Source organism: Eschscholzia californica, unplaced genomic scaffold (assembly GCF_041429995.1).
Source record: "Eschscholzia californica isolate CP2 unplaced genomic scaffold, dmEscCali1.0.p SCAF_4, whole genome shotgun sequence".
Taxonomy (NCBI): Eukaryota; Viridiplantae; Streptophyta; class Magnoliopsida; order Ranunculales; family Papaveraceae; genus Eschscholzia; species Eschscholzia californica.
The window spans coordinates 30,142,348-30,430,705 of NW_028238461.1; the positions used below are offsets into that span (position 1 = coordinate 30,142,348).

General features: G+C 40.0%; 15 protein-coding genes, 2 long non-coding RNA genes and 2 pseudogenes across 47 annotated transcripts; 10 read left to right on the top strand and 9 right to left on the bottom strand.

The window, feature by feature from the left end:
- The first annotated feature begins 18,932 nt into the window (after window positions 1-18,932).
- Window positions 18,933-24,394, top strand: LOC147544086 (uncharacterized). The gene is made up of 3 exons (XM_086635604.1): window positions 18,933-20,180; window positions 20,317-23,379; window positions 23,528-24,394. Exons 1-3 carry the CDS (start codon window positions 18,933-18,935, stop codon window positions 24,392-24,394), a joined length of 5,178 nt encoding a protein of 1,725 aa, XP_086491730.1.
- Window positions 24,395-79,475: 55,081 nt separating this feature from the next.
- On the top strand, window positions 79,476-80,474 carry LOC147544087 (two-component response regulator ORR4-like; annotated as a pseudogene).
- A 1,485-nt stretch (window positions 80,475-81,959) lies between these two features.
- Window positions 81,960-82,455, top strand: LOC147544088 (1-aminocyclopropane-1-carboxylate oxidase 1 pseudogene; annotated as a pseudogene).
- Window positions 82,456-83,165: 710 nt separating this feature from the next.
- Window positions 83,166-145,118, top strand: LOC147544089 (tubulin-folding cofactor B-like). 30 transcript variants are annotated; one of them, XR_015223196.1, is made up of 11 exons: window positions 83,189-83,742; window positions 84,063-84,181; window positions 84,413-84,474; window positions 84,912-84,953; window positions 96,086-96,281; window positions 97,452-97,527; window positions 100,991-101,066; window positions 106,096-106,137; window positions 110,731-110,927; window positions 112,094-112,169; window positions 143,405-145,020. XR_015223196.1 is itself a non-coding variant. In XM_086633210.1 (6 exons), exons 1-5 carry the CDS (start codon window positions 83,723-83,725, stop codon window positions 97,515-97,517), a joined length of 309 nt encoding a protein of 102 aa, XP_086489336.1. In that variant the 5' UTR covers window positions 83,176-83,722; the 3' UTR covers window positions 97,518-97,527; window positions 100,991-101,026. The 30 variants fall into 30 exon arrangements, 11 of the variants coding, with proteins under 11 accessions (XP_086489336.1, XP_086489342.1, XP_086489340.1 ...); XR_015223195.1 differs by lacking the exons at window positions 110,731-110,927; window positions 112,094-112,169; window positions 143,405-145,020 and adding exons at window positions 104,504-104,566; window positions 104,616-104,723; window positions 108,418-109,307; XR_015223192.1 differs by lacking the exons at window positions 110,731-110,927; window positions 112,094-112,169; window positions 143,405-145,020 and adding exons at window positions 105,760-105,912; window positions 108,418-109,307 and having other exon boundaries at window positions 83,179-83,742.
- On the bottom strand, window positions 130,487-136,733 carry LOC147544090 (uncharacterized). Its single transcript, XM_086635606.1, has 15 exons — window positions 136,601-136,733; window positions 136,359-136,519; window positions 135,789-136,311; window positions 135,347-135,709; window positions 135,030-135,154; window positions 134,629-134,900; window positions 134,434-134,518; window positions 134,034-134,326; window positions 133,058-133,920; window positions 132,945-132,964; window positions 131,941-132,446; window positions 131,328-131,862; window positions 131,094-131,238; window positions 130,875-130,986; window positions 130,487-130,772 (listed from the first exon to the last, which is right to left on the bottom strand). Exons 1-15 carry the CDS (start codon window positions 136,731-136,733, stop codon window positions 130,487-130,489), a joined length of 4,422 nt encoding a protein of 1,473 aa, XP_086491732.1.
- A 4,656-nt stretch (window positions 145,119-149,774) lies between the features above and the next one.
- Window positions 149,775-151,125, top strand: LOC147544091 (uncharacterized). The gene is made up of 3 exons (XR_015223208.1): window positions 149,775-149,891; window positions 150,104-150,157; window positions 150,834-151,125. It is a non-coding gene; the product is annotated as an uncharacterized LOC147544091 (long non-coding RNA).
- A 3,497-nt stretch (window positions 151,126-154,622) lies between these two features.
- LOC147544092 (uncharacterized) lies at window positions 154,623-157,245 on the bottom strand. The gene is made up of 5 exons (XM_086635607.1): window positions 157,075-157,245; window positions 156,315-156,838; window positions 155,943-156,118; window positions 154,873-155,837; window positions 154,623-154,781 (listed from the first exon to the last, which is right to left on the bottom strand). Exons 1-5 carry the CDS (start codon window positions 157,243-157,245, stop codon window positions 154,623-154,625), a joined length of 1,995 nt encoding a protein of 664 aa, XP_086491733.1.
- A 201-nt stretch (window positions 157,246-157,446) lies between these two features.
- LOC147544093 (uncharacterized) lies at window positions 157,447-158,291 on the bottom strand. The gene is made up of 2 exons (XM_086635608.1): window positions 157,743-158,291; window positions 157,447-157,641 (listed from the first exon to the last, which is right to left on the bottom strand). Exons 1-2 carry the CDS (start codon window positions 158,289-158,291, stop codon window positions 157,447-157,449), a joined length of 744 nt encoding a protein of 247 aa, XP_086491734.1.
- Window positions 158,292-158,514: 223 nt separating this feature from the next.
- Window positions 158,515-159,264, top strand: LOC147544094 (uncharacterized). Its single transcript, XM_086635609.1, has one exon. The coding sequence runs from the start codon at window positions 158,515-158,517 to the stop codon at window positions 159,262-159,264; it is 750 nt and encodes a 249-aa protein (XP_086491735.1).
- Window positions 159,265-159,823: 559 nt separating this feature from the next.
- LOC147544095 (uncharacterized) lies at window positions 159,824-160,459 on the bottom strand. The gene has a single exon (XM_086635610.1). It carries the CDS (start codon window positions 160,457-160,459, stop codon window positions 159,824-159,826), a length of 636 nt encoding a protein of 211 aa, XP_086491736.1.
- A 13,300-nt stretch (window positions 160,460-173,759) lies between these two features.
- Window positions 173,760-175,729, bottom strand: LOC147544096 (uncharacterized). The gene is made up of 6 exons (XM_086635612.1): window positions 175,529-175,729; window positions 175,058-175,435; window positions 174,759-174,949; window positions 174,599-174,671; window positions 174,208-174,446; window positions 173,760-174,117 (listed from the first exon to the last, which is right to left on the bottom strand). The coding sequence occupies exons 1-6, from the start codon at window positions 175,727-175,729 to the stop codon at window positions 173,760-173,762; spliced, it is 1,440 nt and encodes a 479-aa protein (XP_086491738.1).
- LOC147544097 (uncharacterized) lies at window positions 175,726-176,538 on the bottom strand. The gene is made up of 2 exons (XM_086635613.1): window positions 176,457-176,538; window positions 175,726-176,369 (listed from the first exon to the last, which is right to left on the bottom strand). The coding sequence occupies exons 1-2, from the start codon at window positions 176,536-176,538 to the stop codon at window positions 175,726-175,728; spliced, it is 726 nt and encodes a 241-aa protein (XP_086491739.1).
- Window positions 176,539-192,436: 15,898 nt separating this feature from the next.
- On the top strand, window positions 192,437-192,922 carry LOC147544098 (uncharacterized). The gene has a single exon (XM_086635614.1). The coding sequence runs from the start codon at window positions 192,437-192,439 to the stop codon at window positions 192,920-192,922; it is 486 nt and encodes a 161-aa protein (XP_086491740.1).
- Window positions 192,923-199,170: 6,248 nt separating this feature from the next.
- LOC147544099 (uncharacterized) lies at window positions 199,171-200,117 on the top strand. Its single transcript, XM_086635615.1, has 2 exons — window positions 199,171-199,981; window positions 200,113-200,117. Exons 1-2 carry the CDS (start codon window positions 199,171-199,173, stop codon window positions 200,115-200,117), a joined length of 816 nt encoding a protein of 271 aa, XP_086491741.1.
- A 16,581-nt stretch (window positions 200,118-216,698) lies between these two features.
- LOC147544100 (uncharacterized) lies at window positions 216,699-218,053 on the top strand. The gene is made up of 4 exons (XM_086635616.1): window positions 216,699-216,824; window positions 217,061-217,140; window positions 217,265-217,603; window positions 217,696-218,053. Exons 1-4 carry the CDS (start codon window positions 216,699-216,701, stop codon window positions 218,051-218,053), a joined length of 903 nt encoding a protein of 300 aa, XP_086491742.1.
- Window positions 218,054-230,148: 12,095 nt separating this feature from the next.
- On the top strand, window positions 230,149-232,812 carry LOC147544101 (uncharacterized). Of its 2 annotated transcripts, none has more exons than XR_015224314.1 (4): window positions 230,149-230,300; window positions 230,386-230,433; window positions 231,289-231,368; window positions 232,564-232,812. It is a non-coding gene; the product is annotated as an uncharacterized LOC147544101 (long non-coding RNA). The 2 variants fall into 2 exon arrangements; XR_015224313.1 differs by having other exon boundaries at window positions 231,297-231,368.
- A 6,212-nt stretch (window positions 232,813-239,024) lies between these two features.
- On the bottom strand, window positions 239,025-240,613 carry LOC147544102 (uncharacterized). The gene is made up of 4 exons (XM_086635617.1): window positions 240,317-240,613; window positions 239,948-240,203; window positions 239,826-239,830; window positions 239,025-239,732 (listed from the first exon to the last, which is right to left on the bottom strand). The coding sequence occupies exons 1-4, from the start codon at window positions 240,611-240,613 to the stop codon at window positions 239,025-239,027; spliced, it is 1,266 nt and encodes a 421-aa protein (XP_086491743.1).
- Window positions 240,614-247,521: 6,908 nt separating this feature from the next.
- On the bottom strand, window positions 247,522-250,771 carry LOC147544103 (uncharacterized). The gene is made up of 2 exons (XM_086635618.1): window positions 250,242-250,771; window positions 247,522-247,612 (listed from the first exon to the last, which is right to left on the bottom strand). Exons 1-2 carry the CDS (start codon window positions 250,769-250,771, stop codon window positions 247,522-247,524), a joined length of 621 nt encoding a protein of 206 aa, XP_086491744.1.
- Window positions 250,772-256,077: 5,306 nt separating this feature from the next.
- LOC147544104 (uncharacterized) lies at window positions 256,078-256,767 on the bottom strand. The gene has a single exon (XM_086635620.1). The coding sequence runs from the start codon at window positions 256,765-256,767 to the stop codon at window positions 256,078-256,080; it is 690 nt and encodes a 229-aa protein (XP_086491746.1).
- Between the last annotated feature and the right edge of the window lie 31,591 nt (window positions 256,768-288,358).

Sequence of the window (288,358 nt, forward strand, 5' to 3'; positions counted from 1 at the left end):
GGTGTTGATACACTTATCTCCTTGTCGCTAGATGAATGAAGTAGTAAGAGGGTGGTCGTAAAAGGATGGTGTTACCACCAGCTAGTTACTGTCGGATGGGTGTTACTGTCAGTTAGTTGCCGTTGGATGAGAGGTATATGAGACCCGAGAGCTTTCTTATGCGATAAGGTGGTGGTGGTAATGGTGTCGATGCGGCTAGCCAGTTACTGTTCAATTCGGGACTACCAAGCTCTTATCTCCCAACTTCTAAGACGATGAGTCAGAGACTTTGGAAAAGTGGAGAGCTCTTTGAGAGGCTTATCGAAGAGAATGGTAGTGAAGATGGATTGGATTACTCGAGTATTGCTGTCGAATATTGGATGCCCCTTCTCTCAGTTTGGCCTCTTGTATTTATAGTGGTAGAGGAGGGTCATCTTGATGACGACCAGCTAGTAACCGACGTACTTATTCCACGTCATTACTCCTGAGAGATACGTTAAGGGCAGGGGCGGCCCTGGCCCTTTGGGCCACCGAATTTTGGGGGCCTCATTTGTAAGGGGCGCTTATAGAGTTCAGTCAAGATGGAGGCAAGGATGCATTTAGAAGCCCACTATGTAACGGGAGAGGGAGGAACGAGCAGCTATCCAACTAACAGAAAAGGGTGGGCCCATCCTTTTTAACCCAATTCATTCCTTTTTTCCCTCTCACTCCATTACTCCTCTTTTCTCTCTCCTGAATTCTCATCTCTCTAGGTGGCCTCTCTTTATTTTCAATTTTTTTCTATTCCAAGTTTATTTTCAGTCCTTTCCAAAAAAAAAGTTTATCTTCAATCCATATCACACTCTCTCCTTCGTTTTTTTGTTACATCACTCATTGCATATGTATAATTATGTAATTATATATTAATATATGCATCACATATATAGTATATATTATTTTCATTAGAATCATTATATAAAACTAGATCTTTAGAAGTGTATGTAACATTTAGTTTCTACTGGTAATAATGACAAAGTTATTAAGCATAGCAACATGTTAAAGATGACAACCACCAAAGAGAATAAAACTTTACACAAATCTCAAAATAGTGAATAAACCATGTAAACACAAAGATCTTTTATTAATTTGTTTATTTGTGCTTATTATTGTTTTTATTATTAAAAAAAATTCTTGACTCTTAAATATAAGTTGTGCTAGGGATCTACCTCATTTTTTTTTATTTAATTTAATTAGGGATGCACCTCCTTTGGACGAACTCCGTAATTACATAGGTCTTCTACGAAGAACATATTCAAGAATATGACAAAACTTTCAGTATCACGGCTGAATTTTACAAAATTATTAAAGCTTACATGATTCTTTTTGCGAAATATGCTTTCTGAAAACATCAGATACATGATGCACAAATAAGAATGATTGCACTTCAGCTCTTATGTTTGCTAAATAAATTAATGTAGAAAAAGATTGCTCCTTAACGTCCAGATGTAAAACATCTCCATTAACCATCAAAAGGATGTTGTAAATAAATAGTTATATAAATTTGCATAACCATGAAAACGTATAAAAAGGGCCACGTCATAATAACTCGCTTCGGGCCACCAAAATGTCAGGGCCGGCCCTGAAGGAGTTGAAGGAGATGTCCTTCGACCAAGGTGACAATGCGAACAATTTGTCGGATAGGACAATTGATGTGGAAGATCATCAAGTCCGATTGATTTAGGGATCGTAGAGTTGTAGCTAGAGACCAACTACGATCGTCGAATTACGAAGTAATTCGCGGCTAACTTCGATCGGATCCTACAACGGGTTACACATAAGAGTGTCAAATTGATCTAGGATATGACTAGTGGGAGTGAGATATAATCATGGGAGTGTCCCATAAACATATCTCATAGGCCTAAAAAGGAATTAGGCAAAGATAGTACAAAAAGGCCAAAAACAAGGTTTTTGGGCCTTAGCCGATTCGGGCACTTCTAGGGCTCGGATTGGACTGATTTTTGGAGGGACGTTTTCTTATGTTATGAACATTAAATCTGCCAATTTTGGCTGGGTTTGGACGTCATATCCTTAGGGAATTGAGAAAATACCAATAGTTGCTATTTTCGACTATTTCCCTAAATCTTATTCTAAAGGGTGTTTTAGGAAACCTAAAAGGAGGTGGATTCTTATTAGGGTTCTATACAAACACTCTTAGGGCAGAGAATAAGGTGTGAAATTTCTCTCTAAGCTTTCTTACTCTACCACATCAAGTAGAGAGGAGAAAGTGAGCTAATTCCCATTAACTATCTAGTCAAATAAGAAGGTGTTCTTCTTTCCAACCACCATTGGTGTGCTAGCTATACAACAAGGTGGGAGATCAAATTGATTGCTCGTGTCCCAAGTAGAGGAGCTACATTTGAAGCTCTTGGTCTTCTTTAATCAATTCAATTAGTTCGAGGGAAAAGCGATTAAGGTAATCTACTATCTCCATTAGTTTATTACTAGTTTTGCATGATGATCTTGGGGATACTAGTGTTAGACATTAGATGTCGTTATCCGCTATAAACACTAGTATAAGGGTATAATTCCCTACAGTGGTGTCAGAGCCTCTTGCAATGAACTAGTTTTTGCTAAGAATCGAACTAGTTCATATTAGATATGATTGATAGTTTGATATTTTGAGTTTATAAAAGTATTTTAAAAGTGTTTTAAAATTATTTAAACTCACAATTTGATATTATTGAATGGGATTCAATGAATTTCAAATTGAGAATCAAATCGATGATTAAAAGTGTTTTAAAAACTCAATTTTATTGAATTTCAAACTAATCCATGCTTGATTAAGTTGATAGTTATGTTTAAAAAGGTTTTAAACATAAAATTTGATTAATTTTGAATTGGATTCAAAGATTTTTCAAATTGATTTCAAAATTGTTATTTGAAAAAGTTTCAAAAAACTAGATTTTGATCCAAAATTGGTTTGATTAAGAGTTGTTTTTAAGTTTTGGAAACTTTTGAAAAACAAAAATTTGGAATTTTAGAAGTGTTCTAAAAGGAGTTATTTTGAGTTTAGGAAACTCCCAAAACAAATTTGGAAAATTTTAAAAGTTTCTAAAAGTTTTGAAAATTGTTCTAAAAAGAATTTCAAAATTTTAGAAAAGCATTAAAATTGGAAAATAGCAACTTAGAGTTGCATAAGAAAAAAAAAATTTGGAAACTAGGGTTTTTTGGAGAAACCCTAGTGTCCGGCCAGGAAGCTTCCTGGCCGGCCAGAAGCTCCTGGATGCGTCCAGAGCAGCTGCTGAGACGCGTCTAGGACGCGACCAGCAGCTGCAACAGAAGCTTCTGGACGCGTCTTGGAGACGCGTCCAGAGCAGCTGTTGGGACGCGACCAGCAGCTGCGAGGGAGTTTCCTGGACGCGTCTAGGACGCGTCAGCACTCGACCAGACGCGTCTGGGAGGTTCTAGGTGTCTCGGACTAGTCCGAGACACCTAGTGCTGGTCCGGTCCAGCACCAGACGCGTCTAGGACGCGTCCGGTGCATGGACTAGCGTCCTGGCTCCGGCCAGGACGAGACCAGGCCTTGATAGGCCTCGGGCAGGATATGCCGGCCCTATGGGCCGTGCTATGTCCGGACCTTGTCCGAGCCCTTTTGTGGGCTTGGGCCGGGACTTGTCTAGGACTTGTCCCGGGTTTTTCGAGGCTTTTCGGACCACAAAAGGGACCATCATTCGAGTGGGAGTTTTTGCCAAAATTTCTTCCGATTCCAACCAAATAATTCCAAAATCAATCCGGGCCATCCAGAAGGCCAAAACGGATTCCTCTTTAAATTGATTTATGAAATCATTAAGAATCGAACCAATATTTTTCCCGAAATTGACCCGGGCTTTCAGAACCCGAAACGGAGTTTTTCTTAAAGATGATTTTAGAAATCATAAAAGATAAAACCGGAACGCACCATTAGTTGGATTCTTCGAATTTAGACTTAATGTCCGTAATGTGACATGTGATGTCAACAAAAGTATCTCCCAAGATAATCATGCATCTTAATTCTTAGCCTTGATATATTATATGATTGCATGTGAAGTGAATGCGGGAAACTAGTATGGCCATAGATTTATATCTTATTCTTGTTTTAAGCACGGATGGGTGCATGCTTTGTAATTAATTTTAATTTCAAGTTTATACGATCTGCGAATCGTGAGTCTTGTAATTAGAGTTTAGGGTCTATGAGTCCATTGAAGAAGCTCGAGGATGGGATCCAAAGGCGAGTGGGAGAAATCAATGGAGGTTCAAAGATGGCGGTCTTAGACGAACCTAAAGGGGAAACAAGACAAAGACCAAAGGAGATTAGATCTTCTAGGTTAGGGGCCATACTAGGATCCATGTCTGCTTGATTTACTTTCTCGCGCGCATTTACTTACTTATTTACGCTTTATGTCGTGGATGTTAGTTAGGCTAAATAGTTCACTATGACAAACGCCAGACTAGCGTAAAAGTCCCCAAAAGTAATTTTGAGTAATCGCCTATCCAGATTAAAACACTCGTTGCGCCCTTGTTCGAGGAAGGTGGGTCGGCCAAAGCAGAGTACCTCCTCTACCTTGGGACAATGCGGGTAGGTCTATAGAAGAGGCCTACACGTCTAAATGGTTCTACTCAACGAGATCAGCAAGAGAGTCTTGGATACTCGAGGCAAAAGGATAGATTAGCCATTCATCAATGACTATCTATCAACCAAGAGTCATAAGGGTATGATCAGTGAAGTAGTTCACTCACCTAGGACGACGGAAGTGGAGGGCAGGGCCATAGTCCGCTTCACTCCGAAGAAGTGGGATCTTGGAATCACTTATTCAATCGGGGACGATTTTATTGAATAATGTGGGAAAACTAAGTTTTTTTTCAAAAACGATAACGAGTTTTAAAACTTTGCCATTTCTTTTATGTAGTTCAAAGATGACAAAAGATATTTTCAACTTACGCTCACTTCTCGACAAGGAAAAGCTGAATGAGCACAACTTCCTTGACTGGGAGAGGAACCTGGGAATAGTTCTCAGGATGGAAGGAAAGCAACATGTACTAGAAACTCCAATTCCTGTATTGGATGATAATTCGACTAAAGAAGAGATAGATGAAGAAAGAAGTGTGCGGAAAAATGCAGAGCCTGTAACTTGCTTAATGCTAGCAACCATGGAACCGACTCTGCAAGAGCAGTTCATAGACATGGATGCTTACTCCATGATGCGACAACTTCGGGAAATGTTCCAGAAACAGTCGAGATTGGAGAGGTTTGAAACCTCTAAAGCAATTATGGACATGCGCCTTGAAAAGGGAAAACCAGTTGGGCCTCATGTTCGTCAAATGATCAGGCTCATGGGCAAGCTGGCTAAACTAGGTTTCCCTTATAGCCAACAGACGGCTACCGACACTATCCTTCACTCCCTCCATAGTGGTTTTAATCAGTTTAAGATGAACTACAACATGAATGGATGGGATAAAACATTGGAGGAACTTCATTCTATGCTTCTAACAGCCGAAAAGGACGTCGCTATAGTGGAGACTAAGAAGGACGTTCTTATGGTACAAAAGGACAAAGGGATCAAGAAAGGTGGAAAACAGAAGAAGAAAACCGCGTCAAAAGGTAAAGGCAAACGAGTTGCCAAACCTAAAGACAAAGGTCCTCCTCCTGACACCAAATGTTTCTATTGTGATGGCAAGGGCCACTGGAAAAGAAACTGCCCTAAGTTCTTGGAGGACAAGAAGAATGGAACAGTGGCTTCCAATTCAGGTATAAACAGTTAACTTATCAAATGCTGTAAAATTCCCAAACCTTGGTATATGATACCTAAAATTGCCCTATCATTGTGAATGTACAGGCGCAGCTGGGAACTGAGTATTTGGCTAAGGAAGACAAGATCCAAGAAAGGTGTCAACACTCCTTGGTTGGAATGGTAAGAGGTATAGTCTTCCATTCTAGAGGTCAAGGGTTCGAGACACGCTGAACAATTCAAAAAAAAAAAAAAAGATCCAAGAGGGAGCAGAAGCCTCGACTGCTAAGGATGCTGAAAGGGATCGAAGTCTACTTTAGGCACTATTCTAGATTAATAGTTTTTCTAGTTTTTAACATCATCTCTGTACTAAGTATTACGAAGAATCAATAAAGAACTTTATTTCTAAATTGAGATGTTAATAAGTGCTAAATTTAGCAAATTATACCAAAAGATTCTAAACTTGGTCAAAAACCTATAAGATAGGTTCATCCCAATCCGAAAGGGATGAGGACAACAAGTCCACTATAACCAGAACATGTATCAAACTGACAAGAAAGAAAGTCTTGAGTCAGAAACAGAGATTGATCTTCAAACGTACTTCTAACCTATCCATATTTGGAGTGTCCAAAAGGATTAAGATGAAGAACACGAATCAAACTCTATCCTCCAAAATCCATTAGTCTAGACATAGCTTCTCACAAAACTACCAAAATTCCGTCTAAAGCTAAATTTGTAAAAGCGTTACAAAACTAGCTAATATCTGACGCAATTTCTTTTTGAAAGAAATTTAGGCTTCTTCCATAACCAATCAAGAGAACAAAGTGTTTGTTGCTCATGATAGTATTCTTCTAATAATTAGCGCACCTAGTAGTCTGGGAGAAAAACACTAATTATTACAAGAATAAGTGGGAGAAAAGTACAAGTCGATTTAATTCGATCATGAGAAAAATCATGGAGGGTCATGAAGAACAATCATGAAACTTGTACAAGACGATTAAATTCGACCAAGAGCAACAAACTGCGGCTCCTCGGAAAAGGAAAGGTTAAAGATATGATCTTGTAAACCCACCGCACAAAAGCGAATGTCATTCGCAGGAGAACTCTCAAAGCGAGTGAAAGTGTCTCTAAAGGAATATCTCATAGTAGTTGAGATAACTCCAAGTTGTTGTTCAAAAGCCCTGAAAGGTCAAAATAAAATCTTAAAGACTCAGAAAATAAAGGTTATTTCTGAAGAGATAAAAGACCTGCGCAGAAACGGAAACTGACTCTAGATTTTGACTAGAAGCCAAAATCATCGTGGAATCCATATCTCGTCAAGACATGAAGCTTGATAATTTAAGTCAACAGAAGACCTAAATTGGTTTTCCAAAGTAGAAAACTGAGAAGGATGGAAACATTCATGTTTCCCGAAACTAGACAAGAAGAATAAGATTCTTCCAATCAAGTTATGTCCATAGGCATGCTTCAGAAATCTATCAACGGATTAAAAGCACGCAAGAGTTAGAATCTTCGATTCAAAAAGGCAATCAAAGAAGTTTGATTCCCGAGGAATGAAGAAAATCTTGAATAACGAAATTTCAAGAAGGTAAGTGGGAGTAAACAAACCTTCCGGGTCCGTATGCAGAGTACATACAAAAGATTGAGTACGACATAAGGTGTTGTATAACTGTAACGAACTGACTCAATAAAGGACCACACACAAAAGGATAAAATGCCATTTTTTGGGCATCTGAAGATCTATAAGCATAGATCAAAAGGATGATAGGATTAGAGAGACTCAGTACGCTGAGATGCTTGAGATCTGAAACAGAAAATCTAAGACTCGGAAAGTCTAAAAGAATTTCGACCCAAAACTCATAACTAAGAGCGTTGCTAAATCGGAGTTTTAAAAGACACCGATGTAGCAAACAAGCATGAGAGGGAGATTTATGTTCGAAAACATAAAGTCAATCATATTGGATATGATTAGCATTTGAATATCCAAATTCGGATTTGAAAACCGAAACACTACATAGAAACATGCTAGAAGGTTAAAGGATGAAGTAGTACAAAAGTTGAACGTGGCATCGTAGCAAACTTCCAGACATGGAAGGAAAGTAGGCTAAAAGTGTTTTAAGCCGGGAACTGCTGCAAATACTACATAAAGAATTAAAAGCCTTAACTCTAGTAAAAGTTACTAGAAATTATCAAGGTTGAAGATAACGGTCTTCAAATTAATTGATAATTAGCAAAGTTTAAACGGATTACATCCGTAGTCAAACTAAACTGTCACCTGAGACAAAGTGTGAGAGTCGTACACGAGTTTAAGGCATGAGGTATAATTTTAAACCTCGACAAGTAAAACTGAGTGGGTAAAAAGAGTTTTACGGAAGAGGCTCAGATTTACAACTCTCGTTATCAGAAATAATAGAGTTATTTCACAAGTCGTCTAAATTTGGTTTAGTGTTTAAACGACAGTCCATTGATGATAAAACATTCCGAATAGGTTTGTCAGATACGTGATCTGATGAATGAAACCCTATTAAGTGAACTTGGAATATTTATTATCGAATCCCTGGTCCAGGTCATTGCATGGACAACAATGACTCACGAAGACTAGCACGGGAGTCGATGGGATAGCGCAGTTTCATGGGCTATAGGAATAGTATATTCTATTCGACTACGTGGGTGTGTAAAAGGTTTATACACTGGATAACCCTCAAATGAGAAGTACATCACTCGTGATGAACGTCAATACTTCTCATAAAGAAAATTGGAGAGATTCCTCAAAACATGAGTGCTCCACTCATCTTATGAAAGGAATGTCCGACTTTGGTTCCGTCAAACGCCGCGCCGTAAAAGGAGGTTATAAATACGGATACTGGGAAGGACAGGATAGACATGAAGTTAACTGGGAGCGCAAGAATGGATTGTGTCACTCTAATCACATTAGGTACAAAGTGTCTCAAGGCCACTTGATGAGTAGCAACTGAAAATGCGTGGCCGCGCTCAAACGGATTAAAAGTTAATCGTTTGTCTTTTACAGTTGTACTCGGATATCAAGAAAGTCTGAATGACGTGACGTATCATATGGGATACTAAATTGACACGGGAATCGAGGCATTGCACTTGTTCTAAGTCCAAGTGGGAGTCTGAAGGAGTTGAAGGAGATGTCCTTCGACCAAGGTGACAATGCGAACAATTTGTCGGATAGGACAATTGATGTGGAAGATCATCAAGTCCGATTGATTTAGGGATCGTAGAGTTGTAGCTAGAGACCAACTACGATCGTCGACGAAGTAATTCGCGGCTAACTTCGATCGGATCCTACAACGGGTTACACATAAGAGTGTCAAATTGATCTAGGATATGACTAGTGGGAGTGAGATATAATCATGGGAGTGTCCCATAAACATATCTCATAGGCCTAAAAAGGAATTAGGCAAAGATAGTACAAAAAGGCCAAAAACAGGGTTTTTGGGCCTTAGCCGATTCGGGCACTTCTAGGGCTCGGATTGGGCTGATTTTTGGAGGGACGTTTCCTTATGTTATGAACATTAAATCTGACAATTTTGACTGGGTTTGGACGTCATCTCCTTAGGGAATTGAGAAAATACCAATAGTTGCTATTTTCGACTATTTCCCTAAATCTTATTCTAAAGGGTGTTTTAGGAAACCTAAAAGGAGGTGGATTCTTATTAGGGTTCTATATAAACACTCTTAGGGCAGAGAATAAGGTGTGGAATTTCTCTCTAAGCTTTCTTACTCTACCACATCAAGTAGAGAGGAGAAAGTGAGCTAATTCCCATTAACTATCTATCTAGTCAAAGAAGAAGGTGTTCTTCTTTCCAACCACCATTGGTGTGCTAGCTATACAACAAGGTGGGAGATCAAATTGATTGCTCGTGTCCCAAGTAGAGGAGCTACAATTGAAGCTCTTGGTCTTCTTTAATCAATTCAATTAGTTCGAGGGAAAAGCGATTAAGGTAATCTACTATCTCCATTAGTTTAATTACTAGTTTTGCATGATGATCTTGGGGATACTAGTGTTAGACATTAGATGTCGTTATCCGCTATAAACACTAGTATAAGGGTATAATTTCCTACAGGTCCTGGTTAAGGGGTAGAGGATCTGACCATCAGATGGGTATTCGAATTTCTCGAGGGACGGCCAGGATGCTACCGCGTGTGCGGTAAGCTACTGGCCGGTAACGCCCGTCTTTAAGTGACAGATACGAATACTTACCGCTAGGGTGGTTATGGATTGCGCAATAATCTTCTGGCCGTCTGATAGCTTAGTATTAGGCTGTGGCTATCGCATGACACGTGTCAGATACGCTTAGTGTTAAGCGGGTATGGATTCGGTGACCAAACTAGCGACTCGAGCCGTTACCGGGCCTTCTTATCGAGCTTCGCGGATTTTATCCTTACGAAGCGGTTGCTTTTAAATTCTACGGGCACCTTGTGGGGCGGATATTTGCCTATACAAGAACGAACGCTTCTGAATTGATATTCATGCCGGTGCCACGCATAAGATTTGGGTACAATTTACGTTACCCTAACTATTTGAATTGTAACTTCATGTGCTTTTTCAAAACAATAGCCAAACATATAAATGACCCAGTAGAGGAAATTGAATCAAACAATCGGAAAATTACAGTAGAAAACAACTCTTGCATGTACAGACGTAAAAATGTAGCACGCCAGACAATAACATAATTTAGTATTTATACTCAAACAATCACATGACCAAAATATCATATTTTTATAAAATCTCCTCATCTAATAATAGCACAGTATAATTCATTACCTGCACACCTATAAACACAGATTTTTTTATTGCTAAACACACATGCACTCAATTGTAACACAATAGTTTCACAAAATATTAATTCTAAAATATAAGAAGAACACTTTGTGGGCATAAATGTTGTATATATATACCCAACTCAAATAATGCCACATACATCACATCCAAATACAAATGTATAAACTATTCATCCAGAAACATAACCAAACATACAAATGTGCTTCATACAAAAGACCTTTAGTCTTGTTCAAAACAGTAGCTAGAAAAATCAATGATTCACTTCAGTAAACGAAATTGAATCAAACAGTAAAGGACTACAAAAGATAAAGGGCAACCATTACCTAGACATGCAAATACAGTACTAACCCAAAAACACAACCACCCAAGAGAGATACCCAACAGGTATAAAATACGAATTTCATACATGCTCTCACAGACATAAAATATGAAAACAGAGAATTACCAAAACACTCAAATGCATACTTTTTGTGCATGCAAACATAAAATGGAGCACACTAACTTAATATCGTACATATACTATTTGATGACCCAATAATAAAAAAGCAGTTCAACCCACAAAAGACTAATCGTAAAACATACCAAATAACTACGTACGTAATACTCAAGGATACAATCAAATAACACTAAACAAGCACACGATGAAACAGTCCAAAATAGAGAAACATTAATACCATACATAAAGCAGTCTAGAATACCAATTCGGTACATACTACTAAAATAATCACCAAAATACATTTATGTATTAAAAAAAGTCTGAAATACTGACTCAATACATTTTACTCAATACAATACACCAAAACATGAAAAATATTGATTTGGATATGTTACGCGATCAAACTAAGAAATTTTATATGCTACTTAGCGTACTCGCAAGCATCATATAAAAATTCATACAAAAATACCAGATAAAAATATAGAGATACGAAAATACCGACATACAGTATTAATATTTATGCTACTCATTCACACAAACACCAAAACATTGTTAAGCAAACGATACAAATATAGAGCACATAAATAGGAGTAAGTAAATACACATTACAAAAGTAATTTCACGTATTCACATATTCAAATAGGGAAAGATTGCCACTAGAAAAAAGATGAAAATGTAAGAGAGAAAATGAGTGGTACTACTTCCTGTATATCTCAAGTTTGATCTAATAAAATTTGAGTTTCCCAAATCTAAGTTCTTGAATCTTGATTAGTTTGCAGTTTTTATGGTTTTTAAAACAACTTCTTGTTAATCATCAATGGTCCAAATCCAACACCAACCCACATCATAATTTAATCTTTTATGTTTAACCTGTTCTTACCCATAATACTTCGGTGCCACCTAAACCACCCCACCACCACCACCATAATCTTCATCAACAACACTAAACCCACCACCACCCACAACAGCAACAACAAAATCTATTTGAGCACCACAGTCTACTAGTTTCACATGGTACACAATTCCTTAGCATGTGCCCGACCTAGATTAACCCAACTTTCTCCATCTAGCCAGTCTAGGAGCCAAACAAATCTAAATGGTCATTTTGTTTCTAAGACAGGGTGTTATGTATAACTTAGGTTTGTAAAGTCTAGTTAAATAATATGGGTCTTATATTGTTTATTTGTTTTCTTAATTAAGATTTATTGTTTCCAATAAACTATTAGAGTAACTGCTTCACATATAGCTCTGGGGTCAACTTGTGTCCTGTTTTCATATTTGTAGGATTATTTGAGGACTGATTAGTGCACTATCATTTGTTTTACACCACTTGTAATGCAACTTGTTTGTTTTTAATGACTTATAAGTGGAACAACAGACAGACAAATTGACTATATTACCATATGGTTTCTCTTCCGTTGCTCGGAGACTTGTCGTTTTTGAAAAGCAAAATTATATTAATCGATCGCATAAACAAATCCATGGGACGCAAGAGGCCAAAAGCTAAGTAGTGTTAATAATATCTTGTACTTCCAAGTTCCAAGACTCAAGAACCTTAGGAGCAACTCCTGGAGTCTTTTAACCGCTAGGCACTTCCTACTCAACAAATATGTTGTGCCTGAATCATGTGTATGTGGTTGGAAATCAGACGAATCAGTCTTTTTCACCTTTGTTGTGTTTAGTACGAAAGCTTCTGGATTAATATTTGAATTGTAACTTCATGCGCTTTTTCAAAACAACAACCAAACATATAAAGGAAATCAGGGACGGAACCAGAATTTTTGATGCGGGGGGCCAAACCATTGTAATTGTAAACTAGTTTGAGAAATTTATACAACATTAAGTCATAAAGATTAAACACATTTTATTCACATTGAATATAGAGAGAGGGAGATAGAAAGAGAGCAAGACTATTTCTCTAATAAATTCACCTGGAATAACGATTTAAGAGAGGTGATTTTGTATTATGAGATATCAAAATTTATATAACTCAAATTGGTTTTTCTTTACGATTGGAATCAATATAAATTAACAAATAGAAAACTTGGAATAATAGAAACTTACCATCACAAATGGATGGCCGGTGGAATAGATCATTTAAATAAGATCACTCGTACCTAAGAATTCTAATTGTGGAAAAAATATAAGTGTACAAGGTAAGTTTTGGGATATTGGTGCTAAGAATTCTGGCCCTAGAAAGTAATATAAGTTGGATTTGGTAAGAGTTGGGTTGGTTTGGGGTAAAGAAAGGGGCCACTAAAGGTGAAATGAATTAATATTTTAATATTATAATACTAAGGGTCAGGGGGCATGGCCCCTCCTGGCCCTAGCATGCATACGCCCCTGAAGGAAATTGAATCAAACAATCGAAAAATTACAACAGAAAACAAGTCTTGCATGTACGGACGTGAAAATGTAGCATGCCAGACACTAACATAATTTAGTATTTATACTTAAACAATCACAACACCAAAAGATTATATTTGTATAAAATCTCCTCATCTGAAAATAGAAAATTCAACAAAAAAAACAAAAAAAGATACCACATTATAACTCATTACCTGCACCTATAAACACATTTTTTTTGTAGCTAAACACACATGCACTCAATTGTAACACAATAGTTTCACATATTAATTCTAAAATATAATAAAAACACTTGTGGGCTTAAATGTTGTATATATATACCAAACTCTAATAATGCCACATACATCACATCCGAATACAAATTTTGTATAAACTATTCATCCAGAAACATAACCAAACATACAAATGTGATTCATACAAAAGACCATTAGTCTTGTTCAAAACAATAGCTAGGAAAATCAATGATTCACTTCAGTAAACGGAATTGAATCAAACAGTAAAGGACTACAAAAGATAAACGGCAATCATTACCTGGACATGCAAATACAGTAAATACTAACCCAAAAACACAACCACTCAAGAGACACACCCAACAAGTATACAATACGAATTCCGTACATGCTCTCACAAACATAAAATATGAAAACAGAGAATTATCAAAACACTCAGATGCATAGTTTTTGTGCAAGCAAACATAGAATGGAGCACACTAACTTATATCGTACATATACTATTTGATGACCCAATAATAAAAAAGCAGTTCAATCCACAAAAGACTAATCGTAAAACAGACCAAATAACTCCGTACATAATACTCAAGGATAAAATCAAATAACACTAAACAGTCCAAAATAGAGAAACACGAATACCACACATAAAGCAGTCCAGAATACCACAAAGATACCAAATAAAAATTCACACAAAGATACCAAATAAATACTCAAGGATAAAATCACACAAAGATACCAAATAAAAATATAGAGATACGAAAATACCTATATATAATCACCGTAAATATTAATATTTATGCTACTCATTCACACAAACACCAAAACAATGTTAAGCAAACGATACAAATATAGAGCACATAAATAGGAATAAGTAAATACGCAATACAAAAGTAATTTCACGTATTCACATATTCAAATAGGGAAAGATTGACACCAGAAAAGAAGATGAAAACAAAAGAGAGAAACTGAGTGGTATTACCTGCTTAGTGCCCTGTGGAATGAAATTGTAGTCTTAAGCATAGGGATGTTACCTTGTTAGTTTCTCTTCACTGGTTCACAGTTCGATCTGTTCTAATGACACTTTCGATTGAAGGTAACAAATCTAATAAAAAATGGAACCAGAACATGCCAAGGTAACAACTTCTCACTGAAGGTAAAATCTAAAAACATTTGAAATAAAACAAGTTGTTTACTTAATCAGAGCAGTTCATGCATGTCGCGAGTCCATGGGTTTAACCTTAACAAAAGGATCTTTAGACCTCATACCTCTAGTTTAATGGCTACATTGAGCCACCAGTCTGAGTTTGAAGCTCAGTTGACATAAGGGGCTACAAAACCCTTCACCTATAACAAGAAAGTTAAGTGAAAAAAGCTGTTAATTTTCTAAAACCAGTGTGCCCGAGCAAGAAAAGGGAACAACATCGTAGTCTGACTTTGAGGATGTTGCAAGTATCTTTCATGATCCCAATTCAGAGAAATAGATTTTTTTTTTTTTTGAGATGGTAGAATTGTATTCATATTGGTAAAGCAGCAATGAAAAGATTGACAAGGACAACAGTCTACATAATAAACATAGATAGCATTACCGCGTGCAAGAAGAAGAGAAATATCGGAAAGAAAATAAGATATATACCAATAGTTGTGTATCTGAGAAGTTGGGAGCCACCTGAAATACCCTTTTGTAAGGTATGTGCTATTTACTTCTTTCCTTAATCCGACCACATGTTTACCTACAATAGACAATCACATAGTTAGGCCACTAGATATTCCCTATCCAGCAACTTTGGTGCGTCTGAACCGTAAACCCGACTGAGGCCCCTGAATGCTATGTCGCTCGCAGTCATATTGTACATTTTTGTGTGCATAGTTTGAGAATAAGATTCAGCAACAATATACTCTTTGTTGTTTGAACAGTTATAATCTAATCGAAATTATAATTTATACCTGCCATAAAACAAGAAATTATTTCTCATTTTCCACAGTAAAGAGTTTTGTTTCAACAACTTCTTCATCTCATCAAAATATTTGAAACCAGTCAGCTGCTACAGAACCTGCTTCAAACATAGCTCTTCCAATATTTGGTATCACTAGAACGATACTGCCAAAATATTCATTTATATGTAGTGGTGGCCAACGGGCCGTGCCGTGCCGGCACGGCCCGTTTGGCAGCCGTGGCGTGTCAGACACGCCACGGCCACGCCTGGCACGGCTTGAGCCGTGCCGTGCCCAGACCACAAAGGTCTGGGCACAGAAACGGCCCATGGGAACGGCCCGGCCGTTCCCGTGGCGTTTTCGTTGCGTTTCTGTGGCCGTTCCGTAGCGTTCCCGTAGTCGTTCCCGTGGCCGTTCCGTGGTGTTCCCGTAGTCACTCCCGTGGCTCCGTCCCATTCATAAATATTTTTTACTTGTAAAAAAATAATAATAAAAGAAATATTACATTTTTTTTCAAGTAAAAAATTGTGATGTACAAAAACTTTAGAGTCTATGTCATATCTTTGTTTATTTTATTGGAAAAGAGTTGTATAAAGACTCTCCACATTTACTTTATATTTTGTGGTTTAGGTGTGGGACTATCTTTACCACTTTATTTGTTTATTTTTTTGAAAATAAGTATTAGTTTGTTTCAACAAAAAAAAAATCTAAGTAAAAATAAAAAAGTAAAACCTCTTTTGTACTACACCAATTACTAATAAATGGGGTGGGAGTGTACAACACCCTCAAAAGAGAGTGTTGTACACCCTAAGTAACTTTTTAAAATTAAAAGTGTTTTGAGGATGTTAGTACACCCTAGGTAATGCTTAAAAATTCAAATAACTAAATTGGGCCGTTGCTAGCGTGTCATTGTTGCCGTTTCCGTTCCGTGTCGTTCCGTGCCCACGGGTCGTGCCGTGTACGATCCGTTCCGTGTCGTTCCTGCGTGTCTAATGGGCCGTGTTTAACGGGTCTGGGGCTCTAAAATCCTAGCCCCGACACGGCACGCCAGACCCGTGACGGGTCGACACGGCACGAAACGGACCGTTCCGTGCCGTTCCGTGACCTCAAATAAACGGGCCGTGCCGGTCCGTTTCCGTGTCGGCACGGCCCATTGGCCACCACTATTTATATGCACATGAATAACTTGCCATCTCAAACATGCTACTATCGTTTAGACGAATTTGTGATTGTGTTTCTTTTTTCTTATTTGCAGGATAATTTGAGAGACTTGAAACCACGAATAACATAAAGATCTTTCAACAAAGCATATAGGAAGATTAAACAAGTAGCTGGTAATGGAAGAACAGTGTTGTATGAATTCCTTGCCTAACAGAAAACCAGAAAATTAAATGCCCTTGGTATTCGTTCCTCCGTGGAAAGAAATGAGTCTTTGAGCTCGGTTTGAATCCTCAAAGCTTGTTAAACTAAAGAATGTCTATACATTTCCTATTTGCGAAGTAATATGACAAGTAATGACACGTACAATTCTATAAATACTTTAATCTAGATTACTAAGCTATCTCTTCATCGGCAAAAACACATATAAACCATACAAAAATTGGTTTCATGTGTACAAAATAGCAACTCAAACATACTACTTAAGCATTACCCATTTTCAAAGATTTGAGATTTCATAAAGAAACAAATATTGACATAAATGGGTAATGACAGTAATTTAGGTCAATGTTAGCGAGTGAGAGAGATGTGTTTGCTATAATACTTCGGGCGTAAGATTGTATACATTAGGCGTGCGATCTTCTACTCTATGATGAAATTAAACTTGATCGAAACAGATACTCAATTTCATCGTCATTGTAATGTGCATGTAATATCAGACACAAGCCTAGGAGCTAGGATACAGACATGCAATTTCATCTACATTGTGTGTGTGTATATATATATATATTACATACACAATAAAAGAATGGGTTTCGACAAACCTTGTGATTTGGACATCCCTCCAGCTCTGCTTCGCCACTCTCCGTTGCATTAATCATGAACCAAATGCCCAAGCGAAAACCATGAACAACAAGAAAGTTCATCAACCATATAAAAAAATGGGTACATGATTATGAAAGTTCTTATTCTTTAATTAGGATATGTATTGATTTAATTCTGAAATGTTAAATCGGTTGCCCGTAAGACATAAAAAAGGGCATCATAACTTTCGCCAACCATGTTTTTTGGATTTCTTCAAAACTAAAGTTATATAGCAACTGAAGGCCAGGCACAAAAAGAATTAAACAAAACGTAGAAACAGAATCAACATTTGTAGGGTGCAAATGCTTATATGTACCAAAAAAGGTCTGCATCAGAAATTATGTCACATTTATATCTTACTCTATATCTATGCAGTTTCTCCAGAAATCACTACATAATTTCAAAGACAATAATTGTTTTTATGGAAAAACATACCCCAAGAAAAATTATACACTAAGTTATAAATTTCAAAAAAACATGTCCGGAGACCAAGATTTTGTTTTCGAGTACATTCCTAAATGTTTTTCTGATATTTTGCATTCCTAATTCTTCATTTCATCAAAACATCTTGTTTCATTTTTAGATGTTCCCCCTTTTGAGTATGGAAGCCTAAACACGATAATACGATATTATGATCAGGTATGTTTTGTAACCAGAAAATTGTACAGAAAAAAAAGGCAGCCTGAACAAACTAAAAACGGAGATCATTGCTTGTAAGAGAATGTCCAATCAAAACAAATAATGGAAATAGGGCACAACTACAAAACTGATCTATAATTACTATCTTCACTAGGCCGAAATTTCATCTACGATAGTCTTAACAAATTAAGCGTACATATTGAAGCCCTAGACAAGAAAGGTACATATTTTAACTATTCATTAAGAACTAAGACCTCGTAGGGAGATCAAGGTCAACTAGAGAACTAGTAAATACATGAAAAACGCATGTTCAAGCATTCAATAGCTTCACTATAAATACTTCTCGCGCAACCTGTCATGGATAACATGGCTTTGAACACCACGAAACCACAACAAATTAAGTATCTTTCGAGTAACTACGAAAAACAGTCCCCAATAAAAAAAAAATTAGGCTCTTGTAAAATATGTGTTAAAAGTTGATGTAGGTTGATTTGAAAACAAGAAAATATATAGAATACAGGTTTGTTCAAGCATCAATAGCTGCCCTATAAATACTTCTCGCAACCTATCATGGATAATATGACTTTACACACCACAAAACCACCATAAGTTAAGCATATATTGAGTAGCTAGAAATAACAATCCAAATGGAGAAAATTTGGGCCCTTGCAAAATACTTCTTCGATCTGGTTTTTTTGGAAACAGGAAAATACTATAAACACTTGGTTCAAGCATCAATAGCTTTACTATAAACACTTCTCGCGCAACCTATCATGGATGGCTATGCACCACAAACCCACCATAGGTTAAGTATTTATCGAGTAGCTAAATACACCAGTACCAATGTAGAAATTCTGAAATTTCCCTCTACTTCTGAAGCACACCAAAAGCATTTACAAGAGTGCCAGACTCTTATTGTTGGCAGTTTTGTGGGTGGTAAGGTCTCATTTGGTTATGCTACCAGCACTCTTCTTAAGATCTGGAAACCAAAAGGTAATGTTCAATTTACTCTCTTCAGAGATTCAATTTACATTATTATAGCTAACCTTGAGGAGGATAGGGAGTTGATTCTTGGGCATGAACCTATTCATATAGCTAGTAAATTGTTTCTTGCTCGACCTTGGCACCCCCACTTTGAGAGAGATGTTAACAAACTGGAAACTGTTCCTATTTGGGTTACATTGAGGGGGGTTCCATTTAGATTCTGGTATGATGAAGGAATTGCCATTATAGCTAGTTATATTGGAAAACCTTTGTTTGTGGATGGTCCTACTGCAACCAAGAGCAGAATGTCTTATGCCAGGGTATGTGTGGAGGTTGAGGTGAGCAAATCTCTGCCTGATGTGATTCCTGTGGTTGAGGAGGATGGAGAGGAGGTGAATATTCAAGTTCAATATGCTTGGAGGCCACAATATTGTTCTAAATGCAAAATACTGGGACATGTTGAGGCTAAGTGTAATGGTGGTGTTCCTGTTAAAAAAGTTTGGGTCCCTAAACAGAAGATGGGGGAGACTGGGGGTACAGAGCAGCTTAGAGGTAACCAGGGTGGCCCTAAGGTTGGTTCTAGCAATCCTTCTCCTTCTCTTAGTAGAGGGAAGAATGAGGTAGCTTCTGGATCATCTGAGGATAAGCTTATGAAAGAGGGGGAGAAGATGATTGATTCCATGGATGAGGAAGGTTGGACTGAGGTAAAGAGGAGAGGTTCCCTTAAAAGAAAGGGGCAGGAGAGTGATCCTAAGCCCCCTGAGGCAGTGGTTAAGATTGGCTCCTCTAGTAGGGGCAGTGAACTGGATGATACATCTATTCAGCTAGGACTGGATCAAATTCCTAATGAGGAAGGGATGGGGTCTATTCCTAATAATACTGGGAAGTCTTATTCATCCAGTTGGGTACAGAAACAGGGTTCAGATAAGGAGAGCCCTGGTGCTATTGTTCCTTATGAAATAGTTCCTGTTTCTGCTAATGTCAAAGCCTTTGAGGCTAAGATCTCTGATGATAGGAGGGCTCTAAAGTTCAAGAGGGTCTCCTTCTCAGGTTTTAATGTGTAGTGTGGGATGCTGGAATATAAGGGGGCTGAACTCTCCCCTTAAATCAAGTGAGGTCAGTAGGTTTGTAAGAACCAATAATTTAGGTGTGTGTGGGGTAATTGAAACTCAGGTTGCAAAGGCTAATAAGGATAAAGTTAGAAGGAGGTTTTTGCCTACTTGGAATTGGGTTCATAACTATGCTAGTGACAAAGCAGGTAGGATTTGGCTTTTTTGGGACCCTGGGCAGATTCATCTGAGTTTTATTGCTGAATCAACTCAGATGATTTCTTCCATGGTTACTTTGAGGGATGGTAGGAAATTTTTACTCTGTGTGATTTATGCTCATTATGATGGCATCTTGAGGAGGGACTTGTGGCAGGAGTTGAGGGTGCTGGCTAGTACTTATGAGTGTCCTTGGTTAGTCTTGGGGGATTTTAATGTTGTCCTAGAGGCTAGGGACTGTCTTGGAGGGACTGTAGCAAGACAACATTATGTGTATGAGTTTAAGGAATGCTTGGAGGATATAAGGTTATTTGATTGCCCTTACTCAGGTTGCCAGTTCACTTGGTCTAATAAGCAGGATGGTGATGGAGCAATAGCAAAGAAATTGGATAGAGCTCTTATCAATATTGAGTGGTTGGAGATGAGCTCCAATTCTTTTGCTGAGTTTCTTAATATGGGGGTCTCTGATCACTCCCCTTGTGTTGTCTCATTGAATGAGACTTGTGCTTCTGGCCCTAGACCTTTTAAATTCTTCAATTGTTGGACTGAGGAGGAGGGGTTTTTTGAGATTGTGGATAAGGCCTGGCAGATAGAAGTTATGGGTAATCCAATGTTTAGATTGGTCTCTAAACTAAAGAAGGTCAAGGCTGAGCTGCTGGTTTGGAAAAAGAAGAAGTTTTCTTTATATCCTTCTCAAGTGCAGACAGCTAGGAAGGTGATGGAGGAGGTGCAGGTAGAGCTTCAAAGACAGCCTTACTGTCTTGCCACTAGAGCTAAAGAAAGGGAGGCAGTTGCTGACTTTACTTTTAAAGCCACTATGGAGGAGTCTATGATCAGGCAGAAATCAAGGGTCCAATATGTGGACTTGGGGGATAGTAACACTAAGTTTTTTCATAATTCCTTAAAGGAAAGGAGATCTATAAATAACATTCCTTTTCTTTATAATAATGAGGATGTTAAGCTTGTGCAGGTAGATGATATAGCAGCTGAATGTGTTGGATTCTATCAGCAAATGTTTGGCTGCTCTTCTTATGGTGATGAGGGCATTGCTGGTCTGGATGCAATTCCTTTGGAGGGCAAGGTAACTGAGGCTCAAGCCATGGAGATTACCAGGAAGGTGACTAGGGAGGAGATTGTACATGCTCTATCCACCATTAATTCAGATAAAGCTCCTGGTCCAGATGGGTTCTCCTCTCACTTTTTCAAGAAGTGTTGGAAGATTGTGGGAGATGATTTTGTTGCAGCTGTCTCTAGATTCTTCTCCTCTGGCAAGTTGCTAGGTGAAGTCAACTCCACTCTTGTTACTCTGGTCCCTAAGACCCCTAATGCTTCTAAGGTTTCTGATTTTAGGCCTATTGCTTGCTGTAATGTGGTGTATAAATGCATCACAAAGATAATAACTTTGAGAATGAAGGGGGTTGTTGATGGGCTCATTCACCCTTGCCCATCTGCTTTTATTTCTGATAGAGCTATACAAGATAATATTTTACTTGCTCATGAGTTGACTAGGAACTATCATAGAGATAGAGGGCCTCCTAGATGTGCAGTGAAGATTGATCTCCAAAAGGCTTATGACACCATTGAATGGGCTGCTTTGATCAGGGTTCTAGAGAAGTTTGGGTTTCCTTCTCAATTCATTGGTTGGGTGAAAGTCTGTGTAACTTCTCCCAAGTTCTCTATCATGGTTAATGGTTGTTCTTATGGTTACTTTGAGGGTAAGAGAGGCATAAGACAAGGCTGTCCCATGTCTCCTTACTTGTTTGTTCTCATTATGGAAGTTTTGAATATGATGCTTGTCAATAAGGCCAAGAGTGGAGCTTTGCAGCTTCATACCAATTGTGCCAGACCACTTATCACCCATCTCTGTTTTGCAGATGATTTACTTGTATTTATGAAGGGTACTTTAACCTCAGCAAATGGGTTAGCTGCAGCCCTAGAGGATTTCTATTGTTGTTCTGGGCTGAAGGCTAACCAGGGTAAGAGTACTATCTATGCTTCTGGAGTTGATGCTCAGACTATGGTCTCCATTAAAGATAGATTGGGGTTTTCTTGTGGCTCTCTTCCTGTGAGATACTTGGGTATTCCTCTTATATCCACTAGGTTGAAGTTTTCTGATTGTATGCCTCTTATAGATAGAGTTTTGGCTAGAGTGAAGTCTTGGAAAGTTAAATTCTTATCATTTGCTGGGAGACTCACCTTGATTTCTTCTGTTCTATATGGCATAATTCAATTTTGGCTTAGTGTTTTTGTGTTGCCTCTGAAGGTCACTGATGAACTCAATAAAGTTATCATGAGATTTTTGTGGAGTGGGCCTGAGATGAAGGCAGGTCATGCTGCTGTGCAATGGAGTCTAGTGTGTTCTCCTTATGCTGAGGGTGGGCTTAATCTGAGGAACTTGAGGAAGCTTAATGTTGCTGCTAACTTGAGACTCCTTTGGGATATAGTGAGGGGAAAGAATACTATTTGGGTGGCTTGGGTCAAGAGTCATCTCATTAGAGGAAGGTGTTTTTGGTCTATCAATGCTCCTGCTGATGCCTCTTGGAGTTGGAGAAGAATATTACAGAACAGGAAATTGGGGCTTAAATTTGCTGTGTTTCTGGTAGGGAATGGTCAGAACATCAGCTTTTGGTTTGATAACTGGCATCCATTGGGTGTTTTAGAGGGGTTCCTTAATGACTTCTTTAGAAATGACAGTAGACTTCATAGGGAGGCTAAAGTAAGCTGCTGTATTTCAGAGGGTCACTGGGAGGTGCCTCTTATGGTTGCTGGGGAGCTCAGGCCTATCTCTGAAAAGCTAGATGAGGTGGAAATTGGTGGAGGGCAGGATTCTCTTATATGGGCTGCTGGGGAGGGGGGTGATTATACTTTGAAAGGGACTTATCTTGCTATAAGAGAAGCCAAAGCAGTAGTTAAATGGCATGGGTTGATTTGGTTCAGTCACAGGATTCCCAGACATAGTTTTATAGCTTGGGTTAGTATGAACAGAGCATTGAGAACTAAAAAGAAGCTGCAAGGGTGGGGGGATGTCTGTTTCCTTATTGTGTCCCCTTTGTTGTTCTAAGGAGGAGGATGATCTTCATATTCTTTTTTATTGTGAGTTTTCTAGGTCTATTTGGCAGAAGCTATTAGACATGTTGGGCCTCTCTAAACAAAGTTGGGGCACTTGGGAAGAGATTATATCATGGTTCACTCTTTCCTTTGCTAGACAAGACAGCTTGGGTCTTCTTGGCAGGCTATGTTTCAATGCTAGTCTCTATCATATATGGGCTGAAAGGAACAGAAGAATTTTTTCTGGCCATTTTGAAGGTTGGGAAACTGTCTCCTTTAGGATCATCTCTGATGTAAAGATGAAGATGTCTAGTGTGTGCAAGCAAGCTAGAGAGAGTGCTGCAACCAGATTGGTGGCTTCTAAATGGAACTTTTCTTGGGAGTTTGTTCCTAAAAAAACTACCTTCTGTGTTTGGCAAAAACCAAATGTGGGTTGGTCTATGATCAACTCTGATGGCTCTTTGGGCACCTCATCAGCTGGGTATGGTTGTGTTATTAGGGACTGCTATGGTGATGTGGTTGCAGCTGCTTGTGGAGGCTCCAAACCCATAACTGTTCTCCATCATGAGTTGGAGGGGGTGCAAGCAGGGCTGGAGCTTGCAAGAATGTATTGCCTGAGTAGGGTAGTGGTTGCTACTGATTCCCTTCTAGTTGTTGGGTTGCTTACTAAACAGGGAGCTACTCCTCCATGGAGATCCTTATTTCTCTGGCAAAAGATTAAGAGACTAATGGGTATGTTTGAATACTGTAAGGTGAAGCATGTGTTCAGGGAGGCCAACCAAGTGGCTGATTTGTTATCAAAGGCAAGGTCTGATCTGGGAAGGGTAGTAGTGTTAAGTTCTATAACACTTGGTGCTGAGATTAGGAGGGTGGTTCAAGAGGATAAGTGCTGTAAGGATGAGAGTGAGATGAATTTTTCGGTTTTTCTTCCTTTGTAGCTTCTGTATAGCTTGTAAGTCGCCTGTTTGGGACTAGTTTCTTTCTTTGTTAGGGCCCTGGCTCCCTTATGCCTGCTTATTAATGACAAAAAAAAAATGTAGAAATTCTGGCCCTCATAATATAGTGTTTGAAAGTTGGAACTTTTTAATATTGTTTTCAGCAAATTACGTTTTAAATTCAAAAAATATATTAATATGTGATAACAATAAAAAAAATATTAATTAAAAAACAAGAAATATATTTTGTAAGCAGAAAATTGTACAAAAATAGTGCAAACTCATTAAACTAAGATATAAAATTTTTTATTCGAAAAACATGAAGAAGTAAAACAAATACGGAAACTCTATTAATGGTTTTAGTTGGCCTAATTATCTAATAGTCTTAAAAGATTAAGCATGCATATAAAACCCAACAAAAAAGAGATGCACACAAATATTAAATACTATGCAGAAATTCCCTATGACAGTGAAGAACATGAAGATGCGATCTTAGTAACCCTGTGCCTATGGTAACACACAAACTAAATAACAAACATGACAGAAATTTCAAGAAGTTCAGGAAGAAGAACAGCAAAATGTAAGGTTTTACTTCAGTAGAAGGTACCAAACAACTTCACCAACGGTAGTCTTAACATATTAAGCATGTATATGAACACCTAGACAAAGAGGTACTGACTTTAACAATCCGTTAATGAGAAAGAGAAAATGCATGAAAAAAATGCATGAACAACGTATGTTTAACACTAATAGCTTCATTACAAATACTTCTCGCGCAACCTGTCATGGATAACATGGCTTTGTACACCACAAGACCACAAAAGGTTAAGTATCTATCGAGTAGCTACAGCCTACAAATAATAGTCCCCGCTGGCAAAATTTTGGGCCCTCTTAAAGTGAGTGTTAAAAGTTGATGTTGGTTGCTTAGAAAATAGGAAACTATATACAACACATGAACCACTATTCAAACATTATCATTAGCTACCCAATAAATACTTCTCGCGCAACCTATCATGGATAATATGGCTTTATACGCCATAAAACCACCATAAGTTAAGTAACTATTGAATAGCTAGAAATAACAGTCCCAATGGAGAAAATTTGTACCCTTGCAAAATACTTTTTCAAATCTGGGTTTTAGAAATAGGAAAATACATAAATACATGTCACTTTTTTTTTTGATAATGATAAGCGGGAGGTGCCCGAACCGAAAACAAGAATTCAAAAAACAGCAAAGAAATCAAAATTACATCAAATCATTAGCCCCACCCTTTCCTCATCCGCACTGTTCCTCTCGAGTCCGCATTAACAATATTGACTAATTCCGCCGGTAGTTGACTAATATTCAAATGAGTTACACCCGGTCCAAGCTTCATCTTCGACAAGAAATCAGCAGCCTGATTGGCTTCTCTATAGACATGAAAAACCCGAAAACTCCGAAATTGGCTCCGAAGCCTCTGAACTCTCTTCCACGAACTCCTTGCCCTCCATGGTAATCTCTGATGTGGTTTTGCAAGAAGTAACTTGATATTCATCGAGTCAAGACCAAGTTCAACGTCCTGCAGTCCGGCACTAAGTGCTAACTCCAATCCCAACTCAACACCTTGCAGCTCGTGTATGAAGATAGTCTGTCCATCAACCTGACCTGTGGCTGCTCTGACAACAATCCCCTCTGAATCTCGAATAATGGCCCCATACCCCGCTTTCACCTCGTTCAGTGCACCATCAGTATTAATCATATATCTTCCTACCGTCGGCCGAGTCCATTTACATGGAGTGTAGACTGGCTTTTGGAGAGAAATGATAAGATTCCAGCGATCAATGGTTCTCCGATTCTCCTCTGTATCTTCAAACCGTTTGGTAACGGTGTTCAGCTTGATCTTCACTTCATCACAGATAGTGTGTATAATCAGCCCCGGTGACATGACATTACTTCTAAATACCCTGTTGTTCCGCTCCTTCCAAATATGATAGACATAGGCATTTAGAAGCAAACGACCCACTCGGGCAGCGATAGAAAGCCCACCAAAATGATTGATACACCACTGTAGCTCCCCTTCCCAATCTGCAGCACATACTCTCTGGAATCCCATCTTAAGTAATAACGATTCCCATATGCACCACAAAACCACCATAAGTTAAGTATTTATCGAGTAGCTAGAAACACCAGTACCGCTGTAGAAATTTAAGCCCTCGTAATATGGTTTTTGAAAGTTGGCGCTTGTTAATATTGTTTTCAACAAATAATGTTTTACATTCAAAAAATATATTAATATGTGATAACAATCAAAAATATTATTTCCGAAACCAGAAATATATTTTATAAGCAGAAAATTGTACAAAAATAAAATAAGCTAAGAAACAAACATTTTCGCTTGTAAAAGCATGAAGAAGTAAAAAATATGGAAATCCCCTTAATAGCTGTAGTTGGCCTAATTATCCCCAATAATAGTCTTAAAAGATCAACCATGCATATTGAACCCAACGAAAAGGAGATGCACATAAATATCAAATACTATGCAAGAAATTCCCTATGGCAGTCAAGCCTATGAAGAGACACATAAATATGAAAACCAAACAAACAACTATCTAAGTAATCCTGCCTAGGGTACCAAACAAACTATATAACAAAGATGCCAACAACAATTTCAAAATTTTCGAGAAGACGAACAGCAAAACGTAGAGTTTTACTTCAGCGGAAGGTAACAAGCAAACTTCACCGACAATAGTCAAACAGATTATATGAACCCCTAGACAAGGATAGAGTGATTTTAACAATTTATTAAGGATTAAGACCTCAAAGGGATATCAACGTTAATTAGAAAACTAGTAAATACATGAAAAACACATGTTCAAGCATCAATAGCTTCCCTATAAACACTTCTCGCGCAACCTGTTATAGATAACATGGCTTTTTACACCACAAAACCACAACAAGTTAAGTGTCTATCGAATAGCTATAAAAAACAGTCCGTGTTGGAAAAATGTTGGGCTCTTTTGAAGTATGTGTTAAAAGTTGACATTCATTGATTAGAAAACAAGAAAATATATAGAATACATGACCCATTGTTCAAGCATCAATAGCTGCCTCATAAATACTTCTCGCGCAACCTATCATGGATGGTTATATGAACCACAAAACCACCATAGGTTAAGTATTTATCAAGTAGCTAGAAACACCAGTACCAATGTATAAATTTTTGCCCTCGTAATATAGTTTTTAAAAGTTGGTGCTTTTTAATATTGTGCTCAGCAAATTCTGTTTTAAATTTGAAAATATATATTAATATAATTCAGAAACCATATATATATATTTTCTGCTTTCAAAAACTGTGCATTACAAAACTAAGATAAAAACATTTCTGGTTGTAAAAGCATGAACAAGTTGAACAAGTTAAAAAATTGTACAGAAATAGTGCACACATGATAAACTAGGATACAAACAATTTCGGTTGTAAAAGCATGAGGAAGTAAAAACAAATATGGAAATTACCTATGACAGTAAAGACCATGAAGCAATACACGAATATCAAAAAACAAATATAAAACAACCTAAATAACCCTGCCTAAGGTATGAAACAATCTAAAATTCTAAATAACCACCGCGACAACAACAATTTCAAAAGTTCGGGAAGAACAACAAAATGTAGGGTTTTACTTGAGTGAAGCAGCAACATCACCAGCATAATTCTCCTCGTCAAAATAGTTACTAAAATTAGTATCTAACAACTCCTAGGTTTATCAGCGTCCTGATCTCTAAACATTGATGTAGTAGTTTCCGTAATCCAAGACCAATGGTTTCATATGAACCCTAGAAAATTCAAAAATTGGAAAAAATTCTAGCATCAACAGAAAGGTGATAAATCCTAGAACTACCGCGTCATCAAAGAGTTTGGGTACAAGCTCCGATAAAACCCTTCAAAACCCTGTCGATAAAACCCTATGAAGAAAACCTAGCAATTTCGATAAAACCCTATCAAGAAAACCTAGCAATTTCGATAAAACCTTATCAAGAAAACCTAGTAATTTTGGAGATACTTCAACTACGCGTAATTTCAAGATCGATAGAAACGATATATGCAGAAGAAAAAAAAAACCTAGGATGAAAAAGGATCAGTAAGTACTCTGTTCAAAGAAAGAACCTAGAAAACCAGAAACCTTAATCTGGCCGATTTTGTTCATTGGGATGTTTCGTCTTCAGCCGCCGTTCATGTCCATCGTCGTACTTCCGTCGTCGTTCTTGTCTCCATCGATCTTCCCTCGTCGATCTTTTCTCCCTTCTTTCTCCGGCGTTCTTGATTTCACCCACCTTTTTTCCCCAATTTTATTCCCTTTCACTACTACGCGTAAAAGTAAAGCGTGCTTTAAACGCATGAAATCCGTTACTAAGGGCAACTCCAATGTGGGGCTCGGGCTCCCAATTTTGGGAGCCCTTGAATTTTGGGAGGCCCGGGGCTTTTTCTCGATTCCAACGTCGGGCTCCCAACCGGGGCTCCCAAATCAAAATAGTATAGTGTGCGAAGTACGTGTGCGAAATTTTGATTTTAAATTTCGACTATAAATTATTAGATTTCGATTATGAATTAAAGTGCGATATTCTTCCGTCGAGATAAAAACAAAAAGATAAAGACAAAAAATAAAAAATTAGAAAACAAAATACTTAAAAAAGAAGTACTTAAAATAGGGGATCCACCCCAATACTAAATCCCACCTTTCTCTCTCATTTTTTCTTCTTTCTCTCTCATTTTTTCTTCTTTCTCTCTCATTTTTTCATCTTTATCTCTCAATTTCTTCCAAGTTAAACTCCAATTTTTCATCTTTCTCTCTCAATTTATTCAATGGATAGTCCAAATCCCAATTTCAATAATTATGGTTATGTAGAAATGTTAAATTCCGATTTCAATTATGATGAAGTTAATTTATCGAATGATGTGGTCGAAGAAAATTTTGATTGTAATGAAACGCCAACGTCGTCGGTAAAGCGTTATACTCAAATAGATGATAGTGTACTCGTTAATGCTTATTTACATATTGCCACCGATGCGATTATTGGCAATGATCAATGAGCGGGTACTTTTTGGAATAAGATTACCGTACACTTCAACGAGCGTACAAATCAAAATCGTGTAGCAAAGGGCCTTAAATGTCGTTGGAGCGAAATTAACAAGCAATGCGCGAAGTTTTGTGGGTATTTGTCATTGTTGCAAAGGAACCCAAAAAGCGGAAAAAATGATGATGATCGGGTAATTACTATTATTACATTTTGACAACATTAAGATTTTTTTTTTTACACAAAGTTGAAATTTTAATTTTAATTTTTGCAGTTAAACTCTGCAAAACTATTGTTTAAACAAAACAATGGGAACAAAGATTTTAAGTTCGAACATTGTTAGAAAAATTTTGAAAGACCATCCCAAATGGTCATCAAACTTATCTCAAGCTTCGTCAAACAAAAGAAAAACTTCTTTGGACCAAGACGAAGGATCTCCCTCCACAATCCAACAAAGACCACTTGGAAGAAAAGCAAGCAAGGAGGCTAGAGATAAATCCAGAAGTACTGAAACTTCTACAACGATTTTGGAAAGAGAGAAATGCGAATCAGGAGAGTAGAGATAAACTTCTCAATGACGCCATTAATTCGGAAAAAGAAAGTCGACTACTTCAAAACAAACAATTAGAAATGAAAGAAAAAGAATTAGTCGTGGAAGAAAGAAAATTAAACGCTAAAGTGTTGCAAATGGGGATAGACTTGTTGGGCAAAGATACTTCGAACATGACTCCCGAACAACTTGCTCTTCATAGAATGTTGATCTCAAATTGTCAAAAAAATAATGGGGGTGCATTTTAGTGATTCTAATTAGATCCTTTTAATAATTAGATCCTTTTAACTATGTATGAATTTCAATTATGTATGAATTTCAATTATGTATGAATTTTAATTATTTATAAAATTTTAATGATTTTAATTATAATAATGTAATGGGTGAAAATTCAAACACAAATCTCACACGCGTACACCACACATGCACATTTTTTGGATTTGGGAGCCCCCACATTGGAATTGAGACAAAGCCCCGGGGATCCCAAAATTCAGGGGCTCCCAAAATTGGGAGCCCGAGCCCCACACTGACTTTGCCCTAAGCCCTTTTGTTTATTACCATTGTAAACAGGAGGCGCAAGTACCCAAGCCCCAAAGTCCATTTCTACTAAAAGCGCACCTTTTCCTATAAACACCCCTCAAAATGAAAAAGAATAACTAATTAGGGGTGGTTGGTTGATGACTATTTAGGGTTTGGCCGAATTATAACAAATAAACGGTGTTTGCCTAAATCATTGGCCCAAGCCGAGTCAATCAAACAGTCAACCGATTTTGTTCACCCAGTTTAATTTGACTCAGTTGCTCGGTTCCACCGAACACAATTAACCAAATCAAACATAAGAAAAAAGTAAAATTAAGAATAATGAAAATTAAAATTTAAAATTAGACTTTCTACCAATCGAGACTTATATTCCTTAAAAAAATCTAAATTTAGTTTACGATCTCTATTAAGTAACGGTTATTAATATATGGTATTATATATTGTATATATAACTATGTATAACTAAAAAATGTATATATAAAGTTCGGTCGGTTCATTTTGAACGGTTTTCAAAAGTCGAAGTTGGAGTCAAACCAAATTAACCAGACCAAATCAAGATCAATTGATCATTTTTTCAACTGAGTTGGACAGAACATTGGTTGGTTCGGCCCAAAAACCATTCAGTACGGTTCGACCAAGTTCGGTCTTGTCGATTTTGCTGAGCATTGCTCACCCCTAGATATTTATTTGAACTTGGCATAAGCATAACTCCACCCCTAAGACGAGAGTTGATTCCCGTACAAAACGTGGATAACAAAACTACGAAATTGAGATAGTCGTTGTCGTAATATACGATTTCGACATGTTTAACACACTATATGTGACTACATGAAGACCATTCCATGATACAAATTGATAGTTTTACGTGAATGGCATACACTAAATCAACCATATAACGGATAAGGTAGACCGTCACAGAAATAAATGTAGGAAACAAAACCTAAGAAGATGTAACTAATGCCTCATGTAAACTAGTCGATACTGCTAACATAAATTCTGATATCCTTGAAGTCTTAGGTTCAACTCTCAAAAGAAATTGGATCCATAGATACTGGATTTGGATTATTAAAAGTATATATAAAGTATAAGTTTGTTGGGTTTTAGGTTTAATCCACGATTACATTTACAGTGGAACGAAGAAAATTTTTGCAGTGTGACATTTAAAGCAAATCTAACAAAAAATTTCAGTGCAATTGGGCGGTTATAGTTAGGGGTGGGAATCGGGCGGGTTCGGACGAGCTGGGACATAATATAGCCGGACTCGGGGGGATCGGGCACCACATTGCCTAGCCCGCGACTAGTTGCCGGGAGGATCGGGCCAGACAAAAGCAACCAACCCAGACCCCGTAGCCAGCCTGCCCGTGCGAGCTCCGTCGGACTCGGGCCGGAAGGGCTCAGGCAATTTAATTAAAAAAAGTATTTAGAAAAAGGGTGATTTCCCAAATGGGCCCCAACTTTGTGACTAGCTTTCTGCCTAGCCCCCTACTTTAGCAAAAATACCCATATGGCCTCCTTTTTCAGTTACCGTTATAACACCGTAATCTAGTCATCACCTTCTCTCCTCCATCTCATCATCTCTCTCTCCCACCTCACTTTCTCGCCACTTAATCGTCTTCTCTGGCGAGTGTCGCCGGCCGGCCAATTTTCCGGCCGGCAACTTTCAAACATAAAAAGAATTTTCTCTTCCTCTCTCTCTCTAACACTCCGGTGAAGGGAGACCTTCGCTGGAGGTCTGGTCTGTTCAAGGTGTGTCCACGAACAGATCAAAGGTCTGTCCATGAACAGACCAGACCTCTGGTGAAGGTCTCCCTTCGCCGGAGTGTTAAAGAGAGAGAGGAAGAGAGAATTTCTTTTCTTTTTTATGTTTGAAGGTCGCCGGTCGAAAAATTGACTGGCCGGCGACACTTGCCGGAGAAGACGATGAAGTGGCGAGAAGGTGAGGTGGCAGAGAGAGATGACGAGATGGAGGAGAGAAGGTGATGACTAGATAACGGTGTTATACGGTAACTGAAAAAGGAGGTCATATGGGTATTTTTGCTAAAGGAAGGGGCTAGGCAGGAAGCTGGTCACAAAGTTAGGGGCCATTTGGGAAATCACCCTAACAAAATATTAAGCTTAAAAAAAGAGATACATGCTCTAAATTTACATAATTATGATTTACATATCTGCTCTAAATTTACAAATTAAAGCTTAAAAACAGATACTACAACATCATCATCCTCTTCTAAACCTCTCAATTTGCAAACATTAATTGTAGTAAATTATATATCACAACAAAACTCATAGGCCAAACATGTTGATAACCAGATCCATCAGCTTTCCATAAGAAATTGATTACTTTCATTAAGTAATTGTTAGTCGATTCAACTTAGTTTCAATTTTTGTTGATGCTTCATCTTTTAAACTTCTTTCCCCTGAAACCAACACAGAACCTAGAAAATAAATGGAATAACAAATACAAACACTTTAGTAGAGCAAAATCCTCCCCATTTCCATCAAATTTCAGCCATTAATTTCACCAAGAAATGAGCTTTTGATGCAAATCCTCAAAGTCAACTATTTACTCTTCAATTTCTGATTTTGGAAGTACGGGTTTGGTTCTTGATGGGAAATCCTTCCATCTTTCTAGTTTCTATTTCATAAAACTAAGAATAATATCACAAAGAGACCCTAACTTCATTACTGTCATATACATAACTAAACAAGACCAACTAAATTAAACATATTAAACAAAATTACAACAAAATAATAAACATAACTATCTCAAATGGTTGGTTTATCAAATAAGAACACATAAAGAAAATAACAAAATTATAACATTACTGCAAAACCTAGATCTATTATAAAACCTTAAGAATCAATAAAAGAAACAAACTAACTACATAATATAGATATTTTCAACTAATTTCTAAGATGAGTTGCAAGGTTTAACCGCGTCATTTGATCGTTAGATCATCTGCGTATACCTAAGTACCAACATCATCTTTCACCTTTTATAAATTAGTAATGGAATCATTGTCTCATGCTCTCAATCTCCCATAGATATAACTTAATGAAGGAAAGAGAGAGGCGGAGAGAGAGAGGCAGAAGAGAGGCGGAGAGAGATAGAAAGAGGTGGAGAGAGAGAGAGAGAGGTGGAGAGAGTTAGGGTTCTTAAACAGAACCCTATTTATAGGATTCGAAGGGGTGTTTATTTAGATCCAACGGCTGAGAGAGCCGTTGGATCTAAACAATTCATGCGGATCGTGAGTAGGGTTGTCGGGCTTATCTTTTAATCGGGCTCTCTCGGGCTCGGGTAGCGGGCGGACACTATAGGGCGGGTATCAGACGGGCTTTTCGGGTCGGGACTCAGATTTGAAGGCTTGTCCGAGTCCCGCCCTATAAGCCCAATTCCAACGGGTCGGGTAAGCCAGACTCGGGCACCGTTCGGTCTGCTGGTCCAGACGTTCCGGGCGGAACGGGTCGGGTCTCGGGTTCCCGGACTGTTTTCCCCGCCCTAGTTGTAGTAGCACTCAGGCTAAACGCTATAAGTGGTCGGTCACTCGGTCCTTACACAGTGTCACCTACTGCCCCTTGACTTCTTTTTAAATTTTTACCAAGTTCTTTTTTTTTTGAAAATTTCACCAAGTTCTCAGATTTCTAATTCTACAAAACAAAAAAGAAGTTCTTACATTTCTTGTCAAATGAAGTTGATTTTTGAAGAAAGAATTTGTAGAAAAACTTAGGGGGGTAGTGGATTGGGACTTTCACAGATATTCATAGACAAAACGTCCCGTAGACATTTCAAGACATTTCGGGTGATTTATTATAGACAAAATGTCTTCAAAGACATTTTCAAGACATTGAGTTTGTAGACAAAATGTCTTTATAGACATTTCAAGACATTTGATCCATAGACAAAATGTTCTGGGGACATTTCAAGATCTTGAATCAATTGAAAAAATGGGTAATGCATATTATATTTGTACTAATCAAAAATATATTTTTCGACTTTCGTAGTCATCTGTGAATATCTGTACCCATTGATGGACATTTGGTGGATATTTATTATTTTAATATTATTATTATTGTTTAATCACATGAAATAATATATATGTATTAACATTTCAAAAATATATTTTTAGACTTTCGTAGACATCTGGGAATATTTGTGGGCATTGATGGACATTTGGTTGATATTCATTATTTTAATATTATTATTATTATTGTTTTATTTTATTATGATAAGTGGGAGGAGCCCGAAACGAATATAATGAAATAAGAAATCAAAAAAACAGCAAAGAAGTCAAATTACATCATCTCATTAGCCCCACCCTTTCCTCATTCTCACTGTTCCTCTAGAGTCCGCATTAATGATATTGACTAATTCCACCGGAAGTTGACTAATATTCAAGTGAGTCACCCCCGGTCCGAGCTTCATCTTCGACAAGAAATCTGCAGCCTGATTGGCTTCTCTATAGACATGAAAAACTCGAAAACTCCGAAATTGACTCCGAAGCCTCTGAACTCTCTTCCACAAACGCCTCGCCCTCCATGGTAATTTCTGATGTGGTTTTGCAATAAGTAACTTGATATTCATCGAGTCAAGACCAAGTTCAACTTCTTGCAATCCGGCACAAAGTGCTAACTCCAATCCCAACTCAACACCCTGTAGCTCATGTATGAAAATAGTATGTCCGTCAACCTGACCTGTGGCTGCTCTCACAACAGTCCGCTCCGAGTCTCGAATATTGGCTCCATACCCCGCATCCACCTCGTTCAATGCACCATCTGTATTAATCATATATCTCCCTGCCGTCGGCCGAGTCCATATGCATGAAGTGTAAACCGGCTTTTGGAGAGAGATAGTAAGATTCCAGCGATCGATGGTTCTCCGATTCTCCTCCGTATCTTCAAACCGTTTGGTAACGGTATTCAACTTAATCCTCACTTCATCACAAATAGTGTGTATAATCAACCCCGGTGACATGACATTACTTCTAAATACCCTATTATTCCGCTCCTTCCAAATATGATAAACATATGCATTTAGAAGCAAACGGCCCACTCGGGCAGCGATAGAAAGCCCACCAAAGTGATTGTTACACCACTGTAGTTCCCCTTCCCAATCTGCAACACATACTCTCTGAAATCCCATCTTGAGTAATAACGATTTCCATATAATCTTTGTAACTGAACACCCAAAGAATAGGTGGAAAACCGTTTCTTCATCTCCCCCACAGTATACACAAGTAGTGTCTATAGCCATACCCCAACTAGCAAGAAGCGATCTGGTTTTGAGGTGTTGTCGGAAGGCAAGCCACGTGATGAAGCAATGTTTGGGTATACCACCTGGTGACCATACTAATGAAGTCCAACTCAATCGAGTTCCTCTAGGTCGAATAGCTTCATACGTCTCGTTGAGAGTAAACTCTCCATTCTGGCTAGGCGTCCAGATCACCTCATCTCTAAGAGTATTATCTACCACCACCTCTCTAGCCTCGACCTCAATAGTCCCTAACATAGCTGCCACATGCGTAGGGAAATCCCAGCCTGACTGCCCGATAAACTGAGAAACCCGGGCATCTAAATGAAGGTAAGAATCATATCTATATGTCTCCTCAAAAGCATCAAATAGAAGACCACGAGGATGCCATAAATCAGTCCAGAATTTGGTATCATGACCATCCCCCAAAGAAGTGCAAATGAGTCGATGAGTTGTCGGTATGCTGGCTAGAATCCGACGCCAACACCAAGAACTTCTACTCGAAGCCGATAAAGTCCAGAAGTGTTGACCTTTGATGAGATTATGTCTCACCCAATCAGCCCACAAAGTCGTCTTACCACTAACCAGATCCCATATATGGCGAAGGTTAGACGCCTCAAACAACACCTCGATATTGCGAAGTCCGAGGCCCCCTTCACCAGTTGGGTAACAAAGGCTTTCCCAGCCAATAGGAGCTCTCTTACACCCCATATCAGCACCTGACCAGAGGAACTTACTAAAGATGGAGTTGATGTCGTTCATAACCCTTTTGGGAATAACCAACACCGCTGCCCAATATAGTAACATGTTGTTCAAAACCACCTTAATGAGAAGAACACGCCCCGCAAACGATAAAAAGCGACTCTTCCAAGATTGGATTCGTCCCTTGATTTTATCGATTAGCAGGATGCAATGACTATAGGTAAGACGAGACGATATAAGAGGTAATCCCAAGTATCGAATAGGCAGAGAACCATTACCGAATTCCAGGATGGTGGTGATATCACTCTGACCTTGAGCCAAAAGACCAGCAAAGAAGATGGTACTCTTGAGCACGTTGACCTGCAACCCCGTCGCCCGATGATAACCAGTTAGCACACCTTTTAGAGATTGAGCCGAACCCGTGTCTCCTCGAAAGAAGACCATGAGGTCGTCTGCAAAACAAAGATGAGTAACCTTAGGGACTAGACACTGGGGGTGTAGCAGAAACCGACCCGCTCTTTCCTCTCGATCAATAAGGACCGCGAAAACCTCCATTATTAAAACAAACAAATATGGAGATATCGGACAGCCTTGCCGTAAACCTCGTTTCCCATCAAAGTAACCACGGGCTTCACCGTTGACCAGAATAGAGAACTTGGACGTAGTAACACAAGACCATATCCATTCTATAAATATGCTTGGAAAATGGAACTTACCAAGGACCGAGAATAGTGAAGACCAACGGACTGTGTCATACACCTTCTTAAGGTCAATCTTAACCATACACCGAGCTGGACCAGTAAGTCGATGGTAATTCCGGACAATCTCATGGGCCAGCATGATATTGTCTTGGATAGTACGTCCAGAGATAAAAGCTGACTGGTTTGGACTAATCATCGAATAAATGACTCCTTTCAGTCGAACAGTGAGTATCTTGGTAATGCATTTATACAGCACATTACAACAAGATATAGGTCTGAAGTCTGAAACTGAAGAAGCATTATCGATTTTAGGAATAAGAGTCACAAATGTAGAGTTTACCTCTTTGAGAAGTTTTCCAGAGCTGAAGAAGTTCTGAATAGCCTCCACAAAGTCATCTCCCACAATCGACCAACACGCCTTGAAAAAGTGGGAAGAGAACCCATCCGGCCCCGGCGATCGATCAGAACCAATAGTTTGCAAAGCAGCATATATTTCATCTCTGGTCACCCTCATAATAAGAAGAGCTCCTTAAGCTTTCGTCAGCGGGCGTAAGAACTCCACATTAGATATGTGATCTAATGCTTCATTATCCTCATCCTCTCGACCGAATAAGTCCTGATAGAAATCCACACACATATTAGCTATTTCCATTGGATCCTCAGCCACCAAACCATCCTCTCTGGTGAGTCGAGTGATAGCGTTCCGAGACTTCCGCTCTTTAATAGAGTTGTGGAAATAAGTTGTATTGCTGTCATTGAGAGTGAGCCAGTCAACTTTAACACGTTGTCGGAGCATTGCTGTTTCAGCCCGTACAACGTTACTATAGTTTTCATTAGCTACTCTCTCTTGCCTCCGTAAAACTGGATTTCCTGGATCTCCCTGCAATCGAACCTGCACTGAATGTAAAAAAGTCCGGTTAATGGTTAGCTGGTTCGTCACCCCATTGAACCGATCTTTCTTCCATTCATTTAACCGAGCCTTCAAAGCTTTGAGTTTTGTCACCATACGAAACATCGGATTACCCCGTACTGACACCTTCCATACATCAGCAACAAGAGCTCGAAACGTGGGATCCTCCGTCCAAGCGTTGAAGAACCGAAACGGAGTACGCCGGTGTATGTTGGGTGCAGCAAGCGGAATAATAATAGGAGAGTGATCTGAATCCCCAGGCGGTGGAAAATCTGCTTTAGCTAGAGGAAAGCAGGTCAACCAACCACTATTAATAAGAGCCCGATCAATCTTGGAACTGACATTTGCAACTCCCATCTGCCTGTTAGACCATGTATAGAAACAACCTGTAAACGGGCAATCAAACAGTCCCAAATCAGTAACACAGTCAAACATCTCATTGGAGCCTTGAGATGGTGAGCTATTACCGCCTCTCTTCTCATTGGCCAGCATAGTGGTGTTAAAGTCACCTAGCACTAGCCACGGAGCCTCAGAACCCATCATAAGAAACTCAAGGTCCCTCCAAAGCTCCCGGCGATGAACAGTACTATTACTTCCACATACCACTGCCATAAGAAAACCCGAACCATCTGGAAACCGAACACCACCTGCAATAACTTGCCCTCCAACATGGGACACAGTGAAATCAACCCTACACGGATCCCATCCAATCCAAATCCTTCCACCCGGAACAGCCACGTAATTATCAATAAAAGTCCAGCTAGAGTTAAGACTTCGCTGAATGCGAATCTTATTACGCTCCTGGACATGAGTTTCTAGAAGTCCACACAAACCAATTCTATTCAATCTCACCAAATCTCTCACACTTTTCGTACGGAGAGTATCATTAAGACCTCTCACGTTCCATCATGCTATATTAATCATTTAACTATTGGGGTAATGTTTCGACCCCCTCAGAGGTCTCCGGATTACTCTTCATTCTCAAAGTACTCGAAATAGGGACAGAATCATTCCGTGAGTTGTTGAGTGAGGGGTCATCTTCCTCATGGAGATGTTCATCACCTTTGTCTATATGGTCCCTATCCGTGTCCTCCCTTTCCTGTTCACGGTTATGATTTCCTGATTCTAAATCATCATGAGTATTTAAAACCGAGAAAGTATTACCTGTGTGCGAACCATTCGTACCTGATTTGTTACGGAGATTTGTCGCGTTCCTCGCTATTTTCCGATGTGGTTGATCCATTTTTCTAAATTTTCAACACCGATGGTGAATCTATTATTCCGTGGGACTACCATTGACCACTCACCATTTGTATCACAGCTCTCTTTTGAGGTTTGATGGACTGAATTGTTAGTCGCTGCCGTTGCCGAGCGTTTCCTACCACCTTCCTGTCGGTTGGGACCAAAGCCCCTAACATTAGAAACATTAATTTGACGATTGTCTTGATAGTTTCTTGATTTCATCAAGTTCGAACCATTCTGTCCAGATTTTGTGTTGTTCAAACTCTCTCCTCGAACCCCTTCTCTAACTTTCGAATTACCTTCATTTAGGTCAGCACCCTTACCATTTGAATTCAACCTCAATTTGGGACACTTAGATTCATCATGTCCAAAAATTTTGCATTCTCCACATCTGTCCGGTTTCCACGAATACTCCACTGGCACCTTCACTTCATGCTCCAACAGTCCATCCTTTACTCGCAGCTCAACTACATCGGGTAAACATTGATCAACACTCACTTCCACACAAACACGTGCAAATGCCATCCTTTCTTTTGATTTCGTTCGGCTATCTTGTCGAAGAGGAGTTCCCACCACACTAGCAATGTAAGAGATCCCTTTCGGATTCCAACAAAGGAGAGGTATGTTCCTCAAACAAATCCATATCGGGATGGTCTTCATCTCTTGAAGTTCTTGTTCGACATTGGCTTTCCACGGTCTGACCAAGAAGATACGCCCCGATATAAAAATAGGCTCGTGTTCCAAAGCCCGTTGTCTATCTTCCATTGACGAAAATTTAATTACGTATGTCGAGTTTCCATGCACCGTAAGTTTAAATTCTCCCTTCGGTTTCCACTGTTTTGATAAGACATTATACACCAATCCATAACCCAATCTCTCTCCTACGAAACTACCAATAAGAACATCATCATCAAATGATTTAACTTCTTGAGCAAAATCAGAAACATCAACGACTAGTTTTCCATCCACTCTCCGGGGTCGAAAAAATTGCAATTCAGCTTGATTGTCTCCTGTTTGAGTTGTGAATCCCTTAAACCAGTTCGAAATTTTATAGGAACCACCCTGACCCTCAGAAGAAATGCCCAGAACAGTTTGCCCGAAGCCCGGCAACCTATTCCTTGCCGGAACCCTAATTTCTGTCGTAACCCTAGTCTCCTCTGCCGGAATTTTCTGTGATTCCGGCTGCTGTTGCTGTGTTAATGGAAGTGTTGTTTTCATCATACTACTCGGAGCTGGGTTACGAAGAGCACCCGGAAGCATGTTATTTCTAATCGAATCTACTAAAAATTTGTTGCCTAGACTAGCAGCTTTCCCAAGTGCCGTCCTACCTTCACCACCATGGACTGAACTCTTTTGAAGGTTACATTAACTCGTGGAACAGACCCCTCCTTTATAATTTTCGGTTTTGCTGTAGCTTTGAAACACAGACCAACAGAACCGAGATCATCTTTTGGTGATTTATTGATTGTGACCGGCTTTTGGTGTTGCAACACTATAGAAGTTTCGTCCATGTTTGCTGCAACCGAGTTACCCTCTATCATCTCATCTACTTCATCTTCACTTGGTATTCGGTTAGCAGCCAGCAAGAAACGACCTTCTCCTATCTCTCCTTCATCCCTTATGAGTTTGATCCACGCCTCCCAGTTTAGACTACATCAGTTTAAGATATGCTCTTAAAAAACAAACTGTGGAGAGGAGAGAGAAAATCCCGTGAGTAGAGAGAAAGTGACGTGAAAAGTGATTTTTTTAGGGTTTTTCTAAGGTTTTGCTGATCGGAAAGGCTGCTGGTTGGATTATTATTATTATTGTTTAATCACATTAAATAATATATTTGTACTAACATTTCAAATATATATTTTTTGACTTTTGTAGACATCTGTGAATATTTGTGGACATTGATGGACATTTTGGTACACATTTATTATTTTAATATTATTATTATTTTTGTTTAATCACTTGAAATAATATATTTGTATGAACATTTCAAAAATATATTTTTCGACTTTCGTAGACATCTGTAAATATTTGTGGACATTGCTGGAAATTTGGTGATCATTTATTATTTTAATATTATTGTTGTTTAATCAAATGAAATGATATATTTGTATGAACATTTCAAAAATCTATTTTTCGACTTTCGTAGACATCTGTAAATATTTGTGGACATTGATGGACATTTGGTGGTCATTTATTATTTTAATATTATTATTGTTGTTTAATCACATGATGGACTCCAAATGTCTCTTGTTTTTGTAAAGACATTTTGGACTCTAAATTTGTCCCAAATCCTTCACAAAATCCATCAAACTATGAAGTCTACCAAAGTCCGCGGACATTTTGTCTATAATTGAATGTTACAGGTGTTCGGGATTTGTAAATGTCAAGATTTGAATGCTTCAGACATTTTAGGATTTTCAAATGTCTATATTTGAATGCCTCAGACATTTCAGGATTCTCAAATGTCTGGATTTGAATGGCCCAAATATTTGAGAATCCTCAAATGTCTACAAATGTCTCAATCCACTCCCCCCCTGTTATGTCTTTTTTGACCTCCTACTTTGTAACCAACTTTCATTTTGGTCTCTTGTATTTCTGTAAGTTCAAAATTGGTTCATTTTCATTAATACCGTTAGATAACTTTAATGTTAAATTTTTGTTTTCATAATTGTCCTTCTTATAAAAGTGTAAATTCAAAATTAGTCTCTAAATATAGGTTAATTTCAATCAACTAAGGGACCAAAATAGAATTCATTTAAAAAAAATTAAAAAAATTAAACACCTCGTATCTCCCTCTATTTCCTCCATTTCCACCTCTCTCTTCCACATAGGGGTGGGAAAACGGTCCGGGAACCCGAGATCCGACCCAACCCGACCGGACTGTTAGTACTCGAAATTCGAATGAAACCCGAGTCGGGCATACCCGACCCGTTATTTCGGGCGGGCGTGGGCGAGACTCGGGCAAGACCCTCTACCCGAGTCCCGACCCATTATACCCGCCCGTTTAGAGTCCGCTACCCGACCACCCGACTAACTACCCGACCGCTCGCCCAATGTGACTATTACCCGTCCGCCCGTCTAAACCCATTAGTCAGGTTATATGATTCAACGACTGAGCATCACCAGCCGTTGGATCAAACTACCTTCTCAATAAATCCCCAAACCCTACTTTCATTCATTAGACAGCAGAAACAATCTATCATTCTGTTTGTAAATTAAGTTTTATTTTTGTTTCTTTGATTAATTTTTGTTTCTTTAATTAAGTATATGATAGAATGATGGATGATAGTCTAATTTATTGATATTTTTAATTATTATTTTTTTAATTCATATTATGTTTAATTGAAAAAACCTGTAATCCGTCCGACCGAGCCCGTTAGAGCCCGATCGGGTTCTCGGGTAAAAACGGGCCACTGGTACAAAATAATGCAAATGTGTCTGACCCGATCCACCCGCCCGATAGTCCGATCGGACACCAGACTTTAGAACCCGATCCGTCCGAACCCGTGCACAAAGAATCTCAGCCCGACCGAACCCGCGCACAAAGAATCTGAGCCCGACCGAACCCGTCTGATTCCCACCCCTACTTCCACATCATCTCTCTCGCCAACCTCGTTATCTTCTCCGGCGAAGGTTGCCGACTGGATGTTATTTTCATATATATTCATTTGGATTGGTATTCATCGTCTTTACACATGGAGCAGTTGAAGAAATCAAAATAACTTTTCAGCTACCATGGGTGTTCTTAATTCTTATATATTTGCATTCTCGGGGATTAGTAGAGAGCTTCATTAGCAGATAATCAGATTAAGGAACTCCAGTAGAGGAAATCCTAAATCTTTAAAGAGAACTTGCATCCAAACAAAATAATATGAAAACATACAAAATAAAAAAGGATCAGAAATTTGAAATATATAGATTTCCAGTCACTTTATTATTATGATGCAAGTAAAATTTGAGCAAACAAATGATTGAGATCTAAAGAGTTATTGATCAAAATATTCCACTCTTTTATGGAGGATAAATCAGTTTCTCAAATCTAAAATTTGAGCAACTAAAATACTAAAGTCTTTGATAGTCCTTGAATATAAAACTAAAATATCCAAATTGGTCAAATGACTCCATAAGTGCATAAATCAGTTTCTCAAAGTATGCATAAATCAGATCTAAACAGGGGTAAAGTTATTCAAAATCTCATGTTCAGGGCCCTAATGTTTTAGTTTGTGGCAGCACTCACAGTGGACCAAATTTGGTTTACAGAGAAGACCAGATCTCGTCAGATCTGGAAACAAGTGCTCCGAAGAAGGGGTCCTCCCCTTCGCCTTAGCTTTAGATAGAAATAGAAGAAAGAAAGAAAGAGAGACGAAAAAAAAGTGAAAGGAGGAAGAAAGATAAAGAATAAATAAAAAATAAAAAATTGAAGCTCGCGAAAAACTTTGAACGGTCAACAACCTTCCTCGAAAAGATGATGAGGTGGCGAGAGACGTGATGAAATAGAGGATAGAGAGAGGAAGAGATGAGAGTATTTTTAAATGTTTTAAATTGATCCATTTTTTGGCCCCCAAGTTGGTTTTAAAAAAGTCACAATTTTGTACTGGCCGCGGCTTTAGGGAATAAAGAAAATTCTCGGGGAATAAATTCTCGAGGGAATACAGATTTTTTTGAAAATTCTCTAGGGAATATATTTGTATGGGGAATACAGAATACTTTTTTTTGAAATTTCTCCTCCATCTCATCTGTTCTCTCTACCACTTCATCTTCTCGACACCTCATCATCTTCTCCGACGAAAGTCGCCGGCCGGCCAATTTTCCGATCGGGAGACCTTCAAACATAATTTTATTATTGTTTATTTTCTCTCTCCTATCTCTCTCTCTCTAAATTGTTTCTTCTTTTCTCTCTCTCTCTCTCTCTCCAGAATAGATCTAGAGAGAGAGAGAGAAAAGAAAAAAATTTAAAGAGAGAGAGAGAGAAAAAAAATTATTCTTTTTTCTTTTTTCTGTTTGAAGGTCGACGGCCGGACAATTGGACGGTCGGCGACCTTCGTCGGAGAAGATGATGAGATGGCGTGAAGATGAGGTAGTAGAGAGAGGTGATGAGATGGAGGAGCCTTTTTTTATAGCATCTTCTAAAATTAGAAGCCCCTTAGCAATAAAAAGAAACATGAAAGTCAATCTTTTTTTATAGCATCTTCTCCAGCGAAAGTCGCCGGTCGGCCAATTTTCCGGTCGGCGTCACGAACAGACCTCTCTCTAGATCTGTTCTAGAGAGAGAGAAAAGAAAAAAAATTAGATAGAGAGAGAGGAGAAAGATTTTTTTTTTATGTTTGAAGGTCGTCCGCCGGACAATTGCCCGGTCGGCGACCTTCGCCGGAGAAGATGATGAGATGGCGTGAAGATGACGTGGTAGAGAGAGGTGATGAGATGGAGGGCCTTTTTTAATAGCATCTTCTAAAATTAAAAGCCCCTTAATAAAAAGAAACATAAAAGTCAATCTTGTAGCATGCTACTAAATAGGGTTATCCCCCTAATGGCCCCCTACTTTGTGACCAGCTTCCCGCCTGGCCCCCCACTTTACGAGAAATACTCATATGGCTCCCTTCCGTTATAACACCGTCACTCTCTCTCCTCCATCATGTTTTCTCTCTCTGCCAAGTCACGCCACATCATCTGTTACGCCACCTCATCACCTTCTCCGGCAGAGGTCGCCGGCCGGCCGGCAACCTTCGAACTAAATTTATTTTTCTCTCTTCTTCTCTCTCTCTCTAAAACTACTCCGGCGAAGGGAGACCTTCGCCGGAGTGGTCTGTTCTTGAGCCGGAGTAGTTTTAGAGAGAGAGAGAAGAAGAAGAGTGAAATTTTTTTTTTTTTTAGTTTGAAGGTCGCCGGCCGGCTGGCGACCTCTGCCGGAGAAGGTGATGAGGTGGCGTAACAGACGATGTGGCGTGACTTGGCAGAGAGAGAAAACATGATGGAGGAGAGAGTGTGACGGTGTTATAACGGAAGGGGGCCATATGGGTATTTCTCGTAAAGTGGGGTGTCAGGCGGGAAGCTGGTCACAAAGTAGGGGGCCATTAGGGAAATAACCCTACTAAATATACATTAAAGATCCAACAGTAACACATGCAACTAAAATATACATTGAAGATCTTCATGGACTGGGTCCACTCGGTTGGCCGAGTGGAAGCGGATCGGCGGATTCTAATAACATATTTTTTTTTATAACACATCTCAGAAGAATATGCGAGAGCCCATTCAACTATGTAATATTAATAGAAAGAGGAAAGGAATTCCTCTTTGTAGCAAGTCTCCTGGGTTTGACCTAAATAGAAGAGAGGAGAGAGAAACTCCCGGGCGGCGCGATTTTCTAGGGTTGCCTCTCTTTTTCCGGCGCCGCTATCTTCTCCAATTTTCTCGGCGGTTGTTTGGTTGGCCTTGTTTTCTGTGTAGGATCTTTGTTTGTTTAGTGGTTGTTTGATTCTCCGACAGGCTCTCTCTGCTGGTTTGTCTCTTTACGGAGAACATGCCGGCGGTGGGGGAGCCGCACCTTTTTCTTCCTGGTTCTGGCGAAGGAGATCCTGAGCCTTTGGGTGATGGAACTTCTACACAACAGAACATGAATGGGAAGGAGAAATCAGATGATGTGAGGTCTTCTTGGAAGACTGATTGGGCTTCCTTGTTTAGGGGAAGCAAGAAGGTTGCGAATAGGGTTCCTCTTGAATTTACTGAACCAATGATGGTTAATGGAGAACCAGTTGCAATGTTTTCAGTGTCTGAATTTGCTGATGAACTGAGAGATTGTGAAGATTGGCTTGTGGGATCCTTTGTGGGGCGTCGAATGCCGCTTGCTAATGTGTTTGCTGCACTTAAGAAAGCATGGAAACCTCAAGGTGAGTTCACCTTAACCATTCATGGCACTTCTGCTTTTATGATTAAGTTTACCCTTGAGGAGGATCGTCAAGCTGCTCTAGAGCATGAACCCCTATTCATTTTGAACCACCTGTTTGTGGTAAGACCTTGGTCTCCTTTCATTGAGGAGGAGATTCAAAATTTGGATTCTGTTCCTGCTTGGATTAGTCTTTGGGATGTCCCTTCTATTTATTGGAATCCTAAAGGCATTGCTCGAATTGCTAGTCTCATTGGTAAGCCTCTTATGTTGGATGCCCCTAGTGAATCAAGAACTCGCATGGCATTTGCTCGAGTGTGTGTAGAAGTCAATAGACAATGTAAGTTTCCTACCACTGTTAACCTGGTTACTGATGAAGTGAAGATTAACTCTGTGCGAGTTGAGTATGCATGGAAACCAGCTATTTGCACTAGGTGTGGGGAGTTTGGCCATTTTTCTGGCCGCTGTCATCACTTCCCTACCCAAGATAGTGTCAAAAATCCTCCCCATAGACATCCCCAACAACCCAAACAGGGTGGGTGAACCACCTGTTCGACGAAATGCCAAGGAGAATGTTCATCCTAATGTTGCTGCTATGCCTAGCTCCTCTACTGCTTCTCGAGCTAGGCCTTTGCAGAAATCATCACCTCCATCCTTGCCTAAGGAAAAACCTTTTGGTCTATCTGGTCAGGGGTCTCGGTTCGCTGCTCTTCATGATGGAGCTTTTGAGAAGGAGCTTCATACTACTAATTCTCTGGCTGCTTCTAGTAGCCAACCAGTGGTGAATATGTGTGAGGCTTCCACCCTAGCTGATGATGATTGGACTCCTGTGGTCAAAAGAAAGAGTAAACATGCCTATGTGGGGGTTAAGGCTACTACTTGTTCTGAAGAGCTTGGTGCCCAGGCTTCCAAGAGAGTTTGTTTCTCTAATGAAGGGCAGAGAGAGGAGGTTGGGACACACTCCATGGAAGGTATTGAAGGTCCTGTTACCCTACCTGTTGTGCATACTACTGAGGGTTCTTGTCCTCTTGTGCCTAGGAACTCTAAAGCTGAGCAGAGTGATAGTGTATAGGGAGAAAGAAGTAGCTGCTGGTTCTGAGGGATCCCTTTTGGGTGTGCCAGTTAGGAAACCCATTTGCCCTTCCAATGGGTAGTTTAGGCTGCTGGAATGTGAGGGGCATGAATAGCCCCACAAGAATAAAAGAGGTTAAAGACCTCATGAGAGTAAATAAGTTGAGTATGTGTGGCTTTGTTGAAACTAGAGTTACCATTGCTAATAAAGAGCTTGTGCAGAGATCTCTTAACCCTTATTGGCTTTATTTGGATAACTATGATGCTAGTAGAGGTGCCAGAGTTTGGTTAGGTTGGGACCCTAACCAATGGACAGTAGATCACTTGTTTTCCTTTGACCAAATGATTGTTGTTCAGATTGTTTCCAAAGATAATAAATGTTTTAGGCTTGCTATAGTTTATGGCCATAATAGTGGTGAGCTCAGGAAGCAGCTTTGGAAGGACATTGTCAATCTTACTGAGAGACTTCAAGGTCCTTGGGCTTTTATGGGTGATTTTAACTCTATTCTCAATCCTGATGAAAAGCAAGGTGGGGATCTAGTTAGGCCTTGTCACTATAAGGATTTTTCTGATTATGTCCATGATTCTGCTCTCTTGGACTGTCCTTATAGTGGATGCTTCTTCACTTGGAATAATAGGCAAGAGGGACTTGCTAGTGTGTATTCTAAACTTGATAGAGTTCTCATTAATCTAGATTGGTTGCATCTTTTTCCTAACTCTAGTGCTCAGTTCCTCCTCCCTGGTCAGGTGGACCATTCTCCTGCTATCTTATCTGTTTTTGAGGTCCAATGTATTGGGAGGAAGCCTTTTAAATTTTTCAATTGCTGGTGTGATGAACCTGGATTTCTTGACATGATTGAGGAAGAATGGGACTGTGATGTGATGGGCACTCCTATGTATCAACTAGTGACTAAGCTTAAAAGGGTGAAGTCTAGACTGATTTAATGGAAAGCAGCTAATTTTTCTAACTTCTCCCAGCAAGTCAGTGATGCTAGGAAGGATTTGGATGATATTCAAGCTGTTCTTCATGAGCATCCTCAAGATGTAAGCTTGAGAAGGCTTGAGAAGGAAGCCTTGAGCAGCTATACCCATCTGGCTGAGGCTGAGGTCTCTATGCTCAAGCAAAAATCTAGGGTTCAATGGCTCACTGAGATGGATGGAAACACTAAATTCTTCCATAATACCATCAAGGAAAGGAGAGCCAGGAATAGTATCCATAAGCTTACTAATGGTGTAGAGGTTATCTTGGAGGACCAGAAGGAGGTTGTTGATGAATGTGTCAATCATTATAAAGCCTTCTTTGGTTTTGAGGAGGTTGATATTGGTGATGATGCTATCTTAAATTCTTTTGAGTTTTCTAATTCTATTTCTAGTGCTGATTTGCAGGTTCTGTTAGCTCCAATCACTAGACAGGGGGTGGTTTATGCTTTATCTACAATTGGATCTGATAAAGCCCCTGGCCATGATGGCTTCTCTTCTCATTTCTTTAAAAAGTGCTGGAGAGTGGTTGGAGATGATTTCACTAGAGCTGTGATTAGTTTCTTCAAATCAGGAAAGCTGCTAGGAGATGTGAATGCTACTTTGTTAACCTTGGTGCCTAAGGTCCCAAATGTTACTACTATGGGTGATTTCAGACCTATTGCTTGCTGCAATGTGGTGTGTAAGACCATTACCAATATCCTTACTCTTAGGCTTAAAAGTGTGGTGGGCTCTATGGTGGGTGAGAATCAATCTGCTTTCATTTCAGGCAGGTCCATACAAGATAATATTATGCTTGCTCATGAGCTAGTGAGAGGATATGGAATGAAAGATGGCTCAGCCAGATGTACTGTGAAAATTGACTTGCAGAAGGCCTATGATACTGTGAGATGGTCTTCTCTGTTGAAGATTCTCAAGAAGTTTCAGTTACCTGACAAGTTTGTCCAGTGGATTGCAGCCTGTGTTACCACTTCTAAGTTTTCTGTAGTGGTGAATGGAGCAGTGAATGGGTTCTTTGAAGGTAACAGGGGTCTTAGGCAAGGTTGCCCTATCTCCCTTATATTTTTGTTTTGGTTATGGAGGTTTTTGCTATGCTCCTTCAGAAAGAACAGATTGCTGGTGCTTTCCATTTGCATCCTAAGAGTGGCAGGCCTATCATTACTCACTTATGCTTTGCTGATGACCTCATGGTGTTTATGAAGGGGGACATGTCTTCTGCTATTGCTTTGAGAAGAGTTAATGGAAAGAAATCACCAAGAATGTTCACAATCTATATTCCCATGTATCTCCATTTTGATGTCCAATTTAAGCTCCAAGTATCTCAAGAATATTGCTCAAAACTCCAAATAATAGCTTATTAGAAGATAAAAGAAGAGAAATTTAGAAGAGAGATAGAAGAATAAGAGATTTTAGAGAAGAAGGTATGGAGAAATTAGAAGGTTAGAAGAAGAAATTAGAAGGAGAAAGTAAATCTAGAGAAAAGATGAAGGTGGTAGAGAAAAGAATGGTGGCTAGGGTTTTTAGTTGAGAAGAGGTAGAGAGAAAAGGAGCCTAAGAGAGGATAAGAGGGGAAAAGAAGGGTTAGGGTTTTACAACTACAAGAAGGAGGAAAGAGGGGCTAAGAAAAGAGAAGTTGGTTGGTCTTCTAAAAGTGTTTATATAGGATTAAGGTTGAGTTGGGGTTAAAATTGGTAAAAAGTGGAAAGTTGAGGGCTAAAAGGGTAAATAGAAGGGTTAAAAGGGATAAAACCCTAGTTGGGTTGGCGGCTAGGGTTTAATTTGGGAATTCGGATGCTGGGTTGTAGCGGGGTTCACGGTTTAAAGTTGCGGTTTAAACAGAGGCCGTCGGATGAAAGGTGTACGCGGATCTAAAGGGACAGGAGAGTGACACGCGTCCGGGACTACCTTAATACGAAGCTTCGGGCAACACGGAAGTAGATAAATGACGGAACGTTCAGCAGCCGCACAATCTCAAAAACGCGGGAAGTTGCGGCTGCGATTAAAACGCGAGCAAGGGACTACCGAACTAAAATGAAACGCGGTACATTGGATCATGCTCGATGGCCACACTTCGCTGCTTAGCGCGAACACGGGATTTAGGTGCTCCGACCTCCGAACTACGACACGTGTCCCTAAGCATACCGCGGGCCAGAAACTTGCTCGACATTGTACCAAATGTTGACCTGACTTTGACCTTGGTTTATTCCTTCGTCCGGACTCCGATTTGACTTCCGTTTTCTCCTACGGACTCGTCTCGACCTCTACTTTTCAACCACGCACTGACCTTGGCCAAATTTCCAGAATGTCCTTGACTCCAAATGACCAAAATACCCTTTATGCATCTTTTTCTCATTTTTAACCGTTTTTCACACCTAACTCTGCAAACACCTAACTCTGCAAAAGACACCTAATCAAGAAAACCAACCATTTTATTATAATAAAGACTCGAAACCGACTAGCTTGGCTAAATTAAACGACTTAGATGGGACATTTTCATGACCCATCAAACATCCCCAAACTTAGATTTTGCTAGTCCTCGAGCAAAACAAAATAAAAGAAAAACCTAACTCACTTTCGGAGGAATCCCAGTTGCATTTAGCATATGCAACAAGCCGTTAAACCCCTAGGTTGCCCTAGTGGACGAGTTTTGTCTCGTGAGGGTTTCCAGAGAATGTACCCACAAAATTCAAAAACATTTCTAAAATACAATAGGGTCCAAAAGCACTCAAAGTCAACTAAGACGGACTAAAAATGTTTATCTCCTAGAAAATTTTAGCAAGCTAATAGGAATCAGTCAAAGTTAACAACACTATACAGACGCAGACTAAATTTAATGCAGATTACTAAAAACGAAAATGACTCTTCAAGTCTTCGATAATCCTCTTTAAAGCCCATATTTAATCATTGCTCAGTTGGTCCAACTTCAGCAAAGTAACGTTTGGGAGGCTTATCCAGCGCTGCTTGCTCTAGCTCTGATTATTCCAGCCCTGGCTGATCAAACACTGTTGCTCCTGCATTAGTTGGCATGAAGTTCCAAGCAACAGCACAACCATCTAACCTAAGGGACGAGTATGCATCACGATCAAAAGGAAACCAATATCAAAAGTCTGGTCAAGTTAATGGAAGTGCTGTTCGTGCAAAGGGAACCAATGTGTCTGCTGCAAAAAACAAAGTCCTGGGTAATAACCCTTTATTTGATGCAATACGTGATAACTTGTTTGCTGGAGTTCTTCGTAGTCCAAGGGAAGAATTTGTTGGGTTTTACACCCTTCTACTAGTGTTTATAGCGGAATTAAGACATCTAATGTCTACACTAGTATTCCCAGGATCACATGCATAAACCTATGATAATCATTAATTAAAACTAGAAAGATAAATACCTTATTCGCTAGTTTTCCCTCGAACCTTTCCAATTGCTTATGAGAAGATCAAGAGCTTCAATTGTAGCTCCTCTACTTGGGACACGAGCAATCAATTTGATCTCCCACCTTGTTGTATAGCTAGCACACCAATGGTGGTTGGAAGAAGAACTCCTTTCTTCTTGACTAGATAGATAGTTAATGGGAATAAGCTCACTTTCTCCTCTCTACTTGATGTGGTAGAGTAAGAAAGCTTAGAGAGAAATTCCACACCTTATTCTCTGCCCTAAGAGTGTTTATATAGAACCCTAATAAGAATCCACCTCCTTTTAGGTTTCCTAAAACACCCTTTAGAATAAGATTTAGGGAAATAGTCGAAGATAGCAACTATTGGTATTTTCTCAATTCCCTAAGGAGGAGGTGCCCAAACACCACGAAAATTGGCAGATATAATTTTTATTATATCAGCAACTAACCCTCCAAAATTCAGCCCAATCCGAGTCCTAGAAGTACCCGAACCGGTCTAGGGCCAAAAACCCTGTTTTTGGCCTTTTTGTACTATCTTTGCCTAATTCCTTTTTAGGCCTATGAGATATGTTTATGGGACACTCCCATGATTATATCTCACTCCCACTAGTCATATCCTAGATCAATTTGTCACTCTTATGTGTAACCCGTTGTAGGATCCGATCGAAGTTAGCCGCGAATTACTTCGTAATTCGACGATCGTAGTTGGTCTCTAGCTACAACTCTACGATCCCTAAATCAATCGGACTTGATGATCTTCCACATCAATTGTCCTATCCGACAAATTGTTCGCATTGTCACCTTGGTCGAAGGACATCTCCTTCAACTCCTTCAGAATTCAGCAAGAACAACGTCCAAACTGCTAAGTTTAATAAATGCTTTGATCATTGTCTTTGTATTTTTGTGCATTTGTGTGCTGTTGGGTATGCCTAATAGCCTAGTTGCTTGGTTTCTCTTTGAGCCTCATTATAGTTTGTTATAATGAGGGATACTTGTATTGTGGGTTTTAGTTTAATAAATGGGTCAGGGTCCCTTTAATCCCTGCTGATTCCTGCAAAAAAAATTGCGAAGTCAAGCTCGCCGGAGATGGTGAGATAACCCGGAAAAGAAATTAGGGTTTCGGCAGGTGAAAGGGGAGTGACTGGACACGGCCAAACAGTACATGGGTCCCCATTGGTGGGTGCTCCTAAACTAGGTAACTGGACAACACTCTTCCACTCGCAACAAGAAGAAGATCCGGATGCATTAACTTATATTCCACCAAGAGAAAGGGAGGGTGGTGTAGTAGCCGAATTTGATGTTTCAGACTTTGCAACCGAAATCAAATAGTTTGAGGACGTGATCACAGGGAGCTTTGTTGGTGAGAGATTAGCATATGGCCTGGTTTATAGTGTGCTCTCGAACAAGTGGACCCCGAAAGGAGATATGAAGATCACGGTACATGGAACCTCAGCCTACGTAATCAAGTTTTCTTCTTCCGATGATAGACGACGAGCGCTTGAACACAAGCCTATCTTTATTGCTGGTCGACTTTTTGTAGTAAGACCTTGGCGCCTAAACGTGGAACAAGAGTTACGAGAGATGAAATCAATGCCAATCTGGGTTAACTTGATAAACATACCTCTCATTCTTTGGGATTCTAAAGGTATTTTTCGAATAGCTAGTGGGTTGGGTGTGCCTTTAAGGCAGGATAGCCGTACGAAATCGAAAGAGCGAATGGCGTTTGCACGAGTATGCGTGGAAGTTAGTGTTGAAAAAGGAATTACTGGATGAGATAGATATTGAAGTTAAGGATGGTACGTCAGAATACAAGGCAAAGGTACAGGTGGAGTACTCGTGGAAACCGGCTAAGTGTGGGGTGTGCAAAGTGTTTAGGCACGAGGGGTCCATTTGCCCTAAACAATCGAAACCTACTGCCCCTATAGGAATTGAACCAGTCCGTGTTATGCGACCAAATAACACCCACTTAGCTAATAACCCTCAACCACTCAGATCAGGCCAGCGAAACTCGGTGATGACTAAGCCGGGCAGCAACAACACCGGGAAGCAAACCAATAACCAACCTGATCGGAGAAATGGTATGGGAAAAAAGAGACCAGCCACAGTTAGTGGTCGAGATCAAAATCAGCACAACCGACATGGGAATCAAGAGAAGGACGAGGGGTGGTCAATGGTGATTTTGAAAACTTATAAGTTCAGTGTAGGAGCTGGACAACCCGATAAGCCCGATCAATCGCGTCGAAAAATGGCAAGGATGAACGTTCCTGTCCATGGTCGAGAAAGGCAACATACTCCCGTTTCAGGTAACTCTTTTTCGTTTCTCTCACAACCAGATGGTTCAGACTCTTTAAACCCTATTCGGGAGTCTGAAGATGAGGTGCCAGGGAGTGGTACAAATCATATTCGGGAGTCAGCAAACGAACCATCAATATTAATTAGTATTTGACCTGGCGATGGGCCTTGACATTTACACATTTTGGGTGTTTTTATGGGAACCAGTACAGTAATGTTCCAATTATTGAGAATCTGCTGGCCCCCACCTACCGCACTAGGCCTCTTCTTCCATGATGTTGTCTTTACTTTGACCTCACTACTAATCACCTGAAGAAGTATCTGCCATGTGCATGTTGCACCCCGGAAAATACGACGATTTCTCTCTGTCCAAATATGGAAGAAGTATGCATTAAAAATCAGGCTCCACAGTCGATCAAGAATGGAATTTCCATGGAACGTATTGATACACCAATTCAATTCTTCAGCCTAAATACCCGTATGATGTCTTCGTATGCCCAATAACAATAACAACTCAGTCCAAACAGAGAGTGAGAAAGCGCAGCCAAAAAAAGATGTTCATCTGTTTCTATTTCATTATGACATAGAGGGCATATAGAATCCACTTCTAAACCCCACTCCCTCAATTTTGCTTTTGTTTTTAGGCCCGCCTTTAGTGCAATCCAGGTAGTGAAGGAGTGTTTTGGGACCCCTTCATTGCACCAAACCAGATTTGACCATTGTACGTTGCTACCCTTGCGCCGAATGGAGTTGTATGTGTCTTTGATTGTATACTCCCCTGAATCAGTGACTTTCCAGACAATAGTATCCTTCGTCAGACCACCCACTACTACCTGCTGTATTGTGTCGAAAATATCCCCGAGAGCATGGCGAACCTGGTCCGAAAAAACCTAGCTACCATCCATTATGTATTCCGGCACTAGAGAGTCTTCTCTTATGTTTGTATCAAAACAACGATAGTGGTTGTAACTCGCAACTAATGAACCTGTAGGAAGCCATATATCCCGCCAAAAATAGGTCTTACTACCATCATGAATAAGATATGTGACCAAATTTTGAGCTAACACCCTGCTGCCCAGAACCCTCCTCCAACACCACGAGCAACTAGTCGGAATTTTCATAGTCCAGAAGTTCTGTCCTCTTATCAGATACCGCTTCACCCATCGGATCTAGAGAGTGTTCTTCTCACTAATAATATCCCATATATGCCTAAGATTCAATGCCTGCGTCATCGTTGATATATCTCGTAAACCCAGCCCACCTTCACTTTTCGGTAAGCAGACATCAAGCCAATTCACCGCTGGTCTGTTACTTCCTTCAAGCCCTTTCCAAAGAAATCTGTTGAAGATACTATCGATTTCTTTATAAACTCTCTTTGGAAGAACGAACACCGATGCCCAGAAAACCAACATACTGCCCAGAACCGTCTTAATAAGAACAAGACTCCCTGCATAAGAGAGATAACGGACCTTCCAAGATTGGACTCGGGTTTGTACCTGATTTATAAGTGGGATACAATCTTTATACGCCAATCGGGAAGCTAGGAGAGGGACACCAAGATACCTGATTGGTAGAACACCCAATTGGAAACCGAGGACAGTCCGGACTGCCTCCTTCCGATCCTCAGTCATACCAGCACAGAAAATGGAGCTTTTGCTAATATTCACAGCCAAGGCTGTACCCTTATAGAGCTTACTAACCACTGATTGTAGTGCATTTGTTGATCCGACATCGCCTCTCATAAAGACCATAAGGTCATATGCAAAGCACAAATGAGTAACAACTGGGTCTTTGCAACGAGGGTGCAATCTAAAATTGCCTTGCTGGTGTTCCTGTTGAAGTAAAACCGAAAAAACCTCCATAACCATAACAAATAAGTAAGGAGAAAGCGGGCAGCCTTGCCGTAAGCCCTTCTTCCCCTCGAAGTAACCATGGGAGCCTCCATTTACCATAACTGAGAATCGTGGGGTAGTAATACATTATCTTATCCAACCAACAAATCTGTTCGGGAGCCCAAATTTCTGTAAAATTTTGAGTAAATATGTCCATCGAACTGTATCGTAAGCTTTCCGAAGGTTTATCTTCACCGTGCATCGGTCAAGTCCCCGAGCCTTACCATAATCATGAACTAATTCATGCGCCAACATAATATTATCTTGGATTAACCTGCCTCAGATAAACGCCGATTGGTTTTCGCTCACTAGTGTGGCTACATACTGTTTCGATCTGTTCGCAAGTATCTTGGTGATACATTTGTAAATGACGTTACAACACGATATAGGCCTGAAATCACTCAGAGAAGAAGGATTAGACACTTTAGGAACCAATGAAATAAGAGTTGAGTTTACCTTCCTAAGAAGCCGCCCGGAGCGGAAGAAACATTGAATTGCTCGAGTAAAATCATCTCCTACTACTTTCCATAAAGACTTAAAGAACAAGGACGAGAAACCATCTGCCCCAGGTGCTTTTTCAGAACCTATGGTGGAAAGTGTCTCAAGAATTTCATCTCGTGTCACCACCCTTTCGAGCATACTTGCTGAATCCGGGTTAATAGTATGCTCAAACTCAAACCCTGCTAGTATAACGTCTTCTTCTTCATCCGGGGAGTTAGTACCAAGAAGAGCTATATATAATAGTTCACAAACAACATTGGAATAACATCAGGGTCTGCTACCTGTGAACCATCATCATTTTGTAGCTTTGAGATGTTGTTTCGGGCCCTTCTCTCCTTTACTGAACTATGGAAAAACTTTGTATTCTGATCGTCTAAGGTCAGCCATTTAACTCTGGCCTGCTGCCTCTTCATGGAGCTCTCAACCGTCATCTTCACCACATACTCATGAACCAATCTCCTCTCGGTTCTACGTAATTCTGGATTCATTGGGTGACCAAATAACTCCTCCTGACATTCATGCATACGGTTCCTAGCTTCATCTACTTGACCTGCCATGTTTGCAAACCGTGCTCCCTTCCATTGTATTATTCTGTTTTTGACTGCCTTCAGTTTTGAAGTTAGTTGGAACATCGGGTTACCTTGTACCCTCATCAACCAAGCCTGCTTGACCATATCAATAAACCCCGGTTCCTCCAACCAACAATTGAAGAACTTAAAAGGACGTTTTCCGGATTGTTTTATCATCTCAAGGGACACTACCATGGGTGAGTGATCGGACCAACCAGGTGGGAGAAATTCCGTTTTCAAACCCGTAAATAAGTCAAGGAGTTCAATATTCATTAGGCATCTGTCCAGCTTTGATATAATATTTTGTTCCCCGTCCCGGGAGTTAGTCCAGGTGTATCTACAACCGGTGTATGGACAGTCCAACAAATGAGTATTTTGAGTACATTGAAGGAAATCAGTGTAATGTATCGGACGAACATCATCACCTCCTATTTTGTCATCAGCATGTAGAATCGAGTTATAATCTCCCAATAGTAACCAAGGTAGCTCATGTTCAGCAACATGCCTCTCAATCGCTTCCCATAAGATAGTACGACCTGCAGAAAAAGTATGACCATACACAATAGCAAGCATAAAAGGTTTCCCGATCCATTCCACTCGGACCGCAACTAATTGGGTTGAACTGTATACCAGCTGAACAGATAAAATATTTGGATCCCACATAAGCCATATTCGACCTACATCTCCATCAACATGATTGTCCAAATAGGACCAAAACAGATTAATACTCTTCTGGATCTTTTCCCTATTCCGATATAGTACCTTTGTTTCCACAATACCGCACAAACTGAGTTTTTGAATACGAATCATATCTCTTACCTCCATGATTTTCCTATCGTCATTAAGACCTCGAACGTTCCAGCAACCCACACTAAGTCACTAACCATTTAAAATCTTGTTTGCTTTCGGCTTTTTGTTTTCTTCTCATCGGCGAGCCGAGCACAAAGAAATTTTGATTCTTTTGCACCACCCCTTCTTGTCCCACTAGATACCCATGGAGTGTTTCCAGCTGACCCATTAAGCTTGGTTGCTGGATCATATTCTTCCCCAGATTCACTGTCGCTTGGAGAAACACCAATGCGACATGTAACATCATTTTGCACACTTGGCTTTTCTACATAAGAGCATCTCCAATGGGACACTCTAACAAACACTCTAAAAGTCCTAGTTGTCAAGGGCCAATAGAGATTCTCTTTCCTAAATGTCAATATAGAGACACTCTAATTTTTGTTGGTCTCCAATGGAGATCTCTAAAGTGAGTCTATTTAATACACATGTCCTTCTTCAATTCAATAGATAAAAAGTAGTTGAAAAGCAAGATTTTTTATTGGTTGAAATTTAAAAGTAACACTTAGAGAGTCTCAAGTAGACACTCTCATTTTAGAGTTTCTCTCTCTAGACACTCTATAATAAATGTGTCCACCTCATATTAGAGTGTCTAATAAAGTGTTCCATTGGAGATGATTTTTGAACAAAAACTCCAAAAAGTCTATGTGGCACTCTAAGTGTTAGAGATTGAGTGTCCCATTGAAGATGCTCTAAGCCGCCACCTTTGACAACACCTCCTCATCACCTCTGTCTTCATTAGAATTATTCACACACTCAGGTTTTGAGCAGTTGCGGTCCACTACTTTTTTTTTGTTAAAAGGTCCACTACCTTCCTTATTGAGAAGTATGTCCACCAAGATCAAGAATAGGTTGAGGCGAGATAGAGAGAGAAGCATTATTCTCAATCAAGAAAAAATCAAGATTTGTTTTCATGGAGAGAGTAAGAGAGAGAGAGAGGCATTACTCCCAATCGAGAAACAGTTACACTCCGCCATGGAGATCATCAGAGATGTTTGTGAGAACTGTTTCTCTCTCTCTCTCTCTCTATCTCTTTGTCTCTCTCTTCTTATTCGCAAACCAAGTGGGAATGAAAGATCAAGAATGATAATCTTTATCAGAAGATGACGGTGACCCTAGTGTATTGATTCCTCTCTCTCTCTCCCTCTCTCGGTAGTGCACCATCGTGATCTATGGATCTAGGCATTGGGAAACCCTAACTTTCTTCAAGCAAAGGTATTTACTACTTGATCAACTCTTTTGTTCGCAATATTTTATGATACCCGAAACCCTAAATTTTACGGTTCAAACAAACGACTCCCAATCTTCAAGTCTAGATGACGAGACTTTGAGGAACTCTGATTTCACTTTCTTCGTACTCGATCCAACGATCTTAATCTTGTACATCAGTGTGAGGGAATCGACCCAGTATTGAACTTGATAGCCAGATGGGTTATTTGTTGGTGTATATTGCTGGTAATTTTTCTTCCCTTTCCTCCTAGACATCAAGTTCTTTTAGTCAATCTTAAAAATAACCCATGAGGGAGGAAAGTGCCTGTGCCTTACAATTTCTCTTGCAATATTGGCATTAAACATAAACCCTAAATCTGTTTAAGAAATAAGGTTGGCTATGGTCATATTCGAAACAACAAATAACAAATGATAACACTTTACATTGTGGGTCAAACTTCTCTTATGATGGAGCAAGTGTATATCTTTCAAGAACTCCTAGTTCTCAATACGATAACTTTTACAAAAATATGCTTTATACCCACCAAAACTAAATTCAAAGAGAGAGGAAAAAACTGTTGCCGGAAACTGAAAAGGCGGGAACGGACAACATTTTTCTATATTTACTTATTTTTGAGTATTATAATACTCCATTCTAGTTTCTTATTTTTATAAATAGCTTCCTACATCATGGTACTTATATTTTGGAGATAAAGGTCGGTATCGATTTAATTACAAAGACTCGCTAGCAGTTGGTTTACTTTTGTTGAATATTTATACTACGATGTGTGAAGATGTTTATCTTAGTTTTGCTCTTTTATCATTTTCTTTAACAAGTTTACAAAAGTTTTAAGTCTCTGCTTATGTTGCCGTACAATGTATACAACCATGATACATGGTTTTTTTTTTTGGGAATACGATCTATAGTGCTATGGACGTTGATATAACAGTTGGGATAAATGATGGCAGTGGGGAATGTGACACTGATCTATAGTGCTGTGGACATTGATATAACAGTTGGGGTAAATGATGGCAGTGGGGAATGTGACATTGATTTTGTGTGTTGTATGCAGAGACTTCCATATTTGTTAAACTTATCTTAGATTTTTTCTCTTTTCTTTTGACATCACAAGTTTCTACAAACAATTGTGGGTTTCACTGAGGTTTGGCAGTTAGCTTATCCGGTTTACATGTGATGTTCGAAGATGCTTATTTTATTTTCAAAAATATTTTATAAATGTTTTCTAGTTTTTGGAAGTATCTCCATACGTCAAGGTATCATACCTATTATGTGGGTTCATTCGAGAAGGATTTGAGACAGACTATCAAAGTAATGGCTGGCAGTTGGTTTACTTTTACACCTACGGCGTATGGAGATGCTTATTTTATCTTATTCTCCTTTTTCAATTTTATGATTATCTTATTTTTGCTCTTTTATCATTTTCTTTTACAAGTTTACAAAAGTTTTTAGTGTAAGTCTCTGCATATGTTGCCGTACAGTGTATACAACCATGATACATGGTTTTTTTGGGAATACGATCTATAGTGTCGTGGAAGTTGATATAACAGTTGGGATAAATGATGGCAGTGGGGAATGTGACACTGATTTTGCGTGTTGTATGCAGAGACTTACCTATTTCTTAAACTTATCTTAGATTTTTCTCTTTTCTTTTGACATCACAACTTTCTACAAACAATTCTGGGTTTCACTTGAGGTTTGGCAGTTGGCTTATTCGGTTTACATGTGATGGTCAAAGATTCTTATTTAAATACCAAATTACGTGGGTTCATTCGAGAAGGAGTTGGGACAGACTATCAAAGTAATGGCTGGCAGTTGGTTTGCTTTTACACGTAATGGCGTATGGAGATACTTATTTTATCTTATTCTCGTTTTTCAATTTTATGATATTTTAAATATTAAGTGTAACTCTACATTAGTCACAGTACAGTGTTACAACCATGATACCTGAAAAAAAAAATTTGGAATATATTTGGTAATGTTGGTGATCACTGATATAATAGTAGGGATGGTTGTGAGGATAATGGCACTGATTTTGTATTGTGTGCGGAGACGTACTTAATATTTATTTTCTTTTCTTTTGTGATTTGAGTAAGTTCCTTTGAGCATCACATTTTTTACTTACCAACTATCCGAGATTAAGGTTGGCATTGGTTTATTGCAAATAATGATTGGCAGTTGGTTTACATTTTTGGTGATAGTTTTGTAATTTCTGTAAGTATCTCCATATGTTAAGGTATGATACCAAATAATGTCGGTTCATTCAGGATGGATTTGGAATGTTGACTCTAAATAAGATACAAGTAATGGTTGGCAGTTGACTTTTGTGGCTATATTTTCACACCTATTGCGTATGGAGATGTTCATTCTATTTCTGTTTTTCTTTTCCTACGTTAATGATATTTCAAACGTCTAGTGTAAGTCTCGTAAATCATTTACGGTGCAGAGGGAGTTACATGTCCGACTAAGTTCAGAACTTTGTTTAAGCTCAGCATGTGGGCTTCAAGACTGTGGAACATTGTCTCTTTATACCTGAGCTTATGTTTGATTAGTCAAATTTCAGAACTTCTTACAAACGCAATATCATACCCATTTCATTTTGTAGCATTACAGCTTATCCGGGACTACAATGGCATAGTTGCGAGCTATTGAAGGAATTGATTCACAACCTCAAATTGAGGTAAAAGCTGAAGAGCATTTATGATAACTTGTTTCTTTTTCTGGTTAAAATTTGTTGCAGGAGTTAACTTAATAGATTGTGTTATGTATGGGACAAGGGATAAGATCTCTAACACATTAATCTCAAAATAGGGTCGTCAATTTCAGTTCACATTTCTGAAGAATAAGATAATTAGGCAACATTAGCAACTAAATAGAACTGTGTGGCATTTCAAAATCTTAATCCATTGTAAGATGACGAAACATGACTATTTTGGGTCTAGATGACCCACTTCGATGGGTGGACAGGGGTTTACTAAGAAACCCACCAATTAAGATATATGCATCATGTCTGAACGATGTAGACTAAATTACGATTCAGACACTTCTTATTTTGTGTGTATGCATGATCATGAATTTTCTGCCTAGAGTATAACTAATTCTGTTTGTTTATGAGTTATTTTGATGAACTAACACTATTACTTTGATTTGAAGTTTAAACAACTGAAACACAGTTGCTATTAGCCTGGTTTTTAGAATTATTATTCAGAGTTTGTTCTCTAAAATAATGTAAAATGACCCTTGACGATAGACATGTCTTCATAGTAGTTATGTATTAAGTTTCATATGATTGCCTGTATACATATCTAGTGTTCTTGTGTGTATGTGGCCGTAGTGAGTCACAATTTAATATTTTGGTGAATGTTGAGTAGTAGGTTGAATTAGTATTTTGGACTGGTTAATATACAACATTAGTTTTGGATGGTTTTGCATATAAAATTACTTTTTCATTGTACGAATGGTTTTCCATTATATGGGTTTTCTCTGTGCGAGTGCATAGAAAAAACATTATTTATGAAATTAGTACTCTTGAGAATTACGCATGAAATCAGTCTTTTTGTGTGAATTATATTCGTTTATTTGGATTTGTATTTTGGTTGTTTGTACTAATGTCTACCAATGTAGCACATGGTGTTTGTGTGCGTTGTATGTGTTTCAATAGTATTTTTGCGTACATAGTACAATTACCATGTGCTGAGGTAGCATTTTTGTGCCTTTTGTGTTTTTGTTATCACTATTAGATGAGTGGTTAATAGAAAATTAGTATCTGAGTGTGTTCAATATTGTGTTTTTAGTAATTTAGGATGCTGTTATTTTTATATTTGCATGCTTCTCAAAATTTTGGTGTATTCTATAATTTACAGTTAGTATTTTGGTGTACCATTTGTTTAGAATTTGGTGTACTGCCAAATTTTATATTCGTATGCTTCGTAGTGTTCTGTTTTCAATATATTGTATTTTAGAATTTAGAATTAGTCTTTCTTCTGAATGAGCATTTTTGTACCTTTTAATTGGTGTGAATCCAGCAATGAATCCATGGATTTATAGATGTTGGGTAAAAGATCATTGCCCTTTTGTTAAACCCCTGTTGTTTTGTGGACGCGCATCAGCACATGAACTATCGTAGGACTGTAAGCTAGAACTGATAACACAACGAAGTTTGTAACAGACAAACGTTTATCAGATTGGTAGTGAATATTCCTTGTGTATTTTGACTTAGTATTACGATGTTCCTTTGGATGAATTGTTAGTACAAAATTTGTGGGAATTTAAATTTGTGCATGTTAGTATTTTAGTGTTGCGAAATTTATTTTTGTTTGCTTTTTACAATTTGGTGTAATTTGTATTTTAGAGATTAAGGAGTCTATTTTACTCTTACATTGGGTGCTGACATTTTATACTTGTTTGTTCCTTAATATATACTGTTTGTTTAGTCTACGTATAAAACTAAGTTTCTTATTCTTGTTGCTATGTTTTTGTATTGGCTACAATGTAATCATTTTACTAATCAAGTAACTCGATAGATTCCTATAATTAATTTAGTGTTTTTATGTAATCATTTTGTTGATTAACTAACTTGATAGATTCCTTCAATTAATTTAGTGGTGTTTCATCATGTGAGTATATATGGAAACCATAACATTATGTATTAAATTAATATTTTTGTGTATTTGTATTTTATAGTTAGTATTTTCTCTGAATTATATTTGGAGTTAATTCCTATATGGCCCCCTACTTTGTGACCAGCTTCCTTTATGGCCCCCTTTTTTTCGTAAATTCAAATATGACCCCCTATTTTCAGGTAAATGTCATTACTACCCTTCCTAATTCTAAATTTAAAACATTAAAACAAAATTATTTCCACCTCACCCCTCTCTCCCTCCACCTCATCTCACCCTACACCTCACCCTTCTCTCTCTCTCCAATTCACCTCTCTCTCTCCAACTCACCTCTCTCTCTCCAACTCACCCCTTTCTTCTCCGGTGAGGTGGCCGGCCGGAAAATTTTCCGGCCGGCCACCTTCAAATTAAAAAAAAAAAATTCTCTCTCCTCTCTCTCTCTAATTTTTTTTTTTTTTTTTTAATCTCTCACCTCTCTCTAAAACTCCGGCGAAGGGGGTTTCCCTTCGCCGGAGGATCTGTTCACGAACAGATCTGTTCGTGAACAGATCTGCTGTTCACGGACAGAGATCTGTTCGTGAACAGCTCTCTGTTACTTACAGAGAATTGTCTCGAGAAGTAACAACGAATTCCAACGAGGGTTTTATGCCTTCTTCATACACATTGTCTTCGGCATTCTGCATAAATCAATCATACCACGATATCTCACTAACTCTTTTACTTACACAAAATTGAATGATCAAAGGAACAAGTTATTAAAGAGGATTAAGAACCTGAATGATTTCCATGAGGAAATGAACATCTTTAGCATAGAGTTCGGCCGAAAGATTCTTCACAGCTTGGTGAAGATCCTCTGTTAAATGATTTGGTTCACCTCCGATTGAAAACTTTACTTTTCTAATTTCTTCTATATGTTCTTTTGGCGTTAACACCATGATTAATATACCTTAATTTCCCAACACTATTAAGAATAACAACAACAAAATTGAGATTAGTTTTTGATCTTAAGCTTTGAAAGAGTAACTTAATCACTAAAACCCTTTTGCTGAACTCATATATATATATATATATATATAAAGAGAGAGAGAGAGTTTGGTTGAAGTTCACTGTTAAAACCCTTAGTGACGAAGAAAAAAAAACAGCACAATAATAATGGTAGAGAGAGAGAGAGAGGAAAAGTGATTAAAGAGTTTTAGAGAGAGAGAGAAGCAAAACCAGAGAAATTTCTTCTTTTAACTTTTTGAGATTCTTTGAAAGATACAGTGGTGTAATAGTTATACTTAGCGAAGAGGTTTTTGGAAATTAAAATTTATGGGGAAGACTCATATTCTTGACTTGAAAAAAAGCGAAGAAACCCTCGTTGGAATTCGTTGTTAATTCTCTGTTCACGAACAGCTCTGTTCGTGAACAGAGAATTGTTCTCTGTTCACGAACAGATCTCTGTTCGTGAACAGAGAATTGTTCTCTGTTCACGAACAGATCTCTGTTCGTGAACAGATCCTCCGGCGAAGGGAAACCCCCTTCGCCGGAGTTTTAGAGAGAGAGAGAGGTGAGAGATTAAAAAAAAAAAAAATTAGAGAGAGAGAATTTTTTTTTTTAATTTGAAGGTGGCCGGCCGGAAAATTTTCCGGCCGGCCACCTCACCGGAGAAGAAAGGGGTGAGTTGGAGAGAGAGAGAGGTGAGTTGGAGAGAGAGAGGTGAATTGGAGAGAGAGAGAAGGGTGAGGTGTAGGGTGAGATGAGGTGGAGGGAGAGAGGGGTGAGGTGGAAATAATTTTGTTTTAATGTTTTAAATTTAGAATTAGGAAGGGTAGTAATGACATTTACCTGAAAATAGGGGGTCATATTTGAATTTACGAAAAAAAGGGGGCTATAAAGGAAGCTGGTCACAAAGTAGGGGGCCATATAGGAATTAACTCTTATATTTGTTTATTTGGATGGTTATTATTTGCATGTTTAAACAATCTAGACTAAATTAGTATTAATGAGCCACCTCTTATTATTTGTTTATGCATACATTCTTCTTAGAATATAGCTAATTGTGTTTGTTTGAGTACGTTTATATGATAGTGACGAACTAACACTATACTATGACTTGAAGCATAACGAGTGAAACAAAGTTGCTATTAGTCTGCTTTTAAGATTTTCTATGTTTGCGTGAATTGCAGTTGAAGAAAAGATTGTGTGTTTATTTGTATATTTGGTATGGCTGCCATGGTCTGTACTTCTAGAATGTATTAGCATTAGTGGTAATATTTTCGTATTTGAATAATCTTTTGTATGATTGCCTGAATATTGACCAGAACTAGTGTCTGATGTTTGTTTTTTCTCTGAGTCAGGTTTGAAATCTGACCCTACATAGGAATTGACTCACAATGCCTAACTCGTCTGAATCACTGACGTTGGGCTTATTTCTGATTCATTTGAGTCAGACATCAGTTAAGTCTGAACCTGGAGTATGTTGCCAAAACGGCATGAACACCGGAACTTCTGTAGTATAACTTAGTAGTTGTGTGTAATGTTTTATATGATTGCATGTATACATATATAGTGTTTTTGTGAGTGATGGTAGTGAGTCACAAATTAGTATTTTGGTGACTATTGAGTAGTAGGTTGAACTAATATTTTGGACTGGTTAGTATACAACATGAATTTTTGGGATGGTTTTGCATATAAAATTGTTTTTTTGTATTATGAAGGGGGTTTCATTGTGTTACTGCAGAGGGAAACCACAATATATGTAATTGTACACTTGAGAATTATGCGTTAAATTAGTATTTCGGTATTTTTACATATAATAATTCGTCTCATGTGAATTATATTCGTTTATTTTGGATGTGTATTTTTGGCTGTTTGTAATATAAACAACCAATGTAGTATTTTGGTGTTTGTGTGAGTAGTATGTGTCGAAATAGTATTTTTGGTGTTTGTGTGAGTAGTATATGTCGAAATAGTATTTTTGGTGTTTGTGTGAGTAGTATATGTCGAAATAATATATTTGTACATTTGTATGCTGCATAGTATCTTGGTGAAAACTTATTTTGTATTTATTGTGTGCTACCATTTCTATATTTTTGTATGCTTCTTGATGTTTTGTTTTCAGCGTATTGTATCTTTGTTGTATATGTTGTCCATGGATCTTCAGGGGAGAAATGTAATGGATCCATGGATCAACGAGTGTAAGGTTGGAATCCATAACAGAGCAATGTTGTTCGTAATAGAGGATACTAATTGGATTGGTAGGAAATACTGTTTTGGTGTATTTTGAATTAGTATTATGATGTGCGTTCAAATGTGTTGTTAACACAAATTAGTATTTGAGGGTGTTAAAAACTGTGCATGTTAGTATAGTACTTCTGTGCAGCCAGTGTTGCCAATTTTATTTGTATGTATGTGTTTTTTTTACAATTCGGTGTATTTTGTATTTTAGAGAGAGTATTATGGTGTATTTTGCATTCTGTAATTGTGTGCTGACAACTTTATACTTATATGCTACTTAGTATTTTAATTTCTGCATCTTTTAATTGGGTGGGTATTTTGATCCATTTTCTGAATTAGAATTTCGGTGTTCTTTTAAATTTTATGCAAAACTAGTCTTCAGGTGACGTTCGTAACAATGTGGTCGGTAAGTAGTATATACTGTTTGTTTAGTCTACTTTACAATTAAGTTTTCTATTGTGGTTGGCTTCATTTTGGTATTGGGTTCAGTATTTTAATTCTGCATCTTTTATTATTGAATGGGTATTTTGATTGACGTTTGCGGTTTGCTTGAGCATATACAAAATTAATGTTTTGGTGTTCATTTTGTATTTGAGTGATTGATGAGTACCTCATGCAAAATTAGTCTTCAGCGACGTTCGTAATAATGTGGTTGAGTTTATATATTGTTTGTTTAGTCTCCTTGTACAATTAAGTTTCGTATTGTGTTTGGCTTCATTTTTTTTATTAAAATCAGAATTACATTCATAAGTGAATTGATCCACATCATTACATGGTATTCGATTGTTAATTCCTCTGAGAACTACATGAGAGTTACATAAGTAAAGTTCTACGCAGAACTTTCGAACGTAAAGTGGTTCGGCATTTTTGTGTTGGCTTTAGTGTCATCGTTTTATAGATTAAGAATTTAACTTTAGAGATTCCTCTAATTAAGTTTAGTTGTGTTCCATAGTGAATATATTGAAACCATAAAATTATTTGGACATGCATTGAGTTAGCGTTTTTGTGTATTTTATATTTTATCTTTGTGTGAATTATATGTTTATTTGGGTGGATATTTTTGTTGTTGGTAGTTTTTTTAGTAGTATGTTACTATGCATTTGAAATACTACTTTTTTATGTTGTACAAACAGCACCTACAGAGTAAGTATTTCTATATTCCTATTGCATTTTTGTTATGGAATGTTACATAAATTAGAAATCAGATGTGTTCCTGTTGTATTTTTTTGTGTGCTCCCACGTTGTTATCATCTTAAGTAAGATAATAGATGCGCCTAAAAATTGAAATGTGTAAGGTGTATTTTGTATTTTAGGGTTACAATGTCTTTTGTATTTGAAAGAGAGAAGTTTCATAAGAAGGAGACGCCCTTCGATGCCCTTCGATCAAGCTAGTAATGTGCTCAGTTCGTCGTTCGATAGGACCAATAGCGACGTAGAAAATAAAGTCCGATCATTTAGAGATCGTAATGTTTTGCTAGAAACCAACTATGATTGGGGATTACTCAAGTGATTCGCGATTAATTACAACCGGATCTTACAACGGGTTACACCGAAGAGTGTCAATTTGATCGGAAGATGTGAATTGAGGGATATGGCACATAAAGTATGGTTCAAATTCATATATATGACCGAGTGTGTGGACGAAAAGGAACGGTTGGTCATAAGGCCCGACCAATGGGTGGCCCGGGACATGGGATTGCCGGTTAGGCCCATCAAGGGCAGATCCAACCGACCATACTATTTGATGTCTTAGATGAGATAAACATCTCATCCGGGAGACCAACTCTGAGTTAGATCTAAAAACCTCATTTAGTGGTCCATATTGAATCCTAATATGAATGAGATTCAGACTTCAGGAGTTCTAAATAAGGACTCTATTATAACAGAAACATGTGTGGATTCCTTTCTAGAGGATTTCCATCTCCCCACATTACAGAGACAAAGAGAAAAAAAGGGAGAGAAATATGTCATGCTATCTATACAGTTTAAGGAAGAATCAGTTCTTCATCAAACTGTTTATTAGAGCTCTAGCTAACTCAAAAGACGAGAGATTAAGTCGATTGGGCGAGTGTCTTAAGTAGAGGAGCTACAATTGAAGCTCTAAATCTTCCGAACAAAAGCAGTCAATTCAGTCCGTGGGAAATAAGGACTTTATTAGAACAGAAACATGTGTGGATTCCTTTCTAGAGGATTTCTATCTCTGCCACATTATAGAGAGAGAAAAAAAAGGAGAGAAATATGTCATGCTATCTATATAGTCTAGAGGAAGAATCAGTTCTTCATCTAACTGTTTATTAGAGCTCTAGCTAACTCAAAAGACGAGAGATTAAGTCGATTGCGCGAGTGTCTCAACTAGAGGAGCTACAATTGAAGTTCGTAGGAAAGCAACTTATGTATAATCCTATCCTTAACTAGTTCATTATTATTTTATGCATGAGATTCTGGAAATGAGTGTCAGACGTCTAAAATTCCGCTTAGAACATTGGGAGACTCCATGACACAACAGTCGTGTCAGAATCTCTTGCACGAGCTAATTTTGGCTAGTCGGACTAACTTCAGACTTGTGTAGTAAGATAAATGAGTCCGAAAAGAGTTTCAAACATCAATTTGATTTACCGGAAACAGTCTTTTCACTATCGAGTATTGAACTGTTGATTGATGAAAACAACTCAACCAAATGGAAACGAAAAAGTACATAAACCACCATGCAAAAACCACGCGAAAGAAATACCTAGTAGTTGAAGGACCTCAAAAAAATTGCCTCGGGAACTCTCGTTCTGTTGGTTCTGCATGTGAAAACTTTAAGCCCCCAGAGACGCCCAGTTTCTGATACTATATTCATCAAAAAAAGAATAACATTTAAAAATAAATAAAGAGTACTGCTGATATCAGCAAATGATGTTGCTTTAGACCTCATTTGTTGAGATAATTGACTCTTAATTCAGATTTGTGTTATGTCTGACTCAAATACACTTATAATAAACTCGATTAAGCCGTTCAGGCGAGTTAAATCTTAATTAAGAAAACAAATAAACAATATCAGACTCATTATTTAACTAGACTTTACAAACTTGATATATAGCATAACACCCTGTCTTAGAAACAAAATGAGCATTTAGATTTCTTTGGCTCCTAGACTGGCTAAATGGAGAAAGTTGGGGTGATCTAGGTCGGGGTCATGCTAAGGAATTATGTCCCATGTGAAACTAGTAGACCCCTGTGGTGCTCAAATAAAGATCATTGTGACTAGTATTAAAATATTTGTTACATCAATTAGTATTATAGCTTACAAAGGCTCTCTTAGTCTCTAATGATGATGGATGAGGTGAAACGAAGGTTTCATATATAGAACACCTAAGGAAAGATCTCACGGAAATAGACATTTGTCTTGAATCATGATCTCCAGTAGCTTATTTCCCCGTCTCTTGCAAGATTGTAATCAACTTCTTTCTTAAACTCTACATGTTCTGCATGATCCTCTTGCTCAACTTGCTTACCAACATTGGATTCAGTCTCTATATCCATTACCTTCTTCTTAGTTTTGTTAGTTAACTTAAATCTACACTTGTTTTGTTGGTTATTGTGCTCCATATTTTTGTTTGTATTCTTCTTTTTGTGGATAAAGATTGTTTGTTCGGAGTGTTTTGATGTATTTTAGATTCATCATCTTGGTGTATTTTGGGTTTTCTTTTGTCTTGGAAGCTACATTAATGTCGAAACCACTTAGATCTTGCCTCTCAGTGACATGTTAGGAACCATGTGTAGACTACATAAACTTAATTGAATCAGTTGATAACTTACCTTATTGAATGCTTTTGAGTCCATTTGAAGGAAAACTTAGTTTTGGGTGTTAAATGCCGCCATTTTTATATGGTGGGTTGGTTAAGTAAAGGAATTAATATTACATAGTTTTTTTTTTCATTAATAAGCTGGGAAAGGGCCCAGACCCAAGGACAACAAGCTACAAAAGCACAAGCAAAAAACAAAAAAAAACACAAAGGACTAGGCACTAATGCCAACATTTTCTCAAACGAATTCTACCATTCCTATCATCTTTGAGGATATTGCTCAGCTCCATAGGAAGACTAGCAATGTCAAGTTCAATGACACCAGAAGGTCTAAGCTTAGCAAGGAAGTCAGCAGCTTGGTTAATGATGGGCCTAGAAAGTTTCCTAAATAGGTCACCACCCGCAAGTATACGGGTGTCAAGTAGTAAACCCGGTAAGACCGGAGTCGATCCGCGGAGACTAAGTCAAACTCAAACTTAAACCTAAAACTAACTTGGATTTTTGAATTCGATTTTGACTTTTTTTGACGATTAAATAGTAAAGTACTAAAATAACGTAAATAAGTAATAACGGCTAACGGATGAATGGAGGAGAAGTCTAGGGTTTTGAATCTATTTTAATCATGCATAAACATCGATTTAAATCTATTACCTTTTGGTGACTAAACTAATAATCAATTCTTAAGGATTCTAACTATTATTTATCAACTATCAAGTATCCAATATTAAAGAACCTAATCTAAATATAATGGATCAAGACTAACGAAGTATAAATAATGAAAGACTTAAAAGGAATTGAAATATATCTAAGCACCTAAGTTGTCGAAATAATCACTCTAATAATCATGCATAACACAAAAAATGTCATCAAAACCCTAAACTAGGTGTTTAGCTACTCATCATAATCATGGTGGGAGAGATAAAAATTAATAAAATAAGAGAGGGATAAAGAATCGGCAAAGAAACAACCTTTTTTCTCGCAATTTTCCCTCTGCGCAGCCAAACAGACCCTTAGGGAAGGGTATTTTCCTTCTGGTTTTACTGAATTCTGCCAAACAGACCCTTAGGGAAAATAATTTTCTCGTCTTCCCGGAAACGGTTTCCTGGTGAGAAAATAATTTTCCTTGACTGGTTCTTCTCTCTCTAGTGTTTTTTTTTTCTTTCTTCCTCCAGACTTTCTCTTTATCTCTCTATAACAATAAGAAACTTTCTCTTTCTCTCTAGAACCGAACTAGTAAAGGGAGAAGATAAAGAGATGTAATCAAAATCAATTTTTATTAATATGAAATCTCTCTCTCTTTACAGTACCTCTCTCTCTCTCTTAACTCGTTCTTTCTAACCCTCTCTCTCTCTCACAAAGAGAAGGATTAGAAGATGAAAAAGAAAAGAATAAAGAAACTCTTTTACTCACCTTCTCTCTCTACCCTCTAGCTCTCGGTTTTATTTCTCTCTCTAAACCGAGAGTTAGTTCCTCTCTGTTGTAGTTTGAGCCGTGGAGATATATTCCTTTCCTCCTCTAAACCTTCTGTTATAAAGATAAAAAAAAACAATCCCACAAATCCTTCTCCTCCTTCTTTCCTTTCCAAAATTCCGGTTTAAATTTCTTTCCTTCTCCCTTTATTCTTTCCTTCTCGGTTTGCTTTCTTTCTTCACTTCCCATATTAAACAAAATCTCTAGCTAACATATCCAAAACTTCCCATCTCTCGGTTTATATCTCTGCCGTTAAGAGCTGCTCGGTTTTAAGACTCGCGAGCTGCTGTGTTGGCTGGAAAGATTAGGTGGCCGTCGGATTCCAAGAGAACAGATCTGGATGGTGGACGAGTTAGGACGCAAGGTATAAACTTGCACACGGGTACACGGGGTCATGCGCTCTGTTATACTGGGGAGTGGTACACGGGAAACCCCTACGTACCACCACTGATGACCGAACGTTAGCCCGAAAATCCAGATTACCTGTTAGGTTGGCCGCCACGTGTCTACAAGCTGACTTGGTCAAATCGGTTCTATTCCCAACTTTGACTTGCTCTAGTTTGCTCACCCGAACTCCTATTTGACTTTCGTTTTCGCCGATAGATTCGTATTGGACTCTTCTTTCACATGAGCACTAATATTGACCAGAATACCCTTGTCATTAAAATGACCAAAATGCCCCTCAAGTATGTCTTCATCACGATGTTTTCGCATCGAACTCCGTAAATGAGACCTGAGGAAGAAAATCAAACAAATAATCAGAGTAACCGCTCGAACTGGACTAACTAACCCGAGTTAAGAGATTCAAATGAGACATTTTCATGTCTCATCAGTTAAGCTCACGCACTACATGAAGGATGCTGCATTGTTCAAAGGAGTCCCAAAGCTTCTGAATACTCAACCAAATGACCCAAACCTCCCAAGGTGGGAGCTTACTCCTGTCTGCAAGAAGAGAGAACACCACCATAGAATCAGTTGCTATAGTTACTTTGGAGCACTGGTATTTGAGGGCTAGCTGCAGCCCCAGATGAACACCTTGCATCTCATGAGCAAGAATGGACTCCCTGAAAGAAGAACCAGCACCTAAAGCAATAGGATCCCCATCAGAATTTCTAAGAACAGCCCCATGGCCAGCATCCTCAGCATCTAGAGAGCCATATGAACTAATAAGGACATAACCAGGAGGAGGAGGGCACTACTTATAACCTTCACAGCAGGTCTAACCAGCTGAATATTAAGATTCCACTTCTTAGCAAATTCTAAATTCTGGATTGACCCTTCAATCTTGCCTTTCCAAGTAGCAACCTTCATTTTTACTTCCTCAACTATCATCTTGATAATTCCTGGGGAAGTATTAGCTTTCTGTTGGAAGATTCTAGCATTCCTTTCAATCCAAAAATGGTTAAGAAAGGCCTTAAAGACTAGGCATCCCACTTTAGCCAAGACAGAAGCACCCTTAAAATGTGTACAACACCAAGTAAGCTCTTCCTCAAAAGATTGGAAGCAATGTCTATAAAACCCCAATAACTGGAGCAATTCACACCAAATATGCTGAGAGAAGCTGCATTCAAAAAACAAGTGGGAGGTAGATTCAATACCTTGAGAGCAAATACCACACACACTAGGGACATCTAAGCCCAAGAGCCTCAGCTTGTCCCTGGTCTTAAGCCCATTATGAAGAATCAGCCAAGTTATAAAGCAATGCTTTGGGATGCAATCAGGGAACCAGACAATGCCCTTCCAAGTGACCTGAGACCCTCTAGGACGAATGGCTTCATAAGTGTCTTTAAGGTTATACACTCCTTTAGCATTAACTGACCAAACTATCCTATCAGCTTCCCCAACAACAATAGGCACACAGTCAAGAGCAGCAAAGACCTCAGGCCTTTCAACCCTCAGATAATCAGGAACATACCACTTCCCCTCTTCTCCTCAGGTCAACTCAAGAGGGGAAGTGTGGTCAAATGTACCGTGTATTTTAGTTGATAAATATTGTTGTAACGTTTTGATTTAATTTAATGCAATCTATTTCAACAAAAAAAAAGGAGACCATGCCATGGAGGTTGGTTTCTGGTCCTTAGCCCATCAGACATTTTAGAAATATATAATCCGGGATGTTGGTCATTCGTCATCTTAATGGATTTTCCTTTTTTGTCGCTTAGTCAGTTTGATTCAAAAAAGAATAAACTGAATTTGTTGATACATAATGCATTATGTATGACATAAAAAAAAATGAAATAAAGTATGAAACTTTAACAATAAATAACAGGTAATTTATGAAACAAAACAAGAATCGATAAACAGGAAAACATTGTAACTTTGACATTTAGACATACTTTAACTAATTTGGACTAAATATCCATTATAAGTATTATTTTAGCTTAAAATCCTATATTAATATTAGGGTGGACTAAATGTGTGTTTAGGTGTAGATTTTTGGACTAGGAACCCAAAAATTATTTAATTAATGGAAACAATTATAACAATCCTCATCCTGCTTTAAACAGTCCTCTTATTCATATTTCCACCCACATTATTATGAGAAGCATCATGATGGTAAGTAATTTAAAAAAAGGGTTAATTCTCATATGGCCTTCTACATGTGAGCAACTCCTTTCTCGGGCCGCCGGGTCCTCAGATTTTGAAGGCCCGAAGCGAGTTTCAAGAATGTCGTCTACACGCATTTTAGAAGAAAAAAATTATATATATATATATATATCGAAATTTTCTAAATTATGTTTTGCACATAATGTGAGGTTTAAAAATGAAACTTGCATTCATAACTTGTAATCCAAATCGAACGATCTTATTGAGTTATTTGGCAATCGGTTTGGGTTCGGGGAGAGCCCTCGACAATCCTTAGTCGATCTCCTGATCAAGTGGTTCAGCGAGGAACTCAACGAGTCAGTAACTTGTTCTGTTTTTTTTTAATAAAAATAAGAAAGTATCGGAAAATGATTCTCTGAAAAAATAGCCCATAGAAATTTTAGCTTTTTTTTGTGCTTAGGGTGATAGTGTTGGTTGTGGTTTGATGGTTGTTGTGGTGACGGAGGTTTAGTATTGATGGTGGTTGTGGTGTTGAAGTTTAGTAATGATGGTGGTGATGGAAGTATAGTGGTAGATGTTTGGTAATCGGGGTGGTAGTAGAGGTACAACGTGGAGGTTTAGTAACTGTGGTGGTGGTAGAAGTGTCAAGTAAGAAAATTAAAAAAAACAATTTAATGATGGTGGTTATAGCGTTGAAGTTTAGTAATGATGTTGGTGATGGTAGTGGAGGTAAAGTGGTAGAGAAGGTTTAGTAATTGTGGTGATGTTAGAAGTGTCAACTAAAGTAATGAAAAAAATACAATTTAAAAACAAAAAAATGATTGTGTTTGAGATTGAACTCACCTTGTTCAAATTCTAACATGCTTACTACCAATCGAGCTAAAGTAACCTATTTTTTGTTTGGTAATTGTTTTATAGGGATAAATAAATGGGAACCCCTTAATTCTATCTTTGTAGGCTTCATGTGAGGCCCTGGGGGGCCGAAGCGAGGCTTTGCCCACTTGCACCCCAAGGCAGATCCTGTCCTTTGTTTTAGTCCTTACATTTGGAAGAGACAGTTTAACATGGTTACTACCAATTGAGCTCAGGTTGCTCAAATTCTTTAACATGGTTACTACCAATTGAGCTAAAGTAACCTACTCGTTGTTTGGTAATTGCTTTATAGAGATAAAATAAATGAAAACCCTTAATTCTATCTTTATAGACTTCATGTGAGGCCCTTTGATCTTGGGGGGCTCGGAGCGAGACTTTGTCGATGATGGGCCTAAAGGTTTTTTTTTTTATAATGATAAGCGGGAGATGCCCGAACCGAGAACAATGAAATATAAAATCAAAAGACAGCAAAAAAAAAACAAAATTACATCATTTCATTAACCCCACCCTTTCCTCATTCTCACTGTCCCTCTAGAGTCCGCATTAACGATATTGACTAATTCAACCGGAAGTTGACTAATATTCAAGTGAGTCACCCCCGGTCCGAGCTTCATCTTTGACAAGAAATCTGCAGCCTGATTGGCTTCTCTATAGACATGAAAAACTCGAAAACTCCGAAATTGACTTCGAAGCCTCTGAACTCTCTTCCACAAACGCCTCGCCCTCCATGGTAATTTCTGATGATGGGCCTAAAGGTTACCCTTAAAGGTCTCTACCCGCAAGTATACGGGTGTCAAGTAGTATCTCGGTAAGACCGAGGTCAATCCACGGGACTAAGTGAAACCTATTCTAAAACTCAGAACTAGTACGATTTTTCCAAATGGTTTGAGATACTCCCTCCGTCCCATTTTGTTTGGTTGTTATTCCTTTTATGGATGTCCCAAAATGTTTGTTCACTTTCCTTTTATAACATTCATTCAAATATTAAAATGATGGCCCTTCCAAAACTACCCTTCAATTTCAATACCAATAAAATGTTCTAATTGGTTCCACACTTCCACCAATGTTATATTTAATGAAATATCTCAAATTAAATGAGGGTAATTTAGGAAAGTGTTTCTTTTTTGTCAACAATAAATAAGGTCTCCTTAATAAGTTGGACTCCCCAAAACTACAAACAAAATGGGACGGAGGGAGTATGATTTTTCGAAATGATTAAAATAAACAAAAATAAATAAGTATTAACGTTACAAGAAAACCAATGGGGGAAAGACAAGGATTTTAGAATCCATCCATGGAACAACTCTAAAGATGATCTAACTCAATAGTCAATCAAATCCTTTTATTACTCGGACCTCAAAACATGAATTTTCTAAAGTCTGGAAGATATCCTCATTAAAACGATAAAAATTAAAGATACATGTATCATTCCCTAAATACTAAGTGCTCCATTATTATATATCAACTAAGAAGTATAACCCATCAAAGCATTCTATTCTAAGCATGGAATATCAACTTAAGAAAGATGAATAATGAAAGAACTAATTAATAACAAGAATAACGCAAGTTAGACATGAACGGCCAAAGGACTAATTGACTCGCATTGAATCACTGCTAGAAAGTAAATGAACTTCATCAAAGACCTAGTAACATGATCATTAAGGATTTTAAAGAGGATTTCATTACAAAAATTAAGATCAAGAGATAAGAGGTCACCAAATATTAGATTCCTTGTTGATGGTGATGACAGATGACCATCGAGGAATGTGATAAATTTTTATCAAGGTCCCTCTCACAAAGACAAAGAAAATTCAACACATGAGCATTCTCTTTAATCTCTCTCTCACAAAAAGATTAATAGATCATGTCCTTCTCTCTTTTTCTCTACAATAATTTCTTTTGACTAGAAAAATAGAAGGAAGAAGAAAATGAAACTAAAATTCTGTTTTGCTTTGATATCTCTCTCTCTTTTTCTCACTCTCTACAAGTACTCTCCCTGTTTCTCTTTTGAAATTCTGTTTGGTTGAATACTTGAAGTATATAAGAAGAAGAAGAAGAAGAAGAAGAAGAAGAAGAAGAAGAAGACATCAACCTATATAAGTCTCCCTGTTCTCTCTCTGTTATTCTTACAAAATAATAAGAAAAGGAAGAAGAAAAAAAAACACTCTCTGTAAAACTTTCCCTCACTAAAAGTTTTCTAGTAAATCTATTCTTCTTTTTTCTCTCAACAATCTTATTATCTCTTTATATAATAATAAGAACATGAAATTTGAATAACAAAAGCAAAGCTCTCTTCCTCCTTAAACAATAATTTCTCTCAAAATCCAAAAATCAATCTTTGAAATTCAATGGAAGATGAAGAAGAAAAACAAAATCAGAGAACATATATAAAATTCTTTCTAAACTCCTCTCTATTTTCTCCTCACTCTCTCTACAATAATCTGCTTTTCTTTCTCTCTCTCTCTCTAAAATGTATACTTGAAGCCCGGAGAGGAAAAGAAGAGCTCCCTGTTTTTTTTTTTTTCTAAGAAAAGGTGTCCACTCCCTTCATGAAGCTCTGTTTTTATAAAGTTCAGGATACCAAAATTCCAAATCTTCTCCTTCCATCTTCAAAAGAATCTTCCTCTAATTTCTCTCTCTAAATAGAACAATAGAGATAAATCCTTTTCTCTCTTTACTGTAAAATATTTGAATCCAATACTCCAACCAAATATCATCAATCCAACCCTCTCTCTCTAAATAGAAATCGAATCAAAATCTCCTCTGTCATCTTCATATATGATTTCCTTTGTTTAGAAATCTCAAATTGATTTCCATCTCTCTAGATCTCAGAGTTTCCTCTCTATAGAAAATATCCAGCTATCCCTCTTCAATCTTCTCTTTAAATTTCTGTTTCTAGAGAGAGAATGTTACCTGTAGAATCCTTCTTTCCATGAATCTCTCTATCTTCCCTATCAATGAAGCTCTCTGTTTTCTTCTATTTTTATTTCTGTCTCTAGATTTATCTCTTTTTAAAACAATAGAGGGAAAGAGAGAAACCGAGATGGAAAGGATATAGGAATTCCCATAAATTTGGGAATCACGTGGGTAGTTTGCTGGATTTAATAACAATGATTAGGAACTTCGCGGGAAAGGTTAATAAGTTGTGTCGCGTGTCCCGGATGAAGCCTCGTGCGCAAAGGTATTTGATGCCGTTAGATCAAGTAGTACGTGTACCGGAAGTTTTGTAGTATCTTAGCTGCATTACATGGAATTTCCGCCAGAAATAAATGCCAAAGATTACCCGCATGTTACAACCAGTATACCGAAAATTCTTCCATCTCCGTTGGATCGTCGGTCACGTGTCTACTAGCTGACGTGGTCAATGATTCTTTTTTTTATCCCAGCTTTGACTAGCTTTATTTTATTCATCCAGACTCCGATTCGACTTCCGTCTTCGCCATTGGATTCGTCTTGGACTCTACTTCTCATCCGTGCATCAATATTCAGGATTCAACCATTGACCAAAATACCCCTAGTCCGTCTTTTTCCCGTTTTTAGCCTTTTTCGTGCTCAATTTCGTAGAAGACACCTGAACAAGAGAAACATACAAATCATCAGAGTAACCGCTCAAAATGGACTAACTAGCCTTAGTTAAGAGATTCAGATGGGACATTTTCATGTCTCATCAGCCGGCCGCCACGGCGACCCTGTCCTTTGTTTGGTTCTTACATTTAGAAGAGACAGTTTAACCTCTTTTTGATAGTCCATTTAAGAGAACTTCTCTGTGAAAAAAAAGAACTTGAAGTAGAAAAAGTGGTAAGACTAGGTCCCTCATTCCAAAAATACAAACTATGAAGATTTGGTGAGATCTTCTTTTTACTCTAAATTTTGGTGCTATGTAATTTAGTAGTGGGTCTCTCTCTCTCTCTAAACCAACACCACCATTCTCCACCACAATAGCAACAACTTTTTTTTTTTCTCTCTCTCTCTCTCCACTACAAACATGGCAAATGATACAAAATTTCATGTTTTAGCAATAGATGATAGTCTGATTGACAGAAAACTTATTGAAAGACTACTCAAGACTTCATCATATCAAGGTATTCCAGATTTAAGATGAATCAAGTTTCTTTTCATGAAGATGTCCTAATATTTGAAGTCCCTGTATTTTGATTGTTATTTTCTTATGTATTTTGCTAGTTACCACAGTTGATTCTGGAAGTAAAGCTTTTGAATCCTTGGTTTGGAAAAGGACTCCCAAATAAACGAAAACCCACCTCCTATTTCATCACATCACCAGATAAAATCATTTTATTATGTGATTGTTTTTTTTTCATGATATAAATTTGACTCGTCTAAATTTAAATCAACTGAACTAAGTTGACCTAATATCAACCTATATCAGCTATCAGTCAAGTCATATAAAAATAAATTATCTGAAATCTGACTCGAGTCAATTCAAACTGTGAATAAGTTCTCTTTAATTATAGTTTAGTTTTATGGGTTTTGTGATCCATTTTCAATTCTTATTTTTATTTTATTTTTTACAGGAGATTCAAGCTAATCTGATAATAACAGATTACTGTATGCCAGGAATGACAGGATATGATCTTCTGAGTAAAGGTATTTAAATATTTTATAAATCTTTATTTTCAAAATCTTTTTTCTTTTTTTTTTCTTTACAAAAAGTTTGATAGATTTTCCTCACTTTTCTTTTTTATTGTTTCAGGAATCATCATGTTTAAAAGATATGCCGGTTGTGATAATGTCATCAGAAAATGTACCATCAAGAATTAACATGTGTTTAGAGGAAGGAGTTGAAGAATTCTTTCTTAAACCAGTTAAATTATCAGATGTAAAAAGGCTAAAATCCCATTTGTTAAAGGGAAAAGCAAGAGAAGAATTAAATCAACAATTACAACATTTGAACAAAAAGAGGAAAGCCATTGATGAAGTTCTTCTTTCACCAGAGAAGACAAGAATTAGCAGTTGTCTAAATTGAGTATTTTTGGTTTCTTTGTATCTCATTAGTGTATTTCTTCGTCATGCTTTATAATAGCACTTAGGAGAGTTAATATTATGAATTCTAGATAAAATATCAAATTTTGATTGAAATTCCTATTTCATTGTATCTTTCTTATGTTTGGATGTTTAATTTAATGTATAAAAGAGAGGAGAGTGCACAAGAATGCAACTTGAAATGTATTTATGGGGAAGTTGTCCAGTAACCAAATAATTAAGTCCACAAGTTAGACAAGCTCAAATCCGAGCCTATCGTTTCAAAACCAGATATTGGTCTAATTTTTATAATTAGTGGCTAGACTCATTGCTCTCACCATGACACCACACACCACCACCATTGTCACTCCACCACCAACAGTAACACTAACACCATTATACTGCTACGGCCATTACCACAACTATACTAACAAACCCACTCGCCGAACCAACACTACCTTCATAATTCATTCCACCACCACCACCAATACCATAATTCTACGCGCCAGTAGCGACCGCCATAACCGCCACAACTCCAACACCACCAACACACATCCACCACCACTACTCTATTATTGCCTCGGATTATTCGGTCCGAGACCCATGAAAAGTGCCAAGAGTGAAGGCGAGACTGAGTGAAAACTAGGGATGCTTTTAGGGGCACCCTTACTCTCTCTCCCTCTCAAAATTCGTTTATATTTTGGGGTTTTAGGGTCTGTGTGATGCGCGCGAAAGTATTTGAACGGGAAAACCAAGTTTTCTTACCGGAAAGAAAATGGAGTCGTTGAAATGTGGAATCAAGGGTCCATTTGATACGTGTGAAAAAGTGAATAAGAAAGTCGTTTTCGCAAAATAATCAATTTCCGCTGTTTGGTTGGCCACTAAGAAAAATCAATTTCTTAAGAACTAAAAAAGTGGGTAAATGAGTTGATAATTTTTCTCAGAAAATAGGTGTTAAAGTGGTTTTCTTAGGTTGTATTTGATAGACACTTTCTGTAGGGAAAAGGGAAATATTTTCTCCTAAATATTAATTTTCAATGTGTTTGACGGGCAATAGGGGAAAGAAGGAAACGGACTCACGTGACTTTTTGGTCCAATTTTTTCTCCTAAAATAGAGAATCTCTTACCCACCTATTAGCCGAGAATTTTTTTCTTGTCTGGCATATAACCCATTAATGATAAGATTTCAACCAATAAAATCCTTCTCTCTTCACATTATTCTCATTGACTGTCTAGATAGAATAGAGGAGAAAGAGTACCCATCATCAACAACTTGAACCAGATTGGATTCTCCATCATTTTTGTTGTAGTTGTTAGCTTTAGTTTCTACCAGATTGGGAAAGATTTGGCATCGCCCTAAGGCTAAGTTGGACGAATCCATTAATCTACCGAACGACCTTTTTTCACTTTAAGACATGCTTCAGTTCTTAAACATGGAAGATAAAAAAATGAACTATGAAATTTCTACCCATATTCAGGATAGTAGTGGATGTTTACATTATACATTAACCAGATAATATTGGCTGAGAAATTATCAGAACACATGTGTGAGAACTTAAGGTTAAAGAGATATTACCTGAAAAAAAGCCTTGGCAGGACCGGCAGGACCAGCAGGACCTTCTGTTGGAAGGAAAGTGACCAAGTACCCACGATGTGATCGACCACAGCTAGTTACTGGCCTTCGAGCAGACACTGATGCCGTTGTTATCATTTTCTTGCTCCAAGATGATTGACCTCCTGGTCTTGAATTCTAAAAAGATGGAAAATGGGTGTATATACCACCTTCAAAGAATAACACAATTTTCATTAATACGATCATCACGTAGAGGTGGAAAGGATAAGAGCGTTATTCAACGACTCATGGCAGACAAGAACGGGAGCATCCATCTAGTGATGCAGTCATTTCTCCTGCTCCTGAATTGTCGTATCTTATTAACCATGGCTTCCAGGACTACCTTCATATCTATGCTACAACCAAGACTTGAATCCATGAAAAAGATGTTATTGGACAATCAAATCTACCATATTAAAGGCCTAATTAATTATTCGCAAATTTATACAAGTTTATGTTGGCTTTCTGCGTTTGTTTATTGATCTTCATATATTTTTATTAAGTTATTTTGTACTGTTTAAAGATCATAAGATGGACATTGGTAATTGATCATTGACTGTAAATTAGAAAGAGAAAAAGATAAAGACGAAAGGGAAGATATGTTGCTTGTGATGATACTGATGAAAAATGATCTTGAGAGAGAAGGTGAAAATTTTATTGGGCGAGCTTAATTTTACTAGTAGAAACATATACTCAAGCTAGAGGCTGGAAGTAATTTCATAAATTTTTCTGTTAAAGTATGAATAAGAGTTAAATCTATCACATTCCTATATAGTTAGCATTTGATCCATATTGGCGTAAACAACTACAAATGAAACTACAACCACTTATGCGCTTACGCCAGTCAAACAACAGAAAATAGAAAATGAAGAAATAATTATTTTTTTCTCCCAGCGAACCAAACGATAGAAAATATTGAATTATTTATAGAGATAATTATTCTCGAAGAAAAAGTTTCTCGAGGTAAAAGTTTCTCTATTTTTTTTCCTTTTCCCTAATTGCTATCAAACAAAACCTTAGGAAACACGCTCTCTTTCCTCTCTTGGGGGTTATTTATGTAAATTCAGCTTGTTTTTCTCTTTTCTCTCTTTCTGTTGTAGTCTTGCAGATGAGAGCGACGGTGAGATGCTATCATTCTTCTCTCTCCTTCCATCTCCCCCACCTTTTCTTGAAATCTCTCGCCTCACAACAATCTTCGTTCAAAGGGAGAAATTAGGGTGAAGAATCTACCCCTAATTGAAGAAACAAAGAATTAAACACTAATTGAAGAATCAATTCAAGAATCACCCCCTAGTTGAAGAACCCTAGTTGAATAATCAATCAAGAATCAAACAAAGCTCAAGTTAGGGTTTTAATCGTTTTTTCTTCGTCTTGTTTCATTCTTGACCTAAAGCTCGGTTGAATTAGGGTTACAGATTTTTGTAACAACACTGAAGGGTTGCGATTTATAAATCTCAAGTTAGAAAGAGTGGAATTTTCAAGGGTATTGAAACAGAAATTCCACTCTTTCAAATCGTCTTTGTATTACTATTGCTTGGAAGGAAGGAAGGAGGAAATGATGGCTAATAAGTTACAGATTGAGGGAGACGATTCTGTCCTTCTCCGAGTAACGCATTCTAATCTCAAGACCTTCTCATCAGATGTTTGTTTCTCTCTCCAGGTACTACTCTCTTCCTTTCTCTCTCTCTCTCTCTAAATCTGCAGACTAATTTTATTAACAAAAATGTTGGTATCTTAATTACTTGATATAATGAATGTTTTGTTTAATGTTTTGAAAACCCAAGTTCCTATTTGTTTTTCATGGAAGGGTTACAATTGACAAACCAAAGTGGCTACTGGCTATATCATATACTGTACAAATGGGAAGAATTTGGACTAGTGCCAACTTACACCCCGATTCATGTTTAAAGTTTTTCTTAGTGTGGCTTCTTATATGTGTTACATGATCTTATCTGATCAACTTGTTCTAATTTATGGAAGGTTCCGATTACATATAGTAGATCTGGATCCGTCTTCAGTAACCTCTGGTGGCTGGCTGGAAGATACTTCATTGGTGGAGAAATACTCAATTTCTGAAGAAGCCTATGACAAACTAGGTGGTGAGTTTTATTTGATTAGTGTCAATCTTGAGAGATTGTTAGGTTGTTGAGCTTGGGTCTTGGTCAGTATTCCTTGTACTGGGGAAGTGTTTTTTTTTGTTTCTTTTTAACTTCTCATTTTCCTTGCTGTTTCTTACTTTACGTAAAGAAAATGTTTTGTTTTCTAACTTTTCTTTACGTTGTATTTCTCGTTCTTGGATTCTTAACATTAACAACTCATGAATGTTTCAGGTACTTTTAGAAAATTCAAGGAAAAAATGGCTTCTCAAAACCCATCAATTGTACAGAGTAAAGTAAGCACCTTTTATTGTTAACATACTTAAGATCATCTTATCTTACCATGGAAACCAATTTTTTTTATTACTGCTTTAAAATCAGTCCAACACTCTGTCCATTCGATGTATACCATGTAGTAGCCTCTATATATTATGCTATCTCTTCACTAAAGTTATAAGTCGAAGATGACATACATTATGAGAAATGGATGCACAAGTGCCGGTGGAAGGAATTTATGACAAGGTTCAAATATCATTCTGAGGTGTCTTGGGTAGGAACTCATACCTAATTTCAAACAAATTAAGACATTTGATTGAGCAAAACATCTTTGAAACAAGTAAACAAACTTAGAGAGCCCCGGGTTACCACCAAAATATAAACAGAGCAGGAAATACGATGAATTTGATGTTTTGGATCATAGTGTTGCCTTAATTGATATGGATTTTGTGTGCAGATACCAGATAACTACATGGAAGACCTTTGTGCAAATATCAAGGTTAGACATCTCTGTCAGTTTAATTTGTGTTCCTTTCTTTTAGTTATCTTTTCCTTCCAGTGGCAATTACCATATCTACCATGAAATGTTTTATGTGGATGTACTTGTTTGATACAAAAAAATGAATCTACCTTCACCCGATGCTGAGTGTGTCAGGGCTCATTTGTCAAGTATAATATTATATTCTTTATATATGAAATAGATAAGGGAATAGTAACAGAGATATGTAAGTTGGTTACAACTATGTTAACACTGATGTTTTATTAGACTATTAGTGTCTATTAACAGTATTAGTGGCGCATTAAAGGTTGAGGAGAACTCTATCGCGTTAATTGATGAGAGATTGTAAAAAAGTATATTAATGGATTTACTTGGTTTCAGTGAAAGGATAAGTAGCACAGTGAGAGAAAATGGTAGTTCGGGGATTCATATTACTTAGAATCAGAAAAATTTTCAGCTTTAGTCTGCAGCCTCTTAGTTGATGGTCGTGAAAATCCTGAGCTAAAATAAAAGAATTTCGCCCTAGATAATTATCAAAAAGGTGCATAACGTACATAGTGGTTTCATATTTCATGGATAGCCTACTTAAATGAGTTTATGGGTTGTTTATTTACTATCAATGGTAATTCTATTGGAACTTCCATTATAACGAAGGAGCTGGGATAGCCTACTTAAATGAGTTTATGGGTTGTTTATTTACTATCAGTGGTAATTCTAGAATAACATGTTCAATTCATAAATCTCAGGTTTTTCCTTTGATTTGTTTTACTCAATTGGATAAAAACCTAAACATTGACCATCACATTTTTTTTTACTTGGAAGAACAAGATCTTCTAATTGAAAACATAGTGAGGTTGGGCATAAGAGAGTATGCCTTGCTGATGAAGGATCTCTAGCAAGGGGTCAAAATAAAGATATGGAGGAGGATGGGGGTGGTGGATCAGAAGAGACTGTCCTTCCTCATGAGATTGCTAGTGATGAGGTTATGACTCAGTGTGTGGGCCAACCTGATAGTGTTGCTGAGGTTGTAGCCATTTTTGATCAGAGGGAGAAAGGCTTGATGAAGAGTCCTGTGGGTTTGAAGGGGGCTGTCCTTAGGAAACCTTTAAGAATTTTAAATGGTTAGCCTAGGGTGTTGGAATGTGAGGGGGCTGAATGGTCTCCAAAGAATAAAGGAGGTTAAAGACCTTATTAGAATCAATAAGTTGTGTTTGTGTGGGTTGGTTGAGACTAAAGTTTCTGAGGGGAATAAGGAAGCTGTTCAGAGGTCCATTAATCCTTTTTGGGAGTATTTGGATACCTATTCAAATGGAGGAGGAGGCAGAATCTGGGTTGGTTGGGATACTAATGTGCTGACCATTAGTCCTGTTTTTTGTTCAGATCAGATTTTAGTTGCAAGAGTGAGTACTAATGATTCTAAAGTGTTCATGCTGGCTATTGTTTATGGGCATAACATTAGAACTCAGAGATGTGAGCTGTGGCAGGATATGAGGAGGCTGGTAAGGAGGTTTCCTGGTCCTTGGTGTTTCATGGGTGATTTCAATTCTCTTCTGAAAGCAGATGAGAAAGTGGGAGGGGATCCTGTTAGTTTGGGTCATTATATTGATTTTGCTGCTTGTGTTGATGATACTGAGTTAATGGATTGCCCTTATACTGGCTGCCATTACACTTGGAACAATATGCAAGAGGGAGCAGCTAGTGTTTACTGCAAGCTGGACAGAGTCTTAATCAATATTGATTGGTTGGGGTTGTTCCCTTCTTCTAGAGTGTGCTTCCTTCCCCCTGGGATGGTTGATCACTCTCCTGCTATCCTCACTATTGTTGATGTAGTTTCTATTGGAAGAAGGCCTTTTAAATTCTTTAACTTTTGGTGTGAAGAGCCTGGCTTCCTAGAATTGGTGAAGGAGGAGTGGAGTAGGAAGGTTGAGGGCACACCTATGTTCCAGCTTGTTACCAAGTTGAAATTGGTTAAAACCAGGCTTGTTCAGTGGAAGGTAGCCAATTTCCTTAATGTTTCTGAGAAGGTTGCAGGGGCTAGGAGGGTTGTGGAGGAAATTCAGGGGCAGCTTCATGCCAACCCCCAAAATGTGGAGCTCAGAAGGAATGAGAGGCAGGCTGTAGCTGAGCTTTCCCACCTGGCTGGTGCAGAGGCTTCTATGTTGAGGCAAAAGGCTAGAATTCAGTGGCTCAATGATGATGATAGTAACACAAAGTTCTTTCACAATACCATCAGAGAAAGAAGAGCTAGGAATAGCATCTACAAGATTACAAACAGTGAGGGGGTGGTCCTTGAGGAGCAGCAGCTTGTTGTTGATGAGTGTGTGGACTTTTATAGGTCCTTCTTTGGTAGTGATGCTGGTGGTGAGGGGGAAGATGAGGTCCTTGACTCCTTTACTTTTGCTAACTCTCTGCCTAGTTGTGATGTGCAGGTCTTAGTGGAGCCAGTCACTAGAGATGAAGTTGTCTTTGCTCTCTCTACCATTGGTTCAGACAAAGCTCCAGGACCAGATGGCTTCTCCTCTCATTTCTTTAAGAAGTGTTGGTCAGTGGTGGGAGATGATTTCACTAGAGCTGTTATCAGCTTCTTCAAATCAGGAAAGCTGTTGGGAGAGGTGAATGCCACCTTACTTTCTTTAATCCCAAAAGTGCCTAATGTGAATACTATGGCTGACTTTAGACCTATTGCCTGTTGTAATGTGATCTACAAGACCATCACTAAAATCTTGACTGTTAGACTTAAGAGGGTGGTTAAGACTTTAGTTAGTGAGAATCAGTCTGCATTTATATCTGGAAGATCAATACAAGATAACATAATGCTTGCTCATGAGCTGGTTAGAGCCTATGGTAGGAAGGATGGTCAGCCTAGGTGTGCTGTCAAAATTGACTTGCAAAAGGCATATGATACAGTGAGGTGGAGCTCTCTTCTTAAGATTCTTAAGAAATATGGGTTACCTGAGAAGTTTATAAAGTGGATTGAAGCTTGCATTACTTCTCCCAAATTTTCAGTAGTTGTCAATGGTGCAGCTAATGGGTACTTTGAGGGTAGAAAGGGGCTAAGGCAAGGCTGCCCCATATCCCCCTACCTCTTTGTAATGGTAATGGAGGTCTTTGCTGTCCTTCTCCTCAAAAAGCAGAGTTCTGGTGCTTTTGCCCTCCATCCTAGATGCAAAAAACCTATTGTCACACACCTTTGCTTTGCAGATGACTTGATGGTGTTTATGAAGGGTGACTCTGCCTCTGCTAATGCTCTCAAGGAAGTTTTAAATGAGTTCTTTATCTGCACTGGGTTGGTAGCTAATGGCAGGAAGAGTTCTATGTTCTTTGCCTGTATGGCTGATGATGGTAAGCTGGAATTGATGAGGATCCTGGGGTTTCAGGAGGGTTCACTGCCTGTTAGATACCTGGGATTGCCCCTTCTCTCTACCAGACTTGCTTACACAGATTGCATCCCCCTTATTCAGAAGATTGCAAGCAAAGTGCAGTCTTGGAAGGCCAGGTATCTCTCCTTTGCTGGTAGATTGCTCCTTGTTAATGTTGTGCTCAATAGCATGCTTATTTATTGGATGTCAGTGTTTATTCTTCCAAAGAGGGTGTATAAAGAAATAAATAGCATTCTAAATAGATTCATCTAGACTGGTATTGAGTTGAGTACAAAGAGGAAAACTGTTAAGTGGAAGACTATGTGTCTTGCTAAGTGTGAGGGGGGGTTGGGTATTAGAGATCTTGAGACTCTTAACCTGGCTTTCAATTTAAGGCATATTTGGGAGGTTGTCACCCATAAAGGAACTCTTTGGGTTAGGTGGGTTGAACAAAACCTAATCAAAGATCAAAATTTCTGGCTCATGGACTCTCCCAAGGACTGCTCTTGGTGCTGGAGGAGGATACTTGAGGGCAGGAAGTGTGCTCAGCAGTTTTTGGTGCACATTATAGGTGATGGGGCTTCTACACTGTTTTGGACTGATTCTTGGCATCCCTTGGGCCCTCTTATTGATCTTTTTGAACCCCATTTCAAATATAGTTCTTACTTGCACTTGAAGATCAAGGTTTCAGGGTTCATAAAGGATGGGGTTTGGTCTGTTCCTGATTTTCTGTACTATGAGTTGCCTTCTGTTTTTTCCAGGCTCCATGAGGTCAATTTGCAGGTAGTTGATCAGGATAGAGTGGTCTGGAGGGTGAACTCCAGAGGGACTTACTCTCTAAAAGACACTTATGAAGCCCTCAGACCCAGAAGCCAGGAGGTAGGATGGAGTAAGCTGCTGTGGTTTGCTCATTGCATCCCTAAGCACTGTTTTATCACTTGGCTTGTCCTGAATAGAGGCCTCAAGACTAGGGAAAGGCTGCATTCATGGGGAATGAATGTGGAGCTCAATTGTGGCATTTGTAGTGACTGCATTGAATCTGAGTTTCATATGTTTTTTGTCTGCAAGTTTGGTCAGGAGCTTTGGATGCATTTGTTGACAGCTTTGGGGTTTCCTAGACAGTGCTTAGATTCCATTGAAGCTGAGATTGATTGGTGTGCTGTTCATTTTAGAGGTGATTCCCTGGTTGCTAGAGTGGGCAGGCTTGTTATGAATAGTTTCTTCTATCATGTCTGGCAGGAGAGAAACAGTAGAATCTTTAGAAGTAAAGCCAGAACAGTGGATGTGGTCTTCTCTTTGATTGTTGATGAGGTGAAGATTAAAATGGCAGCTTGGAGTGGCAGATTAGAGGATAATGTGCAGAACTTTACTCTTGCTTCTAGGTGGAATTTAAGTGTTGTGCTATCTCAGCCTAGGTTCAAGGGTTGCAAATGGGTCCCTCCTCCAAGAGGATGGGCTCTAATAAGTTCAGATGGTTCTCTTGACAGTGCAGCTGCTGGCTATGGGGCTTTGATCAGGGATGATGATGGTGCTGTTGTTGCTCTTGGGGCTGGTTCAAGCCCTGTTGCCTCTGTTTTGGTTCATGAGCTCCAGGGAGTGGAGATGGGGTTGAGACTGGCAAAGGCTCATTTGTGTGAAAAAGTTGTGATTGCCACTGATTCCATGGCTGTGTTTTTGCTTCTGTCTAGTTTTGATAAACTTCCTCCATGGAATGCTTGGTCTGTCTGGCTGAAAATTAAGAGACTTTGGCTATCTCTTCAGTGCTGCAGTGTGAAGCATGTTTATAGAGAAGTTAACCAGGCAGCTGACCTCCTTGCCAAGATGAAGCCTACTGGAGAGGTTGAATTTGATCCTTCTAAGTTACCTCCTGAGCTGAATAAGATAATAACAGATGACAGAAGAGGTAGAGTGAGATTAAGAAAGTTTTGGGACTGATTGTACAGTTTTCTTGTTTGCTTTTTTGCTTCTTTGTTGCTTTTAGCTAGCTTCTGTGTTTGGGTCTGGGCCCTTTATTCCCTGCTTATCAATGCAAAAAAAAAAGATCTTCTAATTGATTTTCTTGATGGTACCGATGAATTCAAAGTCTTGACTCTTGGCTCTTGACTATCACTTTTTCTATATAAAGCTGTTGTTGTCTTCCTTTCTTGCAACTCATTAAGCGTAGCTATCATTACTAGAAGACATGTTGCTTTCTTGTCCAATCACATACTTGTTATATCATTTTATTAAAGAAGTTTCAATATTACCTTATGCAAGTACATATATTCTATTTGTCCACCAATAATTAAGGGAAGGGTTCCACAATCCTGGGGATTGATGCTTAAGACATGGTGTATATGTCTTGTTTTACCCAATAATTGATTTTTTTCTTATTTACACTACTGCACCTGCTTCATAATAGTGATGCGTAAGAAACTTCAATGTGCTATGTAGTATATTGTTCCATCAATATTCGAGGGAGGATTATACATTTGTCCGTTGTGATGCTTAAGAATTAAAACTTTAATGTGGTATACCACATTGTTCCATCGACATTCGAGAGAAAGATTATACATTTGTCGATTCTGATGCTTGAGAAATAGAACCTCAATGTGGTATACCACATTGTTTCGTCGAGAAAGATTTTACATTTGTTAGTTGTGATGCTTGAGAAATGGAACCTTAATGTGGTATACCACATTGTTCCATCAATATTTTCGGGAAGGATTATATATTTGTCGGTTGTGATGCCTAAGAAATGGAACTTTAATGTGGTATACCACATTGTTCCATCGATATTTTCGGGAAGGAATATAAATTTGTCCGCTGTGATGCCTAATAAAATTGAACTTTAATGTGGTATACCACATTGGTCAATCAATATTTTCGAGAAGGATTATACATTTGTCGGTTGTGATGCCTAAGAAATGGAACTTTAATGTGGTATACCACATTGTTCCATCGATATTTTCGGGATGGACTTTACATTTGTTGGCTGTGATGCTTAAGAAATGGAACTTTAATGTGGTACGCCACATTGTTCCATCAATATTTTCGGGAAGGAATATACATTTGTCCGCTGTGATGCCTAATAAAATTGAACTTTGATCTGGTATGCCACATTGGTCAATCAATATTTTCGAGAAGGATTATACATTTGTCGGTTGTGATGCCTAAGAAATGGAACTTTAATGTGGTATACCACATTGTTCCATCGATATTTTCGGGATGGATTTTACATTTGTTGGCTGTGATGCTTAAGAAATGGAACTTTAATGTGGTACGCCACATTGTTCCATCAATATTTTCGGGAAGGAATATACATTTGTCCGCTGTGATGCCTAAGAAAATTGAACTTTAATGTGGTATACCACATTGGTCAATCAATATTTTCGAGAAGGATTATACATTTATCGGTTGTGATGCCTAAGAAATGGATCTTAAATGTGGTATATCACATTGTTCTATCGATATTTTAAGGATTACAGATTTGTCGGTTGTGATGCCTAAATAATGGAACTTTAATGTGGGATACCACATTGTTCCATGAATAATTTCGAGAAGGATTATACATTTGTCGGTTGTGATGCCTAAGAAATGGAACTTTAATGTGGTATACCACATTGTTCCATTTGTATTTTTGGGAAGAAACAAATATTTGTCGGTTGTGATGCCTAAGAAATGGCAGTATAATGTGGTTTACCATATTTTTCCATCAATATTCTTGGGATGGATTATACATTTGTTTGTTTTGATACCTATGAAATGGAACTTTAATGTGGTATACTTTATTGTTCTAGAATATTTTCTGAAAGAATTATACATTTGTCAGTTGCGTTGCCTAAGAAATGGAACTTTAATGTGGTATACCACATTGTTCCATCAGTATTTTCGGAAAGCTTATACATTTGTCTGTTGAGATGCCTAAGAAATGAAACTTTAATGTGGTATACCACATTGTTTCATCAATTTTTTTGGAATGGATTATACATTTATCGGTTGTGATGCCTAAGAAATGGAACTTTAAAGTGAAATGCCTAACATCTGTCGAATATAATGCTTAAGAAATGGAACTTTAATGTGTTATACCATATATTTCAATCAATAATCGAGGGAAGGATTATACACTTGTGGGTAGTGATGCTTAAGAAATAGAAATGTGGGATACCATATTGTTCCATCAATAATTGAGGGAAAGATTATATATTTGTCGGTAGTGATGCTTAAGAAATTGAACTTGAATGTGAATATTGTTTCATCAATAATTAAAGAAAGTATTATACACTTGTCGTTTGGGATGCTTAAAAAATGGAACTATAATATGGTATATCATATTTATTTATCAATAATCGAAGAAGGAATATACATTTGTGATTTGTCGATAGTGATGCTTTAGAAATGATTTTTTAATGTGCTACATACCATATCGTTCCATCAATTTTCAAGGGAAGAATTATACATTTTGCGGTTGTGATTGCTTAAGACTTGAATCTTTTACATGGTATACCACATTGTTCCATCAATATTCGAGGGAAGGATTATACATTTGTCGGTTTCAGTGCTTAAGAAATGGAACTTTAATGTGGTGTACCATTACAATATATTTTCTGCAATAATCGAGGGAAAGATTATACATTTGTCGGTTGTGATGCTTAAGAAATTGAACTTTAATGTGGTATACCAATGCAATTAATTTTCGTCAATAATCGAGGGGAAAATTATACATTTGTCGGTTTTGATGCTTAAGAAATTGAACTTTAATGTGGTTTACCATATATTTCCATCAATAATCGAGGGAAAGATTTTACGTACTTGTGTAGTGATGTCGAAGAAACAAAACTCTAACGTGGTATACCATATTATTCCATTGAAGTTGGGGGAAGGATTATATAATTGTGGTTGTGATGCTTAAGAAATGAAATTTTAATGTGATATACCATATATTTTCATCAAAATAACCGATTGAAGGAGACCATGTCATGGAGGTTGGTCAATGGTTCTTAGCCCATCAGATATTCTAGAAATGTATAATCTTGGGGATGTTGGTCATTCATCATCCTAATGGACTTTCTTTTTTGTCACTAAGTCAATATGATTCAGAAAAAGAATCAACATTCTTAAAGGCTGGAAATTCAGCTTATTGGTGTAAAAACGAAACAGTTTTCTCCTTCAGTATATAGAATGTATTAGACTATAAAAGGTTTAATGGATAAGCAAATAATTGTCTGTTTCTAGAGTAAGATCATGACTTCGAAAATAGTTTTAGATCTAGGAATGTAAATTGATTCCTCTAATAGGTAACCAAATAAATATTTGTTTTGGTGACTCGAGAAGCAACGCTTCGAAAATAGTTTTAGATCTCCTCTCTTGATGTTGACGAAAAACTGCTTAGGAGAAAAAAAGGTTAGTTAATTTTGGCCAGATTGTTTGATATACGTTACAACTTGAGCATAATTTTGATTGACTTGTCCTTAATACTAATAATATAGACTGTAAACCTGACATGTATTTTTAGTTATTAATCGGTTGATGGCTTAAACAGGAGTAAGCAATTTAGTTTGCACTTGAAAAGTTCAAAAGCATTGACAAGGCTGCAAAGATGCCAGTACTAGAATCAGTTTGTTTTCAGCTTTTGTAGATGGAAATTTTAATAAAATCGAAGAGTTCATCTGCTTTTGCATGGCAAAAAAGGTGAGCTTCTTGTGCAGGTAATTTTGGGTATGTTTGTCATATCTTGAGTGCCTATCCTAGTTAAAAATAAAGGGCATGTTATATCTTCAGATATCTACTCTAGACTCTCTATCAGGAGGTTTGCATTAAAAGTTGAAAGTTAGAATCGGAAATCATTTTGCCACTCTGTTTCGTAAGAGAAGAACAAACTGGTCGAGATGGGTAATAATCTACTAAAATCGTGAAATGTTCAATTTTGTAGCTCTTAACTGTTAAACAATGTCCACTATGTTGCATTATAATACCTAGATCCTTATACAAGGATGATTCTAACTAACATATTGTTAGTGTGGATGACAACTTCAATCATTATGGATGATCCCCTTAAACAAGCACAAGCTTCTCGCACGATGTCAATTTTATTACAGAGACCCCTAAGTCACAAGCTTATCAGGATCTGCATTCATATTCAGGAGCTGCTAAATATGCTAGCTCAAAGCTGGGAGGTCACTTATTGGTTTTTAAATTAAGAGCAATTCTCTCCTATAGTAGAGAATGTAATGGACTACAAAACGTTCCATGGGCGACCAGTTTACGATTCATTTTATAGTTTCACATAAAATCAAATTTTGAACTCTCGTATGTAAATGGGTCTGCCGTACAAGTAATTAGATAAAAATTATTTCGATGGCAAGAAATAACCTTGCATTTTGGCCTTGTAATTGTCTTGTTTGTTGACGTGGAAGAAAAAAGCAGTGATAAAGAAATAAGGTCCGCTAGTTTTGTCCGAATTGCTTGATTTTTGAAACAATGTAACTTCGTATAACCCTGCACCTCTTTATACGGATATAAACTAGGTTCCTTCTATTAGGAGTTGAATTTAAGGGGTCACGATTTGTTTGTCCCGGTACATTTGTGGGCCTCGGACACCGAAAGCTTTATGAGGACTCAGGTGTAAAAGTTCACCTAAGTTGTAGTCTCTGTAGCAGTTATTCATTGGTTAACTGCTTCAATCGGAATCGGCAATTTAGTTTGCACTTGAAAGATTTAGGAGAAATTTCATGACATCTTTGTAGATTTTCTTCTGGACTTTTGCTGCAAAGTTTCAAATTTGGATCTGTGTTTTCAAGTTTCATAGTTGGAATGTTTTGTATCGTGATTGATTAGTTACTTTTTATGAGAACCCAAATGCTTTTCTGATATCTGCATAGCTAAATTAGATTTGCAGCTGAGAACACTAGAGTAATACTATATTTTAACCTGTAATTCAAATAGTTCTACCAGTGGTTATTGATGCTTATATTATGATCATGGACAATACCCTACCATCAGTAATTGTGGAATGCCTAACAAGTTTGTTTCGGATAAGTAAAAGATATATTACAGAATAGCCGTAAAGATCACACATTTGTCTTCTTCAGTTAAAAAACATTTTTGAAATCTGAAGAGAATCAGTTCGTACAATAGTTCTACAAGAGCATCTGTGAGGGGTTTGCATCTTAAGTTCGGAATTAGAACTGGAGTTTAGTTCGTTGTTAAGCCAATCTGATTCGTAAACACAATAATTGCTTCAATCATTTACAATGATCATTCCAGACAAGAACAAGCTTAGCGTCTAATATCTCTTCTATAATGGATTTTTTTTGTGTTAGTCTTCAAGAAGGATTCACTGAATTAAGTTCTCTCAGGCCTGGGAAATCAGATTTTGGTATTCACGGCGCAATTAATCTCTCTTAGATTAGAGAATAAATTAGACTGTACGATAAAAGGCTTCATGAATAAACTCCATATTTATTGATTTCAATTTTATTGTTGTCTCATGTTTCAACATTGAGATTTGACATCGAAATCAGATTTTGACCTTGAGATGTAAATTGATTTCTCTTAAGGTAATCAAGCAAAAATCTGTTTTTCCCAATGGCGAGAGGAAATCATGCCAGCCTAGTGTTTACTTTCTTTTTCGTTTTCGAACAAAAAAACAGTGAAGGAGAAAGAAGGCTAGTCAATTTCCCGCAGATTGCTTGATTTACATTACAATTTAGAAGTACTTTTAGTTTTTGATTGACTTTTCCTCAATAGTCTATTTGGCAGTTATAGTTTGCATTTGCACTTGAAAATATGCAGAGAATTGTCCAGGCTGCAGAGATGCAAATACTGGAATCAGTTTGTTTTTCAGTTTTCATAGCTTGAATTTTCAAGAAAATCAGTGAGTTCAACTTGCATTGTCAACGAGAACTACGAAGATTAATTTTCTTATTTGATTGCCAAGATGTTGAAGATGATTATTGAGGTGAAAGAGGGAGAGAGGAAGGCTAGAAAGGTGAGTTCTCCTTCTAGTTGAATCGTATTACCTAAATAAGTTCATATTAATGGTACAGTATCTGCAGCTTGTTTCTCACGTCACTACTAGTTAAATAATATCGATAGTGCATGTTGTATCGAAGAAATAATGTGTTCCAGTTTTTTTTCAATTGCTTGAGGTTAATACATGCCTGGGGATATTGGTAATTCATCACTCATAAAATAAATGGTCTGGCCTATAAGTTTCTCCTCAGGAAACTCCACTACGAGGTTTGCTCATAAGTTTGGAAGTTTGAATCGAAATTTATTTCGTCACCAAGCCATTCTGATTTGTAAATAGCAGAACTAATTGCTCGAAACGGGTAATGATCTATTTAGATCGTGAATATAAGAATTATACTAGCTCTAAGCCTCTAGCTGCTTAACAATAATATGTTACATTGCGATAGCTGGCCCTTATACTGAGACTACCCTAACTAAATATTTTTTCTGTAAACGACATGCTTCAATCACTTGTGGTAATCCTTCCAAACAAGCACAAGCTTATTGCCTAAGGTCTCTTTGATTACAGGTCGCAAAGCTTATCTAGGTGTATGCAATCACATTAGTTGATGAAGTTGGCTTCTTCTTTTTAAATTCTACTTTTAGAGATAATTATCGCAAAATCCATTTTGATTATTTGCTGTTTTGTGTTTCTCAAAATTTATTAACTCTACTTTATTGTTTCAACTAGATTTCTAGTAAGAGGGCAGGGTTTCAGCCTTAAGGTTGTTTTTTCCGAATCCTTCGCAGTCGTGGTCACCGGGAAGCCTTGTCTAGATTGCATCTGCATAGATCGGCAAATAAAATCAGTGAGACTTGGGTGTAAAAATTCACCCAAGTTGTAGTCAACACTAATAACTTGAAATGTTGACCAGACATCTAATGCCTACTTGCAGTTATTCATCAATCTACCGCTTGAACAAGAATGTTCGATCTCAGTTTGCTATTGATAGATTGAGTGTAATTGACAGAGAATCTTCGTAGAATTGACAAAGCATCCAATTTATTAACTATACTCTTATTTGTTAGTTTTTCAATTTTATAGTTAGATTTCTTATGGCGTAATAGATTAGTTATTTCTAAAGAAAATGTGAAGAGTTCATATAACATTTGACAGATATGATGCTTTTCTGATATTGAATTGCAGGATAACATGATTATTGAGGTGAAGGAGGGAATAAATTGGATGGTTAAAAAGGCGAGCTTCGATTAAAAATATGCAGGTAATTCTCTTTCTAGTTAAACATATCAGTCATATAGTATCTGCAGTTGCTCTCTCATCACTTATCACTATTAGTTACATAGTGTCTATAGTCGTCAATCACGCATAAAAAACTTTGGCCGAGTATATTGTAACCTTGGCGGTTATTTTGTTTTCTATTTCATGGGATTGTCTGAGACCGTCATAAACATATTAATGTGTCAAGACATTAGTATGAAAGATGCAAACGGCCTGTCAAAGCTAAAACACCTTATAGGAAAATTTAGGAACCGTACATGATAGTCTCTGGCAGATTGTCGGCACAAAATTGAACTGACAGTAAGGCACAAAATTTGAGGGAAGGACTACATATTTGTTGGTTGTGATGCCTAAGAAATGGAACTTTAATGTGGTATACCAATTTGTTCCATCAATGTTTTCGGGAAGGATTAAACTTTTGTTGGTTGTGAATTGTGATGCCTAAAAAATGGAACTTTAAGGTGGTATACCACAGCGTTGCATCAATATTTTCGGGAAGGATTATACATTTGTTGGTTGTGATGCCTAAGAAATGGGACTTTAATGTGCATACCACATTGTTCCAATCAATATTTTCGGGAAGGATTATACATTTGTCGGTTGTGATGCCTAAGAAATGGAACTTCAATGTGGTGTACCACATTGTTCCACAATATTTTTGGTCAGGATTTTACATTTGTCGGTTGTAATGCCTAAGCAATAAAACTTTAATGTGGTATACCACATTGTTCCAAAATATTTTCGAGAAGGATTATACATTTGTCGGTTGTGATGCCTAAGAAATGGAACTTTAATTTGGTATACCACATTGTTCTATCAAAATTTTTCAAGAAAGATTTTACATTTGTCGGTTGTGATGCCTAAGGAATGGAACTTCAATGTGGTATAACACATTGTTCCATCAATATTCGAGGGAAGGATTATACATTTGTCTCTTGTGATGTTTGAAAAATGGAACATTAATGTTGTTGATTTCCATCAATTTTTGAGGGAAGGATTAAACGTTTGTCGGTTGTGATGCTTGAGAAATGGAATTTTAATGTAGTATACCATATATTTCTATCAACAACGGAGGAAAGAATTATCCGTTTGTCGGTTGTGATGCCTAAGAAATGAAACTTTAATGTGGTATACCACATTGTCCAATCAATGTTTACGGGAAGGATTATACATTTGTTGGCTATAATGCTTAATAAATGGAACTTTAATGTGTTGTACCATATATTTCAAATCAATAATCGTGAGAAGGATTACACACTTGAGGGTAGTGATGCTTGAGATATGAGAGTGTGGTATATACCATAGTGTTCCATGAATAATCGAGGGAAAAATTATATGTATGTATGTAGCGATGCTTAATATATGTAAATTTAATGTGATATATCTTATTGTTCCATCAATAATCCAGGGAAGTATTATACATTTGTCGGTAGCGATGCTTAAGAAATGAAACTATAATATGGTATACCATATTTAACCATCAATAATAGAGGAAGGATTATACCTTTGTCGATAGTGATGCTTAAGAAATGAAAATTTTATGTGGTATATACCCTATTGTTCCATCAATATTCGAGGGAGGAATTATACGTAATTCTGTTGTGATGCTTAAGAATTATACATTTTCGAGAAGGATTATACATTTGTCGGTTGTGATGCCTTAGAAATGAATATTTTCGAGAAGGATTATACATTTATTTATCAATAATCGAAAAAGGAATATACATTTGTGATTAGTCGATAGCGATGCCTTAGAAATGAATTTTTAATGTGCTACATACCATATCGTTCCATCAATTTTCAAGGGAAGAATTATACATTTTGCGGTTGTGATGCTTAAGAATTGAATCTTTTACATGGTATACCACATCGTTCCATCAATATTCGAGGGAAGGATTATACATTTGTCGGTTTCAGTGCTTAAGAAATGGAACTTCAATGTGGTATACCATTAGAATATATTTTCTTCAATAATCGAGGGAAAGATTATACATTTGTCGGTTGTGATGCTTAAGAAATTGAACTTTAATGTGGTATACCAATACAATAAATTTCCGTCAATAATCGAGGGGAAAATTATACATTTGTCGGTTTTGATGCTTAAGAAATTGAACTTTAATGTGGTTTACCATATATTTCCATCAATAATCGAGGGAAAGATTTTACATACCTGTGTAGTGATGCCGAAGAAACAGAACTCTAACATGGTATACCATATTATTCCATTAGAGTTGGGGGAAGGATTATATAATTGTGGTTGTGATGCTTAAGAAATGAAATTTTAATGTGGTATACCATATATTTTCATCAATAACCGATTGAAGGCGACCATGTCATGGAGGTTGGTCAATGGTTCTTAGCCCATCAGATATTATAGAAATGTATAATCTTGGGGATGTTGGTCATTCATCATCCTAATGGACTTTCTTTTTTGTCACTAAGTCAATATGATTCAGAAAAAGTATAAACTGAATTTGTACAAATTGTTCACAGCTCTTCCTTTTGAACAAAGTATACTGCATTGTAGTACTTGATTCTTTATACATGAGTCGCTAGCTGATATTTTATTTACGATGAAAAAACTGATTATGTCTTCTGGGAGGCGCTGAATCAACATTCTTAAAGGCTGGAAATTCAGCTTATTGGTGTAAACCCCAGACAGTTTTCTCCTTCAGTATATAGGAATGTAAATTGATTCCTCTAATAGGTAAACAAATAAATATTTGTTTTGGTGACTCGAGAAGCATCGCTTCGAAAATAGTTATAGATCTCCTCTCTTGATGTTGACGAAAAACTGCTTAGGAGAAAAATTTGTTTGATTTAGGCTACAACTTGAGCATAATTTTATGGTTTTTGATTGACTTGTCCTTTATACTGATAATATAGACCGTAAACCTGACATGTATTTTTAGTTATTAATCGCTTGATGGGTTAAACAGGAGTAAGCAATTTAGTTTGCACTTGAAAAGTTCAAAAGCATTGACAAGGCTGCAATAATTTTTTTCTAGAATACAAACAACAACATAAACATTAGATATAATCGCAATAATTTGAGGGTAGAACTACATATTTGTTGGTTGTGATGCCTAAGAAATGGAACTTCAATGTGGTATACCAATTTGTTCCATCCATGTTTTCGGGAAGGATTAAACTTTTGTTGGTTGTAATGCCTAAAAAATGGAACTTTGAGGTGGTATACCACAGTGTTGCATCAATATTTTCGGGAAGGATTATACATTTGTTGGTTGTGATGCCTAAGAAATGGGACTTTGATGTGCATACCACATTGTTCCAATCAATATTTTCAGGAAGGATTATACATTTGTCGGTTGTGATGCCTAAGAAATATAATTCTACAATAATAGATTAGTTATTTCTAATGAAAAAGTGAAGAGTTCATATAACATTTGACAAAAATATGATGCTTTTCTGATATTGAATTGCAGGATAACATGATTATTGAGGTGAAGGAGGGAATAAATTGGATGGTTAAAAAGGCGAGCTTCGTTTAAAAATATGCAGGTAATTCTTTTCTAGTTAAACATATCAGTCGTATAGTAACTGCAGTTGCTCTCTCATCACTTATCACTATTAGTTACATAATGTCTATAGTCGTCAATCACGCATAAAAAACTCTGGCCGAGTATATTGTAACCTTGGCGGTTATTTTGTTTTCTATTTCATGGGATTGTCTGAGACCGTCATAAACATAATAATATGCCAAGACATTAGTATGAAAGATGCAAACGACCTGTCAAAGCTAAAACACCTTTTAGGAAAAATTAGGAACCGTACATGATAATCTGGCAGACTGTCGGCACAAAATTGAACTGACACTAAGGCACACAATCATTTTTCCTATGCACAATGGACGCAATTCAGACTTGCTGTCTCAATAGGATTTAGTAACCGTGGAAGTATTTTTAAACTGTCATTATTAATGAATAATTATAGAAGTACCACGTGGGTGAAATTATTTTCATATTTTTAGGTAGTAAAATTTATTTGTATGACTTAGTCTATCGGCCTCCATCAAACAAAAATCCTACTTATGTCCATGCTTGGTGGTGTGTGACTGTGTGTTTGATGAAAATGGTGGGCGTGTGTGTGGTGGTTTGGCGATGGAGGAAGCGGTGGAGGCCTGGTAGTGGAGGCAGCGACGGGATTCAAACAACAACATAAACATTAGATATAATCGCAATAATTTGAGGGTAGAACTACATATTTGTTGGTTGTGATGCCTAAGAAATGGAACTTCAATGTGGTATACCAATTTGTTCCATCAATGTTTTCGGGAAGGATTAAACTTTTGTTGGTTGTAATGCCTAAAAAATGGAACTTTAAGGTGGTATACCACAGTGTTGCATCAATATTTTCGGGACGGATTATACATTTGTTGGTTGTGATGCCTAAGAAATGGAACTTTAATGTGCATACCACATTGTTCCAATCAATATTTTCGGGAAGGATTATACATTTGCCGTTTGTGATGCCTAAGAAATGGAACTTCAATGTGGAATACCATATTGTTCCACAATATTTTTGGGAAAGATTTTACATTTGTCGGTTGTGATGCCTAAGAAATAGAACTTTAATTTTGTATACCACATTGTTCCATCGATATTTTTGTGAAGGATTATACGTTTGCCTAAGAAATGGAACTTTAATGTGGTATACCACATTGTTTTAATCAAAAATTTTCAAGAAAGATTTTACATTTGTCGGTTGTGATGCCTAAGGAATGGAACTTCAATGTTGTTGATTTACATCAATATTCGAGGGAAGGATTAAACATTTGTCGGTTGTGATGCTTGAGAAATGGAATTTTAATGTAGCATACCATATATTTCTATCAACAATGGAGGAAAGAATTATCCGTTTCTCGGTTGTGATGCCTAAGAAATGAAACTTTAATGTGGTATACCACGTTGTCCAATTAATGTTTACGGGAAGGATTATACATTTGTTGGCTATAATGCTTAATAAATGGAACTTTAATGTGTTATACCATATATTTCAAATCAATAATCGTGAGAAGGATTACACACTTGAGGGTAGTGATGCTTAAGATATGGGAGTGTGGTATATACCATAGTGTTCCATGAATAATCAAGGGAAAGATCATACGTATGTCTGTAGCGATGCTGAATATATGTAAATTTAATGTGATATATCTTATTGTTCCATCAATAATCGAGGGAAGTATTATACATTTGCCGGTAGCGATGCTTAAGAAATGGAACTATAATATAGTATACTATATTTAACCATCAATAATAGAAGAAGGATTATACCTTTGTCGATAGTGATACTTAAGAAATGAAAATTTTATGTGGTATACCCTATTGTTCCATCAATATCCGAGGGAGGAATTATACGTAATTCTGTTGTGATGCTTAAGAATTGAAACTTTAACGTGTTATACCACATTGTTCCATCAATATTCGAAGGAAGGATTCTACATTTGTCGGTTTTGATGCTTAAGAAATGGAACTTTAACGTGGTATAGCAATACAATATATTCCCATCTGCCTATAGTGATGCTTAAAAAATTTAACTTCAATGTAGATTCCATATTTTTCAATCAATAATTAAGGGGAAAATTATTCATCTTTGGGTCAAGGAATAAAATGTCGGTTTCGGTGGAAATTTCGGTCGGTCCAAAAGTGGAAACGTTTCGTAGAAACGTTTCGGTCTGTGTGGAAGTTTGACAAAACTACGTAAATGATAGAAATATGTTAGGAATGTATATAATACCCAATCACACAATCAGTTTAATGGGGTAAGTTGAATTATTGTCGATAATAAAGCCTAAAAATTACATTGTTACAATGACTAGTTACAAATAGTTGATATTAGGGGCTTAAGTGAGAAAAGTTAAACAGATTTATAACATAACGGTTAGTTTGGGGGTTAATATGTAATCGCACAGTTAGACAAGGAGATACAATGAATTAATTGTTGATAGTAGCACAAAAAAAAACAAATAGGGAAGTTTTATAGGTGCCCCTTAATAGGGTGGAAGGCGCTCCAGATCCCAGAACAATTAGGGAAGGAGGCGCTTTCAACACTTACGGGAGGCGCCTATACATCTTCCCAAAGGGTTTTTATTTGAAACTCTATACTCTTTCCTCGTCTTCCTCGATAGTTTTTAGGGGTTTTTACTTTCTCTCTATAGAATTCAAAATCGAAGAAAATCTCTTAAAATTTCCTTCCAATTTTCGATTTCCTTTACTGCTGGATTTCTTTTACTTGGTAAGTAGTTATGGTTCAATTTCCTTTAATTTTAGGGTTTCTTACTCTTTAGGGGTTCTTACTCTTCAGGGTTTCTTACCTTTTCTGTTCGATTTCCTTCTTAGATAAGAAATGTCGACATTTCTTCATGTTTCGACCGAAATCTTACCAAAAATTTCTGTAAGCGTGTTTCTGTCTACCTAATTAGGAAAACCGACATATTTCGGCAACTTCGACCAAAATATGTCGACTTTTCATTCCTTGCTTTGGGTAGGGACGCTTAAAAAAACAAAACTTTAATAAGCTTGAGAAGTATTATAAATTTGTGGGTAGTGATGCTTAAGAAATAAAGTATTAATAACCGAGGGAAAGATTATACATCTGTGGGTCCTATGCTTAAGAATGAAACTTCGATGTGGTATGCAATATTGTTCCTAAAATAACTGAGGGAAGGATTGGAAATTTGTCGATTGTGATGCTTACAAAATGGAATTTTAATAACCGAGGTAGGGGTAGTACATCTTTGGGTAGTGATCCTTAAGAAATAGAACTTGTTGAGTTTGATCATTGATACACTAACAAATATAGTGGTGATTTAAGTCGTGCACGATTTTGCCTGTTGAATTCAACTATATTATAATATAGTTATAATATAATAGTTTTCAGTTTTTGTTGCTTGATTTATGCTTTTTTGGTTTGCTGATGCGTACGAACATGAACGATAGTTTACGACAGGATAAGGAGATTAAGAGCTACGTTACTGAACAACCATTGGGATTACACAATTTGTACAATAGCATCTGATTTGTTCCTTGTGTTACCAAATGCCATAACAAGCGAGCCAATCAAAAAAAATTTCGCCTATTGACCCATTTGGTTGAGATGCTGCATCTTCCATTATAATGCCTTAATTGTGCTTGGTGGAAGCTAGTCAGGGGTTGCAAGGTAGTCTTTCATGTATAACTTGGTTCTTGTAATGTTTGTTATCAGTTGCATATTCATTTGCAATATGTCATCTTACGAATTACTCAATAGTAACGCCTGAGAGGATTAGGACAGATCATATACAGACTATATGGACATAGTCATTAGAAAAAGAAGTTATCATAGGATGGTAACAGTTGATAGAAAACTTCAGTAAGAACAAAAGAGATCATTAAGGCTCATATTATGTATGCTGTATCAAGGAGACCATGCCATGGAGGTTGGTCATTGGTTCTTAGCCCATCAGACATTTTAGAAATATATAACCCGTGGATGTTGGTCATTCGTCATCCTAATGGATTTTCTTTTTTTGTCGCTTAGTCAGTTTGATTCAAAAAAGAATAAACTGAATTTGTAATTGTTCAATAATAGCAGCCCTTCTTTGTGAAGAAAGTATGCTGCATTGTGGTACCTGATTCTTCATACAGGAGCATCGGTGGCTGGTATTTTAGTTACGATGAACAAACTTATTGCATTATGTCTTTTTGGAAGAACATTGTTGATACAATGCATTAAAAAAAATGAAATAAAGTATGAAACTTTATCAATAAATAACATGTAATTTATGAAATTACAGCTAGGTTCGAAGATTTCATATGAAACCCTAGAGAGAGAAAGTGGGCCGGCCAGAGGAAGAAGACGATGAAAAAAGAAACTGTTCTTCAAACCCTAATCTATTAGGGAAGTTTTAAGGGCGCCCCCGTAATTGTAAAAGACACCTCTCTCAAGGCAGACGCCTTTGACATTTACGGAGGGCGCCTTTACCTTCCTTTGTAGTTATTTTGCCTTCAAGTCTTTTAATGTTATGGATTTGCCATTTGACCCTGACCTAACTATGTGATTGCAATTTACACCTCAAACCTTCTGATTTGTATAATAGTACTATAATTATAACAATGTTCTCTTTAGGCTTCATGATGGATAAAATATATTAGTATATACAATTCTAATATATTTCTATTATTTTTGTGGTTTTGTAAAACTTCCACACTAACAGAAACGTTTCCACGAAACATTTCCACTTTTGGGTCGACCGAAATTCCACCGAAACTGAAGTTTCATTCCTTGCATACATTATGAGAAATGGATGCACAAGTGGCGGTGGAAGGAATTTATGACAAGGTTCAAATATCATTCTGAGGTGTCTTGGGTAGGAACTCATACCTAATTTCAAACAAATTGAGACATTTGATTGAGCAAAACATCTTTGAAACAAGTAAACAACCTTAGAGAGCCCCTGGTTACCACCAAAATATAAACAGAGCAGGAAATACGATGAATTTGATGTTTTGGATCATAGTGTTGCCTTAATTGAGATGGATTTTGTGTGCAGATACCAGATAACTAAATGGAAGACCTTTGTGCAAATATCAAGGTTAGAAATCTCTGTCAGTTTAATTTGTGTTCCTTTCTTTTAGTTATCTTTTCCTTCCAGTGGCAGTTACCATATCTACCATGAAATGTTTTATGTGGATGTACTTGTTTGATACAAAAAAATGAATCTACCTTCACCCGATGCTGAGTGTGTCAGGGCTCATTTGTCAAGTATAATATTATATTCTTTATATATGAAATAGATAAGGGAATAGTAACAGAGATATGTAAGTTGGTTACAACTATGTTAACACTGATGTTTTATTAGACTATTAGTGTCTATTAACAGTATTAGTGGCATTAAAGGTTTAAGAGAACTCTATCGCGTTAATTGATGAGAGATTGTAAAAAAGTATATTAATGGATTTACTTGGTTTCTGTGAAAGGATAAGTAGCACAGTGAGAGAAAATGGTAGTTCGGGGATTCCTATTACTTAGAATCAAAAAAAATTTCAGCTTTAGTCTGTAGCCTCTTAGTTGATGGTCGTGAAAATCCTGAGCTAAAATAAAAGAATTTCGCCCTAGATAATTATCAAAAAGGTGCATAACGTACATAGTGGTTTCATATTTCATGGATAGCCTACTTAAATGAGCTTATGGGTTGTTTATTTACTATCAATGGTAATTCTATTGGAACTTCCATTATAACGAAGGAGCTGGGATAGCCTACTTAAATGAGTTTATGGGTTGTTTATTTACTATCAGTGGTAATTCTAGAATAACATGTTCAATTCCTAAATCTCAGGTTTTTCCTTTGATTTGTTTTACGGAATTGCATAAAAACCTAAGCATTGACCATCACATTTTTTTTACTTGGAAGAACAAGATCTTCTAATTGATTTTCTTGATGGTACCGATGAATTCAAAGTCTTCACTCTTGGTTCTTGACTATCACTTTTTCTATATAAAGTTGTTGTTGTCTTCCTTTCTTGCAACTCATTAAGCGTAGCTATCATTACTAGAAGACATGTTGCTTTCTTGTCCTATCACATACTTGTTATATCATTTTATTAAAGAAGTTTCGATATTTCCTTATGCAAGTACATATATTCTATTTGTCCACCAATAATTAAGGGAAGGGTTCCACAATCCTGGGGACTGATGCTTAAGACATGGTGTATATGTCTTGTTTTACCCAATAATTGATTTTTTTTCTTATTTACACTACTGCACCTGCTTCATAATAGTGATGCGTAAGAAACTTCAATGTGCTATGTAGTATATTGTTCCATCAATATTCGAGGGAGGATTATACATTTGTCCGTTGTGATGCTTAAGAATTAAAACTTTAATGTGGTATACCACATTGTTCCGTCTACATTCGAGAGAAAGATTATACATTTGTCGGTTTATAATGCTTGAGAAATGGAACCTCAATGTGGTATACCATATTGTTTCGTCGAGAAAGATTTTACATTTGTTGGTTGTGATGCTTGAGAAATGGAACCTTAATGTCGTATACCACATTGTTCCATCGATATTTTCGGGAAGGATTATATATTTGTCGGTTGTGATGCCTAAGAAATGGAACTTTAATGTGGTATACCACATTGTTCCATCGATATTTTCGGGATGGATTTTACATTTGTTGGTTGTGATGCTTAAGAAATGAAACTTTAATGTGGTACGCCACATTGTTCCATCAATATTTTCAGGAGGGAATATACATTTGTCCGCTGTGATGCCTAAGAAAATGGAACTTTAATGTGGTATACCACATTGGTCAATCAATATTTTCGAGAAGGATTATACAATTGTCGGTTGTGATGCCTAAGAAATGGATCTTAAATGTGGTATATCACATTGTTCTATCAATATTTTCGAGAAGGATTACAGATTTGTCGGTTGTGATGCCTAAATAATGGAACTTTAATGTGGTATACCACATTGTTCCATGAATAATTTCGAGAAGGATTATACATTTGTCGGTTGTGATGCCTAAGAAATGGAACTTTAATGTGGTATACCACATTGTTCCATGTGTATTTTTGGGAAGAAATAAATATTTGTCGGTTGTGATGCCTAAGAAATGGTAGCATAATGTGGTTTACCATATTTTTCCTTTAATATTCTTGGGATGGATTATACATTTGTTGGTTTTGATACCTAAGAAATGGAACTTTAATGTGGTATACTTTATTGTTCTATAATATTTTCTGGAAGAATTATACATTTCTCAGTTGCGTTGCCTAAGAAATAAATATTTGTCCTTAATACTAATAATATGGACTGTAAAACTGACATGTATTTTTAGTTATTGATCGGTTGATGGCTTAAACAGGAGTAAGCAATTTAGTTTGCACTTGAAAAGTTCAAAAGCATTGACAAGGCTGCAAAGATGTCAGTACTAGAATCAGTTGTTTTCAGCTTTTGTAGATGGAAATTTTAATAAAATCGAAGAGTTCATCTGCTTTTGCATGGCAAAAAAGGTGAGCTTCTTGTGCAGGTAATTTTGGGTATGTTTGTCATATCTTGAGTGCCTGTCCTAGTTAAAAATAAAGGGCATGTTATATCTTCAGATATCTACTCTAGACTCTCTATCAGGAGGTTTGCATTAAAAGTTGAAAGTTAGAATCGGAAATCATTTTGCCACCCTGTTTCGTAAGAGAAGAACAAACTGGTCGAGATGGGTAATAATCTACTAAAATCGTGAAATGTTCAATTTTGTAGCTCTTAACTGTTAAACAATGTCCACTATGTTGCATTATAATACCTAGATCCTTATACAAGGATGATTCTAACTAACATATTGTTAGTGTGGATGACAACTTCAATCATTATGGATGATCCCCTAAAACAAGCAGAAGCTTCTCGCACGATGTCGATTTTATTACAGAGACCCCTAAGTCACAAGCTTATCAGGTATCTGCATTCATATTCAGGAGCTGCTAAATATGCTAGCTCAAAGCTGGGAGGTCACTTATTGGTTTTTTTAATTAAGAGCAATTATCTCCTATAGTAGAGAATGTAATGGAGTAATGGACTACAAAACGTTCCATAGGCGACCAGTTTACGATTCATTTTATAGTTTCACATAAAATCAAATTTTGAACTCTCGTATGTAAATGGGTCTGCCGTAAATAACCTTGCATTTTGGCCTTGTAATTGTCTTGTTTGTTGACGTGGAAGAAAAAAGTAGTGATAAAGAAATAAGGTCCGCTAGTTTTGTCTGAATTGCTTGGTTTTTGTAACAATCTTACTTCGTATAACCCTGCACCTCTTTATACGGATATAAACTAGATTCCTTCTATTAGGAGTTGAATTTAAGGGGTCACGATCCGTTTGTCCCGGTACATTTGTGGGTCTCGGACACCGAAAGCTTTATGAGGACTCAGGTGTAAAAGTTCACCTAAGTTGTAGTCTCTGTCGCAGTTATTTATTGGTTAACTGCTTCAATCGGAATTGGCAATTTAGTTTGCACTTGAAAGATTTAGGAGAAATTTCATGACATCTTTATAGATTTTCTTCTGGACTTTCCTGTAAAGTTTCAAATTCGAATCTGTGTTTTCAAGTTTCATAGTTGGAATGTTTTGTATCGTGATTGATTAGTTACTTTTTATGAGAACCCAAATGCTTTTCTGATATCTGCATAGCTCAATTAGATTTGCAGCTGAGAACACTAGAGTAATACTATATTTTAACCTGTAATTCAAATAGTTCTACCAGTGGGTATTATGCTTACTATATGATCATCTACAATTTTTTTCGTGGGTACTAACAATGCTGTGGTGGTTCGAATGATGCTTACTATTATGATCTTGGACAATACCCTACCATCAGTAATTGTGGAATGCCTATCAAGTTTGTTTCGGATAAGTAAGAGATATATCACTGAATAGCCGTAAAGATCACACATTTGTCTTCTTCAGTTTAAAAACATTTTTGAAATCTGAAGAGAATCAGTTTGTACAATAGTTTTACAAGAGCATCTGTGAGGGGTTTGCATCTTAAGTTCGGAATTAGAACTGGAGATTAGTTCGTTGCTAAGCCAATCTGATTCGTAAACACAATAATTGCTTCGATCATTTACAATGATCATTCCAGACAAGAACAAGCTTAGCGTCTAATATCTCTTCTATAATGGAGAGTCAGTGAGCTTATACATGTTTTTTTTTTGTGTTAGTCTTCAAGAAGGATTCACTGAATTAAGTTCTATCAGGCCTGGGAAATTAGATTTTGGTATTCACGGAGCAATTAATCTCTCTTAGATCAGAGAATAAATTAGACTGTAGTATAAAAGGCTTCGTGAATAAACTCCATATTTATTGATTTCAATTTTATTGTTGTCTCATGTTTCAACATTGAGATTTGACATCGAAATTAGATTTTGACCTTAAGATGTAAATTGATTTCTCTTAAGGTAATCAAGCAAAAATCTGTTTTTCCCAATGGCGAGAGGAAATCATGCCGGCCTAGTGTTACTTTCTTTTTCATTTTCGAACAAAAAAACAGTGAAGGAGAAAGAAGGATAGTCAATTTCCTCCAGATTGCTTGATTTACATTACAATTTAGAAGTACTTTTAGTTTTTGATTGACTTTTCCTCAATAGTCTATTTGGCAGTTATAGTTTGCATTTGCACTTGAAAATATGTAGAGAATTGTCCACGCTGCAGAGATGCAAATACTGGAATCAGTTTGTTTTTCAGTTTTCATAGCTTGAATTTTCAAGAAAATCAGTGAGTTCAACTTGCATCTGTCAACGAGAACTACGAAGATTAATTTTCTTATTTGATTGCCAAGATGTTGAAGATGATTATTGAGGTGAAAGAGGGAGAAAAGAAGGCTAGAAAGGTGAGTTCTCTTTCTAGTTGAATCACATTACCTAAATAAGTTCATATTAATGGTACAGTATCTGCAGCTTGTTTCTCACGTCACTACTAGTTAAATAATATCGATAGTGCATGTTGTATCGAAGAAATCATGTGTTCCAGTTTTTTTTCAATTGCTTGAGGTTAATACATGCCTGGGGATATTGGTAATTCATCACTCATAAAATAAATGGTCTGGCCTATAAGTTTCTCCTCAGGAAACTCCATTACGAGGTTTGCTCATAAGTTTGGAAGCTTGAATTGAAATTTATTTCGTCACCAAGCCATTCTGGTTTCTAAATAGAATAACTAATTGCTCAAGACGGGTAATGATCTATTTACATCGTGAATATAAGAATTATACTAGCTCTAGGCCTCTAGCTCCTTACAATAATATGTTACATTGCGATAACTGGCCCTTATACTGAGACTACCCTAACTAAATATTTTTTCTGTAAACGACATGCTTCAATCACTTGTGGTAATCCTTCCAAACAAGCACAAGCTTATTGCCTAAGGTCTCTTTGATTACAGGTCGCAAAGCTTATCTAGGTGTATGCAATCACATTAGTTGATGAAATTGGCTTCTTTTTAAATTCTACTTTTAGTGATAATTATCGCAAAATCCATTTTGATTATTTGCTGTTTTGTGTTTCTCAGTATTTATTAACTCTACTTTATTGTTTCAACTAGACTTCTAGTGAGAGGGCAGGGTTTCAGCCTTAAGGTTGTTTGTTTGAATCCTTTGCAGTCGGGGTCACCGGGAAGCCTTATCTAGACTGTATCTGCATAGATCGGCAAATAAAATCAGTGAGACTTGGGTGTAAAAATTCACCCAAGTTGTAGTCAACACTAATAACTTGAAATGTTGACCAGACATCTAATGCCTACTTGCAGTTATTCATCAATTTACCGCTTGAACAAGAATGTCCAATCTCAGTTTGCTTTTGATAGATTGAGTGTAATTGACAGAGAATCTTCGTAGAATTGACAGAGCATCCAGTTTATTAACTCTACTCTTATTTGTTAATTTTTCAATTTTATAGTTGGATTTCTTATGACGTAATAGATTAGTTATTTCTAAAGAAAAAGTGAAGAGTTCATATAACATTTGACAAAATATGATGCTTTTCTGATATTGAATTGCAGGATAACGTGATTATTGAGGTGAAGGAGGGAATAAATTGGATGGTTAAAAAGGCGAGCTTCGTTTAAAAATATGCAGGTAATTCTCTTTCTATTTCATGGGATTGTCTGAGACCGTCATAAACATATTAATGTGCCAAGACATTAGTATGAAAGATGCAAATGACCTGCCAAAGCTAAAACACCTTTTAGGAAAATTTAGGAACCGTACATGATATTCTGGCAGACTGTCGGCACAAAATTGAACTGACAGTAAGGCACACAATCATTTTTCCTATGCACAAAATTGAACTGTCTCAACAGGATTTAGTAACCGTGGAAGTATTTTTAAGCTGTCATTATTAATGAATAAATTATAGAAGTAGCGGTGGGTGAAATTATTTTCATATTTTTCGGTAGTAAAATTTATTTGTATGACTTAGTCTATCGGCCTCCATCAAACTAAAATCCTACTTATGTCCCTGCTTGGTGGTGTGTGACTGTGTGTTTGGTGAAAATGGTGGGCGTGTGTGTGGTGGTTTGGCGATGGAGGAAGTGGTGGAGGCCTGGTAGTGGAGGCAGCGACGGGATTCCGAGGAGGTATATATATATATATATATATATATATATATATATATATATATGCACAAGACTGCTTACTTAAATAATTTTGTAAGATCTATTTAAACTCATTTTTTTCTAGAATACAAACAACATAAACATTAGATATAATCGCAATAATTTGAGGGAAGGACTACATATTTGTTGGTTGTGATGCCTAAGAAATGGAACTTCAATGTGGTATACCAATTTGTTCCATCAATGTTTTCGGGAAGGATTAAACTTTTGTTGGTTGTGATGCCTAAAAAATGGAACTTTAAGGTGGTATACCACAGTGTTGCATCAATATTTTCGGGAAGGATTATACATTTGTTGGTTGTGATGCCTAAGAAATGGGACTTTAATGTGCATACCACATTGTTCCAATCAATATTTTCGGGAAGGATTATACCTTTGTCGGTTGTGATGCCTAAGAAATGGAACTTGAATGTGGTGTACCACATTGTTCCACAATATTTTTGGGAAGGATTTTACATTTGTCGATTGTAATGCCTAAGAAATAAAACTTTAATGTGGTATACCACATTGTTCCAAAATATTTTCGAGAAGGATTATACATTTGTCGGTTGTGATGCCTAAGAAATGGAACTTTAATTTGGTATACCACATTGTTCCATCAATATTTTTGTGAAGGATTATACATTTGCCTAAGAAATGGAACTTTAATGTGGTATATCACATTGTTGCATCAAAAATTTTCAAGAAAGATTTTACATTTGTCGGTTGTGATGCCTAAGGAATGGAACTTCAATGTGGTATAACACATTAATCCATCAATATTCGAGGGAAGGATTTTGCATTTGTCGCTTGTGATGTTTGAAAAATGGAACATCAATGTGGTTGATTTCCATCAATATTCGAGGGAAGGATTAAACATTTGTCGGTTGTGATGCTCGAGAATTGGAATTTTAATGTAGTATACCTTACCATGTATTTCTATCAACAATGGAGGAAAGAATTATCCGTTTGTCAGTCGTGATGCCTAAGAAATGAAACTTTAATGTGGTATACCACATTGTCCAATTAATGTTTACGGGAAGGATTATACATTTGTTGGCTATAATGCTTAATAAATGGAACTTTAATGTGTTACACCATATATTTCAAATCAATAATCGTGAGAAGGATTACACACTTGAGAGTAGTGATGCTTAAGATGTGGGAGTGTGGTATATACCATAGTGTTCCATGAATAATCGAGGGAAAGATTATACGTATTTTTGTAGCGATGCTTAATATATGTAAATTTAATGTGATATATCTTATTGTTCCATCAATAATCGAGGGAAGTATTATACATTTGCCGGTAGCGATGCTTAAGAAATGGAACTATAATATGGTATACCATATTTAACCATCAATTATAGAGGAAGGATTACACCTTTGTCGATAGTGATGCTTAAGAAATGAAAATTTTATGTGGTATATACCTTATTATTCCATCAATATTTGAGGGAGGAATTATACGTAATTCTGTTGTGATGCTTAAGAATTGAAACTTTAACGTGTTATACCATATTGTTCCATCAACATTCGAAGGAACAATCATACATTTGTCGGTTTTGATGCTTAAGAAATGGAACTTTAATGTGGTATAGCAATACAATATATTCCCATCGGTAATCGAGGGACGGATTATACATATATGTGTAGTGATGCTGAAGAAACAAAACTTTAACATGGTATACCATATTATTCCATCAAAAATCGAGAGAAGGATTATATCATTGTCAGTTGTGATGCTTAAGATATGAAATTTTAATGTGGTATGCCATATACTTTCATCAATAATCGATGAGAGGATTATACAAATGTGCATAGTGTTGGTTGAGAGATAGACTTGAATGTGGCATACCATATTGTTGCATCAATAATCGAGGGAAGTATTCTACATTTGCCGGCATTGATGCTTAAGCAATGGTTTTAATGTGGCATGCCATATTATTTCTTCAATAATCGGGGGAATGATTATAAATCTGCCTATAGTGATGCTTAAAAAGTTTAACTTCAATGTAGATTCCATATTTTTCAATCAATAATTAAGGGGAAAATTATTCATCTGTGGGTAGGGACGCTTAAGAAACAAAACTTTAATAAGCTTGAGAAGTATTATAAATTTGTGGGTAGTGATGCTTAAGAAATAATGTATTAATAACCGAGGGAAAGATTATACATCTGTGGGTCCTATGCTTAAGAATGAAACTTCGATGTGGTATGCAATATTGTTCCTAAAATAACTGAGGGAAGGATTGGAAATTTGTCGATTGTGATGCTTACGAAATGGAATTTTAATAACTGAGGTAAGGATAGTACATCTTTGGGTGATCCTTAAGAAATAGAACTTGTTGAGTTTGATCATTGATACGCTAACAAATATAGTGGTGATTTACGTCGTGCACGATTTTGCCTGTTGAATTCAACTATATTATAATATAGTTATAATATAATAGTTTTCAGTTTTTGTTGTTGATTTATGCTTTTTTGGTTTGCTGATGCATACGAACATGAACGATAGTTTACGACAGGATAAGAAGATTAAGAGATACGTTACTGAACAACCATTGGGATTACACAATTTGTACAATAGCATCTGATTTGTTCCTTGTGTCACCAAATGCCATAACAAGCGAGCCAATCAAAAAAAAGTTTCGCCTATTGACCCATTTGGTTGAGCCGCAACAGAAGCTTCTGGACGCGTCTTGGAGACGTGACCAGCAGCTGCAAGGGAGCTTCCTGCACGCGTCTGAGACGCGTCCTGAGCACTCGACGTTCGGAGACACCTAGTGCTGGTCCGGTCCAGCACCAGACGCGTCTAGGACGCGTTCGGTGCATGGACTAGCGTCCTGGCTCTGGCCAGGACGAGACTAGGCCTCGGCCAGGACATGTCGGCCCTATGGGCCGTGCCATGTCTTGACTTTGTCCGAGCCCTTGTGTGGGCTTGGGCCGGGACTTGTCTAAGACTTGTCCCGGGCTTTTTCGAGGCTTTTCCAACCAAATAATTCCAAAGTTAATCTGGGCCATCCGGAAGGCCAAAACGGATTTCTCTTTAAATTGATTTATGAAATCATTAAGAATCGAATCAAGTTTTTTCCGATATTGACCCGAGCTTTCTCGAGCCCAAAACTCCGTTTTTCTTAAAGTTGATTTTAGAAATCATAAGAGATAAAACGAGAACGCACCATTAGTCGAATTCTTCGAATTTAGACTTAAGGTCCGTAATGTGACATGGGATGTCAACAAAAGTATCTCCCGGATTAACATGCATATATAATTTTTAGCCTTGATATATTATATGATTGCATGTGATGTGAATGCGGGAAACTAGTATGACCATAGATTTATTTCTTTATTCTTGTTTTAAGCACGGATGGGTGCATGCTTTGTAATTAATTTTAATTTTAAGTTTATACGATCTGCGAATCGTTAGAGTCTTGTAATTAGAGTTTAGGGTCTATGAGTCCATTGAAAAACTCAAGGATGAAATCTAAAGGCGAGTGGGACAATTCAATGGAGGTTCAAAGATGGCTATCTAAGACGAACCGAAAGGCGAAACAAGAAGAAAATCAAAGGAGATTAGATATTCTAGCTTAGGGGTCATACTAGGATCCATGTCTGCTTGGTTTACTTTCTCGCGAGCATTTACTTACTTATTTACGCTTTATCTCGAGGATGTTAGTTAGGATAAATAGTTCACTATAACAAACGCCAGACTAGCGTAAAAGTCCCCAAAACGTAATCTTGAGTAATCGCCTATCCAGATTAAGACACTCGTTGAGCCCTTGTTCGAGGAAGGTGGGTCGGCCTTCGCAGAGTACCTCCTCTACCTTGGGAAAATGCGGGTAGGTCTAGAGAAGAGGCCTAAACGTCTAAATGATTCTATTCAACGAGATCAGCAAGAGAGTCTTGGATACTCGAGGCAAAAGGATAGATTAGTCATCTATAAACCAAGAGTCATAAGGTATGATCAGTGAAATAGTTCACTCACCCGGAACGACGGAGTCAAAGGGTGGGGCCTTCATCCGCTTTACTCCGAAGAACTGGGATCTTGGAATCACTTATTCAATCGGGGACGATTTTATTGAATAATGTGGGAAAAACGATAACGAGTTTTAAAACGTTGTCATTTTTTTATTTAGTTTTAAGATGACATAAACGAGTTCAACTCTGAATCACACCCAAGGGAGGTGTTGATCAACTTCTTAGAATGGAAGAATAAATCGAGAATGGTTCTCAGATTTAAAAGGAAAGCGTACTAGAATACCCAATCCCAATGTTGACTCATACTAAAGAAGGTCAAAAGCTATTTGCAAGCAATCGTATAACATTCTCTTTGGAAGAGTAATGGATGCTAGCATAACCATTAAGACAAACTGAGGAAGAAATTGCTACAGAAATCATAAATGGGGAGGTACAAGACCTCCAAGGCAATCTGAAAGTCATTTTAAAGGAAGACAACTAAATACATCTATCACCCAATTCAATATCGATTGAACAAAGATAAGACCTTAGATGAGTCACACAGGTTGTTACGAACAAACTGAGCAGAACATACGGGAATATCCAGTCTAAGAGAGGTTCTTGAGATTTGTTACAAGGAATCTAAGAAAGAGTCCTTGAGATTCAAAAGGGCAAAGGATCAGTCAAGTGAGACAAACATTTGATCAAAGAAAAGCAGTTGCCGAGTACATGATCAAGAGTATTCCTCATTACTGTGAATGTTTCCAAACAATGGCTAGACCATTTAAAAGGAAACTACTTTTAGCACCTGGAGGACAAATGGAATGGAATTATGAATTCCGTTTCCGTATCCTTGTTAACAAAGTTAAAAACAAGTATCGTAAAATTCCTTCATTAGGTATTTTATACCGGATGTGCGGCTCGGTAAAGCTCAAGGAAATCAAATACTTGACTAAAAGAAGTGAAGATCCAAGAGAGAGCAGAAGCAGTAATGTTAGGGATGCTGAAAGGGATCAAAGTCTCCTTTTAGACACTGATCTAGCTTAGAACTTAATAGTAATTATGTCGTTCTTCTAGAAACATTTGATGTTTTAAACCAGTGGTAAATTAACTAAAGGTTAACATTGATAATGAATGATATCGAGAGATTCAAACTTATTAACTTCAGCATTGTTGTGGACGGTAGAAAATCACACAATTAATAGATCGTCGATTGGTGGGCCACCAACAACTTGGGCTCTAGACCACGAGAAGGATGAAGTTCTGGTTGGACCTGTAGACAGACAAAAACGAGTAAAACCGTGAAGTCTTGGGGACACCGGGATGGTGTCTTGCCAAGGGCACTCCGACGGTCAAGTCAGCAAACTATAAAAGATAAATCTTAATCGATTGAATGTTGAGGGTGTTACCGTGTTGTATCGTCGGAGGGTGGCTAGACTCGTAGAGTGGCCGGAGCTTCGACTCTACGGGATAGTTGGTCGGATTGATCTCCTGGAGCAGGTCGAGAGGTCGTCTCGATCGGAGATTCTGGATAATGGAGAAGTAGGATGTAACAAAGACTTTAGAAGGACTTCCAGAGCGATGGAGCTTGAAGATGTAATATCGTCGTCTAGAGTGATCCCCTGGAAGATTATCCCTCAAGACTTCTGGAATTCGAAGGTTGGTTATTGTCGTCTAGAGTACTGATCAGAAGATGATAAAGGAGAGAGAGAAGAGTCTTCAGTAGTTTTCTAGCTGGTCTTCGATGCCTTTGGAGTCTGAGTCTCCTTCTATTTATAGGCGACTGATGGACTCGTGGAGTCTGTCAGATCCGAGATGATTGGGGTCGAGGGTGACCCCAAACCCTAAGGGAGACTCGTTCCTGGCCGTCGATCTGTCACTTGGAGTAACTCGATCGTACGATTACGCCGCCTCGACTTTAGGCTCTTCGTAGTCTGAGATCACCTAACGGTACTTAAGGCGACGTGGGGTTTTAGAGGGACTTCGTCAAATGAATACGTGGCGAGGTCTCCGGAGTTGAGGTTGACTCGGTAACCGGCATACTCGGTTGAGGGCGACCAAGGGGTGCTTGGAGTATTGTTGCTTTTAATAGGTTATTGTTCGTCTAGATGGACCTTCACAAGGGCTTAGAGCCGTTTGGACCTTTAGTTGGCCGATTTCCACGTTGGAGAGTGTCCAACTAGTAGGCAAGTGGGTCGGGCCCAAGTGATATTTGTTCGAAGTAGGCTCGGTCTAGGCGACCCTTAGACGAAGTGGGCCCAACACGATTTTTGACCACTACAGTTTGTCCCCCACTCTCTAAGTTAGTGATTTGCTCGCTTAGAGAGTAGATTTCGTATTTCCGAGGAGGTGTCGGTGTTTAGCGTTCGATCGGGGAAGTTCCGGTATTCTTGAAAATTGTATGACGTGTCCGAAATGTGTTCTCTCGTCGAACATATTGATTGTCTGACCACTTCGAGTGAAATACGACTTAGTGTCGAAATTGGTCTTCGATCTTATAATGATTTTAAAAATACGCAAATATTTACGGATCTAAAAAAAACATCGGGTTGTCACCACGAATATGTAGCAAAATTAGTCGGACAGATCCGGTCCACACTACCGAAAAGCAGTTCGGGAGGGCCTCCAAATTGCCCACGGTTAGTGGGTGAGGAGGTTTCCTCCGAACCACCCCTAGGTAGTTTGGGGAGGGTTTCCTCCAAACTACCACAAGGTGGTTTGGAGGTTTCCCCCAAACTATCATAAGTTAGTTTGGGGGAATTCCCTCCAAACTACCTGGTGGTAGTCTGGGGGAATTAATTCCTCCAAACTACCTAACGGTAGTTGGGGGGAAGATTCCCTCCAAACTACCTGGTGGTAGTCTGGGGGAATTAGTTCCTCCAAACTACCTAACGGTAGTTGGGGGGAAGATTCCCTCCAAGCTACCGTGAGGTAGTTTGGAGGCTTCCTCCAGGCTACCTTTCGGTAGTTTGGAGGAATTCCTCCAGGCTGCCTTTCGGCAGTTTGGAGGTTTTTCCTCCGAACTACCGTGGGTAGCTTGGAGGCATTCCTCCAGACTGTCGTTAAGCAGTCTGGAGGTCGGTATTAATTTTTTTTTTCCTTTTTAATCAAAATTGATTATTTTTTGAAAAATTTGTGCATACATATATATATATGTGTGTCTGTGTGTATATATATACATGTGTGTGTAAACATTTACATACAAGTGTGTATGAACATTTATATACATGTGTGTAAACAAATGTGCTCAAGTGACATATAATTAAATAGACAACAAATGATTTTTGTGGGGGGTCTCAACAACTATATGACACATTTATTTTCAAAGGTCTCGACCAATGTGTGAAACACATACCTTTTTTCTGGGTAGTACACTTGTCGAAATCCGTGTTTTGCTATTTATGGAATATTGGCCTTGAATTTGCTTGAAGTAGTCTAGATGGACTAAGTGTCGGCTCGTTCCTTAGGTGTTATGATAGTATTAGATGCCTAGACGTTTCAAGTTTAGCGGGACTTTAGTTATCCTAGAGAGACCAAATATAGTCTAGCTGGACTAAGTGTTGGCTCAATCCATTTAGCGGGACTTTAGTTGCCCTAGAGAGACCAAATATAGTCTAGCTGGACTAAGTGTTGGCTCAATCCATTTAGCGGGACTTTAGTTCCCTAGAGAGACCAGACATAGTCTAGCTGAACTAAGTGTTGGCTTAATCCATTTAGTGGGACTTTAGTTGCCCTAGAGAGACCAAATATAGTCTAGCTGGACTAAGTGTTGGCTCAATCCATTTAACGGGACTGTAGTATTGAACATCAGAATATTTGTAAGGGCGATGATTTTTTCAATGAATTTCATGAGTTAAGTTACACAATAAAAAAAGTACGTATAAGGAACATTGCAAACAAGCAAGAATGAGTTGAGTAAGAAGTATTACAAAGTAATTCAGACTTGAGGTTTGTCATCTCGAGCTTAGTGGCGAGAATTTCTCCAGTGCTCTTCTCGAGCTTGACCTTCGGGGTTGTTCTATCGTCTACTGAGTTGGCCCAAGGGCTATCATTTTCGAATGCGTTCATCTAGAATTGTAGACTTTTGAGACTTTGTAGTTGGAGTCAGAGTCGAGAGCCTTAAGGCGTCATTCTGCCATGTAGAGCTCGAGGGTGAATTCTTTCAAGAAGAGAGTGAGATCTCAAAGCCGTTGTGTTATTTTGATGACTTTGAGGTCTCGAGCTTTCCTTCTCTTTCGGTAACACCCGAGGTATTTATATTTCCCAGGATGTATCTATCTCGAACCTTCCTTAGGCCGGGTGGAGTCTCGGAGACGTCTCGACCCGCTACAATGTGTAGAAAGAGAATTAGAGGAAGGGAGATTAATGGCGCCTTGTGTGGATCATGTGGGGGGTACAAAAAGGTATGTAGTATTGTAGTGCTCCCTTTAAAGCCGGTTGAAGTTCGAGCGTGAACCTCGTTGCTTCGTTTGAAGCGACAGTAAGCTTCTTAGAATTTTTGTTTTTTCGTCGAAGTCTTATGTTCTTCATCTGAAGTATGAGGTCGATAGCTCTAGTCTTCTGTGTGGCTATGTTGGAAGTTTAAGCTTGCATTTCATGGTATTATTTGTCCCCTGTTAGGCCAGTTGGAGCTCGAGCGTGAACCTTGCTGCTTCGTCGAAGCGACAGTAAGCTTCTAGAAATTTTTTGTTTTTCGTTGAAGTCTTATGTTCTTCGTCTGAAGTTTTAAAGTTGATAGCTCTAGTCTCCATTTAGCTTTGAGGGAATTCGAGCTCGCATTTTAGGCACCATTCGTCCCCCAGCCTAAGTGTAGAACATTATTTTTCTGGACTTAGGTTGATTATTTGCTGGCTAGCTTCGGTGGATGGGTGAAGGTTGTGCTTCTCCTGTTTGTCCACGAGCTTTGACCGAGCTGCACACACAAAAGCGAAGGTCGACAGCAACACCATCAGCCCTCTGGCGCACAAATCAGCAATTTTCTATCAACAAAGAATGATAGAAATAATGGGTGAAGACATTCAATACTTCCTGTTATCAGTATGGGAGTCGAGATGAACATCGATTAACCTTGTGTGGAGTCCAGGATAGTGCAAGATTTAGGTCTGGTTCCAGCTAGGTCGTGCTCCCAAGGGGTTATTTGATGTTTTTTTTGCCCCAGATTGTAGGTGTAGAATGTTTCGTGCCCTTTAGCCTAGAAGTTGAATCAACTTTTCCAGACTGTTGTCTCCAGAGTCGACTAAAGTTGGTGGATGATAGAGGTGTTCTTTTCCAGCCATGCTTGTCCCCCTGTCGTTTGTAGTCGCTCTCTGACGAGACGTCTGTTTGTCTGGGTAAGATGCTCTAACCTGCAAAAAATCGAGCTAGAGGGTTGGTCGGTGGCGTAGCCCCCGACTCTCCGATGCTTAAGTCAGTAAGTTTATTCAAGATGAAATGTAATAAAAATAGTTTAGAGTTTAGAAATGGTACAACTTTAGATGTGTTGCATTCCAACTCTTATTAATGTTGAGTTCATCTTCGAGTTGTAGTTTGTCCACCTTGCCCTACTACTCAGATGGTTCGATGTTCATGTTGTAGTCTGGAACTCTGATGCGAACTGGTCCGTTCGGCAATTAGACCTGGTGGATCAAGTGGTTTTCTGTCGTCTCGGGCTTGAGGTCGCCTTGAGGTAGTGTAGGGCTCTAAGTGTCTACCATCTGACCTACGATCTGTTCGTCTCAAGCGACGTTCTCGGGATCACTCGTCGCTAAGGTAGTGTCTGCTTCGATGGTACTCATCTTCTTCCCAACGGATCTCTACCCAAGCTCGAGCAAGGATATCCTCCATGGTGGTGCAGTTGAACTTGGTGAGTTCTTTGTAGAGTTAGCTCTCTGTTGAACCTCCCTACATAATCTCTAAGTGGTTCACCTCGCCTCTGGCTAAGTCGGTAAAGGTTCTCTAACTTCTTACTACTCGCGAACTGTTCAATGAACGTGTCTGTCAGCTGGGCAAATGAGGCGATGGAGTTGTTCGGCAGGTTAATGTACCACTAGAGAGCTGGACCAATGAGGCTCGAACCGAAGCTTTTGCACATGCAAGCCTCTCTAAGGTCCCTGGGTATGGCTGCAGTGAACATCCTTTGCTTGTAGGATGCAATATGGTCGTCTGGATCTGAGGTGCCATCATACATTCTCATACTCGGGAACAAAAATTTCTTCGGCATCTCCACTAAGGCTATGGCGTCGACAAAAGGGGAGTCTGCATAACTCTTTGGTTGACTCTTTCTAAGGGGGATTGGGACTCCTGGAATGCGAGTGATCAGAGCCTCCATCTCTGCCAATTTTTTAGCCATCGCCTGCTCCAAGGGGGTTCCTGCAAAGCCAGAGTTCAGACCATCAGTCAACAGACTAAAGGGTACGCTAGTACGTAGTAAAGTAGGAGGAGTAAGAGAGGATGAGAAAAAAGGGGCAGTCATCGACTGCGATTGTTGATTGGTTTGAGCTGAGCTTTGGAAAGATGGTAATAACGTCGTTGCCGGAGTCGTAGTATTAGTCACTGGATTCGAAATCGAGACGCCAATGGTGCCAGACTGGACGGTTGGTTGGCTGGAGGAGTTTCCTGCTTCAGGGGTCACCAAGGATTGCATCGGGTTGACTGAAGTTCGAAACCTAGGTCCTGTTGGATACACCATGGCGAGTTCAGTAACTTTTTCTTGAAGTAGTTGGTTTTCTGCTCGAACCAGAGCCTTCTCCTCCTCCAAGGCTTTAAACTTTTGGGAGTTTTCTCGCATTTGAGCTGTGAGTTCGGCGATCTGGGTCGAGACATCGTTTGGTGAGGCTATCATTCCTTCTTCCATTGATGAGGTCGTCTGAGATGTTAGTTGAAGGGGCCCCACGGTGGGCGCCAAACTGTGGACGGTAGAAAATCACACAATTAATAGATCGTCGATTGGTGGGCCACCGACAACTTGGGCTCTAGACCTCGAGAAGGATGAAGTTCTGGTTGGACCTGTAGACAGACAAAAACGAGTAAAACCGTGAAGTCTTGGGGACACCGGGATGGTGTCTTGCCAAGGGCACTCCGACGGTCAAGTCAGCAAACTATAAAAGATAAATCTTAATCGATTGAATGCTGAGGGTGTTACCGTGTTGTATCGTCGGAGGGTGGCTAGACTCGTAGAGTGGCCGGAGCTTCGACTCTACGGGATAGTTGGTCGGATTGATCTCCTGGAGCAGGTCGAGAGGTCGTCTCGATCGGAGATTCTGGATAATGGAGAAGTAGGATGTAACAAAGACTTTAGAAGGACTTCCAGAGCGATGGAGCTTGAAGATGTAATATCGTCGTCTAGAGTGATCCCCTGGAAGATTATCCCTCAAGACTTCTGGAATTCGAAGGTTGGTTATTGTCGTCTAGAGTACTGATCAGAAGATGATAAAGGAGAGAGAGAAGAGTCTTCAGTAGTTTTCTAGCTGGTCTTCGATGCCTTTGGAGTCTGAGTCTCCTTCTATTTATAGGCGACTGATGGACTCGTGGAGTCTGTCAGATCCGAGATGATCTATTCCTTGGACTTGTCTGTAACCTTTTGCCACGAGTCTAGCTTTGAAAACGCTTACGTTTCCATCCTTGTCTGTTTTCATCTTGAAAATCCATTTGCATCCAATGGGTTCTACTCCATCGGGCAAATCAACCAAGTTCCAAACTTGATTTTCAGACATGGATTCCATTTCGGATTTCATGGCTCCCAGCCATTTTTCGGAGTCTGGGCTCATCATAGCTTCTTTGTAGGTGTTGGGTTCATTATCTTCTATCAACAAGATCTCTTGTCGTTGAGATAATTCAATCAGCCTTGCGGACCTATGTGGGTCTTGAACAACAGGTGAGACACTCTCAACTCCTTGAGGGTTCTCCTGCGAATCCCATTTGCTCTACGCGGGAGGATCTCCGAGATCTACCATCTCTTCCTCTGTTCCCTTTTCTATCGGCTCTGAATAGTTAGGAATCGCGACTTCTGACATCGGTACAACGGTGTCAGTTTGTTGCTCGGATCGAATCTCTTCGATCTCTATATTTCTCCCACTTGTCTTCTTGGAAAGAAACTCCTTTTCAAGGAAGACACCATCACGAGCAACAAACACTTTGTTCTCTGATGGGTTGTAGAAGTACCCCTTCGTCTCTTTTGGATATCCAACAAAGAGACATTTGTCTGATCTTGGTGCTAGTTTATCTCCTTGTAAACGTTTTACATAAACATCGCAACCCCAGACTTTGAGAAAAGACAACTTTGGAACCTTTCCAGTCCATAACTCATATGGCGTCTTTTCTACAGCTTTTGACGAAGCTCGGTTTAGTGTGAAAGCGGCCGTTTCTAGAGCATATCCCAAGAAGGTGTTAGGAAGATCGGCTAAGTTCATCATCGATCGAACCATGTCCATCAAGGTTCGATTTCTCCTTTCGGACACACCGTTCATCTGAGGTGTTCCTGGAGGAGTGAGTTGGGATACTATTCCGCAACTCCTAAGATGATCCTCAAACTCTTGACTTAAATATTCACCACCTCGATCCGATCGAATGGCTTTTATTTTCTTGCCAAGTTGATTCTCTACTTCGTTCTGAAATTGTTTGAACATTTCAAACGATTCTGACTTATGCTTCATAAGATATATGTAACCATATCTAGTGAAGTCATCGGTGAACGTTATGAAATAGCCATAGTTACCTCTCGTGAGTGTACTCATAGGTCTGCATACATCTGTATGTATCAGTCCTAATGGTTCACTCACTCGATCACCTTTCCCCTTGAAGGATGATCGTGTCATTTTGCCCACTAAGCATGGTTCACTTGTATCGTACGATTCTAAATCACACGATCCCAGAAGTCCATTCGCATGAAGCTTCTGCATGCGTTTCATGTTAATGTGACCCAAACGACAATTCCAGAGATAGCCTTGGTTAGAATCGTGAGTACGAAGCCGTTTCGTGTCTATGTTCAGGATTTCGTCTTCTATGTTCATAACATAAAGACCATTGCTTAGTCTAGCACTGGTATAGAACATCTCATCTTTGTAAAGAGAACAACACTTGTCCTTTATTATTACATGATATCCCTCTTTGTCTAGTACTGACACAGAGATGATGTTCCTTGAAATAGTGGGTACATAATAGCAATTATGTAGCACTAATATCAATCCAGTTTCTAGATTAAGCTTATAAGTTCCTACAGCCACAGCAGCAACTCTTGCATTATTTGCGACTCGTAGAACCATCTCGTTCTTTGTCAGATACCTGATCTCCTTGAGCCCATCTAATTCTGAGATTATATGTGCTTCACATCCGGTATCAAATACCCATGAAGGAGAGTTAGCCGTATCTGCCAAATTGACCTCTATAACATAGGCATCGATTTCCACTTCCCTTTCTGGTATCTCTATTACGCTTTCTTCATTCGAAGCATCGAGAACTCTTCTCTGATCTTCCTCCCAATCTAGAAAGTCGTATAGATCTCTATCTAATTATGAACTAATACTATATGCCATCTTTACTCTACATAAACAAAATAAAGGATATTACTAAGTACTGCATTCAATGTTTTAAGCAAAAACAGTTTTTGCCATATTATTCAATGAAAACCGTCCCCCTTTGAATAATATGGTTCCAAGATACCATTCCTATGGAGATAAGCGTACTTTGATCTGCCCTTAACTCCAGCCTCCTGGGTGAGTAACTCTTTACTTATCATACTCCTATGACCCTTGGTTGATGAATAACACTTATGTGTTAAATTCATCCTTTTGCCTCGAAATCCAAAACCCTTTTGCTGACTCGTTGAGAATAACCATTTAGACGTGTAGACCTCTTCATAGATCTACCCGTATTGTCCCAAGGTAAAAGATGGCATCCTGCTTTGGCATGACCTACCATCGATGAACAAGGGCGCAACAAGTGTCTTAATCTGGGTAGGCATTACTCAAAATTCTTTTGGGACTTTTACATTTTTAGCATGCATGCATTACTGTGAAGTCTAACATAATCATACACGACATAAAACGTAAATAAGTAAATGCGCGCGAGAAAATAAATCAAGCAGACATGATCCTAGTATGGCCCCTAACCTAAAAGATCTAATCTACTTAGGTTCTTGCTTGTTTTGCCTCTGTTCGCCTGGATCTCCATCCTCGAACCTCCATTGAATTCTCCCACTCGAACTATGATCTCATCCTTTGGCTCTTCAATGGACTCTATTGGACCCTTAACTCTAATTACAAGACTCAACGATTCGCAGATCATATAAAACTTGAAATTAAATTAATTACATCGGACATCCATCCGTGCTTAAAAACAAGAATAGAACAATTTTATGGCCATACCAGAACCCGCATGCACATTCATACACACATAATAATATGACACTCATAAAACACCCAAGTATGTATGAGATTCGCTTCCTTAGGTCGAATCTAGGATTGCTATGTTCTAAATAGTTGTTCGGGAGATACTACCGACATCTCTATGTCTAACGTGCCTTAAGTCTAATTTTCGTAAAATTCGGACTAATGGCTCGTTTTGGTTTTATCCTAAAAGATTTTGAAATCGTTTTGGAAAAACTCCGTTTCAGGCTTTTGGTTGGCCCGGGTCGCTTTCGGAAAAAATATGGTTAAAGTCGGAAGAAGAAAAGTCGAAACCTCCCACTTAAGTCAAGGCCCAAAAGACCCGAGTCAAACTCTAAAGACTTAAGTCAAACTTGGTCAAGGAACCCTTTGACTAGACCAAGTCAAGTCACGGTCAAGGTCCGAGCCAAGGTCGGACCCGGATTGGCACGTGCCAGAACGTGCCAAGTCCCTCGGGTGGACGCGTCCTGGCCCTAGGCCAGACGCTTCCCAAGTCCTCAAAGCGTCCTAGACGCTCTGTCCAAGTATATGCATCTCGGACAGGAAGTCCGAGATGGCTCTGGTTTCACCAGACGCGTCCTAGACGCGTCTGGAAGGGATAGTGTCGGTCGCGTCTGGATTCTCAATCCGAGACGCGTCCGGACTATTCTGGTCGCGTCCAGCTGACGCGACCTCACAAGCTGGGACGCGGATCTCTCGGGATCCCAGTCCGAGACGGTCTCGGACTCCCAGTCCGGGAAGGACTGGGACCGTCGGAGACGTCCGCGACTGGCCAGACGCGTCCTGGTCAGTCCGGCTCTTGGACATCAACTGCTACCTTCATGTTTTTCAGTTCTTTCCAACTTTAGCTGCTGTTTTTGATGAAAATTCATCCAAAAACAGCAGATTTTGAAAACTCTTTTCAAAAACCATCATCTTTTAAAACTTCTTTTTGGAAAACACTTTTCAAAAACTCGAAATTTTAAAGTTCTCCCCATTGAAACACTTTCAATTTCTATCTGATTTCGTCTAAATCTAATTTAAACTAATCAATTTCATATCTAAATCAAATCTAAACATAAAATTATCTAATCAATCAAGTTCGAATCTAATTCGACTAGTCAGAGATAGTTTCATGCAACCGGCTCGTGATGCCACTGTTGGATTTTGTGTGTATCTAATACACTATCTAGTGTTCTAAGCGGAATCTCAAACATCATATGTTAACACTAGAATACCCATAATCATAAGCATGAACTAATCAATGAACTAGAAGAGGGATAAATACCTTAACGCGTTTTTCCCTCGAACCTTTCCAATCGCGTGTGAAGATCGAGAGCTCCAATTGTCGCTCCTCTACTTGAGACACCGAGTGTATAGACTTGATCTCCCTTCCTTTCAGACTGTTAGGACTTACTAGAAGGTTGAGAAGAACTCTTCTTCTTGACTAGATTGATAGAACGGGAGCTTTTTCTCTATATTCATCTCTCTCCACTAGCTGTATATTAAGAGAGAGAGAGAGAGTTGTATATTTTTCTTCCAGAGAAAAATCCACCCCTTTTATGTTCTCTACTGACCCTATATATAGAGAAACCCTAATTAGAATCATATTCAGATTAGGTCTTTCTATTTTCGGGTCACAGAAAAGATAATTACCAAAATACCCTTTTAGGGTATTTTGGCTAACCCTTTAAGTGTGGCCGGCCAGGGCAGCCCACCATGGGCTTTATATGGCCGGCCGACTTACCTTGGTCGGCCATCACATGGTCGGCCCAAAAAGCCTTCCTCCGGGCACCCCTTTTAGGCCCGATACTTTCTATCTTGTTCCGAATCTCCATTCAAACCTTTTCGGCTTTCTTAGTTGGATCCAATCCATCTTTAACCTGTTCCCCTCTAGTCAAGTCTCTCCGATCAAGTTACTACTCTTATGTGTAAACCCGTTGTAGGATCCGATCTATGTTAGCCGCGAATCACCGAATTGATCCGACGATCGTAGTTGGCTTCTACCAAAGCATTACGACCCCTAATTGGACCGGACTGGATGATCTTCACAGTATGGTCATCGTTATCCTAGCTGAAAAATTGATCGCATTGCCATCTTGGTCGAAGGACACTCCTTCGAAAGGACATCTCCTTCAGACCGAAAGGATATATGCTTCAGGAACTTACTTGCATCATCTTGCGACTAATTAGTTGGTTGAAGTGGATATTTTAGAATTTTATGTTGGATACAATGGAACTTTGCCTCGATGAACAATATGATAGATTTTTCCTTTCAATACCCACTCCAGGTAGTCAGTCTTATAGGGTAAAATCTTACCCGTCTGAAAATAAAATGAAATATGAGTGCTTTGACCTACAAAAAACTGTGGAAGCAGTCCATTGCTTTGTCAAAGAAGTAATCTTTACAAAGATGCCATGGGGATGGCTTCTGACTCCGCAAATCCAGAACTTTAAGAGGAGTTGCTTGTCTATTTCATTTAGAAGGTAAATATCTCATAGATACCTTGCTCGAAATACTCATAGTTCTTACTTACATTGTTCCGGATAAATTATACTGATGTCCCGTGTGATGTTCGTTCATGCCTCTTTGTTTGTTATGATACGATCCGTTCTGTTGGGCCAGTGAAGTTTGCCTGAATGAACAATATGATCAACTTTGCCTCCCTGTACCAACTGCATTTGTTGCTATGCGCACACACATTCATCAATACTTCTCTATTTAGTATAGTAATCAGTTTAATATCTTACATAGCAATTCATTGGAACAACCATTTGAAAAAGATACAATTAATATGAATGCTATTGACATGCACGTTATGAGCATAGTAGCTAAAAGGTAGGTTATGAACAGAAAAGGTCCAAAAATGTTTTTGACGTATCAAAAAAACGAAATAATTTTGAGTAAGCTCAGTGTGTGGGCTTGAAGACAATGGAGCACTGTCTCTTCACACCTGACCTTATATTTTGATTGGTCAAATTTCAGAAGAAAATTTCAACTCCTAGTTCATACATCAACTCCTAGCTCAGTATGTGGTTATCCGAGAGTTTAATGTTACGAGGTGTTGAAGGACAGTTGCTGCTCGAAATGATATAAAACCTGAAGAGCAGGTATACCAACTTGCTTCTTTTTCTTGTTAAAATTTGTGGCTCGAGTTTAACTCATACAAATTCTTTCGTTTGGAAAATGAGGTAAGGCTTCTCACCCAATTTTTTGTCAATGAATTAGGTCGTCGATTCCAGTTCGTTTTTTCTTAAACAGTAAGATAATTAGGCAACATGAACAGCTAATTATAGTTATGTGGTATTTCAAATTCTTAGACCAATGTAAGATGCTGAACCATGAGTAATTTGGGTCAAAAAGACCCACTTCGATGGGTGGATTGAGATTTAGTGTTCACATGAAAAGACGATGTCTTCTTGAAAGTCTTCTTCAAAGTGACCCAGACTACTATGTCGGGTTTACTAAGAAACACAAATTATTGAAAAAAGGGAAAAGTTAAGATATCTGCTTAATCTGTTGCGGGTGAGACTGGCCTTCGAACTTGACGTCATTCCCACCTTCCTCTGTATCACTGGCATCCCTCATGAGTGCGACACACACCTTTTTGTTTTTTTCAAAGCGTTTTGGCGTGGCGACAATACCCAGACCCACACCCCTAGGAGCATTCAGACAAGGGATAGAAACACATTCTCTACCCGATATGTCAAAGCAGCTTGTCGCTCTGCAACTCAGCACTTCGACGGCGAAAGAAGCAATCCATAGAAAGTCGCTTTCCTGTAGGCTGGCGGAGAGGACAATAGTACGTAATGCCTAATCCTGTTCCAGGCTATCCTCAAAAGGCAAGCGTCTTCTTGTTCCTCTTCTACTTGAACTCAAATCTTACCCATTTAGGTTGCATCTCTGGCCCCCTAATGCAATACCTGCCTCAACTTCAATGGCCTGTTTATTCATCATTTTTTTTTTGCATTGATGAGCTAGGTTTAAAGGGCCATACCCTGAACAAAGAAGACAGAGCTAAACAGCAACACAGAAACTAAAGCAACAAAACATAAGCAAAACCAAAAACCAGGCACTTAAGGCCAAAACTTCCTCAATCTAATACGACCATCTCTGTCTTCTTTAACAATCTTCCTTAGCTCCATAGGCATACTATCAGCATCAAACACCAGCTGAACAAGAGGCTTCACTTTGGCTAAGAAGTCAGCACATTGGTTTACTTCCCTAACCACATGCTTCACAGTACAACCCTTGAACCAGTCCAAATCTTCTTTATATTCATCCACACATGCCAAGCTGTCCAAGGAGGCAGCTTCTCAAAGTCAGAGAGCAAAGAGACCATTGACATAGAATCAGTGGCAACCCAAACATATTGACAATTCAGCTGCTTGGCTAAAGTAAGGCCCAATTCCACCCCCTGCAGTTCATGGACCAGAACAGTAGAAGGAGCAGCAGCAGCAGCACCCATAATCATTGTAGCCCCCGAGTCATCTCTCACAATAGCACCAAACCCTGCTGACCCAGCATCAAGAGACCCATCTGTGTTAAACATAACCCAACCTGGAGGAGGGGGAGCCAATTTATGACCCCTGAAGTGAGGCTTAGATAAGGTAACATTAAGATTGAGTCTATCAACAACAGCCAAGTTTTGCACATTGTCCTCCAACCTCCCTTTCCAAGCAGCTTTAATTCTGACTTCATCCCAAATAAGATTGCTCACACTAGCAGGGGTAAAAGATTTGTGCCTGAAAACTATGTTATTTCTCTCCACCCATATGTGGTAAACAGCAGCAAAAACCCTCTTCTCAATCCTGGCCAAAATGGACTCCCCAAGAAAATGCACAGCACACCAATGGATCACATCCTCAAAGGTGCTAAAGCCATACCAAAGAAAACCAAGTCCCTAAATAAGAATATGCCAAAGCTCCTGAGAGAAACAACAGCTAGCAAACAGATGAGTGTCAGTTTCAATGCTCAACCCACAAATGCCACTAGCAGTATCAACCTGCATGCCCCAAGAGCTTAATTTGTCCCTGGTTTTCAGACCTCTATTAACAGCAAGCCAAGCAATAAAGCAATGCTTGGGCACACATTGAGAGGACCATAACAAGGGCTGCCAAGCAGCAACCTGACCCCTAGGCCTTAAAGCTTCATAAGTCTCCTTCAGGGAGTAATCACCATTTGACCTTACCCTCCAGACTGTCCCGTCCTCAATTCCACCATTCACAGCAACCTCAGGAAGCCTAGAGAACACTTCACCAAGCTCATAAGAAAGGAATTCAAGAACATACCACTCACCCTCCCTAAGAAAATCAACAACTTTAGTATTAAGGTGAAGGTAAGAGCTATATCTGAAATGCTCCTCATATAACACCCCAAGGGGATGCCAACGATCAATCCAGAACAAGGTATCTGCTTCATTCCTATTATATGAATCATAAGCGCATGAGCCTTGGTCCTACCATCAAAAATTTTCCTCCAACACCAAGAGCAGTCCTGTGGGGTCTTCATAGTCCAAAACACATGCCCCCTAATAAGATGCTTCTGAACCCACTGAACCCAAAGAGTGTTCTTGCCAGTAGCTACCTCCCAAATATGTCTCATATTCATGGCCAAGTTAAGAACTTCAATATTCCTGACCCCCAGCCCACCTTCAGTCTTAGGTAAGCACACCAACTCCCATTTCACATTTGCTCTTTTAGAGCTCAACTCTATCCCACTCCAAAGAGACTTACTGAAAATTTTGTTAACTTCTTTGTAAACTCTCTTTGGAAGGACAAAGACAGAGATCCAATAAACAATCATGCTATTTAAGACCACATTTACAAGGAGGAGACTACCAACAAAAGTAAGAAACCTGGCCTTCCAGGATTGCACCTTATTAAGAATCCTTTGGATAAGAGGTAAGCAATTAGCATAGGAAAGCCTAATAGACAGAAGGGGAAGTCCAAGGTACCTGATGGGCAGAACCCCTTCCTGAAAACCCAAGATCCCAAGCACCTCAGCCTTTAGCTGCTCATCAGTTTATAGCCAGGAAAGCAACACTCTTATTGCAGGTGGCAGCCAAACCAGTACCCAGCAACATACTATCTAACACTCTCTTGAGAGCAGCAGCAGAAACAACATCTCCCTTCATAAAAACCATTAAATCATCTGCAAAACAAAGATGAGTGACAATAGGATCTTTACACTTAGTATGCAAATGAAAATCCCCACCAATCCTTTCTTTGTGGATAAGAGCAGCAAACACTTCCATAACCATTACAAACAAGTAAGGAGATAAAGGACAGCCCTGTCTTAATCCTGTATGCCCTTCAAAATAATCATTAGCAGCCCCATTCACAATGACAGAAAACTTAGGAGAAGTGACACAAGCCTCCACCCACTGAATGAATAACTCAGGAAGTCTGAACTTCCTAAGAATCTTCAATAAAGCAGACCATCTAACAGTATCATAAGCTTTTTGGAGGTCTATTTTGACTGTACACCTAGGAGGGCCATCCTTCCTACCATAAGCTCTCACAAGCTCATGGGCTAGCATGATATTGTCTTGGATGGATCTCCCAGATATAAAAGCAGATTGATTCTCACTCACTAGATCCTTAACCACCTTCTTCAATCTCACTGTAAGAATCTTAGTGATGGTCTTGTATATCACATTGCAACAAGCAATTGGCCTGAAATCCCTCATAGAGTTAACATTTGGCACTTTAGGCACCAAAGTCAGCAAAGTAGCATTCACTTCACCTAAGAGCTTGCCAGACTTAAAGAAGCTACTAATAGCTTTTGTGAAGTCATCCCCAACAATAGCCCAACATCTCTTGAAAAAATAGGAGGAAAAACCATCAGGGCCAGGAGCCTTGCCTGATCCAATGGTAGAAAGGGCAAAGACAATTTCATCTCTAGTGACTGATCCCACCAAGTCCTGCTCACTATCATGGGAAAAAGTAGTAGCAAACTCAATGGAATCCAAAACTTCATCTTCCCTCTCTCCCCCCCCCCCCCATCAGAGTTACCAAAGAAAGATTGGTAAAACCCCACACACTCATCCACAATATCATGTTGATCTTCAAGAACCATTCCTTCACTGTTAGTCAGCTTGAAAATGCTATTCCTGGCCTTCCTGGCTCTGATAGTGCTGTGAAAAAATTTAGTATTAGAATCATCCTCAGTCAGCCACTGAATTCTAGCTTTCTGCCTTAACATAGAAGCCTCAACCCCTGCCAAATGAGTATAAGAATCAACAAATTGTCTCTCAAGCCTTCTCAAATCAATGCTTTGAGGTTGACTGTGTAGTTGGTCTTGAAGATCCTCCACAACCAACTTAGCAGCAGCCACCTGATCAGCCATATGAGAAAATCTGGCCACCTTCCATTGGACCAACCTGGACTTGACTCTTTTCAATTTAGTAATCAATTTAAACATAGGAGTGCCTTTTACTTTACCACTCCATTCCTCTTCCTCCAAGTCCAAAAAACCTGGAGAATAGCAGGAGAATGATCAAGGGCACCAGGGTTAAGGAACTGAACCCTGGAAGAAAAAAAGAGCTCAGCCATTCAGCATTAATCAAGACTCTATCCAACTTGGAGAATATACTATCTCTACCCTCTTCTTGCTTATTATTCTAAGTGAAGAAACACCCAGAAAAGGGGCAATCCATAAGAGCAGCTTCTTGAACACAGTCAGAAAACTCCTGAAAATGGGAAGATCTCACAGGATCACCACCCATTTTTTCACTAGGATCAAGGATGGAATTAAAGTCACCCATAAAAACCCAAGCCCCTTCAAATCTTCTGACAAGAGAACCCATATTCTGCCACAACTCTCTCCTCTGCTCTCTAGTATTATGCCCATACACAATGGCTAACATAAAAACTTTAGAGTCGGTAGTAACCACCCTGACAGCCCGAACCTGTTCAGAAGTAAACACTAAACTCAAGCTCCAACAGTTAGGATCCCAGGCCAACCAAATTCTACCCCCACCACAAGCACTATAGTTATCCAAGAAGGTTCAGAAAGGATTAACAGACTTCTGAATAACCATTTTATTAGCAGCAACAACTCTGGTTTCAACAAAACCACATAAACTCAATTTATTGATTCTAATGAGATCCTTGATCTCTCTTATTCTTTGGAGGCCATTAAGGCCCCTCACATTGCAACAACCTAGATTAACCATTTATAATTCTTAAAGGTTTTCTAGGCACACCCTTTTTCAACCCACCAGCACTACCCCTCTCTATTTGGTCAAAAAGGGCTACAACTCCAGCAACATAATCACTTGGCTCCACCCTAGGATCCAAAATATCAGTATAAGCAGAAGCAACAGGGTTAAAGTCTTCTGAGCCAAGCCTATACCTCCAGCCTCCTCCATGGAAGTCTCCTGACCCTCTCCACTCTGGCCAGTGTCAGCTATGCAAACCCTCTTGTGCCCCACCTCAGTGCTCTTCTGCCCCCCACTTTTGTTCTTTCTTTTAATAACAGGGGTCCATCCCTCATCATCCATCTTGTCAAGTGGAGATTCAGCCGGAGCTAGAGCAACAGAGCCAACCTTACTTGAGAAAGGTTGTCCTCCATCCTCATGGCAAGAGCTAGCCTCCCCACCATCAACAAGAATTGAGTATCTAGAACCATATTGGCCCTCTTGTTGCCTCTGAGACACAGCAACACCACTAGGATCAGTCAAGGGACCATCAACACTCTTACCATTACCCAATAGTACTTCTTGTTCCCTCTGCAAATTCACATATGGTGGAATCCGCCCCCTGCCCCCTACCCTGGGTTGCACCTCTAAACTTACCCTTCATAGGAGCATTCTGTCGAGCAGGTGGAGCCCCATTCCTTCTACCATTATCATTCCTCCTCATAGGAACTGGCTGAGGTTCCTTTTCCTTTGGGATTTTAGGACATTTGCCCAAAAGATGACCAAACTCAGCACAACCAGTACAAAGTGGTGGCCTCCATGGATACTCCACCTTAACTGAGGTCTTTATCTCTCCATCTATAATAAGTGGGATTTCAGTAGGATACTTACAGTCCTTACCCACTTCAACACAAACCCTAGCATAGGCCATTCTTTCCTTAGTCTCAGTAGGCTGGTCTAACATAATAGGTATCCCTAGAGCACTTGCAAGTCGAGCAATACCTTTGGGGTTCCAAAACAAAGAAGGAATCTCTCTGAAACACACCCAAAGAGGAATCGAGTCCAACTTTTGAAAATCAGACTCAATGAAAGGAGTCCAAGGTCGAACAACAAACAAATGACTCATAATAAACAGAGGCTCATGATCCAGAGCTCTATTCCTATCTTCATCAAGAGAAAGCTTAATAAAGAACAAAGAATCACCATGAAGAGTAATTCGGAGCTCACCTTTAGGTTTCCATGCTTTAACAAGAGCATTATAGACTGCTGGGTAGGAGAGACACGTCCCACAAAGGAACCAACAAGCCAAGATTCATACTCTTTCCTCTCATCCTCAAAATCAGCCACAGCAAAAGACACCATCGATTTTCCATCAAGAACAACAGGAGCTGAATACTCCAATGGAGTTCGAACAGTAGCCTTCTTACGAATAAAAAGGGAAGCCCAGTCAGTTCATGGAGTAGCACTACCTCCAGCCACTGATGGATCTGATCTCTCCTCACCCAAACCACCCTGTTTTGGTGGTAATTCAGATCCAAAAGCATCTGAATCTCCACCACCAGGAGGAGGGAGGATGAGTCGAGCCTCCCTCTCAGCCAACATTTCCTTCAAAGAAGGATTTGTCAACAAAAAGGGAAGCAATCAGACACTAAACCTCCAAGAAGATCGGAGAAGAAGGTAAAAACCAACGCCGGCACAGAATACCAAGAAATCGCCCTCCACCCGGCACTTTCTCTCTCCTCTTTTGTTCAACGGTAATAATCCTTCCTGTTTATTCATCATTATCCAAACAAATCTCTAGAGCTGAGCTTCAAGATGTGATAGGTCAACGAAAGCCTTTTCCCGTGCTAGTTGTGGCGACCGCGTAATATATTACTATAACTCTTTCCTTCCCAAGTGATATTTCCGCACTTGAACTAACTGTTAGGCATGAACGGCATTCCGAGGGTGTATTTCATCAGCCAGCACCACTGGAGAGTCTAAAATCCAATGAAGTGAAATTCTGTGTACCTCCCAAAAAACTCAGAAGCACCCTTCGGCCTCCTGCCATACACAACTTCAAACGGTAACTTTCCTGTTGATTGTCCTGCTCGCACGCTACTCGGGGAGTAAGCAAGCTACTTTGCTTGCATTCTAGAAACGGTAGCTTCTGCAGCGGGAAAAATCCCTGTTGGCAGGAAGAATTGGACAAAATAACGACGATTCTTTTAGGGGATAATAACAGAAACAAACTAACAATAGTAATCTGATTTGGAGTGTAAACGATTGAAACATAGTTGCTATTAGTCTGTTTTTTTTTTGAATAGTATTAGTATTCTGTGATTGGTTTTTCTTAATGAAGATTTTAGTATATAGAGAACTAATCTTATGCATATATGTCTGAATATTGTGTTGAACTAGTGTCCCATGTTTGTTTTTTACTCTGAGTAGGATTTGAAACCTGACCCTATATCTGAATGGACTCTAGTCAGATTTTATGTTGTTTGTTTTTGTCGAACTTGGATGTCTGACTCGTTTGAATGGACGACTCTGGACCAAGTGTTGGCTCATTCCAATTGGACATCATTTGAGTTAGACATCAATTAGTAGTAGTAACTATATGTAAATAGTATTTTGGACTGCTTTCTATATATCATGAGTTATATGCAATTTTACACTTCAGAGTTATGCATTAAATTAGCATTTGCTTGTCTAGTAACTACGTAAATAGCATACTACGTAAATAGTATTTTGGACTGCTTTCTATAAATCACGAGTTTTATGCAATTTTACACTTCAAAGTTATGCATTAAACTAGCAATTGCGTGCAAATTGACATATAATTATCAGTCTTTTGTGTGTAGATTATACTCTGTATTTGTTTATTTGGGTGTATATTTTTATTGTTTGTAATGGTACCACTGTTAACTGTATAAAAATATTGTTTGCGTGTGTGACTTACGCATTAAATTAGTATTATTGTGAGTAGTATGTGTTGTAACGGTACAATTAGCGTGTTATTTAATGTGTCTACCGTATTTTTGTATTGTTATTGATTGAGTAGTTAATACAAAATTACCAGTATTTTTTTTTTGTTGAAATTACAAAATTAGCATATGGGTGTGTTCATGTGTTGAATATTGTGTATCTTAGTGTGCTGTTATTTTTGTACTTGTATGCTTCTTAGTATATTGGTTTAATTTGATTTATATAGTTAGTATTTTGCATTTAGTGTACTAACATTCTTATATTTGTATGCTTATTACTGTATTGGATTGGTAGGGAATGAATATATTAAAATAGCTTCACTTGTCATTAGCTTGAAAGGTTTAGGTGTTTTTATTTAAGGAATTATAAGGATGACGATGAACCACCTTTCCCAGGCTCTCATTGTAGTCATCAACTTGTACTCATTATCATGAAAACTTTGCGGCTCAGAGTTTTTACTCAACAGATTCTCTTATCGCTGGAATAAGAGATAAAGATTTTTAACCTATTAATCTCCAAAGTCCTATCGATGAATTAGGTTGTCCATTCGAGTTTTTTTCCCTAAAGGATGAAATGTTTAGGCATCACAAAACAACTATTTATGATTATAAAACATGAATACTTGGGTCAAGGAGTCCCACGTCAACGGGTACTCTTGAGCCCTCTTGTTGACATGCGAAAACATGGTCTTCTTCCTCGCGTGGGGTTTCTAAGAAAAAACACCTCATAATGTGTTTTAACCACAATTTAGAGTTTTAGACTAAGTATTAGTGAGTATAAACTATTTATTATGTGTGTATGTATATTAACTCATTACGCTTAGAGAAACTTGATGTCTGTGATTTTTTTAGGTTTTTGGTTTTTTCCGACAAACAAAGAGAGCCTTCACCACCGGCTGGGTTTCCGGCTAGGCTGGTGTGATTCCTAGGATGAGAGATGACGGTACAGTGGGTGAGGGTAGGTTTCTGGCTGCGGGAAACCTTCATGTTAGTGAAGATGAAATGGATGATGAGTCTCCACCAACGGAGGCAGACAAAACAGTCCCAAACTCGAAGGAGAAGGGGCTGAACAGTGAGGTTGTGAATCGTTTGAATGGTGAGGTACTTACGTTTAGATCAAGAAAAGAATCAAACCACACAGAAATAATAAAGGAACAACGTTCAGGCAATAAGAAACCAGGGAGAGAAGGGATAAACAGGTCAAATAATGCTCAACAACCCTTTCGCAGATGCGATTAGAAACAATCTGTTAGTGAATGTTTTATGTCAACCAATTGCTAATCTGCAACAATCAAATACAAAAGGAGAAGATCAGCAAATACCACCGATTGTAGGAAGCTCTTTTCTTGACTGTAGGGCTCAGGCAAACCCTAGGGTTCAGGCCAGCACTATTTTTTCGGTCCCTGTGGTCCAGGATGATTCACATAAGGGATCATCAACGAACTGGGGTCAATTGTTTAAGAAACAATCATCTCCGACGAGTAAACATCTAGTCTACACTCCTCCAACAGAACTAAATGGTGAGAAACTCATTGACTTAGCAAACACGAGAACGAATGTCTTACGCTCGCGTGTGTGTGGAAGTTAATGCCAATTGTGAGTTGCCAAAGGAGATAACTCTGCGAGTTAAAGAAGGGCAACAACTTGAATTGGTTACAGTGGAGGTAGAGTATTCATGGATGCCTGACCGGTGTGCTAACAATCAAATACAAAAGGAGAAGATCAGCAAATACCACCGATTGTAGGAAGCTCTTTTCTTGACTGTAGGGCTCAGGCAAACCCTAGGGTTCAGGCCAGCACTATTTTTTCGGTCCCTGTGGTCCAGGATGATTCACATAAGGGATCATCAACGAACTGGGGTCAATTGTTTAAGAAACAATCATCTCCGACGAATAAACATCTAGTCTACACTCCTCCAACAGAACTAAATGGTGAGAAACTCATTGACTTAGCAAACACGAGAACGAATGTCTTACGCTCGCGTGTGTGTGGAAGTTAATGCCAATTGTGAGTTGCCAAAGGAGATAACTCTGCGAGTTAAAGAAGGGCAACAACTTGAATTGGTTACAGTGGAGGTAGAGTATTCATGGATGCCTGACCGGTGTGCTATGTGTTTGGTATTCGGACATATTGATGAAATGTGTCCCAAGAAACCCAAAACACATGAGACATCAGGAGTGAATCATGTGAGTTTTAATAAGACCATGGCAACTAACTGAGAGGTTAACTCTACTTTGATTACTCTTGTTCCTAAGTCTTCCAATGCTTCTAAGGTTACTGAGTTTAGCCCTATTTCTTGCTGTAATGTCATTTATAAGTGCATTACTAAGATTCTCACATTAAGAATGAAGAGTATTATTGATCAGCTTATTAGCCCTTACCAGTCTGCCTTCATTTCAGGCAGCGCCATTCAAGACAACATCCTTTTGGCTCATGAACTTACTAGGAATTACCATAGGTCTCAAGGGCCAGCTAAGTGTGATGTTAAGATAGATTTACAGAAGGCCTATGACACTATTGAATGGAGTTCTCTCTTACTGATTATGAGGAAATTTGGGTTCTCTGAGAAGTTTGTGAATTAGGTCCAGGCTTGTATCTCTTCTCCTAGGTTTTCTGTTATGGTTAATGGCAGCTCCTATGGATACTTTAAAGGTGGGAGGGGGATCAGACAAGGGTGCCCTATGTCTCCTTATTTCTTTGTGCTAGTCATGGAAGTGTTTAATGTGCTCATGGTCAATATGGTAGCTGCTGGGAGGTTCCACCTTCATCCTAAGTGCAAGGATCCCTTGATTACTCATTTGAGTTTTGCTGATGATCTCCTCGTTTTCATGAAGGGTGATGTTGGCTCAGCTCAGGCCTTATCTGAAGTCTTGGATGTGTTTTTTCTTTGTACTGGTTTCAAGGTAAGCAGGGCTAAAAGTTCTATTTTTGCTGCTAGTATGAGAGATGGTGTTTTGGAGGCAACCCAGGGGTGTCTTGGGTTTCAGAGTGCTTGTTTGCCTGTTAGATACTTAGGGGTCCCTCTTATCTCTTCTAGGTTGAGTTATATTGATTGTCAGCCCTTGATTGATAAGGTTCTTGGTAGAATTAGATCTTGGAAGATGAGGTTCTTCTCCTTTGCTGGTAGACTGACTTTGGTTAGAGCTGTTCTTAATGGCATGGTGCTGTTTTGGTTTAGTGTGTTTGTTCTTCCCAAGAGAGTGGTTCATGAATTGGATAGAAATTTCATGAAATTTCTTTGGGATGGTCCTGAGATGCAAGCTAAGGGGGCCTCTGTCAGTTGGAGTGTGGTTTGTCATCCCTTTAAGGAAGGAGGGTTGAACCTTAGGAATCTTGGTGTCCTGAATGATGCCTGCTCTCTTAGGCACATCTGGGATCTGTTTATTGACAAATCCACTCTTTGGGTTGCTTGGGTTAAGTCTTATTTGATCAAGGGTCAGTGTTTTTGGTTGATGGGTGTCCCTCATGAGGCTTCATGGAGTTGGAGGAAGATTTTCATAATAGGCAGCATGGGCTCCAGTTTTGTTTCTCTCTTGTTGGTAATGGGAAGTTCACCAGCTTTTGGAAGGATCCATGGCACCCTATGGGGATTTTGGCTCCTTTCTTTCCTAATCAGCTAAGGTATGACAGGCTGCACTTTGATGCTCTTATGAGTAATTGTCTGGTTGATGGTCAGTGGGTCATTTCTTCTCTTCAGGCTATTTACTTAGGTCCACTGATGGATGGGGTACATCAAGTGCGTTGTGATGTTGAATTTGAAGATAAGAAAGTTTGGCTTGCTAATGATAGAGGAGTTTTTACTTTGAAAAGCACCTATGAAGCTATGAGGGGGTCCCTGCCTAAAGTTTTCTGGAGTTCCTTGGTTTGGTTCAGTCACAATATTCCTAGGCATAGCTTTGTCACTTGGGTGGCTTTGCATAGAGCACTTAAGACTAAGTTGAAACTTTACAAATGGGGTATGAATGTGCAGGTCACTTTTTTCTTTGTCATGAGGAGGAGGAGGATGATGTTCACCTTTTCTTTAAGTGCAGATTCTCCCTGGCTATTTGGAAGGCTTTGCTGCAGTTGCTGGTATTGAAACAGGTCCAATGTCACTCTTGGGATGCTATGATTGGATGGTGTCTTAGGCTGCTGCAGGGGACTGATAAAATAGGCATCCTTGGTAAGCTTGCTTTTAATGCTTTTATTTACCATGTGTGGTGTGAGAGGAACAGGAGAATCTTCTCAGGCATTAGTGAATCTCCTGAGAGTATTCTTATTAGAATTAAGGAAGAAGTCAGAATGAAAATGGTTAGGCTTTCTTGTAAGACTAAGAGCAGTCCTAGGCTTGCTAGCATTGAGAGAAACTGGAACTTGCAGTTAGTTGTGACCCCTCCTGTTGTCACTCCTTGTGTTTGGGTTGGTCCTCCCCCAGGTTATGTGTTGATAAATACTGATGGTGCTTACTCTGAAACACATGCTGGTTTTGGATGTGTGTTGAGAGATTTCTCAGGGTCTGTTATAGTGGCTGCTATGGGTGGTGCCCATCCTGTTAGTGTTGTCCATCATGAATTGCAGGCAATTGAAGCTAGGCTTAGTCTGGCTGCTTCTCATGGTTATGGTCGAGTTCTAGTTGCTACTGATTCTCAGTATGCCTGTGACCTGCTAGTTAAGTGTGGAGCTGAACCACCTTGGCAGTCCATTGCTTTATAGAGAAGGATCAAGACTATGATGGGGAGTTTTGATGAGTTGCAGCCTGAAGCATGTTTTTAGGGAGGCTAACCAACTTGCTGATCTGTTATCTAAAGCTAGAACAAAGGTGGGTATGGATGTTTTGTTGGCAACCGACCTTAGTGAAGATATGCAGTTAGTGGCCCTTGATGACAAAGTGGGTACTGTCAGGCAAAGGCTGAAGTGCTAATGTGGGTGGTTTGAGTCTGTGTTTCTTCTTTGCATTATGGTTGTTATTTTTATGTGGGATTATATGTTTCTTCTTGGTTGTTTTTCTTGGGTACCCTTTGTGGGTTTGTATGCCATTCTGGCTGGTAGCTCTTTGTTTCTTTTCTAGCTTTCCTTTTGTAAAGGTTCTGGCTACCTAAAAGCCTGCTGATTTATGCAAAAAAAAAACTAACCGAGAGGCTACAACAACACGAAATGGCATGCAGGTGTTGATATTGGTCCTACTAAGGCTGCTATCAGATGGGATATTGTTTGCTTGCCTAAGGCTGAGGGTGGTCTTGGTATTAGAAACCTAGAGGCCCTCAACCTAGCCTTTAACCTGAGAAACATTTGGGATTTGGTTTCTAACAAGAATACTCTTTGGGTCAGATGGGTCAGGTTGAATCTCATCAAGAGTAAGCAGTTTTGGCTCGTGGAGGCTCCTCAAGACTGCTCCTGGTGCTGGAGAAAGATCCTAGGATGCAGGAAGGTTTCTCAAGATATTCTTTGCCATCTTATTGGGGATGGTGGTGACACTCTTTTTTGGATAGACCCCTGGCATCCTAAGGGAGTGCTATATGAATGGTATTCAGATTCTTATAGGTACCATTCTGATTTACATCTTGAGATCAAGGTTGCTAATTCATTAGAGAAGGTACTTGGTTTGTTCCTGATCACTTGAAATTTGAGCTTCCTGAGGTCTTTGCTGCCTTGAGTAATGTCTCTCTAGCTGTTGGGGAGGTGGATAAGTTGGTTTGGAAGGCCAACTCCAAAGGTGTGTACAACTTGAAGGATACTTATAATGTTGTTAGGCCTAGAGGGCAGACTGTTCCTTGGATGAATCTGGTTTGGTTTTCCAACTGTGTTCCTAAGCATTGTTTTATAACTTGGTTATTTATGCATAATGGGTTGAAGACCAGGGATAGGCTTAGGAATTGGGGTCTTCCTGTCCCTGCTGAATGTGGTATATGCTCCACAGGCCCTGAAACTCCAACCCACCTATTCTTTGGTTGCTCCTTCTCTCAGGGTGTCTGGAGTCAGCTATTGAACCTGCTGGGATTTTTTAGGCCTTGCTCCTTGTCTATTGAGGAAGAGGTTAGGTGGTGCTGTGATCATTTTAGAGGCTCATCAGTGAAGGCTAGAGTTGGCTGCTTGGTCTTTAATGCTTTCATATACCATATTTGGCTTGAAAGAAATGCAAGGGTTTTTCAGCTTAAGTTCAATACTATCTCAGGGATTGTCAACTTGATTGTGGATGAGGTCAAAATTAAAGTTTCATCTTGGAAGTGCAGGGTTGAATGGTCCATCCTTAATATGGAGTTTGTTGATAATTGGAATTTTGATTTGCAGCTCACCAGGCCTGCTGTTAAGGGCTATAGATGGTCCCCTCCCCTTCCTGGGTGTATCCTCATTAGCTCAGATGGCTCCTTGACCACTGAGTCAGCTGGCTATGGGGCTATTGTTAGGGACTCAGATGGGAATGTTGTTGCCCTTGGTGCAGGGTCCTCTCCTATGAAGTCTGTGCTCTTTCATGAATTGCAAGGTGTCCATCTTGGGTTGCTTTTGGCCCTTAAGCATAACTGTTCCAGAATTGCTCTTGCTACAGACTCCATGGTTGTGTTTTCTCTGCTAGCAGATAAGCATAAGCTGCCTCCTCTGGATGTGTGGCATCTTTGGGTGCAAATCCAGCAGCTTTGGGGAGGGTTCCAGCAATGTAGTGTTCATCATGTTGTGAGAGAGCTTAATCAGGCTGCTGATCTCCTTTCTAAGCTCAGGCCTGCTGGTGTGGTTGAGTTTGAAGTGTCCTGCCTCCCTGAGGGCTTAAGCCAAATTCTTAAGGATGATAAAAATGGTAGAATTAGATTGAGAAAATGTTGGCTTTAATGCCTGATTTTTGTTGTTTTGTTTTTGCTTTGTTGCTTTTGTAGCTTGTTTTTCTCTGGGTCTGGGCCCTTCCCAGCTTATCAATGCAAAAAAAAAAAAAATTGCACCAGACTGTGACATAATCTTTTTCGTATGAATTGTGAGTTTTGTCATCCAATATGTTTAATATGTCCTAAAACTCAATTACATGTGATTTTGTAGGCTTTTACCTCAATTTCGATCCCTCAGATTGGAAATGGAATGTCAGCACCAAGAAACTGCACCAAAATGAATACGAAACTGCACCAAATTGCACTTAAAGATAAAAAGACAAAGAAAAAACAAGGAGAGAAAAGATCTTGGGTGGCGCGATTTTCTAGGGTTTGGATAAAGTTTTCCGGTTAACTTGGAACGGTGGCTGCTGATCGGATTCTTTTAATTTTGTTCTTGTTTTCTGTGCCGATTGTCTCCTTCATGCCGGCAACTACTGTTTGGTAGGATGTTGGTGGATATGGAGATGAAAGCCCTTCTCCCTCCTCCTGGTGAGGGAAGCTCTGGTTCTATTCGAACTGAGCTACCTTCGAAACAAGAAGGTTTCTGTGAGAAGGGATCAGGTTTTTCTGGTCCGAGTGGTAGCAACTCTTCTCGCTCTAATTGGGCTTCTCTTTTTCAGAAGAATGAGCGAGTTGTTAGAGAGAAAATGGAGTTTGTACCAACTGAGATAGTGAATGATGAGAAAGTTCAGGTGATATCAACTGAGGATTTTACAGAGGATATTAGAGATTGTGAGAGTTGGTTGGTGGGTTTGTTTTTGGAAGAAGACTCGATTTTATACTGGTTCGTACTACTCTGAGAAGGTTATGGAGGCCGAAGGGAGAGATGCATATTACTACTCAAGGTGAGTCTGCATTCATTATTCGTTTTGATCTTGAGGAGGATAGGAATAGAGTTTTGGAAATGGAACCGATCTATATAGCTAATAGATTATTTGTGGTTCGTCCATGGAGGATGTTCATTGAAGAGGAAATTGAGGAGATCAAAACTCTTCCAGTTTGGGTATGTTTGCGTAACGTCCCTAGTTTCTTATGGAACAGTAGAGGCCTAGCACCAATAGTCAGTAACATTGGTACTCCTATTATGTTGGATGGTCTAACAGAGAGTAAGTATCGAATGTCTTTTGCAAGGGTCTTAGTAGAGGTGGGAAAGGAGTGTTCATTCCCTCTGATTATTCCTTTGTTAGTGGATGGTGTGAGGAGGATAGAGGTTAAGGTGGAGTATGCTTGGAAGCCATTGAAGTGTTCGGGGTGTGGCTCATTTGGACACTCAGTTGGAAGATGCAGGTCTAGTGTTCGACAAAATGCCACAAAGAGTGGGAAGATGGATGAGAAGCAGCACGATGGTGTAGGATCAATTGGTAAGCCAGAGACCACCAAGGAACGGGTTCTTAGGACTAATCTGAATGTTAATAAGGGGGCTAATCCTGAAGCTGTGCATCCTAATATCCTGTATCCTTCTTCTTCTGCTCCTACTTGTGCTCAGGATGGTATTTCTTCTGAATTACTTCCTGCAAAAAGTTTGGTAGCTGCTCGAGCCCAGTCTCAGTCATCTAATATGACTGAATTGGCAAAGAGCAAGAAGGGATCTTTTGTGTCTTCAGGTCTTGGGTCTCTTGATGAGGTTATGGAGGATGATGTGGGCTGGTCTGTTATTACTAATGAGAGAACTAAAAAGTTTGGGAGTTCTATGGGGCTGGCTGCTGCAACTTCTTTTGAGGACAGTGTGTGTTTGAGAGTCACTCTAAAGAGGAGTTGTCTAGTAGTGCTATGAAGGTGGAGGCTAGGATGGAATATACTGAGGATACAATCACTGGAAAGGCTGTTAGGGATGAGGTGATGGCAGGAGATTGAGTGGATATGGATGAGGTGGCTACTAAGGTGGCTTTATTTTCTCAGAGAGGAGCTGGAAGGGGTTGTAAGGCAGGTTTGAGAGGGAAGGCCCCCTCTAGAGTGTTAAACTCATTAATATGGGTAGTTGGAATGTTAGGGGATTGAATAATCCCCTAAGAATAATAGATGTTAAGGATCTCATTAGTTCTAAGCAGTTAGGTTTGTTGGGCCTGGTTGAGACTAGAGTACAAGAGAGGAATAAAGTGAAGGTGTAGAGAAGTATCAATCCTTTTTGGTCTTTTTTAGATAACTATGAGAATGATGAGGGTGGGAGAAACTCTTAATTGAGATTATGTTTCCTATATGGCTAACTTTTAAGTCCTTTTTTAATGCAACACTAAAAAAAACTCTAATAGAGCAACTTCTGAAAAAATTGGACAAACTCTAATAGAGCAACTTCTGAATGGAGAGTTTACTCTCAAAGAGACGTACGAAGCAATTCGACCCAGAGGAACTCGGTTGAGCTGGACTTCCTCAGTATGGTCACCGGGTGGTATACCCAAACATTGCTTCATCACGTGTCTTGCCTTTCGAAGACGCCTCAAAACCAGATCTCTTCTGGCTTGTTGGGGTATGGTTATAGACACTACATGTGTTTTCTGTAGGATAGATGAAGAAACGGATTTCCACCTATTCTTTGGTTGTTCGGCTACGAAGAATATATGGGAATCGCTATTACTCAAGATGGGATTTCAGAGGTTATGTGCTGTCGATTGGGAAGAGGAGTTACAGTGGTGTCTGAATCACTTTGGAGGGGGTTTTATTGCTGTCCGGGTAGGTCGTCTGCTTTTAAATGCCTATGTCTATCATATTTGGAAGGAGCGGAATAACAGGGTATTTAGAAGTAATGTCATGTCGCCGGGGCTGATTGTCCACACTATTTGTGATGAAGTGCGGATCAAGCTGAATACCGTTACCAAACGGTTTGAAGATACCGAGGAGAATCGGAGGACCATCGATCGCTGAAATGTTACTATCTCTCTGCAAAAGCAGGTCTATACTTCATGTAAATGGACTCGGCGGATGGCAGGGAGATATATGATTAATACCGATGGTGCTCTAAACGAGGTGGATGCGGGGTATGGAGACATTATTCGAGATTCAGAGGGGATTGTTGTTAGAGCAGCCACTGGACAGGTTGATGGGCAGACTATCTTTATACATGAGCTGCAGGGTGTTGAGTTGGGGTTGGAGTTAGCACTTAGTGCTGGGCTGCAGGAAGTTGAACTTGGTCTTGATTCGATGAATATCAAGTTACTTCTTGCAAAACCACATCAGAAATTACCATGGAGGGCGAGGCGTTTATGGAAGAGAGTTCAGAGGCTACGGAGCCAATTTCGGAGTTTTCGGGTATTTCATGTCTATAGGGAAGCAAACCAAGCTGCTGATTACTTGTCAAAGATGAAGCTAGGACCGGGAGTAACTCACGTGAATATTAGTCAACTGCCAGCGGAGTTAGTTAATATTGTTAATGCGGATTCAAGAGGGACAGTGAAAATGAGGAAAGGGTGGGGATAATGATATGATGTAATTTTGATTTCTTGCTGTTTTTTTGACTTCTTATTTCTTTGTATTCGGTTCGGGCTTCTCCCGCTTATCATTATCAAAAAAAAAATATTCCAATGGTTGCCACAAGAATAACCTCATAGCTCCTGGAGAAGTATTTACAATAAGCTTGTACGTTTTCATGTTATGAGGTAAAGTGTGAAAAACAAGGAAACCTTGGTTGTGGTTTGAGGGTTTGCTCAAATATGATTAGCAAGAACTAGTGTCCAGTCCTACCAGTGCAAAAGGGGTATGTAAATTGTATGTCGTTTATGTAGTTTATTTTGCTGGTTATTTATGATTTATATGTGCTACCTCGCAGACAGAGGCATTTACTTGTTTCAAAATTATGTTAGTAGATCGTGAAAACATAATCAATGATGGATAATTATGTTAGATGCTTTATTTTATTGCCTCACAGATAAGACTAAACTTAACATCTCAATATGTTTAATTGCATGTAACCATCAAATTTTTACATGTCCTTAAAGTCAAAGGTGTTCTTTCATATTTTAGACACTGTCAATGCAATCATATTTCAAATTGAGCTGAGTCTTACACAAATATATGCGATCATTTAAAGTATTATATATGCGATACATTAAGCTGAGTCTTACACAAATATTTGACTTCGGTTCTTAGCTTTAATAAACAACAACTTTTATTATTATCGTCAAAGAAGTTTAAGGCACATTCTGAAGAATGCTTTATTGCATGTTTAGGTGTGATCCTTTATTTGCTCTTGCAAGAAATTTACTTCTAAGCGTTTTGGTGAGTCGTCCACAACTCCCTTATATCTTTTTCACATATGCATATTTACCTTCATTTTGGTAGAAAAGGCATGCTATTCATTTTTCTGTTCTTTGTTTAGGAGAGAGGTACTGTGGTCTTGTTGCTTTAGAACATGTTAGAACTTAGAAGTGGTCGCACGTGGCACGGTGATTTATGAGAATAGGTAGGTGGACTATGCTTTTTCTTTTTTCCTCCTTTGTTTGCACCTAAGGTGATGGTACATCTTCTTTACGTAGAGAAAATGTATGGTTCCTATATAATTAATATTGATTTTTCACTCAAAGTTATAGTGGGCCCAAGTTCTTATTAGTTAATGTGTGATTCCTCCTTTTGATAACTTGTCTTCTAGCCAATGAGTTCTGATTAGCTAATGAGTTCTCATTAGCTAGAAGACAAGTTTTTGCTTGTACTCACTTAAAATCTGTTATTGTACTCCCCTCTGCAATTGTAGCGTAACTGAACGAACATGTATATCATTTTCCACATAGTTTATTTTTTTATTATAGTGTAATTTATAGTAACAAATTACTCAGCTGCAATAACTTTCTGTCAAAGAATCCGTCTCTTTACTTTTTTTAATTATTAAAGTATCTGCAGTTGTTGTGCCACCAATACTAGAAGCATGTAAGAGGATCAATTTCTGTACAAATTCTTTAGAAGCAAGTAGGAAGATCGCTTTTTCTGCAAATTCTTTGACTTATTCTACGCCTTCATCGATGAAGCTCTTGACGGTACAGATTTTAGTTTATACTATTGCTGATGAATGGGTCTGTTATTTAAAAAATAGTTCAACGACACATCCACTTTCTGTTAGAAATGTAAATGTAACCATGTAGTAAAAATCCGTGATCAACGACACATCCACTTTTCTGTAAATGACGGGATAATGTGGGTCTTGTTGTGAAATTAGGATTAAATTGCCTTTCTTTTTCCTGTTATATAGGTCGAATGAGATGGATATTGAAGTTAATACAGATGTCACCCTTCCTGCTCGGTGGTAAGTTGATTCCCCATGTTTCATTTCGTTTCTTCTAATATAAGTTGATTCCCCAAGTTTCATTTCGTTTCTTCTAATATTCTAGTACAATATTGGTAATTAATGTGTTTCTCAGTACTTAATACCACCGGAAGTCTAATTATTTGAAGTGTATATGTGCTGCTTTTGAATACTACGAGTTGTGTAAACTTTTTTCGTGCCTTTCGAATATACACTTAGAAATATCATTCCTATTTTGAGTGTCTTCTTGGAATTTTATTCATTAGATAAGTATTACATTCTTGTTTCCCATACAAGGAATGCAAATTGTTGCAACTTACATACAGTTCTAGAAATCATCGACCATCTCTTGTTGAAGTTTTCTATCAAGGAATCTGTTACTTATCATGCTTATGGAGCTTAAGGCAAGAAATTGATGGAGCTTTCTTGAAGAATGTTTCTTGCATGCTTCTTTGTGAATCGTTTACTTGCTCTTGCATGTTTCTTTGTGAATCGTTTACTTGCTCTTGCATGTTTCTTTGTGAATCGTTTACTTGCTCTTGCATGAAATTTATGGAGCTTGTGTGATTTCTGCGATTCATCCACATAACTCCCTAATATATTTTTCACATATGGATATTTACCTCATTTGGGTAGAAAAGCCGCGCTAGTTATTTTTCTTTGCTTTGTTTCACAGAGAGATGTTGTGGTATTGCTGCTTCAGAACATGTGGCACAAAGGTTACTGAGAATTGGTATATCATTTTCCTTTGTTCCTCCGCAATTGCTGCTCAACTGGAGGAACAAGTAAATAATTTTTCACTTAGATTCTCTTTCTATCGTACTGTTTATAGTACCAAATTACTCAACTGTGATAACTTTCTGTCAAAGAAAGCGTCTCTATTCTAATTGTTTTTTTGTAAAAGTATCTGCTATTTTTTGCCACCAAAACGGCTTTTTCTATCGTAAGTGGATCACTTATTTCACAAAGACGTTTGAAACACGCATGGAAATCGCTTTGTCTGCAAATTAACTAGACATATTGTAACTGTGATAGGAAAACTTCAAGGAGAGAGTGAGTTGTAAACCAGAATGTGAGGTTTGTCTAAGTGAAGAGGATACGTTGATTCTTCAACGTTGGGTCCCTCTAAGACGGCAATCACACTGCTGAACTGGTACCTTACGAACTAGTTTTTCCTTTCAACCCATATTAACTGTTACAGTCTTATGAGGTTTACACTTTGCAGTTCGTTTTTCCTTTAAGCCCGAAGGGATTTGAATCTTGAAGCGTTCCTCAACCTGGCTTTTGTATTGAAAGTGGTGTACGGATTTTGGTCTCTTGTTGCATACTTGCATTACTACTTCTTTATATGTACTAGGGTATAGCCCGTGCCCGAAAATTTCTTTATTATGTTATACAAAATTATCGAATATATTGGTCTTATACACATATTGAAGTAATAAAAATATATTAAAAAGAATAACGGAGATTATATTTAATTGTTTGAAGGGAGAAAAGAGGAAAGATATAAGAATATCGGATTACAAAAGTTAGTTAGACATGGTGAAACACATAATAAACGAGAAGAAGATAAAGTAAGACAAAGTTAAGGTTGAAATCCCCCTTTTTTAGATGATGGCACAAGGCTAGGATCGTCGGAAAATATGAATATGTATATGCTGCCGATCTCCCCTTAGCAGTGTCCTGATTTCCCCTTACAGTACAGATTAGGTGTCCCCTCAGTGAAAACCAGGGTTCCCCTTAGCAAACAGTACTTTCTTCTTCCTCCAAACTAAACCACCATGAAAGCTTCACTTAAGTTTTCTCTCTCTAGAAATATTAACCAAAAACACAACAGGATAACAAGGGAATCAAGGTAATGATCAAGGGAGCAAAACCCCTAAACTTTTTGGCCAAAATAATGGCCGGAATCACCACAACCAAGTCTGGCGAAGACAAGTGAAATCCGGCCAAGAAAAGCCCGGTTCCGAGCTGATGCTACTGCTGTGCTGTTCTCGGTTCCTTCCCGTGCCCTCTCTTAGCTGTAGACAAGCAACCGGAGCTGCTCCAATGGAAGTTCTCCTCAAACCCGAGCTTGTGTCTTGCTGCTTCTATGTCTGAGATGATGTTCCTTGCTGATCCCCGTGCTGTTGCCTCCTTCGTCCCAAGTTGTTGTGTTCCTTTAGAAAAAAACGAGTTCTAGTTTGGGGAAACCGAGTTTTCCAAACCATAGACTCGAGTTACTGCTGCCTTAGAGCTGCTGCTGTTCGTTGAAGACAACCCCTGCCGACCTAGACTTGGCCGGCCTTGAGTGTTGGCCGGCCAAGCTTTGGCCGGCAACCTCTATGCCTTTCTCCCTCTAACTCTTTTGCAAACCCTAGAACTCTAATAGAGAAGATGAAGTCCAATCAGATTTTCTTTTTCTTTTGTCTACTCAACTAAATGGAAACCCTTGACTTGACTTGACTTGGGCTACTTCATTTAACTTTGACTTGAACTTTTGAGGTGCTCATAACATGTCTCTTTGGTCTTCTTCCTTGGACCCTTGGGCTTTGGATTTTTAGTTCTATGTAGAAATCAAGGGGTGCCTTCATAATTGTCTCTACTTCATCTAATTTTCAGAAAAGACAAAACTGTCATTCGACTTCTTTGTTCCATAGCTTTTCCGTCTAAACTCTGATTCAACTTTCGTTTTCGCCGTCAGACTCACCATTGACTCCACTTTCCATTTAACCTCTAATTTTAACCAAAATGACCAAAATACCCCTGGTGCTCTTTCCTTCGGATCTCTTTCACATGAGATGAAAATGTGATAAATGCTCCGTTTTATTCCGAATCTAACATCAAACTCCAAATAAGCTCCCTAACAAGAAAAATACATAAATTATTAGAAATAAAACCCGAAATGAACTAACTCATCGAAGTTAAGTGATCCAAATGTGGCATTTTAACGCCACATCAAACATCCCCAAACTTAGAATTTGCTAGTCCTTGAGCAAACAAACAAAACAAAACAAAACAATAAAGTAAAACCTAACTCACTATCGGAGGAATCCCGGTTGCATTTAGCTTATGCAACAAGCCGTTAAACCCCTAGGTTACCCCTAGTGGACGAGTGGCGTCTCGTGAGGTTTTCCAGTGAATATACCCACAAAAATCAAGATTCCAAAGACATAAAGGAGTTCAACATCGATGTAAATAAGATAATGACAACAAATGACACACTCAAGCATGCTAAACAAGCGAATCAAAATCGACAAACGCATATAAATGCTAAAAGTCTCCTCACTAATAGTCTCATCTTAAAATGTAAGTGTCCAATCATAATGAGCATCATCTAAGTCCAAAGTTACAAAACCTCGATTCCTATCGTAGTACATTTCGCCTCGACTGTAGCTTCACGGTCACACTCTCTGAAACATGAAATCACTCCAAAATAGATAATAAATGGTTCATTCTAATGTGTGAGCATGGAATAAAGTGAAACTCAACACATACAAAACAAATGAGGATAACAAGTTTTAGAACAAAATCTCTAAAGAATGGAAATAACCACTAAAATGGAATGGGGAAGCTCACTCACCCTTCCATTTTAGTGGACTGTTGTGAGAGCAACCACAGGTCAGGTTGATGGACATACTATCTTCATACACGAGCTCAGGGTGTTGAGTTGGGATTGGAGTTAGCACTTAGCGCCGTATTGCAGGAAGTTGAACTTGGTCTCGACTCGATGAATATCAAGTTACTTCTTGCAAAACCACATCAGAAATTACCATGGAGGGCGAGGCGTTTGTGGAAGAGAGTTCAGAGGCTTCGGAGCCAATTTCGGAGTTTTCAGGTTTTTTATGTCTATAGAGAAGCCAATCAGGCTGCTGATTTCCTGTCGAAGATGAAGCTCGGCCAGGGGTTAACTCACTTGAATATTGGTCAACTACCGGTGGAATTAGTCAATATTGTTTTTTTTTGCATTAATCAGCAAGTTTTAAGGGAAACCCGAACCCAAACAAGAAAGAGACGACAACAGACAAGCCATCAACCTAAAACCCGGCCCAAACAAAGCCCCAAGCAGCCCACAAGAAACATATGATCCCATAAGAAAATTACAACCATTGAGTTATAAAAAAGAGAGGAAAAAACACAACAAAAAAGCTCTAATCATTTCTGCCTCAAACATTCTAGGACTGAACATCCTGACACACCAATCTATCATAGAGTCCCAGGAGGTACAAGGACCTGTCTAAGCACCAACATCTTGAGTAACTTCCTCCAAATGCCTCTAGAATAGCTGCAATTGAAAAATAAGTGAGTATCATCCTCCTCCTCTTTGGAGCAGAGGCTACATGTTACATCAATATTGAGACCCCATTTGTACAATTTCAATTTAGTCTTCACTGCTCTATGCAAAACAACCCAATGCATGTTCAAGGCTGAAATCACTGAATTTGGCCATGTTGCACTTGATACGTCTCCACACTTTCAAGGACTTCTAAGGAGGGACTGCATCAGGTCTATTCAGCAAATCACAAGCACACTTAGAGTTAGTAGCCACTTGCACTCTATCAAACCCATAAGCCAAGGCAGTAATCAGGCCCACCTCAATAGGCTGCAGCTCATGGTGAATAACACTAACAGGAGTAGCCCCTGCCTGATCATCACATACTATATACCTGCAAAATCCCTCAAAACACACCCAAAACTAGCCTGGTCTGCACAATAAGACCCATCAGTGTTAATACGATAAAGCCAGGCTCAGGAGCAATCCAAGAACAAGGAGTGAGCTTAGGAGGAGTGGCAATCAACTGAAGGTTCCAAAGCCCAGCAATTTCATCCATTCTAGGACTGCTAACAGTGCTACACCTAAGACAAGTCATCTTCATTCTAACTTCTTCCATTATTCTCCTCAGCAGACCGTCCTGAGAATCACCAGTGCTAGAGAAAACTCTTATGTTCCTCTCACACCAAATGTGATAAATGAAATTAAAGGTCAATTTGCCATGAATAGCAATCTTGTCTTTGCCACTGAACATCCTGACACACCAATCTATCATAGAGTCCCAGGAGGTACAAGGAACATGTCTAAGCACCAACATCTTGAGTAACTTCCTCCAAATGCCTCTAGAATAGCTACAATTGAAGAATAAGTGAGTATCACCCTCCCCCTCTTTAGAGCAGAGGCTACATGTTACATCAATATTGAGACCCCATTTGTACAATTTCAATTTAGTCTTCACTGCTATATGCAAAACAACCCAAGTAATAAAGTTGTGCCTTGGAATATTATGACTAAACCAAACAAGAGAAGACCAAGAAACAGAAGGGGAGACCTCTCTCAAGGCCTCATATGTACTCTTCAAGGTGAAATCACCTTTATCATTAGCTATCCAGCTCCTAGAATCCTCATAGCCCTCAGCCACACCCACCTTATGCAAATTGCTAGCAACAGGACCCAAGTAGATAGAATGAAGGTAAGATAAAGCCCAATTACCATCAACCATACAGTCACTCAACTTAGCATTAAGATGCAGAATACTATCATGCCTAAGCTGTTCAGAGAAGAAAGGAAGCAAAATTCCCATAGGGTGCCAGGGATCCTTCCAAAACCAAGTGTCCTTGCCATTCCCAATCAGAACTGAGCAGAATCTCACTCCCTGTTGCCTATATTGCAAAATTCTGCGCCAGCACCAGGAAGCATCACACTTCACTGACAAAAACCAAAAGCATTTATCCTTAATCAGATACATTTGAACCCATTGGACCCACTGAGTGGGTTTGCTGATGAATAACTCCCAGATATGTCTCAAAGTACAGGCAACATTCAAGGTTGCTAAGTCTCTCAGGTTAAGACCCCCTTCTCTAAATGGATGGCATATAGTGACCCAACTAAAAAAAGCACCCTGAGCAGACATGTCTGGCCCATCCCAAAGGAATCTCATAAAAATCCTATCTAGCTCATTAATCACCCTCTTAGGCAGAACAAAGACACTGAACCAGAACAAAACATACCATTGAGCACAGCTCTAATAAGAGTCATTCTCCCTGCATAAGATAAGAACCTCAACTTCCACGACTGAATTCTACTCAACACTTTGTCAATAAGAGGCTAACAGTCATAATAGCTAAGCCTAGAAGAAATGAGAGGACCCCCAAGTATCTAACAGGGAGGGAGGCACAAACAAACCCAAGGCAGTCCCTTAACTCATGAGTCATCTCATCAATCAAACCAGCAGAAAACATAGAACTTTTAGCCCTATTAACTTTCAACCCAGTACCCTCAGCAAACAAGTCCAAAACGTGTGAGAGAGCTCTGGCTGAGCCTAAATCACCCTTCATAAACACCAGAAGGTCATCAGCGAAGCTCAAATGGGTGATCATAGGGTTCTTACATCTAGGATGGAGCAAAAATCTACCCTTAGCAGCCTCAGTGACCAAGAGCACATTAAAGACCTCCATAACCAATACAAAGAGGTAAAGGGACATAGGGCAACCTTGCCTAATACATCTCTGACCCTTAATATAACCATAACAACACCCATTGATCATAAAAGAGTATTTAGGAGAAGATATGCAAACTTTAACCCATTGAATAAACTGCTCAGGAAATCCAAACTTAGCCATAATTTTCAGAAGAGAACACCACTTAATAGTATCATAAGCTTTTTGCAAATCAATCTTGATTGCACACCTAGCAGGACCCTTATAGTCCTAAGATAGTTTCTAATGAGTTAATGGGCCAAAAGGATGTTATCTTGAATGGCTCTACCAGAGATGAATGCAGATTCGAAAGGGCTAACAAGATGGCTTATAACATTCTTCATTCTCAGGGTCAAAATCTTGGTAATACATTTGTAAATGACATTACAGCAAGAGATAGGTCTAAAATCAGTCATTCTAGAGGCACCATCAGTCTTAGGAACCAAGGAGACCAAAGTAGAGTTTACCTCTCCAAGCAACTTCCCAGTTTTGAAGAACCTAAATATAGCATTGACCACATCATCTCCCACAATTTTCCAGCAATCCTTGAAGAAGTGGGCAAAGAAGCCATCAGGACCAGGGGCTTTATCACTACTAATGGTGGAGAGAGCAAAAACCACCTCATCTGTGGTCACCATAGCAGTAAAGGCATAAGCTTACTCAGAAGAAATTAACCTGTCAAAATTAACAGAATCATTAGGCCATTTCTATTTAAATCAGAGGTACCAAATAGTCTTGTGTGAAATCCACACACTCATTAGCCACATCCTGATTAAGCACCAATTTGACACCCTCTTCAGTATAAAGGAATGGAATGTTATTCCTAAATCTCCTCTCTTTCATAATTTAGTATTCTGATCCCCCAAGTCAATCTTCTGCACCCTGGACTTCTGTCTAATCATTGACTCCTCCGTATTAGCAAGCTTAGTATAAGAAGCTACAGCTACCCTCTCCTGACTCCTAGTAGCTGCATCAAGAGGATCCAATTGCAGTCTGGTCTGAAGAATCTCGACAACCTGCTTAGCTTGATGTACCTGAGAGCCAAACCCAACAAAATTTGGCTTTTTCCACTTCACCAAAGCCTTCTTTACATTCTTTAACCTGCACACAACTTGAAACATAGGATCCCACATACTGGCAAAGCCCAAGCCTTCTTAACAATCTCTATAAACTCTTCATCTTGAGTCCAAGCATTAAAGAATTTGAAAGGTCTAGGACCTGTACCCATCCCCTCAAATAAAGAAAGCACAAAAGAAGAGTGATCGGAGACTAGAGGATTAAAAAACTCTGTTGTAGCATTGGGGCACAAACTAACCCACTCAATGTTAACAAGGACTCTATCCAGTTTCTCAGCCACAACACCCTCACCAATTTGTTTATTGGACCAGGTACATTCACACCCAGAATAGGCACAATCAAAGAGATTGGCTCCATGAACAAAGTTCCTGAAAGCAGCCAATCCCCCTTCCCTCACAGCAGCACCCCCTACTTTATCTTTAACCTCTAGAATAGTATTAAAGTCTCCCATCACCACCCAAAGACAGTGATATAACTCTATTAGATTGTTCAAAGAGCTCCAAAGAACCCTTCTAGTCACAGCATCATTGCTAGCATACACAAAGCTAAACAAAGAAGCCTTACCATCAGCAAAGGTAGCCATCACAGAAATATGTTGAGCATTCATGTCAATAACTTGCATACTCCCAGCAATGGGAAATGGATATTGGGATTGCTTGTGGTCTGTGTGGCACTAGTACTGAAGCTGAGTTCCATCTCTTTTTTGAGTGTTCCTTTTCTCAAGAGCTCTGGCTGAGGCTGTTAAATGCTCTTGGCTTTCATAGGCAATGCTTGGGCTCTTTTGAGCTGAGATAGATTGGTGAATTGCTCATTTCAAGGCTGAGCCCCTAATGGCTAGAGTGGGTAAGTTGGTTTTTAATGCTTTCCTCTACCATGTTTGGGTTGAAAGGAATTCTAGAGTGTTCAGAGGTAAAGCTCTCCTTGTGACTGATGTGTATTCCCTTATTGTCAATGAAGTCAGAATCAGGGTTTCTTCTTGGACCTGTAGGATTGAGGATAATGAGCCAAATTCCACTTTTGCTAGCTGTTGGAACTTAAATGTGAGTCTCTTTAAACCTAAGCTCATAGGTCATAAGTGGGAGAGGCCTCCTTTAGGATGGTTCCTTCTTAATACTGATGGGTCTCTTGATGATGATGCTGCTGGCTATGGTGCCATTATAAGGGATGCTACAGGAACAGTGGTTGCTCTGGGTGCTGGTTCTTCCCCTTGCCAGTCGTCCATTGTGGTTCATGAGCTGCAGGGCATTGAACTTGGTCTCAAGTTAGCTAAGAAGCACTTTTGTGACCAAGTTCTTATTGCTAGTGATTCCATGACTGTGTGTCTTCTCTTATCAAATTTTGACGGATTGCCTCCTTGGACTGCCTGGAAGGTTTGGTTGAGTATAAAGAGTCTCTGGGCTGATTTCAGATTTTGTAAAGTGAAGCATGTTGTTAGAGGGATAAACCAGGCTGCTGATTTTTTAGCTAAGATGAAGCCTGTTGCAGAGATTGAGCTTGATCCCATTGCCTTGCCTCCTGGTTTGAGTGTGATTGTGCAGGATGACTTGCGAGGCAAAGTTAGATTAAGGAAGCATTGGTAATGATTGTATAGTTTTTTTTTGCTTTTTGCTTGTTTCTTTGTTTCGGGCCCCTTAAACCCTGCTCATCAATGCAAAAAAATAACTTGCATACTCACAACAGAAGAGTCCCAAAAGACCCATATTCTGCCTGCACTATCAAAATCATAATTATTCACCCAATTCTAAGTGAGAAGCAGCCTCCTCCTAACCACTTCACTCCTACCAACATCAATATGAGTCTCAAAAAGACTACACAAACACAAATTATTGTTCCTAACAAATTTAGTAACCTCCCCAACTCTAGAAGGAATATTCATTCCCCTCACATTCCAACCTCCAATATTAATCATTTAATAGCATGAGAAGACCCCTTCCTAGGCTTAGGGTCTTTAGCCTCATTCAAAATCTTGGTCTCAAAGACCAAAACATTGTCACCAACAAGATTAGATTAAGAACAAGACAACTTACCACTTTCAACAACTGTGTGATGAGATGTCCCCTCACCAGGAAAACACACACCTTCCTCAACCACCATGCTGGGCCTCATAAGCAGAGACCTCTCCTTCCCACCAAGATTAATCTACTTAGAGTTATTAACAGGTTCCTGGCTAGACAATTTACCAGCAACACCACCTAACTCCCTCCTACCCTCATGAGCACCAGCCACAACTTTCTTACCAGCTCCACTATCACCACCGTCAAAGCCACCTAATTCCCTTTCTTTCCTCTTCATACTCCCTTTATGCTTCACCTCAGTCCAACCCTCATCAGCAACATTAATACCCTCCATAGGCACCACTGTATCAGCTAAGGGAACATTCCTAGCAACAGGCTCACCAGCTTTTTCACTTTCCATGGGATCATACATTTCCTGAGCATCAGTATTCTTCTTGAACTTGGCAGACTTAAGACAGGAACCAGAGTTGTGACTTAATTCACAACAATAAACACAATACCTTGACCTCCAAGCATACTCAATCTCAATATCCAAATCTTCACCATCCACACACAGTTCCAACACATGAGGTAGTTCCCTGTCCATAGGAATCTCCACACAAACCCTGACATAGGCCATTCTCAACCCAGAAGAGGTAGGACCATCCAGAAACAAAGGCTTACCAAGAGAGTTAACAATATCAGCTAACCCTTCTTCATGCCACGAATGGATATGAACGCCCTTAAGTTTAACCCGAATGGAAATAGACTTGAGTCTCATAACTTCCTTTTCAAGAAAAGGAGTTCATGGTCGAGCAATAAAAATTCTGTTAGCCACAGAGATAGGTTCATGCTCCAATATCATTAATCTATCCTCCTCCAAAGTAGCTCTTATGACATACACAGAATCATGAAACATCCCCATTAGATTTCCAAATATTTAACAAAGATCTCTTAACAACCATAAATGGAAGCTTACTACCAAAAACATTTCCAATAATCAATTTTCTACAGTCCTCAATCTGCTCCTGATAATTTGAGGAAAAGATAACAGCCCGACCATTAACTAAAATACGATCACGAAATTCTAAAGATCTCCTACCAGAGCTTCGATTTTTAGCAAAAAGCTTAGCCCAATCCAGAGAAGTATGCATACCTTTCTCCTGAGACACAGAGGAATAGGTAGAAGGAAGCTCTGACCTATCACCATCAACAAATCCACCATCAAAATGAGTAGTAATTGGAATTCTCATTGGAGCATGCAAAACCCTAACCCCACCACTAGAAGCCACTGAATTCACCATCCCCTCAACAACACTAGCCTGTTTTGACAGTTTATCTGATCCCTCAAGACCAGGAGAACCATTGCCAGGAGCTTGGAGGGAACCCTTCGTCTCCACCACCACAAACTGTAGCTCCAAGGAGCTAATAGTGAGGAGGAGAAACTTGAATTCGAACAAAAGTAGCCTTAATTTGAGAAAGAAGGAAAACCCAGTAAAAATCGATGCCGGCCAAGAAGAAACACTAACTACCACTGTCGGAAAAGAGAAAACCGCCGCCACCAAAATCGCACCAGCCGGGACCTTCTTCCCCTCTCTAGGGGTTTTAAGATTCGTACGCTATGTAATGGAGTCTTAAGGCATATGAAACATATTAGATGACAAAACTCACAATTCGTGCGAAAAAGTTCGTGTCACAGTTTGGTGCAGTTTTTTTTTGAACAATTCAACAGGGATTATAGGGACCCTGACCCTAACCATTAAACAAAAAAGCTAATACAAAAGGTCCCACATCATAGCAAGCCACAATGTTCCAAAAAAAAATAACTCAAAGAAAACAACAGAACAACACTCAACTCTCAGTTGGCCAAAATCTACGAATGCGAACCACACCTATCCTGTCTTGATCCATTATAGAAGTCAGCTTGCTTGGGAGATGCTCCACATCCAAGTGGATAACTCCATTACTACTAAGACGCGACAGAAAGTCTGCAGCCTGGTTAAGTTCACGAAAAATATGGTGCACCACACATTGCTCAAACTACATCATCAAGCTTCTAATCTCCTGCCACAAACTCCAAGCAGTCCAAGGGGGCTTCTCTCCATCAGATTTTAGCACAACAACCACATTTGTTGAATCAGTAGCAAGAGTCGCCATTTTAAGACCTCTAGCACAAGCTAGTTTCAGACCCAACAAGACCCCCTTGCAACTCACAGACCAGCAAGCACACTACTAGGATCAGCTCTCCCAGCCCCAGCTGCAATTACTGTACCAAATTCATCCCTGAGAATTGCTCCATAACCTGCATAATCCTTATCATAGGCTCCATCAATATTTATCAATACTGAACCTGCAGTAGGAGCCTTCCATTTGAACCCCTTCACACATTTACACATCATAAACTTAGTAATGTTCAATCTAAGCAAAAGACTAGTGTTCTCTGGCACAACTTCAATTCTCCCAAAATTGATGCCGAGGAGAGAGAATCTCTCGGGCTAAGCGACTTCCCTAGTTTCTTGGAGTGGCGGCGGTCCTATTTTCCAGCGAGTGTTCATTGTTGATTGGCCACTGGTTTGAAGTTCGTTTTTTCTGTTTTTCTCATCGTTCTTCTCTCTCTTTTGTTACTGATTGCTTCCCTTCTTCCTGGATCTTCTCTCTTGAGTGGATCTGGCGAAAAGGGAGACGAAGGTTCCTCTTCTTTCCTCTGGTGATGGATCTCCTGAACCTGGTTCTGGGGATCGATCAAAACAGGGGGTGAGTGAGGGGAAGTCAGTAATGTTTGAATCGATGAGCTCTTCTGCTGCTTCGTCTGATGGAGTTGGTGGCCTGAGTAAGTTGAGAGGACCTATGAGGGTGGTTAATCTTGCTCTTGGTAATCCTACGAATCTTCCTTCTGGTGCTTCTGGTATGGGTTCTTCTTTTAGGTTTGGTGCTCGCAAGGTGTTTGATGAAAGACCTCAAACAGGACTCCCTTCAAACCAGAGAGGTGTTGGTGACAATGAGCATTCTACTACTAACTGGGCTAGTTTGTTTGCTCGACACAATGTTCCAGATAGGAAACCTTTATCTTATGTTCCCCCTACTGAGATTAATGGTGTGAGAGGTGTACATTTTGTTACTCCCAATCTACAGACTCGGATCAGTGAGTGTGAGAGGTGGGTTGTGGGTAGTTTTATTGGTGGTCGATTGTCTTTTGAGGTTGTTAGGAGGAATTTGATGAATGTTTGGAGGCCAAAGGGCACGGTGTCTATTACTATTCATGGGGATAGTGTCTTTATTATTAAACCTGATCTTGAGGAAGACAGAATTCGTATCTTGGAGCATGAGCCTATTACTATTGCTAATAGGATTTTTATAGTGAGGCCTTAGAGTCTTAATATTGAAAGGGAGATGGCTAGCTTTAAGACTATCCCTATTTGGGTCAATTTGAGGAATGTACCTATTGTGTTATGGGATGAGGAGGGACTGCAGTCATTGGCTAGTTGGATTGGGAAACCTCTATTCCTTGATGGTCCTACTACTACCCAGGCTAGGATGGCCTATGCCAGGGTATGTGTTGAAGTTAGTCTTGATAAGGAATTATCTAAAGTCATTCCTGTGTTTCTAAATGGTGTGAGAGATGTGGATGTTGTAGTGGAGTATAACTGGAAACCTCTCTTTTGCTCTAAGTGTGCTGTGTTAGGACACTCCACAGCTAAGTGTATCAAAGTAGCCAGTCCTGTTCAACAGGTGTGGAAACCTAAGGAGGTTAGAGATGATACTGTTGAGAAGATGAGTGAGGAGCCTGGTGAGCCTTCTGGTAGTAAAGAGAATAATGATACTGCTATGGTAGAAGAAGAGTGGACTGAGGTAAAAGGTAGACATTCTGGCAAGAGAAAGGCCATGACTAGGGGTGCTAGTCCTTCTGATTCTGAGAAATTTGTTTTTGATGGTTGTCATATGAGAGGGTTTAATGATGAGTTGAGTAGTGGTGGTGGTATGTTTGCTGCTGGTTCTCTGGCATTGGTACCATTATCTAGCAATGAGGCAGATGGGGATGCAGAAGATAGAAGTATTCACTTTGAGGGGTCTGATGTAATCAAGGAACCCTTGGCTGTTGCTGCTCCTCTTTTGATTGGTCCAGTAGGCAGTGGTATTAGAGTGTTTGAAGGAAAAGCTGGTGGTGGTAAGAGAGCTAATAGAGGTAGAGGTAAATCTTCCTTTCCTAGTGACTCTCATGGATAATTTAGCTTGCTGGAATATTAGAGGTTTGAATGATGCCTTGAAGACTAGAGAAATCATTCATCTTATTAGGACTAATAATGTGTGTGTGTTTTGGTGTGATTGAAACTCATGTTGATATGGATAATAAGGATGTTGTTAGAAGAAGCTTGTTGCCTACTTGGAATTGGGTTGCTAATTATGAATGGGATAGGACAGGCAGGATTTGGCTCTTATGGGATGGTTCTCAGATAGGGTTATATGTTATTTCTTTATCTGACCAGATGGTTACTGCTATGTTAACTATGAAGGATGGTAGGTCTTTTCTTCTGAGTATTGTGTATGGCCATAATGATGGGAGTTCCAAGAGAAGACTTTGGAATGAGATAAGAATGGTAGCTAGGAATTATTTTTTGATAATGATAAGCGGGAGGTGCCCGAACCGAATACAAAGGAATAAGAATTCAAAAAACAGCAAAGAAATAAAAATTACATCAAATCATTAGCCCCACCCTTTCCTCATCCGCACTGTTCCTCTCGAGTCCGCATTAACAATATTGACTAATTCCGCCGGTAGTTGACTAATATTCAAGTGAGTTACACCCGGTCCAAGCTTCATCTTCGACAAGAAATCAGCAGCCTGATTGGCTTCTCTATAGACATGAAAAACCCGAAAACTCCGAAATTGGCTCCGAAGCCTCTGAACTCTCTTCCACGAACGCCTTGCCCTCCATGGTAATCTCTGATGTGGTTTTGCAAGAAGTAACTTGATATTCATCGAGTCAAGACCAAGTTCAACGTCCTGCAGTCCGACACTAAGTGCTAACTCCAATCCCAACTCAACACCTTGCAGCTCGTGTATGAAGATAGTCTGTCCATCAACCTGACCTGTGGCTGCTCTGACAACAATCCCCTCCAAATCTCGAATAATGGCCCCATACCCCCGCTTCCACCTCGTTCAGTGCACCATCAGTATTAATCATATATCTTCCTACCGTCGGCCGAGTCCATTTACATGGAGTGTAGACTGGCTTTTGGAGAGAGATGATAAGATTCCAGCGATCAATGGTTCTCCGATTCTCCTCTGTATCTTCAAACCGTTTGGTAACGGTGTTCAGCTTGATCCTCACTTCATCACAGATAGTGTGTATAATCAGCCCCGGTGACATGACATTACTTCTAAATACCCTGTTGTTCCGCTCCTTCCAAATATGATAGACATAGGCATTTAGAAGCAAACGACCCACTCGGGCAGCGACAGAGAGCCCACCAAAGTGATTGATACACCACTGTAGCTCCCCTTCCCAATCAGCGGCACATACTCTCTGAAAACCCATCTTGAGTAATAGCGATTCCCATATAATCTTTGTGACCGAACAACCAAAGAATAAGTAGAAATCCGTTTCTTCATCTCCCCCACAGAAAACACACGTAGTGTCTATAACCATACCCCAACTAGCCAGAAGCGATCAAGTTTTGAGGCGTCTTCGAAAAGCAAGCCACGTGATGAAGCAATGTTTGGGTATACCACCCGGTGACCATACTAATGAGGTCCAACTCAATCGAGTTCCTCTAGGTCGAATTGCTTCATACGTCTCTTTGAGAGTAAACTCTCCATTCTGGCTAGGCATCCAGATCACCTCATCTCTGAGAGTACTATCTACCACAACCTCCCTAGCCTCGACTGCGATAGTCCCTAGCATGGCTGCAACATGAGTAGGGAAGACCCAACCTGACTGCCCAATAAACTGAGAAACCCGGGCATCCAAATTAAGGTGAGAATCGTATCTGTGCGTCTCCTCAAAAGCATCAAGTAGAAGACCGCGAGGATGCCATAAATCGGTCCAGAATTTGGTATTATGACCATCCCCCAAAGAGGTACAAATGAGTCTCTGAGCTGTCGGCCTGCTGGCTAGAATCCGACGCCAACACCACGAACTTCTACTCGAAGCCGATAAAGTCCAGAAGTGTTGTTCTTTGATGAGATTATTTCTCACCCATTCAGCCCACAAGGTCGTCTTACCACTAACCAGATCCCATATATGACGAAGGTTTGACGCTTCGAAGAGCATCTCGATATTGCGAAATCCAAGCCCTCCTTCGTCAGTTGGGTAACATAAGTTTTCCCAACCAATGGGAGCCCTCTTACACCCCATATCAGCACCTGACCAAAGGAACTTACTGAAGATGGAGTTGATGTCGTTCATAACCCTTTTGGGAATAACAAACACCGCTGCCCAATATAGCAACATGCTGTTCAAAACCACCTTAATGAGAAGGACACGCCCCGCAAACGATAAGAAGCGACTCTTCCAAGATTGGATTCGTCCCTTGATTTTATCGATTAACGGGATGCAATGACTATAGGTAAGACGAGAAGATATGAGGGGCAATCCCAGGTATCGAATAGGCAGAGAACCAGTACCAAATTCCAGGATAGTGGTGATATCACTCTGACCTTGAGCCGAAAGACCAGCAAAGAAGATAGTACTCTTAAGCACGTTGGCCTGCAACCCCGTTGCCCGATGAAAACCAGTTAGCACACCTTTTAGAGCTTGAGCCGAACCCATGTCTCCTCGAAAGAAAACCATGAGGTCGTCTGCAAAACAAAGGTGAGTCACCTTCGGGACTAGACACTGAGGGTGTAACAGGAACCGACCTGCCCTTTCCTCTCGATCAATAAGAACCGCGAATACCTCCATCATTAAAACAAACAAATATGGAGATATCGGGCAGCCTTGCCGTAAGCCCCGTTTCCCATCAAAATAACCATGGGCTTCACCGTTGACCAGAATAGAGAACTTAGACGTAGTAACACAAGCCCGTATCCATTCTATAAATATCCTTGGAAAATGAAGCTTACCGAGGACTGAGAATAGTGAAGACCAACGGACTGTGTCATATGCCTTCTTAAGGTCAATCTTAACCGTACACCGAGCTGGACCTGTGGGTCGATGGTAATTCCGGACAATCTCATGGGCTAACATGATATTGTCCTGAATGGTACGGCCAGAAATAAAGGCTGACTGGTTCGGACTAATCATCGAATAAATAACTCCTTTCAGTCGTATAGTGAGTATCTTGGTAATGCATTTATACAACACATTGCAACAAGATATAGGTCTAAAGTCTGAAACTGAAGAAGCATTATCGATTTTAGGAATAAGAGTCACAAAAGTAGAGTTTACCTCTTTGAGAAGTTTCCCAGAGCTGAAGAAGTTCTGAATAGCCTCCACAAAGTCATCTCCCACGATCGACCAACACGCCTTAAAAAAGTGAGAAGAGAACCCATCCGGCCCCGGCGATCGATCAGAACCGATAGTTTGCAAAGCAGCATATATTTCATCTCTGGTCACCCTCAGAGTAAGAAGAGCTCCTTCAGCTTCCGTCAGCGGGCGTGAGAACTCCACATTAGATATGTGATCTAATGCTTCATTGTCCTCATCATCCCGACCGAATAAGTCCCGATAGAAATCCACACACATATTGGCTATTTCCACTGGATCCTCAGCCACCGAACCATCCTCTCTGGTGAGTCGAGTGATAGTGTTCCGTGACTTCCGCTCCTTAATAGAGTTGTGGAAATAAGCTGTATTGCTGTCATCGAGAGTGAGCCATTCAACTTTAGCACGTTGTCGGAGCATTGCTGTTTCAGCCCGTACAACGTTACTATAGTTTTCAGTAGCTACTCTCTCTTGCCTCCGTAGAACCGGGTTTGCTGGATCTCCCTGCAATCTGACCTGCACTGAATGTAAAAAATTCCGGTTAATGGTTACCTGGTTCGTCACCCCGTTGAACCGATCTTTCTTCCATTCATTCAACCGAGCCTTCAAAGCCTTAAGTTTAGTCACCATTCGAAACATCGGATTACCCCGTACTGACACCTTCCATACATCAGCAACAAGAGCTCGGAACGTGGAATCCTCCGTCCAGGCATTGAAGAACCGAAACGGAGTGCGCCGGTTTAAGTTAAGTGCGCCGGTAGCTAGGAATTATGATCTGGCCTGTATAGTCATGGGTGATTTTAATTCAGTTTTAGAGGCTGGAGATAAGATAGGTGAGGCTGCTGTTAGGCCTTGTGATACTGTTGACTTCAGGGGCTGTATTTGGGATGCTCATTTGTTTGATTGTCCTTATTCTGGTAATTTTTTTACTTGGTCTAATGGACAGAGTGGTGATGGGCATATAGCAGAAAAGCTAGATAGAGCATTGGTTAATATTGAATGGGTGTCTGGCTTTCCTAATGCAAGGGCTGAGTTTCTAAATCATGGTGTTTCAGACCATTGTCCTTGTGTTGTGTCTCTTCTTGAGAAGGTTGGTGCTGGTCCTAGACCCTTCAAATTCTTTAACTGTTGGGTTGAGGAGGAAGGGTTTATGGAGTTAGTGAAGAATGCTTGGAGCATGGAAGTGATGGGCAACCCAATGTATAGATTGGTGTGCAAACTGAAAAAGGTTAAGTCTGTTTTGAATGAGTGGAAGAGAGCTAGGTTTCATAACTTTTCTATGCAGGTTCAGGAGGCTAGGGAGTCTATGGATATGATGCAGTCTCTCCTTCATTCTGAGCCAGGTGATTATCAGGTGAGGGAGGCTGTTGGCACTTATGTTAGATTGGCAAGGACTGAGGAAGCCATGATGAAGCAAAAGTCTAAAGTTCAGAAGATTCAGCTTGGGGATGGGAATACCAAGTTTTTTCATAGTTCCATGAAAGAGAGAAGATCCAGGAATAATATTCCTTTTCTCTTTAATGGGGCTGGTGAGAAATTATCTTTATGTCAAGAGGTGGCTACTGAGTGTGTGGATTTCTATCAGAACATGTTTGGTGTATCTCTTGATGCTGATTTTCCTGAGAGGCTGGAGGGGGTGAAGTTTGCTCATGTTCTTTCTAGTGACCAGGCTGCTGGTTTGATTGATAAAGTGACTAGAGAAGATATTGTTTATGCTCTTTCCACCATTGGGTCAGATAAAGACCCTGGGCCAGATGGATTTTCATCTTATTTCTTTAAGTGTTGTTGGAATATTGTGGGAGATGACTTCTGCGAGGCTGTGGCTAGGGTCTTCTCTTCTGGAAAGCTGCTTGGTGAGGTAAATTCTACCTTAGTTACCTTGGTTCCTAAGGTTCCCTATGCTTCTAGGGTAACTGATTTTAGGCCTATATCTTGTTGTAATGTTATTTATAAACGCATTACAAAGATTCTCACTTTGAGGATGAAGAGGGTGATTTTTGAGTTGATAAGTCCTTGTCAGTCTGCTTTTATTGCTGAAAGAGCTATACAGGATAACATCCTTTTAGCTCATGAGCTTACCAGGAATTATCACAGGGGTAGAGGCCCTCCTAGGTGTGCTGTGAAGATTGGTCTTCAGAAAGCTTATGACACAGTTGAATGGGAAGCTATATTCAAGATTATGCAGCTTTTTTGGGTTTCCTATGTGTTGTGTCTCTTCTTGAGAAGGTTGGTGCTGGTCCTAGACCCTTCAAATTCTTTAACTGTTGGGTTGTGGAGGAAGGGTTTATGGAGTTAGTGAAGAATACTTGGAGCATGGAAGTGATGGGCAACCCAATGTATAGATTGGTGTGCAAACTGAAAAAGGTTAAGTCTGTTTTGAATGAGTGGAAGAGAGCTAGGTTTCATAACTTTTCTATGCAGGTTCAGGAGGCTAGGGAGTCTATGGATATGATGCAGTTTCTCCTTCATTCTGAGCCAGGTGATTATCAGGTGAGGGAGGCGGTTGGCACTTATGTTAGATTGGCAAGGACTGAGGAAGCCATGATGAAGCAAAAGTCTAGAGTTCAGAAGATTCAGCTTGGGGATGGGAATACCAAGTTTTTTCATAGTTCCATGAAAGAGAGAAGATCCAGGAATAATATTCCTTTTCTCTTTAATGGGGCTGGTGAGAAATTATCTTTATGTCAAGAGGTGGCTACTGAGTGTGTGGATTTCTATCAGAACATGTTTGGTGTATCTCTTGATGCTGATTTTCCTGAGAGGCTGGAGGGGGTGAAGTTTGCTCATGTTCTTTCTAGTGACCAGGCTGCTGGTTTGATTGATAAAGTGACTAGAGAAGATATTGTTTATGCTCTTTCCACCATTGGGTCAGATAAAGACCCTGGGCCAGATGGATTTTCATCTTATTTCTTTAAGTGTTGTTGGAATATTGTGGGAGATGACTTCTGCGAGGCTGTGGCTAGGGTCTTCTCTTCTGGAAAGCTGTTTGGTGAGGTAAATTCTACCTTAGTTACCTTGGTTCCTAAGGTTCCCTATGCTTCTAGGGTAACTGATTTTAGGCCTATATCTTGTTGTAATGTTATTTATAAATGCATTACAAAGATTCTCACTTTGAGGATGAAGAGGGTGATTTTTGAGTTGATAAGTCCTTGTCAGTCTGCTTTTATTGCTGAAAGAGCTATACAGGATAACATCCTTTTAGCTCATGAGCTTACCAGGAATTATCACAGGGGTAGAGGCCCTCCTAGGTGTGCTGTGAAGATTGATCTTCAGAAAGCTTATGACACAGTTGAATGGGAAGCTATATTCAAGATTATGCAGCTTTTTGGGTTTCCTATGGAGTTTGTTCATTGGGTTAGGATCTGTGTTTCTACTTCCAGGTTCTCTATTATGGTGAATGGGAGTTCTTTTGGCTATTTCAGGGGGAAGAGGGGCTTGAGACAGGGGTGTCCTATGTCTCCTTACCTTTTTGTGATGGTTATGGAGGTCCTTAATGTTTTCTTGCTGCAGAAGGTTGGGGATGGTAGTTTTCATTTGCATCCTAAGTGTTCTAGTCCTATTATTACTCATCTTAGTTTTGCAGATGATCTTTTGGTCTTTCTTAAAGGGGATGTGGAGTCTGCTAATGCCTTGGCTGGTGCTTTGGAGAGCTTCACCTTATGCACTGGATTGAAAGCTAATCACATGAAGAGCTCTATCTTTGCTGGTGGTGTGGATGCTGGCACCCTTGAGGTTATCAAGGTTGTGTTGGGATTTGATGTAGCTGCCTTGCCAGTTAGATATCTTGGGGTTCCATTGCTTTCTTCTAGATTGACCTATGCTGATTGTCAGCCCTTGCTTGATAGGGTGCTTAAGAAGGTACAATCTTGGAAGTCTAAATTCCTTTCATATGCTGGTAGAGTTACTCTTATTACTTCTGTTATCAATGGCATTGGTTATGTTTTGGATTAGCTCTTTTGTTCTGCCTAAGAGGGTCTTTCAAGAGCTCTCCTCTATCATTCATAACTTCCTTTGGGCTGGTACTGATTTGAAAGCTAAGAGGGCTACTGTTAGTAGGAGTGTGGTGTGTCTGCCCTATAAAGAAGGTGGTTTGAACCTTAGGGATTTATTGACTCTTAACACTGCTACTACCCTGAGACATATATGGGAGTTGTTCATTGGTAAGGATACTTTGTGGGTTTCCTAGGTTAAGGCCAATTTGATTTCAGGGAATGATTTTTGGGTCATGAAGGTTCCTCGGGACTCTTCATGGAGTTGGAGATGTATATTGAATTGCAGAGAACAAGGTCTTAACCTTGCCAAGGTTCTTATAGGCAATGGTAAGAGCACTGATTTTTGGTTTGATGTGTGGCACCCCTTGGGTGTTCTTTATCCTTTCTTGGACTCTTTCTTTAGGCTTGATAGCAGGCTTAATGCTTCAGCTAAGGTCAGTGTCTGTATCTCTAATGGTGAATGGGCTGTTCCTCATATGCTTCAAGGAGCTTTGGTTGAGATTTTGGATAGATTACCTGAGGTGGGTATTCATGCTGGTTTTGATGATGAGAGGGTGTGGACAGCAGGTCAATCTGGCTTCTTTACTCTTAAAGAAACTTATGAGGCCATTAGAAGAAAAGAAGAAGTTGTTCCTTGGAGTGCTATTGTGTGGTTTTCTCATAACATACCTAGGCAAAGTTTTATCACCTGGGTAGCTATGAGAAGGGCCTTGAAGACCAAGGATAAGCTTCATAAGTGAGGTGTTATCCCTGACAATACTTGTGTATTATGTGCTTGTTATGTGGAGGATGATTTTCATCTTCTTTTCTCTTGCAGCTTTTCTTGTGTTGTTTGGAAATCTATTTTGGAACTTCTTGCTGTTTCTAAGATATCTAAGTCTGATTGGACTCAAGAAGTGGCCTGGTTAGTCAAGCTATTTGCTGGAAAGGATATGGTTGCTCTTGTTGGTAAATTGGCCTTTAATGCCTATGTTTATCATATTTGGCTTGAGAGGAATAGAAGGGTCTTTGCTGGTAAAGCTGAATCAGAGAGGGAAGTTTTGAGGAGAATTGTAGCTGATATCAGGATGAAGTGTTCTGGGTTGAAGGTTAAGGCAAAAGATAATCAGAGGAGCAGGAGGGTTGCTCTCAACTTTAATCTAACTTTTGAGTTTGTTGTTGCTGCTGTTACATTGTGTGAATGGAAGAAGCCTGCTGTTGGGTTTGTTATGCTCAATGTTGATGGCTCCTTTTGCAGGGATTCAGCAGGTTATGGTTGTGTGATGAGGGACCATAGAGGTCAGGTACTTGCTGCTGCTCATGGTGCTGCTGATCCTGTGTCTGTAGTGCACCATGAGCTTCAGGGGGTGGAAAGAGGGCTCCTTCTAGCTGTTAAGTATGGCTGTGATAAGCTGGTTGTTGCTACTGATTCAAAGATGGTGTATCATCTTCTTACTAACAGTAACTTGGCTCCTCCATGGCAGTCAAAGTTTTTGGTTGCTAAGATTAGGAAATTGATGGGGCAGCTGACTTATTGCAACATTATTCATGTATTTCGTGAGACTAACCAGGTTGCTGATTTGCTGGCTAGTCATAGACCTATTCATGGGGATGAGGAGCTTGGTCCTTTAGACCTTGGTATGGAGCTTCAGAGATTGATCATGGAGGAGCAGCAGGGAGCTGTGCGCCAAAGAGTGAGATAGGTTGCTGTTCTGTTGCTGGTTACTACTCTTTGGTTGCTGGTCTACTTTGCTTTGTTTGTTTTGTGAGTTTGTGTGTTGTTAGGTCTGTCTAATAGCTTTGCTGCTTGGTTATATTTGAGTCTCATTATAGTTGTTATAATGAGGGATGATTGTTTTGATCTTTTAGTTCAATGAATGGGTCAGGGTCCCTTTAATCCCTGTTGATTCCTGCAAAAAAAAAAAAACTTCAATTCTCCCACACCAAGCCTGCACTTTAATCACAGTCTCCTGCTTGATCATAGCAAAAATGGTACTTGCACCCCTACTAGCATGTTGGAAAACTCTCAAGTTTCTTTCCCTCCAAATATGGTAAACATAGGAGACAAACAACATACAACTCACTTTATGAACAAACTGATCACCCCTGAAATGAGTTAAACACCACCTAATAGCACGGTCCCAATCATGAAACAAGCTAGGCCTCACCCCAGCAGCCCCAACAGGTCTCTCCACACCTCAGCTGAATAAGAACACTAAAAAAGTAAGTGGAAATCAGTCTCATTTACCAACCCACACAGAAAACATCTTTTCGGTACATGAAAACCCTAGGAGTTGAGCTCATGGTGGTCTTCAAACCCCTCCGCATAGCAACGCAAGCAATAAAGGAGTGTTTAGGGATAGCCATGCTAGACCACACCAAGTTATGCCAGTCCACCTTACCACCCTTCTGTCTAATAAACTCATAAGTAGCCTTCACATTAAAATCACCATTCTTGCTAACTGTCCACACTGATGTATCCTCTTTAACTTTCCCAATCTAAATGTCCTCCATGGACCCCAATATTGGTAGTGGGTCTCAGATGGGTTGGAACATTCCAAACACCATCCTTAATAATATCAGAAAGAGGCATAGAAAGAGGAAGGTTAGCAACAAACATCAAGTTCTTTACATAAGCTGGGTAGAGAACTCCCTGGGGGTGCCATGTATCCAACCACAACTTAATCTAATCACCCTTGCCAACCAGATGAAAGATAAGAGCTCTAGCCTTCTCCCTACTCCCAAGAATCCTCCTCCAACACCAAGAACAATCATGGAGGATCTCCATGAGCCAGAAACACTTCCCTTTGATCAGATTCAAATGCACCCACCTGACCCAAAGAGTATTTTTGCCACTCACTAAGTCCCAAACATGTCTAAAGTTCATAGCCTCATTAAGATTCTCAATACTCCTTATTCCCACTCCCCCTTCTTCTTTAGGAAGAAAAGCAATGTCCCTCTTAACAGCAGGCCTCTTTACTCCCAACTCCACCCCACACCATAAGAATCTAAAAAAGATGGAACTAATCTCTTTAAACACCCTCCTGGGTAACACAAAGACAGAGGTCCAATACACCACTACCCCACACAAAACTGGCTTAATCAACAATCATCTACCAACAAAAGAAAGGTACCTTGCTTTCCAAGACTGCACCCTCCCCTGAGTCTGCTCAATAAGAGGAGCACACTCATTATAAGATAACCTAGAAGACACTAGAGGAAACCCAAGATATCTAATAGGAAGAGAGCCCCAAGCAAACCCCAACACTTGCTGAATTTGAATCATAGCCACATTCTCTGGGCCAGCCCAAAACATAGAGCTCTTCTCACAATGACCCCCAATCCAGTACCCTTCTTCAAACGACTCAAAAACCTATTTAAAGCACATGCAGAGTCTTCATCCCCTCTAAAAAACACCATAAGACCATCAGCAAAACACAAGTGTGTGATCTTTGGCTTCTTGCACCTAGGGTGTAAGTGAAAATGTCCCTCTCCCTCCTCCTTCAGAATCAAGGCAGAAAAAACCTCCATCACCATAACAAAAAGGTAAGGTGATATTGAATCACCATAAGCACCCCCATTAACCACTATAGAATATCTAGGAGAAGAGACATACTAAAAAATCCACTTAACAAACATCTCAAGCAAATTAAACTTCTTAAGAATCTTGAGCAAGGAAGACCACTTCACAGTGTCATATGCTTTCCTAAGATCAATCTTTACTGTACATCTAGCCAATCCATTGTTATAATTATAGTTCCTAACTATCTCATGAGGCAACATGATGTTATCCTGAATCCTCCTACCAGAAATGAAGGCTAATTGGTTCTCACTAACCAAAGAAAACACAACCATCTTTAATCTCTCTGTCAGGATCTTAAGAATGCATTTATAGACAACATTACAGCAAGAGATGGGCCTAAAATCCCCTAAACAAGAAGCATTAGGGACCTTAGGAACAAGAGAGACAAGAGTAGAGTTTACCTCCCTAAGCATCCTTCCCGACTTGAAAAAGTTTTGGACAGCTGCAACAAAATCATCCCCAACTATGCTCCAGCACCTCTTGAAAAAAAAGGAAAAGAAACCATCTGGGCCTGGAGCCTTCTCAGACCCTATAGTAGACAAGGCATGAATAATCTTATCTCTACTAACTGGTTGTATTAAAGAAGAGCAATCCTCATTACCTAGAGGGTGTTGAAACTGAAAGGAGTCTAACACATCATCTTCCTCGTCATTCACCTCTTCAGTCCCAAGTATTCTCTCATAGAACTTCACACACTCTTCAATAACCTGTTCCTGCTCCTCAACCATAACCTCATCTTCTCCCACCACCTGCCTAATAGAGTTCCTAGCCTTTCTCTCCTTAATAGTGTTATGGAAGAAATTATTGCCATCATCTAAAGTGAGCCACTTTACTCAGGCTTGCTGCCCTAACATAGATGTTTCAGCACAAACCTTATGGGTATAGCTCTCCACAGCCCTCCTTTCCACCTGCCTCATATCAGGATCAGTAGGATTCAACTTTAATTCTTCTTGAACCCTTTCCATCTTAACCTTAGCCTCCACCACCTGCTCAGCAAAATGATTAAATTTGCCTTTCTTCCACTTAGCAATACCCCCCTTCACAGCCTTCAGCTTAGACGCCAACCTATTCATAACATTGCCTTCACTTGGTTCTTCCACACTCCATCCACCATCTCCAAAAAACCAGGTTCCTCCACCCAACAATTGAAAAATTTTAAGGGCCTCCTGCCCCTCACCACTATCATCTCAAGACTAGATATAACAGGAGAGTGATCAGAAGTTCTTGGAATGTCAAACACCACCTTTGAGCCAGGAAACAGCTCAATCCACTCAATATTAATGACCACTTTGTCTAACTTAGCCCAAATAGCCTTCTCCCCCTCCTGACCATTGAACCAAGTAACAGGAGCCCCAACAAAAGAGCAGTCAAACAACCCAGCATCCTGAAAACAGTCCCTCATGTCCTCACACTGAAAAATCCTCACAGGCTTCCCTCCCATCTTCTCCTCACTCTTCAAGATGGAGTTAAAGTCTCCCAGAAACATCCAAGGAGCCTCATAGGATTCACTCAAGTCCCTCATGTCCTTCCATAAGGTCTTCCTTAATTCTCTAGAATTTCTACCATAAACCACAACCACTAAACATTCAGCACCATCCAAAAAAGTCACATGGACAGCAAGAATTTGATTAGATGTAAACAACAATTGACCATCCAACAACCTAGGATCCCAACCCACCCAAATTCTCCCACCCTCATCATTCTCATAGTTATCTAAAAAAGACCAAAAAGGATTGATACTTCTCTACACCTTCACTTTATTCCTCTCTTGTACTCTAGTCTCAACCAGGCCCAACAAACCTAACTGCTTAGAACTAATGAGATCCTTAACATCTATTATTCTTGGGGGATTATTCAATCCCTTAACATTCCAACTACCCATATTCATGAGTTTAACACTCTAGAGGGGGCCTCCCTCTCAAACCTCCCTTACAACCCCTTCCAGCTCCTCTCTGAGAAAATAAAGCCACCTTAGTAGCCACCCCATCCATATCCACTCAATCTCCTGCCATCACCTCATCCCTAACAGCCTTTCCAGTGATTGTATCCTCAGTATATTCCATCCTAGCCTCCACCTTCATAGCACTACTAGACAACTCCTCTTTAGAGTGACTCTCAAACACACACTGTCCTCAAAAGAAGTTGCAGCAGCCAGCCCCATAGAACTCCCAAACTTCTTAGTTCTCTCATTAGTAACAACAGACCAGCCCACATCATCCTCCATAACCTCATCAAGAGACCCAAGACCTGAAGACACAAAAGATCCCTTCTTGCTCTTTGCCAATTCAATCATATTAGATGACTGAGACTGGGCTCGAGCAGCTACCAAACTTTTTGCAGGAAGTAATTTAGAAGAAATACCATCCTGAGCACAAGTAGGAGCAGAAGAAGAAGGATACAGAATATTAGGATGCACAACTTCAGGATTAGCCCCCTTATTAACATTCAGATTAGTCCTAAGAACCCGTTCCTTGGTGGTCTCTGGCTTACCAATTGATCCTACACCATCGTGCTGCTTCTCATCCATCTTCCCACTCTTTGTGGCATTTTGTCGAACACTAGACCTGCATCTTCCAACTGAGTGTCCAAATGAGCCACACCCCGAACACTTCAATGGCTTCCAAGCATACTCCACCTTAACCTCTATCCTCCTCACACCATCCACTAACAAAGGAATAATCAGAGGGAATGAACACTCCTTTCCCACCTCTACTAAGACCCTTGCAAAAGACATTCGAGACTTACTCTCTGTTAGACCATCCAACATAATAGGAGTACCAATGTTACTGACTATTGGTGCTAGGCCTCTACTGTTCCATAAGAAACTAGGGACGTTACGCAAACATACCCAAACTGGAAGAGTTTTGATCTCCTCAATTTCCTCTTCAATGAACATCCTCCATGGACGAACCATAAATAATCTATTAGCTATATAGATCGGTTCCATTTCCAAAACTCTATTCCTATCCTCCTCAAGATCAAAACGAATAATGAATGCAGACTCACCTTGAGTAGTAATATGCATCTCTCCCTTCGGCCTCCATAACCTTCTCAGAGTAGTACGAACCAGTATAAAATCGAGTCTTCTTCCAAAAACAAACCCACCAACCAACTCTCACAATCTCTAATATCCTCTGTAAAATCCTCAGTTGATATCACCTGAACTTTCTCATCATTCACTATCTCAGTTGGTACAAACTCTATTTTCTCTCTAACAACTCGCTCATTCTTCTGAAAAAGAGAAGCCCAATTAGAGCGAGAAGAGTTGCTACCACTCGGACCAGAAAAACCTGATCCCTTCTCACAGAAACCTTCTTGTTTCGAAGGTAGCTCAGTTCGAATAGAACCAGAGCTTCCCTCACCAGGAGGAGGGAGAAGGGCTTTCATCTCCATATCCACCAACATCCTACAAAACAGTAGTTGCCGGCATGAAGGAGACAATCGGCACAGAAAACAAGAACAAAATTAAAAGAATCCGATCAGCAGCCACCGTTCCAAGTTAACCGGAAAATTTTATCCAAACCCTAGAAAATCGCGCCACCCAAGAGCTTCTCTCTCCTTGTTTTTTCTTTGTCTTTTTATCTTTAAGTGCAATTTGGTGCAGTTTCATATTCATTTTGGTGCAGTTTCGTGGTGCTGACATTCCGTTTCCAATCTGAGGGATCGAAATTGAGGTAAAAGCCTACAAAATCACATGTAATTGAGTTTTAGGACATATTAAACATATTGGATGACAAAACTCACAATTCATACGAAAAAGATTATGTCACAGTTTGGTGCAATTTTTTGTTGTTGGCGTTCCGTTTCCAATCTGAGGGGTCGAAATTGAGGTAAAACCCTACAAAATCATATGTAATGGAGTCTTAAGATATATGAAACATATTGGATGACAAAACTCACAATTCGTGCGAAAAATTTCGTGTCACAGTTTGGTGCAATTCCTTGGTGCTAGCATTCCTTTTCAATCTGAGGGATCAAAGTTGAGGTAAAAGCCTACAAAATCCAAAGTAATGGAGTTTTAGGACATATTAAACATATTGGATGACAAAACTCACAATTCGTGCGAAAAAGATCGTGTCACAGTTTGGTGTAATTTCTTGTTATTGGCGTTCCGTTTCCAATCTGAGGGGTCGAAATTGAGGTAAAACCCTACAAAATCATATGTAATGGAGTCTTAAGACATATGAAACATATTGGATGACAAAACTCACAATTCGTGCGAAAAAGTTCGTGTCACATTTTGGTGCAATTTCTTGTTGTTGGCGTCCCGTTTCCAATCTGAGGGGTCGAAATTGAGGTAAAACCCTATAAAATCATATGTAATGGAGTCTTAATACATATGAAACATATTGGATGACAAAACTCACAATTCGTGCGAAAAAGTTCGTGTCACAGTTTAGTGCAGTTTTTTTTTTATAAAGATAAGCGGGAGAAGCCCGACCGAGTACAAAGAAATAGAAAATCAAAAAACAGCAAAGAAATCAAAATTACATCATTTTATCAGCCCCACCCTTTCCTCATTCTCACTGTCCCTCTAAAATCCGCATTAACAATATTAACTAATTCCGCCGGCAATTGACTAACATTCAAGTGAGTTACTCCCGGTCCTAGTTTCATCTTTGACAAGTAATCAGCAGCTTGGTTTGCTTCCCTATAGACATGAAAAACACAAAAACTCCGAAATTGGCTCTTAAGACTCTGAACTCTCTTCCATAAACGCCTACCCCTCCATGGTAATTTCTGATGTGGATTTGCAAGAAGTAACTTGATAATCAAGACCAAGTTCAACTTCCTGCAGCCCAGCACTAAGTGCTAACTCCAACCCCAAATCAACACCCTGCAGCTCATGTATAAAGATAGTCTGTCCATCAACCTGTCCAGTGGCTGCTCTAACAACAATCCCCTCCGAATCTCGAATAATGGCTCCATACCCCACATCCACCTCGTTTAGAGCACCATCTGTATTAATCATATGTCTCCCTGCCATTGGCCGAGTCCATTTACATGAAGTATAGATCTGCTTTTGAAGAGAGATAGTAAGATTCTCCTCGGTATCTTCAAACCGCTTGGTAACGGTATTCAGCTTGATCTGCACTTCATCACAAATAGTGTGGATAATCAGCGCCGGTGGCATGACATTGCTTCTAAATACCCTGTTATTCCGCTCCTTCCAAATATGATAGAAATAGGCATTTAAAAGCAAGCGACCCACTCGGGCAGCAATAGAAACCCTGCCAAAGTGATTGAGACACCACTGTGACTCATCTTCCCAGTCAACAACACATACTCTCTGAAATCCCATCTTGAGTAATAGCAATTCCCAAATATTCTTTGTTACCGAACAACCAAAGAATAGGTGGAAATCCGTTTCTTCATCTACCCCACAGAATACACATGTAGTATCTATAACCATACCCCAACTAGCCAGAAGAGATCTGGTTTTGAGGCGTCTTCAAAAGGCGAGCCAAAACTATGTTTGGGTATGCCACCCGCATACTAAGGAAGTCCAACTCAACCGAGTTCCTCTGGGTCGTATTGCTTCGTACGTCTCTTTGAGAGTAAACTCTCCATTCTGGCTGGGGGTCCAGATCACCTCGTCTCTGAGAGTACTATCTACCACCACCTCTTTAGCCTCAACCTCGATAGTCCCCAACATAGCTGCTATATGAGTAGGAAAGACCCATCCTGACTGCCCAATAAACTGAGAAACCCGTGCATTTAAGTGAAGGTCAGAATTATATCTGTATGTCTCCTCAAATGCAACAAATAGAAGACCACGAGGATGCCATAAATCAGTCCAGAAATTAGTATAATGACCATCCGGCAGAGAAGTACAAATGAGTCGCTAAGCCGTCGGCCTGCTGGCTAGAATCTGTCGCTAACACCAGGAACTTCTAATCGAAGCCGATTAAGCCCAGAAGTGTTGATCCTTGATGAGATTATTTCTCACCCACTCAGCCCACAAAGTCGTCTTACCACTAACCAGGTCCCATATATGACGAAGATTTGACGCCTCGAACAATACCTCGATATTTCGAAAACCAAGTCCCCCTTCGTCAGTGGGGTAACAGAGGCTGACCCCAGCCAATGGGAGCTCTCTTATACCCCATATCCACGCCAGACCACAGGAACTTGCTGAAGATGGAGTTGATGTCATTTATTACTCTCTTGGGTATAACGAACACTGCTGCCCAATATAGTAACATACTGTTCAAAACCACCTTTACAAGGAGAACTCGCCCCGCGAACGATAAAAAGCGACTCTTCCAAGATTGGATTCGTCCCTTGATTTTATCAATCAACGGAATACAATGACTATAGGTGAGACGAGACGATATAAGAGGCAGACCCAAGTACCGGATAGGAAGAGAACCAGTACCGAATTTCAGAATACTAGTAATATCACTCTGACCTTGGGCCGTAAGACCAGCAAATAAAACCGTACTCTTGAGCACATTGGCCTGCAACCCCGTCGCCCGATGAAAACCAGTTAACAGACCTTTTAGAGACTGGGCCGAACCCGCGTCTCCTCGAAAGAAGACCATGAGATCGTCGACGAAGCAAAGGTGAGTAACTTTCGGAACTCGACACTTAGGGTGTAGCAGAAACCGACATGCTCTTTCCTCTCGATCAATAGGAACCGCGAATACCTCCATCATTAACATAAACAGATATGGAGAAATCGGGCAACCTTGCCGTAGACCTCGCTTCCCATCAAAATAACCATGGGCTTCACCATTAGCCATAATCGAGAACTTAGACGTAGTCACACAGGCCCGTATCCATTCTATGAATATCCTTGGAAAATGAAACTTACCAAGGACTGAGAATAGGGAAGACCAACGAACTGTGTCATACGCCTTCTTAAGGTCAATCTTAACCATACCCCTAGCGGAGGTGTCTGGTCGGTGGTAATTCCGAACAATCTCATGGGCTAGCATGATATTGTCCTGATAGTACGACTAGAAATAAAGGCTGATTGGTTCGGGCTGATCATCGAATAAATAACTCCCTTCAGCCGTATAGTAAGAATCTTGGTAATGCATCTATACAACACATTACAACAGGATATCGGTCTAAAATCTGACACTGAAGAAGCGTTATCTATTTTAGGAATAAGAGTCACAAAAGTAGAGTTTACCTCTTTGAGAAGTTTTCCTGAGCTGAAGAACCTCTGGATAGCGTCCACAAAGTCATCTCCCACGATGTCCCAACACGCCTTAAAAAAATGGGAAGAGAACCCATCCGTCCCCGACGATCGATCAGAACCAATAGTCTGTAAGGCAGCAAAAATCTCATCTCTAGTCACCCTCGTAATGAGAATGGCTCCTTCAACGTCCGTAAGCGGGCGTGAGAACTCCACATTAGATATGGGATCTAATGTTTCATTATCCTCATCCTCTCGACCAAATAAGTCCCGATAGAAGTCCACACACATTTTAGCTATCTCCTCTGGATCCTCGGCCACCGAACCATCCTCTCTAGTGAGTCGAGTGATAGCATTCCGAGACTTCCGCTCTTTGATGGAATTGTGAAAGTAACTGTATTGCTGTCATCGAGAGTAAGCCATTCAACTTTAGCATCTTGTCGAAGCATTGCCGTTTCAGCCCGAACAACGTTACTATAGTTTTCAATAGCTACTCTCTCTTGCCTACGTAACACCGGGTTTGCCGGATCTCCCTGCAAATGAACCTGCACTGAATGTAGAAAATTTCGATTAATGGTGACCTGGTTCGTCACCTCATTGAACCGAACTTTCTTCCATTCATTCAACCGAGCCTTCAAAGCTTCGAGCTTTGTCACTGTAGTGGTCAAAAATCGTATTGGGCCCACTTCGTCTAAAGGGCGCCTAGACCGAGCCTACCTCGAATTTCCGTCACTTGGGCCCGACCCACTTGCCTACTAGTTGGACACTCTCCAACGTGGAATTCGACCAACTAAAGGTCCAAACAACTCTAAGCCCTTGTGAACGTCCATCTAGACGAACAATAACCCATTAAAAGTAACAATACTCCAAGCACCCCTTGGTCGCCCTCAACCGAGCCTGCCGGTTACCGAGTCAACCTCAACTCCGGAGACCTCGCCACGTATTCATTTGACGAAGTCCCTCTAAAACCCCACGTCGCCTTAAGTACCGTTAGGCGATCTCAGACTACGAAGAGTCTAAAGTCGAGGCGGCATAATCGTACGGTCAAATTGCTCTAGACGACAGATGACGACTAGAATGAGTCTCCCTTAGGGTTCAGAGTCACCCTCAACCCCAAGTATTTCGGACCTGATAGACTCCACGAGTCCATCAGCCGCCTATAAATAGAAGGAGATTCAGACTCCAAAGGCATGGAATGCCGACTAGAAAACTACAGAACATTCTTCTCTATCTCTCTCTCTCACATTTAGTATCTTCTGATCAGTACTCTAGACGACGATAATCGACCTTCGAATTCCAGAAGACTTGAAGGGTAATCTTCTAGGGGATCACTCTATACGGCGATATTATATCTTCAAGCTCCATCACCCTCGAAGTCCTTCTACAGTCCTTGTTACATCCCACTTCTCCATTATCCAGAATCTCCGATCGAGACGACCTCTCGACCTGCTCCAGGAGACCAATCCGACCAACTATCCCGTATAGTCGAAGCTCCGGCCACTCTACGAGTCGAGCTATCCTCTGACGATACAACACGGTGACACCCTCAGCATTCAATCGATTAATATTTATCTTTTATAGTTTGCTGACTTGACTGTCGGAGTGCCCTTGGCAAGACACCATCCCGGTGTCCCCAAGACTTCACGGTTTTACTCGTTTTTGTCTGTCTACAGGCCCAACCAGAACTTCATCCGTCTCGAGGTCTAGAGCCCAAGTTGTCGGTGGCCCACCAATCAACGATCTATTAATTGTGTGATTTTCTACCGTCCCCAGTTTGGCGCCCACCGTGGGGGCCCTTCAACTAACATCTCAAACGACCTCATCAATGGAAGAAGGAATGGTAGCCTCACCAAACGATGTCTCGACCCAGATCGCCGAACTCACAGCTCAGATGCTAGAAAACTCTCATAAGTTTAAAGCTTTGGAGGAGGAGAATGCTCTGGTTCGAGCAGAAAACCAACTACTTCAAGAAAAAGTCACTGAACTCGCCATGGTGTATCCAACATGACCTAGGTTTCGAACTCCAGTCAACCCGATGCAATCCTTGGTGACCCATGAAGCAGGAAACTCCTCCAGCCAACCAACCGTCCAGTCTGGCACCATTGGCATCTCGATTTCGAATCCAGTGACTAATACTACGACTCCGGCAACGACGTTATTACCATCTTTCCAAAGCTCAGCTCAAACCAATCAACAATCGCAGTCGATGACTGCCCCTCTTTTCTCATCCTCATTTACCACTCCTACTTTACTACCTAATAGTGTACCCTTTAGTCTGTTGACTGATGGTCTGAACTCTGGCTTTGCAGGAACCCCCTTGGAGCAGGCGATGGCTAAAAAATTGGCGAAGATGGAGGCTCTGATCACTCGCATTCCAGGAGTCCCAACCCCCCTTAGAAAGAGTCTACCACAGAGTTATGCAGACTCCCCTTTCGTCGACGCCATCGCCTTAGTGGAGATGCCGAAGAAGTTTTCATTCCTAAGTATGAGAATGTATGATGGCACCTCAAATCCAGACAACCATATTGCATCCTACAAGCAAAGGATGTTCACTACAGCCATACCCAGGGACCTTAGAGAGGCTTGCATGGGCAAAAGCTTCGGGTCGAGCCTCATTGGTCCAGCTCTCCAGTGGTACACCAACCTGCCGAACAACTCCATCGCCTCATTTGCCCAACTGACAGACACGTTCGTTGAACAGTTCGCGAGTAGTAAAAAGTTAGAGAAGCTCTCTGGAGACCTTTACCGACTTAGCCAGAGGCGAGGTGAACCACTTAGAGATTATGTAGGGAGGTTCAACAAAGAGAAAGTCTCGATCCCCTATTGCAACCAAGAGACGGCAGTGGATGCATTTCGAAAAGGGTTACTTCCAGACAGCGAACTCTACAAAGAACTCACCAAGTTCAACTGCACCACCATGGAGGATGTCCTTGCTCGAGCTTGGGTAGAGATCCGTTGGGAAGAAGATGAGTATCATCGAAGCAGACACTACCTTAGCGATGAGCGATCCCGAGAACGTCGCTTGAGATGAACAGATCGTAGGTCAGATGGTAGATACTCAGAGCCTTACACTACCTCAAGGAGACCTCAACCTCGAGACAACAGAAAACCACTTGACCCACCAGGTCGAACTAGCGAAAGGCCACAAGGACCAATTCGCACCAGAATTCCAGAGTACAACTTGAACATGGAACCAGCTGAAGTTGTAGCAATCTTGAAGGGCATGGGAAACAATGTCTGATGGCCAGGAAAGACAAAGACCCCAAGCGAGAAACGAGACAACTCTAAATGGTGTGAGTTCCATGGTGATCATGGACATACCACTGCTGAATGCATCGCCCTCAAACTCGAGGTGACCGAGTTGCTGAAGAGATGTCGTCTCACTGACTTGTTAACCGACAAGGGAAAGAACACATTAGCTCAAAGAGATGTGCCGGCTAGAGAACCAGAGGAACCTACACCCTCGAAAACATGCCTAGTCATAACAAGAGGATCAGAAGTGAGTGGAGTCAGTCACTCAGCCGCCAAAAGAAGTGCTCGAGCTGCAGTCAACCCAATCGTCAGCTCAACCACAGGGCCCTCCTATACTCAGCAAACTATTAGCTTCTTGGACAATGAAATTTCTACTCTCATTAACCCTCATCATGATGCCCTCGTTATTTCACTTACAATTGCTAATTGTTTAGTTAAGCGTATACTTGTAGATAATGGGTCTTCGACTAACGTTTTGTTTCTACATGGCTTGAAAGGTATGGTCTGGATGAATCTAGCATCTGTCGTCGCTCAACCATCCTAATTGGCCTTAGTGGTGAACATAAATACACACTTGGAGAGGTCACTTTACCAGTCTACGCAGGAGGAATCAATCTTAGGACGACGTTTGTAGTGTTGGACTGCCCTTCAGCCTATAATTTGATTCTCGGAAGACCATGGATCCATGGCATGAGGGTTGTCCCTTCCACTTTCCACCAAGTAGTCAGATTTCCAACCCCCTGGGGAGTGCGAGATATCAGAGGGGAACAGAGCACCTCGAGGAATTGCTACAAAAACACTCTGAAGGCCCCGAAGTCTCCATTATAACAATTACAGAACGAGAAGCCTCTTAACGACCCTGATCACCCGAGCATGGAAGAATTGGATGAAGTCCAGATACACCCTGACTTTCCAGACCACAAAGTGCAAATTGGGTCAAGGCTCAATCCTATATTGCGTAACAAACTCATAGAATTCTTGTCTCTTAACCATAATTGTTTTGCTTAGTCGCATTTTGACATGACAGGTATCGATCCAGAGGTGATAGTTCATAAACTCCAAGTGGATCCTAACCACCCTCTAGTGAGACAGAAACGAAGAAAGTTCGCTCCAGAGCGTAATAGGGTGATTAATGAAGAAATCCAGAAGTTAATTGACATTGGGTCAGTTCGAGAAGTCAGTTATCCAGACTGGTTGGCCAACGTGGTAGTAGTAAGAAAGAAGAATGGGAAGAGGAGAGTCTGCATAGACTTTACTGACCTCAACAAAGCATGCCCTAAGGACTCGTTTCCATTACCTCACATCGACATGTTGGTTGATGCCACTGCTGGACATGAGTTGCTGAGTTTTATGGACACCTTCTCGGGATATAATCAGATATTGATGCACCCAGCCGACCAAGAGAAGACTGCATTTATCACTGATTGCGTTACATACTTTCATTACTTCCAGTTCCGAGTACGTTGTAGAAGTGGTTGGAGTCCCCAAGGTATTCAAATTCACCTCGAAATAGATATAACGTTTGGAGGAAATTATTGCACATGCTTGGGCTTGTTAGAGTGACCAAGGGAGATTGGAAGGAGGAAGTTGCCTGGTATATTACAGTGGGTAAGGGGAAGGATGGGATAGGCTTGTTGGGTAAGCTTGTTTTTTTTTCCTTCATTTACCACATTTGGTGGGAGAGGAATCAGAGGTTGCATAATAATAAACATTTAAGCAGAGAAGCTTTACTCCATCAGATTGTTTTGGATGTGAGATTGAAGGTGGTAGCAGTTCAGTGCAAGTGGCTGATAATCCTAGGAATAGACAGTTAGCTTCTTCTTGGTGTGTTGATTTGTGTCTTGTTCCTCCTAAAGTGGTGGAGTGTCAGTGGCAAGGCCCTGAGCCAGGCAGTGTGCTTATCAACACTGACGAAGCTTTCTCCACTACTGAAGCTGGGTATGGTTGTATCATTAGGGATTCTATTGGGGTGGTTATTGGTGCTGCTCATGGCAAGGCTGTTCCTAAGTCAGTTATCTATAGGGATTCAAGCTATTGAGTTCGGGCTGAGATTGGCTCATAATTTTTCTTTGCCTAATGTGCTAGTTGCTACAGACTCCAAGTCTGCTAGATGATGTGGTGTGAATTCACCACATTTATGTCACTTAATTTAAACGAGTTAGTCTATTTTATACTTTTATTTTGATTAGTTATAAACTTCTTTTGATTAGGTGCTATCTATGGAGTTGAACAAGAAAAACGGATAAAAATGGAAGAAAGGCGCTTGAAGGGCAAATTGGTCGTTTGGACCAGGGGTGATTCAGTAACTTTGCGTAAAAGTCAGTGGACCAATGGAAAGTAGAGTAAATGATGAACCTAATGGTGAAGACGAGAATCGAATCGGAGTTCGGATGAAGAAATGGTGATCATAAGAAGTCGATGGATATTTCGGTCTTTGATAAAAGTTAGAAGATGTAGAGAATGATGAATCACCCACTTTGGTTTCTAATGAGAAGCAAAGCCTACCATCCAAGACCCAAGAGCCCAAGAAAGAAGAGAAAAGAGAAGTTTTAAGAGCACTCTTTGAGAATTTGGCCCAAGTCAAAGGAGGACCAAGTCAATTTGACTAGGTTTTTGGTGAAAGTACAAAAGGAAAGCAAAAAATCTGACTAGGGTTTTATCTATCTTCTCTAAGTGCAAGTTAGGGTTGATCAAGGGAGAGAGAGAAACCAGGGAGGCGATTCTAAGAGTAAGCCGGGAGAGAGAGAAAAATTGATGGGTTGTATGCGGGATTGCACTGAGTTTTCATGGGTTTAGTGGGAGAAGGTGGTAGGTGAGTGGTTTCTTGGTTTTCACGGGTTGTTCTTGGTGGATTTAAATGGCGGTTTGTGCCAATGAGAAAGGTGGTTTGGATGGGTTTTAATAAGTAGTTTAAAGAGGCACTTGGAACGGTGGTTTGTGGTTTAAGGGATTTGTAGGCAGTATTTGGTGAGAAAGGAGCAGGTGGTTTTGGTGGATTTAAATGGCGGTTTTCAAGGAGGAAAAACCAGGGAGCTAGTGGGGGTGACTAAGGTGTGTTTGGCTTGGTGTCTTAGCTGGAAATTTCTTCTTCTTAGGGGTTCGTTCGGCTGCACAAGGAAAAGGGAATTTCAGCTGGGAGACCCCCATTTGTCTCTTACTTTCTCTTGAGTTCCTCCATTTTTACTTGTTTTTCATCTTATTCAATTACTCCAAGAGCATATTAGTTGTTGTTAAGTTACTCTTATCAATTGAATTGAGATTTTTAGTGTTCTAAAAGTATAAAATCATGTGTGTGGTTCATTCCTTGACTTTGAATCTCGATATTTGCTTGAACATGAGTAGCTAATTAACTTGTTGAGGTCTAGGGATGAAATCTTGATGAATTTGTGATTGTGTTTGTGATAATTTAATGTGTTTGATAATAAATTGATGATCTCTTATTTCGATTACTTGTTTCAATCGTTTTTCATGTGTCTTATCAAGTACTTCGCATAGTTAATCAATTAGGCAATGTGATCGATGATTCGGTTTTATTCGTTTAGGAAGTTTATTTGACTAAGTATTATCTCCGGACATACGTGGTTCTTATGAACATCCACCTTAGGAATCGAGACTAGGTTTGTATCAATCCATTCGATTAGACCGTACATAGTTGTAGGTTCACCACATCGGATTCCCGGACCTCGACACTTCTCTCACTTGTTGTTCCCGACTCTTGTTCCTCCGAACTCTTCTCTTAAATCTTTCTCGCCCTCTTACATTGATATTTTAGTTTGTTTTACTTACTTTATTTTTTTATTGCTTATTCGATTATAAACCTCACATTATCTTCGTTTATTTCCGCTTTTGTCTAAGTAAACCTTTGATATCTAAACTGACGAATAAGACCATTCGATATCCAAGCTACATTCCTATCCTTGGATCGATCCCGGCTTTGCCGGATTACTACTTGATACCTCCGCTTGGGTTTGCAACCTTTTCGGGTGCATCACTAGAGCCTTGTTAGTTGTTGCTGTTCCTAGGCCTCCTTGGAAGGTCCTCCTCCTGACACCAAATGTTTTTACTGTGATGGCAAGGGCCACTGGAAAAGAAACTGCCCTAAGTTCTTGGAGGACAAGAAGAATGGAACAGTGATTTCCACTTCAGGTATAAACAGTTAACTTATCAAATACTGTAAAATTCCCAAACTTTGGTATATGATACCTAAAATTGCCCTATCATTATGAATGTACAGGTGCAGCTGAGAACTGAGTATTTGGCTAAGGAAGACAAGACCCAAGAGGGAGTAGAAGCCTCGACTGCTAAGGATGCTGAAAGGGATCGAAGTCTACTTTAGGCACTAATCTAGATTAAGCGTTTTTCTAGTTTTAACATCATCTCCGTACTAAGTATTATGGAGAATCAATAAAGAACTTTATTTCTAAATTGAGATGTTATTGAAGTGCTAAATTAAAACAATCTATACCTAAAGATTTTAAACTTGGTTAAATACCTACAAGATAGGTTCATACAACCAAAACATGAATCAACTGAAAAGAAAGAAAGTCTTGAGTCAGAAACAGAGATTGATCTTCAACGTACTTCTTACCTATCCATATTTGGAGTGTCCAAAAGGATTAAGATGAAGAACATGAATCAAACTCTATCCTCCAAAATCCACTAGTCTAGACATAGCCTCCCACAAATTTACCAAAACTCCGTCTAAGGCTAAAACTTGTAAAAGCGTTGCAAAAGTAGCTAATATCTGACGCAATTTCTTTTGAAAGAAATTTGGGCTTCTTTCACAACCAATCAAGAGAACAAAGTGTTTGTTGCTCATGATAGTATTCTTATAGTAACTAGCATTTATCGAAGAAAAGTACTAATTATTACAAGAATAAGTGGGAGAACAAGTCGAATTAATTCGTTCATGAGAAAAATCATGAAGAGTCATGAAGAACAATCATGAAACTTGTACAGGACGATTAAATTTGACCAAGAGCAACAAACTGCGGCTCCTCGGAAAAGGGAAGGTTAAAGATATGATCTTATAAACCCACCGCACAAAAACGAATGTCAATCGCATGAGAACTCTCAAGCGACTGAGAGTACACCAAATTGTTGTTCAAAGCCCTTAAGGTCAAAAGTAATCTCAAAGACTCAAAAATAAAGGTTATTTCTGAAGAGATAAAAGACCTGCGCAGAGACGAAAACTGACTCTAGATTTTGGCTAGAAGCCAAAATCATCATTGAATCAATATCTCATCAAGACATGAAGCTTGATAATTTAAGTCAACGGAAGACCTAAATTAGTTTTCCAAAGTAGAAAATTGAGAAGGATGGAAACATTCATGTTTCCCGAAACTAGACAAGAAGAATAAGATTCTTCCGATCAAGTTATGTCCATAAGCATGCTCGAAGAATCCATCGTCGGATTAAGCACGCAAGAGTCAGAATCTTCGATTCACAGAGAAAATCAAAATGGTTTTGATTCCTGAGGAATGGAGAAATTCTTGAATCACGAATTTCAAGAAGGTAAGTGGGAGCAACAAACCTTCTGGGTCCGTATGCAGAGTACATACAAAACATTGAGTACAACATAAGATGTTGTATAATAGTAACAAACTGACTCAATAAAAGGATCACACACAAGGATAAAATGCCATTTTGGGCATCTGAAGATCTATAAGCATAGATCAGAAAGATGATAGGATTATAAAGACTCAGTACGCTGAGATGCTCGAGATCCGAAACCGAAAATCTAAGACTCGGAAAAGTCTAGAAGAATTTCGACCTAAAAACTCATGACAAAGAGCGTTGCAACACTCGGAGTCTGAAAGACACCAATGAGCAAGCACGCGTGAGAGAGACATCTCTGTTCGTAAACATAAAGTCAATCATGTCGGACATGATTAGCATTTAGACATCCAAATTCGGATTGGAAAATCGAATCACTACTTAAAACATCCTAGAAGGCTAAAGGATGAAGTAGTACAAGAGTTGAAACAAGTCATCGCAGCAAACTTCCAGACATGGAAGGAAAGTAGGCTTAAAAGTGTTTAAGTCGTAACTGTTGCAAATTCTACATAAGAAATTAAAAGCCTTAACTCTAGTAAAGATTACTAGAAATTATCAAGGTTGAAGATAGCAATCTTCAAATTATTTAAAGTCCCGTTTTTGGTGATTTGGGGTTTTTCCTTCTTCCCGTTTGCAGTAGCTACTGCCGGTGACTTCAAGCTGATTTGCTCAGATCTACAGCTCGGTTATCTTGTTTCTTTGCTTATCTTGCTGCTGGGAGGGATTGATTTCGTTATTATGGGTTAGATTTTTGGGTTTGTTGTTGTTTGGTGTTTATAGTTTAGAGAGAGAAAGTAGCTCGTGAGTTTCTGTTTTTCATTTTAGAGAGAGCTGGGTTTTCTTTATTTTGTTCTAGCGTGTGATTCTTGTTTCTTGTTCTCTTGTTCTGACCATGGAGTTGTCATCTCCTGGTTCTATTGGTGGTAGTAGCAAGATTAATGCCACTGTAGGTTCTTGTTGTGATGGTGGTTTTGGAGCTGGGTTTCAATCTGGTTTCTTAAACAAAAAAGTCCAGCCTAATTTGGGGAAGATTTCTTCTCGTGTGTTAAGTAAGGAGATAAGTGTTAAGGATTCAATGGATAGTTCTTGTTTGTTTTTAGAATACATGAATGGAGCTTCCATGGCGGCTGGGTTATCTGCGATGAATAGCCTTGGAACCGAGAAGGCCAATTTTGGTTCTAGGGTTGGTCTTGTTTCTAGTTCTTCTAAGGATGGTTTCGGTTCTGTTTCCACTGATTCTGACCCTACTAGTTCTGGTTCTTTTAATTTTTGTTCTGGCCTAACTAATTATGGTTCTGGTGATGGGGTATTTAATTTTGGTTCTGGTTTTTCTTCTCTTGCTTGCAAGGCTCATAGTGGGCCTAGTCCTAGAAGAGTCAAATTAGGGGCTAATGTAACATCTTATGCTTGTTCTGAAGTTAATTTTGGGACTAATTCTCAATCTAATTTCAGTTTTGGAGTTACCACGAGAGCTTATGTTCAGGAACAAAATAATTCTACAGTTAGTTTAGGGGCTAATGTGCAATCTGGAGCTTTTTCCGGAGTCAATTCAGGGGCTAATGATCAATTTGAGAGTTCTCCTAGAGGTGTTTCAAGGGCTAATTTGAAAGGTAATCCTAATTGGGCTAAGTCTTTTTGCTAAAAAAGTAGTGTCGGGTCGAGAAAAACTTAAGTTCATCCCTCCTTCTCGAATTGATAGTAAGTTATGTGCTTCAATTCCTTCTTCTTTAGATACACATATTAAGTTTTGTGAGAGACTTGTGATTGGCAACTTTGTTGGTAGACATCTCGATTTTGGTTTTGTGAGAGACACCTTGCTTAAATTATGGAACCTAAGGGTGATGTGCAATTTTCATTACATGGCAAGTCTATTTTTGTTATTCGAATTGCGCTAGAGGAAGATAGAATTGCAATCTTAGATCATAAACCTATCTTTATTGGAGGTATTCTATTCCTTGTTCGACCTTGGCATCCGTTTATTGAAAAAGAGGTTGCAAAGTTGAAGTCTGTTCCAATTTGGGCTAATTTTTATGGTGTACCAATTCATATGTGGAATCGTGATGGTATAGCAGCTATTGCTAGTGTTGTTGGTACGCCTTTGTTTTCTGATACACATACGGTCGCTTGGAGTCGTATGGCTTTTGCGAGGGTTTGTATTGAGGTAGAATTAGAGACAGAGCTTCCTATCAACTTTCCAGTGGAAAAAGGTGGGGTTATTTGTGATTATATTGATGTGGAGTACCCTTGGAAGCCACTTTATTGCAATAACTGTCATGTTTTGGGCATATTCTTTCTAAGTGTCCTAAGCTAGTTACGGAGCCTAAGGTGAAGTAAGTTTGGGTGCCTAAGGGGAAGGGAAATGTTAGTGAGAAGGTTGCTTCTATGGAGTGTGATGATGGAGTGGTTCTTCCAAATCTGAAGGAGGTTCCAGTGGAGGGTAGCGTGGTTATTGAGACGAGTGCTCCTATGAAGACTACCATACCTGTTGAGTTAACGGCTCCGGTCCAGTCTATGAGTTCTACCGTTGTGGTTGGGTCTGATGAGGGGTGGCAAGATGTCAAGAGCAAGAATGTGGCGAAGCGAAAGGGAAGGTCTAGTGAGCCCTCTTCTCACGATGATAGGCATAAGAAGGTGAGTACTCATGTTGATACCTCACAGTGGTTAGTCCTTGCTGATAAGGATGAGTCTGGGTGTAAAATGGTTGAAGGTTCCGAGTTAGTAGGTGCAGAGAGGGATGAGGGGGGTCGGATGGCGCAAGTAGCGGTGCATGATGATAGGCCTTCTATTCTGCCTGCGCCTGATGATGGTATTGCTTCTTGTCATCAGTTTAGGCTACTCGTAGTCTTGATTTTGGTAAGATCAAGGCTAGTGATGGTGATATTCTTGCTTCAAATAATGTCTCTATTATAGCTTCACGACTTGCTTCAATTGGTTCGAATGTTAAGAAATTTGAAGCTAAGATTTCTCAAACTAAGAGAATGGTCCGCGGGGTTGCCAGTGTTCCGCCTAATGATTAGGTGGATTTGATCTTGATTTTGTTTTTATTATGTATGAGATATAGCCTTAGGGTTTAGAGGGCATGACTTGAGCACCTTGTTGGTGTTAGATTTTTTCTCTTTATTTTTGATGTAGTGAGCGTGTAGCCTATCTTTCCTTTGTTTGGGTTCAAGTTTCCCTTCAGCCTGCTGATTTATGCAAAAAAAAAAAATCTTCAAATTAATTGATAATAAGCAAAGGTTAAAACCGACTACCACGGTAGTCAAACTAAACTGTCACCTAAGACATAGTATGAGATTCATACACAGTCTAAGGGATGAGGTAAATTTGGAATAAACCTCGACAAGTAAAACTGAGTGGGTAGAAAGAGTTTTACGGAAGAGGCTCAGATTTACAAATCTCGTTATTAGAAATAATAGAATTATTTCGCAAGTCGTCTAAATTTGGTTTAGTATTTAAACGACAGTCCATTGATAATAAAATATTCCGAATAGGTTTGTCAGATACGTGATCTGATAAATGAAACCCTATTAAGTGAACTTGGAACATTTATTGTCAGATCCAGGTCATTGCATGGACAACAATGACTCACGAAGACTAGCACGGGAGTCGATGGGATAGCGCAGTTTCATGGGCTATAGGAATAGTGTATTCGATTCGACTACGTGGGTGTATAAAAGGTTTATACACTGGATAACCCTCTAATGAGAAGTACATCACTCTCGATGAACGTCAAATACTTCTCAAAAGACAAGATTGGAGAGATTCCTCAAAACATGAGTGCTCCACTTATCTTATGTAAGGAATGTCCAACTTTGGTTCCATTAAACGTCGCGCCGTAAAAGGAGGTTATAAAGGCGGATACTGAGAAGGACAGGATAGACAGGAAGTTAAGTGGGAGCGCAAGAATGGATTGTGTCATCCTAATCACATTAAGTCAAAAGTGTCTCAAGGCAACTTGATGAGTGACAACTGAAAATGCGTGGCCGCGCTCAAACGGATTAAGAATTAATCGTTTGTCTTTTACAGTTGTACTCTGAAATCAAGAAAGTCTGCATGACGTGACGTATCAGATGGGATACTAAATTGACATGGGAATCGAGGCATTGCACTTGTTCTAAGTCCAAGTGGGAGTCTGAAGGAGTTGAAGGAGATGTCCTTCGACCAAGATTGCAATGCGAGAAATTTTTCTTCTAGAACAATTGATGAAGAAGATCATCAAGTCCAATTGATTTAGGGGTCGTAGAGTTTATGCTAGAAACCAACTACGATCGTCGAATTACTTCGTAATTCGCGGCTAACTTCGATCGGATCCTACATCGGGTTACACATAAGAATGGGTATTTAATCAAATGATATGACTAGTGGGAGTGTGATATAACATTGGGAATGTCCCATAAACATATCCCACATGCCTAAATAGAATTTGGACAAAGATAGTACAAAAAACCCAAAAATGGGGTTTTGGGCCTAGACCGATTCAGGCACTTTTAGGGCTCGGATTGGGCTGATTTTTGGAGGGACGTTTCCTTATGTTATGAAAATTAAATCTGCCAAATTTGGATGGGTTTGGACGTCATCTCCTTAGGGAATTGAGAAAATGTCAACTAGTTGCTATTTTCGATAATTTCCCTAAATCTTATTCTAAAGGGTGTTTTAGGAAACCTAAAAGGAGGTGGATTCTTATTAGGGTTCTATATAAACACTCTTAGGTCAGAGAATAAGGTGTGGGATTTCTCTCTAAGCTTTCTTACTCTACCACATCAGATAGAGAGGAGAAAGTGAGCTAATTCCCAAGCTATCTTCTAGTTAAGCAAGAAGAAGGTCTTCCTATTATCAAACCACCATTGGAGTGCTAACAAGCTTTCAAGGAGGGAGATTAAATACACCGTTCGGTGTCCCAAGTAGAGGAGCTACGTTTTGAAGCTCTTGGTCTTCTTTATTCTATTCAACTAGTTCGAAGGGAATTGCGTTTAAGGTAATCAACTATCTCCTAATTAGTTAATCTCTAGTTTTGCATGATGATCTTGGGGATACTAGTGTTAGACATTAGATGTCGTTATCCGCTATAAACACTAGTATAAGGGTATAATACCCAACATAAGCTACTATGCTCATAACGTGCATGTCAATAGCATTCATATCAATTGTATTTTTTTCAAATGGTTGTTCCAATGAATTGCTACGTAAGATATTAAACTGATTACTATACTAAATAGAGAAGTGTTGATGAATGTCTGTGCGCATAGCAACATATGCAGTTGGTACAGGGAGGCAAAGTAGATCATATTGTTCATTCGGGCAAACTTCACTGGCCCAACAGGACGGATCGTATCATAACAAACAAATAGGCATGAACGAACATCACACGGGACATCAATTTATCCGGAACAATGTAAGTAAGAACTATGAGTATTTCGAGCAAGGTATCTATGAGATATTTACCTTCTAAATGAAATAACAAGCAACTCCTCTGAAAGTTCTGGATTTGCGGAGTCAGAAGCCATCCCCATGGCATCTTTGTAAAGATTATCCTTCTTTGACAAAGCAATGGACTGCTTCCACAGTTTTTTGTAGGTCAAAGCACTCATATTCATTTTATTTTCAGACGGGTAAGATTTTACCCTATAAGACTGACTACCTGGAGTGGGTATTGAAAGGAAAATTCTATCATATTGTTCATCGAGGCAAAGTTCCATTGTCTCCAACATAAAATGAGAAACTTGAGGCATAAAGAGCAACAGTTACCTGCATTTAGAAAATGTCTAAAATATCCACTTCAACCAACTAATTAGTCGCAAGATGATGCAAGTAAGTTCCCACACTTGTGTGTATAATAACATTTTGGGTAGAGCTAAAGCTCTCATAATGTCCTTCGAATAAGGAGTTTTAACTCTTATAATTGAAGGAACAGAGAACGAAGTTGCAATGTAATCTAAAAGAGTTTCTAGTTTCATGAACAAGCATTGAACTAATACTCCATGTTGAGGGTGTATAAGCTATTGTTTCATGTTTGGCCTTTTGTTCACATGCATAAAGATATCTCAATACAACAATAATATCACTGTGCAACTAAGCATAAGAAAATATTTGCCCAACCAAGGTGAGCCAAAATCACCACCAGTATTCAACAAAGAGCAGATCACCCCTTTACTTTGCATAATTAGATACATATGAAAAGATATGTACGGGGCTACGACATTTCTTAATGCCTTAACCAAACAATACTTGCTTAAAACCCAAAATTTTAACTTTTAAATGCCAAAAATCAGAAAACATGTGTAGTTAAATTAAGACTAACAAGCAGCCACAAAATCCACACAAACCAACATTTCTTGAGTCACCGTCATCACATACAACACAACCAATTCAAAGTATTTCTTTGAGCAAACTGGAATAGATCTCACTACCATCATTTATGCCCCATCAACTAGCCCATGTTACTTCATAGCCTACTATCATGTGTTAAATAACTCGTCAAATGGACAAACTACTTCACAGTGTATCAGTGACCACCAATATTACGAGTCATTTTCTCCGGAGAAACCCAACTATCAAGATTGTGGACAGTGTACAAAAGCATACATGGTAGAAGAGCAATAATATAATAAGTATCTCCAAATAGAACTGACGTGCAGGAGAGAGAAAGTGCTCTGGGCGATTTTAGGGTTTGTGTTTTCACCGGCAAAACAGGGAGCTTTTCTCCCACCGGCTGGTTGTCTTCCGGCTAGGTTGGAGTATTACCACGATGAAGGATGATGGTATAGTTGGTGAAGGTAGGTTTTTAACGAAGGATAACCCTCCTGTCAATGAAGACGAGATGGAAGATGAAACTCCATTAATGGAGGAAGTCGAAACTTTGTCAAACTTAAAAGGGGGCGGTCAGAACAGTGTGGTTTCAAGTCAGTCAAATAGTGAATCACTTATTTTCTCAGCAACAGAGGAGAAGAACCATACAGAAACATCAAATGGAACTCGACCAGTCACAAAGATCTCATCACGGGAAGGGATTAGTAGAATGAGTTCTGGTCAAAAATATGGAAACACTTCTTTTGCAGATGATATTCGTAATAACATGTTTGCAAACGTGTTAAGACAATCACCTTTAACTAAGTTTCAAGCATACTCGACAGGAGACGCTCAACAACCACCGTTGATCACAGGAAGCAAACAACTCGACGGTAGGGTTCAGGCAAACCCTAGGGTACAAACCAGTACACCATCTGTTGTTACAGAGGGGCAGGAAGACTCACGAGCAGGCTCAACAACTAACTGGGCTCGGTTGTTTAAATCTCAATCACTACAAACAAGCAACAATCTTGTCCACACTCCCCCAATAGAAGTAAATGGTAAGCAATTGATTGATTTAGACATTGCTGCATATGAGGATGAAGTCAGGTCCTTCGACGATGTCCTGATCGGCAGCTTTATTGGCGAAAGATTAGGGTTTGGTCTGGTTCAGAGTGTATTGGTTAAAAAATGGAATCCGAAAGGTGACATTAAGCTTACTGTCCATGGTAATTCGGCATTCGTTATAAAATTTTCATCAATGGATGACAGGAAACGCGCAATGGAACATGATCCTATCTTCATTGCTGGGAGATTATTCATAGTCCGTCCTTGGCGATTACATATTGAAAAGGAATTAAAGGAAATGAAAACAATACCAATGTGGGTTAACCTACGAAATGTTCCTCTTGTGTTTTGTAGTACCAAAGGGATTAGTCAAATTGCTAGTGGCATTGGTACACCCATCATGCTCGACAGTCACACGGCAACACGAGAAAGGATGTCTTATGCCCGGGTGTGTGTGGAAGTGAAAGCCGATAGTGAGTTGCCGGATGAACTGTTTTTGCGAGTTAGAAATGGGGAGAAACATGTGCTCGTAACAGTGGAGGTTGAGTACTCATGGAAACCTGAAAGGTGTGCTAAGTGCTCGGTTTTTGGACATAGTGATGATAAGTGCCCAAAAAACCGTAAAGTACATGAGACAATAATTGTGAATCAAAGGGATTCTAACAGGTCCAGGACTACTAACCGAGAGGTCATACCAACGCAGCAAAACAAGAACTCGAAACCATCCAGTACTACACATAAAATCACAACTTCAACTACATTTCAACACCAAGATGGGGGGCGTAAAAGACCAGCCACAGGCCCAGGTAATGACTTCCAATCAAATCGTAATCGAGGTGCGAGCAATGAGAGAAACGAGTGGAGAATTGTAGCACACAAATCTAAGGAGTTCCAATCAAGGATAGGACCGAGTGATACAATCAACCAACCTAGGTTGAAAATAGCTAGGAGGCTACCACTATCCAACACAGTACCCACGGGTTCACTTACTAACACCGAGACAGGTAACTCTTTCGCTGCCTTATCGTCTTTTACTGATTAAGAGTCTGAACCACGGGTTGAATCTATTGATCAAAACCCCCATGAGGTAGATATTCCTCCGATTGGTAGCTCTCGGAATGAATATGGCCTTGCCTTGAGTATATTGGGAAAGGAGAGTACTATGGAGACTTCTGAGGGAGTCGAACCATCACCCCAAGAGTTTTAATGATCAATCTCGCATGTTGGAATGTGAGAGGTCTCAATGATTCTCTCCGCATGAAGAGTGTACGTGATTTTATGAGATTGAATTGTATTGGCTTATGTGGATTGTTAGAAACTCATGTCCAGGAAAGGAATAAGACTCGTATCCAACGTAGTCTTAATTCTAGCTGGTCTTTCATTGATAATTATGTGGCTGTTCCGAATGGACGGATTTGGATTGGATGGGACCCGAGTAGGGTTGACTTTACTGTGTCCCATGTTCGAGGACAAGTTATTGCAGGTGGTGTTCGGTTTCCAGATGGATCGGGGTTTCTTTTGGCAGTGGTGTACGGAAGCAATAGTACGGTTCATCGCCGGGAGCTTTGGAGGGACCTAGAGTTTCTTATGCTGGGTTTTGAGGCTCCGTGGCTAGTACTAGGTGACTTCAACTCCACGATGTTGGCAAATGAGAAGAGAGGGGGTAACAACCTACCATCTCAAAGTTCTAATGAGATGTTTGACTGTATTACCAATTTGGGACTATTCGATTGCCCGTATACAGGTTGTTTCTATACATGGTCTAACAGGCAGATGGGATTTGCAAACGTCAGCTCAAAGATTGATCGGGCTCTTATAAATAGCGGCTGGTTGAGCGTTTTTCCTCTAGCCAAAGCAGATTTTCCACCGGCTGGGGATTCAGATCACTCTCCGATCATTATACCACTTGCGGCACCCAACATACACCGGCGTACTCCGTTTAGGTTTTTCAATGCCTGGACGGAGGATCCCACGTTTAGAGCTCTAGTTGCTGATGTATGGAAGGTGTCGGTACGGGGTAACCCGATGTTTCGTATGGTTACAAAACTCAAGGCCTTGAAAGCACGGCTGAATGAATGGAAGAAGGATCGGTTCAAGGGGGTGACGAACCAGGTAACCATTAACCGAAATTTTTTACACTCAGTGCAGGTTAGGTTGCAGGCAGATCCAGCAAATCTGGTATTACGGAGGCAAGAGAGAGTAGCTACTGAAAACTATAGTAATGTTTTTTTTGATAATGATAAGCGGGAGGTGCCCGAACCGAATACAAAGGAATAAGAATTCAAAAAAACAGCAAAGAAATCAAAATTACATCAAATCATTAGCCCCACCCTTTCCTCATCCGCACTGTTCCTCTCGAGTCCGCATTAACAATATTGACTAATTCCGCCGGTAGTTGACTAATATTCAAGTGAGTTACACCCGGTCCAAGCTTCATCTTCGACAAGAAATCAGCAGCCTGATTGGCTTCTCTATAGACATGAAAAACCCGAAAACTCCGAAATTGGCTCCGAAGCCTTTGAACTCTCTTCCACAACCGCCTTGCCCTCCATGGTAATCTCTGATGTGGTTTTGCAAGAAGTAACTTGATATTCATCGAGTCAAGACCAAGTTCAACGTCCTGCAGTCCGGCACTAAGTGCTAACTCCAATCCCAACTCAACACCCTGCAGCTCGTGTATGAAGATAGTCTGTCCATCAACCTGACCTGTGGCTGCTCTGACAACAATCCCCTCCGAATCTCGAATAATGGCTCCATACCCCGCTTCCACCTCGTTCAGTGCACCATCAGTATTAATCATATATCTCCCTACCGTCGGCCGAGTCCATTTACATGGAGTGTAGACTGGCTTTTGGAGAGAGATGATAAGATTCCAGCGACCAATGGTTCTCCGATTCTCCTCTGTATCTTCAAACCGTTTGGTAACAGTGTTCAGCTTGATCCTCACTTCATCACAGATAGTGTGTATAATCAGCCCCGGTGACGTGACATTACTTCTAAATACCCTGTTATTCCGCTCCTTCCAAATATGATAGACATAGGCATTTAGAAGCAAACGACCCACTCGGGCAGCGATAGAGAGCCCACCAAAGTGATTGATACACCACAGTAGCTCTCCTTCCCAATCAGCGGCACATACTCTCTGAAAACCCATCTTGAGTAATAGCGATTCCCATATAATCTTTGTGATCGAACAACCAAAGAATAAGTGGAAATCCGTTTCTTCATCTCCCCCACAGAAAACACACGTAGTGTCTATAACCATACCCCAACTAGCCAGAAGCGATCTAGTTTTGAGGCGTCTTCGAAAAGCAAGCCACGTGATGAAGCAATGTTTGGGTATACCACCCGGTGACCATACTAACGAGGTCCAGCTCAATCGAGTTCCTCTAGGTCGAATTGCTTCATACGTCTCTTTGAGAGTAAACTCTCCATTCTGGCTAGGCATCCAGATCAGCTCATCTCTGAAAGTACTATCTACCACAACCTCTCTAGCCTCGACTGCGATAGTCCCTAGCATGGCTGCAACATGAGTAGGGAAGACCCAACCTGACTGCCCAATAAACTGAGAAACCCGGGCATCCAAATTAAGGTGAGAATCATATCTGTGCGTCTCCTCAAAAGCATCAAGTAGAATACCGCGAGGATGCCATAAATCAGTCCAGAATTTGGTATTATGACCATCCCCCAAAGAGGTAAAAATGAGTCTCTGAGCTGTCGGCCTGCTGGCTAGAATCCGACGCCAACACCACGAACTTCTACTCGAAGCCGATAAAGTCCAGAAGTGTTGATCTTTGATGAGATTATTTCTCACCCATTCAGCCCACAAGGTCGTCTTACCACTAACCAGATCCCATACATGACGAAGGTTTGACGCTTCGAAGAGCATCTCGATATTGCGAAATCCAAGCCCTCCTTCGTCAGTTGGGTAACATAAGTTTTCCCAACCAATGGGAGCCCTCTTACACACCATATCAGCACCTGACCAAAGGAACTTACTGAAGATGGAGTTGATGTCGTTCATAACCCTTTTGGGAATAACAAACACCGCTGCCCAATATAGTAACATGCTGTTCAAAACCACCTTAATGAGAAGGACACGCCCCCGCAAACGATAAAAAGCGACTCTTCCAAGATTGGATTCGTCCCTTGATTTTATCGATTAACGGGATGCAATGACTATAGGTAAGACGAGAAGATATGAGGGGCAATCCCAGGTATCGAATAGGCAGAGAACCAGTACCAAATTCCAGGATAGTGGTGATATCACTTTGACCTTGAGCCGAAAGACCAGCAAAGAAGATAGTGCTCTTAAGCACGTTGGCCTGCAACCCCGTTGCCCGATGAAAACCAGTTAGCACACCTTTTAGAGCTTGAGCCGAACCCGTGTCTCCTCGAAAGAAAACCATGAGGTCGTCTGCAAAACAAAGGTGAGTAACCTTCGGGACTAGACACTGAGGGTGTAACAGGAACCGACCTGCCCTTTCCTCTCGATCAATAAGAACCGCGAATACCTCCATCATTAAAACAAACAAATATGGAGATATCGGACAGCCTTGCCGTAAGCCCCGTTTCCCATCAAAATAACCATGGGCTTCACCATTGACCAGAATAGAGAACTTAGACGTAGTAACACAAGCCCGTATCCATTCTATAAATATCCTTGGAAAATGAAACTTACCGAGGACTGAGAATAGTGAAGACCAACGGACTGTGTCATATGCCTTCTTAAGGTCAATCTTAACCGTACACCGAGCTGGACCTGTGGGTCGATGGTAATTCCGGACAATCTCATGGGCTAACATGATATTGTCCTGAATGGTACGGCCAGAAATAAAGGCTGACTGGTTCGGACTAATCATCGAATAAATAACTCCTTTCAGTCGTATAGTGAGTATCTTGGTAATGCATTTATACAACACATTACAACAAGATATAGGTCTAAAGTCTGAAACTGAAGAAGCATTATCGATTTTAGGAATAAGAGTCACAAAAGTAGAGTTTACCTCTTTGAGAAGTTTCCCAGAGCTGAAGAAGTTCTGAATAGCCTCCACAAAGTCATCTCCTACGATCGACCAACACGCCTTAAAAAAGTGAGAAGAGAACCCATCCGGCCCCGGCGATCGATCAGAACCGATAGTTTGCAAAGCAGCATATATTTCATCTCTGGTCACCCTCAGAGTAAGAAGAGCTCCTTCAGCTTCCGTCAGCGGGCGTGAGAACTCCACATTAAATATGTGATCTAATGCTTCATTGTCCTCATCATCCCGACCGAATAAGTCCCGATAGAAATCCACACACATATTGGCTATTTCCACTGGATCCTCAGCCACCGAACCATCCTCTCTGGTGAGTCGAGTGATAGTGTTCCGTGACTTCCGCTCCTTAATAGAGTTGTGGAAATAAGCTGTATTGCTGTCATCGAGAGTGAGCCATTCAACTTTAGCACGTTGTCGGAGCATTGCTGTTTCAGCCCGTACAACGTTACTATAGTTTTCAGTAGCTACTCTCTCTTGCCTCCGTAGAACCGGGTTTGCTGGATCTCCCTGCAATCTGACCTGCACTGAATGTAAAAAATTCCGGTTAATGGTTACTTGGTTCGTCACCCCATTGAACCGATCTTTCTTCCATTCATTCAACCGAGCCTTCAAAGCCTTAAGTTTAGTCACCATTCGAAACATCGGATTACCCCGTACTGACACCTTCCATACATCAGCAACAAGAGCTCGGAACGTGGAATCCTCCGTCCAGGCATTGAAGAACCGAAACGGAGTACGCCGGTGTATGTTAGGTGCAGCAAGAGGAATAATGATAGGAGAGTGATCTGAATCCCCAGGAGGTGGGAAATCTGCCTTAGCTAAAGGAAAACAGGTCAGCCAACCACTATTAATGAGAGCCCGATCAATCTTGGTACTCACATTAGCAGCTCCCATCTGCCTGTTAGACCATGTGTAGAAACAACCTGTAAATGGGCAATCGAACAATCCCAGGTCGGTAACACAATCAAACATCTCATTGGAGCCTTGAGACGGTGAGCAATTACCACCTCTCTTCTCGTTGGCCAGCATCGTGGTGTTAAAGTCACCTAGCACTAGCCACGGAGCCTCAGAACCCATCATAAGAAACTCAAGGTCCCTCCAAAGTTCCCGACGACGAACGGTGCTATTGCTTCCATACACCACTGCCAAGAGAAAACCCGAACCATCTGGAAACCGAACACCACCTGCAATAACTTGTCCCCCAACATGGGACACAGTGAAATCAACCCTACTCGGGTCCCATCCAATCCAAATCCGACCTCCCGGGACAGCCACATAGTTATCAATAAAAGTCCAGCTAGAATTAAGGCTTCGCTGATTGCGAGTCTTATTGATTTCCTGGACATGAGTTTCTAGAAATCCACATAAACCAATTCTATTCAATCGCATAAAATCACGCACACTCTTCATACGGAGAGAGTCATTAAGACCTCTCACGTTCCAACATGCAAGATTAATCATTAAAACTATTGGGAGGGTTTTTCGACCGCCGTGGAGGTCTCTAGGTTGCTGTCTTCTCTCGTAATACTCATGTGAGGGTCTAGTTCAGATTGTGAGCCATGCATCAAGTGATTTTCTTCATCATGAAAATTGTGATCTCTTCCCGAGGCCTCCCCCTCTGGCTCTCGGAGACGAGTTTCCGAGTCGGTATCATCTGAATTTGACAAGGCTAAGAAAGAATTACCTGATAAGATACCAGCCGAACCATGTTGTGCAATTGGAATCAACGCCTTCTTTGCCATCTTTCTACGTGGTTGATCTGACTTTTCCATTTGACCCGCACCTATAGTGAACTGATTTGATTTCGATGGAACCACCAACCAATCACCATTTCTGTCTCGTCCCCCCTCCACACTATGTTGGCCTGATTCTCGGTTTGTCAATGTTGCTGGGCGTTTACGACCACCACCAGCTCGGTTTGCTGCAGCCCCATGGACGTTTTGAGTACCTTGTTGCCTCCCAATTAAGTTATTATTTCTCTTCCCCGAGGATATCAAAACCCGTTGGTCAGATTGTTGCTTATAAGAATTTGCTGTTCGGTTATCACCCTTTGGTTGGTTTGTATCGCTAGTAGGGACAGTAGGGTGACCAAAAGATTTTGGTTGTTTAGGACAATCTGAATCAGCATGACCGAATACTTGACACCCTTCACACCTATCCGGCTTCCATGAATACTCCACTTGCACTTTTACCATGTAATCGGAAGACCCCTCTTTAACTCGAATGTTTACTTCATCCGGTAAACTCTTATCAACTTTTACCTCCACACACACACGTGCGAATGCCATCCTCTCTTTCGATTCCGTACGACTGTCTTGCATGAGAGGTACACCCACCACGCTAGCAATATAAGAGATTCCTTTCGTATTCCAAAGCAAAAGTGGAATGTTCCGAAAACAGACCCAAATAGGTATAGTTTTCAATTCTTGAAGCTCTTGTTCAACATTATGTTTCCATTGTCGAACTACAAAGAGTCTCCCCGCAATAAATATCGGCTCATGTTCCAATGCCCTTCGTCTATCATCCGATGAAGAAAACTTTATAACGTAAGCTGAATTACCATGCACAGTGAGCTTCATATCCCCTCTCGGTTTCCATTGTTTCAACAGCACACTATGCACCAATCCATACCCCAACCTTTCACCAACAAAGCTGCCAATAAGAATATCTTCGAAAGTTTTAATTTCATGTGTGAATTCAGTAGCATTCACTTCAGCAATTAGGTTTCCATCTCTCTCCTTAGGTGGGAAATAACTCAGTTCAGCACGTTTTAAGACTTGCTGTTTTGTAAATAGAGAACTCCAATTAACAGGTCCGTGTGAATCACCATGGATATTTTTAGAAGCACTCACCTGATCAGGCCCAACACCTTGTCGTCCCTCTCCATTGGAAAACCTAGTTTCTGCCGAAACCCTAATTCCCTCTGAGTTTTCAATCGGTGTTGCACACGGTGAGTATTCAGCCGAGTTTGTTATGATTCTGGTTGTTTCGCTTGTTGGATTCCGAAGAACTCCCGAGAACATGTTGTTACGTATAGCATTTGCTAGTGGACTATTACCCAAGACCATCTTCTTCCCCATTACTGTTCTTTTTTCTTTTGCACGAACAGGAGTTGTAGTTACTCCTTGCTGAACTTGTGATGTAGACCCATCACCATTCAGTTTTGATTTTGATGTTGCCTTAAAGAGAAGACCAACTGAATGAGTAGTATCCATGACTGTTTCTGGTTGTTCTTCACATGAAACCAGTGAGGTTTCCTCATTCATCTCTTCCTCTTCATCTCTTCCTCTTCATCTTCACTTGGTAAACGGTTTGCAGCCAATAAAAACCTTCCTTCACCGATTTCTCCTTCATCCCTCATACTAGAATCAATTCCAATATGAGAATCAATCATTGCCGGAGAGAAACCAGACCAGAAATCAAGATTTCTGATCACAAAAACCTAAAAAACGTCCAAAAATCACCACTTACTTCCATAACTCTATTAAGGAGAGGAAGTCTCGAAACGCTATCACTCGACTCACCAGAGAGGATGGCTCGGTGGCTGAGGATCCAGTGGAAATAGCTAATATGTGTGTGGATTTCTATCGAGACTTATTCGGTCGAGATGACGAGGACAATGAAGCATTAGATCACATTTCTGATGTGGAGTTCTCACGACCGTTGACAGATGCTGAAGGAGCTATTCTTACTATGAGGGTGACCAGAGATGAAATATATGCTGCTCTGCAAACTATTGGTTCCGATCGATCACCAGGGCCGGATGGGTTCTCTTCCCATTTTTTTAAGTGTTGGGACATCGTGGGGGATGATTTTGTGGAAGCTATCCAGAGGTTCTTCAGCTCAGGAAAACTTCTCAAAGAGGTAAATTCTACTTTTGTGACTCTTATTCCTAAAATAGATAATGCTTCTTCAGTGTCAGATTTCAGACCGATATCTTGCTGTAATGTGTTGTATAAATGCATTACCAAGATTCTTACTATACGACTGAAGGGAGTTATTTATTCGATGATTAGTCCAAACCAGTCAGCTTTTATCTCTGGACGTACTATCCAAGACAATATCATGCTAGCCCATGAGATTGTCCGGAACTATCATCGACCTGATGGCCCAGCTCGGTGTGCGGTCAAGATTGACCTTAAGAAGGCGTATGATACAGTCCGTTGGTCTTCACTATTCTCAGTCCTTGGTAAGTTCCATTTTCCAAGGATATTTATAGAATGGATACGGGCTTGTATCACTACGTCTAAGTTCTCTATTTTGGTCAATGGTGAAGCCCATGGTTATTTTGATGGGAAACGGGGTTTACGGCAAGGCTGTCCGATATCTCCATATCTGTTTGTTTTAATGATGGAGGTATTCGCGGTTCTGATTGATCGAGAGGAAAGGGCAGGTCGGTTTCTGCTACACCCTAAGTGTCTAGTCCCGAAGGTTACTAACCTTTGTTTTGCAGACGATCTCATGGTCTTCTTTCGAGGTGACATGGGTTCGGCCCAATCCTTAAAAGGTGTGCTAACTGGCTTTCATCGGGCGACGGGGTTGCAGGCTAACGTGCTTAAGAGTACTATCTTCTTTGCTGGCCTGTCGGCTCAAGGTCAGAGTGATATGACCACCATCCTGGAATTCGATACTGGTTCTTTGCCTATTCGATACTTGGGACTACCCCTCATATCATCTCGTCTTACCTATAGTCATTGCATACCGCTGATAGATAAAATCAAGGGACGAATCCAATCTTGGAAGAGTCGCTTTTTATCGTTTGCGGGGCGTGTTCTTCTTATTAAGGTGGTTTTGAACAGTATGTTACTATATTGGGCAGCGGTGTTTGTTGTTCCCAAAAGGGTCATGAACGATATCAACTCCATCTTTAGTAAGTTCCTTTGGTCAGGTGCTGATATGGGGTGTAAGAGAGCTCCTATTGGCTGGGAAAGCCTTTGTTACCCGACTGATGAAGGGGGCCTCGGATTTCGTAATATCGAGGTGTTGTTTGAGGCGTCTAACCTTCGCCATATATGGGATCTGGTCAGTGGTAAGAAGACTTTGTGGGCTGATTGGGTGAGAAATAATCTCATCAAAGATCAACACTTCTGGACTTTATCGGCTTCGAGTAGAAGTTCTTGGTGTTGGCGTCGGATTCTAGCCAGCAGACCAATGGCCCTTCGACTCATTTGCACTTCTTTGGGAGATGGTCATGATACCAAATTCTGGACTGATGTATGGCATCCTCGTGGTCTTCTGTTTGATGCTTTTGAGGAGACACATAGATACGACTCTTACCTTCATTTAGATGCCCGGGTTTCTCAGTTTATCGGGCTTTCAGGCTGGGTTTTCCCTACACATGTGGCAGCTATGTTAGGGAATATTGAGGTCGAGGCTAGAGAGGTGGTGGTAGATAGTACTCTAAGAGATGAGGTGATCTGGACACCTAGCCAGAATGGAGAGTTTACTCTCAAAGAGACGTATGAAGCTATTCGACCTAGGGGAACTCGATTGAGCTGGACTTCATTAGTATGGTCACCGGGTGGTATACCAAAACATTGCTTCATCACGTGGCTTGCCTTCCGACAACGCCTCAAAACCAGATCGCTTCTGGCTAGTTGGGGTATGGCTATAGACACTTCCTGTGTATTTTGTGGGGGAGACGAAGAAACGGTTTTCCACTTATTCTTTGGTTGTTCGGTTACAAAGATTATATGGGAATCGTTATTACTCAAGATGGGATATCAGAGAGTAAGTGCTGCAGATTGGGAAGGGGAGCTACAGTGGTGTATTAATCACTTTGGTGGGCTTTCCATTGCTGCCCGAGTGGGCCATCTGCTTCTAAATGCCTATGTTTATCATATTTGAAAGGAGCGGAATAATAGGGTATTTAGAAGTAATGTCATGTCACCAGAGCTGATTATACACACTATTTGTGATGAAGTGAGGATCAAGCTGAATACTGTTACCAAACGGTTTGAAGATACGGAGGAGAATCGGAGAACCATCGAGCGCTGGAATCTTACTATCTCTCTCCATAAGCCGGTTTATACTTTATGCAAATGGACTCGGCCGATGGCTGGGAGATATATGATTAATACAGATGGTGCGCTGAACGAGGTGGATGCTGGGTATGGAGCCATTATTCGAGACTCGGAGGGGACTGTTGTGAGAGCAGCTACAGGTCAGGTTGATGGACAGACTATTTTCATACACGAGCTACAGGGTGTTGAGTTGGGATTGGAGTTAGCACTTAGTGCCGGATTGCAGGAAGTTGAACTTGGTCTTGACTCGATGAATATCAAGTTACTTCTTGCAAAACCACATCAGAAATTACCATGGAGGGCGAGGCGTTTGTGGAAGAGGGTTCAGAGGCTTCAGAGTCAATTTCGGAGTTTTCGTGTCTTCCATGTCTATAGAGAAGCCAATCAGGCTGCAGATTTCCTGTCGAAGATGAAGCTCGGACCAGGGGTGACTCACTTGAATACTAGTCAACTTCCGGTGGAATTAGTCAATATCGTTAATGCGGACTCTAGAGGTACAGTGAGAATGAGGAAAGGGTGGGGCTAATGAGATGATGTAATTTGACTTCTTTGCTGTTTTTTTGGTTTTTGATTTCTTATCTCATTGTATTCGTTTCGGGCTTCTCCCGCTTATCATAATAAAAAAAAATAAGTATCTCCAAATATCGCAGTATAAAAGCATTACAATGGTATACCCACTGACATCCATTATTTGTAATTCATTCGCCATCTAGTATTTGTAACATCTACCATTATAGTTTGAATAGAATCTACTGACAACCATAACCACATTAGCGTCATATTTTTAAAAATAAAGACATGTAGTATGGTGGTTTAAATACCAATAAGAACAGAAACTAACAGGAAGCTACAACAAAAAAAACAAACATGTTCCTGCATCACATGTATAACCACAATTACGAGCAAACTGTCGCCATCTGAAAATTAAGATATCCCACCACAATCTTGAATGAAACCCGTTGCCATTATTAATCTTGCATTACTCCACATTACTTGGTAGCTTACTATTATATCGTACTTTTGAGATTTTAAGTGAAGTTCAAGTATTTTGGTTGTGCAAAGAGCCAAGGACATATAAACATACATACACTAAACTTCAAAACTTGTGAAAGGATTTGTCAAACAAAAATTGGAAAAAGAAGAACAAAAAAAAATAAGCATCTCCATACATCATGCATATAAGCACCAGAATAAACCAACTCCCAACCAGTATTTGTGGTTAATCCAACCTTTACTTAAAAATAGTTCCCATTATTCTCTTAGTGTCATACCATGATGTATGAAGACACTTATGAAATTTACAAACGAGATTATTACTAAAAAGTAAAATTAATAAAAAGCGAAAAAAAAAACTTCAATTTCACCCAATAACCACCAAGATATAATTATTGCTTAGGGAAAATATATTCCAGAAGGCTAACCTCATTAAGAAGAAGGAATTTTGGCTAATGGGGATCCCTGCTTCCTCCTCTTGGGTATGGAGGAGACTGTTGCAGTACAGAATCTTTGGGTTGAAATTTGCTATACATGTGATTGGTAATGGTACCTCTACAAGGTTTTGGAAGGATAATTGGCATCCTTTGGGGATCCTAGATAAGTTCTTTTCTGATTTCTTTAGACATGATAGTAAGCTACATGTTGAGGCAAAGGTTAGTGTTTGTATCTCTAATGGGCAGTGGGTGTTACCTTGGAATTGACTGAGTTCATAGATACATTTGAAAGTCAGCTCCTTGATGTTCCAATTGATGAAGGTAGTGAAGACTTTCTCATCTGGAAGGCTAGTGATTCAGGGGAGTTCACTTTGAAAGATACTTATGAAGGTTTGAGACAGGTTGGTGATGTGGTTCCATGGCATGGGTTGATATGGTTTTCCCACAACATACCTAGACATAGTTTTATAGCTTGGCTGGCAGTTAAGGGTGGTCTTAAAACCAAATGTAAGCTTCTCTTTTGGGGGATTGAGATAGATCCTTCTTGTTTCCTTTGTGGCCAGGGTAGTGAGGATGAAGATCATTTGTTTCTTCAATGTTCTTATGCTGGTTTCATTTGGAGGAAGTTACTGCACCTACTTGGGCTTGTTAGAGTAAGTAAGGGTGACTGGATGGAGGAAGTTGCTTGGTTTATGTCAGTAGTTAAGGGGAAGGATGGCCTAGCTCTGTTGGGTAAGTTGTCCTTTTGTTCCTTCATTTATCACATTTGGTGGCAGAGGAATCAGAGGCTGCATAGTAATATACCTTTAAGTAAAGAATTTGTCTTACATCAAATTATCTTGGATGTGAGATTGAAGGTGGCTGCAGCTCAATGTAAGATGTCTGACAATCCTAGAAATAGACAGTTAGCTTCCTCTTGGAGTATTGATTTGTGTCTTATTCCTGCTAAAGTGGTGGAGTGTAAGTGGCAAGGGCCACAGCCAGGCAGTGTGCTTATCAACACTGATGGAGCCTTCTCCACTAATGAGGCTGGGTATGGTTGTATACTTAGAGATCCTGCTGGGGTGGTGATTGGTGCTGCTCATGGAAGGGCTGTTCCTAAGTCTATAATCTGTCATGAGCTTCAAGCTATTGAGCTAGGGCTTAGATTGGCTCATTCTTTATCTGTATCTCATGTTATGATTGCCACAGATTCTAAGTCAGCCAGAGACTTGTTAGCTGCTGCTGTTCCCAGGGCACCTTGGAGGGTTAAAGCCTTAGTCACTAAAATTAAGGTGATGATGGGGTTATTTCAAAGCTGCAACATCCATCATGTGTTTCGTGAAGTTAACTGTGCTGCTGATTGGCTGTCTAAGCATCTGCCTAGCAATGGAGAAAGAATTCTTTGTGTGGATGTGCTTCCTATGGAGCTGCTTCATATCATTGATGAAGACAGGAAGGGTACTATTAGAGTTAGACATAAATGAATGCTGTGTTAACTTTTGTTTGTATTTCCTTTTGGGACTGTTGGGTTATTTTTGCTGTTTTTGTGAGCTGGGAGGGTTTGTTTCCTCCTAGTGGGATTGGTTGATTTCTGTTTGTTGCTTTTCTTTTGTGGGTCAGGCTCCCTTTGCCTGCTGATTATAGCAAAAAAAAAAAATATATTCCATTCTGAACTTAATCTTGCATTGTGCATCTCTGGGTGTCTTGCGCTTATGCAATAACGCATGATCACCAATATGGACTGTAAATGATATTTTCGAATGATACCCACATATCTTGGTGGTGTCTTGTGGCTTATGAAGAGACTTGACATGAAAACCTTGTAAAATGTTATCAAACAAAAATTGGAAAAGAGGAAAACAAAAACATAATAATGACCTCCATACATCATGAATATAAGCACAAGAGTGAACCAACTCCCAACCGCCACTTGTAGTTGATCCGATTCCAACCTTAATTTCCAAGTAGTACCCACAATCTTTTGGTGCCATAACGCGAATGTATGAAGATGCTTAGAAAATGTATTATTACTAAAAAATTAAAATCAGTAGATACTAAATAGTGATAAAGGCCTTCAAAACTCACCAATAACCACCAAGATACAATCATTGCTCAAGGAAGGCAGAATGTGTATGTGCCGAACTTATATCTTAAGGTGCCTTGCACTCATGCAATATAATTCATAACCGCCAAATATGAATTGCAAATGATATTATCAAATAATATCACGTATCTTGGTGGTGTATTTGGCTTATGAAGAGACTTGACATTTAAAATAGTAAAGTGATATCAAACAGAAAAATAAATATAAGCATCTCCACGCATCATGCTTATAAGCACAAGAGCAAACCATCTACCAACTAGTATTTGTATTCAAATTGATTCTAACCTTTATTACCAAACAGTACCCACAATCTCTTGGTGCTATACCAAGATGTACGAAGATGCTTACAAAATTTACAAACTAGTAATATTATTACTAAAAAGTAAAATCAGTAAAAAGTAAAAAAAAAAACCTTCAAAACTCGCAAATAACCACCAAGATACAATTATTGCTTAGGGAAGGTCGAACAGGTCAGTTCCAAACTTATATCTTTAGGCGCCTTGCACTCATGCAATAATTCATAACTGCCAATATGAATTGCAAATGATATTCTCGAAAAATTCCGACGTATCTTGGTGGTGTATTGTGGCTTATGAAGAGACTTGACATTTAAAATAGTAAAATGATATCAAACAAAAAAAATAAATATAAGCATCTCCACGCATCATGCTTATAAGCACAAGAGCAAACCATCTACCAACTAATATTTGTATTCAAATCGATTCCAACCTTTATTACCAAACAGTACCCACAATCTCTTGGTGCTATACCACGATGTACGAAGATGCTTACAAAATTTACAAACTAGTAATATTATTACTAAAAAGTAAAATCAGTAAAAAGTAAAAAAAAAAAAAAACCTTGAAAACTCGCAAATAACCACCAAGATACAATTATTACTTAGGGAAGGTCGAACAGGTCAGTTCCGAACTTATATCTTTAAGCGCCTTGCACTCATGCAATAATTCATAACCGCCAATATGAATTGCAAATGATATTCTCGAAAAATTCCGACGTATCTTGCTGGTGTATTGTGGCTTATGAGCACAAGAGCAAACCATCTTCCAACTAGTATTTGGATTCAAATCGATTCCAACCTTTATTACCAAACAGTACCCACAATCTCTTAGTGCTATACCAAGATGTACAAAGATGCTTACAAAATTTACAAACTAGTAATATTATAATAAAAAGTAAAATCAGTAAAAAGTGAAAAAAAAACCCTTCAAAACTTGCAAATAACCACCAAGATACAACTATTGCTTAGGGAAGGTCGAATAGGTCAGTTCTGAGCTTAATCTTGCATTGTATATCTTCAGGTGCCTTGCGCTCATGCAATAATTCATAACCGCCAATATGATATTCTCGAAATATTCCCGCGTATCTTGGTGGTGTATTGTGGCTTGACATCAATAGCCATCATAAAAAGTAGTAAAGAAAACCATGATATTAAAAGAAAAAAATGATATTAAAAAGTAGTAAAATGATATTAAAAGAAAACCATGATATTAAAAGAGACTTGACATTAAAAAGTAGTAAAATGATATTAAAAGAAAAAAATCAAGCATATTCACTCACCATGCTTATAAGCACTTAAAGAAAACCAAGTCATCAATAGCCAACATGGAACTGTATTGGAGATAATGCCAAACGCCATCTCGAAGAAAGCATATTTTGATAACAATATGAGGTATTGTAATTAACAATAACATGTATGAGTTATTGTATTAAAATTCACAAGGAATAACAATTAATACATATAACACTATAAGAGTTTAACCGCCAATATAAGGTATCTTACAACTTAGAAGTTTTATTTTTTTAACAATTATATGTACTGCAGGTTTTTGATCTTTCAATTGTCAAGCCTCCAGAATTTGTTAAGTATGGATCGGGTTGCCTGAAGAACTTGGCTAGTCTTGGTGACCTTTGTGCAAGAGAGACTAGTGAGAAGTTGAGGGTCATGGTATGTTGCTTTTAGTTCCATTGTTTCCAAATTCGAACATGGAGGCATTTTGCCGAAGGCATGCGTCAAGGCGAGATAGTACTTTTTCATAGTGAGGCATATGATTCGTTTTTTGCTCAGTGGTAACTTGCGAAGTACCTTTTTTTTCCCAAGCCAACCTATAACAACCTTCGACCATTTGGTTTTTTGTTATTAGATTCTGTGATTTGTAGTTATTTTAGTAAACTAGCAAAATACAGGTTGTTACTTTTCTATGATGATATTTACTCTTACTTCACTGATTTAACACCTCTTCCCTCTATGAGGAGACATCGTAAAACATTTTGCTTGGTAGTCTAAAGTCTTCAAATTTATTACGGGGAACAGTGCAATATTTTAATTAGATTATGTTTTAAAGACTTTATTTACAGGTTGCAGGTGGAGATGGCATAGTTGGTTGGGTACTAGGCGTTCTTACCGAGCTTTATGGGCAGCACCGTGAGACAATTCCTCCTACAGGCATTGTACCACTCTGTACAGGCAATGATCTTTCGAGGAGTTTTGGTTGGGTAAGAATCTTACTAGATGGATTTTTAGTTCAATCTTTGTTAGTTGAATAGTTATTGGGAAATGTACTTGAGTCACAGAATATTTAATTGGAGGAAAGGATTATCAAAGCTAGAAGAGGAGAGAGAAACAGCCGGGTGGTGCGTTTTCCTAAGGTTTGGCGGCGCGATTTGTTTCCGGCGGGGGTTTCGGCCAAGTTTCTTGGAGTCATTGTCTTCTTGGTTTATGTGCGAGGAGACAGGTTTGTCTCTCCGACATCTCCGGTCTTCTTGGCCTCACGTTGCTTCTTTGGTTCCGACAACCTTCTGCTCGGCTAGTTTTCCTTCTTTTGAAGCGAATGCCGGCGACTGAGGGGGTGAAGGTTTCTCTCCCACTGGTTGGAGAGAAAAGCTCTGGTCTGCGAAGACCTGTAGCTTCCTCTGAACAACCGAGAGTGGTTGAGGGGAAGTCGGTTGGTAGTAACAGTGATGGGGTTGCTGGAGAAGAGGCCTCTAGGGGTTCGAGTTGGGCTCATCTCTTCCGGCGAGGCAAGTCTTCTACGAAGGCAAAGCTGATGTACTCTTCCCCAGTGGTTATTAATGGTGAGAAGGTGGCGATGGTGTCTATGAGGGATTTTACAGAGCAGATTCATGAATGTGAGAAGGTTCTTTTTGGATACTTCTTGGGGGATAGATTGTCGTTCCCTGTTGTCAATGGTACGCTGAGGAAGGTGTGGCGTTTGAAGGGAGAATGACCCTTACTGCTCATGGTGCCTCAGCTTTTGTGATGAAATTTGATTTGGAGGAAGATAGGAAGATGGTGCTGGAGTTTGGGCCAGTGTATATTGGTAACAGACTATTTGTTGTTCGTCCTTGGAAGTTGAATATTGAGGAGGAGATTGAGGAGTTGGCTACAGTTCCTATTTGGGTTAACCTCAGGAATCTCCCCTATGTGATGTTTAATGCTAAGGGTATTAGCATGGTTGCTAGTATTTTGGGGGTTCCGATTATTCTTGATGAACCTACTGAGAAACAGACTAGGATGTCGTTTGCCAGGGTTTGTATAGAGATGGAGCTTGACCACCCTATGCCTAATTCAGTGAAGCTCGTGATTGATGAGGATAAGGTTATTGATGTTGCCGTGGAATATTCGTGGAAGCCTGGTAGGTGTTCTACTTGTGATGTGTTTGGACACTCGAGTAACAGATGCCCTCAAACTGTTCGAGATAATGCTCGACAGAGAAGAGCAGGTCGTGCACATAAAGACCAAGGGCCAGTTGAGCCTAAAGGTGGGACTCAAGAAGAGGGTAATTCTAGTAAGGTAGTGGAGGTCAAAAGGGATGTGCAGGAGGCTCCCCAGCCCATTGCGAGTACTAAGCTGATTAGTCTTGGGAGTATGGCTACAGGTTCAGAGGATCAGCTAATGCTTGAACCTGACCCTCCCATGACTAGTCAAGGAGGAGAAGGGGATTAATCATTGGTTCGTTATAAGAAGAAGAAGAAGGGTAAGGCTAACTCTTTACATCTTTTGGGGGATGGCCAGGAGGGTGAGACATTGTCTACTAGTAAAAGGCATTGTTCTGCTAGTAAAAGGCATTGTTCTGGTGCTGCTCATGGTAGCCCATGGCCAGGCAAAGGTGTTGGTGGACAACCTCAATCTGTTAAGATGGATTTACAGGTGAGTAGAGCTGAAACAGACGGTGGTCCTAAAGGCATTGCTGGCAAGATAGCCATGTTTAGTGCTGTGGGCAAGGCTCTGAGAGAGAACCAAGGGAGCTTGAGTATGGATCAGGTCAGTGATATTATGGAGGGGGACTTCTCTCCACACAACATAGATGGATAAGATTTCTTGTTGGAATGTGAGGGGGCTTAATAGCTCCCTTTAGAATAAAGGAGGTCAGAGACCTCATAAGAATCAATAAACTTGGCATGTGTGGTTTATGGAGACTAGAGTTTTGAGAAAGAATAAGGATAGAGTTCAGAGGAGCATTAACCCCTTCTGGCCCTATCTTGATAATTATGATGAAGATGAAGGAGGAAGAATTTGGGTTGGGTGGGACCCCCATCTTGCTACTGTTGACCTTATTTGTAGGTCTAGCCAATGTGTGGTAGTTAGTATCCTTCTGGGATCTGGTCAGAAGTTCATGCTTGGCATGGTCTATGCTAAGAATGAGCTATTCTAAGAAGAGAATTGTGGAATGACATGAGAAGACTTACTTTTAATTTTTATAGCCCTTGGATGTTCCTTGGGGATTTTAATGCCATCCTTAGTGCTGAAGAGAAATTTAGAGGAGAGCAAGTGAGGACTGATCATTTCATTGATTTTTTGGAATGCACACAAGATTCTCAGCTCTTTGATTGTGCTTTTACTGGTTGTTACTATACCTGGACCAATAAGCAGAGTGCTTCTGCAAATGTTTGTGCTAAACTTGATAGGGTTCTTGTTAATATGGAGTGGCTGCTTCTTTTTCCTGAGGCTAAAACTGATTTTCTGCTCCCTGGTACATCAGACCACTCTCCTGCTGTGACCTCTCTTATGGGGCCTATATGCAGAGGTAGGAAACCTTTCAAGTTCTTCAATTGGTGGTACCGGATGAGCCTAGATTTATGGATATGATTGAGGAGGTTTGAGGTGAAAAGGTTGTGGGGAACCCTATATTTAGATTGGTTACTAAGCTTAAGGCAGTGAAAGCTAGGTTGGTTCAGTGGAGGAAAGACATGGCTGTGGACTTGCCTAGCCAGGTAGAGCAAGCTAGGAGAAGTCTTGAGGAGGTCCATGTTGTTCTCCAGGCTGATCCTCAGAATGTTGATTTCAGAAAGGCAGATAGAGAGGCTATCAAGTTTTATGCCCATTTAGCCAAGGCTGAGGCTTCTCAGTTGCATCAAAGATCAAGGGTGAAGTGGCTCACTCTAGATGATCACAATACTTCTTTCTTTCACTGTTCTATCAAAGAAAGGAGAGCCAGAAATAGTATTTATTCTTTGGTGGATGGTAATGGAAATAAGCTGGAGGACCAATAGGATATTATTGCTGAATGTGTGGGGTTTTTTGAGGATCCGTTAGGATCTGATCAGCCTTTCCCTGAGGAGGATGAGGTGCTAGGGTCTTTCCAATTTCCCGCCCCTTTGCTGGATGGTAGAGAAGATCTGGAAAGGCCAGTGACCAGGGATGAAATTGTTTTTGCTCTCTCTCTTCTATTGGATCTGATAAAGCTCCTGGGCCTGATGGCTTCTCCTCCTTGTTCTTTAAGAGATGCTGGGAGATTGTTGGAGATGACTTTGTTGCAACTGTTCTAAACTTTTTCAAATCAGGGAAGCTTCTCAAAGAGGTAAATTCCACCCTTGTGACCCTAGTGCCCAAAACTTCTAATGTTGTTTTCATGTCAGATTTCAGACCCATCTCTTGTTGCAATGTTGTGTATAAGTGCATTACTAAAATCTTGACTGAAAGGCTCAAGGGGGTGATCTTCTCCATGGTGAGTGAGAACCAGTCTGCCTTTATCTCTGGGAGGTCTATTCAAGACAACATTATGCTAGCTCATGAGCTTGTCAGGAACTACCATAGGAAGGATGGGGTTGTTAGATGCACAGTGAAGATTGATTTGAGAAAGGCCTATGATACTATGAGATGGTCTTCTTTGCAGAAAGTTTTGGAGAAATTCAACCTTCCTCCTAAGTTCATTGGTTGGGTGATGGAGTGTGTGAGTAGTCCTAAATACTCTATTGTGGTCAATGGAGGTGCTCATGGGTTTTTTGCAGGCAAGAAAGGGCTGAGACAAGGCTGTCCAATCTCCCTCTATCTTTTTGTCATGGTTATGGAAGTGTTCTCTTCCCTTTTGGCTAAGGAGGAAGAGGGGGGTAGATTCCTGCTCCATCCTAAGTGCAAGGAACCTAAGGTGACTCATTTGTGTTTTGCTGATGACCTCATGATCTTCATGAAAGGGGAGGATGGGTCTGCTAAGGCCCTCAGCCATGTCCTCTCTAGGTTTCAACAAGGTACAGGGGTTGCTGTTAATACCATGAAGAGTTCCATGTATTGGGCAGGGGGTGGAGATGGTGGCTTGAGCTCTAGAGCCATTTAGGCTTTGAGGAGGGGGTGCTTCCAGTTAGATATTTGGGTCTTCCTCTTATTTCCTCCAGGCTTTCCTATAATGATTGCCTGCCTCTTTTGTCTAGGATTCAAGCTAGAATTCATTCATGGAAAGCTAGATACTTATCTTTTGCTGGTAGAGTGTTACTCCTCAAGGTAGTGCTGAATAGTATGATTCTCTATTGGACAACAGTTTTTGTGTTTCCTAAGAGGGTGTTTAAGGAAATTAACTCTATGTTCAGTAAGTTCCTGTGGACTGGTCTTCAGATGGGGACTAGGAAGGTTGCTATCAAATGGGCCGCAGTGTGCTTGCCTAGGGAGGAAGGAGGGTTGGGTATTAGAGATATTGAATCTCTTAATAAGGCTATGAACCTGAGACATGTCTGGGATCTAGTCAGTGGCAAGGAAACTTTATGGGCTAGGTGGGTGAGGAGAAACCTGATTAAGTCAAAGGATTTTTGGATTACGGATACCCCTCATGATTTCTCTTGGTGCTGGAGGAGAATTCTGGATAGTAGGGGTCTAGCTCAGAGGATGGTTATTCACTTGATTGGGAATGGGTCTTCCACTCTCTTTTGGAATGACATTTGGCATCCTCAAGGTCTCCTATGGGACCTCTTCCCTGAGGGATTGAGGTATAGTTCTATTCTTAATGTTGATGCTAAGGTTAATGAGCTTCAGGAGGTCTGGACAGCTGCTCAGAAGGGTAAGTACACTCTGAAGGAGACTTACCTGAAGATCAGACCCTGTGGTGATAAAGTTGGCTGGTCTAAGATCATATGGTCTAAATGGACCATTCCCAAACATGGCTTCATTGCTTGGGTTGCTGTTCACAGAAGGTTGCGTACCTGTGATCGATTGGTTGCTTGGGGAGTGCAAGTAGATCCTATGCGTGTTCTGTGCAAAAAGGAGATGGAGTCTGACCTGCACTTGTTCTTTAGATGTGATTATTCTTTGGTGATTCTTAATGGGTTGTTAGACTTGATGGGATTGTCTAGGATCAGTCATAATTCTTGGGAGGAGGAGCTAGCCTGGGTCATTCAGAGCTTTGAGGTTTCCAAATTCATGCTTCAACTGGGTGGCCTTGTATTCACTACCTTTATTTTCATGATATGGAGAAAGGAATAGAAGAATCTTCCAGAATGAGTGCAAACCTGCTGAGGACATCCTTAGTAGTATCATTAGTGAGGTGAAGGTTATCTTACTGGCTGGAACAACTAAGATTCCCCTGACTCAAAAGAACTTCCTATTGCAGCAGAGGTGGAATGTTGAGTTACCTATGTGGGCTGTTGTTGCGCAAGGACATGTCTGGGAACCTCCCAGTGAGGATTGCTATCTTATAAATTCAGATGGTGCTCTTAATGGTGTGTCTGCTGGGTTTGGAGCTGTGATTAGGAATAGAGAAGGTGTTACTTTGGCTGCTGCTGCTGCTGGTTCAGCAAGGGGTGCTCAGGTTATAACTCATGAGCTTCCGTGGGTGGAAATGGGCCTTAAGTTGGTTGCTGAGTTAGGTCTTCAAAGAGTAATTCTTGCTTCAGACTCTACTTATGTGTGTAGTCTTCTGAATGGTAGAGAGAGAGATCCCCCTTGGGAAGTCTGGTGGATTTGGAAACGAATTGAGCTGCTCTGGAGGTCTTTTGAGCTGCGGGAAGTTAAGCATGTGGTGAGAGAGCTCAACCAAGCAGCGGATTGGCTCTCAAAGTTAAAGCCGAGCTCTGGTTTCCTTAAGCTGGATGTGAGCTGCCTTGATCCCACTTTGGTGGATATCCTAGAGAAAGATAGAAGTGATTTTGTTAGAATAAGGAAGAGGAATTGTATTTAGTCCCTGAGTTGAGTTTTGTTTGTTTTTTCTTTTTTGCTTTCCTTGTTCAGGGTCGGGCCCTTAATCTCCGCTTGCTATTGCAAAAAAAAAGTACTTGAGTCACTTAATAGGGTGGTTCATTTCCTTACGCGTGGAAGTCAGCCATTAAGAGATCCCAGCATAAAGCTATTAGCGGTGCAATTAGCCGCCTTGACATGTAATCAAATTTATTACACCTGAAAAAGTTATACTATTAAATTATCATAAGTCCTCAAAATTTAGGTATGAGTAGGATATCTTGTTTGAGGACTGTAAAATGTTCTGCTAAGTGTTGATGGCTCTCAACTGAGCTTGGATGGCAATGATATTGGACCATCTTGGAATGTTATTAGCCTCGTGTACCTGGACTTCTTGTGGGTGGTAGAAGCGTCGTAGTTGTTTTTCATGATGTGGTTAACGGCTATTGTTTGGAATGTCTTGATTATAGTATATAGGTGTTTAAATTTTAAAACAGTCCACAAAGATATAGATTTCAGAATCACAGACTAGTTGGTCAACCCCCAAGAGTAGGGAGTAGTCAGGGTTTATGGAAGAGAATTTAATAATATCTCGTCGGAAATTAGTTTAGGGATATATTCAGCTAGGTCAGGGGACAAATTTGTTTCACAAACGAGGAGGCGGAGTTTTACTAACTTAGCTGGTTGAAACACACTTTTACTTGAGACTTTAGATACTTTAAGAACTTTAAATATCGTCTTGTTCTAATTATTTTTTGAAAGGTCTCTGTCTTAATTTCAATTTGTTGCAGTTGGCATGTTGTGGTAACTATGCAAGCTGGAAAATTACCCCATTGTTTGAGACATACAGACGATTCTACTTATTATTGGGTCATTATTCTGAAATTCCATAATTATTTTAAACCAAGAAAATATAAATTTAGGCTATTTGTTGAGTTTTCACCCTGTTAGCTTGTTATCCTTTTATATAGCTCCACCATAGTTGTGTGTCATTACCATGTTTCTCTTTTATCTTCCCATAATGCGGATACAGTGATACGTAGAGCTAGAACGTTGGAGTTCATTAAACCAATCCCTTGTTGTATATATAGCATAATTGATGGTTCCGATTGTATACTATTTGCCGTATTTCATCCTAGCAGATTCCGATAGGAGTCTAACTGAAATAGGCATTGGGCATTGCTTAGTGATCACCATTTATGTTTGCATGCTTCTGTACGTGCACTAATTATGTGTAATGTGTCGGAGTGTTTTGGTGTATTTGTGTTATTAGATGAGTTCATAATAATCATCTTTAGGTGTCTTGTGTATTTATTTGATTGTTTGAGTTGTATATAAATTAAATTATTATTTGAGTGTGCTTCCTACTTATATCAATTGGTATTTTTCTTGGGTGGTTGTGTTTTTGGTCTGCATATACTGTCGAGGTAATATTTTGCTCTTTCATTTGTAGTCATGTTTGATTCAATTTTGTTTACTGAACTGAATCATTTGTTTTCTAGCTATTATTTTGAGCAAGACATCCTCAATAGATATAAGTACGAATTGAATCATTTCGTTTAATGAACTGAATCGTTTCGTTTCCTAAACTGAAATATTTGTGTTATTAAATGAGCTTGCAAGATAATCCTTTTCTGTCTTTCGTGTTTATGTGATTGGTTGAGTTGTTTATAAATTGAGTTACTATTTTGGTGTGTTCTATTTTTATATAGGTTGATGAAATCCAAGGTTTTTGGTGTGTTTCGTTTCTATTGTCTAGGTTATGTTTGCCTTTTCGTTTTTGTAGTGCTCTACTGTTTGATTACTGAATTGAATCAATATTTTTTTAGCTATTGTTTTGAACAAGACAAATGGTCTTTTGTATGAATGACATTTGTGTGTTTAGGTGTGTTTCAGTGAATTCAAATCAAAACTTTTGGTGCTTGTACTGGGTAATATGTATCGAGTTAGTATTTCAGACTATATAGATATATTTATAGCGGTGATTGTATTAATAGTAGTATTAGTATTTTATACTGCTTTGTGTGTGATATTAATATTTTATACTGCTTTGTGTGTGATATTAGTATTAGTATTTTTGGAGTTTTTTATTGTGCCGAGTGTTTAGTCCTTCGATTGTAGACTTGAGTTCTATGTATGAAGTTAGTCTGTTTTGTATTTTAGATATAGTCTTTTGTGGGTGAATTGATTTTAATATTAATTAACAGGGTAACTGTATGAAATAGTATTTTGTTTATATTATACAATTAGACATTCTGTATTTTTGTAATCGGTTGAGTAGTTTATCCAAGATTAGTATTAGGATGTGTTGAAATTGCTACGTTTGTCTGAGTGTTATAAACACGATATTGAGTGAGCTCCATTGTTTGAGTTTGTGTCTTGTCAATATCTTCCTCTCATGAGGCACTTTACATTCGAAAGTTCGGCGAACTTTACTTACGTAACTCTCATGTAGTTTTGAGAGGAATAAAAATTATTTACCATGTAATCTTGTGGTTGTTATCACTTATGAATGGAATTATAGTTTAATAAAAAAAATAAATTGAATTCAAAAGTTTGAGTTTAGAGGTTGAAATCCCTACCTAGAGCAAACTTGATATGTTTGTATTGGTTTGATTGACCGACCATGATGAACGACCGAGATGATGTGGTGTAAGACACCGGTCTAGTTAAAGCCACGCGTTAATGGACGTTTGGATGATAATATTCCAAGATCGTATACAAAATGTGGGCTTTTAGCGTGCATTAGAATTCTAGGTTGTTAAGCTTTGTCCGAACTATGGTTATTTAGTTGATTTCTTCGCCCAAACGTCAGTTTAGCTCATGGTTTAGGTTGGGAAAGCTAGACACACTTCCACGTTCCCATGCCATTCGACAAGACAACTTTTTAAGGTGTGGACTCGACTTTCGCACCACCTTTACTTTAAGGTCTAAACCTAAGCTTTAACCAGGGGTGGCCCCAGGAGACTCGTATCGACCTCCTAGTTTTAGGATTGGGTGGCAAAATTCTTTTGGATTCGTCTTCATGATGATTTGGATTCAAGTTGAACCATTTGTTTCTTGTAGTTCTACTACTTCTCGACTTGGTTTAGCTAACCATTATTTGGCTTAACAGAAGTTCCCTCTCATTAATCGAAAAAAAAAAGTAAAAAGGTTGAAGAACTTGTCATCTCGTTCATGTTCAAATGAGTAAGCAATTCTTTAAAGTAATACTCTACAAGTTTTTAAAATGCCTATGAGTTACGGATGTAAGTCGTTCCAGACTATGTCGTTTTTTGTATTTTGATTGTCTTTTCCAGGATGCATTTTTAGCCGATATCGTGAGTTTCAGAAAAATGGAGACAGTTCGATAACTATTTGATTTTCGCGGCAGTCTTGCTTGTGTCGCCGTCGACAATGTAACTTTCTTTCCTTTCTTCCATTATTATGAAGAAAAAAGATCTGGCTAATCAGTTTAATTTTTCCTCGTAGCCTTTGTCGTGTCCAGGAAAAGTATATAAAGAAGATTTGGCTAATTATTCTAATTAGATCATCTCCAATGCAAGAGCCAATAAAAAATCTAGAAACCCAATGCATTAAAGAGCATCTCCAATGAAAAACTCAAAAAAATCTCTATTCATCCTATGTGTCAAGTTTCAATTGAGATTCTCACTCTTTGGCGGCTAAAATAGAGATCCAATTTGTTTGTGTCTGCAATGGAAAACTCTAAACTTATCTTGTTTACCATGTGACATAGTTATTTTTGTAAATAAATAATTAGTTATTTAGAAAATATAGAAGACTTGATTTCTATTAGTTGAAAATCAAATATTGATGAGTTGGACGATGAGAGATATCTCTTCTCCACCTTCGACACATCATCTTAGAGATCCAAACAGAGTGTTGCATTGGAGGGAGCTTTTAAGAAAAAAAATCTAAAAATCACATGCAGCACTCACAATTTCTAAGATTGAGTGTTGCATTGGAGATGCTCTAAGTTGAAAAATGGATCTCTAAACGGTCCTTTCCTGTTTGGCTATTTAGAGATACTCTATTAGAAAACTTTCTCCAATGCAAAACACTCAAGAGAAACTCTAAAAACCTATATTTTGGTATCAAATTAATTGACTTGCTTATGTGGCACTTAGAGATCCTAAAGATGACACTCCAAATTTAGAGTGTCCTCTTAAAGATCTCTAAAATAAATCTTGACACATCATTTTAGAGATTCATATTGAGTTTTGCATTAGAGATGAATTATAAGGAGAAACTCTACAAAAAATCTTATGTGACACTTTAAGATTTAGAGTTTGAGTGTAGCATTTTAGATTCTCTTAGTTTAATTCTCTTCGTTTCACTTGAGAGTTTCAATACATATTTTGAAAAACTACAAGAACTTTAGTTATAATTTGTTATTCCTCTGGTTATGATTTGAGTTCACTTTATATGTGTCTTGTCTTGATTAAGACAGAGTCTAGGCCGAAGTAGGGCACTTCCTTTCTCTAGGTTATAGAGAGATAAACGATAAGTGAATACCGACTTTATCAGTAATTCCTTCTTTCGGATTAACCGAGATAAACGATAATGGAGTCGAGGCGAGAATAAAGTCTCTTTCCTTAAGACATTTTACACTCCCGTAACAGTACCAATCGTTAGGGTGTATGCCTTCGGAATAAAACGACTATTGATGCACCCGAAAAGGTTGCACACCCAAGCGGAGGTATCAAGTAGTAATCCGGCAAAGCCGGGATCGATACAAGAATAGGAAGGTAGTTTGGATATTGAAGGGTCTTATTCGTCGGTTTAAGTGTTACTAGCTAACTTGGACTAAGACGAAAAGGGAACAAAGGTAAATGAGGAGTTTTATAATCGAATAACTAACAAAAGAAGAAAACAAGTAAAACAAACTAAATCATCAATGTAAACAGGCGAGAGAGATTCGAAAGAGGAGTTGAAGGAACAAAAGTAGGGAGGCAACAAATAAGTAAGAGAAGTGTCGAGGTCCGGGAATCCATTGTGGTGAACCTACAACTATTTACGGTCCAATCGAATGCATTGATACAAAACTAGTCTCGATTCCTGCGGTGGATGTTCATAAGCACTACGTATGTCCGGAGACAATACTTAGTCAAACAAACTTCCTAAACGATTGAAACCGAATCATCGAAAATGTCGTCTAGCCGCCTAACTATGTGAAGTGCATGACAAGACACATGAAATTTGGATCTAGACTACGATCGATATCGATCACTTTGCCTAATCGATTAACTATGCGAAGTACTTGATAAGACACATGAAAAACGATTGAAACAAGTAATCAAAATAAGAAAACAACAATTTATTGTCAAAACATTAATCATCACATAGATAATCACAAATTCATTACATTTCATCTCATTAACGACACACTTGATTTAGCTAACATGGTGAATAAGTAATAAATGAAAAGAAGATGATGAGAAATCCCCCTTTTTCGATGTGGTTCGAGGCTAGGTTTGTCGGAAAATTTGAGTAGTTAAGGTTCAGTCGATCTCTCCTTAGCAAATTTCTAGATTTCCCCTTAACAGTGCATAATGGGTCTCCCCGAGCAAAAATCAGATCTTCCCTTAGCAACCAGACTCATCTTCTTCATTTAAAACCCACCACCATTAAAGCTTCACCAAGCTTTCTCTCTCTAATCACTTTTAATCAAAAACCAAATCAAACAACATGGGTAGCTAGCCAAGAGGATGAGGAGTAAAAGCCCTAAGTTTTCCGGCCAAAATAATGGTCGGAACCCTAGAAAAAGACGGCCAAAGATGGTGAAAATCCGGCAAAAAATGCTTCAAAACCAACCCCAAAACCACTCGATTTTCTTCACCAAGTTCCGGCCAAGCTTCCCGAGCTTCCGGTTAAGCTTTCCGAGCTGCTAGCATGAAGTTTCATGCACATCCCTTGTCGGAGCTGCAGCTGTCCGGCATTGTTCTTGTTGCTCCCGTCGGTTCTAGCCTTGGCCGGCCAAGCTACCTTGCCGACTAAGCTAGAACCGACACCCCTTCTCTCTCCCTCTCTTTCAAGCTTCTTCTCTCTAACTTTCTTGATGAAGAACAAAGAAAAATTTGAAACCCTAGGCTCTCTCTCCCTCACTAGCTTGTTGGGTGTTGTAGAAGATGATGACCAAGACCCCTTTAGACTACTTCAAACCCTTGACTTTGTCCATCATTAAAGACTCTTGACTTGGACCAAACAGGGTGCCCATAGAATCTCTATTATACTCTTCCTCTTTGGGCTCTTGGGGTTCGGCTTCTTTCATTCATAACTTCTCTGTTCGAACTCCTAATCGACTTCCGTTTTCACGTCGGACTCTTCATTGACTCCACTTGTTGTTTGACTTATGATTTTGACTAAAATGACCAAAATACCCCTGGTTCTCTTTTCTTCCCTTTTGCCGTATAAAATGAAAATGTGATAATTCGCTTTTTTTATTCCGAATTTAACACGCCAAACCCCAAATAAACTACCTAGCACTTAAAACACATAAATGATTAGAAATAAAACCCGAAAAGAACTAACTCATCAAAGTTAAGTGACCTAAATGTGGCATTTTCACGCCACATCAACATCCCCAAACATAGAATTTGCTAGTCCTCGAGGAAACAAGCAAAACAAGACAATAAAGTAAACCTAGCTCACTTTCGGAGGACTCCCGGTTGCATTTAGCGTATGCAACAAGCCTTTAAACCCTTAGGTTACCCCTAAAGGACGAGTTTTGTCTCGTGAGGGTTTCCAGTGAATACACCCACAAAGTTCTAGATTTCCAAGGGATATAAGAGTTCAACTATCGATGCAAATAAGGTGATGATCAACAAGTGAGAGACTTAAGTATGTCAAACATATGAATCAAACCAATAAACACAAAAGCATGCTAAGAGTCTCCTCACTAATAGTTTTATACTCAAATGCAAGTGTCCCATCATCATGAGTATCATCCACGGCTAAAGTAACAAAACTTTGTTTCCTATCATAGCACATTTCGCCTCGACTTTGGCCTCACGGTCATACGCTCTTAAACATGAAATCACTCAAAAACGAATCATAATGGTTTACTCTCATGTGTGAGCATGGAATAAAGTAAACTTAACACATACAAAAATTAAATGAGGATATCAAGTTCTAAAACGAAATGATCTCTTAGAAATGGAAACAACCACTAACGGAATGGGGAAGCTCACTCACCCTTCTCACCCACTCTACCCTCTAATAAAGTCTCTTAAAAGTCAACGGATACAAGTGATGGAATGGAAGATGATGAAATCCCAAGAATGTCGACGCCTTCAACGATAAAAGAACACTTAAACAACCTTTAAACTTGACTTTTTGCCTTGAATACTTTATTTTCCACAAAACTTACACAATTTTCAAAAGTTCACATGAACTTACGCAAATAACACACACATCGACAAACTTTTTTTTTTCTTTTTCTTTTTTTCTTTCTTTTTCACTTTTTTTTTAATTTTTTTTGATTTTTTTTTATGCACACATATATCCAAACACCAAAACAAAAATACAACTAGTATTCTCAACAAAGCACCTTTACTTTCACATTTTGCTTTCACATTCTTTCTTCTTTACTCTTCATGCCTTCATTCTCGGGAGTAGTATGATGAATGGATGGTGGAGTATCCGTTTCCCTAAAGTTGACACCATTATCGGGTTTCATGGACTACAAGAGTAAGGTTTATTCGCTATCCTGATGTCACTCCTAGTGGCTAAGGAAGTTGAGCTCATGAGATCGTCTAAGCTTTATTGAAAGTTGCGAAGTTGAGTAGCTCTTCATTCTACTCGGAGTTAGCGCGGAAGAGTACACTCAAAATCAATAAAAAGGCTCAAATATCTCACATGGGTTTAAGTTTCCACTAATGACTATTCTAGGTCACTCAGAAGTGTTCCTTCTTCCTTAAGATGATACTCATAAGATAAAACACCAACACCAAAGGACTCAACATTCATGAAAAGACTAAGAGCATGCATAAGAATTATCGAGAAAGACACACATGCATCAACATACTTAAGAATACCACTAGAATCATACCAAATCTACCCAAAAAATTTCAAATTTGGTTAATTTGTTGAACCCTCTTGCCTTTTGAAATCTAAGGTCATGATGTCATGTGACCAAAAAGTCGTATCCCCATCCCCAAATTTAAAACTAACATTGTCCTCAATGTTCTAAGCATATACTCACCAAAAGATAAGAGGTACAATAAGTTAAATGACATTAGTAGACACCACCAATTCCCAACAGTTGTGCCAGAGCCTTGCGAATAACTAATTTTTACTAAGTTTCAGACTAATCCATGATTGATTAGCTTCATAGTTTAGTTTAAAAGTGTTTTAAACTTTTCAATTTGATTGTTTTTTAATGGGATTCAATTAGTTTTCAAATTGGCAATCAAAATTAATGATTGAAAATGTTTCAAAAATTTAATTTGATTGATTTTTGGTTTTCAAAAAGTGTTTTCAAAAGTTTGTTCTTCATAATTTTTAGAATTGTTCAAGAACAAAACACATTGGGTTTTAGTAGTTCCAAAAAATGGGATGTCAAGCTTGGGAAGAAAAACAACAAAAAAAAGGGATTAACGAAAGTTTCCAAAAAACAGGGATGCCTAGTTGCTGGTCGGACGCGTCCAGAAGACGCTTCCCGAGCACAGCAATAGACGCGTCTCGGTCAGCTGACCAAGACCGACTCGGACTGCATATCCGAGTCGGATGGGTCTGCTGTCACGGGATAAGGGCGCGCCTTAGACGTTCCCCGTGCATCCTGAATATGTCTCGGGCACCACCCGAGACATACACGACAGCTAGGGGCGCATCCCAACAACTAGGGGTGAGCAACGATCGGTTTTTTTTTTCGGTTTTTGCTCGAGTCGAAGCCGAACCAATAAGTAGCGATTTGACTAAAGCGTCGGTCGAAGTCCAACCGATCATTCGGCAGGCCGACATGGTTCGACTCGGTTTGGTTCGACTCGGTTGAGTTCGATTGATCGGTTTAACCGATCACAATTTAGAGTGTAACATCCCACGATTTGAAGTTAGATGAGGGACCATTCTGTATTCAGACTAAGTGAAATCAGGGACTAAATATGCAATCGGGTCAGAATCAGGGGTCTTTTCGCAATCAGTACTGAATGAGGGACTAAAAATGAAATTCGGCTGTTTAATGGGAAAAAATCAGAACGGGTCTTCTTTCATCTCGCAACCGAGTTCAAGAGTGGTGTTGGGTTTTTGGAGTAGAAAAAATTGGTCAAAGAGAAGATTCAGGTAGAATTTCAAGGGGAAATGCTTGATTTGTTGATTCAAGGCTTGAAGATGGGATTTGAGCTAAGTTTTATGGAAGCTTTGGTAAGAAGTCTTACTTTCTCTCTCTAGGTGATGATTATGAGATGAATTAACTAGTTTTAATGGAGGTTTATTTTTGCATGTGTAGAGATAAAGAAGTGATGAAGGAAATCAAAGCGACAACATCAAAGAGAAGGTGAATGATGTTAATTTCACCCAAATTGATTTAATTGATCATATTCTAAAATCTAGGGTTTATGAGTATGAAATTTAGGGATTTTTCATAGGCAATGGAATATTAAGGTTAATATGGATGGGAATTAGTTAATTATGATATTTAAATGATGTTGGAGAGGTTAATGGTGTTTGATTATCTATCAAACAACTGTGTGAGGGACTGTTACGAGCAGTCCACTGTTTTAGTATTTCTGGCCTTGTAGATTGTTCGGATGGATTTTCCAAAAACACGAGACTTGTAGATTAGGATGTTACCTTTCCGAAATGGTGTGGTACATATTATTTCGAGTTTGGATGAGAAAGATATGACCGTTAGAACATGCAGCGTACGATCAGTGAAACTGATGCACTGCTGCGTACAGTTTGTGGTTTTCGGAGATGTTTTAGGGGGAATTAAGAGAAACCACCTGAGAACAAAACATTATAGATGAGATAAAATTTCCGAAGATGAAAGAATGGACTGAAACCGATCAGCGATGAGTATGACTATTATAGCGCGCAACGCGCTGTTAGGAAATTCAGATTTGCTGCTGTTTGTATTTTGCTATTTCGAGGACCGTACACTTTAAATTTGACCGAGACACTAAGGAATAAAATGTTAGAAACTGTAGTAGCTTTCCAACGATATATGATATGCTTGAATTGGGAATAAATTGTGACGGGAATGAATCTAAGACAGAATAAAGTACTCGGGGTCTTCCGATGTTAATGCGAGTCAAGTCTCTTTTGTTCTTTCTTTCCTTATGGTTCTTTCGGAGTTATCTATGTTATTTTAAGATTCGTCTCGAAGAATCTAAGATCTATCCTTGTCTAGGTTATCAGAATGAAAGCCGAAACGAGTGGGAACGAGTTGCTCGAGGCGAAGCGAAGGAGGACGGAGTCCTGAATCGCTAGGTAGGGGTGATCTCTTGTTTTTTCTTTTATATTATCGTCTAGATTCATGCTAGGAATAGGAGATATGCATGCATCACTATGTTTAAATGGATAGACGATCATATGCATGGTTTATACGGTTGATTTCAATGAAGTTTAACTATTGATTTATGCCTATTTCAATATGTTTTACGATGAAGCTTGTATTGTTTATTGTGATTATTGATGAGTCGTTTTGATGAGTTTTACTCGTAAATGACTTTCAAAGTGATAGTTTTGAGCTGCTTTGTGATAATCACTATTTTGAAAACATGAAGATTTCGTATGTTGTATGTGATTGGTGAAGTGGACTGAGACGAGTCATGAGGGTCTTGGAAGTTGTAGTGCTCCACTCTCTGGCCAGGATTCTCGTTTAGGTTGGACTCTTGGGGCTCAGGATTTGCTACCCTTGACCGCTCGATTGGACTGTAAGCCTGTTTGTTCTTACTCTCGGGGCTCAGAGGCTGTACACCTCGGACCGCCCGATTGGTTTGGTGATTGGGATCCCTCTGCACGTTATGATATGACTCTTGGTTGTGCCACTTCTGTATGTGATAAGATAAGTAATGTTTTAAAAAGTCTATCTCAGTCGAGGGCGTAATGGGTGAGATCCAAATCTGCTAAAATTGTGGGTGAAGGATGTTTTCACAAGAAAAGAGTATTATTTCGGCTGTCGACAATATAAATGTGTTTCCAAAACCAGAAGAAATAGTTGCATGCTAGGGTACCGATGAGAATATGCTTTTCGTCCCAACACGAATACTGGAGGGACGACCTGACTATTCGACTTCGGTGAAGCTAAAAAGTATCTAGTTGAGCTAGGTGTATATATTTATCACGAGGTTAGCTTTTCTATGACTGTGGAGTCGCCTAGTGGGAGAGGGGCTTACCTACCTAGGGGTAAGCCACTTTCTCGAGAGAATTTGAGTACCTTGGTTAGTGCCGGTATGGGACGGTACTAGCCAAAGTATTATAGAATTCTCTGGGTAACTCCGTGTTAATTGAGAGGCATACCAAGGGTGGATAGTTAAGTCTGCTATTGTATGCTAGTATTAGGATTGATATATACATATTTATATGTGTGCATGTTTTACTCGAGAAAAGGTTTATCGCAGTTTTGTTTTGGGACTCCTCTACCAGTTTAACTCGTGTCGGCGAGTTACTGACCCCCTACCAGTTCTTACTGTGCAGGTTCTTAGTTAGAATCATCTGCAGTGGCAGGGTTAGCAGATGGATTGCAGTGGTTGTGGCGGGGTGCCACTTTGGTGTTATCTCCTTTTCACTTTGGTTTTCTTTAGCTTCAAGTTATATTTTATTTCACGAAGAACCATATAACATATATATGTATCACATAAGTTGTATGGATTTGTGCAGGATGAGTTAAGTGAGTTCTAGTGGTTCGGTTTTGAACCAGAGTCTGTTAGTTCAATTTTAGTTTCATTTTAGCTTCCGTTGTGTTTGTGTATGCGAATGTATGGTTTGCATGACAGGTTCTACAGGTGCGACCGGTTCGATTTACAGAGGAGATACTGCCGAATTTTCAGTTCGTCTGTGAATTGTCGGGGCGTGCTCGTGCCTAGTTAGAGCACGGGGAGTCACATAGAGAAAATTGTAAACTAATGTTATTCATTTCATTGCATATACCGAAAATAAAAATTAAGAATCAATCATACTTTTCCGCCATTACGTATGCCGAAATTAAAATTAAAAATTCATCGTACTTTTCCACCATTACAAATAAAAAATAAAAGATTTGAATACAAAATCTATAATTTTAAGTTACTAACTAACAATAGGTTGTGGTAAATAGAAAATCAACGAAGACTTACCTTTAAAACCTTTCAATCAAGTTGAATAGGTGGTTGATGAAGCCGACAACAACAACTAGGAAGGATGACGGATAGTAGTATGGAAGACTTCATTAGGGGTTTTCCAAATTTTTTCCTTTCTAGTTTAGCACTTTCTAACTTTACGAAATTATTATTTCATTTTTCCTTAGGGTTCGGTCGGTTCGGTTTGGCGGTTTCTAGAAATTCAAGTCGAGGCCAAACCAGACCGATTTTGGGTTGTTCAGTTTTTCGGCCAAACCGAGTCGAACGGTGATCGATTCGGCCCAAAAATTGATCAGTGCGGTTCGACTTGGTTTGGTTCGGCCAATTGGTTCGGTTTGTGCTCACCCCTACCAGCATTTCTAATGTGTCTCGATCTTACCTGAGACACACGGGACAGCACCAGACGCGTCTAAAAGTGTCTGGTGGCTCGGGCAATCCGAGCACGTATGGAAGCTTCCACCAGACGCGATGGGAAGCGTCTGGTGCATCCTAGGCGTCTTGGTAGTAACCGAGATGCTAGGAGCTGCGGCCAGATGCATCGAGGTGCATATGGGACGGCCTAGGATGTCCCGGGCACCACCCGAGACACCCCATAAGGCTTGGCAAGGCCCAGACGCATCTAAAAGCGTTTGGACCTAGGCCAAACGTCCTAGTTGCAGCCAGGATGCGTCCTAGACCTCGGTCGAGGCCGAGATGCATCCAAAAGCGTCTGGCTCGACCAAACCAATAATAGGTCAGTCTGAGACCGAGCCTATCATGGACCCGACTATCCTTGGACCGAACCATCTTTGTGGGCCTTGACTTCCGAGTCTTGGGCTTTGACTAATGGATGGTTTTGGGCTATTCCAGAGATGGCTAGGGTCTATGGGCCAAAGTTCCACGAGTCTTGACTCGAGTAGGAGTTTTTTTTACGAAAGTCTCAACTTTTTGTCCCTGTCCCACCAAAATATTACCGAAATTATATCGGGCCATCCGAAGGCCCGAAGAAGGTTTTTCTTAAAATTGATTTGGGAAATCAATAATGAAGCATTACATCACATATCTAATGTGGAGTTCCCACGGCCGCTGACGGAAGCTGAAGGAGATCTTCTTACTATGAGGGTGACTGGAGACGAAATATATGCTGCTCTGCAAACTATTGGTTCTGATCGACCGCCGGGGCCGGATGGGTTCTCTTCTCATTTTTTTAAGGCGTGTTGGGACATCGTGGGAGACGACTTTGTGGAAGCTATCCAGAGGTTCTTCAGCTCAGAAAAACTTCTCAAAGAGGTAAACTCTACTTTTGTGACTCTTATTCCTAAAATAGATAATGCTTCTTCAGTGTCAAATTTCAGACCGATATCTTGTTGTAATGTGTTGTATAAATGCATTATCAAGATTCTTACTATACGGCTGAAGGGAGTTATTTATTCGATGATCAGTCCGAACCAATCAGCCTTTATTTCTGGCCGTACTATTCAGGACAATATCATGCTAGCCCATGAGATTGTTCGGAATTACCACCGACCAGATACCTCGGCTAAGTGTACGGTTAAGATTGACCTTAAGAAGGCTTATGACACAGTTCGTTAGTCTTCACTATTCTCAGCCCTTGGTAAGTTTCGCTTTCCAAGGATATTCATAGAACGGATACGGGCTTGTGTCACCACGTCTAAGTTCTCGATTATGGTTAATGGTGAAGCCCATGGTTATTTTGATGGGAAGCGAGGTCTACGGCAAGGCTGCCCGATTTCTCCATATCTATTTGTCCTGATGATGGAGGTATTCGCGGTTCTTATTGATCGAGAGGAAAGAGCAGGTCGGTTCCTGCTACACCCTAAGTGTCGCGTTCCGAAAGTTACTCACCTTTGTTTCGCCGACGATCTCATGGTCTTCTTTCGAGGAGACGCTGGTTCGGCTCAATCTCTAAAAGGTGTGTTAACAGGTTTTCATCGGGCGACGGGGTTGCAGGCCAATGTGCTTAAGAGTACGGTTTTCTTTGCCGGTCTTTCGGCCCAAGGTCAGAGTGATATCACTAGTATTCTTGAATTCGGTACTGGTTCTCTTCCTATCCGATACTTGGGTTTACCCCTCATATCGTCTCGTCTCACCTATAGTCACTGTATTTCGTTGATTGATAAAATCAAGGGACGAATCCAATCTTGGAAGAGTCGCTTTTTATCGTTCGCGGGGCGAGTTCTCCTCGTAAAGGTGGTTTTGAATAGTATGTTACTATATTGGGCAGCAGTATTCGTTATACCCAAGAGGGTAATAAATGACATCAACTCCATCTTTAGTAAGTTTCTATGCTCTGGCGTGGATATGGGGTGTAAGAGAGCTCCCATTGGCTGGGAAAGCCTTTGTTACCCCACTGATGAAGGAGGACTTGGTTTTCGTAATATCGAGGTGTTGTTCGAGGCGTCAAATCTTCGTCATATATGGGACCTGGTTAGTGGTAAGACGACTTTGTGGGCTGAGTGGGTGAGAAATAATCTCATCAAAGATCAGCATTTCTGGACTTTATCGGCTTCGAGTAGAAGTTCTTGGTGTTGGCGACGGATTCTAGCCAACAGGCCGACGGCTCAGCGACTTATTTGCACTTCTCTGGGGGATGGTCATCCTCGGGGTCTTCTTTATGATGCTTTCGCTGAGGGGTATAGATATGATTCTCACCTACATTTAGATGCACGGGTATCTCAGTTTATTGGGCAGTTGGGCTGGGTTTTTCCTACTCATATCACAGCTATGTTAGGGACTATTGCGGTCGAGGCTGGAGAGGTGGTGGTAGACAGTACCCTCAGAGACGAGGTGATTTGGATGCCCAGCCAGAATGGAGAGTTTTCTCTCAAAGAGACGTATGAAGCAATTCGACCTAGAGGAACTCGATTGAGCTGCACTTCATTAGTATGGTCACCGGGTGGTATCCCCAAACATTGCTTTATCACGTGCCTTGCTTTTCAAAGACGCCTCAAAACTAGATCGCTTTTGGCTAGTTGGGGTATGATTATAGACACTACATGTGTATTCTGTGGGGGAGATGAAGAAACGGATTTCCACTTATTCTTTGGTTGTTCGGTCACAAAGATTATATGGGAATCGCTATTACTCAAGATGGGATTTCAGAGAGTATGTGCTGCTGATTGGGAAGGGGAGCAACAGTGGTGTATTAATCACTTTGGTGGGCTTTCTATTGCTTCCCGAGCGGGTCGTATGCTTCTAAATGCCTATGTCTATCATATTTGGAAGGAGCGGAATAACAGGGTATTTAGAGACGATGTTATGTCACCGGGGCTGATTATTCATACTATTTGCGATGAAGTGCGGATCAAGCTGAATACTATTACCAAACGGTTTGAAGATACTGAGGAGAATCGGAGGACCATTGACCGATGGAATCTTATTATCTCTCTTCAAAAGCCGGTCTATACATCATGTAAATGGACTCGGCCGATGATAGGGAGACATATGATTAATACAGATGGTGCTCTGAATGAGGTGGATGCGGGTTATGGAGCCATTATACGAGATTTGGAGGGGAATGTTGTTAGAGCAGCCACGGGTCAGGTTAATGGACAGACTATTCATACATGAGTTGAAGGGTGTTGAGTTGGGATTGGAGTTAACTCTTAGTGCTGGGATGCAGGAAGTTGAACTTGGTCTTGATTCGATGAATATCAAGTTACTTCTTGCAAAACCAAATCAGAAATTACCATGGCGGGCGTGGAGGAGAGTTCGGAGGCTTAAGAGCTAATTTCGGAGTTTCCGGGTGTTTCATGTCTATAGGGAAGCAAACCAAGCTCCTGACCACTTGTCAAAGATGAGGCTCGGACCGGGAGTAACTCACTTGAATGTTAATCAACTACCGGTGGAACTAGTCAACATTGTTAATGCGGACTCTAGAGGGACAGTGAGAATGAGGAAAGGGTGGGGCTAATGAAATGATGTAATTTGATTTCTTTGCTGTTTTCTTTTTTGGTTTCTTTTTTCTTTGTATCGGTTCGGGCTTCTCCCGCTTATCATTATCAAAAAAAAGACAAGGTGAGGCAATTTTTGATGCCTACTTGGTGTTGGCTTAATAATTATGATTGTGATAGGGCTGGTAGAGTGTGGCTGTTGTGGGACCCTTGCCAAGTTTCTATGTCTTTGGTTTTTATGAATGACCAAAGTCTGAATGTCCTGGTGGTGTTGATGGATAGTAGGTCGTTTATGTTGACCTGTGTTTACGCTAGGAACTTAGTGACGGAGAGAAGAAGCCTGAGGTCTGAGATGAGGGGGATTGCTCAGGTTCACAATGTTCCTTGGATTGTAATGGGGGGATTTTAAGGCCATTTTGGAGGTGGAGGAAAAGATGGGTGGTGCTGGTGTGAGGGCCAATGAGCTTGTTAATTTTAGAGATTGTGTGAGGGACACTCAACTTTTATATTGTCCTTTTTCAGGGTGTTACTTTACTTGGTCTAACTTGCAGGAGGGGAATCATTAAATAGATTCAGCTCCTCCCAACTGCTAGGGCTGAGTTCTTATTCAAGGTGTTTCTGACCACTCTCCTTGTCTGGTTAGCTTGTTTGAAGAGGTTGGTGTAGGGCCTAGACCTTTCAAATTTTTCAACTGTTGGACTGAGGAGGAGGGGTTTTTGGAGGAGGTGGATAAGGCTTGGCAAATGGAAGTGACAGGAAACCCTATGTTTAGGTTGTTTAGCAGACTTAAGAAGGTGAAGGCTGCTCTCATTCTGTGGAAGAAAAAGAGATTTTGTGACTTCTTTGGTTTCGATTACAATTCAACTCTTTTAAATTAGGGTCAAAACTTAAAACTTTCCAAAATAAAAAAAATTGTAAATTTCTTCTTTCGAGGTCATCCTCCTTGTTGCGCCTCCTCTTCAGCTCCTTAGTGTTCTACACACCAAAAACAGAGAAGCAAGTCAAAGTATTCAAAAATTCAAAACTTACCAAAAATAAAAACTTTCCAAGATTAGAACAAATTTAAAACATAGTCCCCGGCAGCGGCGCCAAAAACTTGATGGGCCTAAAAGGTTACCCTAAAAGGTCTCCACCCGCAAGTATACGAGCGTCGAGTAATAACCCGGTAAGACCAGGGTCGATCCGTAGAGACTAAGTGAAACCTATTCTAAAACTTAGAACTAACACGATTTTTGTTTCTGAAAGTGGTTTTGGTGACAAACTAATAAAAATACTAAAACAAATAATAATGGCAAACGAATCAATGGGGGAGAATACCTAGAGATTTTGAATCCACCTATGAAACACTTAAAAAGACATTTAATAAATTAATAGAAATTTCTCTATTACTCGGACTTTAGGATATGAACTATCTAAAGTCCGGAAAATATTTCCGTTGAAACAATATTAACTACTTATCTATTCACCATTGCTATGAAATATAAAATCATCCAACTATTACTCATCAACTAATAAGTATTAACCATCAAAGAATTTAATCTAAGCATAGCATATCAAATCATGAAGCATGAATAATGAAGAATTAATTTAAAAATAACTATCAATGGTAAATCATAACATTAAGACCAATGAAATCTTTGGTTAATTTATTAACATGTTTCTAAAAGCATTCTCATAGGTTTCACCATCCTCTAGTTGAAAGATTAAAAACTCATGTTTTTATTTTTTTGAGGAAAGTCAACAGGGATTATAGGGACCCTGGCCCTAACCATTAAAGAAAACCACTAACAACAAATAGTCCACATAAACCAATCTACAGAGGACTAAACCAAAAAAACAACAAGAAAACCAACATCAAGCATCCGGCCACAACCTCCTAAGCCTAACCACCCCCATCCTATCTTGAGCAACTATCAAATTCGCATGCTAGGTAACCTTTCCACATCCAGATTGAGGATTCCATTACTACTCAGCCGATAAAGAAAGTCAGCAGCCTGGTTAAGCTCACGGAAAGTATGGAGCACCTCACAGCTCTCAAACTTCTTCATCAGACCTTGAATATCCCTCCAAAAGGTCCACACAGTCCTAGGAGGCTTACTCCCCCCAGCATTCAACAGAGAAACCACATTGATTGAATCAGTAGCAACAATCACCCTTTGGCATCCTCTATCCCAGGCCAACCTCAGACCCAACAAGACTCCTTGCCTCTCATGAGCAAGCACACTGCTAGGGACAGCTCTTCCAGCTCCAGCTGCAATCACTGTACCATACTCATCTCTAATAATAGCCCCATAACCTGCATAATCCTGATCAAACGCCCCATCAGTGTTAATCAACACCGACCCTGCCCTTGGAGCCTTCCATTTCAACCCCTGCACACATTTAGACACCAAAGGCTTCACAATATTCAACCTTTCTAGTAAGCCAGAGTTTTCAGGGATAACTTCTATTCTCCCACACCATGCTTGAACTTTAATGACAACCTCCTGCTTAATAAGAACAAGAATGGTGGTTGCACTCCTACTAATTTGCTGAAATGCTCTTAGGTTCCTCTCCCTCCATATATGGTATATATAGGAAGCAAACAGCATACAACCAACTTTGTTAACAAACTTTCCTCCCTGAAGATGAGCCAAGCACCAGCTCATAGCATGGTCCCAATCATGAAATAGACAAGGAGTGATCCCTAACATAAATAATAAACCCCTCCAAACCTCACCTGAATAGGAGCATTAAAAAAGAATGTGAAAATCAGTCTCATCAGTCATCCCACAAAGAAAACAACTCTTAGGCACATTGAAACCCCAAGAGCAGAGCTTCATGGTAGTCTTCAAACCCCTATGCATAGCAACCCAAGCAAAAAAAGAGTGTCTAGGAAGAGCCATGCTAGACGACACCAAGCTATGCCACTCCACCTTATGACCCTTCTGCCTCACACAATCATAGGTATCCTTCACTGTAAACTCACCACTTTTGCTAATAGTCCACACTGCTATGTCCTCCTCAACCTTCCCAATCTTCAGCCCCTCCATGGAACCCAACACAGGACCTAGAATGTGTTGCAGATGGGCAGGCACCTTCCAAGATCCATCCTGAATAATATCAGACAAAGGCATAGACAACTTCAAATTTGAATCAAACCTCAAGTTCTCCACATAAGTAGAGTACAAAACCCCTTGGGGATGCCAAACATCCAGCCACAAACTGATTCTATCCCCCTTGCCCACAAGATGAAAAATGAGAGCCCTGGCCTTCTCCCTAAAATCCTCCTCCAACACCAAGAACTATCATTGGGAACCTTCATGATCCAAAAACACTTCTCCTTGATCAAATTCTTCTTCACCCATCTGACCCAAAGAGGGTCCTTGCCACTCACTAAGTCCCAAACATGTCTGAAGTTCATAGCTTCATTAAGGCACTCAATACTTCTAATTCCCACTCTTCCTTCTAATTTGGGAAGAAAAGCAATATCCCTCTCGACAGTATGTCTCTTAATTCCCATCTCCACCCAACTCCAAAGGAATCTAAAGAAGATAGAATTTATCTCCTTAAACACTCTTTTAGGCAACACAAAAACAGAAGTCCAATAGACCAAAACCCCACATAACACAACCTTAATCAACAAGCATCTGCCAGCAAAGGACAAGTACCTAGCCTAGGGGTGTTCGTTGGTTCGGTATCCGGTATTTTGGTGTCATCCGTTACCAAACCACTCATGGTTTGGTTAGTGATTTTTCAAACCGTTACCAAACCGGTCAGAGTTTGGTTCGGTTACTAACCAAACCATCATAAGCGGTTTGGATACTACCGGATACCAAACCATCCATAAAACGCAATTTGTTCTACATGAAAATCGGCGAATCGAGTTACTTTTTTCATACATTGACGTATAAAATCAAGACAACACTCCTAAAAAACCTGGAGAAACAATCAAACTAACATAATGCATCGAAAAAAACATTTGAGACATGAAAGACATGTGAAGGTCCCCCGCCGAAATTTTATATAGTAGCTAGTAATTGATGATACATGAATTGTTTTAATCTAATACTAGCTAGTAACATTATATTGTAGTCAGGGGCGATGCCACATAGGGGCAAGTGGGGGCACGTGCCCCCACAACCCCTGTGGCTTTTACTGCTTATTTACAATTCAAATTAGCACTGCAGCTTAGTTGGTAGAATGGGAGGACTTCATTTGTTTAGAACACTAGGTCTTGGGTTCAAAACCCTGAGACCTTATTTTTTCTTTTTAAGTTCTTTTTGTTAACCTAAAATGATACATCAAGGTTTGAAACTAGCCCCTTCAAAACTTTTTCCATTCTTCCTTCATAATTCTTAAGTTAAAATGATCAACTTAGGCTTTTAGGGCTTATTAACAATTTAGCGTAAAATATTTGTTTCAAATTTTCTACTGTACCAACTCTTTTGTTCAAATATCTGTGTGTCCGTCGCCTTTCTTTCAAATTTAATTTGCTCTTTAGTTACGTTGACATGGTATAAATAAAAGTGTTTATTTGTTGCTCTTGGTATTTCATATTTATATATCATAGATCCACCATTATTTGCAGGTATGAACATTGTCAAAACTAACTACGATATTGAATAATAAATGTATAGATAAATGCTAACTTGCGCTTATGATGAGAATGATATAATAATTTGATAACTATTATAATGATGTAGATTCGTCTTGTACGATTATAAATATGTATTGGCTGGATGAACCACTAGATGAATATTTTCGAGTAAGTATAAAGTGCCCCCATTGGTATAATTTTCTGGCCTCGCCACTGATTGTAGTAGTGTTGTTGTTTTGTATGGGTAGTAGTTATTCTTATTTATAGCAACTTGGTGAAAGGTATTAATTTGTATGAAATTATAGAGATATGATAGAGGTATTTTAGAAAAAATTATCTAAATATATAATTATATATATTAATTGAACTTGACTGGTTCGGTTTGGTTTTAATGGTTCCTAAAAAGTGCATCCACTTACCGAACCAAACCAGTTGGTTTTTGAAAATCTACAACCGTACCAAACCACTCGTTGTTTGGTTTGGTTTGAAAACCGACTGGACCGGTTTGGATTGGTTTGGTTTGATTGGTTCGGTCCATTTTTGCACACCCCTAAGTCCTAGCCTTCCAAGACTGCACTCTCCCCTGAATCTGCTCAATGATAGGAGAACAATCATTAAAAGAAAGCCTAGTAGAAACCAGAGGAAGACCAAGTTACCTAATAGGCAGAGAACCCCAATGAAAGCCCAACACCTGCTGGATTTGGATCTTAACCCCATCATCAATCCTTGCCCAGAACATGGAACTTTTCTCACAATTGACACCTAGGCCAGTACCCTTCTTGAGACCAACCAGGACCCTATCTAGAGCACGAGCAGAAGTAACATCCCCTCTAAAGAACACCATAACATCATCAGCAAAACAAAGATGTGTGATCTTAGGGCGCTTGCACCAAGGGTGTAAGTGGAAAAGACCTTCACCCTCCTCCTTCATCATCAAAGCAGAAAGAACTTTTACCATAACAAAAAGGTAAGGAGACATGGGATCCCCTTGCCTCCAACCCCTCCTGCCTGGAAAATAACCATGAGCACCCCCATTGACCACAATAGAATATCTAGGAGTAGAAACACACTCAAATCTCCACATAATAAACAATTCAGGCAGCTGGAACTTCTTAAGAATCTTTAATAAAGAAGACCACCTTACAGTGTCATAGGCCTTCTTAATATCTATCTTCACAGTGCATCTAGCCACCCCACTCTTATGGTTATAGTGTCTAACAATTCCATGGGCTAACATAATGTTATCTTGAATTCTCCTACCAGAAATAAAGGTTGACTGGTTCTCACTAACCAAAGAAAACACCACCATTCCCTCAGCATCCTCCCTGACTTAAAAAAAGTTCTGCACAGCTGCAACAAAATCATCCCCTACTATGTTCCAGCACTTCTTGAAAAAGAAGGATGAAAAACCATCAGAGCTTGGGGCCTTCTCAGAACTTATAGAAGACAAGGCATGGACAACTTCATCTCTACTCACAGGCTGAATCAAAACAGAGCAATACTCACTTCCTATAGGATGAGGAAACTGAAAGGAGTCTAGCACCTCACTTCTCCAGTTCCTCAACCAACACCCCATCATCTCTCACCACCTGCCTAATAGAATTCCTAGCCTTTCTTTCCTTAAAAGTGCTATAAAAGAACTTATTGTTACCATCATCCAAGGTGAGCCACTTAACCCTAGCTTGTTGCTTCAACATAGAAGTTTCAGCACAAGCCTTATGAGCATAGGTCTCCACATCTGTCCTCTCCTCTTGTCTCAACTCAGAGTTGGTAGGATTTAATCTCAACTACTCCTGAATCCTTTCCATATGTATCCTAGCAGCAACCACCTGCTTAGGAAACTGTTTAAATTTGTCCTTCTTCCACTTAGCAATCCCTCCTTTAACAGCCTTCAACTTAGAAACCAACCTATACATAGCATTGCCTTCCACAGGACTTTGCCAAACCACCTCAATCATCTCCAAAAAACCAGGCTCCTCCACCCAGCAATTGAAGAACTTAAAAGGTCTCCAACCCGTAACCACTTCCATCTCAAGACATGCAATAGCAGGAGAGTGGTCAGAAGTCCTTGGACTCTCAAAGACCACCTTAGACCCAGGAAATAGCTCAAGCCACTCAATATTGATGGTAACTCTATCCAACTTAGCTTGCACGTTTTTCAAAGTTCTGATCTGGTTTCTGTGTTTTTTAATCCGAAATCTCCAACAAGTTTGGAGATCCTTCTCGGTTAATGGTGTTAATGAAGGATGTTGGTGCGGTGGGAGAAGGAAAATACCTCTCGGCTGCACCATTACCAAGTAGTGAAGATGAAATGGAGGCAGAAACAACAGGTCAGTCGGTCTTAGGGGAAGTTCTTGAGAAGAATGATGAAAACCTTTCCACGAAAACAGAAGGTATCATCTTCAAAGCAATGACAAAGGATCCAATGAATGGTTCTGATTCTCATGTTCAAAAGAACACAATACCTATTCGGCCAGCAGCAAGGTTCAACAAAGGCAATTCAAATTTAGCTGAAAACATCCGAAACAACTTGTTATCGGGTTCTCTTCGCAATCAAATGAGAAGTGATGATCAGCAGGTTAACCCCAACCCTCTCCATGTTCCATTGACGAGCACCAACAGGAATAATGAAGCTCCGGCAAGGCAGCAACAACCTGCAATCATGATCCCACGTGAATCAGAAATTAGGGTTTCGGTTGAAACCTCAAATGCTGCTGGGCCGGTCCTTCACGCTGGGCCAACTTGGGGTGCCTCTAACAACTCAAATTGGACAGCATTATTCAACTCGCAACCAGATTCTAACATCGCTGATTTGAGGTACATTCCACCTATAGAAAGAGATGGCCGTGTGATAGGAAAAGTTAAAGTTTCTGATTTTGCAAATGAAATTAAGTCGTTTGACAACATCCTCATGGGTAGTTTTGTTGGAGAAAGACTAGCTTATGGACTGGTTTATAGTGTACTAACGAAAAAATGGAATCCGAAAGGTAACATGAAACTCACGGTGCACGGAAACTCAGCTTATGTCATTCACTTCTAATCTTCCGAAGATAGAAGACGAGCGATGGAATTTGAGCCAATCTTTATTGCTGGTCGGTTATTTGTAGTACGACCATGGCGTCTCAATGTAGAAAAGGAGCTTCAAGAAATGAGGACCATACCAATCTGGATTACTTTGCGAAACATTCCCGTCTTTCTCTTTAATTCTAATGGTATTTCACATATTGCAAGTGTGTTGGGTGTACCCTTGATGCAGGATAGCTTAACTAAAACAAGGGAGCGGATGACGTTTGCTCGTGTTTGTGTGGAAGTAAGGGCAGATAAAGAGTTACCAGATGAAATAAATATGTGTGTTGAAGATGGAGATTCCGAACATATGGTTACGATCCAAGTTGAGTATTCTTGGAAGCCGGCTAAGTGTGGAGTGTGTACAGTGTTTGGGCACGATGAGAAAACATGTCCCAAGCAACTGAAATGTAGTGTTGACACAAACACAAAAGTTAATGAGAATAGGCAATCTGTTAGTGCTCCAAAGGTGGATAATAATGTGAATTCTCGTCTAGGCACGAAAAAGCAAGATTTGAATCATCAAAGCACTAATGCTACTGGGAGGAACACCAACAACCAATCTGGTCGAAATCATGGTGCTGGTCGACAAGAAGGGGGCAGAAAACGTCCAGCCATGGTTAACACTCGGGACATAAATAAACAAAGCTCGGAGGAGGGACAAGAGAGGGGCGGTGGCTGGTTAGTGGTTCAGTCGAAAGCGAGTAACTTTGCGGTTGGAGTAGGCCATTTTGATAAACCAGACCACCAACGTCGTAAGATAGCAAAAAGAAATGTCTCACCACATAGTCAACCTAAGCAACCCAATCCCCATTCAGGTAACTCTTTCTCGATTTTGTCTAACTCAGGTGATCTTCTTTTGGAGGGTCCTAGCCGAGTGTCAGAGGGGGAGGCATCGGGAAAGGACCATAATTACCATGAGGAAGAAAGCCATTTGATGCATGACACTCAAACAGAATCAGCCCTTACTTTGAGTGATACGAGATTAGAGAGTAATTTGAAGACCTCCACGGAGGTCGAAACACCCCCCTCCACAGTTTAATGATTAATCTCGCATGTTGGAATGTGAGAGGTCTTAATGACCCTCTCCGTACGAAGAGTGTTAGAGATTTTGTGAGATTGAACCGTATTGGGTTGTGTGGTTTTTTGGAAACTCATGTCCAAGAAAGGAATAAGACTCGTATTCAGCGTAGTCTTAATTCTAACTGGACCTTTATTGATAATTACGTGGCTGTTCCGAATGGACGGATTTGGATTGGATGGGACCCGAGTAGGGTTGATTTCACTGTGTCTCATGTTGGAGGACAAGTAATTGCAGGTGGAGTTCGGTTTCCAGATGGTTCGGGTTTTCTTTTGGCAGTGGTGTATGGAAGTAATAGCATTGTTCCTCGCCAGGAACTCTGGAGGGACCTTGAGTTTCTTATGATGGGTTCTGAGGCCCCGTGGCTAGTGCTAGGTGACTTTAACACCACGATGCTGGCCAATGAGAAGAGAGGCGGTAATAACTCACCATCTCAGGGCTCCAATGAGATGTTTGACTGTGTTACCGACTTGGGCCTGTTCGCTTGCCCGTTTACAGGTTGTTTCTATACATGGTCCAATAGGCAGATGGGGGTTGCTAACGTTAGTTCCAAGATTGATCGGGCGTTCATTAATAGTGGTTGGTTGTCCTGCTTCCCGCTAGCTAAAGCAAACTTCCCACCGCCTGGGGATTCAGATCACTCTCCGATCATTATACCACTTGCTGCACCCAACATACACCGGCGTACTCCATTTAGGTTTTTTAATGCCTGGACGGAGGACCCCACATTTCGAGCCCTAGTTGCTGATGTATGGAAGGTGTCAGTACGGGGTAACCCGATGTTTCGTATGGTGACTAAACTCAAAGCTTTGAAGGCTCGATTGAATGAATGGAAGAAAGATCGGTTCAATGGGGTGACGAACCAGGTAACCATTAACCGGAATTTTTTACATTCAGTGCAGGTCCGATTGCAGGGAAATCCAGCAAACCCGGTATTACGGAGGCAAGAGAGAGTAGCTATTGAAAACTATAGTAATGTTGTTCGGGCAGAAACAGCAATGCTCCGTCAACGTGCTAAAGTTGAATGGCTCACTCTCGATGACAGCAATACAGCTTATTTCCATAACTCTATTAAGGAGCGGAAGTCTCGGAACACTATCACTCGACTCAATAGAGAGGATGGTTCGGTGGCTGAGGATCAAGTGGAAATAGCTAATATGTGTGTGGATTTCTATCGGGACTTATTCGGGCGAGATGAGGAGGATAATGAAGCATCAGAGCACATATCCAATATGGAGTTCTCACGACCGCTGACGGAAGCTGAAGGAGCTCTTCTTATCATGAGGGTGACCAGAGATGAAATATATGCTGCTATGCAAACTATTGGTTCTGATCGATCGCCGGGGCCGGACGGGTTCTCTTCCCATTTTTTTAAGGCGTGTTGGTCGATTGTGGGAGACGATTTTGTGGAGGCCATTCAGAATTTCTTCAGCTCTGGAAAACTTCTCAAAGAGGTAAATTCTACTTTCGTGACTCTTATTCCTAAGATCGATAATGCTTCTTCAGTTTCAGACTTTAGACCTATATCTTGTTGTAATGTGTTGTATAAATGCATTACCAAGATACTGACTATTAGACTGAAAGGAGTAATTTATTCGATGATTAGTCCGAACCAGTCAGCCTTTATCTCTGGCCGTACCATTCAGGACAATATCATGCTAGTCCATGAAATTGTCCGGAACTATCATCGACCTGATGGTCCAGCTCGGTGTACGGTCAAGATTGACCTTAAGAAGGCGTATGATACAGTCTGTTGGTCTTCACTATTCTCAGTCCTTGGAAAGTTCCATTTTCCAAGGATATTTATAGAATGGATACGGGCTTGTGTCACTACGTCTAAGTTCTCTATTTTGGTCAATGGTGAAGCCCATGGTTATTTTGATGGGAAACGGGGTTTACGGCAAGGCTGTCCGATATCTCCATATCTGTTTGTTTTAATGATGGAGGTATTTGCGGTTCTGATTGATCGAGAGGAAAGGGCAGGTCGGTTTTTGCTACACCCTAAGTGTCTAGTCCCGAAGGTTACTCACCTCTGTTTTGCAGACGATCTCATGGTCTTTTTTCGAGGAGACATGGGTTCGGCCCAATCCCTAAAAGGTGTGCTAACTGGCTTTCATCGGGCGACGGGGTTGCAGGCCAACGTGCTTAAGAGTACTATCTTCTTTGTTGGTCTTTCGGCTCAAGGTCAGAGTGATATCACCACCATCCTGGAATTCGGTACTGGTTCTCTGCCTATTCAATACTTGGGACTACCCCTCATATCATCTCGTCTTACCTATAGTCATTGCATACCGCTGATAGATAAAATCAAGGGACGAATCCAATCTTGGAAGAGTCGCTTTTTATCGTTTGCGGGGCGGGGCGTGTTCTTCTCATTAAGGTGGTTTTGAACAGTATGTTACTATATTGGGCAGTGGTGTTTGTTATTCCCAAAAGGGTCATGAACGACATCAATTCCATCTTTAGTAAGTTCTTTTGGTCAGGTGCTGATATGGGGTGTAAGAGAGCTCCTATTGGCTGGGAAAGCCTTTGTTACCCGACTGATGAAGGGGGCCTTGGATTTCGTAATATCGAGGTGTTGTTTGAGGCGTCTAACCTTCGCCATATATGGGATCTGGTTAGTGGTAAGAAGACTTTGTGGGCTGATTGGGTGAGAAATAATCTCATCAAAGATCAATACTTCTGGACTTTATCGGCTTCGAGTAGAAGTTCTTGGTGTTGGCGTCGGATTCTAGCCAGCAGACCGATGGCCCTTCGACTCATTTGCACTTCTTTGGGAGATGGTCATGATACCAAATTCTGGACTGATGTATGGCATCCTCGTGGTCTTCTGTTTGATGCTTTTGAGGAGACACATAGATACGACTCTTACCTTCATTTAGATGCCCGGGTTTCTCAGTTTATTGGGCTTTCAGGCTGGGTTTTCCCTATACATGTGGCAGCTATGTTAGGGAATATTGAGGTCGAGGCTAGAGAGGTGGTGGTAGATAGTACTCTTAGAGATGAGGTGATCTGGACGCCTAGCCAGAATGGAGAGTTTACTCTCAAAGAGACGTATGAAGCTATTCGACCTAGGGGAACTCGATTGAGCTGGATTTCATTAGTATGGTCACCGGGTGGTATACCAAAACATTGCTTCATCACGTGGCTTGCCTTCCGACAACGCCTCAAAACCAGATCGCTCCTGGCTAGTTGGGGTATGGCTATAGACACTTCTTGTGTATTCTGTGGGGGAGACGAAGAAACGGTTTTCCACTTATTCTTTGGTTGTCCGGTTACAAAGATTATATGGGAATCGTTATTACTCAAGATGGGATATCAGAGAGTAAGTGCTGCAGATTGGGAAGGGGAGCTACAGTGGTGTATTAATCACTTTGGTGGGATTTCTATTGCTGCCCGAGTGGGCCTTATGCTTCTAAATGCCTATGTTTATCATATTTGGAAGGAGCGGAATAATAGGGTATTTAGAAGTAATGTCATGTCACCGGAGCTGATTATCCACACTATTTGTGATGAAGTGAGGATCAAGCTGAATACTGTTACCAAACGGTTTGAAGATACGGAGGAGAATCAGAGAACCATCGAGCGCTGGAATCTTACTCTCTCTCTCCAGAAGCCGGTTTACACTTTATGCAAATGGACTCGGCCGATGGCTGGGAGATATATGATTAATACAGATGGTGCACTTAATGAGGTGGATGCTGGGTATGGAGCTATTATTCGAGACTCGGAGGGGACTGTTGTGAGAGCAGCTACAGGTCAGGTTGATGGACAGACTATTTTCATACACGAGCTACAGGGTGTTGAGTTGGGATTGGAGTTAGCACTTAGTGTCGGATTGCAGGAAGTTGAACTTGGTCTTGACTTGATGAATATCAAGTTACTTATTGCAAAACCACATCAGAAATTACCATGGAGGGCGAGGCGTTTGTGGAGGAGGGTTCAAAGGCTCCGGAGTCAATTTCGGAGTTTTCGTGTCTTTCATGTCTATAGAGAAGCCAATCAGGCTGTAGATTTCCTGTCGAAGATGAAGCTTGGACCGGGGGTGACTCACTTGAATATTAGTCAACTTCCAGGGAATTAGTCAATATCGTTAATGCGGACTCTAGAGGTACAGTGAGAATGAGGAAAGGGTGGGGCTAATGAGATGATGTAGTTTGACTTCCTTGCTGTTTTTTTGATTTTTTTTTGATTTCTTATTTCTTTGTACTCGTTTCGGGCTTCTCCCGCTGATCAAAATAAAAAAAAACTCTATCCAACTTAGCCCAAATGGTCAACATCCCTTGGTTGGAGTGGTAAGAGATATAATCTTCCACCTTAGAGGTCAAAGGTTCGAGACACGCTGAACACTTCAAAAAAAAAAACTTAGCCCAAATGGGCTCCTCCCCCTCCCGACCATTGTACCAAGTATAAAAAGCCCCAACAAAAGAGCAGTCAAAGAGCCCAGCATCCTGAAAACAGTCCCTCATGTCCTCCCACTGAGAAACCCTCACAGCCTTCCCTCCCATCTTCTCCTCACTCTTCAAGATGGAATTAAAATCACCCAGGAACATCCAAGGAGCCTCAAAAGACTCACTTAGATCCTTAATTTCCTTCCACAAACTCTGCCTAAGCCCTGTAGAATTCCTACCATAAACCACAACCAATAAGCACTCTGTACCATCCATAAAAGAAACATGAACAGCAAGAATTTGATCTGATTTAAACAACAACTGAACATCCATCACCCTAGGATCCCAGCCCACCCAAATTCTCCCACCTTCATCCTCCTCATAGTTATCCAAAAAGGACCATACCTTCACTTTATTCATAGCCTGAACTCTTGTTTCAACCAATCCCAACAAACCTAGCTGTTTAGAACTAATGAGATCTCTAACATCTCTTATTCTTGGAGGATTATTCAATCCCCTAACATTCCAACTGCCCAGATTCATTTTGAAACTCTAACAGGTCCCCTCCCCTTCAAACTAGCCACAGAACCTCTACCAGCTCCTCCATGGGTAAACATAGCCACCTTATTAGCTACCCCAACCAGCTCTTCCCTATCACCAGGAATCTGCTCACCTCTACTAACCACACCAGGAATATAATCAGCACCCTTAGACAAATCCTCCTCTGTGTGATTATCAATTATACACCTCACTATCCTCAAGGGAAGCCACAACAGTAAGCTCCTTTGATATACCAAACTTCTTATTCCTTTTATTAGTTACCACATACCAACCCACATTGTCTTCCATCATCTCATCCAGAGAACCAAAGCATGAATGTACTAAAGGATCGTTCTTACTCTTTGCCACATCAGTCATACTAGATGACTGAGGATGATCTTGAGTAGCTAACTCACTTTTTGCAGGAGGCAATCTAGAAGAATTACCAACCTGAGCACAAGTGGGTGCAGTAGAGGAAGGATGACCTACAATAGCTGGACCAGGCTTAGCAAACTTATCAGTATTCATCTGATTCCTAACCACCCACTCCTTAGTCGTTTCTGGCCTACCCACACCACTAGGTCCAGTATGCTGCTGCTCTTCCTTCTGCCCACTCTTTGGGGCATTCTGTCGAACACTTAACCTGCATCTTCCCACAGAGTGTCCAAAATATCCACAGTTAGAACACTTTAATGGCTTCCATGCATACTCCACCTTAACCTCAATCCTCCTCACTCCATGCACCATAAGGGGAATAATCCGAGGAAACATACACTCCTTCCCAACCTCTACCAACACCCTTGCAAAGGACATGCGAGTTTTACTCTCTGTTGGACCATCCAACATTAAAGGGGTACCAATATTGCTAGCTATTCGAGCTAATCCTCTTCGAGTCCAAAGAAAACCTGGAACATTACTCAGACATACCCAGACAAGCAATGAGTTTATCTCCTCAATCTCCTCTTCAATAAACAACCTCCAAGGACGAACCACAACCTAAGGGTTAGCTATATAGATCGGCTCCATCTCCAACAGTCGACTTCTATCTTCTTCCAGATCAAATCTAACAATAAAGGCAGATTCACCTTGAGACGTAATATGCATCTCACCCTTAGGTTTCCATAATCTTCTCAAGGTATTACGAACCAAAATAAAATTTAATCTCTTCCCTATAAACAATCCTACCAACCAGTTCTCACATTTTCTAATATCCTCTGCAAATTCATCAGTAGAAATAGCCTGAATTCGCTAATTATTCACCACCTCGTGAGGAAAAAACTCCATCTTCTCACGTACAACTTCCTCATTCCTCTGGAATAATGAAGCCCAATTAGAGCAGAAATTGGAACTACCACCTACTCTAGAAAAACCCGATCCCTTCTCACCATCACTTCCCTGTTTCAAAGGTAGCTCAGTTCCATAAAAACTCGAGCCTCCCTCACCAGGAGGAGGAAGAAGAGTCTTTATCTCCTTCTCAGCCAACATTCCTACAAAATAGGAGGTGCCGGCATGAAGGAGACAATCGACACAATTACCAAGACCAGAAAATAGCCGGAAAATAAGAAACAATCCGAGAAGGAAAGAAAGAGGCGGCGCCGCTGAAACCAAAAAATCGCCCACCCTAGAGTTTCTCTCTCCTCTATTTGTTGCCTTCCTGGAATCTGTCTCATTAGTACAACTTCCACTATCAATGATCAAACTGCAGACTTTTACTTTGATTGTGCACCAGCTCTGCAAAATGCAACACCCTTCGAATCACCAACAATTCTCCTCGATCAGGTTGCTCAATGACTTCATCATCTTCCTCATGAACTTTCTGATCAACGGCTTCTAAATCATGAGGATCCTGTTTTAGTTCCTCTTCAATCTCCTCAATCTCTTGAATAGTCATAAATCTTCGATTAGGACATTCAGCCTGGAAATGCCCAAATCCTTGACATTTAAAGCACTTCTTCTTCAAATTCACATCCGTAGGCTTTGATGAATTCTGAATTTCTGTCTTTTTGCTGCTGCTACTAACATCACTCTTCACAACTCCTTTTGGAATCAAAGAAGAAACTTGATTGTAGGGTCTGTTATATGGCTTCTTGCTTGTTTTGATCTGCTTCTCCACCTTGATAGCAAGCTTCTTTACGTCATCAAGAGTCCAGAAAGGCTGCAGCTCTACTTTGGTTGAAATTTCATCATTCAAACCATGTACAAAGCGTACAATAGTCCTTTTTTGTGGTTCTTGAACATCACACCGTAATTGCAGAAGATCAAACTCCCTTGTATATTCTTCTACAGACCTCTTCTCTTGTTGCAAGTGTGTAAGCTTTAGGTAGAAATCTTGCTTGTAATCATCGGGTAAAAATCTCATCTTCATAAGTCGTTTTAGCTTCTCCCAAGACCTAATTCTGGTCTTCCTTCTCTTAAACGCTGCGACTCAAAAGTATCCCACCAAAGGCTAGCATAACCCTTTAGCCTTAAGGTTGCTATTTTATACTTTTTCTCATCATCATAAATATTATATTCAAATGCACAGTCCAATGATCTTAACCAATCTAGATAGTCATCTGGATTTAGATTACCTTCAAAATCAGGAAAATCAACTTTGAATTCTTCTTGCCGAGTGTGTTGTTGATGTGGTCGAGTATCTCTTCTTCTCCCACGTCCAGAACTAACACTATGATCATCATTAGAACTAAGAGAAACACGTCCGTCTTCATCAGAAGATGAATGGTTATCTCCAACTCTTTGTCTTCTTGGCTGTGCTTGCACATTCATGCCATTAAATGCCTGAACCATTTGTTGCATTTGCTGCCTCATTTCCTCCATTTCTCTACCAATACGCTCAGCGTATCCTTGGTCGAGAGTCAATCCTCTTGGAAATTCCATATTATCAAAACAGGGGATTTATAACTTCACTTGATACCACTTGAATTATAAGCTTCTGAATTATAATTTCACTCCACCAACCTGAATTAGAACTCTGATACCACTTGATGCGTTTTCCCGGAAGCGTGAGTACGAACTGAAAGGGGAGTATCGTAACAGAGTAACTAGGAAGATCCGGATCACCACACTTTGATAAAGTTGCCACCACAAAGTGATAAAGAAGCCGGTTGAGCTAACACCACACCTGGATAAAGTTTTTTTATTTGAAATGTTCAACGGGTTATAGGGCCGGACCCTTTACATCAAATAAGACTTATTTTGTTAAAACTAATAAATACAATAAAAATAACTACAGAGTAACGTTTTAAAAATTAACCTAAGTATACCGAACCCTAATTACACCTCTTTTATCATCTCGTAGTATATTCTGTAGATCTACTGGTATTTCATTGGGTAACATTTCCATGTAGCCTGTTTGAGGACGTAACTTGGATAAAAAATCTGCGGCCTGGTTGATCTCTCGAAAAACATGTATAATCGAACATTCCTCAAACCTCGTCCAAAGTGATCGAATTTCCCGAACCAATCGTGTGACCTGCCAAGGAGAGTTACCTTTGGTTTGGGTCAAGATAGAGACAGTTTGAGAGGAGTCTGTAGCTATCTTTATTCGTTGCTTATTAAATTTGATAGCCAGCCGTAGCCCCATAAGTACCCCCTGCAATTCATGCTTGATAACGGATTCACTTGGTACCATCGAGGCAGCTGCTATAACCAAATCTGCTTGGTCATCACGTAAAACTGCTCCAAACCCACCATAAGAATCGTCAAATGCCCCATCTGTGTTGATTAAGGTGACTCCCTCGTCTGGCCTATGCCATTTGCAAGTCCGGGGTGCCTTTAAAGACAGCGGTATGTTCAAATTCCACCGTTCTAGTAGTAGTTGGGCCTCCCTCGATGATGTGGGCTTCTTCCTCCATGACAGCACCTTTATTTTAATCTCACTTACCATTAACCTGAGGACATACTGCTGGGTTCGTGATTCTCCTCGAAACACCCTATTGTTTCGTTCGACCCACACATGATAGAAATAGGCCGTAAAAGCCATGCAACCCAATTGACTAAGTACTGAATTTTCTTTAAAAGCCTGTACACACCAGGTAACCTCCTCAGACCATACTCCCGTGTGATTGCCACTAAGACCCAGCAAAAGTAGTACATCAGGCCAAATGGAAATAGAATAGGGGCACTGGAAGAAAAGATGTTCGTCTGTTTCCTCCGCCGAATGACATAATGGGCAGAACGCATCAATTTGGAGCCCCCATGTTCGTAGCTTCATTTTGGTTTTTAAGCCACCACCAGATGATAAAGACGCTCGAAATCCACCACCAATGGCTCTTCCAAAACCAGAGGATAAAGGAGTTGATCTAAACAGATCCAAAGTCACAAAGACTCTTTAAATTTCCAATTCAATATTCTCTGATTTTTCCGTTCATAATATGCCTCGTTATATAGAGGAGAATACATTAAATGGGGAAATAAAAGCTAGTCTAAATGCATTGAAACTAGATACATTGGAAACATCTTAGTTTAAATGCATGAATATAGAAAGACTAGACTAAACTTTTTTTTTTGCATTAATCAGCAGGCTAAAAAGGGAGCCAAACCCAAAAACAAAACACAAACAAGCCACACCTAACATTAGCCTATACCAGTAGGGTTAAAACAAAAACCCCACCTCTCTAAAGAAACAAAAGAAATCAAAACAACCCTCATCAACAAACTAATGTTTATAAGACAAATACAAAGAATTGCACTCATTTTCTTCTAAAACGACTAACTCCTTGCCTGTCCTCATCAAGCAGCTGCAGCAAATCATGGTTAAACACAGAAGGGTCCAGCACCTCCTCTCCCACAACAGTACCATTCTTGGAAAGCCAATCAGCAACTTGATTGAGCTCTCTGAACACATGCTTAATGGAGCATCTCCCAAATTCAGCCATTAGTCTTTTAATTTTCCTGTACAAACCAGCAGCTTTCCAAGGGGGAACAAGCTCCACTGATCTAAGCAAGTCACAAGTAGACTTAGAATCAGTGGCAACAACCACATTAGCAAAGTTGCAGCTCCTTAGCCAATCGCAGCCCAGCTTCTATACCTTGAAGCTCATGATATAAAACAGAGGAAGGAGTAGAGACACCTCTAGCAGCAACAAGAGCCTACCCTTTATGATTCCTCAAGATGCAACCATAACCAGCCCTGGAAGGAGAGAAAGCACCGTTTGTGCTTATCAAGACAGCATTCTTCTCTGGACCCTGCCAAACACATTCAATAACACCAACTGTTACAAAGGAGAAGTCCAAATTCCATTCAGCTGCAATCTGCCTGCTCCTTGAATTGTCCAAAACTTTGACAGAAGTAGCCATCATCTTCATTTTCACATCAGAGATAATGAGGAAGAAAACCATTTCTCTACTATGGCAGCAACATTGTGAAGCCTCTTGTTCCTTTCCCACCAAATGTGGTAAAGGTAGCCATTAAAAGCAAGCCTTCCCAACAAATCAATCCCATCCTTCCCTTTAAACATCTTGGCAATCCAGTCCACCTCCCTCTCCCAATCATGACTAGACACCTTGACAATACCAAGCATATGGAGCAGCTTGTGCCAAATAAAAGAGGAGAAAGGGCACTGAAAAAAGAGATGAAATTCATCCTCACTAGCAGAACCACACAACTCACATAAGGGATCCACCTCAATGCCCCAAAATAACAATTTGCACTTGGTTTTCAAACCTCCTCTCAGAGCAACCCATGAGATAAAACTATGCCTAGGAATATTATGAGAGAACCACACCAACCTATGCCAAGAGAAAGTTGGACCAAATCTTCTAAGACCTTCATAGGTGCTTTTAAGAGTGAACTCGCCCTTCTCATTAGCTTTCCAAACCCTGAGATCTTCCATGCTGTCTTCAATGGGAACTTCCTCAATCCTTTCAACAATAGGGCCTAAATGACAAGCCAAGTACAAGGGGATATCCCACTGACCCTGCTTAATACAAGCACTAACAGTAGCCTTGGCATGCAGCACACTGTCAATTATCATACCAGAAGCTAATAATATGACCATTGCTCACCACATGAAAAGAAAATTGCAGCCCATAGCATCTATAATGATTGATGAAGTAAGAATAAAGGCAGCAGCTTGGGGGTACAGGTTAGAAGATAATGCCTCTAATCTTTTGTTTGCTGAGAAGTGGAGCTTGAATGTAGTCTTAAGTAAGCTTAAGTCCAGAGGTTACAAATGGGAAGGCCCTCCTCAAGGCTATGTACTGATTAGTACAGATGGTTCTCTGAATGCTAATTCAGCTGGATATGGGGTTTTGATTCCAAATGCTGCTGGTGAGGTTCTCTGCCTTGGTGCTGGTTCTGCCTTGGCCCAGTCCATTGATGTTCATGAGCTCCAAAGTGTTGAGTTTGGGTTGAGGTTGGCTCATTCCCACCATTATGACAATGTTGTGATTGCCACTGATTATATGATGGTGCAGCTATTGCTCTCTGATTCCATAGTTGCAGGATCCGACATGTGGTGCGTGAAGTAAATATGGCTGCGGGTTTCTTGGCTAACTTGAGGCCTGAGGGTGAAGTTGAGTTGGACCTGAGCCTTTTACCTACTGAGTTTGAGCGTATTGTAAATGATGATAAAGTAGGTCGAGTGAGATTGAGGAAATGTTGGTAGGCTTGTTTAGCTTCTTTGCTTTTTTATTGTAGTTTTGCTGGTAGTTTTTGCTTGTTTCCTTGTTCTGGGTCTGGGCCCTTTCCTCCCTGCTCATTAATGAAAAAAAAAGACTAGACTAAACTTAATGCTGAGTAATAAACGAAAATGACTCTTCAAGTCTTCGAGGATCTTCTTTAATGACCATAATTATCCATGTGATTGGTCCAACTTCAGTAAAGTAACGCTCGGACCCAGGTAGGAATATCGTCGTATCCCAGCGTAGCTTGTTCCAGACCTGCTTCATGATCCAGAGCTATTTGGGTCAGCTCGGGTTGATCTAGCTCCGGTGCTCCCGCATCACTTTTCCCCTCTGAGTTTTTTGTAGTCCCACAATAAAATCCATGCTCACATCATCCCAGGGTTGTATGGGAACAGGTAAAGGGGTGTACAGACCTAGTTGGAAATGACTCTTCATCTTTTGACACGTTGCACATCTTTCTATGATTGAATGAACATCCCTTATCATCTTGGGCCAAAAGAAATGTTCCTGAAGCATGTCCAATATTTTGTTAATCCCAAAATGACCAGAAAGACCTCCGCCATGTGCTTCACGAATCAGCAACTCCCGAACAAAACTCTTTGGCACGCAGAGCTGTTTTCCTTGAAAAAGAAATCCATCTTGCAAATGGTACTGATTTTGTAACTCCCTTTTTGCACTCATTATAGACTTCAGCAAAGTCTAAATCTTCATCATATAAAGTCTTCAACAAATTGAATCCCATAATTCGAGAATCCAGAATAGAGATTAAAGCATACCTCCTTGAGAGTGCATCAACAACAATATTCGTTGTTCCAGCCTTATACTTTGATACAAATGAGAAGGATTTAGAAATTCTACCCATTTAGCATGTCGGTTAGTCAACTTGTGCTTTGACAGAGTTTTTTAATCCTTTAGTTTCTGATCACTCTTCTTTTGTGCTTTCTTTATTTGAGGGGATGAATACAGGTCCTAGGCCTTTCAAATTCTTTAATGCTTGGACTCTGGATGATGAGTTTCTAAAGATTGTTAAAAAGGCTTGGGCATTGCGAGTATGTGGGAATCCTATGTTTGAAGTTGTGAGCAGGTTAAAGAATGTTAAGAAGGCTCTGGTGAAGTGGAAAAAAGCCAAATTTGCTGGTTTTGGTTCTTAGGTTGACCAAGCTAAGCAGGTTGTGGAGCTCCTTCAAACCAGACTGCAATTGGATCCTCTTGATGCAGCTACTAGGAGCCAGGAGAGGGTAGCTGTTGTTTCTTATACCAAACTTGCTACTATGGAGGAGTCAATGATTAGGCAGAAATCCAGGGTGCAGAAGATTGATTTGGGGGATCAGAATACTAGATTCTTTCGCAACTCAATGAAGGAGAGGAGATCTAGAAATAACATTCCATTCCTTTATAATAAAGAGGGTGTTAAACTGGTGCTTCCTCAGGATGTGGCTAATGAGTGTGTAGGATTCTACACAAGGCTATTTGGTACCTCTGTTTTAAATAGTAATGGTCTAACTTTGCTTGATTCCATTTCTTTTGACAGGCTAGTTACTTCTGAACAAGCTGCTGCTCTTACTGCTATGGTGACCAGAGATGAGGTGGTTTTTGCTCTCTCTACCATTGCTAGTGACAAAGCCCCTGGTCCTGATGGCTTTTCTGCCCATTTCTTCAAGGATTGTTGGAAAGTTATGGGAGATGATGTGGCTAATGCTATGGGTTCTTCAAGACTGGGAAGCTGCTTGGAGAGGTAAACTCTACCTTGGTTTCTTTGGTTCCTAAGACTCCTGGTGCCTCTAGAATGACTGACTTTAGACCCATTTCTTGTTGTAATGTCATTAACAAATGCATTACCAAGATCTTGACTCTTAGAATGAAGAATATTATAGGCCATTTTGTCAGCCCTTGCCAATCTGCTTTTATCTGTGGGAGAGCCATTCAAGATAATATCCTTTTGGCACATGAACTCACTAGAAATTATCATAGGACCAAGGGTCCTGCTAGGTGTGCAATCAAGATTGATTTGCAAAAGGCTTATGATACTATTGAGTGGTGTTCTCTTCTGAAAGTCATGGTAAAATTTGGATTTCCTGAGCAGTTTATTTAATGGGTTAATGTTTGCATATCTACTCCTAAATACTCTTTTATGATTAATGGTTGTTCTTATGGTTATATTAAGGGTCAGAGAGGTATTAGACAAGGTTGCCCTATGTCCCCTTACCTCTTTGTGTTGGTTATGGAGGTGTTTAATGTGCTCTTGGTCACTGAGGCTGCTGAGGGTAGATTTCTGCTCCATCCTAGATGTAAAGACCCTATGATCACCCACTTGAGATTTGCTGATGACCTTATGGTGTTTATGCAAGGAGATTTAGGCTCAGCTAGAGCTCTCTCTCATGTTTTGGACTTGTTTGCTGAGTGTACTGGGCTGAAGGTTAATAGGGCTAAAAGTTCTATGTTTTCAGCTGGTTTGACTGATGAGAGGATTCATGGGTTAAGGGACTGCCTTGGTTTTGTTTGTGCTTCCCTCCTTGTTAGATACTTGGGGGTACCTCTCATTTCTTCTAGACTTAGCTATAATGACTGTCAGCCTCTTATTGACAAAGTTTTGAGTAGAATTCAGTCATGGAAGATGAGGTTCTTATCTTATGCAGGGAGATTGACTCTTATTAGAGCTGTTCTCAATGGTATGGTTCTGTTCTGGTTCAGTGTCTTTGTTCTGCCTAAAAGGGTGATTAATGAACTAAATAGGATTTTTATGAGATTCTTGTGGGATGGGCCAGACATGTCTGCTAAGGGTGCTTCTGTCAGCTGGACCACTATTTGCCACTCATTTAAAGAAGGGTGTATTAACCTGAGAGACCTAGCAACTTTGAATATTGCCTGTACTTTGAGACATATTTGGGAGTTATTCATCTGAAACCCACTCTTTGGGTCCAATGGGTTCAAAAGTATATGATTAAGGATAAATGCTTTTGGTTTTTGTTTGTGAAGTGTGATGCTTCATGGTGTTGGCGCAGAATTTTGCATTATAGGCAACAAGTAATGAGATTCAGCTCTGTTCTGATTGGGAATGGCAATGACACTTGGTTTTGGAAGGATCCCTGGCACCCTATGGGCATTTTGCTTCCTTTCTTCTCTGAAAAGCTTAAATATGATAGTGTTCTGCATCTTAATGCTAAGATGAGTGACTGTATGGTTGATAGTAATTGGACTTTATCTTACCTACAGTTTATCTACTTGGGTCCTATTGCAAGCAATTTGCACAAGGTGGGTGTGGCTGAGGGCTATGAGGATTCTAGGATAGCTAATGATAAGGGTGTCTTCACCTTGAAAAGTACATATGAGGCATTGAGAGAGGTCTCTCCTTCTGTTTCTTGGTCTTCTCTTGTTTGGTTTAGTCATAATATTCCTAGACACAGCTTCATTACTTGGGTTGTTTTGCATAAAGCAGTGAAGACTAAATTGAAATTGTACAAATGGGGCCTCAATATTGATGTAACTTGTAGTCTCTGTTCCAAAGAGGATGAAGATGATACTCACTTATTCTTCACTTGCAGCTACTCTAAAGGTATTTGGAGGAAGTTACTCAAGATGTTGGTTCTTATTCAGGTGCCCTGTAATTCCTGGGACTCTATGATAGATTGGTGTGCCAGGATGTTCAGTGGCAGAGACAAGATTGCTATCCTTGGCAAATTGACATTTAATGCTTTCATCTATCATATTTGGTATGAGAGAAACAGAAGGGTTTTTTCTAGCACTTGTGTTCCTCAGGAGGGTCTGCAGGGGAGAATTATGGAGGAGGTTAGAATACAGATGACTTGTCTTAGTTGTAGCACTGTTAGTAGTCCTAGATTGGATGAAATTGCTGGGCATTGGAACCTCTATATGACTGTTATACCTCTTGAGCTCACTCCATGTTCTTGGATTGCTCCTAAGCATGGGTTTATCTTAATCAACACTGATGGATCTTACAGTGCTGACCAGGCTGGTTTTGGGGGATTTTGCAAGTGATATAATATGTGCTGTTCAGGCAGGGGCTACTCCTGTTAGTGTTATTCACCATGAGCTGCAGGCCATTGATGTAGGCCTGATTACTGCCTTGGCGTATGGGTTTGATATGGTGCAAGTGGCTACTGACTCTAAGTGTGCTTGTGACTTGGTTAATAAACCTGATGCAGATCCTCCTTGGCAGTCCTTGAAAGTTTGGAGAAGTATCAAATGCAACATGGCCAAGTTCAGTGTTTGTAGTATTGATCATGTCTTCAGAGAGGTTAATCAACTTGCTGATTTATTGTCTAAGGCTAGGACAATAGAGGGGATGGAGCAGCTTGCAGCAGGGGACCTGAGTGATGCTATGAAGGCTGTTGTTGCTGATGATAGATTAGGTCTTATTAGAATAAGGCAGAGATGATGAAGGTTTTTCTTTTGGTTGATGTTTTCTCCTTCTTGTACTTGTCTTTATGGTTGTAATTTGCTTATGGGACCATTTGTTTTTGTTGGGTTGTTGGGGCTTGTATGGGCTGGGTTTTTATTGTTGATGTATGTGTAGCCTCTCTGTTTTTGGTCTCAGGTTTTCCTTAAACCTGCTGATATATGCAAAAAAAAAAAAAAAAAAAAAACAAAGACATGATTCACAATGAATAAAGGTTCATGATCAAGAGCCTTCACCCTATCCTCATCAAGGGAAAATCGCATAAAGAATGCAGAATTACCTTGAAGAGTTAGCTTCATCTCACCTTTAGGCTTCCAAGCCTTAACAAGAGCATTAAGGACAACTGGATAAGAGAGACGAGTACCCACAAATGAACAAACAAGCCAGGACTCACAATCTCTTCTTTCCTCCTCAAAATCAGACACAGAGAAGTCAACCACTGTTTTACCCTCAAGAACAGTGTGAGTAGTATACACCAATGGAGTTCGAACAGTAGCCTTTTGACGCAGAAATAATGAAGCCCAGTCAGGCCGAGGAGGATAATCACCCCCAGCAGCTGACTGATCCGATCCCTTCTCACCAGTAGCACTCTGTTTTGGCAAAGAATCAGATCCAAACGAACCTGGTTCCTCGCCACCAGGTGAAGGGAGAGAGTATCGTCTCCCCCTTACCCGACATTTCTTTCAAAGAAGGTCGTGCCAAGAATCAGGGAGACAATCAGACACTATTTCCAAGACCAGTAATCACTGTAGCAAGTCTCTCCAACCAGAGATAATCCAAGAAGAAAGAAGAAGAAAACAAGAAAGAGGCGCCGCCACCAAACCCAAGAAAAATCGCCCACCCTAGAGTTTCTCTCTCTTCTTTCACAATTTGGTGGGGTCTAGTGTATTGCTTCTTGCTCGTCTTAATATGCTTCTCCACCTTGATAGCAAGCTTCTTTGCATCGTCAAGAGTCCAGAAAGGTTGCAGCTCCACCTTGGTTGAAATCTCATCATTCAAACCATGTACAAAGCGTACAATAGGCCTCTATTGGGGTTCTTGAATATCACAACGTAATTGCAGAAGATCAAACTCCCTTGTATACTCTTCTACTGTCTTCTTCTCCTACTGCAAGTGTGTAAGCTTTAGGTACAAATCTTGTTTGTAATCGTCGGGTAAAAATCTCCCCTTCATAAGTCGTTTTAGCTTCTCCCAAGACCTGATTCTAGTCTTGCCTTCTCTTAAACGTTGCGACTTAAGAGTATCCCACCAAAGGCTAGCTAGCGTTACCCTTCAACCTTAATGTTGCTATCTTATACTTTTTATCATCATCATAAATGTTTTTTTTTATTATGATAAGCGGGAGGAGCCCGAAACGAATACAATGAAATAAGAAATCAAAAAAACAGCAAAGAAGTCAAATTACATCATCTCATTAGCCCCACCCTTCCCTCATTCTCACTGTTCCTCTAGAGTCCGCATTAACGATATTGACTAATTCCACCGGAAGTTGACTAATATTCAAGTGAGTCACCCCCGGTTCGAGCTTCATCTTCGACAAGAAATCTGCAGCCTGATTGGCTTCTCTATAGACATGAAAAACTCGAAAACTCCGAAATTGACTCCGAAGCCTCTGAACTCTCTTCCACAGACGCCTCGCCCTCCATGGTAATTTTTGATGTGGTTTTGCAAGAAGTAACTTGATATTCATCGAGTCAAGACCAAGTTCAACTTCCTGCAATCCGGCAGTAAGTGCTAACTCCAATCCCAACTCAACACCTTGTAGCTCATGTATGAAAATAGTCTGTCCGTCAACCTGACCTGTGGCTGCTCTCACAACAGTCCCCTTCGTGTCTCGAATAATGGCTCCATACCCCGCATCCACCTCGTTCAACGCACCATCCGTATTAATCATATATCTCCCTGCCGTCGGCCGAGTCCATTTGCATGAAGTGTAAACCGGCTTTTGGAGAGAGATAGTAAGATTCCAGCGATCGATGGTTCTCCGATTCTCCTCCGTATCTTCAAACCGTTTGTAACGGTATTCAGCTTGATCCTCACTTCATCACAAATAGTGTGTATAATCAACCCCGATGACATGACATTACTTCTAAATACCCTATTATTCCGCTCCTTCCAAATATGATAAACATAGGCATTTAGAAGCAAACAACCCACTCGGGCAGCGATAGAAAGCCCACCAAAGTGATTAATACACCACTGTAGCTCCCCTTCCCAATCTGCAGCACATACTCTCTGAAATCCCATCTTGAGTAATAACGATTCCCATATAATCTTTGTAACTGAACACCCAAAGAATAGGTGGAAAACCGTTTCTTCATCTTCCCCACAGTATACACAAGTAGTGTCTATAGCCATACCCCAACTAGCCAGAAGCGATCTGGTTTTGAGGCGTTGTCGGAAGGCAAGCCACGTGATGAAGCAATGTTTGGGTACCACCCGGTGACCATACTAACCACCCGGTGACCATACTAATGAAGTCCAGCTCAATTGAGTTCCTCTAGGTCGAATAGCCTCATACGTCTCTTTGAGAGTAAACTCTCCATTCTGGCTAGGCGTCCAGATCACCTCATCTCTAAGAGTAATCTACCACCACCTCTCTAGCCTCGACCTCAATAGTCCCTAACATAGCTGCCACATGCGTAGAGAAAGCCTAGCCTGACTGCCCGATAAATTGAGAAACCCGGGCATCTAAATGAAGGTGAGAATCATATCTATGTGTCTCCTCAAAATCATCAAATAGAAGACCACGAGGATGCCATAAATCAGTCCAGAATTTGGTATCATGACCATCCCCCAAAGAAGTGCAAATGAGTCGATGAGTTGTCGGTCTGCTGGCTAGAATCCAACGCCGACACCAAGAACTTCTACTCGAAGCCGATAAAGTCCAGAAGTGTTGATCTTTGATGAGATTATGTCTCACCCAATCAGCCCACAAAGTCGTCTTACCACTAACTAGATCCTATATATGGCGAAGGTTAGACGCCTCAAGCAACACCTCGATATTACGAATTTCGTGGCCCCCTTCACCAGTTGGGTAACGAAGGCTTTCCCAGGCAATAGGAGCTCTATTACACCCCATATCAACACCTGACCAGAGGAACTTACTAAAGATGGAGTTGATGTCGTTCATAACCCTTTTGGGAATAACAAACACCGCTGCCCAATATAGTAACATGTTGTTCAAAACCACCTTAATGAGAAGAACACGCCCCGCAAACGATAAAAAACGACTCTTCCAAGATTGGATTCGTCCCTTGATTTTATCGATTAGCGGGATGTAATGACTATAGGTAAGACGAGACGATATAAGAGGTAATCCCAGGTATCGAATAGGCAGAAAACCAGTACCGAATTCCAGGATGGTGGTGATATCACTCTAACCTTGAGCCGAAAGACCAGCAAAGAAGATGGTACTCTTGAACACGTTGGCCTGCAACCCCGTCGCCCGATGGAAACAAGTTATCACACCTTTTAGAGATTGAGACGAACCCGTGTCTCCTCGAAAGAAGACCATGAGGTCGTCTGCAAAACAAAGGTGAGTAACCTTCGGGACTAGACACTGGGGGTGTAGCAGAAACCGACCTGCTATTTCCTCTCGATCAATAAGGATCGCGAAAACCTCCATCATTAAAACAAACAAATATGGAGATATCAGACAGCCTTGCCGTAAACCCCGTTTCCCATCAAAGTAACCATGGGCTTCACTGTTGACCAGAATAGAGAACTTAGACATAGTAACACAAACCCATATCCATTCTATAAATATGCTTGGAAAATGGAACTTACCAAGGACCGAGAATAGTGAAGACCAACGGACTGTGTCATTTTTTTAATTTGATATTTATCAGCGGGTTGATGGGACCCTACCCTTTAACAAAGAGGAACAAGGAAAAACTAACTAAAGCAATAAACTAAATCTTTACATTAAGGTGAAACATATAAAAATAAATAATAAAATAATTCCGGACCAGTAGGTCGATGGTAATTCCGGACAATCTCATGGGCCAGCATGATATTGTCTTGGATTGTACGTCCAGAGATAAAAGCTGACTGGTTTGGACTAATCATCGAATAAATGACTCCTTTCAGTCGAATAGTGAGTATCTTGGTAATGCATTTATACAGCACATTACAATAAGATATAGGTCTGAAGTCTGAAACTGAAGAAGCATTATCGATTTTAGGAATAAGAGTCACAAATGTAGAGTTTACCTCTTTGAGAAGTTTTCCAGAGCTGAAGAAGTTCTGAATAGTCTCCACAAAGTCATCTCCCATAATCGACCAACACGCCTTGAGAAAGTGGGAAGAGAACCCATCCGGCCCCGGCGATCGATCAGAACCAATAGTTTGCAAAGCAGTATATATTTCATCTCTGGTCACCCTCATAATAAGAAGAGCTCCTTCAGCTTCCGTCAGCGGGCGTGAAAACTCAACATTAGACATGTGATCTAATGCTTCATTATCCTCATCCTCTCGACCGAATAAGTCCCGATAGAAATCCACACACATATTAGCTATTTCCACTGGATCCTCAACCACCGAACCATCCTCTCTGGTGAGTCGAGTGATAGCGTTCCGAGACTTCCGCTCTTTAATAGAGTTGTGGAAATAAGCTGTATTGCTGTCATCGAGAGTGAGCCAGTCAACTTTAGCACGTTGTCGGAGCATTGTTGTTTCAGCCCGTACAACGTTACTATAGTTTTCATTAGCTACTCTCTCTTGCCTCCGTAAAACTGGATTTGCTGGATCTCCCTGCAATCGAACCTGCACTGAATGTAAAAAATTCCGGTTAATGGTTACCTGGTTCGTCACCCCATTGAACCGATCTTTCTTCCATTCATTTAACCGAGCCTTCAAAGCTTTGAGTTTTGTCACCATATGAAACATTGGATTACCCCGTACTGACACCTTCCATGAGGCAACATGATGTTATCCTGAATCCTCCTACCAGAAATGAAGGCTAATTGGTTCTCACTAACCAAAGAAAACACAACCATCTTTAATCTCTCTGTCAGGATCTTAGGAATGCATTTATAGACAACATTACAGCAAGAGATGGGCCTAAAATCCCCTAAACAAGAAGCATTAGGGACCTTAGGAACAAGAGAGACAAGAGTAGAGTTTACCTCCCTAAGCATCCTTCCCGACTTGAAAAAGTTTTGGACAGCTGCAACAAAATCATCCCCAACTATGCTCCAGCACCTCTTGAAAAAAAAAAGGAAAAGAAACCATCTGGGCCTGGAGCCTTCTCAGACCCTATAGTAGACAAGGCATGAATAATCTTATCTCTACTAACTGGTTGTATTAAAGAAGAGCAATCCTCATTACCTAGAGGGTGTTGAAACTGAAAGGAGTCTAACACATCATCTTCCTCGTCATTCACCTCTTCAGTCCCAAGTATTCTCTCATAGAACTTCACACACTCTTCAATAACCTGTTCCTGCTCCTCAACCATAACCTCATCTTCTCCCACCACCTGCCTAATAGAGTTCCTAGCCTTTCTCTCCTTAATAGTGTTATGGAAGAACTTATTATTGCCATCATCTAAAGTGAGCCACTTTACTCAGGCTTGCTGCCCTAACATAGATGTTTCAGCACAAACCTTATGGGTATAGCTCTCCACAGCCCTCCTTTCCACCTGCCTCATATCAGGATCAGTAGGATTCAACTTTAATTCTTCTTGAACCCTTTCCATCTTAACCTTAGCCTCCACCACCTGCTCAGCAAAATGATTAAATTTGCCTTTCTTCCACTTAGCAATACCCCCCTTCACAGCCTTCAGCTTAGACGCCAACCTATACATAACATTGCCTTCACTTGGTTCTTCCACACTCCATCCACCATCTCCAAAAAACCAGGTTCCTCCACCCAACAATTGAAAAATTTTAAGGGCCTCCTGCCCCTCACCACTATCATCTCAAGACTAGATATAACAGGAGAGTGATCAGAAGTTCTTGGAATGTCAAACACCACCTTTGAGCCAGGAAACAGCTCAATCCACTCAATATTAATGACCACTTTGTCTAACTTAGCCCAAATAGCCTTCTCCCCCTCCTGACCATTGAACCAAGTAACAGGAGCCCCAACAAAAGAGCAGTCAAACAACCCAGCATCCTGAAAACAGTCCATCATGTCCTCACACTGAAAAATCCTCACAGGCTTCCCTCCCATCTTCTCCTCACTCTTCAAGATGGAGTTAAAGTCTCCCAGAAACATCCAAGGAGCCTCATAGGATTCACTCAAGTCCCTCATGTCCTTCCATAAGGTCTTCCTTAATTCTCTAGAATTTCTACCATAAACCACAACCACTAAACATTCAGCACCATCCAAAAAAGTCACATGGACAACAAGAATTTGATTAGATGTAAACAACAATTGACCATCCAACAACCTAGGATCCCAACCCACCCAAATTCTCCCACCCTCATCATTCTCATAGTTATCTAAAAAAGACCAAAAAGGATTGATACTTCTCTACACCTTCACTTCATTCCTCTCTTGTACTCTAGTCTCAACCAGGCCCAACAAACCTAACTGCTTAGAACTAATGAGATCCTTAACATCTATTATTCTTGGGGGATTATTCAATCCCCTAACATTCCAACTACCCATATTCATGAGTTTAACACTCTAGAGGGGGCCTTCCCTCTCAAACCTCCCTTACAACCCCTTCCAGCTCCTCTCTGAGAAAATAAAGCCACCTTAGTAGCCACCCCATCCATATCCACTCAATCTCCTGCCATCACCTCATCCCTAACAGACTTTCCAGTGATTGTATCCTCAGTATATTCCATCCTAGCCTCCACCTTCATAGCACTACTAGACAACTCCTCTTTAGAGTGACTCTCAAACACACACTGTCCTCAAAAGAAGTTGCAGCAACCAGCCCCATAGAACTCCCAAACTTCTTAGTTCTCTCATTAGTAACAACAGACCAGCCCATATCATCCTCCATAACCTCATCAAGAGACCCAAGACCTGAAGACACAAAAGATCCCTTCTTGCTCTTTGCCAATTCAATCATATTAGATGACTGAGACTGGGCTCGAGCAGCTACCAAACTTTTTGCAGGAAGTAATTCAGAAGAAATACCATCCTGAGCACAAGTAGGAGCAGAAGAAGAAGGATACAGAATATTAGGATGCACAACTTCAGGATTAGCCCCCTTATTAACATTCAGATTAGTCCTAAGAACCCGTTCCTTGGTGGTCTCTGGCTTACCAATTGATCCTACACCATCGTGCTGCTTCTCATCCATCTTCCCACTCTTTGTGGCATTTTGTCGAACACTAGACCTGCATCTTCCAACTGAGTGTCCAAATGAGCCACACCCCGAACACTTCAATGGCTTCCAAGCATACTCCACCTTAACCTCTATCCTCCTCACACCATCCACTAACAAAGGAATAATCAGAGGGAATGAACACTCCTTTCCCACCTCTACTAAGACCCTTGCAAAAGACATTCGAGACTTACTCTCTGTTAGACCATCCAACATAATAGGAGTACCAATGTTACTGACTATTGGTGCTAGGCCTCTACTGTTCCATAAGAAACTAGGGACGTTACGCAAACATACCCAAACTGGAAGAGTTTTGATCTCCTCAATTTCCTCTTCAATGAACATCCTCCATGGACGAACCACAAATAATCTATGAGCTATATAGATCGGTTCCATTTCCAAAACTCTATTCCTATCCTCCTCAAGATCAAAACGAATAATGAATGCAGACTCACCTTGAGTAGTAATATGCATCTCTCCCTTCGGCCTCCATAACCTTCTCAGAGTAGTACGAACCAGTATAAAATCGAGTCTTCTTCCAAAAGCAAACCCACCAACCAACTCTCACAATCTCTAATATCCTCTGTAAAATCCTCAGTTGATATCACCTGAACTTTCTCATCATTCACTATCTCAGTTGGTACAAACTCTATTTTCTCTCTAACAACTCGCTCATTCTTCTGAGAAAGAGAAGCCCAATTAGAGCGAGAAGAGTTGCTACCACTCGGACCAGAAAAACCTGATCCCTTCTCACAGAAACCTTCTTGTTTCGAAGGTAGCTCAGTACGAATAGAACCAGAGCTTCCCTCACCAGGAGGAGGGAGAAGGGCTTTCATCTCCATATCCACCAACATCCTACAAAACAGTAGTTGCCGGCATGAAGGAGACAATCGGCACAGAAAACAAGAACAAAATTAAAAGAATCCGATCAGCAGCCACCGTTCCAAGTTAACCGGAAAATTTTATCCAAACCCTAGAAAATCGCGCCACCCAAGAGCTTCTCTCTCCTTGTTTTTTCTTTGTCTTTTTATCTTTAAGTGCAATTTGGTGCAGTTTCATATTCATTTTGGTGCAGTTTCGTGGTGCTGACATTCCGTTTCCAATCTGAGGGATCGAAATTGAGGTAAAAGCCTACAAAATCACATGTAATTGAGTTTTAGGACATATTAAACATATTGGATGACAAAACTCACAATTCATACGAAAAAGATTATGTCACAGTTTGGTGCAATTTTTTGTTGTTGGCGTTCCGTTTCCAATCTGAGGGGTCGAAATTGAGGTAAAACCCTACAAAATCATATGTAATGGAGTCTTAAGATATATGAAACATATTGGATGACAAAACTCACAATTCGTGCGAAAAATTTCGTGTCACAGTTTGGTGCAATTCCTTGGTGCTAGCATTCCTTTTCAATCTGAGGGATCAAAGTTGAGGTAAAAGCCTACAAAAAATCCAAAGTAATGGAGTTTTAGGACATATTAAACATATTGGATGACAAAACTCACAATTCGTGCGAAAAAAATCGTGTCACAGTTTGGTGTAATTTCTTGTTATTGGCGTTCCGTTTCCAATCTGAGGGGTCGAAATTGAGGTAAAACCCTACAAAATCATATGTAATGGAGTCTTAAGACATATGAAACATATTGGATGACAAAACTCACAATTCGTGCGAAAAAGTTCGTGTCACATTTTGGTGCAATTTCTTGTTGTTGGCGTCCCGTTTCCAATCTGAGGGGTCGAAATTGAGGTAAAACCCTATAAAATCATATGTAATGGAGTCTTAATACATATGAAACATATTGGATGACAAAACTCACAATTCGTGCGAAAAAGTTCGTGTCACAGTTTAGTGCAGTTTTTTTTTTTATAAAGATAAGCGGGAGAAGCCCGACCGAGTACAAAGAAATAGAAAATCAAAAAACAGCAAAGAAATCAAAATTACATCATTTTATCAGCCCCACCCTTTCCTCATTCTCACTGTCCCTCTAAAATCCGCATTAACAATATTAACTAATTCCGCCGGCAATTGACTAACATTCAAGTGAGTTACTCCCGGTCCTAGTTTCATCTTTGACAAGTAATCAGCAGCCTGGTTTGCTTCCCTATAGACATGAAAAACACAAAAACTCCGAAATTGGCTCTTAAGACTCTGAACTCTCTTCCATAAACGCCTACCCCTCCATGGTAATTTCTGATGTGGATTTGCAAGAAGTAACTTGATAATCAAGACCAAGTTCAACTTCCTGCAGCCCAGCACTAAATGCTAACTCCAACCCCAACTCAACACCCTGCAGCTCATGTATAAAGATAGTCTGTCCATCAACCTGTCCAGTGGCTGCTCTAACAACAATCCCCTCCGAATCTCGAATAATGGCTCCATACCCCACATCCACCTCGTTTAGAGCACCATCTGTATTAATCATATGTCTCCCTGTCATTGGCCGAGTCCATTTACATGAAGTATAGATCTGCTTTTGAAGAGAGATAGTAAGATTCTCCTCGGTATCTTCAAACCACTTGGTAACGGTATTCAGCTTGATCCGCACTTCATCACAAATAGTGTGGATAATCAGCGCCGGTGGCATGACATTGCTTCTAAATACCCTGTTATTCCGCTCCTTCCAAATATGACAGAAATAGGCATTTAAAAGCAAGCGACCCACTCGGGCAACAATAGTAACCCCGCCAAAGTGATTGAGACACCACTGTGACTCCTCTTCCCAGTCAACAACACATACTCTCTGAAATCCCATCTTGAGTAATAGCAATTCCCAAATATTCTTTGTTACCGAACAACCAAAGAATAGGTGGAAATCCGTTTCTTCATCTACCCCACAGAATACACATGTAGTATCTATAACCATACCCCAACTAGCCAGAAGAGATCTGGTTTTGAGGCCTCTTCGAAAGGCGAGCCAAAACTATGTTTGGGTATGCCACCCGCATACTAAGGAAGTCCTACTCAATCGAGTTCCTCTGGGTCGTATTGCTTCCTACGTCTCTTTGAGAGTAAACTCTCCATTCTGGCTGGGGGGTCCAGATCACCCCGTCTCTGAGAGTACTATCTACCACCACCTCTTTAGCCTCAACCTCGATAGTCCCCAACATAGCTGCTATATGAGTAGGAAAGACCCATCCTGACTGCCCAATAAACTGAGAAACCCGTTCATTTAAGTGAAGGTCAGAATTATATCTGTATGTCTCCTCAAATGCAACAAATAGAAGACCACGAGGATGCCATAAATCAGTCCAGAAATTAGTATAATGACCATCCGGCAGAGAAGTACAAATGAGTCGCTAAGCCGTCAGCCTGCTGGCTAGAATCTGTCGCTAACACCAGGAACTTCTAATCGAAGCCGATTAAGCCCAGAAGTGTTGATCCTTGATGAGATTATTTCTCACCCACTCAGCCCACAAAGTCGTCTTACCACTAACCAGGTCCCATATATGACGAAGAATATCTTCGAAAGTTTTAATTTCATGTGTGAATTCAGTAGCATTCACTTCAACAATTAGGTTTCCATCTCTCTCCTTAGGTGGGAAATAACTCAGTTCAGCACGTTTTAAGACTTGCTGTTTTGTAAATAGAGAACTCCAATTAACAGGTCCGTGTAAATCACCATGGATATTTTTAGAAGCACTCACCTGATCAGGCCTAACACCTTGTCGTCCCTCTCCATTGGAAAACCTAGTTTCTGCCGAAACCCTAATTCCCTCTGAGTTTTCAATCGGTGTTGCACATGGTGAGTATTCAGCCGAGTTTGTTATGATTCTGGTTGTTTCGCTTGTTGGATTCCGAAGAACTCCCGAGAACATGTTGTTACGTATAGCATTTGCTAGTGGACTATTACCCAAGACCATCTTCTTCCCCATTACTGTTCTTTTTTCTTTTGCACGAACAGGAGTTGTAGTTACTCCTTGCTGAACTTGTGATGTAGTCCCATCACCATTCAGTTTTGATTTTGATGTTGCCTTAATGAGAAGACCAACTGAATGAGTAGTATCCATAACTGTTTCTGGTTGTTCTTCACATGAAACCAGTGAGGTTTCCTCATTCATCTCTTCCTCTTCATCTTCACTAGGTAAACGGTTTGCAGCCAATAAAAACCTTCCTTCACCGATTTCTCCTTCATCCCACGTAGGCAAGAGAGAGTAGCTACTGAAAACTATAGTAACGTTGTTCGGGCTGAAACGGCAATGCTTCGACAACGTGCTAAAGTTGAATGGCTTACTCTCGATGGCAGCAATACAGCTTACTTTCACAATTCCATCAAAGAGCGGAAGTCTCAGAATGCTATTACTCGACTCACCAGGGAGGATGGTTCGGTGGTCGAGGATCTGACGGAGATAGCTAATATGTGTGTAGACTTCTACCGGGACTTATTTGGTCGGGAGGAAGAGGATAATGAAGCATTAGATCCCGTACCTAATGTAGAGTTCTCACGGCCGCTTACGGAAGCTGAAGGAGCTCTTCCCATTACGAGGGTGACTAGAGATGAGATTTTTGCTGCTCTACAGACTATTGGTTCGGATCGATCGCCGGGGCCGGATGGGTTCTCTTCCCATTTTTTAAGGCATGTTGGGACATCGTGGGAGATGACTTTGTGGAAGCTATCCAGAGGTTCTTCAGCTTGGGAAAACTTCTCAAAGAGGTAAACTCTACATTTGTAACTCTTATTCCCAAAATAGATAATGCCTCTTCAGTGTCAGATTTCAGACCGATATCTTATTGTAATGTGTTGTATAAATGCATTACCAAGAGTCTTACTATACGGCTGAAGGGAGTCATTTATTCGATGATCAGTCCGAACCAATCAGCCTTTATTTCTGGTCGTACTCTTCAGGACAATATCATGCTAGCCCATGAGATTGTTCGGAATTACCACCGACCAGATACCTCGGCTAGGTGTACGGTTAAGATTGACCTTAAAAAGGCGTATGACACAGTTCGTTGGTCTTCACTATTCTCAGTCCTTGGTAAGTTTCACTTTCCAAGGATATTCATATAGAATGGATACGGGTTTGTGTCACCACGTCTAAGTTCTCGATTATGGTTAATGGTGAAGCCCATGGTTATTTTGATAGGAAGCGAGGTCTACGGCAAGGCTGCCCGATTTCTCTATATCTGTTTGTCCTAATGATGGAGGTATTCCCGGTTCTTATTGATCGAGAGGAAAGAGCAGGTCGGTTCCTGCTACACCCTAAGTGTCGAGTTCCGAAAGTTACTCACCTTGTTTCGCCGACGATCTCATGGTCTTCTTTCGAGGAGACGCTGGTTCGGCTCAATCTCTAAAAGGTGTGTTAACAGGTTTTCATCGGGCGACGGGGTTGCAGGCCAATGTGACTAAGAGCACGATTTTCTTTGCAGGTCTTTCGGCCCAAGGTCAAAGTTATATTACTAGTATTCTAGAATTCGGTACTGGTTCTCTGCCTATCCGTTATTTGGGTGTACCTCTTATATCGTCTCGTCTCACCTATAGTCATTGTATTCCGCTGATTGATAAAATCAAGGGACGAATCCAATCTTGGAAGAGTCGATTTTTACCATTCGCGGGGCGAGTTCTCCTCGTAAAGGTGATTTTGAATAGTATGTTACTATATTAGGCAGCAGTGTTCGTTATTCCCAAGAGAGTAATGAATGAAATCAACTCCATCTTTAGTAAGTTCCTATGGTCTGGCGTGGATATGGGGTGTAAGAGAGCTCCTATTGGCTGGGAAAGCCTTTGTTACCCCACTGATGAAGGGGAATTTGGTTTTCGTAATATCCAGGTGTTGTACGAGGCGTCAAATCTTCGTCATATATGGGACCTAGTTAGTGGTAAGACGACTTTGTGGGCTGAGTGGGTGAGAAATAATCTCATCAAACACCAGCACTTCTGGACTTTATCGGCTTCGAGTAGAAGTTTCTGGTGTTGGCGTCCGATTCTAGCCAGCAGGCCGATGGCTCAGCGACTCATTTGCACTGTTCTGGGGGATGGTCATGATACCAATTTTTGGACTGATCTATGGCATCCTCGGGGTCTTCTTTATGATGCTTTCGTCGAGGGGTATAGATATGATTCTCACCTACATTTATATGCACGGGTATCTCAGTTTATTGGGCAGTCGGGCTGGGTTTTTCCTACTCATATCACAGCTATGTTAGGGACTATCGCGGTCGAGGCTAGAGAGGTGGTGGTGGATAGTACTCTCAGAGACGAGGTGATCTGGATGCCCAGCCAGAACGGAGAGTTTACTCTCAAAGAGGCCTATGAAGCATTTCGACCCAGAGGAACTCGACGGAGCTGGACTTCTTTAGTATGGTCACCGGGTGGAATACCCAAACATTGTTTCATCACGTGGCTTGCCTTTCGAAGACGTCTCAAAACTAGATCTCTTCTGGCTAGTTGGGGTATGGTTATAGACACTACATGTGTTTTCTGTGGGGGAGATGAAAAAATGGATTTCCATCTATTCTTTGTCTGTTCGGTTACAAAGAATATATGGGAATCACTATTACGCAAGATGGGATTTCAGAGAGTATGTGATGTTGATTGGGAAGAATATATGGGAATCACTATTACAGTGGTGTCTTAATCACTTTGGTGGGGTTTCCATTGCTGCTCGGGTGGGGCGTTTGCTGCTAAATGCCTATATGTCTATCATATTTGGAAGGAGCGGAATAACAGGGTATTTAGAGGCGATGTTATGTCACCAGGGCTGATTATTTATACTATTTGCGATGAAGTGCGGATCAAGTTGAATACTATTACCAAACGGTTTGAAGATACTGAGGAGAATCGGAGGACCATTGATCGATGGAATCTTACTATCTCTCTTCAAAAGCCGGTCTATACTTCATGTAAATGGAATCGGCCGATGACAGAGAGATATATGATTAATACAGATGGTGCTCTGAACGAGGTGGATGCGAGGTATGGAGCCATTATTCGAGACTCAGAGGGGATTGTTGTTAGAGCAGCCACGGGTCAGGGAGATCCAGCAAATCCAGTTTTACGGAGGCAAGAGAGAGTAGCTAATGAAAACTATAGTAACGTTGTACGGGCTGAAACAGCAATGCTCCGACAACGTGCTAAAGTTGACTGGCTCACTCTCGATTACCGCAATACAGCTTATTTCCACAACTCTATTAAAGAGCGGAAGTCTCGGAATGTTATCACTCGACTCACCTGAGAGGATGGTTCGGTGGCTGAGGATCCAATGGAAATAGCTAATATGTGTGTGGATTTCTATCGGGACTTATTCGGTCGAGAGGATGAGTATAATGAAGCATTAGATCACATATCTAATGTGGAGTTCTCACGCCCGCTGACGGAAGCTGAAGGAGCTCTTCTTATTATGAGGGTGACGAGAGATGAAATATATGCTGCTTTGCGAACTATTGGTTCTGATCGATCGCCGGGGCCGGATGGGTTCTCTTCCCACTTTTTCAAGGCGTGTTGATCGATTGTGGGAGATGACTTTGTGGAGGCTATTCAGAACTTCTTCAGCTCTGGAAACTTCTCAAAGAGGTAAACTCTACATTTGTGACTCTTATTCCTAAAATCGATAATGATTCTTCAGTTTCAGACTTCAGACCTATATCTTGTTGTAATGTGTTGTATAAATACATTAGCAAGATACTCACTATTCGACTAAAATGAGTCATTTATTCGATGATTGTCCGGAATTACCATCGACCTACTAGTCCAGCTCGGTGTAAGGTTAAGATTGACCTTAAGAAGGCGTATGACATAGTCCGTTGGTCTTCACTATTCTTGGTCCTTGGTAAGTTCCATTTTCCAAGCATATTTATAGAATGGATACGGGCTTGTGTTACTACGTCCAAGTTCTCTATTCTGGTCAACGGTGAAGCCCATGGTTACTTTGATGGGAAACGGGGTTTACGGCAAGGCTGTCTGATACCTCCATATTTGTTTGTTTTAATGATGGAGGTTTTCGCGGTCCTTATTGATCGAGAGGAAAGAGCAGATCGGTTTCTGCTACACCCCCAGTGTCTAGTCCCGAAGGTTACTCATCTTTGTTTTGAAGACGACCTCATGGTCTTCTTTCGAGGAGACGCGGGTTCAGCTCAATCTCTATAAGGTGTGCTAACTGGTTTTCATCGGGCGACGGGGTTGCAGGCCAACGTGCTCAAGAGTACCATCTTCTTTGCTGGTCTTTCGGCTCAAGGTCAGAGTGATATCACCACCATCCTGGAATTCGGTACTGGTTCTCTGCCTATTCGATACCTGGGATTGCCTCTTATATCGTCTCCTCTTACCTACAGTCATTGCATCCCGCTAATCGATAAAATCACGGGACGAATCCAATCTTGGAAGAGTCGTTTTTTATCGTTTGCGGGGCGTGTTCTTCTCATTAAGGTGGATTTGAACAGCATGTTACTATATTGGGCAGCGGTGTTATTTATTCCCAAAAGGGTTATGAACGACATCAACTCCATCTTTAGTAAGTTCCTCTGGTCAGGTGCTGATATGGGGTGTAAGAGAGCTCCTATTGGCTGGGAAAGCCTTTGTTACCCAACTGGTGAAGGGGGCCTCGGACTTCACAATATCGAGGTGTTGTTTGAGGCGTCTAACCTTCGCCATATATGGGATCTGGTTAGTGGTAAGACGACTTTGTGGGCTGATTGGGTGAGAGATAATCTCATCAAAGATCAACACTTCTGGACTTTATCGGCTTCGAGTAGAAGTTTTTGGTGTTGGCGCCGGGTTCAAGCCAGCAGACCGACAGCTCATCGACTCATTTGCACTTCTTTGGGAGATGGTCATGATACCAAATTCAGGACTGATTTATGGCATCCTCCTGGTCTTCTATTTGATGCTTTTGAGGAGACACATAGATATGATTCTCACCTTCATTTAGATGCCCGGGTTTCTCAATTTATCGGGCAGTCAGGTTGGGCTTTCCCTACGCATGTGGCAGTTATGTTAGGGACTATTGAGGTCGAGGCTAGAGAGGTGGTGGTAGATAGTACTCTTAGAGATGAGGTGATCTGGATGCCTAGCCAGAATGGAGAGTTTACTCTCAAAGAGACATATGAAGCTATTCGACCTAGAGGAACTCGATTGAGCTGGACTTCATTAGTATGGTCACCGGGTGGTATACCCAAATTGCTTCATCACGTGGCTTGCCTTCCGACAATGCCTCAAAACCAGATCGCTTCTGGCTAATTGGGGTATGGCTATAGACACTACTTGTGTATACTGTGGCGGAGATGAAGAAACAGTTTTCCACCTATTCTTTGGGTGTTCAGTTACAAAGATTATGTGGGATTTCAGAGAGTATGTGCTGCAGATTGGGAAGGGGAGCTACAGTGGTGTATCAATCACTTTGGTGGGCTTTCTATCGCTGCCCGAGTGGGCCGTTTGCTTCTAAATGCCTATGTTTATCATATTTGGAAGGAGCGGAATAATAAGGTATTTAGAAGTAATGTCATGTCACCGGGGTTGAATATACACACTATTTGTGATGATGTAAGGATCAAGCTGATTTTCGTTACCAAACGGTTTGAAGGTAGAGAGGAGAATCGGAGAACCATCGATCGCTGGAATCTTACTATCTCTCTCCAAAAGCCGGTTTACACTTCATGCAAATGGACTCGGCCGACGGCATGGAGATATATGATTAATACGGATGGTGCATTGAACGAGGTAGATGCGGGGTATGGAGCCATTATTCGAGACTCGGAGGGGACTGTTGTGAGAGCAGCCACAGGTCAGGTTGACGGACAGACTATTTTCATACATGAGCTACAGGGTATTGAGTTGGGATTGGAGTTAGCACTTAGTGCCGGATTGCAGGAAGTTGAACTTGGTCTTGACTCGATGAATATCAAGTTACTTCTTGCAAAACCACATCAGAAATTACCATGGAGGCGCGAGGCTTTTGTGGAAGAGAGTTCAGAGGCTTCGGAGTCAATTTAGGAGTTTTCGAGTTTTTCATGTCTATAGAGAAGCCAATCAGGCTGCAGATTACTTGTCGAAGATGAAGCTCGGACCGGGAGTGACTCACTTGAATATTAGTCAACTTCCGGTGGAATTAGTCAATATCGTTAATGCGGACTCTAGAAGAACAGTGAGAATGAGGAAAGGTGGGGCTAATGAGATGATGTAATTTGACTTCTTTGTTGTTTTTTTATTTCTTATTTCATTGTATTCATTTCGGGCTCCTCCCGCTTATCATAATAAAAAAACTGCACCAAATTGGGGAAAGAGAGAAAACTGCACCAAACTGTGAGGAGAGAGAAAGTGACGTTTTTCCTAGGGTTTTCTGATCGGAAACTTGTTGGTTTGGTTTCAATCTGATCGTTTTCTTAGTTTAATAATCTGGAATCTCCAGCAAAGTTGGAGATCATTCTCGGTTAATGGTGTTAATGAAGGATGTTGGTGCGGTGGGAGAAGGAAGATTCCTCTCGGCTGCACCATTACCAAGTAGTGAAGATGAAATGGAGGCAGAGGCAACAGGTCAGTTGGTCTTAGAGGAAGTTCTTGAGAAGAACGATGAAATCCTTTCCACGAAAACAGAAGGTATCATTTTCAAAGCAACATCAAAGCCTGCTATCATATCTGAAAGACACATCAAAGTGTTCAACCAAGACACCCATTGGGTGCCATAAATCAAACCAGAAACTTGTGTGCTTCCCATTACCAATAACATGAAAAGCAAATTTCATACCATACTCCCTATAATGAAGCAATCTTCTCCAAACCCAAGAGGCATTACTAGGAATAGGCATATGCCAAAAGTTCTTTTTCTTGATAAGATTAGCTTGTACCCATTCCACCCACAAAGTCTGCTTGTGACAAAAGATGTCCCAAATATGCCTAAGACAACAAGCAATGTTGAGAGTGACAAGACTTCTCACACCAAGACCACCTTCTGCGTAGGGAAAACATATTTTACTCCAGCCAACAGCAGCCTTCTTTACCCCTAGATCAGGCCCATACCATAAAAACCTGCTAAAAAGCTTTTCCATCTCCCTCAAAGCTCTTTTGGGAAGATCAAACACACTAAGCCAAAAGAAGACCATACTTTGAAGGATGGACTGCACAATCACCATTCTACCAGCATAGGAAAGAAACCTAGTCTTCCAAGACTGAATTCTAGCCAATACTCTATCAATAAGAGGCAAACAATCAGAATACTTCAGTCTAGTAGAAATAAGGGGAACCCCAAGGTATCTAACAGGAAAAGAGGCACACTCAAACCCCAGGACATCTTGAAAAAGCTGCACATCCTCATTAGATAACCCAGCAAAAAACAGAGAGCTTTTCCTAGGATTTACTCTCAAACAATACACTCATAAAAGATATTAAGGACCTCAGCCAAGGCCATGGCAGAGCCAAAATCACCTTTAGAGAAAACCAGAAGGTCATCAGCAAAGGCCAAACGAGTAACTAAAGGCTTACCACATTTGGGATGAAGTTGAAATCTCTTCATCTTCACCATATCAAGCATAAGCACATTAAAAACCTCCATTACCAAAACAAACAAATAAGGGGACATATTTTTTGGAGAGGAGAGAGAAAATCCCGTAAGGAGAGAGAAAGTGGTGATTTTCTAGGGTTTTGTGATCAGAAATCTTGATTTCTGGTCAGGTTTCTCTCCGGCAATGACTCCGGGTTTGCCGGATCTCCCTGCAAATGAACCTGCACTCAATGTAGAAAATTCCGATCATCTCATCTACTTCATCTTCACTTGGTATTCGGTTAGCAGCCAGCAAGAAACGACCTTCTCCTATCTCTCCTTCATCCCTTAAACTAGTATCTTTGCAGTGAGAAAGCTCCTCCATGGCCGGGAAATCCAACCAGCAGCCTTTCCGATCAGCAAAACCTTAGAAAACCCTAAAAAAATCCCTTAAACGACCTCCAGTTTGGTGCAGTTTCATATTGCTACAGTTTCGTTTACAATTTGAGGGGTCGAAATTGAGGTAAAACCCCAAAAACATCATATGGAATGGATTTTTAGGATATTTTGAAACATATTGGATGAAAAAAATCAAAACTCGTGCGAAAACATTTGTTACACAGTTTGGTGCAAATCCATATTGCTACAGATTCGTTTACAATTAGAGGGGTCGAAACTTAGGTAAAACCCCAAAAGCATCATATGGAATGGAGTTTTAGGACATGAAACATATTAGATGACAATAAAAATCACAACTCGTGCGAAAACATTTGTTACACAGTTTTGTGCAGTTGCTACAGTTTCATTTACAATTTAAGGGGTCGATACAGTTTCGTTTACAACTTATGTGGTCGAAATTATGGTAAAACCCCAAAAACATCATATGTAATGGTTTTTAGGACATATGAAACATATTAGATGAAAAAATGACAACTCGTGCGAAAAATTTGTAACACAGTTTGATGCAGTTTCATATTGCTACAGTTTCGTTTACAATTTGAGCGGTGGATACAGTTTCGTTTACATTTGAGGGGTCGAAATTGAGGTAAAGCCCCAAAAACATCATATGGATGGACTTGTAGGAAATATGAAACATATTGGATAAAAAAAATGACAACCCGTGCCAAAAAAATTGTAACATAGTTTGGTGCAGTCTCATATTGCTACGGTTTCGTTTACAATTTGAGGGGTCGATATTCAGGTAAAACCCCGAACACATCATATGGAATAGTTTTTTAGGACATATGAAACATATTGGATAAAAAAAATCACAACCTTGTGCGAAAACATTTGTTACACAGTTTGGTGCAGTTTCATATTGCTACAGTTTCGTTTACAATTTGAGGGGTCAATACAGTTTCGTTTACAATTTGAGGGGTCGAAATTGAGGTAAAACCCCAAAAACATCACATGGAATGGATTTTTCGGACATACGAAACATATTGGATGAAAAAAAATCACAACTCGTGCGAAAAAATTTGTTACACAGTTTGGTACAGTTTCATATTGCTACAGTTTCGTTTACAATATGAGGGGTCGAAATTGAGGTAAACTCCGGATTTTTAGGACATATGAAACATATTGGATGAAAAAAATGACAACTCGTGCGAAAATTTTGTTACACAGTTTGATGCAGTTTTTTTTATTATGATAAGCGGGAGGAGCCCGAAACGAATACAATGAAATAAGAAATAAAAAAAAAATAGCAAAGAAGTCAAATTACATCATCTCATTAGCCCTACCCTTTCCTCATTCTCACTGTTCCTCTAGAGTCCGCATTAACGATATTGACTAATTCCACCGGAAGTTGACTATATTCAAGTGAGTCACCCCCGGTCCGAGCTTCATCTTCGACAAGAAATCTGCAGCCTGATTGGCTTCTCTATAGACATGAAAAACTCGAAAACTCCCAAATTGACTCCGAAGCCTTTGAACTCTCTTACACAGTTTGATGCAGTTTCATATTGCTACAGTCCCGTTTCCAATTTGAGGGGTCGATACAGTTTCGTTTACAATTTGAGGGGTCGATACACTTTCGTTTACAATTTGAGGGATCGAAATTGAGGTAAAACCCCAAAAACATCATATGGATGGACTTTTAGGACATATGATACATATTGGATGAAAAAAATCACAACCCGCGCGAAAAAATTGTTACATAGTTTGGTGCAGTTTTTTTTTTTTGATAATAATAAGCGGGAGAATCCCGAACCGAGTACAAAGAAATAGAAAATCAAAAAACAACAAAGAAATCAAAATTACATCATTTCATTAGCCCCACCCTTTCCTCATTCTCACTGTCCCTCTAGAATCCGCATTAACACTATTGACTAATTCCGCCGGCAATTGACTAACATTCAAGTGAGTTTCCCGGTCCTAGTTTCATCTTTGACAAGTAATCAGCAGTTTGGTTTGCTTCCCTATAGACAAGAAAAACACGAAAATTCCGAAATTGGCTCTTAAGCCTCTGAACTCTCTTCCATAAACGCCTCGCCCTCCATGGTAATTTCTGATGTGGATTTGCAAGAACTAACTTGATATTCATCGAATCAAGACCAAGTTCAACTTCCTACAACCCAGCACTAAGTGCTAACTCCAACCCCAACTCAACACCCTACAGCTTATGTATAAAGATAGTCTGTCCATCAACCTGTCCAGTAGCTGCTCTAACAACAATCCCCTTCAAATCTCGAATAATGGCTCCATACCCCGCATCCACCTCGTTTAGAGCACCATCTGTATTAATCATATGTCTCTCTGCCATCGGCCGAGTCCATTTACATGAAGCACAGATCGACTTTTGAAGAGAGATAGTAAGATTCCAGCGATCTATGGACCTTCGATTCTCATCGGTATCTTCAAACCGCTTGGTAACGGTATTCAGCTTGATCCGCACTTCATCACAAATAGTGTGGATAATCAGCGCCGGTAGCAACAATCTGACTAACGGGTTTTGATATCCTCGGGGAAGAGTAATAATAACTTAATTGGGAGGCAACAAGGTACTCAAAAAGTCCATGGGGTTGCAGCAAACCGAGCTGGTGGTGGTCGTAAACGCCCAGCAACATTGACAAATCGAGAATCAGGCCAACATAGTGTGGAGGAGAGACGAGACAGAAATGGCGATTGGTTAGTGGTTCCATCGAAATCAAATCAGTTCACTATAGGTGCGGGTCAAATGGAAAAGTCAGATCAACCACGTAGAAAGATGGCAAAGAAGGCGTTGATTCCAATTGCACAACATGGTTCGGCTGGTATCTTATCAGGTAATTCTTTCTTAGCCTTGTCAAATTCAGATGATACTGACTCGGAAACTCGTCTCCGAGAGCCAGAGGAGGAGGCCTCGGGAAGAGATCACAATTTTCATGATGAAGAAGATCACTTGATGCATAGCTCACAATCTGAACTAGACCCTCACATGAGTATTACGAGAGAAGACAGCAACCTAGAGACCTCCACGGCGGTCGAAAAACCCTCCCAATAGTTTTAATGATTAATCTTGCATGTTGGAACGTGAGAGGTCTTAATGACTCTCCGTACGAAGAATGTGCGTGATTTTATGCGATTGAATAGAATTGGTTTATGTGGATTTGTAGAAACTCATGTCCAGGAAATCAATAAGACTCGCATTCAGTGAAGCCTTAATTCTAGCTGGACTTTTATTTATAACTATGTGGCTGTCCCGGGAGGTCAGATTTGGATTGGATGGGACCCGAGTAGGGTTGATTTCACTGTGTCCCATGTTGGGGGACAAGTTATTGCAGGTGGTGTTCGGTTTCCAGATGGTTCGGGTTTTCTCTTGGCAGTGGTGTATGGAAGCAATAGCACCGTTCGTCGCCAGGAACTTTGGAGGGACCTTGAGTTTCTTATTATGGGTCCTGAGGCTCCGTGGCTAGTGCCAGGTGACTTTGACACCACGATGCTGGCCAACGAGAAGAGATGCGGTAATTGCTCACCGTCTCAAGGATCCAATGAGATGTTTGATTGTGTTACCGACCTGGGATTGTTCGATTGCCCGTTTACAGGTTGTTTCTACACATGGTCTAACAGGGAGATGGGAGCTGCTAATGTCAGTACCAAGATTGATCGGGCTCTCATTAATAGTGGTTGGTTAACCTGTTTTCCTCTAGTTAAGGAAGATTTCCCACCGCCTGGGGATTCAGATCACTCTCCTATCATTATTCCTCTTGCTGCACCTAACTTAAACCGGCGCACTCCGTTTCGGTTCTTCAATGCCTGGACGGAGGATTCCACGTTCCGAGCTCTTGTTGCTGATGTATGGAAGGTGTCAGTACAGGGTAATCCGATGTTTCGAATGGTAACAAAACTCAAAGCTTTGAAGGCTCGATTAAATGAATGGAAGAAAGATCGGTTCAATGGGGTGACGAACCAGGTAACCATTAACCGGAATTTTTTACATTCAGTGCAGGTCAGATTGCAGGGAGATCTAGCAAACCCGGTTCTACGGAGGCAAGAGAGAGTAGCTATTGAAAACTATAGTACCGTTGTACGGGCTGAAACAACAATGCTCCGACAACGTGCTAAAGTTGAATGGCTCACTCTCGATGATAGCAATACAGCTTATTTCCACAACTCTATTAAGGAGCGGAAGTCACGGAACACTATCACTCGACTCACCAGAGAGGATGGTTCGGTGGCTGAGGATCCAGTGGAAATAGCCAATATGTGTGTGGATTTCTATCGGGACTTATTCGGTCGGGATGATGAGGACAATGAAGCATTAGATCACATATCTAATGTGGAGTTCTCACGCCCGCTGACGGAAGCTGAAGGAGCTCTTCTTACTCTGAGGGTGACCAGAGATGAAATATATGCTGCTTTGCAAACTATCGGTTTTGATCGATCGCCGGGGCCGGATGGGTTCTCTTCTCACTTTTTTAAGGCGTGTTGGTCGATCGTGGGAGATGACTTTGTGGAGGCTATTCAGAACTTCTTCAGCTCTGGGAAACTTCTCAAATAGGTAAACTCTACTTTTGTGACTCTTATTCCTAAAATCGATAATGCTTCTTCAGTTTCAGACTTTAGACCTATATCTTGTTGCAATGTGTTGTATAAATGCATTACCAAGATACTCACTATACGACTGAAAGGAGTTATTTATTCGATGATTAGTCCGAACCAGTCAGCCGTTATTTCTGGCCGTACCATTCAGGACAATATCATGTTAGCTCATGAGATTGTCCGAAATTACCATCGACCCACAGGTCCAGCTCGGTGTACGGTTAAGATTGACCTTAAGAAGGCATATGACACAGTCTGTTGGTCTTCACTATTCTCAGTCCTCGGTAAGTTTCATTTTCCAAGGATATTTATAGAATGGATACGGGCTTGTGTTACTACGTCTAAGTTCTCTATTCTGGTCAACGGTGAAGCCCATGGTTATTTTGATGGGAAACGGGGATTACGGCAAGGCTGCCCGATATCTCTATATTTGTTTGTTTTAATGATGGAGGTATTCGCGGTTCTTATTGATCGAGAGGAAAGGGCAGGTCGGTTCCTGTTACACCCTCAGTGTCTAGTCCCGAAGGTTACTCACCTTTGTTTTGCAGACGACCTCATGGTTTTCTTTCGAGGAGACACGGGTTCGGCTCAAGCTCTAAAAGGTGTGCTAACTGGTTTTCATCGGGCAACGGGGTTGCAGGCCAACGTGCTTAAGAGTACTATCTTCTTTGCTGGTCTTTCGGCTCAAGGTCAGAGTGATATCACCACTATCCTGGAATTTGGTACTGGTTCTCTGCCTATTCGATACCTGGGATTGCCACTCATATCTTCTCGTCTTACCTATAGTCATTGCATCCCGTTAATCGATAAAATCAAGGGACGAATCCAATCTTGGAAGAGTCGCTTCTTATCGTTTGCGGGGCGTGTCCTTCTCATTAAGGTGGTTTTAAAACAGCATGTTGCTATATTGGGCAGCGGTGTTTGTTATTCCCAAAAGGGTTATGAACGACATCAACTCCATCTTCAGTAAGTTCCTTTGGTCAGGTGCTGATATGGGGTGTAAGAGGGCTCCCATTGGTTGGGAAAACTTATATGTTACCCAACTGACGAAGGAGGGCTTGGAGTTCGCAATATCGAGATGCTCTTCGAAGGGTCAAACCTTCGTCATATATGGGATCTGGTTAGTGGTAAGACGACCTTGTGGGCTGAATGGGTGAGAAATAATCTCATCAAAGAACAACACTTCTGGACTTTATCGGCTTCGACACAGGATTTTTAACCTATAAGCAACATACAATGAGGGTTAATTAGACTTGCATTTGAGACTAGTACTATGGGAACTGGGAGATTTATGCTGGATTAAGATTGGTAGTGTACTGAGCAACATTAAGCTTCCTTAGAGAGGAGAGAGAAAATCCCGTGAGGAGAGAGAAAGTGGTGATTTTTGGACGTTTTTTAGGTTTTTGTGATCAGAAATCTTGATTTCTGGTCTGGTTTCTCTCCGGCAATGATATATTCTCATATTGGAATTGATTCTAGTATGAGGGATGAAGGAGAAATCGGTGAAGGAAGGTTTTTATTGGCTGCAAACCGTTTACCAAGTGAAGATGAAGAGGAAGAGGAAGAGATGAATGAGGAAACCTCACTGGTTTCATGTGAAGAACAACCAGAAACAGTCATGGATACTACTCATTCAGTTGGTCTTCTCTTTAAGGCAACATCAAAATCAAAACTGAATGATGATGGGTCTACATCACAAGTTCAGCAAGGAGTAACTACAACTCCTGTTCGTGCAAAAGAAAAAAGAACAGTAATGGGGAAGAAGATGGTCTTGGGTAATAGTCCACTAGCAAATGCTATACGTAACAACATGTTCTCGGGAGTTCTTCGGAATCCAACAAGCGAAACAACCAGAATCATAACAAACTCGGCTGAATACTCACCGTGTGCAACACCGATTGAAAACTCAGAGGGAATTAGGGTTTCGGCAGAAACTAGGTTTTCCAATGGAGAGGGACGACAAGGTGTTGGGCCTGATCAGGTGAGTGCTTCTAAAAATATCCATGGTGATTCACACGGACCTGTTAATTGGAGTTCTCTATTTACAAAACAGCAAGTCTTAAAACGTGCTGAACTGAGTTATTTCCCACCTAAGGAGAGAGATGGAAACCTAATTGCTGAAGTGAATGCTACTGAATTCACACATGAAATTAAAACTTTCGAAGATATTCTTATTGGCAGCTTTGTTGGTGAAAGGTTGGGGTATGGATTGGTGCATAGTGTGCTGTTGAAACAATGGAAACCGAGAGGGGATATGAAGCTCACTGTGCATGGTAATTCAGCTTACGTTATAAAGTTTTCTTCATCGGATGATAGACGAAGGGCATTGGAACATGAGCCGATATTTATTGCGGGGAGACTCTTTGTAGTTCGACAATGGAAACATAATGTTGAACAAGAGCTTCAAGAATTGAAAACTATACCTATTTGGGTCTGTTTTCGGAACATTCCACTTTTGCTTTGGAATACGAAAGGAATCTCTTATATTGCTAGCGTGGTGGGTGTACCTCTCATGCAAGACAGTCGTACGGAATCGAAAGAGAGGATGGCATTCGCACGTGTGTGTGGAGGTAAAAGTTGATAAGAGTTTACCGGATGAAGTAAACATTCGAGTTAAAGAGGGGTCTTCCGATTACATGGTAAAAGTGCAAGTGGAGTATTCATGGAAGCCGGATAGGTGTGAAGGGTGTCAAGTATTCGGTCATGCTGATTCAGATTGTCCTAAACAACCAAAATCTTTTGGTCACCCTACTGTCCCTACTAGCGATACAAACCAACCAAAGGGTGATAACCGAACAGCAAATTCTTATAAGCAACAATCTGACCAAC

Coding starts and splice junctions, on each gene's coding strand:
- LOC147544086 (XM_086635604.1), top strand. CDS start 18,933: ATGGATGGCTATGCACCACAAACCCACCATAGGTTAAGTATTTATCGA. Junction 20,181..20,316: donor GGGCTCTAAAGTTCAAGAGG/GTCTCCTTCTCA, acceptor ATTGAAACTCAG/GTTGCAAAGGCTAATAAGGA. Junction 23,380..23,527: donor GACATAGTTTTATAGCTTGG/GTTAGTATGAAC, acceptor TCTATTTGGCAG/AAGCTATTAGACATGTTGGG.
- LOC147544089 (XM_086633210.1), top strand. CDS start 83,723: ATGTTTGTTTCTCTCTCCAG. Junction 84,182..84,412: donor AGCCTATGACAAACTAGGTG/GTGAGTTTTATT, acceptor TGAATGTTTCAG/GTACTTTTAGAAAATTCAAG. Junction 84,475..84,911: donor CATCAATTGTACAGAGTAAA/GTAAGCACCTTT, acceptor TTTTGTGTGCAG/ATACCAGATAACTACATGGA.
- LOC147544090 (XM_086635606.1), bottom strand. CDS start 136,733: ATGTTGGCTGAGAGGGAGGCTCGACTCATCCTCCCTCCTCCTGGTGGT. Junction 135,710..135,788: donor ACAGAATGCTCCTATGAAGG/GTAAGTTTAGAG, acceptor GGGAACAAGAAG/TACTATTGGGTAATGGTAAG. Junction 130,773..130,874: donor CAGAGATGCAACCTAAATGG/GTAAGATTTGAG, acceptor CCTCTCCGCCAG/CCTACAGGAAAGCGACTTTC.
- LOC147544092 (XM_086635607.1), bottom strand. CDS start 157,245: ATGGTGACCACAGATGAGGTGGTTTTTGCTCTCTCCACCATTAGTAGT. Junction 155,838..155,942: donor AGCAACCTTGAATGTTGCCT/GTACTTTGAGAC, acceptor GGTTTTTGTCAG/TGAAGTGTGATGCTTCCTGG. Junction 154,782..154,872: donor CTCCTGAGCCTGGCTTTATC/GTATTAACACTG, acceptor TGTGATGATCAG/GCAGGGGCTACTCCTGTTAG.
- LOC147544093 (XM_086635608.1), bottom strand. CDS start 158,291: ATGAATGCTCAACATATTTCTGTGATGGCTACCTTTGCTGATGGTAAG. Junction 157,642..157,742: donor AGAAGGCTTGGGCTTTGCCA/GTATGTGGGATC, acceptor TTTGGCTCTCAG/GTACATCAAGCTAAGCAGGT.
- LOC147544094 (XM_086635609.1), top strand. CDS start 158,515: ATGGCTAGAGTGGGTAAGTTGGTTTTTAATGCTTTCCTCTACCATGTT.
- LOC147544095 (XM_086635610.1), bottom strand. CDS start 160,459: ATGAGACTCAAGTCTATTTCCATTCGGGTTAAACTTAAGGGCGTTCAT.
- LOC147544096 (XM_086635612.1), bottom strand. CDS start 175,729: ATGAATAGGTTGGCGTCTAAGCTGAAGGCTGTGAAGGGGGGTATTGCT. Junction 174,447..174,598: donor TTTTTGTTATGGTGATGGAG/GTTTTTTCTGCC, acceptor TGCTTTAAATAG/GTTTTTGAGTCGTTTGAAGA. Junction 174,118..174,207: donor GTGCAGTCTTGGAAAGCAAG/GTACCTTTCTTT, acceptor TGTGTTACCCAG/GAGGGTGTTTAAAGAGATTA.
- LOC147544097 (XM_086635613.1), bottom strand. CDS start 176,538: ATGGGTAGTTGGAATGTTAAGGGATTGAATAATCCCCCAAGAATAATA. Junction 176,370..176,456: donor CATTAGTTCTAAGCAGTTAG/GTTTGTTGGGCC, acceptor GGTCTTTTTTAG/ATAACTATGAGAATGATGAG.
- LOC147544098 (XM_086635614.1), top strand. CDS start 192,437: ATGGAACCTAAGGGTGATGTGCAATTTTCATTACATGGCAAGTCTATT.
- LOC147544099 (XM_086635615.1), top strand. CDS start 199,171: ATGATCAATCTCGCATGTTGGAATGTGAGAGGTCTCAATGATTCTCTC.
- LOC147544100 (XM_086635616.1), top strand. CDS start 216,699: ATGGATTTACAGGTGAGTAGAGCTGAAACAGACGGTGGTCCTAAAGGC. Junction 216,825..217,060: donor GGAGCTTGAGTATGGATCAG/GTCAGTGATATT, acceptor ATTATGATGAAG/ATGAAGGAGGAAGAATTTGG. Junction 217,604..217,695: donor AGAGGTAGGAAACCTTTCAA/GTTCTTCAATTG, acceptor CCCTATATTTAG/ATTGGTTACTAAGCTTAAGG.
- LOC147544102 (XM_086635617.1), bottom strand. CDS start 240,613: ATGGGAATTAAGAGACATACTGTCGAGAGGGATATTGCTTTTCTTCCC. Junction 240,204..240,316: donor GGGCAAGGGGGATAGAATCA/GTTTGTGGCTGG, acceptor GATATTATTCAG/GATGGATCTTGGAAGGTGCC.
- LOC147544103 (XM_086635618.1), bottom strand. CDS start 250,771: ATGAATCTGGGCAGTTGGAATGTTAGGGGATTGAATAATCCTCCAAGA. Junction 247,613..250,241: donor GTTGGGGCTTTTTATACTTG/GTACAATGGTCG, acceptor GAACTTTCCAAG/GACTGAGAATAGTGAAGACC.
- LOC147544104 (XM_086635620.1), bottom strand. CDS start 256,767: ATGGTCATATTATTAGCTTCTGGTATGATAATTGACAGTGTGCTGCAT.